Below are 287,029 nucleotides of genomic sequence, written 5' to 3'. Positions count from 1 at the left end.
GCGTTCGTTACAACGATCTCGTACTGTGTTATTCGATTTTATTTGATCCGTTTTCACGCTATTTAAATGTATCTCGATCACTTTACTTCGTTTTCTATTGTATTATCCTTTCTTCTGACTTTTTTACTGCTTCTTCTTCTCTTTTCTTTTTTATTTGCTTGCTTTTGATATGCTACTTGGGCGACATATTGTCGTACTATTCTAACATTGACCAAAATAAATATTATTATTATTATTATGAATTATTTATTATAGATTGATCGAAAAATGGAACTGCTTTTTATCCGAAATATTAAGAAACAGTTTGTCAGATATAGCCAACAGCGATATAAACGTTTCTCGATGCTAAAATCGTTGAAAGAAAATGTTCAAGCCGACCTACATTTTTTACTCAAAAATTATGGAAACTCTTTGATAGGAAATGATTGATTTCTCAGTTCGATTCAGTCCAATCGCTCAATTCCCCAAAAATGAAAACTGTCTAAGTCGATTGTAAGAAACGGAAGTCAGTTGAAATTATCCTTCCCCTTCGAATAATAATAATAATAAGTTTGACAGAATGCAACAATACACTTTAAAATTGAACTAACGTGTCCATAGTTTTGTATTTAATTTATTAAGTTCTGTTACAAATGCATCAAATCCGCAGTCTAATTATTACACCAAGAACAACAGAAAGACCAGTAGATTTGCAGCAAATTCTCCCCAATTGTCCCTCAATTTGTAAACAAAAATGGACAATTTTAGTAGAGGAGATACTATTATTCAACCCTTGCACCTCGTTTCTACAGTTATCAGCAATCGGAAAATATAAAAACGAGTCGCGAGGACGAATAATTTATTCTTACATATACATGTAAGAATTATATATTACATTTAATATATATTTATTTTATATATTTTCTTATATATTATTTATCAACAACTATTAGTCACATGCTATTATTAATGCACACGTACCAGCGATATTAGCCCAACGCTATCTTCCAGCGGCGAACGTAGCCGATATAAGCTTCGCGGCCGAGCCGATAGGACGGCGCGATGCCGATGACCTTGGGATAAGGGAACACGGGTGCTCTCGCGTCCTCCTCGTCGTTCGCCGGCGGCGCGCGAGAAGAACTCTATTAATCGATCACGGCGGCCGTTTCGAAAATACGAACGGGTTCGGCGTGATTTTTTTTTCGGCGGCGGCCGGCGATCGAGGAAACCGGCTCGGCTAGGCGACCGATAAGAAGTTTTCTGTTTTTGCGATTCCGCGACCCAGGCACCGGTAACGGTATAGGAAGCCGACGACGCGGGCGTTCTTCGGGCAGCTCGGAATCGCGTCGCGTCGCGTTCGCGTTCGCGGAGCGGATTCGGAGCGCGAATCGATCGCCGGTATCGGCGGACAAATTGCCGGCTGGTTCGAAACGGCAACGTGCCGTGTGAAAACGATGACCGTGAGATTAACCGATCATTTTTCCGGGGCATTCCGGGGCCGCCGGCGTCTTGTACGAAATAATAAAACGAGAGACGCGACGAAGAGGGGCCCGGGCGACCTGTGCGCGCGCCGCACGCCGGAGCGAATTACGCTCGGCCGATCGTTAGATAACGGCCGGCCCGGACACGCTGCCCCGGATTAGCGAGAGCGCGACCATGCATGGACCGTCCACAATGGACCCCCGATCGGCGGACGATCGTGTTCCCGCCCCTCCGGGCTCCTTTGTGGGGACCCCGGGATTGTGGGAACCAGAATCGCCAGGGAATTGGAAATCAATTGCGAGAGGCGTTTGAAAGTGATGTTTCGATCGATCGGACCCGGTCGCCGCGACCCGCATTGTTCCAGCCGTGATTGCATGTTAATACACCATTGCGAGATCCTGCGGATCCGCGGGGCACCCTTCCACCCCGCCCCGCGCGATTGTATGTAAAATATGAAAGATTCCGTCGGTCGCGGTTATCGTCGCTTTAATCGCCGCAGATTAGTTTATGCTTCTCTGCCGTCACCCATCCCCTTCCCACCCTCCTGTCTACGCGAGACACCGCGGCGAAAATCACAGTCGATTCGCTCCCGATTCGTTCCCGATTCGTTCATTCTCCGCTCCCCCCTCGCCGTCCGTTCAACGTTTTTTAACACCGGCCGCGTATTTTCGTTGCAGCTTGGTTAACCCTTTGCGCTCGAGTGGTGGCTCCGTGGCGCCACTAAAATTTGTTATATCACGTTCGAGATAATTTTGATATGAACAAAGTTTAGATTGAAAAAATTGTTAAGAGCGTAACTGCTGTTAATTTAACTAGAGTCAATTTCATACGCGTAAAATATACATTTTGTCACATAAAGTAGAGATATTGGGTTGGCAACTAAGTAATTGCCGATTTCAGTTATAGATAGATGCACGCGGTCCACCGCGCCGATTGGCCAACTTAACTTCGATTTGAATCCTCGCGTGCGACCTCGACGTTCCACGGAGAAAAAATGATTAAAGCTAGATTGCTGCGATTTTCGCAATCTATAATTGTTTATAGCTCGTACTGAGGTCAAACGATTTCGTTATAGGCTCAGATAAACAAGTTAAAAAACGAGAGTCTTTTATTTTATTCTGTCATTCTGAGCAATAGCAAAATTTAAGAAAAGCGTTCTATTGGGTTGGCAACTAAGTAATTGCCGATTTCAGTTATAGATGTCTCTCGCTCCCATTTTTATGATATCCGTAAATGTTATAATATAAAATTATTATTATTATTATTATGTTATTTTTTATTATCCGTGAATGTTGGCAACTGGACAAATTGAATGCAGCGGTCAAGGAAAAGCGACCAGAATTGGTCGATCGTAAAGGTGTCATTTTCCAGCAGGACAATGCTAGGCCGCACACGTTTTTGTCCACTCGGCAAAAATTGATGGATATTGGTTAGGAATTGATGTTACACCCGCCATATAGCCCTGATCTCGCGCCGTCGGATTACCACTTATTTCGATCCCTGGACAACTCCCTTCGTGGTAAAACTTTTAATGACGATGACGCTGTAAAATCTCACTTAACTCAGTTTTTGGCCGAAAAGGATCAGACTTTCTACGAGCGTGGAATTTTCAAGTTGTCAGAGAGATGGCAGAAGGTCATCGAACAAAATGGAAAATACATTACAGATTAAACTTCGTTTCAAGTAAAAAAAATTTTTAATTGACAATTTAATTGGCAATTACTTAGTTGACAACCCAATATTATAAGTTAGAAAAATGATTTTCTATTTTCAGTTGAAACAGCTTCGAGGGTAGCAAAGGGTTAAGTTCATTCGTTCCGCGTACCCCGGACCGTTGTCTCGGCATCGATCGTGTCCTAAATTTTGTAATTACCGGACTGCCGAGTTTCATAGAAACTCCGAGGTGCTCCGAGCTACGCGCATAGTTTGTTTAACTGGATTCAAGTAGTTCGCACCGATGAATCGACGGCTTGTCGCACAAGCGCGTCGCGAAGCTGCTTCAATTTATTTTCGTGCGTTCGCCGCCATCGCGCAGCCTTGGATCTATGTACGCGCTTAATCGTACCGCGGCGTACCTCGGGTAATAATCCGTAAACGGAGCTTGCCGGAATGATTGATCGACGACTAAATTAAATCACCGCTGTTGCGGTCGTTTTTTTCATCGGGCTTTACGATTACGCACGTTTCGATTGTTAATCGCGTTTTACGATTACGTTCGATTCGATCGTTGATCGCGATTTACGATCGCGTTCGCTTCGATTATTAATCGCGGTTCACGATTATGTTTGCTTTAATTGTTAATCGCGATTTACGATTACGGTTCGTTTTAATTGTCAATTGCTATCGGCGATCAAGCCCGTTTTAATTATCGATCGATGATTTACGAGCGCGTTCGTTTTAATCATTGATCTCAATTAATCGTTGAAATATTGCTGTTAATCGTTCATCAGAAACGACGATTAAATTTCGTTAAGATCGTTAGTCGCGAGATTGACGATTGAATTAGGGATATCGCACCCTCCTCCAATGCAGAAATATAATTTAAAAAGAAATAAATACGATTGAGACGATTCTCGAGAGAATTCCATCCAGACATCCCTTCCGATTCCATTAAAAGATCAACGATTACGAATAGCTCGAATTTCAATCGACGAGACTGCCGATTAATCTCATCGATCGATTTAATCGAGTTAAAAACTTCGATCGATTCATGCCGAATCGACTGGCCGTCGATTATGAATATCGGAGGCTCGAACAATCGTGTCTCCGTTTCCCGAATTGTCCATTTTTGCGCGCAATCCGAGCGCGAATTAGGGAGAAATCACTGTACATTTCTCGCGAGGCGTCCCGTCGTATTCCATCGAGCGACGCGACGACCGCTCCGACGGCGAGAAAAATGGTCGAATCTGCGCGGAGCAATCGGCGATCGTCGGTGACATAACCTCAACATAACCTTGACATAACCTAGACGATTAATCTGATCGATCGATTTAATCGAGTTAAAAACTTCGATCGATTCATGCCGAATCGACTGTCCATCGATTATGAATGCTCGAACAATCGTGCCTCGGCTTCCCAAATTGTCCACTTTTGCGCGCAATCCGAGCGCGAATTAGGGAGAAATCACTGTACATTCCTCGCAAAGCGTCCCGGCGCGACGACCGCTCCGACGGCGAGAAAAATGGTCGAATCTGCGCGGAGCAATCGGCGATCGTCGGTGACATAACCTCAACATAACCTTGACATAACCTAGACGATTAATCTGATCGATCGATTTAATCAAGTTAAAAACTTCGATCGATCCATGCCGAATCGACTGTCCATCGATTATGAATGCTCGAACAATCGTGCCTCGGCTTCCCAAATTGTCCACTTTCGCGCGCAATCCGAGCGCGAATTAGGGAGAAATCACTGTACATTCCTCGCAAAGCGTCCCGGCGCGACGACCGCTCCGACGCCGAGAAAAATGGTCGAATCTGAGCGGAACAATCGGCGATCGTCGATGGGTTCGGTTCCCGGTAACGAGCAATTTGACCGGGTTCCTTATCCGCGGCCCCTTTCCTCGGCGAGGATCCCTTGAAACCGAGAGGAGGAGGAGGAGGAGGAGGCAGGTACGACGACAAAGAGGATGATTGACCTCGAGCCGGAGGTCGAAAAGGGGCACGCCGAGGATGCGCTCTCCCCGGGCCGCGGGTCCGTCGTCGTTCGCATAATGGCGAGTACCGCGGGGGAGGGAGGGGGGGATGGGGGACCACGGCCATCTTTGTTGCGCCGTGCCGCGGAGAGGTGTCCGCGGGTAACACGATCGAGGGTGGGCTTATGGAGATCAAAACCCCGTATCGGATTCCTTATGTCCCGCAAATGGCTGCCCCGGATGGTGTTGGTTACAGGCCATCAGCCATCTTTGGGACGTTGGCGTGCTTCTTTCCCAGCGGATTCGGGCCGGCCGACGGCGACCGGGGCCCGCTTAGAGGAGACCGTTTGATGTCCTCACGGCGCAACGTGTCCCGTCGATTACACCGCGCCGCGGCACGGCACGGCAGGCCGAGGGGCGCCTCTCTCTCTCTCTCCCGGGGGGAAGAAAAAACTGCTCCCCGGGTCCCCGGTCCCTTTGGTCCCGCGGCCCCGGCAACCGATAATCTACGGTAATTTGCATCCAAGTACTGACATTCCGTCAATCGGCAACGGTAGATAAAGCGGGGCCCGATGGGAAAGCGGTCGCGCGGCCCGGACACCCCTGTACTTGGTTTTTCAATCACCCTTATTACGTGCAATCGATCGGGCCATTTGACATTGAGCAATTTAACCGTGCGGCCCTATCCGGCTATCTGGAATCCTTAAGCATGATCCGGCCAAATTAAAAAGCCCCGCCGGATTATCGTCGCCGTGACCGACCGGCGAGATACCCGCGCGCGCGCGCGTCCGCTCGCTTTCTCGAAAAACGCTCGGGCCGGAACGTGTCCACGGTCCTCGCCGGCCGACCACGATACCGATAATTAATACACGCGTTCCCAAAGGTCCCTGCTTCGCCGTCCTTTCCTTGGCCCTTTTCGCCTCTTCCGTTCCATCTCTCCCTCTCTCTTTCACTCTCTCTCTTTCTCGCTCTCTCTCTCGTTCGGTTACTCTCTCTCTCTCTCTCTCTCTCTCTCTCTCGTTCGATTTCTCTCCCTCTCTCTCTCTCTCACTCTCTCTCATTCGGTTACTCTCTCTCTCTCTCTCGTTTGATTACTCTCTCTTTCTCGTGCGATTTCTCTCTCTCTCTCTCGTTTGATTACTCTCTCTCTCTCTCTCTCTCTCTCTCTCTCTCTCTCGGTCGAGTAGTCTCTCTCTCTTGTTCGATTACTCTCTCTCTTTCTCTCTCTCTCGTTCAATTACTCTCTCTTCCTCTCTCTCGTTCGATCTCTCTCTCTCTCTCTCTCTCTCGCCCTCTCTCCATCGTTCCATTTCTCTCCTTCTCTCTCCGTTTCTTCCACGTCGTATCTCCCCCGCTTCCTATCCTCCGCCGGAGATCGGTCCGCGAGACGCGACCCGACTCGAGCCGAACCCGGCCAGATAGCAGCTCGATTAGGTCGCGGCCCAAAGCCCTGGGATCTCGGTTTAATGAATTATAGGCGGCGCGGTAGTTACATCGGCCGTGGATATAACGCCCACGCGGCGGTCCAGAAAGACCGGTATCGGCGTCGCAGCGATTCCGCGTGGGTGACGTCAGCCGCGATTTACTCGCGACGGGAAGCGCGTATTTTAGCGCGAAAGCGGTATCGATTCAATTTGCCGCACGCGATCCCGTTGTGCAACGCGTGTCGACCGCCGGATAGAATCGTAAAAGAGAAACCGACCGCCGCGGCGCGCCGCCGGCTCCTTCGGTCGATGATACCGATAATTAATACATGCATTGTCCGTCTGCTCGTTTTAATTCCCGCTCCTTATCCGGACGAGGAAACCGAGGCAGGGAGGAAGAAAGAGAGAAAGAGAGAGAGAGAGGGGGGGAGCTGTGGGTGATCGAGAATGTCTCCGCAATGAATCACTCGATGCACGGTAGTTACGTAAGCCATTGTTGTTGGACGGTAAATCAATGGTAGGCCGTATGGGAGGTCCGATGCGGATGCCTCGTCCCGGAGCCTGTTTTTCGGCGGGATCGCCGTGTTTGTCACGTTTCGCCGAGAAACTATGCGGACGATCGTTCGCGAAGATGATCCGTGGTGCGGCGGGTGTCGTACGCTCTGCGCTCTCAGAAAACTAGTTTTCGATAAATATGCCAATTTTTCGCGCGTTTACGAAAGCCCGAGACATCTACGGACACGTTTTCACGGGCCCTCGCGGCCGGCCCGTTCGAAAATACCCTCGAAATACCCTGGAACTTCGTCGGATTTTTTCAAACGTTCCTGTCGAGTACAAAGAAGCGATCGTGAGGTGATCGATACGATAGAAAGTAATCTTTAAAAATATAAATCACTAATAATAATAATTAATATAATATATATAATATAATAATATAATATAATATATATTAATATATATATATAATATATATAATATAATAATATAATATAATTATATTCATATTATATATTATCACTAATAATAATAATAATAATAACAACAACAACAACAATAATAATAATAATAATAATAAAATTATTATATTGATCTTAAGATTAAGATTAAAATTAATAGATCCTAGTTAGTTACTTTTGGGCACAACTCAGCATTAATCGGTGAAAATATTTAGTTTGTTCGATCAATGCTTACGATTGATTTAATCAATCGCTCAAATGAATCGTCGATCGTTGATTTAATAAAAACTCATCGTCGGAAAATCGATTGAAGAAACGAATCAACGATTGTTCATTATAACAAGTGAATGATCTAAAAATCGGCGAAAAAGAACGAGCTGCGAGTCTCGAATAATCGTATCTCCTCTTCCCAAATCGTCCACTTTTCTTTACGGTGCGATGGACAATAAGAGAGAATTTTCCTTAAAACTCCAACGTAGAATCGGCCGAACCGCGAAACAAAAATACGCATTATTTCTCTCTCTCTCTCTCTCTCTCTCTCTCTCTCTCTCTCTCTCTCTCGAGCAAAAGGTATACCGCATAAAAAATGAAATCCATCCGTGATTGTTCCCGTCCGCGGATCGAACGTCGATGGACCGGCGCTGCGGCGCGGAACAATGCGCTCCCCGCGAATTTATCAACGCTATTAAAATTTATGAATGCATCGTCTGGAAGGCGCTCGTCACCGTTCAGTTATATCCATTCCCGAGGAACAGGCTTAATTAACCGGCGCTCGAAACGGACGTCTCCCACTCAGCCGTGTCTATCAAATTCCCCCGCGCGCGGGGCGACGCGGGGCCGGGGCGACGCGGGGCCGCGGCGAGGACGGGCGGCGGCTCGAGCAGAAGTTATCGCCGATCGGAGTTAACCCTAACCGGCGAGCGAAAGAGGTCCGGAGGAGTCCCGAGACCTATAAACCGGCGTCGCGGCACTCGCTAAAATAGTTTACATCGTAATGGGCCGCCGGTGGGGGCACGGCGGAGGAACCGATTAAGAGGATCCATTACGCGATGTTTTCAACTGAAACGTTCGTTCCCCGGTCTCTCGTGGGATATTACCGTTAATTAATACGAAACGTTCCCTCCTCGTGATGCCGGCCCGAAGTAGTCCCCGGCCCCGCAGTCTTTTCACGCGGAGCGGAGAGGAGCCACGCCGGGATAACAGCTTCTCCGCGTCGTAGACCGACGGCAAGAATACCGTGCTAATGAATTATGGGACGTACAGTAGTTATATCGGCGTGTATCGGCTATATAACAACCGACGAGGACGTGGCCGATACTACGGAGAGAGAGAGAGAGAGAAAGAGAGAGAGTGGGCGATCTCTCTCTCTCTCTCTCGTCGCCGGAGCGCGGAGCGGAGCGGAGCCGCACCGCGCCGACCGTTTGTGTTCCGCGAGGCGAACGCGCTCTCCGGGTTACGAGCGAGAGCGAGATTGATTTCGCAATCGAAAACCTAAGAATAGCGTTGTAAAATGTAGCCGGCTGGGCTGTGTGCACCCGGCGCGCGTGTGGGTGAGCGTCGGCGGTGCGGCGCGGCGCGGCGCGGAGCGGAGCGGCTCGGCTCGCCGCGATCGGCCGAGCGAGTGCACGGCCACTACCGGTTTTCGGACGTAAATCAAGGATAGCGAAGTGCGATCGGTGCGCGCAATTTCGCGTGCTCGCGAGCCGGGAGCCCGGCTGCGGACGAGTTTATTAGCCCGGCAAGAAGCCGCGGAAAAATGCCAATCGCATCGCCGCATAATAGAATGGCGCGGCGACGCGGACTACGCCGCGCGGAATCCGATCCTCCGCGTCTTAATTGAACGACGGAACCCGTCACCGTCGCCATCGTTTTCTCCAGACGGTTCGGAGCGCCGCGCCGGACCGGTCCGGGCCTCTCGGACCGATCTCCGTCGCGATCGAGGACGATCGCGCACGATCGGGCCCTGACAATTTGTATCTCGCGGGTTACGGCGGGCATCACGCGATCCGGCTGCTGTTACGCCGCGCTCCGGACGAACACCTACGGATCGTTTTTCTCCTCTGCGCCTTCGTCTTTTCTTCTTTTTTTTCGAAATTGAGGCTCGTACAGGCGCGGTGGTGCATACGTGTCAAGGGGAACTCCTCCGTTGCCTAACGAGTCCGTGGCATCGATGCCCCCGGTTTGCCGGCGAGGTCGTTCGACGAGTACAGGCGCGAAGAGCCGCGGACTTCGACGAGTAAAAGCGCGAGAAGCCGCGGACTTCGACGAGTAGAAGCGCGAAGAGCCGCGGACTTCGACGAGTAGAAGCGCGAAGAGCCACGGACTTCGATGAGTAATAAAAGCGCGAAGAGCCGCGGACTTTGACGAGTAATAAAAGCGCGAGGAGCTGCGGACTTTGACGAGTAAAAGCGCGAAGAGTCGCGGACTTCGACAAGTAAAGGCACGAAGAGGCGCGGACTTTGATGAGTAATAAAAGCGCGAAGAGCCGCGGACTTCGACGAGTAAAGGCACGAAGAGGCGCGGACTTCGACGAGTAAAAGCGCGACGAGCCGCGGACTTCGACGAGTAATAAAAGCGCGAGGAGCTGCGGACTTCGACGAGTAACTTCGACGAATAAAAGCGCGAAGAGTCGCGGACTTAGACAAGTAAAAGCGCGAGGAGCCGCGGACTTTGATGAGTAATAAAAGCGCGAAGAGCCGCGGACTTCGACGAGTAAAGGCACGAAGAGGCGCGGACTTCGACGAGTAAAAGCGCGACGAGCCGCGGACTTCGACGAGTAATAAAAGCGCGAGGAGCTGCGGACTTCGACGAGTAACTTCGACGAATAAAAGCGCGAAGAGTCGCGGACTTAGACAAGTAAAAGCGCGAGGAGCCGCGGACTTTGATGAGTAATAAAAGCGCGAAGAGCCGCGGACTTCGACGAGTAAAGGCACGAAGAGGCGCGGACTTCGACGAGTAAAAGCGCGACGAGCCGCGGACTTCGACGAGTAATAAAAGCGCGAGGAGCTGCGGACTTCGACGAGTAACTTCGACGAATAAAAGCGCGAAGAGTCGCGGACTTAGACAAGTAAAAGCGCGAGGAGCCGCGGACTTTGATGAGTAATAAAAGCGCGAAGAGCCGCGGACTTCGACGAGTAAAGGCACGAAGAGGCGCGGACTTCGACGAGTAAAAGCGCGACGAGCCGCGGACTTCGACGAGTAATAAAAGCGCGAGGAGCTGCGGACTTCGACGAGTAACTTCGACGAATAAAAGCGCGAAGAGCCGCGGTCTTCGACGAGTAAAAGCGCGAAGTGCCGCGGACTTCGACGAGAGCCGCCCTTTCCGAGAAACGCGAGCGCGTCGGGAAACGCGAACGCCGCCTGATGAAGACGCGTTTCCACGAACCTCGAGGCACCAGCCGCGAGTTACGCCGCGGCTCCCCCCGCTCCGCTTTATAAACAGGATTAATAAAAGCCGACCAGACCGCTCGGCTGGCTGGACTGTCGTACAATTATTCCGCTTCTGGCGTCGGCGGCTTGTCGAAACTGCTTCGATGTGAAATGTCCCCGTGCAGCATTGTCTTGACACCGTCGATAATCGGCGGCAACGAAGCTACGCCTACTCGACGCAACGATTTAACAGTCGTATGACGGACGTTCTTTGACAGGAACGTAAGCGACAATGAATAATACGCGGGGACAGCTGGAATTTTCTTTAGCTATTCTTTGATACTGGTTTCTTTCTTTCAAGGTGATTCGTCGTCTGCACGTGTTAGTTACTTGAAAGGGGGGATGATTTTTCACGACTTGCTTTCTGTTTTTGTTGATAATGGGAAATTGATATGAAAAATTGTAAGTGAAATTAATATAAAAGTATTTGTAAATAAAATATTATACATATAATTTTAATGAAATATTTGTTAATAAATATTTATAGATTATAATATGTATATTATATTTATCGGTAAATTATAATGTAAAGAATTAATCAAACAATATCAATGAAATGTCAATATCAAGTTGCTGCATCAAAGTGGAAGTACAGATAAGATAAATTGATATGAAAATAATATCAAGTATTACGTGTAATCCATGAAAACCCGTTGCCATAAAAAAGAAGAATAGATCCAAAGATTCTGTCATTAAAAGAAAAAGGAGTTTTCTAATATTCGATATAATTTGCGAAGAGGAAAGATTATAATCTAAAGGAATAATTGATATTAAAATGGTGTAAGATGTTTTCCTATTATTAATAATTAGATGAATTCTTTGTGTAATAATTAAACCAGAAGAAACAAGGATAATTGAATTTAATAATAGAATATCATATGACGTTAATCTGAAGAACTATAGTAAATTCTCCCTAATTAACCCTCGGCTTGGAAACAAAAATGGACAATTTATGGAAAAGAAAGTACGACTATTCGGCTCGTTTTTATAGTTGTCGACAAACTGAAACTATAATAATCGTATCTCCTCTTCCCAAATTGTCCATTTTTGCCTACAATCTAAGGATAAATTAAGGTTAGGTTGCGAATTAGGTCGCTGAAACTCCGCAGCTACGGTTTCTTCTCCTCGAATACCTCAAATTACTATAAAACAGCCGCGTGAAAATCTGTTAACCGATCGAGACGGCGTTGTTACGGAAACTAAAAAAAGAAGAAAAGAAAAGGAAAGGAAAGAAAAGAAAAAAAACAGTACAGTAGACCGTGACCCCTCGGTTCGTCCTCATCAACCTGTTCCGAGCGAGGCAGGCAGAGCCAGGCTGAAAAAGAGGACAAGTTTGGACATATCTGCGAAAGAGTCGTCGTCGGACGAAACTGGAAGTAACTGGATCTCCATGATCCCCCGTCTCTCTGTCCCCTGTGTACCCCGCGTTGTTCCGCGCGTATTCTTCGTGGGACAACGCGAACCGTGGTCCCCGGACGGCGGGGCCCATAGCGCACGACGCGGCGCGGCGCGGCGTGGCGCGACGGCAGCCATAATACTAAGGACTTCGGTTAGGTGCACGGTAGTATATAGTAAAGCCTGTGGTTACGAGTCGCTGCTGCAGCAACGGCAGCAACAGCAGCAGCAGCAGCAGCGGACGGTTTCTCATTCGTTTATCCTTTTTTGTTTTTTAACACGCTCGGCGAAGGCTGCTGCTGCACCTTCGCAGACAGGAGCTGCTGCTGCTGCTTCTGATGGTGCTGGAGGTGCACGGAATGGTCTGGTAGCTCGGCATCAAAGGACGAGTGGGACCAGGACGTCGACGTAGGTGTGAATGTAGTCAAATCACATCAAGCTCACTTCGGGCCGACACTCGAAACGGAAGAAGAAAAGGTGGCGTGAGGATGGGAAGGGAGCGTTTGCGGGGAGGGGAAGGGCGGGGGGATGTGCGAGGCGAAGAAACGCACCCCCGTCGGACTCGGGCCGTCTTACGCCCCCACCCCGGGTCACGGGGCTCTCCGTATCCGCCATTCTCACGAGCCGTGCCGTATTCTCTGGAAACCCTGCGTGTGTACCTCGCACCCGTTCCCTCTTCTGCTTTCCCTCCCCCGGCCGCCCTCCCGGCGCATACCACCGCACTTCCGGTATACGCGTAAAATATATCGCCTCGCCTCCGCTCACGGGGTCCCCCCCCCCTTCCCCCTGGCTTTGTTCCACGGCCGTCTTCTTACCTAGCCGACAGGGGAGCCGGGAGTCGAAAGACTTTGCCGACGGCACTTTCGAATCTCCCGGCTGGCATTGTTGCTCTCGGTGTATTTCGATCCTTTTTCCTTATTGTTCCGCCCCGCCCCGGCGCGGCGCTGAAATAATGGCCGTAGGGTACGCGTCCGCGTCCGCGAGCGCGCGCGTCAGTCCGCCACGTTTTATTAACGATCAAAGTGAAATAATTCTCGATCACAAAAGCGAGAGATGTGTCCGCGCGAAGGGCGACAAGACGCCGAGGCGAGGCGAGGCGTCGCCGACCGACCAAGCCATCTGCATAAGAATCACTTCAATCGGGAATCTATATTTACGGCTATTCAAGCGCGGCCCGCCCCGCGCAATTACCGCCTCCGGAGGGAGAGAAACGCGGCGAGTTTCCCACAGGAGCACGCCTCTTGACCAAGAAAGAACGCGGCGTTCCGTCTCGCCGCGGCTCGATGGTCTCCTCGTTTATTTATTTTTCCCGCGTAACAACCCGAGTCATTACTCAGCAGCATCAAGCACCATACAAGCCCCGTAGCAAGAAATCATTGTTTTCGCCCGTCCTGTCAAAGGAGAGAGAGGCGAGGCTCTGCTCCCGGGATCGCGTCCCCCCTCCTCCTCCTCCTCCTTCTCCTCCGCGCCCCTTCAGAGCGTTTCAATCACCGAGGCATCGAGGACCGGCTGGCGTTATCCAATGATTTTTGTCTCTTTCTCGTTAGCGTTGCCACGCGTGCATTAATTAATCGGGCACGGATAACCCCTCGCTTCTCTCTCTCTCTCTCTCTCTCTCTCTCCCGCTCTCTCTTTCTTTTCTCCTTCCCGTCGACAGAGAGTCCCGGTGACACACGAACGACCCGGCGACCGCCCCCGATCTCCGCTTTCCAATCAAACTTTCCCCGCTCCCGTAGGTATAAAAAAGAAAAAGTATAACGAGTGACAGGAAAAAAGGAGGCCGGGGGTAGGAGGAAGCGCGCGAAATGGGAAGGGTGGCGCGCCCCGCGCTCGTACGGGGTCATCGTCACCGCGGCGCGCGCGACGCCTGTCAGGGGCATGGGAGGGCGAGAGGGTGTGTGTGGGGAGGGGGGCAGTGTGCGAGTGCGGATCGCACGGGAAACCATGGTGTTCTCGAAACGCGGGCCCTGTAAGAAGATCCGGGCCAACGATTGGTCGATACCGCACCCCTCGCCGTGCACGTGGGCGTGCTTGTACGTGAGAATCCGGTGCGTGTCGGTGTGGCCGCGTGCACGGTGCACGCAGCGCGAGAAAAGGGTTAGTATACCCCGGCGTGCGTGCAAGCAACCCCGCGAGAGAAGGAGAGGGGCTGGAAGTCATTCTGTCCCCCTTCCGTTTTTTCCTTCCCTTTTGTTTACCTTGGGGCCGATCATTAAAATGGCCGCCGTATCGGCGCCCTCTCATTGGCCGACGCCTCCCCTTCTCGCCTCCTTCGCTCGTACCCTGCAACCCCTTCGTCACGATAGAACACGCTCATTGTCGTGAACGAGCCGACTGCATCCGCGTGCAAACCGTGGAACCAGCGCCCGGTCCTTCCGAGGGAGTTTCTGCACGAGAGCGCTTCTTTGCTCTATGGCTCACCTACTGGAGGCCCTCTCTCTCTCTCTCGCTCGCTCTCACTCTCTCTCCCTCTCTCTCTCTCTTGCTCTCTCCTTCTCCTCGAGGATCCGGCCACGGCGCAGAATGGGATCCCGAGGAATCGCTTTGAGCAACAAGATGGGGGAATTTGTTTTGATTCGAAGCTACTCGGCTGACTCAGCGCGCGGGATTTTTAAAAATTAATCTCCCCGCGCCGCCGCCGACGGCAGCCCCGCCTCGAGCACCTCTTCTTACGCCGTTTCAATCATTAATACTCGCACTTTTTTCCCGATCCGGCTCTGTTCCGCAGGATCACCGCCACTGCCCCGGGGAAAAATGGGCTCGCGGATGCTTTTAATCGGCCACTAGAATTTCAATGGGCTCCGCGAAAGAAAGGTGGCAACCTTATCTCGGTGCAAGGGAACGTCGCGGGTTCGACCGATTAACCCATTGGCTTACTATCGATCGCGCGGTTTCGTGATGCGAGATGAACTTTTTTTTCTCTGCAGGGGCAGTTGACAGATCGACTGGTGTGACTGTTTTGAGTAAATTTGTTCTAGACGCCGATATTCTCTCTTTTTTTAATGAATATATAATAATAAGGAAGGGGTAACGATAAATAAGAGATAATAATAAGTAAAAGTTAATGGTGAATAAGAGATAATAGTAAATAGAAGATAATAATAAATAAAAAGTAATAAGTAAAAAATAATAGTAAGTAAAAGATAATAGTAAATAAAAAGTAATAAGTAAAAAATAATAATAAGTGAAAGATAATAGTAAATAAAAAGTAATAAGTAAAAAATAATAATAAGTGAGGAGACAATAGCAAGTAGGAAGTAATAAGTAGAAAATAATAATCAGTAAAAGATGGTAGTAAATAAGAAGTAATAAGTAACAAAGTAACAATAAATAAAAGATAATAGTAAACAAGAAGTAATAAGTAAAAGGTAATAATAAATAGAAGATAATTTTTGTTAGTAGCGAACCTTTAACAGTCACGTCCTTTAACAATCGCCTAACCACAAGCATATCGCGCATTCGACAGTGAATCGATCAATCATCAATGCAATCCGTGTCAGTCGCAGGTTCCAGTGACCAGCTAATGCCAGAGGTTCAGACGAAAGCATACGACTTCTTACATCGTTTCTAGTTTAAGTTCACAAAGTGGAAAACATATAATACGAACGACTACGACCCGCAATCTCTGTAAAACCGAACGCGAAAGTCCTAGCACGTTGAATAAAGCTATCGAACTGAATCGAATTTCTTCGTTTTCAATCGCATCAAAAACGGCGAGTACTGATTCTCCGCGAACAATCAAACAATTGTCGCAAGACGCGAGAAGAAAGAACATTTACCGACGAATTTTTTCACATTGATTGATCGCGCGAGAGGTCGACGATGCTCCAATCTCCGTCGCCCGAAAGCCGAGCGGATTTTGTCGTCGCGGATACAGTAATTTCTCCCTAATTTGCGCTCGAATTTCTCCCTAATTCGCGCACAAAAATGGACAATTTGGGAAGAGGAGGTAACTATAAATCGGTAACTATAAAAACGAGCCTGAACTATAAAAGAACTATAGAACTTGGTCGCCCGAGAGGTCGACGATGCTCGAATCTCCGTCGCGCGAAAGCCGAGCGGATTATCTTGTCGCAGATACGGTAATTTCTCCCTAATTCGCGCTCGGATTGCGCACAAAAGTGGAATATTTGGGAAGAGGAGGTAACTATAAATCGGTAACTATAAAAACGAGCCTGAACTATAAAAGAACTATAGAACTTGGTCGCGCGAGAGGTCGACGATGCTCCAATCTCCGTCGCCCGAAAGCCGAGCGAATTTTGTAGTCGCGGATACAGTAATTTCTCCCTAATTCGCGCTCGGATTGCGCACAGAAGTGGACAATTTGGGACTAGAAGACACGATTATTCCAGCCATGCTGCTCGATTTTATAATTGTTGACAATAGATAACCATAAAAAACAAGCCACAAGGCTCGAACAATCGTATCTCCTCTTCCAAAATTGTCCATTTCTGTGGACAATCTGAGCGTCAATTAGGGAGACATTACTGTAAGTCACGAGAAAGCTGTTAACTATAAATCGGTAACTATAAAAACGAGCCTGAACTATAAAAGAACTGTAGAACTATGAAAACAATAATAAGAACAATACAAACAATAATAAGAACTATAAAAACAAGGCTCTAACAATCGCACCTCCTCTCCCCAAATCATCAATTTTTATGCGCAATCCGAGCACGAATTAGCAAGAAATCCCTGTACCCCGATGATTCCATGGTGTTTTCTCCAGCGATGAAACCCCGCGGATCGCGCGTGAGAACAGAGACGTGGCCGAAGCGATATAGGAGTCCCAATTCCGGCTTCGTTATCCCGTGCAGGACAGAATAATTCCGGAACGCGAGAGGACCGCCGCGCGACGTCTCCAGCTGCCGCGTCGGTCGTCGTCGAAGGTGGAACATGTCCTCCTGAAAGGTGCACACGTAGCCGTTGCACCGCGACGTGCCCCGATTCGACTCGATTCGACTCGACTCGACTCGACTCGGGGATCGCGAGGGTTTCCTTAGGGTCGCATTCCGAAATCGGGAATAGTGGCGGCGAAATCGAGGAGGCGCCCGCCGGTGCCGGCTTCACTTTGCTCATTTCCCTCGAGCGGATTGTTTGCGCGAGTGTGCGAGAACAGGGGAGGAGGAGGAGGAGCGGGGGAGAGGGTCGCGACAACGGTTCCGAAGGCGGATGGTACGGGCAGAGATAAAGGAGGAGGACGCGACGCCGCCGCCGCCGCCGACGACGACGACGACGGTACGACGGGGACGACGACGACGAGATGGACTGTCACCGATGGTAATACATCGTCGCCTTTCCGCTGCCCTCTTATAGACGGACGTACGGACAGACGGTTCACGCAAACACGTGTTACGAACAACAGGTTCGTCCGTAATTCCTCCGCCCCTCCGGCCCATGTCTGGCCTCTCTGTCGGTCGGCAGGCCCGGCCCGGTGCTGTCGTCTCGTTTCGACGCGCGGTCCGTCGGGCCCAGGTAGTAGCTTCCTTCGCTCGCTTCGGTTTCATTCCGCTCGGCTCGGCTCCGAGCGGTCGGCAGTCGCCGCGGGGCCCCTCGGCGGACTACAAACGAGCCGTATTCGCCAAATCCAGCTAACTCGAACCGAACTGAATCGAAGGAATCCACTCGGCCCTCGCTCACGGCTGCCTGCCTGCCTGCCTGACTGCCTGCCTGCCCGCCTGCCCGCCTGCCCGCATCCGACTCGTGAGCCCGCTCCGGCCCGCCCCTGCCCGCCGCGGCCCTTTCGCCTTCCACCGCCTTTCGTGTTACCTCGCTACGCGCCTCGAGCCCTCTTCGCAGCCACCCCGTGCCACCACCACCCACGGCTTACCTGACGTTCGCTGGAAACGAGAAATTAGCAAGGGAGAAAGAGGGAGCCCGGCCCCGTGGAATTCTCTCAATCCGGCAGCCGCGCGTTTTTCAACGAGGAAAAAAATAGGTGACGCGGAGATCTTCGAGGGGCCCGCCGCCGCGTCACCCTACCGAGCTTTCTCGAGTCCGACCGGATACAGAATATTTCGTGATCCACGCGTTTCGCGTTTCAATCTCACGCGGCGCGATGCCGCGGCGGCTTCGATCGTCGCTGTCACGTTTTTTCCAGTTTCGTTGCGAAGGCGCGAATCGAAGGGGAATTTTTGATAATAATCTTTGATCGATCTTTTTAACATTCATTTTCATTGTAATTTGTTCGGACAAACGGAATTTCGCTGGGACGTTTCGGATGCGAAAGTGTTCTAACGTCATACAACGTGATCGATTTTAACTTTCTAGCTTCGATTTAATCGATTTAATCGCTTTGAATTTAGTGGGAATTTTAGTGGCTGCTCGTCGACGCTGGGAAATGTTAAAATATTCCAACCGATTGGCTCTCGCTTTGGTCGCGTCCAGCCCCTCGTATTTATTTTTCCAGCTTAACTCCTTGCGGTCGCCGCCATTTTAACTCGAATTACGAGTATCCATTTTACCGGATCGATTTTACGCAACCCGGTGCATTGCTGCACGCGCGAAATTGAATCCTGCGACTCGTGCAACAGGTTATTTTAACAGTTTTATTTTTCCTTTTTTTGTTTTTAATATAAGCCGCGCGTAATATAGCTTTAATCAATTTTTTCTCCGTGGAACGTCGAGGTCGCACGCGAGGATTCGAGTCGAAGTTAAAAGTTGGCCAATCGGCGCGGTGGGCCGCGCGCGGCCTTCCGGCCGCGACAGCGCCTAATAAATTCATATTCGGAATTAATTAGAGGATGATTTAATTATGGCCATTTTTAATTTCTAATCGACGTCGCGGCAGTTAACGCCGACGATCGCGGGGACAGAATGAAATATTCGAAACGCGGCGGGGCCTGTTTCCTTCTGGCAATTAGGCGAGATCCTCCTCTCGACCTGTGCTTTTCGAAACGCGCGGCGTCTACGCTCCAACGGACGACGAAATATTGCGCGAAGTTTTGTAACGAGAGCCCCGCACCAATCCAAGATAGTCCCGGGGTCCCCGTAATAACTCATTTTCGATATGGGCATCGACGAGAGAGAGAGAGAGAGAGAGAGGGAGAAAGAGAAAGAGAGCGGAATGGCGACGACGACGAGGGCCGTTCGTTATTTTCGAAACGATGGAATAACCATAAGCGCCACACCTTCGCCCTCTCTCGTGCTGAATAATGAGGAGCTCCGTGGACGCGTCTCGGTGTGCCACGGCCCTAAATCGGGCCCCGACGGCCACAAATTATGCGTATATAGGTCGCCGCCGATTGCGCGCGTATCGGCTCCGAAGAAGACGAGCGTTGTTCCCGCCGCGCCCGCGACCCCCGCCGAACGTCCCCATCCCTCGCGGCCACGGCGTATAATTAAAATCAATCGTTCGATTCGTCATCTTTAATTTCTAATCGGCGGGGCTGGAATTGCCGCGTCCGACGCGGCAACCCGTTCGTCGGCGCTGCGCCCGCCTCTTTATACCGTTCGGAGAGGCCTGACCGGTTACTCAATCGGATCGTAATTTATCGCGCGAGCTAGAAAACTTGGGAGTCATTAATAAATCGGCGCGCGAGTCCGTTCTTTATCGTGGGACGCGGGGAATCTGTGCTGCGCTCGAATAGTTCGTTTCCGTCCCGGAATGCGGACAATTGTGATGGATTAATCGATCCGCCTGAACAACCTTTCCTTACTTCGGAAAAATTCATCGCGACCCCGATCCGTTCGCACTCGTTCCACCCCCCGCCGCCGCGGATTCCACGCCGTCGTTCTGTTCAAGAGTTCGGCAAAAAGTAATTTAATTAATGGCCGACGCTTGTAACTTGTTGGTTGTTGTAACTAATTTTTATCATGATTTAGTTATTTCAACTGATTTGTAATGATTTAGTCGTGTTGCAATTAATTTGTAATAATTTCGTTGTTTTAACTAATTCGTAATAATTAAGTTATAATTCAGGTAATAATTTAGTTATTATTACACTGATTTGTAACTTGTCAGTTATTGTAACCAACTTATGACTCGTTGGTTATTATTGTAACTAATTTATATTAATTTAGTTATTGCAACTAATTTACTATTATTTAGTTATTTCAACTAGTTTATAATAATTCAGCTATTGCAACTAATTTACTATAATTTAGTTATTGCAACTAATTTACTATAATTTAGTTATTGCAACTAATTTACTATAATTTAGTTATCGTAACTAATTTATAATAATTCAGTTATTGCAATTAATCGATAATAATTTAGGTATTATTGCTAATTTATAATTTGTCAGTTATTATAACCAACTTATAACTCGTTGGTTATTATTGTAACTAATTTATAATAATTTAGTTATTGCAACTAATTTACTATTATTTAGTTATTTTAACTAGTTTATAATAATTCAGCTATTGCAACTAATTTACTATAATTTAGTTATTGCAACTAATTTACTATAATTTAGTTATTGCAACTAATTTACTATAATTTAGTTATCGTAACCAATTTATAATAATTCAGTTATTGCAATTAATCGATAATAATTTAGGTATTATTGCTAATTTATAATTTGTCAGTTATTATAACCAACTTATAACTCGTTGGTTATTATTATAACTAATTTATAACTCGTTAGTTATTGTAACTAATTTATAATAATTCAGTTGTTGCAACTAAACAATAATAATTTAGTTATTATAACTAATTTATAACTCGTCAGCTATTGTAACTAATTTATAATCATTCAATTATTGCAACTAAACGACAATAATTTAGTTATCATAATTAATTTTGTATTATAACTAACTTATAATTCATTTTGTATTATAACTAACTTATAACTCGTTGATTATTATTATAACTACTTTATGACTTTATGACAGTTATCATAACCAATTTATAATAATTCAGTTATCGCAACTAAACGACAATAATTTAGTTATCATAACTAATTTATAACTCATTTTTTATTATCACTAACTTATAACTCGTCAATGATTATTATAACTAATTTATGATCCGTATTATAAACCAAAGACGCGAGATCCCGCATCAGGAAGATTTCCATCCGCTTCGCTTCGAAGCAAATCCGCGATCGAACTGCGCCGTCGACTCCCACTGAGACGGGAATACCTTAAACCCAAAACTGAAACGTTTGCGTAGAGAGCGCGATTACCAATCGGGAACTATTAATTGGTCTCGGCACTAGCTCCGCTGCTCGACGCAGCAAGCAGCCGGAGACTTTCGAGAGGAATAGAAGCTGCTGATCAGAGGCGTCCGGTAGTAACGCTTCGATTCGGAAGCGCTCCGAATCCCCGGTAGAAAACGAGTCGAAGCGATAGCAAAGCCGATCGAGAGCATCGCGCGAGTAATTATGACTCCCGTTGATATTCGGACATTTTTCAAAACGCGGTAAATTTTTTCATATTCGACTGAAGGACTTGAATTTTTGTTAAACGATCGAGCAACTAATTTATTAAACCATCACTAGAACGCTTTTCTTAAATTTTGCTATTGCTTAGAATGACAGAATAGAATACAAGACTCTCGTTTTTTGACTTTTTTATCTGAGCCTGTAACAAAATCGGTTGACCTCAGTACGAGCTATAAATAATTAAAGATTGCAAAAATCGCAGTAATCTAGCTTTAATCATTTTTTAACCCTTTGCCACTCGAGTGGCAACTCTGGGGCGCCACTAAAAATTGCTATAGTATTTTTCAAAATAACTGTAATGGTATTAGACTGAGTTTATATCTAAAAAAAACTGTTAAAATTGCAAGTTTTCTACTTGCCGATAAGCTTCCATATGCATAAATCACAATAAATCATATAAAACAGAAACAATACAGATCAGAAAATATGTTTAAAATATAATTAAAATAGCTTCGAGAGCAAAGGGTTGATCAACACACAAATAGCTTTAAATGACAACTCGAACTTTCAGAAGACCTTTAAAAAAATTGTTAACAGTTGTTAGCACGAGAAGAGAGGATACAAAGTTCATCTCGACACCTGGATAAACAGACAGTCAGCGCTAAGCGAGCTGCTCGTCGCTGACCGCTCGTGTCCGATTTCAAAACAAACCACTATGTTTTTAGACACAGTCGACGATCCAGTAAAAAAACTGTCTCCGATCGAAGTTGATCGGTGCTCGCTTTTCCACAAGCAAATATAATATAAAATAACAACTATAATATATTATATATTATTATTAATATATTAATAATAATATTAATTATATTTATTATTATATATATAATAATATATATTTATATTATTATTATATTATATAATATTAATTATTATTTATAATATATTATTATCACAATATATATTATATATTATATATATGATATACTATACTGTAACTTATACTATAATATATATTATAATAAAATATAATATAACATAAAAAAAGCTTGCGAAAAAACGTATTTGTTTTCATCAAAAATGCTGGTCGCCCCCAATATTTTAACCCTTTGCACTCGAAACCGTTTTAACTGTGAATCTGAAACAATTCTTCCGACTTATAGTATTCCCATTTTATACGACAGAGTGCATTTCGAGCATCCGAGAGATCGAGTCTTGGGAGTCGTACAACAGTTACACTTTATTATCAACGTTACACTTTCAACAATTTGTTATCTTGTGACGCGACACAACAATATTCAGCGTTGCCTCGGACTAACCACTCGAGTGCAAATGGTAGAACGTTTATCCATACAGGGTGTCCACCGAAAATGTCTCGCAATCTGGAAATGGCAGGTTCCTGAGGTCATTTGAAGCAACTTATTCCTTTGCGAAAATGCAATCCGTCGCTTCGTCTACGAATTATCAACAAAAAACACTGACCAATGAGAGGCGAGCTCGCCTAGCGCTTGTCGGCCGAGCCAATGAGCGCGCGAAGCCCAGTTCCGCTCATTGGCTCGGCACGCCTTGCGCCAGCATATCTCGCCTCTCATTGGTCGCTCTTTTTCCTTAATAACTCGTAAACGAAGCCGCGGATCGCATTTTCGCCAAGGACAAACTTACTTCAAATTACCTCAGGAACCTGCCATTCTCGAATTGCGAGACACAGTTTTGGGATTTTTAGAACATCCTGCATATTTAGACTCGACAATATTCTGCTTTCGAGACGAATTCAACGTCGCCTGCTGTATGCCCTAAACCTTGTGAAACCTTTGGCAGAACGGTGAAATGATTTCGATCGCAGGAAGCGAGTTCCCAGAGGGCCGCGGCGACGCCGACGGGGCTCGCCCCTGTTCTCCGGCCAGTCTCTCTAAATCCTTCGACGAAATCGCAGGAGGAAAGTGGCGGCCGCTGCGTCGGCAGCCGTAAGGCCTCGCGCATCGAGCGGGCCCGTTTATTGGAAGTGACAGTTTAACACAGGCCGGAGACGTCGACGGGCGAATAATATCGGGGCGTGTAAGCGTTGCTCGCCCGGCGCGATCCGTCCGGTATTAATTTTGAAAACAGCTTCCTGTGTGCGCCGCGGCGACGGACGGTGCACGGCTTTCTTTGTCCGGCCGTTGCACGCATAAATTCCGGCTAGAGAACCTGATGAAACCCCTCCCTCCGTACACCGTAAAGGAGAGAAAGTTCAATCGCCCTTTTAAAGCGCGCGCGCACGCCTCGGATTTCTAAATTGCAGATTCGATGAGGCAAGAGACGAAACTTTTCATACGCGGCGCTGCTGCCGGGAGGGGGGGCGGAGGGTGCCGGAGGGAGGGCCGGGGGCCTTTCGGCCAAGATTTAAGGGCGCCCCACCTCTGCCGGGACGCCGCGCCGGGCTCCACTTCTAATACGCTTTGCATAACTTTATTTACGCCGCGCGATAACTCACCGGAATCACATTAGCCTTCCCGATTGAGATTCCTTCCGTCGTCTCGCCTCCTCTCGCCGTGACTCGCCGAGACTCGCCTCGCGTCGGCGACACGAAAAATCCGCCGGCTTGCGCAACCCTGTGCGCTCCCGCCCGAAAAAATCATCCCGAGCAGATGGCAGCTCCGACGAGAATGCTTTTTCAGATTTTAATCAAAAGGCTCCGGCTAAGCCACGTCGGATAGCGCGCGCTTCTTCAAACCCTTCGACGAAAACGAGCAGTCTCGACCGCGTGAACTTCTTCGCGCCGAGCTGCGGATCCGCGAAATGGTTCAACGTCGCGTCGAAATTGTGCGAACGGGGACGTTTGATTGTATAATAAACGTATCTGCTCGACCAAATATATTTTATTTGCAAATTGTTGATATTTCGAGGACTCTGACTCGACACTTCGATAATTATAAAAATCGACGCAGCGCAGTTTAAAAAAAAAATGTATTATAATTGTATTATTCATGCAATTTTGCCCTATTTATATTATTAGTAGAGTGTATTGTGACATGTTGGAAATTATCCATTCTGTTAACTTGATACTCTATAATTCCTTAAGAATCATCCACTTTATTACTCGCGCGTGAATAATTATAATAATTACATAATAATAATAATATAATTAATATTATATTATAATATTATTTACTATAATATTAATAATATCATTAATATTATATTATAATATTACTTACTATAATATTAATATCATTAATATTATATTATAATATTACTTACTATAATATTAATATCATTAATATTATATTACAATATTACTTACTATAATATTAATTATATAATATAATTAATAATAATGATTATTATTATTAAATCGCACAAGCTATTAGGAGCCAGCAGAAGAAAACCAAAGCTATCGGCCGCCGTGCGAGACGCAACCGTTAGACAATTATTATGCGATAAAAGAATCGAAATTGAAACCGCGCGAACTTACGGACTGGCCAAGAAAAGTCTTAAAAATGTCGTGAAAAATCTTGCCACGCTTCTAAAGAAACACGCGTCAGTGAATTCCAAAGCTCGAGTAGGTTCATCGTTGAAACGGATTGCAACGCGCGGAGATGGGAGGGGTTGAGGTTTGCGCGAATCCTCGCCGGAGCGTGGAGAAGTCTTCGCATCGATTTTAAAAGTTGACCGAACGATTTTGCTCGGTCCATTATGGCGCAGAATAGATAGTTCCATTAAAGTGTCTCTCCGAGTGAATTGTAGTCGTTGGCGGTGCGGGGCCAGGCCGTTCGCGTTAAGACCGGAGATCGGCAAGAGATCGCGCGGGGATGGCCGCGTCGTGGATATCGAGACAACGGTTTCTCGATTCATATTTCCTCGGATCGCGGTATCGAACATCGACGCAAACGAAATTCCATCAATTATTTCTTTCCATATGCCCCGGACACCCGACCAGCGAAGAATTAACCGACATAAAAGGAGTTTCGAAGCGTGTACGTTCCTCGGTCGCCTTCTACGACCGCGGAAAAAAGTCCCGAACATCGTTACGACATTTTCTTGCGCGAGTACCTATCCATACGGGCCGATACAAGCCGATTCTTGTCCCCGATGTCTGTCCCGGTGATCGTACTTTCATCTCTCGCCGCTGCTCTCCCCTTCCCTCTTTATCTCTCTGTCTTTCTCTCTCTCTCTCTTATTCTATCTGAATATTTTTCTCTTCCTCTATTTGTGTATTCCACTCTTTCTTTATTTGCATATTTCTCTCTCTTTCTCTATCTGTATATTTCTCTCTTTTTCTGTCTGTACATTTTTCTCTTTCTCTATTCGTATATTCCACTCTTTATCTGCATATTTCTCTGTTTTTCTATTTGTACATTTCTCTCTTTTTCTATCTGTACATTTCTCTCTTTTTCTATCTGTATATTTCTCTTTTTCTCTATCTGCATATTTCTCTCTTTCTCTATCTGCACATTTCGCTCTTTCTCTTTATCTTTATCTCTTTCTTCCTCTCTCTTTTTCTCTATCTTTTTTGGTATCTTTATCTCCCTCTCTTTTTCTCTATCTTTGTCTCTCTCTCACTTACTCTATCTGTATATTTCTCTCTTTCTCTATTTGTTGTATATTCCTTTCTTTCTCTAACTGTATATTTCTCTTTTTCCCTCTCCCTTTTTCTTTATCTTTATCTCTATCTCTCTTTTTCTCTATCTCTATCTCTCTTACTTTCTCTCTATCTTTATCCCTATCTTTATATCTCTCTCTTTTTCTCTATTTTTATCTCTACCTCTCTCTCTCTCTCTCTCTCTCTCTGTTTTTCTTTATCTTTACCTCCATCTTTATCTCTCCCTCTAATTTTCTTTACATTTATCTCTATCTGTAGCTCTCTCTCTCTCTCTCTCTCTCTCTCTTTTTCTCTATCTTTCTCTCTCTCCCTCTGGCTCTCTTATTCTCTCCCTCCAACCGCGTCGAATCCGCCATCCGTATCCACCTCTGTTTATTCACGGTTCTATTCCGTCTCCCCTTTATCACCTTCCGCGTTCGTCGCGGCGCGAGCCGTTAAATTTTATTGCAACGAGATCTAGCTGCAAATGAAGTCTATCGATGGCCGTGCGGACCACGTGTCCGTGCGGAGGTCCGCGCGAAGGACTTCGTCGTTAACGCGATCGTAAATCGCTCGCGACTGCGGACGCCAATACCGTTTATTACGATTTTATTATGAAATCAATACATTAAGGGGACACCGCGCGCGCATCGGCTAAGCGGGTTATAATAATTCAGGCCGTTCAATGAGCGCGCCGATCGCGCGACCCTCTCCCGAGCGTCTTCCTCCCGACGTGGTGTCTTCGAGCGTTGCACAGAAAGATGTTTCCAGCTGACTCGACGTACGTACACATTAAGAAATCGTTCAACGATGCACGAATTAAGAAACGGTTCGCGCATCGGCGCGAATTAAGAAACGGTTCGACGATGCGCGAATTAAGAAACGGTTCGACGATGCGCGAATTAAGAAATCGTGCAACGATGCACGCATTGAGAAACGATGCAACGACGTACAAAATTAAGAAACTATTCAACAATGTACAGATTGCGAACCAGTTTAACTTGTGAATGTTTTTTTCTGCACAGCGAGCAGGTCCTCGATGAATTAGTATATATATTTAACCAGTCAGCTGTGTCGCGACGAGTATACTCGTCATGGAGAAATATTTTGTGTCACGACGAGTATACTCGTCATGGAGAAGTATTTTGTATCATGACGAGTATACTCGTCATGGAGAAGCGACAGTATTTTGTGTCGCGACGAGTATACTCGTCATGGAGAAGCGACAGTATTTTATGTCACGACGAGTATACTCGTCGTGCGCAAAAATCAGCGACCATTGCGGCCATTTAAATTGTAATTTTAATGAAAGCAAAAATATATTCTGAAATTTCAAGATTAGAATATTTAGAATATTTTGAGAGGCCAGGTTAGAATAACAACGAACAAATAAAAAATATGAATATTTATATGAATAATTCACTATACTAGTTCCCCTTGATTTGTCGAATACCACTCTACAGCAACAAATTGAATTTTTTAACTCTTACAAGTATTTGATTTCTCCTGCGTTTTTCATTTATTATTTAACATGTACGCAGTGTATGCTAATGTTAAGTGAGCAAGTAAATAATACTAGTAATAAAATAGTCAATTTTATAAAATAACCATCTTCTAAATCTCCTAAATCTTTTTAATATTTTAACAGCGACGCTTATTCTCTGTTCGACGAGTATACTCGTCGCCGCATGATTCACGCGACGCACACAGGTGCGCGGTATGAAACGAAGGCGCCACGGCTAATCGGTTGGACGCGGTTTCTCAATGGATTAGTACATTATTCGGATCCCGAGTGGCAGATCCGATTGAACGGATGAAAATTCTCACGGAGCAATAAAAATGGTTTCATGCGCGAGCGGAAATTTGATTGCGGCGCGCCACGGGCGCGTAATGGTCTCCCGATGAATTTATTGATATTAGATACTCGCGCTTCTGTAACTGCCGATGCTTAGGTACTTAGGGGTCCGGGGAATTGATTTACGGCGCAAAAATCGAGGCTCCGCGGAGCAACCGAGTCGCGAGCACGCTCGTCCTTCGGTTCGCCCCGGCGCTTTATTGCGCGCGAGCCTCCTTTTTTACGCCCGCAGATTAAAATCTGTACAATTTAGGCCGCGATCGTTGCGATCACCTGAGATTGATCGATAGCCTTGAAACCTCCGGCCTTGAAACTTCGACGGAGTTTCGCGATACGTTGCGCAGAGAGTATCGGCAATTTTATGAAAACTTGGCAGAAGAAAATATCGTGGAAAAAGTTTATGGTTAACACGATGAAAATGAGGACGAACGTTGACAAATATTTCAAAGGGATAAAGAAACTCGAATAATCGTCTCTCTCTCTCTCTTTCTCTCTCTCTCTCTCTCTCTCTCTCTCTCTCTCTCTCTCTCTCTCTCTCTCTCTCTCTCTCTCTCTCTCTCTTCTACCCGAATAGTCCATTTTTGCGCGCAATGCGAGCGTCGATTGGGGAGAATTTACCGTATTTCTAAAACTTTACATCGACTTTTATTTTACAATAATTCATCTTCTCTGATTGTAAGCTCCGTTTACGCGATTATCATTGGCGTAAGACAAATTCACGAGGGGCAGAAATTCGCGCGGATCGTCCAGAAATATGGCGGCGCGATTTCGCGAAAGAAATTAAGCGACCGGAGAGCGAGGGGGGCTGTTCATTTACCGGGAAAAATTGCACGATTCGTCGGAGGACCGCGCGAAGGTATCGAAAAGTAAGGTGCTTTCTCCGCGTTCATTCAGTGCACAATGCGAGCGTCAATTAGAGAGAATTTACTGTATTTCTAAAACTTTACACCGACTTTTATTTGCAATAATTCATCTTCTCTGATTGCAAGCTCCGTTTACGCGGTTTTCATTGGCGTAAGACAAATTTACGCGGGGCAGACATTCGCGCGAATCGTCCAGAAATATGGCGGCGCGATTTCGCGAAAGAAATTAAGCGAAGGTATCGAAAAGTAAGGTGCTTTCTCCGCGTTCATTCAGTACCTCCCACCGATTTCCAGTCATTCAGCGGGCCCGGTTAGTTCCCGAATCGGCCGATCATTGGGCGCGATTACGCGGTCCCCCGTGTATACATATTTCGGTCGAAAATCGCGATCGATCTTGCAAATCGCGTGCACGTTTCGGCGAACCGCTCGGCCCGGCGATCGTTGCGCCCATAAAAACGCCGGAAAGAGGAGGGTCGGTGACACACTCTCTTAAAAAAATCGGCGGCGTTCATGGCTGCGACCTGTTAATTCCGTTTCATTACCATCTCTATAGGGGCCGAGCCGGGCCGGGTCGGGCCGGGCCCGAAACCCGAACCGAGGCGAACAGACGGAAGATGCGCGGTTTCGTTCCGTGTGTAATTTCGAATCGGTTTTATGTATCCGATCGGCAACGCGGGGTGGCGCCCAGACGGCATTGGCTCGATTTTATGCACCTGGAAGTAGGAGGGAAACGAAACGAAACGGAACGAGAACTGGGAACAACGTAAAATCGGGGAAAGGGGGGGGGGGGCGACGCGCAGTTATACGGTCCGATCTCTTAGGAAATAATAGAGAAGAGTCCGACCGAGTGCTACGAATTCCGATATTTAAACGGAACACGGGTGGGGCGGAGGGGGGCGGAGGAGTCGTTCCGACGTCGAAAAAATCCCGCAGAAAGAACGAGGCGGACCGCAGTTCCACCGAACGAACGATTCCACCGGTGAAAGCCCGAGGGCTCGTGCCCGATACCCGCCCGCCGATTTTCAGTCGTCAAAATATACGTTTGTCCCGTTTCCGACGGTTTGTCTCTACTCACGGCCTCATTTTGGCCTGCTGCTAATATACGCTGCCCTGCGATCCGCCTAGGCGTTCTCCCTATTCTCCCCCCCCTCTCTCACGAAGTCTCTATATTCTCTCTGTTTCTGTTCTCTCTATTCTCTCTATTCTCTCTCGCTCTCTGTTCTCTCTATTCTCTCTCGCACTCTCTCTCTCTCTCTCTGTTCTCTCTGTTCTCTCTATTCTGTCTCGCTCTGCTCTCTCTATTCTCTCTCTCTCACTCTCTGCTCCCTCTATTCTCTCTCTCCCGGTTCTCTCTATTCTCTCTTGCTCTTTCTCCCTCTCTCTGCTCTGCTCTGCTCTCTCGCTCTGCTCTCTCTCTATTCTCTCTTGCTCTCTCGCTCTTTCTCTCTTTCGCTCTGCTCTCTCGCTCTGCTCTCTCGCTCTGCTCTCTCGCTCTGCTCTCTCTCGCTTTGCTCTCTCGCTCTGCTCTCTCGCGCTCTCTCTCTCTTTGCTCTCTCGCGCGCTCTCTCTCTCTCTCTCTCTCTCTGGCTGTTTCTCTCTTTTTCGGTGCTGCCGTTTTCTGGTGCTTCTGTTGCGTGCCCCGTGGGCTCGCCGCGATTAGCCATTACCCAAGATTAGAGCGTGCCACGGCAATCGTTTCGTTCTTCGTGCCCGTTCCGTTTCGTTTCGTTTCGTCTGTTTCGAATGTCCATTATGGTACCGGGGGCCCGGAGTCATTGAACGCCGCCGCGCCGCGCCGTGAGAATCCACCGAGAACGTGCGATTTTAGGGGGTTCTCTCCTCTCTCTCTCTCTCTCTCTCTCTCTCTCTCTTTCTCTCTCTCCAGATTCTACCGGGACTACGAGCGGTCCCGAAGCGATCGTTAGACGCGAGCAATTCCTCCCGAAATGCTGATTATATGGAGAGCTTTGCTCGAACCAGTCCTACGACGGCTGGGAATCCTGATCTCCATATATCTGCGGTTCCATTACGAATCGGATACCAGCCGAGCCTCTATTCGAGCTAAGACGATGCGGGAGCCTAAGTATTATTGCCAGACGGCTGCGATAGGCACGCCTTTCGTACTGGCATATACTCCGGAGGAACATTTATTGGATCGTCGAGACATCGGTCGGATTGTTTTATTCGTACTTTTCTTTAGCTTGATTGGATTTCGAGGACGGGCCAACTGTGAAGCGCAATTTTTGGCCCGGGCAACTGTTGCGTTCGCTGTTGTCTTTGTTTCGAAGGTTTCTATGTGGGGGACTAGGAAAGTGTAGATAGTGTAGATACCGTAATGTCTCTCTAATTGACGCTTAGATTGTCCACAAAAGTAGACAATTTTGGAAAGGGAGATATACGATTGTTCGAGCCTTGTCGCTCGATTTTTATGGTTATATTGATTGTCAACAACTATAAAAGCGAGTTGCAAGGCTCGAATAATCGTATCTCCTCTTCCCAAATTTTGTCCATTTTTCTGCACAATCAGAGCGTCAGTACGGGAGACATTACTGTAGATAGTGACCCTTTCTTTGTTTAACCCTCTGCGGTCGCACTTGCTGTGCGAAACAAAGGGTTCATGCTGCTGGTAAATAAAGTTATTATTATTATTATTATTATTATTATTATTTTTAATATGTCATACTGGGTCAGTATTCAAATTAAAACAACTCGAACATGCAACTGTTACAGTGCAGTCTATTGGTGTTGAAATTAAAATAACTCGAACGATGGATTTTTCACTCCAATTATTATTTCTCAAAAAAATAACTTCTTTTAATTATTATTATTATTTTTAGTATGTCATACTGGGTCACTCAGACCTATATGTTAGTATTCAAATTAAAATAACTCGAACATGCAACTGTTACAGTGCAGTCTATTGGTGTCGAAATTAAAATAACTCGAACGATGGATTTTTCACTGCAATAATTATTCCTCAAAATAATAATTTCTTTCGGCAGAAATTAATTTCTGCCTAATTCGATTCAGCGTGAAAAAATACACATTTCCAAAATTCTATCTGCAAAATTACCAGTACCTAAATCTCACCTAGATCTTCTCAGCCCTTAAAGAACAATTGCACCGTTTATTATAGAAGGCGGCGCAAGTCCATTTAGATATAAATAAAAAAAGATTACACCGAATTACTCACAAACATTACACGAATTACGTGTCACGCTCATATTTAACAACACTCGTAACTTGACCAGAACTCTTCTAGATAAGTCAAACTCCACAAAGTACAACAAGGTTTTAAAAGCCCCAGAGAACCGCACTTATAAATTCGATCAACATTGTTTCACAATTTGTTACACAGTTCCACGATTTTTACAGAGTTTCTCAGTTCATTCCAAAGACACTGCTGCGATTCGAGGACGCATTCAGGTAGCCTGAAAAGCGACGCATCGCAGCGTCGCGAGCAAATAACCGCGCGCTCCTCTTATTGTCCGAAGAAAGAGCGAAAAGACAAATGATTTCCACGGTATAAAAATGTCGGAGCGTTCGGAGAAGGGTACGGTCTCGGTCGTCCCGTGAAGACCCACCGCACATGGTGTGACTCAGAGAAGTCCAGGCCGGTATCTGCTGCCGGTCTTCTCCTTGGCCGGGCGAAAGGATAAATTCCTCGCCCGTAGGACGTTATCAGCGCCGGTCGCTCCAATATTCATCGAGCTCGAATGCATCATGCATACGTTCCCCCGAAACGGTCGGCCGGTCGCGGTCGTATACGGCTAATGGCACGTAAAGCAGCCAGCGGCCGTGTCGCGTGCGGGAAAGACGGTGTTCTTCGACGTAAAGGGTCATCGGCGAGCCTCGTGTTGCGAATATGTATATCCTTTTACGCGGGAAGCGTAATTAAGCGTTTCGTAATTGGTATTTAGCGGCCGATCGTTAAGCGAATCGGCAGCGGTGCAGCCGGAATGGCCGGTCGAGGTCAGATTCGCCGAGGTGTGGGAGAGAGAGACGGAGAGCGACAGAAATAGAGAAAGAGAGAGAGAGAGAGAGAGAGAGAGAGAGAGAGAGAGACGGAGAGCGACAGAAATAGAGAAAAAGAGAGAGAGAGAGGGAGAGAGAAAGAGAGAGGCTTGTGATTAGTGTCAACGAGTCGGTGAAAGGAAATTTCTAATTGCATACGCGCCACATACGTCGCCTAGGAAAAGGGAGACAATCCTCGGTCGCTGGTGTAGTAGGTGCTGTGTCACGTGGGACGCCCGAACCACGTGGGCTTCTCCCAGTCCTAGCCGCCGAAAAATCGCTCGTCTCGCGGCGCGGCGGAACTCGTAATCGTTTTATTCATCGAAAGCTCGCTGGTAATCTGACGACCGTGGCAATTCCAGTGACAAGTTGTCGTAACTTCTGCACCGTTCGAGACATCGCAACGAAACTTTCGCTGAAAATAATGAAAAAAAAGCGACTTTCAGCTTCCCACGCTTAAATATTTTTTGCGTTCGTCGAACGATAAATTTCGGTAAATTTCCATCGATGTTTGCGGTTCAACAAGAAATTGTTCAAATGTAATCGCACGCACTATTTTTTACTTTCTAAATACGTATCTCATATTTATTATTTATATATTTATATATTATATATACTATTTTATATATTATTTATATAATATATATACTATTTTATATATTATTTATATAATATATATACTATTTTATATATTATACATATTATTTAATATATTATTATTTCATACACGTTTTATGGAACATGTAAAATATACATCCAGAAAATATGTCAGAAAATATAATTTCTAATAATTATGATTTTTTGATGCCGATTTTTACAGCTATGTACCAATTAATTTCGAGATTTTCGAGCTCTGAAACGTTGCGAACGTCGTAAAATTAGAAAAAAAACGATCGCTCAAGGTACGTAAATTGCAAAATCGATTATTTGTCCATGGATCGCAGCATCGACAGACGAACGTACTATGCGACGCTGCGCGGTTCGACGAGCGGCTAGGCGAATTCGTTGGAATTAAAGGCCTCCGAATCGAGCGCGACCAGAATTGAATTAGGGCGGCGCACTTGACTTGTGCTCGGCCGAACGAACGGTCACGAGCGGTCGCCATTTTCCGGCCGAGCCGTTTCTGCGTTACACCTTCGGGATGGAATGCGGCCCTGGCACAATCGCGGCGAGCAACTTCACTTCGCCGCGCGTTCGTCACGCTAGCCCCGCGTTCGCCGCGTGCCCTTCTCCTGTCCCTTCGCCCCGGCCGTTCCCCGCGCGATCGGTTGTACTTATTTAAATTCAAATCGAGCAGGTGGTTAACTAGCCGGTACGCTGATTGCCGGGGCAGTTCTTGCTCTAATCGCGATTGCTCGTTTTCGAACGTTCAAGGACTCGGTTTCGAGCGCAGCGCAGCGGAGCGGAGCGCAGCGCGCGAGGATCCGCGCGATTCCGTCGGCCGGGGACCGGCGGCTGCGGCTGCGGCGGCGGCGTCGATAAATGGCGGCGCGCGGCGGGCCCACAGCCGAGGATTGCCGAGTTGTAATTTTAGATCTGGTATGGGGCATTCGTCTGGCGGTTAACGAGGCCGACGCCGCGCCGATAGCGAGCCAATTTTCCGCAAATATACATCAACCAACCCCCCCTGACGGCGGCGGCTGGATATATATTCGGACCCCGATGATTAAGTTGTTATCGTCCGCCTTTTTTTGCAAAGGAAAGAACTCCCGGCGCATGGAAGATCGCGTCAGCCGCTCGATTATTCCAATCTTATCGGCTCGGATTAACCCCCATGATGGGAAGGAGTCCTTTGATCCGTCTCGGAGTACCATTCGGTACTACTCCGCGCTTGTTTGCGAAACAAATTCTGCCGCGATGTTGTTCATCGCGAAGATGTTGTTAGCTGCAGGGAAGAATTGATTGCGGAATTGATGGTAGACCGCGGATTTGATGCGTTTATAGTATAATAACGAGTAGTTGAAATGTAAAAGTGCGAGGACGTAAGATGAATTTAATTATACTGTTGCGCTGTCTTCAAGTTCACAGAGATGTTGGAAGAAGTAATTTATTTTGACTTCGTTTCTGTTTCTTATTGTAGATGGAGGACATTTTTATTTTGCTCGAAGATTCGCGATCTTGTCATTAAATAACGGATTTTATGCATTTATGGCGAAAATGAGGAAGGTTAATTATCTTTATATTCGTCGAATAAGACGTATGAAATTTCTTAATTGTCATTTTGTTTATTTTCGAATAACAGAATTTAATATAATATAATAAATAGTAATATAATATTATAAATAATACAATATAATATAATATAGTATAATATATAATATAATATAATATAATATAATATAATATAATATAATATAATATAATATAATATAATATAATATAATATAATATAATATAATATAATATAATATAATATAATATAATATAATATAATATAATATAATATAATATAATATAATATAATATAATATAATATAATATAATATAATATAATATAATATAATATAATATAATATAATATAATATAATATAATATAATATAATATAATATAGTATAGTATAATATAATATAATATAATATAATATAGTATAATATAATATAATATAATATAATATAGTATAGTATAATATAATATAACATAAATATAAAGTGAATTGTGCGGCAATCAAGAGCACAGCAATTGGTCACCCCAAAATAACAGGCACCATCCCTACTCATAACTCAAACCAGTAAAATTCTTAAAAGAAACTAATAACGTTGACGTATCAGTTCGATCATATTAAAATGATTAAAAGCAAGAAAAAGACTTGCAGACCATTTTTACTTTACACTTTACAAAGCAACCCCTAATTGGGATACGTCGCGAGAGCGGATACGTTCCCATCGCGCTGTGCCTACAAACTCTTGGTATTCCAATAATCATGCTATCGCATGATTACGTTAAATCCACCAAAGAATCGACTTATTCGGTAATATCGCGGCGATCGAAACGGCCAAACATACGAGGAGCAAAAAGCCGTCCGAACTACCTCGCGAACCCAAGAATTATTGAATGAGTCATTTCGAGCAATCTGCGGCTGCCGTCTAAGAAACAGAAAAGGATTGAGCAATCCCCCTGCAGGGTGGTCGATGCCAATCACGGGCGCAAATTATTCGCAATCAGCCAGCTTGGCGAACATCCGCTTCTGATTCGAAGCATCGCGTGAACGAAACCAGAGCTAGCTTCGCCATAGAAAAAAGACAATGGAATCTAATAAGGAGGCGACCCTAATGGCTGGTCAAGGTCCCGTGTCCTCCGGTGAATTACGCGTATAATCCGGAGTTCGACCGAACCCGAGAATTCACCCGCATTTTCGCCTCGCATAATCGAAAAAAAGTCGAGGATAGTTCACCATTTTGCCGGAATCGGTCGCGTAATTATCCTACTTAACCCTTCGCACTCGAAGCGAAATCAACGGAACATTTAAAATAATTCCTCCGACCCACGGTATTTCCATTTCGTATAACATAATGCATTTCGAACAACAACAGCAACAGTTACGCTTTCAACAGTTCTTTAAACATAAACACATTCGATTGATAAAATTATTTTGAAACGTGACATAACGATTTTTAATGGCGCCTCGGAGTCGTCACTCGGGTGCAAAAGGTTAAAAAATACAACGATCCCTATTCGCTGACGATCACCGTCGGAGCTGTTCGCGGCGTGCAATCGAATCGGAGGCGGCCGGAAGAGGCAAAAAAATGCGCCGCGATTTCACCGATGGAAACAGAGAGAAAGAGAGCCGGCAGAGATCCGTGTCTCTCGGCGGGCAGCCGTGTTATTATATCATTCCGGGCGAAAGAAGTAAACGTCGGGTTTAGCAATCTGACGGAAGACGTGATTTAAGAGATCGCGCGCGCGCGCGCGCTCGCGCACGCCGATGTCATTACGGGGATCGCGGTTAAAACGCAAGCCCGCGGAATCCATGTATCGTGCGAACACCGGTAACCACGGGCCCACCAAGCGAAATCGATCATCGATCTCGCGCACGCGCGTTTTATGCGAATTTAACGAACGCCAGTTGTAAAATCGCTTCTTCATATTCCTCGGCGAGACGAGACGATCGCTCCTCTCTGTAATACGCTATAAAACGATCCTACCTTCGCCGTCCGAGTGCTGCAGGCTTTATCGGTCTCTCGCTTCTCTTCGCTCCATTTTCTTTGACACCGCGAGCGGTCGTACGAGAGTCGCGCACGGCTAACGCAATGTTTCGTCGATCCTGGAAATCCGTTTCTATCCGTCCAGCGAGCCAAACTTCGTTGGAATGTACGACGTGGGAACAGGGTTGCGAAAGCAATCGCTGTGATCGATCTCGTCTTCTCTTCACGCGGATTATTAACCAGTTGAATTGTGCCGCCACCTACTCAGTATTTTCAGTATTTCGCGAAAGTCCAGCGAACGAACGCTTAAGCCGCGTTGTTTATAAATGATCCTTATAAATGATCCTTTGTACGGCTGAATTCTGCGCGAGGCTATTTCTCTGGACGGCAGAGTCTGATATGTACTGTACAGAGTCTGATACTGTATATTCTGTCTGTATATACAGGCTGTCCCAAAAATGTCTCGCAATCCGAAATTGGCGGGTTCCTCAGGCCATTCGAAGCAACTTTTTCCTTTACAAAAATGTTCTCCGAGGCACCGTTAACGAGTTATTAACGAAAAACAGTGACCAATGAGAGGCGAGCTCGGCTGGCGCGAGGCGATCGAGCCAATGAGCGGAACTGGGCTTCGCGCGCTGGTTGGCTGGGCGGCCTCGCGTCAGCCGTACTCGATTCTTATTGGTCACTGTTTTTCGTTAATAACTCGTTAACGGTGCCTCGGAGAACATTTTTGTGAAGGAAGAAGTTGCTTCAAATGATCCGAGGAACCCGCCATTTCCGGATTGCGAGACATTTTTGGGACACCCTGTAAACTGTTGTAAATCGATGTGAAGACGAAAGAAGTGTGAAACAATGCATATGAAGACGATTATTTGATTCAAACGATGAGCGAGTGAGCTACTAGAACATGCCACTATAGTGGCGCGTCGTCCAGAGAGACGACATCCGCGAAAGCCACTATAGTGGCGTGTCGTTCTGAAAGATGACATCCGCGAAAGCCACTATAGTTGCGTGTCGTTCTGAAAGATGATATCCGCGATTGATATTAGGAACATACGTCTAATATATTTCGATGATTGCAGCGTGTTTTGAAACGTGTGATATCGAATTTGGATAAAAATTGAATGGATAAAAATAAATGGATAAAAGTACGTCGAACTACTAATGAAACACCGCCTAATAAAATCGATAAATCTTTGCGAAACGACGTAACAGACGCGTAATAGAGTTACTGCATTTGATATGAAAAGTATGTTAATAAACTTACGTTACGTCTTCATCAAAATCGGACGTTGCTTGTTCATGGAGGGACGTTGATTCATCGGACAGATCGGCCTAGTTTCTTTCCACTTCTTCGTCGTTGTTCCCGTGGTGTACAGTTTAGTACAAACTCGCCGGGTTCTTTAAACGGAGCGTATTCGATACAATTTGCATAGGTCCATAGTCTATCGAAGGAGTTAACGCTGAAGACCAACAAAACGTTTGAATTAGAAATTGAACCGGGAGCCGGGTGCTCGGGCGCCGACATTCAAAATTTACACACCGTCTTCAACTCGAAACTAACCTGGAATATGTGCATTAGCAATCCGCTAAAACCGGGCTCCACGGTGGGTTCCGCGTAACGCCGTGACGGCTCCCAGGGCTGCGCCGCGATAATTATTCGTCAGACACGGGCGCCGCGGTTCCAACGTCGATTACGGGCAAATAAACAGCCATTAACGAGTCGGGAAGATGCGAACGGTTGATTAAGTCGAGCGCGAACGGTCGATCAGTCTTTAACCTTTTAGGCACGACTCGCCACTATAGTGGCTTCCGCGGATGTCATCTTTCAGAACGACGCGCCGCTATAGCGGCCTTCGCGGATGTCATCTCTCTGGACGACGCGCCACTATAGTGGCTTGCTCTAGTAGCTCACTCGCTCATCGTTTGAACCAAATAATCGTCTTCACATGCATTGTTTCACACTTCTTTCGTCTTCACATCGATTTACAACAGTTTACAGGGTGTCCCAAAAATGTCTCGCAATCCGGAAATGGCGGGTTCCTCGGATCATTTGAAGCAACTTCTTCCTTTACAAAAATGTTCTCCGAGGCACCGTTAACGAGTTATTAACGAAAAACAGTGACCAATAAGAATCGAGTACGGCTGACGCGAGGCGGCCCAGCCAACCAGCGCGCGAAGCCCGGTTCCGCTCGTTGGCTCGATCGCCTCGCGCCAGCCGAGCTCGCCTCTCATTGGTCACTGTTCTTCGTTAATAACTCGTTAACGGTGCCTCGGAGAAAATTTTTGTAAAGGAAAAAGTTGCTTCAAATGGCCTGAGGAACCCGCCGCTTTCGGATTGCGAGACATTTTTGGGACTCTCTGTGTATACAGACAGAATATACAGTATCAGACTCTGTACAGTACACATCAGACTCTGCCGTCCAGAGAAATAGGCTCGCGCAGAATTCAGCCGTACCTAAAAGGTTAAACGCGGCTACGGGCGACGAGACGCGACGCGACACGACGCGACGCGGCGCAACGCACGTGCAGACGGTCGCGAGGCGGCCCTCGTTTCCAAGGCAAATCGCGGGACCAAGGAAAGCGTTACGTTAGCCGTAATTTACCGTTCCGCGGCGCGGAGGCCTATCGGACAACGCGCGCCTCCGCGGCCCGTTATTAATAATAACGGCCATTAACGATTATACGAGCGACAGTTATTAATTCTTGGAGGCGCGATTCGACGGGGAACGTCGACGGATTTGCCTCGTTTGTCACCGGGCGACGATTAATGCGTCCGTCGGTGGTTGCGCGAGCCGATCACGCCGGAACTCTGATATTCCAGTCATTCCGAGTCGCAATGTTCTTCGCCGATTACCAGGCGTAAACCTGTCGCTCCGACAACGGACCCGGGGCTGCCAGTCCCTGGATATTAAATGAGTCATTCTTCGGGCCGCGCGCGATCGTCGATCTGAAACGACATAATTAATTCCCGGACTATTTTTGCCGCCGGGGTCGCGCACGGTGGCGAACCCGAAAGCAGGGCTGGGTCGATGCCGAATCATTCGCGGGGACGATCGCGTCGATAGCGAGCAAGGAGGAACGCTAATTGGAATTTATGTGGCTCCGCGTTGTTTCGCGCGACGCGCGACACGCTTCTCCTCGGTTTCGCCCCGGCTTCGCGGAATACATGTTTCCCAAGTAAACGGTAAATTCTCTACGATTGTCCTACGGCTCGTGATCGAAGATGGACAATTTGGGAGGAGGAGATGCGATTATTTATATTCGAATAATCGTCGCATAAGAAGTCGCGTAAATTTTAATTTCATAAATAAACGTTCGACGAAGTTCTCCATGGAAACGTTGAACTTACTTCGAAAACGCTGAAGTCTTATCGCCGCGTAAATCTGTTCCAAGATCCAACGTCCGCAATTAGACTCTGGGTGTCTCGTTGCAGCCGGCGCGTACAACCTATAACAGAAAAGAAACAGCAGTGCGGCTTTATCGGTCGTCGATCCGAGTTCTATAATTTTATACGTAGATCCGATCGCGACGATCGAGAAACTAGTTCGGCCCACGGGGCGCGCACAAAAGTGGCCAGAAATGAATTCGGCCGTTGAGTTATTACCGAATTCTCAATTCATAGAATTATTTAGCCGATTAAGCACAGGTGGCCCAATTTATATTCTATCTATTCCTAATTTACTGCTGCCAGCAATGCGCGCCTCCGTCGACTGAATTCGACGTTTCCACCGCCGGCGAAACGTTAAAATAAAAAAAAAAAATTGTGCGCGCACAGAGCGTGACCATAATCGCGGTATGGCCGCCGGTAGCGCGTAATCGGCCGGAATATATGAGCCGTTTATTTTGAAAGTGGCATAAGTCGCTTTGTTTTTAAGTCGATATATTTAAGGGTTCGCGTTTTAACACGTTTAAAAATACGGATGCTAACTTTCGAGAAGATTTACTTGTATTTGTTATCTCAGGATACTGATATTTTTCTCGGTATAAATAATTTCGTATAAACATTAAAAGAATCACCACTTTTCATTACGGTAAAGTGACTTATGCCACTTCCAAAATAAACGGCTCATATTCAGGTGCGTCGGCAACTGTGCCGACGTTTTCTTGACAACGGTGTCGCGGCTCGTCGAGAAAGGACATCGCCGACCGGCAGTTATTGTTTCATAAATATCGGGCCCGGGAGCCCGCGCCAACGGCTACCGTTCCCCGTTGTCCGTTGCCGTTGCCGTTTGCTATTGGGCCCGCGAAAAACGTTTCCAGGTCTCGAGCGGTCCCGTCGACATTTCCGAGCCGCGGCGGCACCGCGGCGGTGTCCGCCGATAGAATCGACCGCGGCCCCGTGTAAATTATTAATAAGCCATCGATGCCGTTTCGCCGCGTGATAACGGACGGTTTACGCACGCTTTACGGCCCCTGTTGTTTTATTCACCGGCGGAAACGCGTAAACGAACGGCGGGCCGCCGTATTTTTAGCGATATTATTTACTGCCTGTCCCACAATATTTCTAGCCCGGGGAGAATTCGTTCGCCGCTGAATGTTTTATGCTCTGTTTATACGGCCAGAAATTTTGTTGTTCTATCGCCGGCTTTCATTCCACGGCCTTTTAACACATAATTTATGGAGAAGATGAAACTCTGCTCTATATGACACCGGCATATGTATGTATCTATGCATGTATGTATGTATACATGTATGTATGTGCATAACCGGCGATATTATTCCGTTCGACGTGACGTCCAGACGAAATAAACCGTCCGTGTTACAATAGCGAAATGTGGAGAACGGCCGAATGAGACGTCGCTCTTGGACGACACTAAAATGTTCCGTCGTAAACCGTTATCGAGCTTGTCTATTGTCTGGTAACCACGGCTGTTTACTCATTTATATATTACCTTGTTTGTTTATTTACGTATTACCTTATTTATTTATTGCCTGATTTATTTATCCGTTTATTTAGTACCTGATTTACTTATTTATTATCTGATTCATTTATCTATTTGTTTGTTACCTGATTTATTTATCTATTTATTTGTTACCTGATTTATTTATCTATTTATTCATTACCTTATTTATTTATCTTTACACTAGAACAATGGTACAATAATTATATATATATATATATAATTATTGTACCATATATATATATATATATATATATATAATTATTATTATTTTAATTATATATATATATATATATATATATATATATAATTAAAATTATTAATTATTATTGAGAAATTATTGTATCATTGTTCTAGTGTATTATATTAATATATATATATAATAATAATAATAATAATAATAATTTTACAATAATTTCTGCCAGAAATGTTCGGAGGTCGGAATTGAAACCGGCAAATCTGAGAATACTAAGAGAACATCCAAAAGACAAAGCAATATTTAATTTTGGAACAGTCAAAGAAAGTGCACAAAAATGTTACACACATACTCCGCGAAACGATCAGGTAATCTGCTACGCAGATGCTCGGCAAACCAGCTCGATTTCGATTGTCCTTCGATTCCGAGTTGAAATACGATCCTAAAATAGCGGCGTCGCAGTCGCGCATCCTCGACGACTCGATCTCCCCGGCATAAAAAAAAGCATTTGGTCCTTAGGTATCTCGGCCTGTAATCGCAGCCTGTTATCCGCGCGCCGCTGCGAACCCGGCCGATTACTCGATCGCCGTTCGCATAAATAATATTTAAGTTCCGCCGTTTCGAGTTCCACGGTTGCAGGCGTTTGTTCTAAGTCCGGTTAATTCCGTAATGGAAAGAGAAACAAACGAGGCCAAAGGCTACAATATGCTAATCAGATTACGGCGGGCAGAGAGACCGGTGTGTGCGCCGGTTGCGCGAAAACTGTGGGACCGAGACTATGTCGAACCAGTCCGCGGACCAACTGCCGGCGCGCAATAACCGCTCGAATATTAATGCGGATGCATTTTTCATCGCCGCTTTCTACGTTTCAATTCGAGCCAGGCCGATGATTACGGGGCCCCGAGACCGAGTTCCATTACTTTGTTCCTCGCCGGGATATAATTGCCGTTGGAGATGCGAGACGCGGCAAAAATCTCGAGGATCGCGGAAAAATGGTATCGACGACCATTCGATGCGGCAGAGGTTCGTTGCTGCATCGTTTCGTTTAGCCGTGGCAAGTAATTCGCGTCGATAGACCGCGCGTGTAATTTGCAGCTCTTGCGCGAATACGGGAAACCTGTCGCGGTCGCTGTTTACGGGAAAATAAGTTACGCGAGGAGTGGGGGTAGGTGACGCATGCGTCCAGAGTCCCGCACAGCGGCGCGCAGTGGTTCAGGTTGTACGGAGATACGGTCTTTATTGCTTTCTTTTTATAAAAATTCCAGGTTTTTCTTTTGCTTTCTATTTCTCTTTTATTTCTGTTTATGTGTCCAGTATATAATAATTGTAATATATATAATATTATATATATATATATATATATATATATATATATATATATATTATAATATTATATATTAAAATATAATAAATTATAATACATATATATATATATATATATATATATATACTATATATTATACTATATAATATATACTATAATTATATTATAATATTAATAATATAATTAATATTATAATATAATATATATTATTATATTATAATATTATAATAATATATAATATAATATAATTATATTAATATTATTATAATATATAATATATACTATATACTATAAATTATATATAATATTATAATTATATATATAATATATAATAATAATATATAATAAATAATATATGTTTCCTTCTAATTTCTCTCTTCGTTTTTTAGCATTCTCTTTCGTTCTTCTTTAATGTTTATTCACAACTGTTGTACGTTAAACGCGGCCATTAATTAACGAACAACCCTAATGAGCGTTACCTAAAAGCAATATCGGCCCTCGCAGCGGTGAAAAAGGTCGCACGCGCGCGTGTTAAGTCCGTTTCTGCGACCTTGTTGCCGAGGTTTCGTACTGCAATGATTCTTTCAACGAGTCGCTAACAAGCTCCCCATTCAGATGTTTATAAGCTGGCTTCAATTTCGCACGTACGGTCTTGATTATTATGTAAACACTGTCTCGCAGCGCCGTGGAGCCGTGGAGCCGTTCGGAACGCTCGCTGAATATCGATCTACCGAGATTTATGATTTCTGCGTCACGTTCACGCCGGACGAACAATTAACTCGTAGGCCCTGCTTTGTTTCTCGTTTACGGGTACATTTACGTTTATTATTTACGGCGGCGGGGCAGAGCCTCGAGAGGCTCGCTACTGGATGACCAAATACTGTGCCTTATTTTGGACTCTTTCGTTTTGTTATCGCTTCTCGATGAAGCAATTTAGCACGTTTTATTCGGTCGATATACTGTTAATTATGCCAGAGAACAAATCGGAGGCGATTGATCGCCGCACAGTAATCGGTTCTGCTACCCTAAAAATTCATGTTATAAATGGGCCGTTTATTTTGAAAGTGGCCTAAGTCCATTATTACAAAATCCAGATATTTAAGGATTTTGCGTTTAAATAAATTAAAAAGAATTGTTAACTGATAACGTGGTAGTATATATAACATATATAGTAATATATATATGGTAGTATATATAGTATGGTAGTGTATATATATATATATATATATATCAACATGATAATATATAAAATATATAATATATAAATATAATATAGATAATATATAATATATAATATAGATAACACCATATAATATATAAACATGATAACCCTTAGAAACACATATTGTTATATACATAACAATATGTGTTTCTAAGGGTTATCATGTTTCAGTCTTTACTGAAACGAAATTATATTGTATAATGTAGAAATGTAAATATTAAAACAGCTATCTCGATGTTTTTGCAAAATGGATTTAGGCCACTTGCAAAATAAACGGCTCAAATATCGAGCGTCCGAACGATGTAGATTTTATGGACTCGGTGGAATTAGAAAATTCCGCTGAAAAGCGCTTTCGTTTCACGAGAATAAAATTTCGAGATGCAAATTCATTATTCCGGGTCGAGACTAATTTAGAGACTAATTAGACACGTGTTGGCATTTCAGAACAGATTTTTATTGATATTGTAATCTCTCACGGAAACGCGTCGCACACGATATATCGTCGTTGCAACTGTCTGAACCGACTGTACTCATCGATGCCGATCGTTATTGCCATTCTCTCGACTTCTTTCGTAATTCATTTACCTGATTCAAACGCTCTGCCATCACTGTTGCACGCAACCATCCTTAATTCTTGATGCCATTACTGTCACTGTTAATGCTGCCATTATTATTCTAGTAATTGTTATTGTATACTCCCACTCCTGCGCACGCTATTATTTTTTTATTGCATAACACAGGGTTCGTTACATTAAAAAATAAACGTTATCAGGATTATGATTATTATTGTTATTGTGATTATTATTATTATGATTATTATCGTTATTGCGATTATTATTATCATTGTCATCATGATTGTTATTGTTATTATGATTATTATCGTTATTGCGATTATTATTATCATTGTCATCATGATTGTTATTGTTATTATGATTATTGTTATCATGATTATTATTATGATGATTATTATCATGATTATTATTATGATGATTATTATCATGATTATTATTATCATGATTGTTATTATGATGATAATTATCATGATGATTATTATTATGATGATTATTATGATTATTATTATTATGATGATGATTATGATGATTATTATCATGATTATTATTAAGATGATTATTATCATGATTATTATGATGATGATGATTATTATTATGATTATTAATATTATTATGATGATTATTATTATTATGATTGTTATGATTATTATTGTTGCCTCGACGGCAACAAACAGCAGTCAAATAAAAATAGATTTTCGATTTCAACATTCTAAATCAGTTAGAAATAATGGAACAGCGTTGCCAAAGTTTTCTCTTGCATTTTAACGCGTCGCCTATTCGACCAGACTTCGCCTTGGTCGCGAATGCAAACAAAATCCGCTGTGCAGCGATAACATTAGCGAAGAGACGCGCGTGTACGATCGATAAGAAACGAACGCGTCCGCGCGACCCGTCGCAACAAGGTTGCAAGTGTTGACTTTTCGTTAAGTAATCCAACTCGCGGGGCCGCGGTATCGCGGAACGCCGAGCGAGCGACAAAAAATTGAAATCGCCGCGAAACAATGGCTCGTAAAGCACGTGTTTATTGGCTATTACATCTGAAACTCTAAAAACTCGGCCGGCGTGCAAACAGTGTTAGAGGTCAGTGTAACGACCAATTGCGTTTCCGTTGTTGTCACGGCGCGGCGGGCACGTGGGCTCGCTCAATTAAAACGGAATTCAATTAACGGGACACGCGGCGAGCCCGTGAACCAACAATTTGCATAGCAAAAAATTTATCAACTCCTTTCCCTCTCGCTCTTAATAACCGCGACGGATTTTTTGCTCGTTGTTTGCATTGTAGCGCGTGCACACGTGAAATTTACGTGTTTATCGGCGGGGGGGCGGGAGAGGGTGGGTGCGTCGCGCGAACATATTTTATCGATTCGAAAGAATTACGCGATTCGGAACGCTGCTAACGCGACGCATTAACGATCGGAACTCTCATCCGGGACCTCGTCGATTAAAGTTACATAAATCGGCCCGCGGGGTGCGCGACACCCCGAGAGACCCGCGACAATAATAAAATATCGACGTAAACACGTATCGATTCTACCATGATCTAAAGAGTGCGCTTTGAAGCGTGTTAAAAATATTACTTTATCAATCCTTTGCACTCGGAGACGTTTTAAGTCGAAATCCGAAATACAGTAATTTCTCTCTAATTATTATTCGAGTCCTGCGTCTCGGTTTTGTAATTGTTGACCATCGGTAACTATAAAAATGAACTGCAAGGATCGAATAATCGTACCTCTTCTTTTTAAATTGTACAGTTTTGGGCGCAATCTGAGCGCGAATTAGGGAGAAATTATTGTAATTTTTCTGAACTGTATTTCTATTTTCTCTGATTTATAAGTAGTGCATTTTATGCGAATAAAATTTAGTCTCGCGACACATAGAATGCTTTTAATAGGTTTTCAAGTACAAAAAATTTTGGTGACTCGAAGATTATTTTGGAACCAATGATGAGTCATTTCCTAGCGGCGCCTTAAAGTCACCCCCCGAGTGCAAAGGGTGGAAACTAAAATTATAATAACTGTGAACAAAATTACACTACTGTGACTCTTAATTAAAATCTGACGCAGCTATCGACGCCTAATTGCACTTATCGACGTCTAAATGACACCGCTCAACATTTCGCTAAAAAATAAAAAATCGTCATTTACGAAAACAAACGTCTAGGGCAGGGGTGTCAAGCTCGCGGCCCGCGATGAACATTTTTGATGTCAAGTATCAGGACGTAAACAATAATTTAACTTTATATATGTGTTTATTACAATGTACTAATCAAAATAAAAATATTTGTTTCTATGAACATTGATTTATCTTTTGCAGCCCACCTAAAGTTAAGCATTGTTCATTTATTATCATGGCCCAAGTTAGCTTTCGAGTTTGACACCCCTGGTCTAGGGAATCGAACACCCCGAAGGAAAATCACGCGATCTGCGTCGTTCATTCTCGCATTCGCAGAAATCGTTCGTCGAATTCCGAAAGAATACTTCGCGGCGACACGCCTGTCCGTAATCTTGGCCATCTGTTTGCAGTATTATCGTCGGCAAACGATCCGTTAACGGGGTCGGTCCGCGCGCGCGAGACTCGCGGCTTTAATTGCCGTTCCGGCGATCGGTTATCTAATCTCGTGGAACAACGTCGAAAAGTTGCTTTCCGAATCCGGTGCACGGCCGAAGGGGCACGGCCTGTCGCGGCTGCACACATCGCGTTGCACCGGCGAGTGCATAGGCAGCACGCGTGGGCGTCGCCAACGAGTTCTGTCGCGGCCGATTTCGCTCGGCGCACGGCTTCGCGGAAAAAGGAAACCGGTGGTTTTTAAGTAACCCGCGGCACGATGAATACGTGCAATTATCGGCCGATTAGGTTTCGCAACGCGACCCAGCTGTCGCTGGAACAACGCGCGCGCGCGCTCGCGTCGTCTTCGCCGAGATGAAATTCTCGGCGCGAAGGCGTGAGAGATCGTTAAGATCGCGCGAACCTATCCCCGTGTATCGGTCCGCCGGCAGACAATAGGTCGGGTCGGGGCCCGGTCGTGTAAGTAATTGAAATCGAGGCGAGCGCGGGAGCTGGCGCGGGGTTCGCGGGGCCGCGGGGCGACGGGACATAGCCGCTTTTGAAACACGAGCGGATCGGCCCCGGATCGGCGGAGACGGGTCGCCGTTAATTAAGAAAATTTGCATGATCGTAATCGCGACTCGTTAAGCAAAACGTTCCGTTGCGCCGCGTCGCGCCGCGCCGCGCCGGATAAATCGCGGTAGCCCCGCGGAATCGCGGCCGGCTGCTCGGTTTCGAAAACTCTCGGTCGATCGATCGTGTACCGGGCCTCGATCCCTGCGTCCGTCTCGGATCGATTTCTTTGCCGGCGACGTGCCCGGCGCGGCGCGGCTCGATCATGAAAGTGTAATTGCCGGAGCGGAGACAACCGGCGGGTACACGTTACGTGCACCGCGGCTGATTATTCGCTCATAGAAAATTCATCGTTGAGACTAATTGCGACTAATGGCCTGGGACTAGGATCAGCAGGGGTTAAGCTGCCAGAAGACTCGATTGCAACACTCGAAGGCGTCGGATGGGAGCAAGAGCGGCGACCGGTGACGAACCGATGCACCGACGGTCCGTCGGAGATGCGATCCATCCGGCCAGAAATCAATTTTCCTGCTCTCGGATCTTTCGATGGATCGCTTTTCCGAATCGGTTCGCAAGCCTTCGGAGCTTTTACGTTAAATCCTATCGAGCAGCAAAGGCGTTTCTGGCATGTGCTGTTTCATGAAAATTGCGAGAAAGAAATTTATTTAGATGTCTTACCATTTTTATTGCAACGTGTGCGCGAATTAAGAAATTTCTACGAAAGACGCTCTATAATACCAAAAATGTTTAAATATTAAACGTGGAACCGGTTATTTCGATCATCGTGATAGAAGTTTAGTGTTAAAATCTAAAATATTAGTTCATTAGTTCATTATTAGACAATGATAAGTAGGCTGCGGATTTGTGTAGAAAATAAAACTGCTCTGCAACTGTTATAAGACACACAAGAGCCAATTAGGAACATCTTCAATTCTTTCACAAATTCGTTAGAACAAAGGTCTCAAAATTATGATATTTCTAGGAAATTAGTGATTCCTGAGGTCATTTGAAGTAACTTTTTCCTTTACGAAAACTTTCTCCGAGGCATCGTTAACGAGTTATTAACGAAAAACAGTGACCAATGAGAGGCGAGTTCGGCTGCCGCGAGACGGCAGCACGCGAACCCTAGTTCCGTTCATTGGCTCGACCGCATCGCGTCAGCTGATCTCGCCTCTCATTGGTCACTGGTTTTTCGCTAATAACTCGTGAACAAAGCCGCCGATTGCATTTTCGCTAAGGAAAAAGTTGCTTCAAATGACCTCAGGAACCCCTCGTTTCCAGGAAATACCACAAATTTAGGAAACCCTGTATAAATTTGTATCGCGTCACTATGTTGGCAAGTTGATATCGCGTATAACATATATCATACATTATGCATCCATTTGTTATTATATTTATAAACCCAATATACATATTCCAATACGTATAAAAAAAAGAAGTATAACAATTTAAAAGAAAGCACGATCTCTCATACATCTCCGATAATTTGGCAGAAAAATGTTTCCAACAAACCTTGATCAGTATTCACTTTTCTATCGATTCAAATATAAACCCTCTTTTTAGAAAGAACGTTTCGTTTCACAAAAAATTACTAGTCACCCCGATGTTATAAACGTTCATACACATTTCCGCCACCCTGATAATACTCTGCCCAGTGTCGAGACGTGTTCAACGACCTGCGATACCGTAACGTTAAACCATGAAAAATAAAACAACCACGAAAAATAATTTTGGCCAGGAATATCGCTGTTTCGCCGGTCGATTGTGCGCCAATGCGTCTCCGATCGGAAAGGAGACAACGACGAGAAGGAAGGACGATCGTGCGGCGTGTGTAGCCGACGATTTCCGAGGCGGAAAAAGATCGGCGCCGATCCGGGCGGGGGAGAGAGAAAGGCTGAAACAAAAGACGCGTTCGTCGCCGAGCATTATCGTTGCTGTTATAGTTGCACGATTCGTGACTACAATGCCCGGGCCCGGTGGAAAAGGAGGCTGCTGCCAATCGGGCAGATTCAGGCAGTTCCTGGTAACTTTCTCCTCTCGGCTGCGGCGAAACTCGGCTAGCTCCGAGAGTCATGATCTCTTATGTAGATCTACTTCTCTTCCTCGTGCACCTCCTCCGCGAAACCGCCACCACCACCGTCACGCTTTATATACTCCGTAGCTTCTCGTCTTCCTCCTCCCTTTCTTTTCCCTCTTGCCATTCTCTCTCTCTGCTATGCTCTCTCGCTCTGCTCTCTCGCGCTGCTCTCTCGCTCTGCTCTCTCGCGCTGCTCTCTCGCTCTGCTCTCTCGCTCTGCTCTCTCGCTCTGCTCTCTTGCTCTGCTCTCTTGCTCTGCTCTCTCGCTCTCTCTCTCTCTCTGCTCTCTCTCTCTCTGCTCTCTCTATTCTCTCTCTTTCTCTTTGGCTCTTTCTCTCTCTTTCATTGCTCTCCCGCTCTTTCTCTCCCTCTCTCATTGCTCTCCCGCTCTTTCTCTCTTCTCTCTCTGCTCTCCCGCTCTTCCTCTCTCTCTCTCTCTCTCTCTCTCTCTCTTGCTCTCTCTTTCTCCCGGCGACCGAGTCTAGCACCCGTTGATGCTGCTTTTACGAGCGTTCTTGCTCCGGAATCACTCGCTTACCTCACCTCCCGGCAAGATATACCCGCGATCCTCGGAGAGACACGCTGCGCTTTCTCGTCTCCCAGCCTGCTCGTTTGCTCGATGCACGGATTCGGGACCTAAGGACGCGCACGACTCGCGTTTTCACACAAGAAAGCGACCGAAGAATCGCCTTTCGAAGTCGCCACGTTACGTCGTAGTCGTTGTCGCCGTCGACGTCGCTCCGATTACGGTTGCCGATCGAACGACGACGACGCCGATTCGCCGGTCTTGTTTCACCTCTCGAAGTCGTCATAGTCGTCGTCGACGACGCTCCGATTACGGCTGTCAATCGAACGACGACGACGCCGTTTCGCCGGTCTTGTTTCACCTCTCGAAGTCGTCGTAGTCGTCGTCGACGACGCTCCGATTACGGTTGCCGATCGAACCGACAACGACGACGCCGATCCGCCGGTCTTGTTTTACCTCTCGAAGTCGCTCGTCTCGATAAGTCGGTCTCTCAGGCGACACGCTGCACCGAGACTTTTTCCCGCGGTTTTATCGCTCCACGTTTTTAGCCCGGCGTTCCGCGAACGAGACCCGCCGGGAATAAAATGTGTCCCGATCCTCGCAGACGCTCGGACGCGCGCGGACCGGCTGCCGCAGACAATTGTTACGGTGACCGAAATAACAACTGGTTCACGAGATCACGATCTCGTTAGCTTTTTCTTCTTTTCCTTTTCTTGTCCCCGTCGAGATCGAGGCTTTCCTCTCGACGATCCCGAATCGGTGGATACGTTTTACGACGACCGGATCTCGAGATCGGCGCGCGTCAAAGTCTACGGGGAACGACGTGCAACGCGTCGCGCAAAAAGACGCGATCGCACCGCGTGGCGCTGGATAAATCGCGATCGAGTTGAACATAAATTTTCGATGTTTGACAAATGTAGATTTGTTTTGTCAAGAAACGAAAGTACTATGTTCTTTCTGTTTTTCTCGCTTGCGATCCGCGCAATTGCGGCTTTAACGCTGGATTCACGGGACCCGTCGAAATATTTTAATTTATATGAATTATTCGTATCGTAAAGATACATTTATGTTATCATTTATTCAATTTACATGTTACCTGCGGCGAATGTTACGATAACGCTTGTCAAAAATCAGAATATATGTCTTATTGTTACTTTTATAAACGTAACATAAAACAGCTGTTTTTTGTGCTCCGTAAATCTAGTGTTAATATGAAAAGGAACAAAAGGAAATAAAAAATTGTATAAATTGCAATTATACTTCATTGGAGACCTGTTACCTGCTGTGATTCGGTACCTTCGCTGTACACTTTTTTACGAGCGAATGCAGCTGACCATTTTAACTATTGTTTTCATTCTATTATTATTTCATTGGAACCATTATTACTTGATTATAAGTATTATTACTATTATTATCATCATTATTATTGTTATTATTATTGTTGTTGCTATTATTACGTTGAATTGTTATAGAATTGAAAGGGCATTTGACCCGTCACTCCTAATATAAACAAGCAAACGAATTTCGAGCGAGAACGTTTAACCCGAAAGAAATAATTAAAGTGCTGTTAGATAAAACGCTGCGTTATCGGCCGAAGATTTCGAGACCCGCGCCATCGATTTGTTTCTGCACCTTCCAGCCGCCATTGTTTCGCGTTTTACGAACGTCTAATTTATTATATTGCGACTATGAAGTCGATTTTATAATCTCGACGGTGCGGCGCGGCGCCGTTAAGCCGAACGAAAGGTCACGCGACAGTGTATAAAAGGGACCGTTTACCGGCGCGTTAAACGGTCGAAAAATCGTGTGTATGTGTGTATGTATCAATCGCGGTTGAGTAACACGTTACCTCCGCGATTGTGTAACCCTGCCGGGGCTATCGCATGGCAAAAATCATTAAACCCCGGCTGAATTTATTACGCTCGATCATTAGCGATCCGCGCGCGTTCCGCGAAGCCGAGCTACACATATACACTATCGCGGAACGAGCCTAATATAACCTTCATAGAACGTATTTGTAGAGAAGGTTGATCCTTGAATCGCACGAAACGGATCCGTGTCGGCGGCCGGGCCGCCATTTTACGGCCGCGGCCGCACGGCGATCCGGCTCTCCTTCCCCGGCCGATCTTTAAATTACTCGCGGCGCGCGTAGAAAGTTGCCAATTAACTCTGACAAATAAGCGATCGATGCTTTACATAAGGAATTTATTAGGAGCGTAGCCCGGTTGTCCCGCGGTCGCGCGGTCAGACACACCGCAACGGAGCCGATCGCAGCTGAATGTCGGCCATAGGCCTTCGCTTCACCCATGAAATTCGAACCAGGCTGTTATTCGTTCTGCCGGTGGCGAAGCAATTTTCTCCTCGACCTATAGTTATGAATAGAACTTTAACTAGCGCGCGGCCTGCCTTTTTTCTCTCTCTTTCTCCCTATCTTTCTCTCTCTATCTTTCTCTCTCGCTCTTTCTCTCTATCTTTCTCTCTCGATCTCGCTCTCGCTCTCTTCTCTCTTTCGGCCTCCGGCCCGCGATTGACAATGGACCGTATATTGTCAAATCCCCGACACCTACGTGAACCCGGCCGCCGAGGAACGAACGAGCAATTACTTTTATTACGGCGCTTTCTCGGCCGGGCCGGGCGTTCGCGCGCGCGCACATATATATACCAAACATGGCCAAATAACAATATTATATTCCCGTTCCGCGATATCACCAATAAACGATCGTGTTACGGGCCCCGGGACCAGTTACATACTTCCTGCCCGTTATTCACGACTTTTACTGCTAATCTTCCAACCGGCAACGCTCCCCGGTAACGCGTCCCTTGAAATATTGAGCGACCGACCAACACGGGATGGCTTTTTCTATCGATGAATAGATTATATCGGCTTACCGGCTGTAATAATATTCAATCGATTGTGTAGACCGTGTCACGCGGTCCTCCGGGCTGCCAGAAGACGCTGTTCAATTTTCTATCGGTGCGCGGGACAGTAAAACTTCGAATAATAAGCGATTGCAGTACTCTCTCTCTCTCTCTCTCTCTCTCTCTCTCTCTCTCTCTCTCTCTCTCTAGAGAGAGAGAAATTACTGTATGTACTACATTCTACTACATGCAGTAATTTCTCGAAGTGTTCGATGGTCGGAATTGAAACCGGCAGATCTGAGAATATTAAGTTGGGATTCTTCGGGCCTCGCGGCTCGTTTTTAGGGAAACTCGGGGAAGTCGACAAAAAAGACAGTGGCCAACATGCCCCGGTGTATATTAAAATGAATATCTAGTTATGCTAATGACTTAACTTTTTTATTTGTAATTTTTTGCCACGATTCGAAGGCAATTCGGAGGCCACGTGACACGATTAGAAGGAAATTCGGAGGCCACATGACGCGATTCGAAGGAAATTTAGAGGTCACGTGACACGATTCAAAGGAAATTCAGAGGCCACATGACACGATTCGAAGGCAATTCGGAGGCCACATGACACGATTCAAAGGTCGTGTCTAATCACAATAATAGTCGTGTTTAATTATATTTTCTGAGGTCGACGAGCCTTCGATTAAGAAATGTTTCAGGTTAAGAAGTTTTTGCTTAGATTTAGGTTGAGTCACTGCACCCTTCGTTCGCGCATTTTTCGCCTGCTCTCCGATGCGGCTCAATTTGCTCCGAATTACACGTTTACGATTAATCGATTAGAAATTATAAACATATTATATAGTAATTCTCATTAAATTTAAAAACAGTTTGCCTCGTTGAATTGGACTGCTACAGAGAACAAAGGGAAATACAGTAAATTTTCCCTAATTGACCCTCAGATTGTACACAAAAATGGACACTTGGGAAGAGGAGATACAACTATTTATAATTATTATTTATATATTAAATATTATTATATATATTATATTACATTTATATATTTATTATTATATTATAACACTTATTTATTTATATATTATATTATATTTATATATTTATTATTATATTATAACACTTATTTATTTATATATTAAATATTATTATTTATATCTGTTAACAATCTATATATAATATATTATGGTAACTATAAAAACTTACCGCGAAGATCCACTTCCCAAATCGTCCATGTTTCTCTCCAAGCCGAAGAACAATCGTGGAAAAACCTCCTCTATCGCAACAAAGCGCTTGCTAAACTCAGATCGGAACAAGATCGCCGTTCATGCGGGACGACGACGACGACGACGAGCATTCGTCGCGAATAAAGGGAACGCGGAACCGACGTGCACGTTGATTAAATACGGTCCATCCGGGGTCGGTCGGTCTCCGGCAACTGCACAGCGCGTAACCAGAAAACGTCGCGTCGGTAGAACGGCGACGGGCAAACGGGCGGCCCGCCGTCGGGTTCCGTATTTGCGACGACATTTTCATCAGTATAATTGCTAAACTGCCTCCGCGGAATAGTTCAGTCGGAGCCGTTGAAAAAGCGTTCGGGGAGCCGGGATCGCATGAAAAGCCCCCGTCCGACGGACGACGATTTCAATGGGAGCCGGGAGAGGCGAGACGCCGCGCAAGCGGCGCGCGGCAGTCCTCTTTAAATGTCGCGTCTGCGTTTCGCATTGCTCAATCCGCGACGACCTAAATAATTACAAAGACCGTACAATCAGCATTCCTGACGACGCCTATGAGAAACACCTACGCCGCCGGTCGGCCGCCTGGCAGCGAGCAGCGGCAGCAACAGCAACGGCCGCCGGGACAAGCCGAGACGATTTTCGCGTCCGAGTTGTCTGTCGCCCGTTTTCGCTCTCGATCGCGGCCGCTCTGACCCAGATTCGCGACGGGGCACAGCCACCGGGGAATTCCACGGCGTAGGACCGGCGACGATCTAACGAACAATAGAGATCCACGGCAACGATACCGAGGCAGCCACCCCCGGCCGATCGCGCGCCGCACCGCGCCTCGCCGCGCCGCGACGCTTTTATTTTATTTTCGAGCGGACCCGCGGAAAGGTGCACACGCTCCATTCTATGTAGATACACCTAGCGTCTCGGGCGTTACTCTCGTTTCGCGTGCACGCAGGACACCGAAAGCGATTCAATGGCCTCTAAATCTTGCCGCTCTATGAATAATTTACGCGCGTCGCACTTTCTAATTGACAATTAGCCGGCGACAAATAGTATCATAAAGTCCGCTCGCGAACCACCGAGCCGAGCCGAGCCGAGCCGGACTGCCGCGCCAGATTTTTACACGCGTGCTCGTCTCGTTTTATTCGGGGCCACCGCTACTACGGCCGGCATAAATCTCTCCTCGTTAGAAACACGGCACGGTGGTCGCTTGCGGAGAGCCTCGCGGGACCCCTTGGGATATCCTTTCCCCGCAATTGAACCGTTCCGAAAGCTCTGACAGCTTTCTCCGGACCGCGGACAGATTTTATATTCTTCGATCGAGTGGTGGATCGTCTCGGACCTCGCCGATTATTCGTTTCGCATAATTTCATTGTAGATACGTTGGGAGGGTAGTTAAAGGGTGGCGCGCTTTTAGGGGAAGTTCGATAATCGGAAAAATTGCGATGTTTTTGGAACGGTGAGTTTGTTGGGATTTTACGGTTTTTAGGTGTTTTTATTGTTAAGGTTACGGTTATATTCTTCGGGGTGAAAACATCCCTTGCGATTCCTATTTATTGTTTAGATTCCCTGTTTATATATACATCTTTAAAACTGCAGTAGGTGTACAAATATTTTTATTGTTGGTTATAGTTACATTGTTCGGGGTGAAAACATCCCTTGCGATTCCTATTTATCGTATAAATTCCATATTTATCTATACATCTTTAAAATTTCAATAGATGTACATATATTTTTATTGTCGGCTACAGTTCCATTCTTCGGAGTGGAAACATCCCTTGTGATTCCTATTTATCGTATAAATTCTTTATTACTTGAACCGTAAATTCTTTATTACTTAATTGTATTACTGTATTTATTACTTGAATGTATTTATTTATACATCTTTAAAACTGCAATAGGTGTACAAATATTTTTATTGTCGGTTCCAATTCCATTCTTCGGGGTGAAAACATCCCTTGCGATTTCTATTTATTATTTAGATCCCCTATTTATATATACATCTTTAAAACTGCAGTAGGTGTACAAATATTTTTATTGTCGACTATAATTCTATTCTTCAGGGTGGAAACATCCCTTACGATTCCTATTTATCGTATAAATTCCCTATTCACCTATACATATTTAAAATTGCAGTAAGTGTACATATATTTTTACTGTCGGCTACAATTCTATTCTTCGGGGTGGAAACATCCCTTGCGATTCCTATTTATCGTATAAATTCTTTATTACTTAAACCGTAAATTCTTTATTACTTAACTGTATTACTGTATTTATTTATACATCTTTAAAACTGCAGCAGGTGTACAAATATTTTTATTGTCGGTTCCAATTCCATTCTTCGGGGTGAAAACATCCCTTACGTAGACGATTTATTCCCCATTTATCTATACATCCTTAAAACTGCAGTATTAATAAAAATATATTTTTACTAAATAAAACTGTTGAAAATTTGATAGAAAACGATATAAAAATTTGATTCAAAACGATTGAAAATTGAATACAAAATAATTCAAAGTCTGGTAGTTTCTAATGCTTTCCGAGAAGATGTTATTAAAAAAAGACACAATTTCGTTGTTCTCGAAAATTTTCGATGATCGAAGGAACTCTGTTCGACACCGTTTGCCGAACATTTTAGCATATTGTATAGACACGCGCGTGGTACGACGGTTTCACTTTCGCTCCAATTAAAAACGGGTCGCGCGAAATCACACGCGAGCGAGATGTTCTCGCGTGTAAAGGACGGACCTTGATCCCAAGGATAATGAGACAAAATTACAATATATTACGATACTCGTATAAAGCGTTCGTCGAACGGTCGAGCCTTTAATAAGGAAATTCTTGCACCTCTGACGATTTAATTTGTCGTTCGTGTAGCACTTCAGTCTTCGTTTCTTCGACTCGCGTTACCGCAGCATCCGAGATTCGTAATTGTTGCTCGTAAATTGTCATTTCGGTGACAACCCGGAGATCGTGGACTCGTAATGCAAGAATTACGGAAAGCATGGCTGAGCAAATATAAGGAACTTTCGAATTGAAACGGTAGCGCTATTTTATTTATTTATTTATTCGTTTATTTGCTTATTGAATATGTACGGGAAAGAATAAGATAATCGCAGTTCCTTAAATCTTATACGATATCGATTATATGAATCGATATTAAATCTAAACGAACTGTAATAACTAGATCATGGATTTTATGCATTTATGGCAAAATTGAGTTAGTTGCAATTTAAACCAGTAGAAAGATGAAAGCGATTCAAAAATGTCAACGTATTATTTTTAATTCTTTAATGTGATTAAAGGATGAAAAAATCTTCTATTTAGTAACTATCGCTTAGAATTGATAAGGACAATATTTATTTTGCATAAAAATTCGCGGTCTAATAATAAGATTGCGTAATTATGTTAAGCCTTAAATTCTGTTCTGTTCAACAATTATAAAAACGAGGTGCAAGGTTATATCGTATAATAATAATTAATAATATAATTATATAATATATATAATTGATAATTAATAATAATAATACGTAATAAATAATTAATAATAACATATAATTACTATATAATAAAATAATGTAATTATATACTATAATTAATCGTATCTCCTCTTCCCAAATTATCCATTATATTGTATACAGTAATGTCTCCCTAATTGACGCTCACATTGTCCCCAAAGATGGACAATCTGGGAAGAGGAGATACGATTATTCGAGCCTTGCAGCTCATTTTTACAGTTGTTGACAATCGGTAATTATAAAAAACGAGTCGCAAGGCCCGCATAAAATCGCGTCCCTTCTTCCCAAATTGTCTATTCTAGCGCACAATTTCGACGAGACAATTAGAGAGACATTATCGTACAAGGTTAAATTCGGGAGAATTTACTGTAACATAGAAGATAATTTTTGCACGTCCGACCGGATAAATCCAGGGACCAGAAATCCATTCTCGAGTATCGAGAATCGGTCGCCTTCGTGCCGGGATCGCGACCGTTCGGCGATCGCGGGGCACAATCAAGCGATAACAGGAAGGCGGGAACAATGGCGAACACCATCCCCCGGAATTAATCGCAACGAGAGCGTCCTCCAACGCTCTCGTTGAAAGAGAAACCGCGTGGTCGACATCCCCGCGTATCGAATCGCGATCTCGTGAACAAGCTCGCGAGCGTGTGCACGCTCGTTCAGCCGGTCGCACGACCGTAGCATGATATCATTGCGGCGTTAAGGAGTGAGTCATTTCCTATTGACATTAAGAACGACAATCAAGCCGCGCGCGGTCTGCCCAGGCGGAGGCTGCGCGCGGTCCCCCGCTCCCCGCTCGCCCTCCATCCTCCTTTTCCGACTCTTTAACGCTATAAACGGCGAACCCGATGTTCTGGGTCTCGGCAGAGGTTGACCTCGTTGCGCAATCTTCTCGTCGCACAATGCCACGGAAGCCCGAAATCGTGGTCGAAATGCGAGACAATGGGGGATTTAATTGAACATTTTCTACGCGACGGTTTTCGCCGCGTTCGACGGCCGCTGATTACGAATCTGAGTTTAAAATTTCTGAAAACCGCACAGTGGGTCCAACATGGCGGACGGATAGTCGAGAAAAACGATTCGATTCTCGCGGAATTCGGCGTCTGCACGTTTCCGGGAATTTCCAATTCGGAATTCGCCAAATTTCGACGAAAATCTCGATCTGAAATTTTGGGTAAAATTCACGGTGCAAAGTGCGATACGATGCAATAAGTGCCACCCTGTAGACGCGCCATGCCGTTGTGCGGGACTCCCGGCGCGTGCGTCGTCTATTCCGCTCCTCGCGTGACTTATTTTCCTGGGAACACCGGTTACAGCGAATCCGTCCCGATCGCAGACGCCGCCGCTCGGCTTCCAGGAACCGGGAAAACAGATTTGCTACGATTTCCCATCGTGTACATGCGTCGGTTTCCGCCGCGTTCGACGGCCACTAATTACGAATCTGAATTTAAAATTTCCGAAAACAACACGGCGGGTCCAACATGGCGGACGGGTAGTCGAGAAAAACGATTTGATTCTCGCGGAACTCGTCGTTTGCACGTTTTCGGGAATTTCCAATTCGGAATTCGCCAAATTTCGACGAAAATCTAGATCTGAAATTTTGGGTAAAATTCACGGTGCAAAGTGCGATACGTTACTCCTCGCGTGACTTATTTTCCTGGGAACACCGGTTACAGCGAATCCGTCCCGATCGCAGGCGCCGCCGCTCGGTTTTCCAAGAACCGGGAAAACGGATTTGCTACGATTTCCCATCGTGTACATGCGTCGCCTATTTCTCTCCTCGCGTGACTTATTTTCCTGGGAACACCGGTTACGGCGAATCCGTCCCGATCGCAGGCGCCGCCGCTCGGTTTTCCAAGAACCGGGAAACGGATTTGCTACGATTTCCCATGGTGTACAAGCCGGTCGACAAGGAAATACGTAAAGAACCGGGAATGGTGAACGCCGAACGAGGGAACAGAGGGAGGGGGGGACAATGTTTTTTGCGGCGAATGCATAAATTCCGGCGACTTTGCGTGCACCGTCTCGCGAACCCCGGGAATCTGGGGCAAAAAGGGTAGGACAGGTTTACCAAGGTTCTTCTTTGTCCGCCACCTTGTTATCGTTATGCGCTCTCCTCTCGTTTTACGCTTTACCCGGCGCACACGTCACCGGCTCGGCTAATTTATTGATTGCTCCCCTGAATTGTCCGCGGGAATCCGGACAGATTTTTGCGACTGTTCGGCTTATAGACCGATCGTGACGGAGATAATGTACCTTCTTGCCATCGGCTCGGCGCCGGCACTTGTCCTCCGCCGTCGGGCATCGTGCGAATATTTTCGCCGGGCGCGGGTATTACTGCGGACGCACCAAACGCTGCGGTATTTTATAGAAGTAATAGCATCTGTCATTTCGGAGCGTGTAATCTTCTGAAAATTAATCTAATAATTTTTTATGTGTTTAATATTGATAATTTATAACATACGAGTTACAGCAATCGTAGGTTTAATTTATTTGTTGACTTTTGATATTCGGAAGCTTATGAAAACGTGAAGGGTTGTGATATACTTGTAACAGCAATTAATAATAACAAATAATAATATATATAATATAATATACAGGGTGACCCAAAATTATGATATTTCTGGGGAATGGTTCCTGAGGTGATTTGAAGCAACTTCTTCCTTTACAACAATTTCCTTCGAGGCATCGTTAACGAATTATTGACGAAAAACACTGACCAATGAGGGGCGAGCTCGCTTGGCGCTAGACGGCTGAGCCAATAGGCGGGGGCTGAGCTCGTTGGCTTGGCCGCCGCGCGCCTGCCAAGCTCGCCTCTCATTGGTCAGTGTTTTTCGTTAATAACTCGTTAACGGTGCCTCGGAGAAAATTTCTGTAAAGGAAAAAGTTGCTTCGAATGACTTCAGGAATCTCTTAATTTCCCGGAAGTACCATAATTTTGGGACTTATCTGTATAACAATATATATAGACAAAAATGGACAGTTTGAGAAGTGGAGATTGCGATTATTGGAGCCTCGCGGCTCGTTTTTATAGTTACCGATTTTCGTCTGCCCCCCCCCCCTCCCTTTTTATGTTCTCCGTCGAGCCAATTTTTACGTCGCACAGCGTTCCCGGAGGGAAAGTCGTCCGACCGACACCGTCGCGACAATAATTTTTTATGTAATCGCTCGGTTTCTCCGCGTTTGCGTAATCCGTGAGGTGCGAACGATCGCAATTAAGCCGCGATCGGAAGAAATGTGGAACATCGGGAAAGTGTGCACGCACGGCGGAGTAAGATTTCATCGTTAATTAACTGTCGCGCCGCCGTAAATTTCGTGGGTTTTGTCGCGAACGGTGTACGTATGTATACGTATATACCCAGCGGAGTCGAAGGGAGGCAAAAGCAGATTGAATGGAACAAGTCGAAAGTAACCAGAAGTGAAACGCGATTCGATCTTGCACATAACTAGTGCCGGCGTCGTTGGCTATTTCCGATCGGGGATCGAGTCGGGGCAGTTACAGCGCCGATAAAACGTGCCCTCTTTCGTTTCTTCTTTCGATCGCCGGGAAATATCACGGATTACGGTAATATGCATATAATAATAATATATAATAAAATATATAATATATAATGTATAATATATAATAATATATATAATATTATATATAATATAATATAATATATAATATAATAATATATATAAACAAAAGTGGACAATTTGGGAAGAGAAGATACGATTATTCGAGCCTTGCGGTTTATTTTTACAGTTATAAATTGTCCGCAATTATAAAAAACGAGCCACAAGGCTCGAACAATCGTACCTTCTCTTCTCAAATTATCCATTTTAGTGGACAATCCGAGCGTCAGTAAGGGAGACATTACTGTACATTCGAAAACGCCGCCTCCATTCCGACGAAGTACTTAGAAAGGGTTCGAACCGAGCTCGCAGAATTTCCAGTACACCGGCAATACACTTAATCCCGTCTCCACCGGCGATCCAGTGGATCTCCGTTGCACCAGATATCCCCGTCCCCGGTAATAGAAAGTGGAAGATTCAGTCTAAAGTTGCGATCTTCCCAGCTAAACGCCTCGGAGATACGAAGTCGAGGCTCGAAGTCGCGGCCGCACGGTTTTCCCCGCGAGACTCGGTCCAGGTTCGCCGAGATCCAGATAATTTTTCTCCTTATCGCAGCCTTCGGCTTACCGAAGAGCGCCTGGAGCTCGCCGAGTCACGGATCGGACTATCGGAGCTTCGCCAGCAAAGAAACGGGCGACCCTTGACCCCTTATTCGAGCCTTGCGGTTTACTTTTACTGTTATAAATTGTCCACAATTATAAAAACGAGCCGCGAGGCTCGAACAGTCGTATCTCCTCTTCCCAAATTGTCCATTTTAGTGGACAATCTGTGGCGTCGGTAAGGGAGACATTACTGTACGCGGAACAACGTATAGTCCTCGCGCGACAAGAAGGCGCCTTTGCGCTTATACTCCCCCCACTCCCACACCCTTATTAGCTGCCCCACTGCCGCGGCACTCGATCGCTATTGGCCGAGAACGGCGGCGAAGATCCTCGTCGTTCAATTCATATTATTCGGGAAGCGCGAAGAGATTCGATTATTTCATAATTTTTACAGTAATGTCTCTCTAATTGACGCCCAGATTGACCACAAAAATGGACAATTTGGGAAGAGGAGATACGATTATTCGAGCCTTGCGGTTTACTTTTATAGTTACAAATTGTCCACAATCATAAAAACGAGCCACGAGGCTCGAACAATCGTATCTCCTCTTCCCAAATTGTCCATTTTAGTGGACAATCTATGCGTCAGTAAGGGAGTCATTACTGTATCTGGCCGCTCGGTCGAGCCGGCAGGTGTACGCGCGTAGAATCGTGAATTTCGCAGGGGGAACGGAATCACGCGGTGCCCCATGTCCTTCGCGATTATTCGACCGGCGGATGGAATGCGCACGGCCCTGACCGTGGACTAACACCTCCTTCTTGCCTCCGCGACGATTGTTCGGTACGTGACGCGAAACCGATTGGTCCGGTCGACGCGCCGCTCTCCCAGTCATCGGGTCGCGTCCGTCGTTTTTCGAACCGTTTAGACCCCTTTGGCCGCCCCGCGGACGTTTCTGCGTCGCGCGCGGCCCGTCGCCGCCCGCTGAATCGCAATGCGGCTCGATTCCCGACGCGCGACACGCCGCGGCGCGGTGCGGCGCGACGCGACGCGGCGTTCCATGCCACCCTCGAATATCGCGCGAATACTAAATAGCCGCCGCGTTTCCGTCCGCTTAATTTCGTCTTGCTTCTCGCGTCGCTCGGCGCGTTCGCCGTGCTTTTTGGCCGCGCGGACAAATTGGAAAGGCGGCCCACCCTCTCGCACCGGCCGGTAAGAAATTCGGTGGTCGTAAAAGCGAAAGAGTAATGTCCGATTTTATTGGCCGGGGAGCCGACGGGTCCGCGCCACGGTCGCCGCGGTCTCGATTAGCAATGTGCGTCGACGCAAGTCCGCGCGCGTATAAGCCGCGAGTAACGATCGTAAAGAATCGGGGGCTCGTTCCGGGGAGAAGTGAAAGGAGTTCGACGGATTACAAAAACCAGCCGGCTCGTCGTCGTTATGGTAATAGAGAAAGAGATACGTCGGGGACAAAAGGAGGAGGAAGGGAGGGGGGGAGAAAAAAACGAACGCGCCGCGAGCCGTCGCGATGCCCGCGGCGAAGCCGTTTGTCAGCGGTTCCTCCCACAAACACGGCCGCGGCCCGGGCGAATTCGCTCCGGTGGCCTAACGAGGATAGGTCCCGGCGCCGCAGAGACGACGAGCGGAACGCCGAACGGAACGTCGAACTGCCGATCCGATCGCGATCGGACCACGGACGACCGTAAACCAGATCGAATCCGGGCCGGCGCGCGGGGCCCGTGCGTCGGGCGCGACGCGTTTTACGCAACGGGCGACAAGCAGGCGCGAGCGTGTTCGTAAAAGGAGTTAAATTTCGCGGCCGGCCGGCGCGAACGGAACGACGGCGAAACGGTCGGCGACCGTCGTTGACAGAGCGTTAACTTTTCGGCCGCGTTTTTCGGCCGTGCCGTCAGACGTTTACGACCCGGTATGCGACCTGGCACCGTGAAACCGGTTGCTACCGCGAGACCCCGCTCGATTTCGTCGCGACGAGAGCGCGCGGAGACGCGGAGGCACCGGTTGGCAGAAAGAGAAAGAAAGAGAATGAGAGAGAGAGAGAGAGAGAGATCGCTTTTATGATAAAATAACGCGAATCGTTTTCTCGCAGGTGGATACTTTAAGTGTTTAAGAGGCGACGACACGACGTCCGTGTGGATTCCAGATCGCGCGAGCGCGTCACCGCGTGAAACCGTTCGCTCGGATCGACGCGCGCGTTCCACCGAAATATATAAAGCGGGAATTGAAATATCGGCGGCCGCTAGGTTTCTTATATAACGCGCGAGCTGCTCGCGGCGCATAAATTATCCGCGTTATTACGCTGACTGAAAGTAGAGGAGATAAATCCGCGAGATAAATAGGCGATAGCCCGTAAAGTGAGTCGTTGTTTTACGAGGCCGAGATACATTTATAATATTCGCTCGTATATCACCGGGGCCCGGTTCACGCTCGCGAAAAATCGGGCAACTTTAAGCGGATCCGACGTAGCGGCGGCTCGCCGGCGAGCTTCTCACGGAACCGCGCGGCCGGCCTCCGGCCTCCGCTCCTCGCGGACTCTTTAACGCCTCGCGGATGCAGATCACGTAGACACGTTCCGCCACGGGCGCGATCTTTCGCCGGCTCGACAATGCGAGCTCGCCGACGCGAGGGCTCCTTTCGGACACGGACAATCGGCTGTTTATCGGGACCATGCGTTGCATCCGCGATACACTCTTAACCCTTTCGCTGCGAAAGGTGCGCGTACGCACGGTCCCGCGAGTGTGCCAATGCGCGCGCTAGAGGCGTGAATGTGTGTATACGAAGTCTAGATTTAGTGGACACTTTCGTTCGCTGCGCCAGCAACTTGTCGTTCGGCTGAACGAGTTGAATGAGACTTGTTATTCGTTATCGATATCGGATTTCTTTCTTTACGATCATCTTCGTAATGACACGCGAGTCACAGAGACCGATCTGTCTACTTTGATACGTTTGTATCGATGACTCTATCCCAGCGGACACTGCAGTCGTTGTACCGATACTTCGAACTGATTAGGCAGAGTTTGCTGTGACGCCTTCTTCATAAATTCCCTTCTTTATAAATATAGTAAGTTCTCCGTAATTGACGTGCTCGGATTGATGCATGGAAATGGAGAATTTGGGAAGAGAAGATGCGATTATTCGAGCCTTTTTTATACGATTATTCGGCTCGTTTTTAGAGTTGTTGACAATCGGTAACTATAAAAAGAAGCTGCAAGACTCGAATAATGGTATCAACTCTTCCAAAATTCTCTAGTTTTGTATGCAATCAGAGCGTCGATTAGAGAGAATTTATTGTACCGGTTAACACTAAATTTATCAAGTGATCGAAAAATGAACAGATAATTGAATTTTAACAGCAGAGTGAACGAACGCGTAAATAATTTTCTTCGGAGACTCGTTACAAATATAAGTCATTCTATAACACTGTTACAATTATTTCGAGAAATGGTATAGCAACTTTTTAGCGGCGTCTCAGAGTCGCCGCTCAACCCAGCGACTCGTTTTTATATTGGGTTAGCAACTAAGTAATTGCCGATTTGTTCAATGAAATAAAAAATTCTTTTTACTTGGAACGAAGTTTAATCTGTAATGCATTTTCCATTTTGTTCGATGACCTTTTGCCATCTCTCTGACAACTTGAAAATTCCACGCTCGTAGAAAGTCCGATCCTTTTCGGCCAAAAACTGAGTTAAGTGAGATTTTACAGCGTCATCGTCGTTAAAAGTTTTACCACGAAGAGAGTTGTCCAGGGATCGAAATAAGTGGTAATCCGATGGCGCGAGATCAGGGCTATATGGCGGGTGTAACATCAATTCCCAACCAATATCCATCAATTTTTGCCGAGTGGACAAAGACGTGTGCGGCCTAGCATTGTCCTGCTGGAAAATGACACCTTTACGATTGACCAATTCTGGTCGCTTTTCCTTGACCGCTGCATTCAATTTGTCCAGTTGCTAACATTCACGGATAATAAAAAATAACATAATAATAATAATAATAATTTTATAATATAACATTTACGGATATCATAAAAATGGGAGTGAGAGACATCTATAACCGAAATCGGCAATTACTTAGTTGCCAACCCAATATAACACTGTTACAATAATTTTGAGAAATGGTATAGCAATTATTAGCGGCGTCTCAGAGTCGCCGCTCAACCAAGCGACTCGTTTTTATAGTTACCGATTTTCAACAATTATAAAAACGCGAGCTGCAGGGCTCGAACAATCGTGTCTCCTCTTCCCGAATTGTCCATTTCTGTGGACAATTTGTGCGTCAATTAGGGAGACATTACTGTATCCCGGGCCGCGGAGCCGCGTCCGCGTGAACCGAAAGAACGAACGAACGAACGGAAATGAGAGAGGACGCGGGGGCGGTACGAGCGAGACGCGTTCGATCGACGGAACGAATTTTTAAACGGGAACGATTCTATTATTCCGACGTTCTATCGGGGTAATAACCCGGAGCAACGAGCTCGTTCCCGTTCGAAAGCCGCGCGCGGGCTATTATTTTCCTAATTTCATAGCGGTCGCCGAATCGCTTAACTTTTCCCGCACCGCCGCACGCCGTCCCGCCGGCAGATGACACGGAATTGGATCCGTTTGATTTCAATGCGGTACGTAACGCGCGCGCGCGCGCTGTTTTTCCGGCCGGCAATCATGAGTCCGGTTAATTGCTTTCTAGTTCATCAACCGTGCATATGCCCGGGGAGCAGCCGCCGCGGCACCATAAACTCCATAATGATACAGTTCTTCGGCAATCCGCCGCTCGAAACAAATTCATTCGATCAGTTTTATTGGCTCCGCCGCGGACCCGTGATAATACCCGAGAGCGGCGTGTAGCGGCGCACCGCGCCGCGTCGGGTCGGGCCGCGTCGGGTCGGTCCCGTCGGCGGCCCGACGCGGCACCGCCTGACCGCCGTGCACAATTCCATTCCGTTCCCCCGGCCACTGCTCAAATATTTTCAAACATTGCGACTCGCGTGCCACCGCGATATATATGTATACATACATACATATATATATATATATATATATATATATATCCCGTGTTTCTACTCCCGCGTGATCAATTTAACAATGTCACGGTAATTGGACACCGCCGTTATTGCACGCTAAATTATTCAAGAAGTACTTCTGTAATTTAACGACGTAATGCCTGTCGATGCTCAAGTTTCCAGTTAAACGGCCGTTCCCGATACTGACCCAGTTAGATCAATTCGTCGCAATTTACGCCGGCTATCGCCACGGCCAGAGCTACGGCGGACTCTCCTGCAAATACAACATTAATTGCCGGTCTCCGGTTCGTTGTCCGTTTTATAATGGATTTACAAAAGTTTGCGCATTGTGCTACACGGAACGGCTCCCGACGTCGGTGTACAATTACAGAAATGGATCGCCACGCGCGCGTTTCAACGTTTCGAAAACGACGACGAATCGCGCGGAGCGTCCGTCCTTGTTTCAACCGCGCGCTCCGATTTTCTTTTTTTCTTTTAAATTATGTCTTGCATTCGTCGTGGTGATGTTGCGCTCGAGAATGACGATCCCGCGGCGGCGCTAAAAATTATTATATCGGATTTTATGGTCGTCTTTACGTTATCAAGTTTATTTGCATTTCGGAAATTGCTATAATTGTATGCTGTAATTGCTGTAATTATTGTATAATGATTGCCGTAAGAGTTTTGAGACTTAATTTGATACAGTAAATAATGTCGAATGTATGCATATGTAACAACTCTGTATTTGTTAAATAATCCATATGATTTAAAGCATTAGTAAATAAGTAAATAAATAAATGAATAAATAAAGGAAGAAATTAATAAATAAATAAGTGAATAAATAAAGGAATAAATAAATAAATGAATAAATAAATAAAGGAATAAATAAATAAGGGAATGAATGAATAAATAAATATATAAATAAATAGATGAATGAATGAATAAGAAAATAAATGAGCGAATGAATAAGTAAATAAATGAATGAATAGGAAAAGAAATGAATGAATAAGAAAATAAATGAATGAATGAATAAGTAAATGAATGAATGAATGAATAAGAAATAAGTGAACGAATGAATAAGTAAATAAATGAATGAATAAAATGGAAATGCAATAAGTGAAAGAAACTATTTTCGTTATAGAAATAAAATGGCTTCGAATGCAAAGGGTTAAAATATAATAATAGCCATAGTTACAAGAAACGTGCATTACCGGCAACGGTTTTTTTATCAACCTTTTACACATTAGATTCGATTCGTATTTGCTCAAGGTATATACGCAGCAACCTCGAATTTTGAAACTTCGAAGGTCTTCGTCTCCTCCGTCATTCAAATGTGTGCTTTAAAGCACTTTTTTCCGAGGACAATCGATCAGCAGCGCCCATCGCGTTCTCGGGTTTCTTTGCCCGCCGAAACCCTATAAGCCGAATCGGGCCCCGTAAAAAAGAAACTCGTTTGGATCATTTAGATCGTGACTTTCTCTTCCCGTTAACCAAAAAAAAAAAAAGAAAAAAAAAGGAGAAACGTCTTTCCCCGGTATCATCCTCGGACACCCGCTGGCTCGGTCGATTTGAACCATTAGACGGCAAAAATCGATCGCGACGCAACCGTCTACACATACGCACATATACACATATAATTACCTTTCTCCTCGCATCGCGGCGATGATGGGAAAAACTTGGCGCACGCGTTTCGCGCGAATCGCGTCGATTCTCTTCGACCGAATAAATCGTCCAATTTTGATCGTCGTTCGTCGCCGACGTTTCGCGCGTTCGTTTCCGTGATCGCGTCGCGTCGGGATAAATCGATGCGACAAGTTCGAGTCTCGAGAATTCGAGAATCTTCTCTGATTATCGCGGATGCTGCACTTCGAACTCATCGTTTAGCTAATTCTATTTACCATTTACCAAATCGAATTCGTCTTTTTCCGAGATCAAATTCACCTTTCGTCGAATCGAATCAGAGTCGCCTTTCGTCGAATCGAATCAGATCCATCTTTCGTCGAATCGAATCCGGTTCACCTTTCGTCGAATCAAATTCACCTGACGACAAATCGAATTCACCCTTCAAAGATCGATAAAAGAGGAGAGAAGAAATTTGTAGGAGGACGAATTCGATTGGGCAAAGGTGAATACAATCTACAAATGGATGCATTTGATTGGGAATAAGGTGGCTCTGTGGCCTACAAATGGAGGGATTAGAATCGGAAAGCTGAATATAACCGGGAAGAAGGATGAATTTGATTAAAAAAGGCCGTGTGTGACCAGTGAAAAATTGAATTTGATTAAAAAGGTGACCATGGCCTAGCAAAGAACGAAAGAACCGAAGAATTAAAAAAAAAGGAGGTGACTGCAATCCGCGGAACGATGCGTTTGATTAGAAAGAAGGTCGCTATGACCTGCAAAAAGACGAATTAGATTTGAAAGGGTGAATATAATCAAAGAAAAAAGGATAAGTTTGATTGGAAGAAATGGTGTCCATGACCTGCAAAAAAATGAATTTGATTAGAGAGGTGACTCTATGACCTATCAAAAAATGAAGTTGATTTAAAAAAAAGTAACTGCAATCCGCGAAACGATGCATTTGACTAGAAAGAAGGTCGCTATGACCTGCAAAAAGACGAATTAGATTTGAAAGGGTGAATATAATCAAAGAAAAGGATAAGTTTGATTAGAAAAAAATGGTGTCCATGACCTGCAAAAAGATGAATTTAATTAGAAAGATGACTCTACGACCTACCAAAAAATGAATTTGATTTAAAAAAAAAAAAGTAACTGCAACCCGCGAAACGATGAACTTGATTTGAAAAAGATCGCTATTACCTAGAAAAAGACGAATTAGATTTGAAAGGGTGAACATAACCAGAAAAAAGAATAAATTCGATTATAAGAAACGGTGTTTATGACCTGCAAAAGGATGAATTTGATTAGAAAGATGACCATGATCTACCAAAAAATTAATTTGATTTTTAAAAAAAGATAACTGCGATCCGCAAAACAATGAACATAATTCGAAAAAGAAACATATTTCCTACAAAAGACCAAATTAGATGTAAAAAGTTGATTCAAACCAGAAAAAAGGAAGAATCTGATTAGAAAAATAATGCCTTCGACCCGCGAAAGGACGAATTCGATTAGAAAGATGACTCTACGACGAACCAAAGAACGACTTCGCTTCAAAAAAAGAAAAAAGAAAAAGGACAACCGCGACGGACGAAACGATGAATCCGATTCGAAAAAGGTGTGCACCGACCGTCGAAAGGATGAATCCTGCGTAGCAAGCGAAGCCCGTGTCACGGGGAGGTTGGTAACACGCGCGATGAAAATAATTAAGGGTGCCTTGGCCGAACGAATTTGTCAGATCGTTAATTTGTACGGGTATCTCGGCCGCGCATCGACGATAAAGAGGACGGCTGGAAACGAAGGGTGTGCACTGCAAAGCGGGTTCCGTGTTGGCCGGCTAGAGGTGGGACATTAAAGGCGCGTATTCCCAGGGGAGTGGAGGAAGGAGACCGACACGAAGCGGAAGAAGATAAATATCGGCGTCGGACAGAGCCGGCTATTATGAATCGGACGCCGGTAGAGCGAAAAGAAAGAAAGAAAGAAAGAGAAAAAAATATGAAAGGCTGCATACCGTGGCCGTGTAGTTTTTAGCTTTATCGATCAAGTTTATAGCCGAAAGAAGGCATAAACCTTACTTATTACCACGCCCACGCTTTATGCGGACTATTAACGTGCGAAGCTAATTCGCATTGTGCGCCGCGAGACGGTGCGCCGCGCGCGGCGAACGGAGCGGCGGGGCCCCGTCCGTGCCGGAGGAATCTGGGCCACCGGCTAAACACCGGCCGATAAATCGAGGCATTATCGATACCCGGCCGCGAGGAGAAAGTGTTCGATATTTTCCGCGGCGCGGCGTCGGCCGAGCATTACGCCATTACGCGACACAACGACAGGCCGGCAACGACGGCGTTTCTGTTCCGAACACGTTCCCGCCGTCCCATGCACGCTATCGCGCGCACGTGTTCGCTTTACCTGCACACACGAATGCACACACGAGCGAACGAACGACCCGCGGTTGCACGCCAGAAGACAAAGTCTGCGATCTCGGCCGCATTAAACTCGGACCAGGCTAATTAAGGCTGCGAGCCGAGAGCGATCGTGTGAGAGACCGTGAACGAAAGAACGGGGCCCGGCGACGCGGCCCCGAACGACATTAGGCCCCGCCGCGGCGCGGGGTAGACGCGCGCTGCTCTTTATGGAATCCCGAACGCGGAAGGCTCTCGATCGCGAATTCCCGATCGCTATCTTCGCGATCGCCGCGCCGCGTCGGGCCCCCCATCCTATAGGTCGCCGCGGCCGCTGACAGACGAAATCGGCCTCCTTAAAAAGAGGACGGATGCCGCGCCGCGCGGAACAAGGAAAACGCGCCGCGCGCCGGGAATCGCGCGTTTCTTTCACTTTGCATGACTCTTGGTAATTGCCCCCGCGGACAATTAACGTAATCGTTTCGCGCCCCTTATGGCGGCCCGCGCGGCCGGCCGGCCAGACGGGCCCCTCGTACAGCTGTAAATCTTGACACCGGTTTGGCAGTTGCGGCCGAGGCGGATCTCGGGGACGGCCGATTGTTCGCGGACAGATATTCCATACACTGGGTGTCCTCGCAACGATCGCGACAAGTACGGTAATGTCTCCCTTACTGACGCTCGGATTGTCCGCTGAAATGGATAATTTGGGAAGAGGAGGTACGGTTGATCGAGTCTCGCGGCTCGTTTTTATAATTGTGGGCAATTTATAAGTAGAAGAAGAGATGTAATAATATATATAATATATAAGTAGATAATAATAACTTAATTAATAATAACAGAAATTAATTTAGATTTACAGTTAAAATGGCTTCGAGTGCAAAGGGTTGAAAATATCTCTTCGAGTTACATTATTAACTAGAAGGGATATTATTATTATATTAATTATTATATTTAATATTTAATATTAATTCTTCTTTTCTTTATTTAATATTAATATATTTATTATTATTATTATATTAATATCTCATCTAGTTACATTATTAAATAGAAGAGATATTTCCAACCCTTTGCGCTCGAAGCCATTTTAACTGTAAATCTAAATTAAGTTTTTTCACTTACGGTATTTCCATTTTACGTGACAAAGTGCATTTTATGCATATGAAGTTTAGTCTTGTGACTCGTACAACGGTTAGACCCTTAATAATATTTTATATCTAAACTTTGATAATATAAAAATTATCATCGAACGTGGTATAACAATTTTTTAGTGGTGCCACAGAGCCACCACTCGAGTGCAAAGGGTTAATATACTGAAAAGAAAGGTGTTAGACGTTTGCATCTAATTAAAAATGAATGGATTAGTATCACGGTGATGTAAGTTATTCCTGAAAATTTTTGCTTGTGCCAAAATGTTATACGACGAGTGAAATAAATTGTAAGGTTATGTCAAGGTTATATTATATAATATAAATTGAATTAACTTCGAATTGTGTTCAAAATAAATTAAATTGTGTTAAAAAACGTATTCTACAATTGTGTTTAAAAAATCAGCGAACAATATATATATATATGTACATGTTAGTAAGTAATACATGTGTTTGTTAGGTAAATTATTGTATTTTATTTGAGTTGAATTTATTGTATTTTATCGTATTCTATTTTGTTTCATTTTATTTGCTTCTTTGATTTTATCTATTTTATTTGAGATATAAAAATATTTAATGTATTTGTACTATTCAATTATGTAACAATTGAGGAAATTACGTTGATATTAGCCTTTTTTATTAGACTGTTCCATTTATGGATATAAATCAAGGGTCGAAGTACACTTTTTAAAATAATCGAAAAAGTGACTTATAAACGAAAAAGCAACATTTACAATCCGATATAATCGACCTTCCAACGTATCCAAATGAAAAGTAGAACGATCGCATTGTTCCAGTGCCGTGTTCGAAACAAAAGTGTCCGTTTTGATTTCCGATCGCGCAAGAGTCAACCGTTTTCACCGACCGTTCCGACGCGTGCTGCGAACAGAAGTGCAAATGATCCGGTAACGACGGAAGCAGCCCCGTTCCGATTGAAATCGAGCGATCTCTTTGAATTCTGATCGAAGGCAGACACAGAGCGAAGGTTTGGCGAATCAATTTGCCAGAAGTGAACAGCGGCGGTCCGGCTCGATTCGCGAAAAAAAACAAAAAAAAAAAAGGAAAAAGGTCTCGAATGTCCTCCATTCAGCCATTTTCTGTCATATTTCAGCCGCGTGAATGGCGGTGTCCGGGAACCGCGCGGCGCGAACCGTCTATAAAGCGTCGACGATTCCCGTCGAATTTCAATTTATCTGCTCAAAGTGGCCGATCGCGGGCGCGCAGAAAAAAAGGGGAAAAAGGGGGACAATGACCGGGCCTCTCGCCGTTTTTCCAAGTACGTCCGCTACATACTTTCTCGAACGGATCGTACACGTGTCTCGATTAATCGACGACGACGACCGGCCTCTGGCCCCGACGAGAGTCTCTCTCTCTCTCTCGCGCGCGTTTCGAGTACGTGCTCGAGGGACAACCGGCAAAATTCGCGGCAGGTGAAATTGCGCATAGACAGAACTCGCCTTCTGCGAGAAAGCCGGCGGACGGACGAACTCGCTCGGCCACGCCGCCTCGCCTCGCCTCGCCTCGCCTCGGTGCGCACCTGTCGCGGAATGATATTCCTCGCGTGCAATAGAACCGAGCGGACCCCATTAGGGTGCCGGAGGTTTCAGCTGTTCGGCCTGCCTCGGACATGATCCTCGATCCTGTTGTTTGCGAATAATCGGAACGGTAGGTGTCGACGTTGTCATCGTCGCGATTAACGACCGACAACTCTCGCGAGGGTTGTTGCTGGTCGGTGAATTTGTTCGGCATAATGAGCTTGCTAATTGATGCTCGGTTTCCATTTCGGGAAATTTTACCGGTTTTGACTGAGTTAGCTGTGTTCGACGAGTATACTCGTCATGGACCGTTCGCTATTTACATTGGAATTTTAGCGAAAACAATAAGGTATTCTCAAATCTCAAGATGTTTAGAATATTTTGAGGCTGGGCCAGAATAAAAGAAACAAATAAAAAATATGAATTATTCATATTACTATTCATATCTTTTATTTGTTTGTATATCAAATAATAATAATAATAATAATAATAATAATAATATCTCATAATATAATATTATACTATATAATAAAAATATATACAATATAATATATTAATTAACATAATAATGATATATATAATCATATAATAATAATAATAATAATAATAATAATATCTCATAATATAATAATCTCTCTCATATAATATTATATTATATAATAAAAATATATACAATATAATATATTAAATACTATAATAATGATATATATAATAACAATAATAATAATAACGAAGGAGTGATCTTTGCGTACATTTTTTATTTTGATATAAAATAAATGTCATCGTTCTTTTTGCTTTTTTCTTTTTAAACAGAATTTAGATTCAGAACAAAATTCCCTTTTATATTTCCATCGAAGAAATTTACCCCAATAAAAACAATTGAAATATTTTATACACCAAATAGTTCGGTTCGACTTACAATTAGACTCAGATCGCTTCCTCGAACAAACGTCGAAAAACTAAACCTGCACAAAATCAGCCAAAAACTGAATTCTTCCTCCCTCCAAAAATCACCGCGCGGACTTATGTTAATCCGAGGAAAAAAGCTGATTCATTATCTCGGTAAACGTCTCGATGAACTGTAACAAAAAACGATTTACGTCTCTTAAAATGTCAGAGAATATGCGCGGGAAAGTGACGAAAAGTATCATCGATGTTTTACGACGTTGCAAAAAAGAAGAAAAAAAACACACACACACACAGAATCGCCGAGAATCATCCTCGTTTGAACGGTCCGGCCCGCTCGAGGCTCTCCTCTTAAGCGCAGCAGAAAAATGATTATCGTCGATCGTAAAATGCTGGCCGTTTGGAATCAGAAACGCGTAAAATCGGCAATCGTAAATTTACACGTGCAGTCGTCAGCATGCGCCGCGCGAGCAAAATAGACGAAGAAAGGAGGAGGAGGACGAGAAATGTTTTGTCTTAAAAAAGACTAGATAGATAGGACGTGGCCGGGGTCCCCGCGGCTGTTAATTACGAGTCCTAGACCCCCTAATCCCTCGGAGATCCCGGGGTTAATCCCAGAATGCCAAACATACGTGATTCCAGTCGCAACGAGTTTAAGTCGCACTTAAGTTATCTTTGGACGCTGCTAAAAGTATCATCGGACGGCGCCGAGAATACCCGACGTGGTCCCGGTAAACACAGAGAGAGCCCCCGGGCCTCCTGTATAAATTATCGCAATAATTGTGCCGAAGATTGAATTTGACTGCCATTAGTATCCGGCTGTTAGTATGCGACCGTAGACGTCGAGCCGGCGCGGCGGCGGCGTATCCGTAACTCTATTTCTCTGGAATAGGTAACCGGCCAGCTTGCGCGCGTAACTTCCGCCGGCTGTCAAAGCGACGCCGCGCCGCCGTGCCGGAAATAAGTGATTAAAACGAGGCTCGAAGTTGACAATATGATCGAGTTATGCCGGACGCGCGCGAACGCGTGCGGCGCGATGGAATTGTTTCGCTGCTCCATGTTTCGTTTGTACGTTCTCTCCGCAAACGCGTAAAATCCGCGGTCTGGTAATTAATACTGAAACTAACGACCCCTAAACGCAACTAAAGTATATTGTTTGAAATCAGGGCTGTCAAACTCGAAAGCTAACTTGGGCCGAATAAACAATGCTTAACTTTAGGTGGGCCGCGAGAAAAAGAAAATCAATGTTCAGAGAAACAAATATTTTTATTTTGACTAGGACATTGTAATAAACGTATATAAAGTTAAATTATTGTTTACGTCCCGATACTTGACATCAAAAACGTTCATCTCGGGCCGCGAGTTTGACACCCCTGTTTTAAATCAACGCCAAGATTAAATTTATTTAACACTAAACCTACCAAGCGGTAATACTAACTGGCATGTACTGCTTCGCAAATGTGAGAAGAACGAATTTGTTTAGAATTTGTAAAGTTTTTATTGTAAAACTTGCTCCAATAATATAACTTATTCGAGCGTTTTCCACGAAAGAGTCTCGGAACTTTGCAAAATAAGTGTTAAATTTAGTTGTTAAACTTTGTATGGTTTGTATTATAACGTATACTTCAATAAAAAAAAGAGTACCTTAAAATTTCTCCTAGAAATATTTTCGTAATATCAGCAATTGTAAACGAAAAAAATCAGTCATTTTGACTGGTTTGGTAATTCTAGTGTTAATTGAAGCAGAGCAACCGGAGAACAAAATCACCGGAATTTTCGTAATCCGATATTTTCAGATTCACGTGAATTAAATCGAATTTATAAATTTAACCCTTTACACTCGAACGGCGATTCTGAGGCGACGCTAAAAAATTGCCGCACTGTTCCCGAAAGAATCTTCGCGTTATTACGATTATTTTATTATTAAATTATTCGATAGATTGATAAATAAATTTCAAAATTTCAGCATTAAATTCAATTTCACGCGTATGAAATAAAAACAAATCTCACGACAAGTGTAAATATTGCAGGTTGAAACGAATGTCTTGATTTTCGAGTTGAAATAGTCTCGAGTGCAAAGGGTTAATTCGATCTAATTCCATTTCTTCGTGTTTTTCGTGCTACGGTCGCTCATTAAAAATTCAATCGAGCAGAAAAATTCGAATTATATAATATAATATAATATATATAATATCGTCGACGATAAATGGCCGAATTTATTGGTCCAAGAAAAATCGGTGTTTCTTTCGATCGTTCCCCTTCGTTCTACGGCGAAGCTCGCCGGATCGAAGGCGCGGATGTTGCGTTACAAACGAGCAGAGGAAAGCCCTACACGGGACGAGCATTCGTTACATGGGCCGCGCATATTGCTTGCGTGCCGGCGCGCGAACTAACGGAGCAAACAAACGTCGAGCTATGAAAAAAGGCCGGCGAAGGGGGCCGGGACAAGGACCTGTTCCGAATCATTGCTCGCAATTTCTTATTCCCGTCCTAACCACAGGACCCGCGGCGGAGGCCCGCGGAAAGGGGGGCGAGCCGGCCATCAAATCCTCCGCAAGGATGATCGAGGGTCCCCATGATTTCTTCGCGCAGCTGCGGGTGCGAAATCGAGCGCGAACACTGTCGCCATCGGACCACGAAGACGAATGTACGTTTCGGGATCGTGGTCGAAATTTTTCGAGATGCCTCGCTTGTATCTTAACCCTTTCGTAGGCACTGGGAACTAAGTCTCTCGCTCACTCTTAGTGCGCGTATTATTATTTAGTGCGCATTGTGCGCTAATTTTGGAGGGTGAACAATTAAAATTTTAATCCTTTCGTAAGCACTGGGAACTAAGTATCTCGCTCACTTTTAGTGCGCGAATTATTATTTGGTGCGCATTGTGCGCTAATTTTGGAGGGTGAACAATTAAAATCTTAACCCTTTCGTAGGCACTGGGAACTAAGTTTCTCGCCCACTTTTATAGTGCGCGTATTATAATTTATTTTATACACTTTTGGTGCGCATTGTGCGCTAATTTTTGAAGGGTGAGCGATTAATAATTACGGGACAATTAAAAATTAGAATTACTATATGATAAAATCGAGATAAGTGAATAGTCCAATTTCTCTTTTTTTAAATGCGTATTGTGCCCATGGAAGGAGATTAAATACTGAAATTCTGAGATGCTGAAACATTTAATAGACATTAACAGAAATATTTAAACATTAAATAGACAAGTGAAAGCTTTCTAATTGTTGCAGTTCACTGGACACCCACGTGTGCACTGCAGGACTTTTGCAGGTTTTTTAGAATTGCATTCTTTCCAACTCATTGAAATCGTTGACAAAAGAAATCTATGCGAATGTAGCTCCTCTATCTTGCAAATAAATAATTATAATTACATTTATATTATATTATGTTTTATATTTATATTATATATTATATATTATATATTATATATTATATATTATATATTATATATTATATATTATATATTATATATTATATATTATATTTATATTATATTATATTTTATATTTATATTATATTATACTTATATTATAATTATATTATTATAATTCCCTACAAGAGAAAGAAGATTAATAACGACTGTATACCTGCTCCTTCGACAGCAAAATATTGAACAGAAAAATAGAATGCGAATTTGGTCGAATGTAAATCAATTAAACAAAAAATTGCATCGTAGCGTTTGTCAATCAGCAAAGAAAACGTGGAAAACAATTCATCAATACAATTTAACAATGTAACCGCGAAAGTAGCTTTACAGACTAACCATATCAAACAACAACGATCCACAAAAAACAGTTAATCAATATAAGATCGCTGTTCCATCCTTCGCAATACAAAGATATTTCGATCGATATCAATTCGATCAATATTTCTGTTAAAAATATTTCCGATTAAAATCGACATAACCCGATCGTTTCAGCAGCCCCGTCCAGGAATCGAAAAAGATCGGCGAACGGGTTTAATTAAAGCGCCCCCGTCGGATGGAAATTCTCAAGGCCCCGGGAGTTGTCACAGTACATCATTCAATTTAGCCATTATCAGTCGCGAGCATTGATACCGAGCGACACGTGTACAGGCGGCGCGTCGCGATTAATATGCACCGCCGTCCAAAAGAGGATTATTAAACGAGAATGATGAATGACCGCGGTGCGGCTCGGCTCGGCTCGGCCCGGTGCGGCGCGGCGCGGCGCTCTGGGGATGTAATAGAATCCAAGGGGGTTGACGGTGGTTTAGGGTTTACTTACCGATGACAGTGGTCGCTGGTTGCATAGGAAAAGGCCCCGCGGGGGGAGAACAAGGGGATTCGACGGTGAGATATTGGAGAATGATTTCATAGCTGCATTCCACGGTGCGGCGGGGAGCGAGGGCGATACCGCGATGCCCATCTGGAATAATAGAATACCATTTGCCATTGTGTCCTTTCCCGTCTCTCTCGCCCGGGCCCTTCTCCGGTTCTTCTTCGGCACGGTTGCCTCTGTTACCCCCGCGCTTCTTTCTCTCGTCTGTCTCTTGCTCTTTCGCTCTTACGCTCGCTCTTTCTCTCCGCCTCCAACCCGCTATATATACACACATATATACACGCACAGACATATACGCAGAGATCCGGCGAACGTGTATAAACGTAGATACAAATAGATGCGTGCGAGTCTAGATAAAGTGCAGGCACCTTCCTCCCTCGTAATATGGTACACCTACGGCGGGCAAAGGCATTATGCGGTGCGGCGGGCGGCGCGTTTCACCCGCGGATTATGCAGCCCGCACACGTACGCTCGGCCGCATTATGCTCGGGGTTCGATTCCCGAAGAATCCGGCGTCCTCGAACCCGTGTATCGTCGCGAGGTCTCCTGAAAAGGCGTCCTTAAAGGGCCCGGAGAGGCCCGGCCTCGCCGGGACGCGCACGCGTGTGTGGACCGTGCACGCGCCCGAGAGCCCGAGAGCCCGAGACCGAGCCCGATGCTGCTCGCCACCGGCATAATTTGTCGGCCATTCAAATGCGTAATGATGCAAGTCAAGCACGTACCTAGGAGCCGACCCCGCCGAGGCCGAGGTTCGACTATCGTAGGAAGAGAGGCGGGAGGAGAGCCACGGCCATGGTGCTGTACCATGCGCGCGATCATTTTCCACGGGCGGGCTCGCGGCTACGTGTGTCGATTTCACGGGCAGGTGTCCCAAGCTCTTTCGTCTATTACGTGAACGACGAGAGGAGGTTCTCCTCTCTTTCTCTCTCTCGCTCTCTCTTTCTCTCCCTCTCTCTCTCTCTCTTTCTCTCTCTCGCTCTCTCTTTCTCTCCCTCTCTCTCTCTCTCTTTCTCTCTCTCTCGCTCTCTCTCTTTCTCTCCCTCTCTCCCTCTTTCTCTCTCTCTCATTCGTTCGTTCGCTCGCGCGCTCTCTCTCTCTTTCTCTCTCTCTCGCTCTCTCTTTCTCTCTCTTTTTCTCCCTCTCTCTCTCTCTTTCTTGCTCTCTCGCTCTCTCTCTCTCTCTCTCTCTCTCTCTCTCTCTCTCTCTATGGCTCTCCCGGTCCTCGCTTTCTTCCATTCTCGATCGCTGTATAATAATGGATAGTCTTTTAAGATTCCAGACGTGGTCGAAACAATGAGGGATGAAGGGAGGGACCATTGTCTTGGCGCCTCGAGATCGCCGGTGTGTCGAATTCCAGGATACGCTCGCGATCAGTGGCGTAGCCGGCGAGGAGGCTGCGTTTAGGCTCGTCCTGGATATACAGGACGTCGCAAAAATGTCTCGCAATCCGGAAATGGCGGGTTCCTCGAATCATTTGAAGCAACTTCTTCCTTTACAAAAATGTTCTCCGAGGCACCGTTAACGAGTTATTAACGAAAAACAGCGACCAATAAGAATCGAGTACGGCTGACGCGAGGCGGCCCAGCCAACCAGCGCACGAAGCCTAGTTCCGCTCGTTGGCTCGATCGCCTCGCGCCAGCCGAGCTCGCCTCTCATTGGTCACTGTTTTTCGTTAATAACTCGTTAACGGTGTCTCGGAGAAAAATTTTGTAAAGGAAAAAGTTGCTTCGAATGATCTGAGAAACCTACCACTTTCGGATTGCGAGAAATTTTTTGGACACCCTGTTCATAGATGAAAGGATAACGACGAACGCGTTCGTCGAAAACAAATTTAACAATTTAGACAAATTTAACCCTTCCGTGGGAAATGGCGATCGCGATTTTCGGAACTTTTGCAATGACTGTACGATTTCGTGCAGATGCAGGTACATGTAGGAAGTAGGGTGGTGGAACCGGTTACTGTGCGGTGACCAATTGTTGCGCCTTTGGTTTGTTCTCGGGCATGATAATTAACTTTATACATGTCGAATAAGATATATTACATTTCTTTATTCTTTTATTTGGTTTATTCCCGAATAAAGAAACTTAATATGTCTCATCCTTTTAGTCTTTCCATTTTGTTTATTTCTGAATTTAAAAAAAAGGACGTGGTACGCCTTCTTTTTCTATTCTTTTATGTTCTTCATTTTTTAATAGATACCTTAATAAGTCTTCTATTTTAATTCCTTCATTTTGTTCATTTTTCAGTGGATAATTTAATATGTCTGCTTTTTTATTCTCTTATTTGGATGAATTTTTTAATAGATAACTTAATAAATCTTCTTTTTTTATTCTTTTATTTGACTCATTTTTTAATAGATAACTTAATAGGTCTTCTTTTCTTCATTCTTTTATTCCGTTAATTTTTACTACATAAATTCACTATACATAAATTCTACCATACACAGTTCACTATATAAACGTAACAATAAATATTACTAAATATATTTGACTATCGCGTGTCAACGAAATTCTCATTTGATATCCCATTTTTCAAGCTTTATCACAATTAGAATATAACCTTCGCCCCCGACCGTGCGTTTCGCGAGGACGTCAAAGGGTTTGCCAGCAACTATGGCGCTTATGAGACTCGAGATTTGTGTTTCATAAAATCTGCGCCAACGAAACGCACGGAAATACCATTGAAGCGGAGTAACTCCTTTCAACGTTATTGCATACCGTGCCCGATATAAAACGGTGCTCGCTAATTCGCAAGAATAGACGTTGTACGCGCGATATCAAATAAAACGGCTACTTTTCTAATTACACTAATTCCATATGTATACATTTTCGGTCCAACCCCTATCCAAGACAACAAGCGTATCATCCCCCAAGCGTGTCGCTCCACCATCCTGCTTGCTACATGCACCTGCATCTGTACGAAATTGTACAGGCCATCGCAAAAGTTCCGAAAATCTCGGATCGGAAACCATTTCCCACAGGAAATCGATTCTCGTTCGCCGTTTGTTTCTATGCCGCTGCAGCAACGGAACAGCCGTCGGCGGAAGATTAGCAATCCCGCAGAAACTTTTGATTCGGCCGGGGTTCTTTTATTTTTTTCACGATCGCGCCGGACAAACGCAAAAAAGGAAAAATCGGTTGACGTTTCGGAGAAATCGGGGAGCCGGCCTGCAGGCACCGCCGCCAGTGGTCACGCTCGCCTCCAAGGACACCCGATCGTTTTACAAATTAAATACGTACGCGTGGCGCGGGGAGGTCGGAGGGGTTAATGCATTATGCGAAAAAGATAGCGAAGCGTTCGGGAGAAGAGCGGCGCGGCTGGTCTCGGCTCGGCTCGGCTCGGCTCGACTCGACTCGGCTCGGCGAGAAACCGACGGATAAAAGAAAGCCGTAGAAATCGATTCTTATTCTGGTGGCTCCATTGTTTCGACGGACACCTTGACGCGCGTAAACGTTGCCTAATGGCTAATGGATCCCGGCGATCTTTTACGATCGCCGCGAGCGCACGATCGAGAGATCGAGAGTGGGCTCGCGGCTTCCCGAAATCCCCGTGTCGCGCAGCTGCCAATCTCTCGCCCCGAAAGATCAATTAACCGGTTAGCTGTGTTCGACGAGTATACTCGTCGCGGGGCAGCGACAGTAATTTTTGTCGCGACGAGTATACTCAACGCGCGTAAGAAGTAGCCGAATAAATAGCCAAATTGGCCATATTTAAATTGCAATTTTAGCGTCGAGATGTTTGGAATATTTTGAGACCGGGCCAGAGTTCAACAAACTGATTAAAAATATGAATTGTATATGATAATATATGATATTGTAATATAATAATATAATAATATAATTATTCATATTTTTTATTTCTTTGTATATGTATATATATATATATATATAATATAATAATAATGTATAATAATAATAATAATAATAATAATAATAATAATATATACACGCTCCGAAAACAAAGATCAATTGATCTCCAATTGTCAATTTTATAGTAATACAATAATATAATAACTCATATTTTTTATTTGTTTGTATATATATAATATATAACATAATAATAATATATAATAATAATAATAATAATAGTTATAATACACGCACCGAGAACAAAGGTCAATTTTATAGTAATACAATAATACAATAATATAATAATATAATAATTCATATTTTTTATTTGTTTGTATATATATAATATATAACATAATAATAATATCTAATAATAATAATAATAGTAATAATACCCGCACCAAAAACAAAGATCAATTGGCCTCCAATCGTCAATTTTACAAAATAAAACCGTCTATTCGATCCGAATAATTTAACAGCGACGCTTTCTCTGTGTTCGACGAGTATACTCGTCGTCGCTTGATCCTCGCGCTCTGAAAAGGAGGCGTCACAGCGCCCAACTGGTTAACGCGTGCGTTTCGCCGAGATTCGTGTGTGCGTCGGATCTCGTTGCGCGATCGTTTTCTCTCGCGGACCGGTCCCCGAGTCGGTCGCAGCAGCGAAAAGATCGATCGATCGAACGAAGGCGTCGGAGGACACGCAACAGCGGCGCGCGCGCGATCGACGTTCGTCACGGGTCAGGATCGACGCGACGTGTCCAATCATAGTTCAAGGCTGGGTCAGACCGCCGGGATCCTCGCGGTGGTGTTCCGTAATGAAGCGAAATGGATTGGGCCCGGCGAAGGTGCGGACGCGGTCCACCCAGCGTACGGGTGGATAGGCGCGCAACGGCGTGGTACACAGGAGAGCGCTCGTTACCAATTCGGCAAACGCCGGTGAATAATGATGATCGATGACCGCTAAACATTTTACCGTGTGCGACCGAAGATCACCGGCGGATACTCGAACATCGGGCCGCGCGCGGTCTCGCTTTTGACCGGCAAGTTATTAAAATATGATAATTCACGCGTAACCCGGGCCTGCGAGAGTCTTTCTCGGAAACCGAAAGGGGCGTTCAGGAAGAGGCCCCGGTCATTTCGGTCAAACTAATTGCTGTATTATGAAAATGAAACGGAGCAGCATGACGGATGTCGTGAAAATAACAGCCGAATATTATTCAGCGGGTTCGGCCGCGGAGTTCGCGTGTAATTAAGGTGCCCGGACCAAACGGGGGGGTGGGGGGGGCGATCCCATTTGTATCGAGGTATCTACGCGCTGCACTCTTTTCGTTCGCGTAATGTTATTGGTAATTAGAATCGCGGTGGCGCGGAGCGACGTTCTCGGAAATTTAGACTTACGTTTTTTAACGGCTTTTTAATGCTGCCGAGCATTAAAAAATAACTAGCGCGCACTGTTCTATTTTAAATAATATCGCTGATTTTGCCCAGACTCTGCGCTATTTTTGGTATAATTTGTGCACGAATCGAGGAATTTATTCAATCGATTCCAGTGAAAATGTCTACGTAATTTCGACAATTTTTAAACGAAAAGTGTGGCACCGGACATTTTGACCGCCTCGGTAGATCAAGCGTTTCGCGTAATTTTAATCAGCTGCCGAAATGTTTAAAATACAAGCAAGTTACGTTGTACAGTTACTGTAAATTCACCGAACTCTAAATTATCTCAAGAATAAATGTCGTCGGTGATCGCGTTGACGCTTCGCATTCGAACGGTGACACCGAGGCGCCTCTAAAAATTGTATCAAGTTCCGAAATAATCTATAGGTCGCCATATTTATATTATATTTAAAAAACTGCCAAAAGCGTAACTATTGTATGAGTCGCAAGACTCAATTTCGTATCCGCAAAATGCAACAAGTTATACAAAATGGAAATACAATAGATCGGAAAGACTGTTTTAAGATTTAAAGTTGAAATGGCTTCGGTTTAATAGCGCAAAGGTTTAACAGAGTTACTGTAAATTCACCGAACTCTAAATTATCTCAAGAATAAATTTCGACGGTGATCGCGTTGACCCTTCGCACTCGAGCGGTGACACCGAGGCGCCTCTAAAAATTGTATCAAATTCCGAAATAGTCTATACGTCGCCATGTTTATATGAGCCGTTTATTTTGAAAGTGGCATAAGTCACTTCACCGTAATGAAAAGTGGCGACTTTTTAATGTTTATACGAAATTATTTATACCGAGACAAATATCAGTATCCTGAGATAACAAATACAAGTAAATCTTCTCGAAAGTTAGCATCCATATTTTTAAACGTGTTCAAACGCGAACCCTTAAACATATCGACTTAAAAACGAAGCGACTTATGTCACTTTCAAATTATACTTGAAAAACTGCCAAAAGTGTAACTATTGTATGAGTCGCAAGACTCAGTTTCGTATCCGCAAAATGCAACAAGTTATACAACCTGATCGAAAAGACTGTACCGCATTTAAAGTTGAAACGGCTTCGGTTTAATAGCGCAGAGGTTTAACAAACACGGCGAACTCCATTATGATTCTAGCCCATTCATTCTTCGATCCCATTTCCGCTGCTGATCGGTGCATCAAGGTGCCCGGTGCATCAACGATACCGGCGAACGGCGCGGCGGGCCGCGAAGCCCGAAATCTTCGATGTAATCCGTGTCCAGGAAACCGTTATCGCGGGATCGGTCTTTGAAATCCGTGTAATAAATCGCCGGAATAGCGATGGATTAATTTATCATCGTTCCGCGCCTCCGGGTGATTTATTTCCAGCGGTAACGTCATCGATACCGGTGCATTAATAATGCTGCAACTTTCTTGATTCGCGAGTCGGGCCGCCGCGCGGCGACGGCGACGGCGGCGGGCTGGAAATAATCGGTCCGGCCCCGGAATATTAAAGTCAAGGACCATTAGGTGATTACATGATCACCCGGCCCGGTTGAATTATCGATAAACGCGACTCTCCCGGATTTGGTATTCGGCGTCGGACTTTCCGCGGCCCTGGAATTACCATTTCCGTGTGCACGCTGCACCTGCCCCGTTCCCGAACGACCGCGGGTCCGATTCGGTCGCGCCAGGCCCCCGCCGCCGATCGGCCCTCGAGGACCAAAGAAACTCGAAACGGCCCGCCGCGCCGTTCGTCCTAATGTGTGCTCGGGATTTCGGCTGTCCCACAGGTTCCCTTTTCCGGAGCCACTTGAAAATTCATTATGGTTCGCCGACGGCTCGAAAGCTTTCTCGGAACTTCTCGCTGCTGATGGCCCTATTGAGGATCGACGGTCCGGGAGCAGACTACGCCGGCCCGGCGATCCACTAAACTCGTGCTTCAGCGCCCGGTACCGTGATCCTAACCACGGAACATCGATCTTTCGTTCGTTCTCGGCCGCGTGCGAGGAAAGCCAATTTCACGGACGGGACATCGGAATTCGAGTTTTATTGCGGCGAGTCGAAACGATCGGCTGATTGGCGAGACAATTAAGGGGGGACTAGCATGAATCGAGCCGTTTATTTTGAAAGTGGCACAAGTCAGTTTTTCAAAAAAATCGAGTTAATGGCAACACTAATTACGATTGAACGGTATCTTTTCATTAAAAAAAAAGAAAAGTGACTTATGCCACTTTCAAAATAAACGGCTCAATTGGAGACTTTTATTTGAAGAGAAAGGATAACCTAGGTAATTCTAGTTTGAAACGTTCGGAAGGTCAGTTGTTTTACTGTAAGAAGGCGTAGCGACGACTTTTATCTGTTTTATTTTGAATTCTTTTTTGAACTGCTTTTTCAACTATTAATCATAATGATATGGTAATGGCAATATCCCATTCATGGTGGTTCTCCCCGACGAAGTTAAGAATAGTGACATAATGAATTCAAACGATGACATGGAGAATCCAATCATATTTTCGAAAGACATCTATATACAGTAATGTCTCTCTAATTGACGCCCAGATTGACGACAGAAATGGGCAATTTTGGAAAAGGAACGCGGTTTCTCGCAGTCTCTAGTAGTCTCTCGCAGTCTCTAGTAGTCTCTCGCAGTCTCTTGCAGTCTCTCGCGATCTCTCGCAGTCTCTCGTAGTCTCTCGCGCTCTCTCGCGGTCTCTCGAAGTCTCTCACAGTCTCTCACAGTCTCTCGCAGTCTCTCATAGCCTCTCGCGGTCTCTCGTAGTCTCTCACAGTCTCTCGCGATCTCTCGCAGTCTCCCGCAGTCTCTCGTAGTCTCTCGCAATCTCTCGCAGTCTCTCATAGCTTCTCGCGGTCTCTCGTAGTCTCTCGCAGTCTCTCGTAGTCTCTCGTAGTCTCTCGCAGTCTCTCGCGATCGCTGCCGATAGGTGTGCAAATGGTCCCGATCGCGAAAAATAGTAGAAACGGGATCGGGGAAGCGGGAGATCTGGTTCCGTAGCGGACCTCGCGTCCCTAATAAAGTCGAGTCACGCTCCATTCTCCGCGGGATCTCTAAATCGTCCTCAAACAGACTCGGCCGGGTCCCTGATCGTTGACCTACGATTCGTTCGTTGCGCGCATCCCGGTTACTTTCTTCCTCGTTACTCGGCCGTCTTCTCCTCTTTTTCGCGATCGCGCGCGATCGAGGAGCGCCGGGCGGAGGTGGTCGGCCCGACCCGGCCCGGCCCGGCCCGGCGCGATGAAGATATCAAACGGATGCGCGAGCGGATAAAGAGGTGAAGAGCCACTTCGATCGGCCGGTTTGTATAAATAGGACGACTCACGGAGACGAAAGTGCTTCGCAAATATTGATCGTTATTCTTGCGGTTCTCGGGCGGGGGCAGGAGGGGGAGGGCAGAGGCGCCGTTAGGAAAGCCGAATCCTGGGCACACACCGGGGAGAGCGCGTTGACCATTTTCGTGTGGGACCGTTTTCGTTCCGCCAAAGAGACCCCGTGCTCGGTGGAGCGCAGGTATTTCGGAAGGCAGGTGTGCCGATCTAGCAGCAGCAGCAACAGCAGCAGCAACAGCGTTCGCCGTTTACGGGAAACTTACGGAACGCTCGCCGCTCCCGTTTGCGTTCGCTCCTGCCGGGATTCATGCTCCAAGTACTTTCCCGGCGAGTTTACGCTCTCGGCCCGCGTGATTACTCGTCTCGTTACTCGGCGACCGTCGACGCGCGTTTTTCTTTCGAACCTCTCGCTATTCGACCCGCGGCTACGTCGATTGACGTTCTCCTCGAGGCCGGCGCTCGAAACCTCGTTGCGACGGTGTTTCCTCAAACGCGGCGTCCTCGGACGCGCCTCGATTCTGTATACAGTTATGTCTCTCTAATTGACGCACGGATCGTCCACGAAAATGGACAATTTAGGGAGTAGGGAGACGATTATTCGATTCTTGCAGTTCAATTTCGTGATCCTTTGCACCGGCTCTGCTTATTCTTGCCGGCTAGCCCGCTTGTGACCATCTTCTCTCTCTCTCTCTCTCTCTCTCTCTCTCTCTCTCTCACTCTCTCTCTTTCTCTTTCTGGTTTTCCCTTCGTTATTGCTTTCCACGATTTCCGTCTTCTAAATTCAGTAATGTCTCTCTAATTGACCCACAGATTGTCCACGAAAATGGACAATTTAGGGAGAAGAGAGACGATTATCGATTCTTGCAGTTCAATTTCGTGATCCTTTGCACCGGCTCTGCTTATTCTTGCCGGCTAGCCCGCTTGCGACCATCCTCTCTCTCTCTCTCTCTCTCTCTCTCTCTCTCTCACTCTCTCTCTCTTTCTCTTTCTGGTTTTCCCTTCGTTATTGCTTTCCACGATTTCCGTCTTCTAAATTCAGTAATGTCTCTCTAATTGACGCACGGATCGTCCACGAAAATGGACAATTTAGGGAGAAGAGAGACGATTATTCGATCCTTGCGGTTCGATTTTTATAGTCACGAATTGTCGACAACTATAAGAACGAGCTGCAAGGCTCGAATAATGGTGTCTCCTCTTCTCGAATTGTCCATTTTTGTGTATACAATAATTTCTCCCTAATTCGCGCTCAGACTGCACCAAAAAATGGACAATTCGAGGGGAGAAGATACGATTATTCGAGCCTTGGCGGCTCGTTTTTATAGTTACCGATTGTCAACAATTATAAAAACGAGCTGCAACGAGATACGAATAATCGTGTCTCAATTTTGGAAAATTGTCCATTTTTGTGGACAATCTGAGTGTCCATTAGAGAGACATTACTGTATTTCGAGTTTCGTACGAGCGCGAATTCTGCGAATATTCGTGCAATTTTATTGTCTGAACGAAAACCTGGAAATGATGTTAATACCTCCATAACCGATCTGCGTAGAGTTCATTCATGCGAGAGAGAGAGAGAGAGAGAGAGAGAGAGAGAGAGCAAAACCTCTCCGATTGGCAGTTCCTACGATTTTGATCAGAATGTATACTAAAGCGAGCAATTTCGTGTAAAAACTTCTGTCAGAATTATTTTTATAGTGGCAGGAATCGTGAAATAAACAATTCGAAACCAATCACTTCGACTTTCAATACTCGGTGATATCCGGTATCGAAAATGCCGTTTACGCATTAAAGAGACTCGTCCGACAAAAAAAGCATCGAAGCAAACGTATCCGCTTAGACGAGCACCGTTCGAAAAGCAAAAAACAAAGCTACGAAATTCTCGCTGTTCGTTTAAGAAAATCCTATTACCACTCGGTATATGCACCGGCCAAGTTGCTATTAGCGATTCGCCGGCTATCGGAGACGTGCGCGCGGGAAAAAGTCAACAAAAACGAAGTCAAATTTTCACGCCTCTCAACCTGCGTCGAGTTGCGGCGACGCGGTTGCACCGGTCTCGAGACACGACAAAAAGAAACAAAAAAACAAGCAAAAGTAAAAAAAAAGAAACGTTATCGAACCCCGGCAAATTATTTAGCATAAGTTCGGAGCAATACGACGAGCCGGTGGAATCCACGGTCCGCTCTGTCTCGAGCGCGATACATTTAGACGTTTAATTACGCGAGCGTCGGCGCGCGTACGCGGCCGCGGTGACCATTTAGAAACAGGGCCGAGAACCTGAATCGAACGCAAATAAAAAAAAGAAAAAAAGGCGCGGCGAATAAAATTACGCGGCTCCAGGAAACATTCCGCAGGTGAGATCGAGGGAATTGCCTAGGATCGGACGCGTTTCCTCCGGTCCTCTCTATTTAAAGCGGCCATCGGCGTTCCAGTGGGAGGATGCGGTCCTGGCGCCGTGGCCCGATAGAATTTGAAGCGTTACATTAGTCGGACTAATGACCGACATGACTGTCCGTGGGTAGATACCGGTTCTTCGGGATCCCAGAGAAGCATGCCCCCGAGAGAGGATCGTTGCATACGACGCACGGCGGAGCCGGTGCAGGCCGGAGCCGAGCCGAGCCGAGCCGAACCGCGCCGGAGCAATACGGGGAATGATCATCGTTCGCGATGAGGGCGCCACGTACCCGGGTGCATTCGCTGCGCCGAACATACACATCCGCGTCCAAGCGCCCTATACGTATACATATACATGAATACGTATACACGTGTAGGACGCGCGCTCGCGCGCATCCTTCTTCTTCCCCGCCTCTCATATTTCGCCCGTAAGCACACGCATCCACGGAGAAATGCGCGAGCACACCCTATTCGTCTTCTGCCCTACCCTGCCTGTCGCCCTTTCCCTCCCCCCTCTGTCCCCCGCCCCTATTTTCACTCCCCGTGTTAGACGATCCACCGGCGAGATTCGTTCGGCCGACCGTCGAACCCGGCGAAAAGATGCGCGAACAGATAGAGAAACGTTATTGGCGGATCGATTTGCATTTCACGATAAGCCGTGCCTTTCGGATTGCTTCGTTTAATTGACTCTCGATCGCGTCGACGAGTCAATCGGCTTCGACGATGTCTGAAAACGATATACCGGCCGCCTTTCTTCTTCTCGCTCTACGCGCTCGCGACGCCGCGTTTAGAATTTCGGATTCTCTGCGATCTCGTCTTCTGGTTAAATTTTGACGATAGGATCGTGGTTTTTCAGCAGTTTTAGATGCGTTTTAGGAAAGTCGTGATACGGAATCTTGATACGGTGAATTTTTGCTAATCCACGCTCGGATCGCGAGCAAATGTGGACTATTTGGGAAGAGGAGGTACGATTGTTCGAGCTTTGCGGATTGTTTTTTTTTTTTTATAGTTATCGATTGTCGACGACTGTAAAAACGAGCCGCGAGATTTGTACATTTTTGTGCGCAATCTGAGCGTCGATTACCGAGAATTTAGTGTATTTCTTCATGATGAAGATACTTGTCGGAAACGGCGAATATATATTGATTAAGAAGAGTTATTTATTAAATAATTATCTATTTATTAACATTCTTCATTAAATTTTGTATTTTATAAAAGTGGACTGAACACAAATTCTTTTCGTGCGAACACTTTGGACTTTCTTCGCGTTCTCGACTTTCTCATTTAAACGTAATCAAGCGAAACACTCTTAATGAAAATTATTTTACTTATCGGACGACGTTTAGTCAAATTTATTAATTCCTTGTACGCTGTACTGGCTTACTCTCGCAGAATAATAATAAATAAATAAGATATTGTGCAGATATCGAAAACAGAATTTTGGCGAATCGATCAGAAACCGCAGAGAGAAATTTAATCAGCAGAAGCTTTACTTATAACCTTGACATAACCTTGTATACTATATATTGCTTTACCCCCACCGAATAATAAGTAAATAAATAAATAAATAAATAAGACATTATGCAGATATCGAATACAGAATTTTAGCGGATCGATCAGAAATCGCAAAGAGAAATTTAATCAGCAGAAGCATTACTTATAACCTTGACATAATCTTGTATACTATCTACTGCTTTACCCCCACCGAATAATAAGTAAATAAATAAATAAATAAATACGACATTATGCAGATATCGAATACAGAATTTTAGCGGATCGATCAGAAATCGCAAAGAAAAATTTAATCAGCAGAAGCATTACTTATAACCTTGACATAATCTTGTATACTATCTACTGCTTTACCCCCACCGAATAATAAGTAAATAAATAAATAAATAAATGAGACATTATGCAGATATCGAATACAGAATTTTGTCGGATCGATCAGAAACCGCAGAGAGAAACTTAATCATCACAAGCATTACTCACTGCGATTCTTCTCACGAATTTTCCAACACGTATTCAAACAATCGCGACGCATGATTTTCCCCACGGTTACATCCGTCGTAACAAAACCAGCCAATAAAACGCAAGACGCTTACAGAGGAACCGCTCTGCGATCGTCGCAGACAATATTCGTCATATCGAAACGATCATCGAGAACAGACCCCGAACATCATCCAGACGAATTTAGAAGATCCGTCTGCCGCGGAAAAGTCTGCGACCCAGCGAACGACACTTGACTCCGGGCGGCACATATAAAGCAGAGTTACAAAGTGTGTGCCGTATTTATAGGAACAGTCTCTGTAGCCTGTGGGAACGTGAGCGACTCCTGGCGGCGACTAAAACCGGGAAAACTGGTGTCAGGGAAACGGGGCGCGTGCCGGAATTGAAACAGGAAACGGGGACTAGCGGCGATCGTAAGTCAGGCAGGCAGGCAGGCAGCACTTCGGGTCCCTTAAAAGCCCGTTGCTCGGCCGAAAGAAAACGAGCGGCGACGCTAATTCATAGGGCGAATCGTGACGATCCGGACGCGCCTACTCGCTCGAGGTTTCACTCAATCGCGCGGAGATTTTCGCGCGACGTAAACGAGGCTTATGGGACGCCGGCTCGGCGTAATCAGCGCGCACCCAACGCGCACCCAGCGCGCGAGCACCGGGAAGAAGCCGTTCCGCGGCGGGCCGGACCGCGTTGAAAATTCAATTCCGCGACGGTCCCGCGATTCCGGGGTCTTGGGGGCCGCGGCGCGGTCCCGGAGTCATTTATCACGCCGCTCGCAGTCGTTAATGAGCGTCGAACCGCGACGTCCCTTCCGCTGCGCTGCGCGGCGCGACGTCGAGCGACGAAAAGGAAAGCTCTCCGATTAAACAGAGAACAGCGGATCGCGTTCGTCGCGAAACTTGTCCTCTAATTTCGAGCATTGTCTCCCGGCGCGTTGTTTCCCGATGTTTCTCGCGCGGCGCGGAATCGCGAGGAAACGGGCGAGCAGGCTTAAACGACCGACCTCGTTATAACGTCGGACGCGAGGAGATCGATCGATTACCGCTTCTCGCCGCTCTCGGGGGCAACCTTTCGTTCCCGTGGTTCCCCGTGAATATTTATAACGCGGCATTAAGCCCGGTGAGTGCGTCGAACGATAACCGTAATATTTAAGCAGGAAATTACGTATCTTATCCGCGGCGCGTAATTACGCCGAATTCATTTTAATGGTGTTCAATCGACTCCGAAAACTCGGCGTAACCAAACATGGCACTCCGGCGAATAACGATCCCCGTCCCCCCGCCGGGCCCTTGCTCCTTTCTCTCTCTCTCTCTCTCTCTCTCTCTCTCTCTCTCTCTTTCATCCGTTCAAACGTAATTCCCTCGTGAAAATTGCTTTCCAAAAAAACCGGCCGGGGAAAAAAAAGGAGCAGGCAAAAAAAAAACGAAAAAAGAGGGATTCCAATTCCCAGCACCTCGTGATGAAACCGGAACGAAATTCGCGCCCCTCCCCACCTATCCGCGGGCCTGATGGAACTCCGCGAAACAGTCGAAACACGAAACCGATCCTCGTCGTCGAAAATTCTGGCGGCCGATTCCTCGGATCCTTGGGAACGCGGCCGAGATCGCGGCACTTTTCTTCCACGGTCGAATCGTCGTCGACGTCGTTGGACGTTTTTAATGATCGTGTACGAAAGATAAATGAGCCGTTTATTTTGAAAGTGGCATATAAGTCACTTCGTTTTCAAGTCTATATATTTAAGGGTTCGCGTTTGAACACGTTTAAAAATATGGATGCTAACTTTCGAGAAGATTTACTTGTATTTGTTATCTCTCAGGATACTGATATTTTTCTCGGTATAAATAATTTCGTATAAACATTAAAAAAGTCACCACTTTTCATTACGGTGAAGCGACTTATGCCACTTTCAAAATAAACGGCTCAAATTTCGACGGATCATCCGAAATTTCGAAGAGATCCGGCAACGAGCGACGCTGGATCGCTTAGGGTCCGACGGAAGGTCGGAATTCCCGACGGGAAAAGCGAGAAGAAACTTTGACCGAGCGTGTTGCAGTTACGCCGAGAATCCGGCTCGAACGTTCGTCGAACACGCGCAGCTGCGAATGGAAGCAGATCGACGAGTCTGTGCACGGCTTATCAATTCTCGTTTTCAGGGCTGCTCCGAAACTCGAATATCTCGAAGAAAGCGGGTCCCGAATGAGAGAACGTTCGCTAAGCACTCTCTTCTCGTTTCGTGGAGTCGTCACCTCGACGAACTTTCGAACACGTAGATACCACGCTCGAAATCCTGCTGTCCCGAGAAGATAGCAAACCCATTCCATTGTCTGGAGAGAAAGCTGCCGAGAAATTGAACGAACGATTTTATTTAGGTCCCGACACCCAATTTCCGGTCATTTATCGTGTTTACGATTTTTATTCGGAGAGGATTTCGCGGCGAACTAATCGTCACGGCGAACATAATTTTTCATCGCACGGGTACTTTGACTGTAATTTTATTCTGAAAAGACGGCGAGATGTTTTATTATCTGAAGAGAGAGAGAGAGAGAGAGAGAGAGAGAGAGAGAGAGAGAGTTGTCAAGATTCGAGCGAATTTTATTTAAGTTTCGACGAACTTAATTGCCGATTAATCACCGTGTTTGCAGTTTTATTCAAAAAATATTTCACGCTGCGTCATCTCGGCGAACCTAATTTTTTATCACACGGGTATTGGACTTGCAATTTTATTCTAAAAAGGCAGCGAAATATTTTATTATTTGAAGAGAGAGCTGTCAAGAATTGAGCGAATTTTATTTAAGTTTCGACGAACTTAATTTCCGATTAATCACCGTGTTTGCAGTTTTATTCGGAAAATATTTCACGGCGCGTCACCTCGGCGAACCTAATTTTTCATCACACAAGTACTCCGCTTGCAATTTTATTCTAAAAAGGCAACGAACTGCTTCATTGTTTGGAAAAAGAGCTGTCAAGAATTAAACGAACAATTTTATTTAAGTTTCGATGAACTTTATTTCCGACTAATCACCGTGTTTGCAGTTTTATTCAGAAAATATTTCATAGCGCGTCACCTCGGCGAACCTAATTTTTCATCGCACAGATACTAAGCTTGCAATTTTATTCTAAAAATGCAGCGAACTGTTTCATTGTTTGGAAAAAGAGCTGTCAAGAATTAAACGAACAATTTTATTTAAGTTTCGACGAACTTAATTTCCGATTAATCACCGTATTTCCAATTTTATTCAGAAAATATTTCATAGCGCGTCACCTCGGCGAACCTAATTTTTCATCGAGCAATCCTATCCTAAAAACGCATCAAACTGCCCGTTTGTCCGAAGAGAAAGCTAACCAGAGTCAAGCGAATTACTTCAGTTACAACGAAGCCAATTTCCGGTCGCATGTTTACAATTTTATTCGGAGAAGAAAATAATCCTGGAAGAAGATCAACAAACGAACGATATTTCCAAGACTTGTTCGAAACGATGCAGTATGGTACTTATGCCTTTAGAACGACGCACCAAAATAAGAAAGAAATTAAACCGAACATAATAACAGCAGAACCCTCGACGATTATCCGGACTAAGCAGAGAGTGGCATAAATGTTCAGATAATAGAACAATTACACGTCTTAAACTGCCAGATGTCATTTTTACCGATTCGTGCGATAAATCGTTCGGTGCATGATTCGCCTTCCAGTTTCAGACAAAATATATTCAAACAACTGTTACATCGCAAGTACCGTAGAAGAATGTTTAAAAACCTCCAGGCTACCTAATCGGTTCACGGGTGAAGCCCCGGCGTAAGCAAAAGATCACTGCGCGGAGAAACAAATCGTAACGCGGCCGAGGATCGCGGCGTTAGGCGAAGAGAAGCAGAGCGTTCGTCTGGTGTCGGATGGTCGTGAGAGAGCGAAGAAGGGTCTATCCGAAAATCCTTGGAGCAAACGAGAGCTCGACGCGCGGGCCCCGAGTAGCAGAAATCCAGAGATCCGCTCGGGCGACGAGATTTCACGGGTAAAAACACGAGCGGCGACGGCGTTCCCGGCGCGGCGGCGGCGGCGGCGGCGGCGGCGGCACTTGTCTCGTATCGGCACACTCTCGAGGCTCGAAAATCCTCCGCGCCGACGGCAGGACGGCGGAACGGTAGAAACGCGAAGCGGAGCGGAGCGGAGCCAGAGCGCTAGGGAGATCCTCGACTCGGAAACTCGCGTCTCGCGAGCAGGCGGCGTAATACCGCATAGTCGCCGAGCGGAGCGAGACACGTCGGCCGCTGCGCGAGGAGAGACCGAGGGTTCCCGTGGCGGTAGGTTCGTGAGTTTCCGGCGGCGCTCGGCGATCCCCGACACCCCCGTCCGCGGCTCGAGTCTGCCGACGCGAGACGAACGGCCGCGACACTCCGCTCGGCCGACAGACGCGTCCGCGACACCGACCAGAACGGAGGTGCTGTTCTCTCTGCGTTTGAACGGGGCTCGTCTCGAACGAACCTCTCTCGTCGTGCGAACAGTCAGTCGTCCGTGCCTCTCGCTCGTACCGAGAGCGAGCCGCGCCGATCCGCGCGACGGCATAATATCGTCGTGCCGCGGCTACAACCGTGATCCAGGATCCAAGTGATTTCCGTTCCGGAATCGAACCGGTGGAAGCTCTTCGGTTACTTTTTCTTTATTTTTTTTTTCATTTCTCTGTGGATCAGTGAACGATCGCCGTCGAAGAGCGGGCCCGTGCGACTCGAGCCGAGCCGAGTCGAGTCGCGAATCGCCAAGTGTGCGTGAGAAAGTATAATATACCGGGGGTGTGCTCCAGGCGAGAAGGATACCGCCTCGTTTCGCTGCGTCTCGTTTCTTGTGCTCCTCGTGAGAGATCCTCCCAGTGGTGCGATCTTTGACTCCGCAGTTTCTTGCTCCGTTTCTCCTGCCGCCGTCAGGAGGAGACTCGCTCGGTGGTGGTGCCCGGCAGTGTTTTTTCAGTTTCTTCTCCTGTTTCTCTCCGGCCTCTCTTCTCTCACTCTTTATTTTCCCTTTCTTCTTTTCTTTCCCGTTCTCCTTTCGGAGCGGGGGAGGAGGTGAAAATTTGTCCCCGGTGAAGAAACAGTTGATCGAAACGCCAAATGTGGTTCCCCGTTCGTCGGTTCTGTCGTCGACGGAGGTGAAGTCGGCGGAGGCTACGCGCGAGCAACGGCCGCGTTGTGATGTTCGACGGGTTTATCGTCGTTCCTCGGTGGCTCGTGTGATCCCGTCGGATACTTGTCGTCGAGCCGCGGCTCGATCTCGGAGTGCCGTCGAACTGTTTGGATAGCGTGTCGGATTGCATAGTAGTTCCGCGGCCGGAGTCGCGAACCCCGGAGTGTTCGTTCGGAGTATTCGTGCGTTTTCCTCGGCGTCGGCGAAACTTTGGACCAATGAGAGGGCTTGCCGCAAGGTGCGCTCCAGGTGAGAGAAACACGGGGTGGACCCATGGAACAACGCGTACCTCGGCGGACAACGTTGGAAGCAGCAGCCGAGCATCGGAGAAACTCGATCGGTTCTTCTAATCGGCGGCCGATCGCGACCGATTCGATCGAACAGCCCCGTCGCGAGCACCGGGTTCAGGATCGTCTCTGACTCGGCTCCGTTTCTCGAGGATCATCCTACCGAGAAGACGAGTCCGTGAGAAAGAGAGCGAGGCCCGGGTGTGTGCGCGCCGCTTTCCGCTGGGAATGTCTCGAGGATAACCGGCCGGGAAAAACAGGATAGCGGAGAGTGTTCGCGAGCTGGCAGAATCGGGAAAAACGCGACGGAGAACCGTTAGCCGTTCGGGAAAGTGAAGCGTGGATGTGGTGTTCGTGCAACGGTGGTGGAACGTGGTTGTGGACGGCAGCAACGAAGGTGCAGGTGTTGTCGTTGCTGTTCCCGTCGTCGTCGTCGTCGTCGTTGTTGTTGTTCCGTTCGCCGTCGACGTCGACGTCGTTGTTGGTTGTTGTCGCGTCCCGGTGAACGGTGGGTGACGGTGTGGTGCTGCTCGTTGTCCACGTTGTTACGATGGTTTCCACGTCCTTTGTGACTTTGGTGTTCCTCGTCTGCCTGCAAACGGTTCTGCTGTCCACTGTGAGCAATTGCGCGAAGACGATCAGCATGTACTGGAACACCACCAATTCTATGTAAGTGTCTCGCCGCAGGACTCTGCATTTCTCGCCCAGTTTTTTTCTCTCGCGCGAAGAACAGTTATCCTCGCCGCGCGAATCTCGCCGCCGGTGGAGGAAGAGAAAATGGCCACGTGGCCCCCGCGAGAACAGTTTTTGCGCTCGCGAAAAACGTTTTTCTCTCCACGCGAATCTCGTCGCCGGTGGAGAAAGAAAATGGCCACGTGGCCCCCGCGAGAACAGTGTTTTTTCCGTCCCGAGATCCGCGCCGCTCCGTTTTCCGCGGCGGACGCGACCGTACGCTCGGCCGACGCGCGTAGCCGCTGGCACGCGTGCCAAAGCGTTTTCAAAGTCGTCGACGTCGACGTCGTCGTTCTCGTCGCCGGGGAATCGATTTCTCTCGGCGTCGTCGCTTTTGAGTAACGACCCCTCGCGCGCCGCCCTCTTCACCCCCTTCATGCGCTTCCGGCGGGGCTTTTATCGCGTCGGGCCGTGTGTAAGCGTGGGTATATCGCGTATGCCAAAATTACAGGGCGCATCGGCGACGTCTTGCTCGCTTTAATACGCTCGGCGAATGGCCCTCGACGAGACCATTCCGGCCGCCGCGTCGCCCTCGCGTCTCGTCGCGCAGCGTCCAAATCGTCGGCGATAAAAGGAACGAAACGGCCGATTTCCAAGCTAAGCGACAGGGAATCGTACCTGACGATCCAGTTCCGCCGAATCGTTTCACCGATGTGTTAACCGAAGCTTCCCGGAACGGTTCCTCTCGCGGAGACACCATCGACTCCGATTTTCCGCGCGGGATCGCGAACTTTCTCGCGAAATTGCTACTTTCGCGAATCAAAGTCTCGAGGATTCTCAAAAACTTCTTTTTCGATTCTCTTACGCGCTTTTCGTAACCGCGTGTTCGAATAGTGTCAGACGCGTGTCCGTGCTTCGCTTCCGCGACGGATCGTTTCGGCGTCGCGAAAGCGCGGTGTAAAAATAATTAATGGCAGAGAACGGCTTATAACCGTCCCGAAGGGTGTGAAAGTAGCGTGTTAAGGTCTGAACGAGCGTTTCCTACGCGAAATTCCACCTGTTCCACGACGGCGGCGGCGGCGGCAGCGATGGCAGCGGCGCCGCCCGCGTCGTCGTTTTCGCACGAGACGTGTAAATCTGACCGCGTAACGAGCCTCGTTATTCTATCTGCGGAAAAAAATCTATAAGCGGTTCCCGTCGCTTCCTGCCGGAGCGAAATCGCGCCGGGGCTCGGCAAACCGAAGCGGCGGACGCGATTCACCGCGCCGCCAATTAAATCCGCATTATGTGGTTAAGCTAATTTGTCACGGCATTTTTCTGCTCTTCCGAGCTGGATCGGTTCTCGTCGGCCGAGTCGCCGGGCCGACGCAAAAACGGGCCCCCCGCTTCCGAAACACCGCGTTGCAACGCCGGCCCTTCCGAAAAATCGGCGTCACCGCCACGTGTGCACGTCGAAAACATTTCGCGAAAATGGACACGCGAAAACTCGCGTAACACGGTTCGGCGAGTTCGATTACCGCGGTTCTCTCTCTCTCTCTCTCGTAACCGTTCTCTCCCTCCCCTCTATCTCTTCGGCTTCTTTTTCTTCCGTGCTCCCGGTGTCCTTACACGCGGCTCGTTAGCCGAGCGAAATTTCTTTTCGCGCGGCAATTTGCGTAGTCCCCGCGCGCGCGCGCGCTATATTTCTGGGCGAGGCGAGAAAGGCCGGCGCGTAAAAGTCGACGGGGCGCGCGTGGTCGCCGCCGCTGGACGCGTCAACATTGTAATCGACCGGGCGGACCCCTTTCTTTCTTCCATTTTTTTCGGCCGCGAGAAAAACCTGCTCGGCGCGTAATTTCCCCTCGATCGCCAGGAATTTCTTGCCGATCGTTTCGTCGATCGGAGGGGGCGACCGGCTAATTCGATCCACGGAGGCACGCTCGTAAAACGAAAATTTTTACCCGGATCGAGAACAGGCTCTCTGGAATCTTGCGAGGAACGGACGCGGGAGAGACAGAGATCGAGAGAGAGAGAAAGGGACGGCGGAATCGCCGCGCACGAATCCCGGAAAAATTACGACGCGACGGAATAAAGGCGGGCTCGATCGTATTACCGTGGCACGCGGGGTCGCGAAGAATCTCATTAAATTACGATATCGAGCGGGATGAAATTTTTCATAAGTTTTTACCGTGAAACGCTCACTCTCTATCTCTCTCTCCCTTGCGCGCGGGCGCACCGAGTATGTACCCCGAAAGCGTGTATTCGGGCATCTTCTCCGGGCACCGAAAACCGTGCGCGCCTGTGTGCGGAACGACGCAACAGAGAGAAATCCGGGCACCCTATTCTCCTCTCGTATAAGGCCCCGGACCGACGTCCGGCTGACTTTGACGATCGGTTTGAAGTCGCGCATGCATTACTTGCAGCCGGGACGAGGTGGCCGGCCGCGGCGGTGTGTGCGTGCCGCGTACGTGTGAGAATCCATTTCGCGAAGGAGAAGGACGTTGTCAGACTGTCTTCTTCGCGGGACGTACGGAGGGCAGTAAAAAACACGTCCCGTGCAGAAAAAAATCGAAAAGGAAGTAACGCGTACAGCGAACGCAAAAAGAAGAAACAGAGAGAGCGAGAGAGGGAGAGAGAGAGAGAGAAGAAAGGGGTACGACGATCAGAAGGCCTCGCCGGGCCGAGGCCGGCTGTAAATCTCGGCCGCATATTGGAAAATCGAAATTCCCTTTGCGAAAAGGCGATGAAAAAAAGAAAGCGGCGAGGCAGACAGGCGCGCGTACATATACGGTCTACGAAACAAAACGCGGAGAGGGTCCTCGGAGAGAGAGTAAAAGAGAGCCAGAGAGAGAGAGAGAGAGAGAGAGAGAGAGAAAGGTTCGCGTCGGTTGATGCACGAAAACCAGTGGCCCCCTTGATTATCATAAATCTGTTTCCACGCGGAAGGCGTATTCCGGCTCCTCGGGTTCAAGTACGGTGCGCGGCCGACGACGTTTACTGCCTCGTTGAATTTTCGACGGTGGTGGGACGGCTTTGTAGTTACGACGGCGAAACGTATTAAAAAGGATCGGTTCGTTCCACCGGCCGGCTCGCGTGCGGAACTTGAGCGATGCGCGCTGGAAAACGTATCGCGAACGATCTCGTTGATCCACGTCGCGTTTTCGACGTCGGGGAGGCATCGATATCGGCGCCGCCTGGTTCGCGGATACGGTCGCGTTTCGGCGGAAAAATCGTGGAAAAATGCTCGCCTCGGTTTTCGCCGGCGAACGACGACGGAGGACGGCACGAAGGTTGCCGCGCGGCAGATGCTGCCGCCGTTGCTGCCGCGCGCCGCGCCGCGCCGCTGGAGACTTCAATGCCGGACAGGAGATCTCCCGCGGCAGATTATTGAACTCTCCTCTCTCGGCGCGGCGCGGCGCGGAGCGGAGCGGCGGCTAGACGATTCTATCGGGTTCAAGAAGCCGTGGAACGGACCGGGCAATAAGTATTTCTAGTTATCCCCCGATGCTTACGGTTTCGTATTCTACTTGTTTGCACGCACGCGTAACACGCCCTATCGCATTTTTCACCGGCCGGCTCGTTAATTCTGCCGCGGCGCAGCGGTCCGAACGTGCTGACAAACTATTAAATTGTACCTAATATTTCACGACAAACCGCGCGGCCCGATATTATCGATATTTCAAAGATGATTACGCGCGTCCCCGTCGAACGGGATATTTATGGAACACGTTTCCACGTTTAAGCCGGCTCTCGCTCTCCCGTTGATTTTGATGTTCGTTAAAGCACCAGCGGCCGCGTCGTCTTCGTCGTCGTCGTCGTCTTCCGTACCCGCGGCGGCCACGGGCGAAGGAAAAGATGAACGCGCGGACGAGAACGCGTCCCGCATTCCGCGAGCGGTGCGTTTCGCTCGGACGCGTGAATAATTAACGGCTGACGCCGGGAACGAGCGTGTCAAATTAATCGGTTACCTCGCGAAAAAATTAGTACAGCTGCGGCGGAAAAAATTCTGTAGATTCCGTTCTTTTTCTTCCACTTTTTTTCTTTCTTCTTTTTTCTGTTCTTGCTCGACGGATTCGTCGGTCGCGTCGCACGGAGAGCGCGTTCGTCGACGACACGTGTCGAGATATTCGGTCCCCGGCGACGACATACAGTAATGTCTCTCTAATTGACGCTCGGATTGTCCAGGAAAATGGACAATTCGGGAAGAGGAGCCTTGCGAATTCGAGCCTTGCGACCCGTTTTTATAGTTACCGATTTTCAACAGTTATAAAAACGAGCTGCAAGGCTCGAATAATCGCATCTTCTCTTCCCGAATTGTCCATTTCTGTGGACAATCTGGGCGTCAATTGGGGAGAATTTACTGCATCCAGAAATGACTACAGTAATGTCTCTCTAATTGATGCTCGGATTGTCGAGAAAAATGGACAATTCGGGAAGAGGAGCCTTGCGACTCGGTTTTATAGTTACCAATTTTCAACAATTATAAAAACTCTTTCCAAATTGCCCATTTCCGTGCACAATCTGAGCGTCAATTGGGGAGAATTTATTGTATCCAGAAATGACTACAGTAATGTCTCTCTAATTGACACTCGAATTGTCCAGAAAAATGCACAATTCGAGAAGGGCTAATACGATTATTCGAGTCTCGCTTTTATAATCGCTGACAATTCGTAACTATAGAAACAAATCGCAGGGCTCGAGCAATCGTATCTCCTTCTCCCCAAATTGTCCAGTTTTGTGAACAATCCGAGCGTCACTTAGAGAAACATTACCATAGTCGGGCGTTTGACACCTTCCGAGAAGCTGGAAAACCACTGACGCGATTCGCTCGGCGCGACCGTCATTCGCGTCATTCGGCCGCGGCGGCGGAGGCGCGGGGAGTCCCAATTATTCCGTGCGGCGACGTCACGTACGTACACGCGGCCCATGCGAGAGCATGAGTAAACTTAATGAATGGCAAGTTGGCGAAGTACCAAACGGTGACACGTTTCGGCCGGGATCCTCGATACCGGGCGGCAGCCTCTCGGACGACCGTTCATCATTTCGCTAGTTTCGCCTGTCACGAAATATTCTCGCTCGTCATTATTCACCTCATACATTATGCATCCGGTAATGTGTGTACACACCGGGCCGGATTCTTCTACATTGTGTCATGAGCTCGCGCGCGATACGAATCGCTGAATACCGTCCGCGGGCTTTTCGCGACGCGAGAAGCTTTCGCGGCGCGGTCCGCGCGAAAATTAGACCGCGCGGCCGTTTAGCCGAGAAGGAAATCTTAATTTCCGTCGACGGGGATTTCGCGAACCGTTACATTTTAACGCCGGCTCGCGGTACCGTTATTAAATTGCCGGTGTGCGCTGCGCTCGCGCGCGCGGGCGCGGGTCCGGGCGAGCTCGTTTTTGAAAACCGACGGTCGAGAGAGAGAGAGGGTTCCCTATTATCCTCTTCGGTAGCTCCGTTTCGCGGCGCTTTATAGCTCCGAGTATTAAGGCAGCATCGATTCGCGGCGGCCACAAATCAGCGGTTTCACCGAGGAAACTAGTACCCTTCGGTAACCGAGGATCGAGAATTCGCTGCCCGATTCATGGAAATAACTATCGGCCGACGCCGCGGCGAATCGCGCGGAAACAAAGAAACGCGCCTCGGTCACGACCGCTGGCTGCGAACGAAAAGAACAAGCGTGAACCCCGTAGCTCCCGCCGCACCCCGCCCGTGTCTAAACAGGAAGAGAATATGACATTTCCATTGTTCCCGTCGCTCGCGCAAACAACTTTTTTCGGAGCGCCGCGCGGCGCGGCGTTCCCCCGCCATCTCGTCTCGCCGAAGATCCTTACCAGTCCTTTAAATCCTCGTCCTAACTATCGATGCTCTCGTCTCTCTCGTCTCTCTTCCTATCTTCTTCTCTTTGGTGCACGAATTTTCTACGAATTTTTCGCTGTCTCGCGGGCCATCTTGACTCGCGTCAGATTCCTCGGCGCGCATTTTTCTCACAATTATTGTTTATAATTAGATCGTTTGTGATCCTATCGCGGATTTCATGCACTTGTGATCGAAACAGCGAAACGGTTGAAAGATTAAATCATTATTAATATTATTTATATTAACCCTTAACGGTCCAGAGCCGCCATACACGCGGCAGAAATCGATAAAACCGTAAAATCTGGCAGGAAACATTGGAAGAATAGGTACGATTGCTTCGATGAAAATATATCAACGAAGTTTTATTTAAAAAATGAGTGTCTCTTCTCTATATTTGATATACAAATTTTCAGTAAAAAATTTCTCTTCGTCTGAAAAACAGTCTGGACTTGGCAGTGTGTAAACTGGAAATAAATAGTTTTGGTCCCCTAAGGGTTAATATTGTTGCGAATCACTCCGTTTCTCTCGCGTCGCGGCATTTTATTTACAATAAATTTATTACAATTTTATTTACAATTCAATTATATTACAATTTGAAACGTTGATCGTTCGACGGTCCGACTCCTCGATCGTCTATTGGTAACACTCTTCCGTGGCCACCCCTATCATCCATTATTTTTTAGGGAGTTGCTCACGACAGGCCAAGTCGCTGTAACAATATTTATATTAATATTATTAATTATATTATTATCATTATCATTATTAAATTATTATTAACGTCGGCATATTAATTTCGACCTGCTAAAATTATCCGACGCCGAACCCGCCGAGCGATAAAATTGACCAATGCATCTCGCTCGGATAAGTATAATAACGCGGAATTTATCGAAATCTCTCGCCGTTTTTATCGCGACATGCTCGCGGATGAAAAAAACTTCGTTCGATCGTTATCTATGAGAAACGAAGATTGTATTTCGCGCGGAAAGATTAGTCACGGGTGACCGGGCAACGGAAGAACGAAGAAGGAAACCGTTCGAAGGGTCCATAAAGCCGGGAACTAAGTGTTTCACTTTTATTGGCAGGGCGATTATGACGCGGCTGGAAGCGAAACCGTCCACGGTAGCAATATCTGTCTTCCTAGGAAAGACAGCGGCCGTTGGGACGCGAAACGGTAGATACCCATTTCACTGAATCATGTTCCCTACGAAGCGTAAAGAATCAAGTCCCGTAAAGAATGACCCCTCTCCCTCGACTACGTTAATCGCGGCGGACGATAAAGAAGTGTGTACCGAAGGCAAATTGCATAGGACCCGGAGTGATATAGTGGCAGGTAGTTTCCGTCAGGGGATACTATTATCCGTAGTGTGTAAACGCGCATTTGCGTCGATCAACGCAAATCAACGGTTTTCCGCGCCGCGCAGCGCCGCGGTGTTCGAGAAAATTGAAAATTCCAAAGGGAAGCTGGCGTACGGTAAACCGATCGTTTAACCAGCTCGACGCGGAGAAGCTTGTCATTTCAGCCGGCGGAACATTGTTCGGACACGCTCGAATCGCCGGCTGTTCGGCGCTTCTTGCTCGCGCGCGCGCGTTCGGTTGTTAACGCGATAACCCTCGAGCCTGTTTCGTCCAACTTCCCGTTCGGCCGCGTTTTTAAATTCTGCGGAACTTTCGGATACGATAGATTCTTTAGATTCTTCGTCGTTCCAAGCGATAAGGATGAGAGCGTCGACGGACCTCGGACGGACCTCGACTTGTCATCTTTCCTATCGCGACGATAATCGATCGGAAATTAAAAAAATTGAACTATCACTTCTGAATTCGGATAATCGAGGTTCTACTGGTACGCTAGATTCACGGAGCATTAAAAGGAGCTATACTATACTAATTTATGAACGTAACAGTAAAACGTTTCTTCCGATTTTGAGCGAGCGTTGAAACAATCGTTTCCGCAATAAAAGAAAATGTCGCCGCAAGTGGCGCACGTATCGAATAAATAACTGATAAACGTGTCTTTATATATACATAAAGATTTATTATATATATAATAATCGTAGATTAAAGAACCAGCGACCCGTCGTATCGACGGTTTCCGCGAACCCGGCGTTAAAATCGTTTTCGGTAACGAGCGCTGTTCGACAGAAGATTCTGCGACGATCTCGAAATTCTTAAAAAATGTATCAACCGTCGAACGTAATATTACGAATCGTGGATCGTCTGTCACCCATGTGTCGGACACATGTTCATCGCGTGTCGAACCTCGACGAGCCGGGACGCTAATCGAAGAAAAACCCGTTTGTAATCGCGGCCGGCCGAGCGGCGCGATACAGGAACGAACTCTGCCGATTATTTGGAGCGGGGATTATCGAATATCTGAGCGTGGGAAATCGGGGCCGGGCGTCGGTGAACGGGCGACGAATTAATTATTCATGATTAAAGGGAAACGGGGTGCGCGGTGGCGTCGCGTAGCCGGTGTCAGCGCGAGCGCGAGAAAAACGAGACGCGAGACACACACCGGGCGTGTTGACGTTTACGAGTGCGCGGACAGCGCGTAAATATCTCCATGAACTCGCGGGACGCCTTCTTCCTGTTGCCACGTGTTTCGCGTTCCATCGGCTGGCCGGATCAAAGCGGGGCCTCGCTCCTCGCGGACGAGGGGCGAGCGCGAACTTGCGCGGAGCGGAGCGCCGGCGGCGCGAAAAAGCGCGAAAACGCGCCGCGGAACGGCGAACTCGAAGAAGAGGAAACCGACGCGACCTCCCCCTCGCCCCCCGACTGATTTACCGTCCTCCGCGAGCTCCGCGCTGCTTTCGCGTGATTTACTTTCCGCGGGGAACGTCTGTCGACTTACGCGGCCGCCTCCGCGCGGCTATCATTGCATTTAATTAGGCAATAAAGACGAGCGGCGCAACGAGAGGGAAGAAAAGATGCGCCGGCGAATAGCAGCTGGAGCCGAGCGAATCGACGCTGGAACCCGCTCCGCCCGCTTCCTGTTAGCGCGCACGGTAACGCCGGGCGATTGTCTTAGGTCCGGGATTTTATCGCGACGCTGTACATACGGTAATGTCTCCCTAATTGACGCTCGGATTGTCCACGAAAATCGACAATTTTGGAAGAGGAGCCTTGCGATTCGTTTTTATAGTTACCGATTTTCAGCAATTATAAAAACGAGCTGCGAGGCTCGAATAATGGTATCTCCTCTTCTCGAATTGTCCATTTTTGGGTATACAATAATTTCTCCCTAATTCGCGCTCGGACTGCACCAAAAAATGGACAGTTCGAGGAGAGGAGATACGATTATTCGAGCCTTGGTGGCTCGTTTTTATAGTTTCCGATTTTCAAGAATTATAAAAACGAGCCGCGAGATTCGAATAATGGTATCTCTACTTTTCGAATTGTCCATTTTTGTGTATACAATAATTTCTCCCTAATTCGCGCTCGGACTGCACCAAAAAGTGGACAATTCGAGGAGAGGAGATACCATTATTTGAATCTTGCGACTCGTTTTTATAGTCACGAATTGTCAACAACTATAAAAACGAGTTGCAAGGCTCGAATAATGGTATCTCCTCTTCTCGAATTGTCCATTTTTGTGTACACAATAATTTCTCCCTAATTCGCGCTCGGACTGCACCAAAAAGTGGACAATTCGAGGAGAGGAGATACCATTATTTGAATCTTGCGACTCGTTTTTATAGTCACGAATTGTCAACAACTATAAAAACGAGTTGCAAGGCTCGAATAATGGTATCTCCTCTTCTCGAATTGTCCATTTTTGTGTACACAATAATTTAACCCTAATTCGCGCTCAGACTGCACCAAAAAATGGACAATTCGAGGAGAGGAGATACGATTATTCGAGCCTTGGCGGCTCGTTTTGACAGTTACCGATTTTCAACAATTATAAAAACGAACTGCACGGCTCGAATAATCGTGTCTTCTCTCCCCGAATTGTCAATTTTCGTGGACAATCCGAGCGTCAATTAGAGATACGATTATTCAAGCCTTGCGACTTGTTTTTATAGTCACCGATTTTCAACAATTATAAAAACGAGCTGCAACGAGATACCAATAATCGTATCTCCTCTCCCCGAATTGTCAATTTTCGTGGACAATCCGAGCGTCAATTAGAGAGACATCACGGTAATTCCGCGTTGCGCCGCGTTTGCGTTCGAAGGACCTCGCGGAGACCGAGAAATGGAAAGTTCGTGGCACGTGTAGGTCCTTGCTCTGTTTATTTATGTCGGGATGCGTAACCTGACGTTTTCTTGTCGATCCTGGGAAACGCTGGAAAGCGAGAGTTCGACGCGCGGCTACTAGCTGGAAACGTTTCTCCGCCGGGGACGAGATTATGACTTCGCACCGCGAAAAGGAATGCGGGTTTCGTTTCGATTATTGGACTGTGACACTCGACCGACGGCGCGTGATATCGAACGTGACGCGTACCCGCGCGGAATACAAAGAATATAGGAATTCTGGGATATTATGCGGAGTCATCCCCCGCCCTACGATGTAACACGGTTGATTCTTTCGTTGCCGTCGAAATTGTGTCGATCGAGATTATGCGCGTCAACGACGCCATATTGGATGCCATGCATATATGTATAAAAAGGGCACGCCGTATAAATATAATATAATACAATACAATACAAATACATATATCGAGTACTTTGTGCTTCGATATTATAGCGAAGCATTTTTATCGTACTTAAATACGATACTTTAGACTTAAATAAGATAATGAAATTAAATTAAATAAGATAATAGACTTAAATAATAATAAAATACTTTAGACTTAAATAAGATAATGAAATTAAATTAAATAAGATAATAGACTTAAATAATAATAAAATACTTTAGACTTAAATATATTGTAGAAAAAATGATCGAGCTCTCAAAAATTTGATCATCGGCTCGAGGGGTTCAACGAAATGTAGCAAACAAACGACGCGATCTCCGATCACCCTTTCTTTTTTTAGAATTCTTTCCAAACTCGAGCAGCCAAAAATTTGTTAAAGGCGCCTCTGATCATTTCTGTATATTTTTACCTTTTCTTTTACCTTTTTGTTATTCTTCTCTCTATTTTTATGTATCAGTTTGTCCAAATTAATTTGCACCATTGTTAAGACCAATGGGCCTACTAGCACTGTTTGATCAATAATAGTAACAGTGCACTGATTCGTATACGATACTGTTTTGCACGTGGTCGAGAAAAATGGTTTATACAGCCTGAGAAATTATGGCAGGACGAGTAACAAAAATATGTTTCTGGAATCGCGTATGAAATTGTTATGCTTAATTATTCTTATGCTTATTATTCATGCTATTGCACGAATAGTATCTAGTTCACTTTTGTTAGCGATTGACTTCAGATTAACTTATACTTATTTGGACTGCGCTGTTGGATTGCACTTTGTGTCTCATTTCTGTTTTCGCACGCGAGCTTCAAAATTTTCAAAACGCAACGCCATAATCTTAATAGCTTACAGATACACACACACACACACACACACACACACACACACACACACACACACACACACACACACACACACTTAACCCCCCCCTCTTTCTCTCTCTCTCTCTCTCTCTCTCTCTCTCTCTCTCTCCCAACCTGAGACCAGCTCGAGGCAATTATACCAACAAATGCGCCGACGTTCGCCTAACTTTTCCCGGCAATAAACTCGGCGCGGGTCCGAAGCGACCCGCCTCCGCCGTTCAGCTACCCCGCAAACTATCCGGCATCCGACTGTAAAGCAAAGAGAATGGCGGCCCCGTGTCGAGCAGCCGGCCATCTCCTCATCTCCGCATAGCAGGAGTCAAGTCCGCGCGCACGGTACCATTAATTCAAGGCGAGTTACGCCGATAATCCGGCATGGTATCGCGATGTATGGACGCGAGCCCGCCGGAATATTCGATTTTCTTGGTCGTCGGCAGGAAACGGTGGAAAAAGGCTCTCTCCCTATCTCTCTCTCCCTCGCTCTCTCTCTCTATCTTTTTCAGCGAGGTCTCCTCTCGGTTGGAGGCGGCGCAGCGTCCGGCCGCGCAGGGTTTATCGGTACCGTCGCGGCGCGCAATAAATCCTGGCCGTTATCAGCATTTAATATCTTCGTTAAAAATCCCCGAAGAGGCCGAGAAACAAAAGATCATTATTAGCGTAAGCACCGCGTGTACATCATTACTCGGTGTCCCGAGCAACCAGTGCTCCTCCTCCCGCTTCCTGCTCCGGCAACAATACGGAGCCACTCGAGCCGAGTCACCCGTGGCCGGGGAAAAAAAGCGTACGTCGGGGCGTTACGAGCTACGAGGACCGCGTTACGGTTAATTAAGCGCGAACGGAGCTGCTGCAGGGCCAATGCCAGGATCGCCTAGAAACTGGAAGCCAGACGTGCCGAGAGAACGCGTCCAGCGCGGCCTCTCTCTCTCTTCCTCTCTCGCTCTTACTCTCTCTGCTCTCTAATACATATTCTCTCTCTCTCTCTCTCTCTCTCTCTCTCTCTCTCTCTCTCTCTTTCTCGATGGTCTCTCTCTCCGCGTCTGGTCGGCGACCGTGTCGTACAAGGGCCGCCGAAATCATCAGAAAAGTGTCCTCTACCCGCGGCAGCTGTTTCCTGTTACAAAAACTCGCCGGGTTCACGGGGCGCTTGGATGGGGCACCCTCGGCCACGGGGGTAGCCGAAAGCCCCGTTAGCGTTGCGGTCACGACTTACACCCGATTACGTGCTTTCCCGTGGCGCACCCCGTGTTAGACACTGTAATCCATAAAACGCGACCCCGCCGGCAGCTCGCTCGCCGGAATTTATGCTCCGCCTAATTCCGTCAGGCTTGTCCCATTGCCACAGATGGACGGTAGATCCTAGGCTGAAGGGAACTTGGCTTCGAGGAAAATTGTTTCCACCTGCGATCGATCGGCGGCGGCCGTAATTTTTCCTACGAATCCTCTATAATTCCAGCAATTTAAGTGTAACAATTCAAATTAACGCGCTGTTCAGTGTTAAAAATAAGAATACAAGGAGAACAGATGACATTCGTGCAGGAAAAAATGCTCGTTCATAATCTCCGTCGCACGCGGCTCGAGATCGCAGCGAGACGATCGCGAAAATTGCGGCGGCCCTAATTTGTCCTACGAATCTATAATTCCAGCGATTTAAACAAAGAAATGCATTTGGTGCTAAAAAAAGTATGCAAAGAGAACAGATGACATTCGGGCGTGAACATTCTTGTTCGCAATCTCCGTCGCACGCGGCTCGAGATCGCAGCGAGACGATCGCGAAAATTGCGGCGGCCATAACTTTTCCTACGAATCTATAATTCCAGCGATTTGAACAAAGAAATGCATTTGGTGCTAAAAAAAGTATGCAAAGAGAACAGATGACATTCGGGCGTGAACATTCTTGTTCGCAATCTCCGTCGCACGCGGCTCGGTATCGCAGAACCAGTTAACGATCGCGAAAATCGCGGCGGCCATAATTTTTCCTACGAATTCTCTATAATTCCAGCAATTTAAGCGTAACAATTCAAAGTATCGCGTCGTCCAGTATTAAAAATAAGAATACAAGGAGAACATGGATGACATTCGTGCAGGAAAGAATGCTCGTTCATAATCTCCGTCGCGCGCGGCTCGGTATCGCAGAGCCGGTCGACGAGCATCGAGACGATCGCGAAAATCGCGTCGGCCGATCGACGAAAATGAACGGTTCCCGAAACGAAAGCGGAATCGCCGACGCGTAGTTTCGTCGCTCGGCGGCCGGTGGCTACGCGGCCGGTAAAAAACGCTCGGTGCGCGAAAGCCTGGTATTTTCCTTTCGTTTTTTGACGCTCGAGATATCTGGCCGGCGCGGGTCCTCTTTTTGCGCGCGCGGCCGAATAAATTACCCCACACACAATTTATGGAAATTAATATTTACCCAACAGGAGAGCGGCGGACGCGAGGGGGAGGGAGGGGACCCCTTGCGGAAGTAAGTCGAGGGGAGTGCTCGTGCATCAGAATTACGGAATAATCGAGCATTGTGCGGCGACAGATCGCCGTCGTCGACGACAGGGGGGGCAGATGATATTTCACGTTACCCACGCATTTCGTTTTTCCTAGATCGTCACCCTTGGCTCTTGTGTCCTTACGCCCCCGACTCCCCCCTTGTAATACCGGGGTCGTAACGCAACGCGAATCGACGGGTTCCGCGCGCGTCCCGCGGTCCCCGTGGGGCAAACACGCGGACGCCATGAAAATCTCCGGCGACCCAGCAGGTGGCGGCTTGGAACGCGTGTAGGTCATAGTATAAAAAAGTGTATCGTTCGATTGTGAACAGGCCACGCCGGTAATAATCGTTATTGCGCCAATTAATTCGCGCCTACGTGTGTACGTAAGGGCGGCGCGCGTTATCCGCGGCCGGCACGCGATTCCGTCCGCGGTGGAACGTCATTAATAGCTAGTCGGATATCGCCGTACACTTAAAATAATTGCGGCCGCGAGGATGCATGCGTTGCAGACAGCCCGGGCACACGGTTGCCCGGTTCGCGGCCACGGTCCGCCGTCTCTCTACCTACGCGAGAGAGCATAATCTCGATCTCGTGGGAACCCGCGGAGCATCGCCGCCGTTTGCCCCAATTAGCTTCTCGCGAGCCACGCGACGCCGTCATTCCGTCCTCGATTACTTTCCTGTTTCTGCGACCGTTCCACAGATTTTCAAACGATCGGCCGCGCGCCGCCGCGTCCCTTGCTGCAACAACGGCCGCCGGACGATCGATCGCGATTCGCGGAAAATCGCGTCCGCGGGGAAACGGTCGCATTGCCCGCCGCAATTCAAACGTACAAGAGAAACGAGGAAATTGTGGTTATGTCAAGGTTACGTCGAATATTCCGTTGTCCAAATTTATGGAAAATCGCGGCCGCGGGGAAACGGTCGCATTGCCCGCCGCAATTCAAAAATACAAGAAAGACAAATAAATTGAAGTTATTAATTTCAATGTGAAGTTTACAACGATTTAAAACAGAATAGCGGGAATTGTTAATACTTTTATGGTGCACGTGATATGTTCTCGCTATTTGAATGCCTGTATTTTATTCAGAAGTTGCAATTTTTGAGAGAAAGAAGTTTGAGAAGGTGTTCCAAAAATGGGACATTGGGGGATAATGGGTTAACTTGGGACGTTATAAAAAGAACGTTATTAAAAAAGAAACGTCTTTATAAAAATGGTACCATTTAGACTGTGGATTTTACGCATTTATGACAAACGTGGATATCTGTAATTTTGAATGGAAGAGAGCGTAAAAAAATCGAAGAGCATCGATATATCAATATATCGCTATAACACGTTGGGCGCTGCGACGGTCAAATATGGGTGACGCTGATTTTTGGTTAATTTTGAAAATGCATTTTCATCGTAACATACTCGAACAAACTGAATTTGACTAGGGTGTTTCCCATTATCCGCCAATGTCCCATTTTTGGGAGACTTTTTCAAGTTTTTTTTCTCTCAAAAATCCCAACTTCTAAATAAAATACATAAAATACAGCTTTGCAGTACGTTTTTATAGTTATTGACAAATCGTGACTATAAAAATGAACCGCAAGGCTCGAATAATCGGATCTCCTCTTCCCAAATTGTCCATTTTCGTGGACAATCTGGGCGTCAATTAGAGAGACATTACTATACATAGAACCTGGCACGAAAGAAAAAAGAACGAAAGTAAGAATCCGTCTCCTAAATTCGCAGTCCCCTCGCAACGAGAACTCCCTTTCTCGGTCGCGGTACCTCGAGCGGATTCGTCGGAGCGAATCGCATAATTCGAAACCGCCACGAGGGCCTATCTGTCGAAGAAAACCGGGCCAATCTGGTATCGGGCGGGCTCCGGGATCCATTAGGAGTCAGCGTTCGCTCGGAAAGCCGAAGACAAATCGACGGCAGATCCGCGATAATGCCACGAATCTCGTCGGCGACGAAAGGAAAAACGTCGCCGCGTCGCGTCGCGTCCCGTCGCGTCGGTCCGCGTCGCGTCGCGTCCCGTCGCGTCGGTCCGCGTCGGGACAGATGGTTATCGCGTTATCTGCGCCCTTTGTTCCCGGTCCTTAGCCGTGACAAACCCGTGGCCCGGGAGAAAATCCCGTTCCTCCGGTACCGGGTCCTCGAGCGGGCTCGTCGACGCCGCGGAGGAAGAGGGCCCCCGCGAGACAAGGATGACCACCGGGACAATGCCGATTTCCGCGGCGTCACCACCCGGAAGAGTCGCTCGGACGCCGATGATTTCCTTGAAAGCTTCGAATAAGAGAGGCGGCGATGTCGCGCCGGAAAGAGAGGCGCGCGTGTGCGCTCGCGTCGACGGAGAAGTTAGAGAGAGAGAATGAAAGAGGGAGATAGAGAGAGAGAGAATGAAAGAGAGAGAGAGAGAGAATGAAAGAGAGAGAGAGAGAGAGTAGAGATGAAGATAGAGAGAGAATGAAAGAGAGAGATAGAGAGTAGAGATGAAGAGAGAGAGATAGAGAGTAGAGATGAAGAGAGAGAGATTGAGAGTAGAGATGAAGAGAGAGAGATTGAGAGTAGAGATGAAGATAGAGAGAGAATGAAAGAGAGAGATAGAGAGTAGAGATGAAGATAGAGAGAGAATGAAAGAGAGAGATAGAGAGTAGAGATGAAGATAGAGAGAGAATGAAAGAGAGAGATAGAGTGTAGAGATGAAGAGAGAGCGAGAGAGAGAGGAGCGGCGCGTGAACTGCGTATAACTGCACGTTTCGCCTGCGAAACCGTGGAGGAGATTGCACCTCGAGGTCCTGCGGTGCACGTTCCATGAAGGGACGGTGACCACGGCGGCGGGACGGCCAGGGGGCCGGGGGGAGAAGGTAAGGAGAGAAGGAGCGAACACGAACGAGAGAGGAACTCTGCCTCCTCTCGGTCCCTTCCACGACGTATCCTCGCTCGCTCGTCCTCATTTGTCTCCTCGGTTTTCGAGCCACCGGCCAAAACTCGTGCCTTTCTTTCGCCCTCTTCTCCTCCAGCGCTTGTGCCCGGTCTTCCACCGTGCCCTCTCTCACTCTCTCTTTTTCTCTTTCACTCTCTCATCCACGGGTATATACCCCCTCCGACCGGGCCCCCGGCTCGCCCCTGGTCCACCGCCACCCCACCGCTCCTCTTTTCATTTTTTCCTTCTCTTTCTTTTCTTTACGCCATCTCGCTTCCAATCCACCGCTCGCTGGGACCCTGAAAGGGGCCTCGCGGCTTCGCCGGGCCAAAGGAAGGGAGAGCGGGAGCGAGGCTTTTTCGAATCGAATCCCTCATTGTCGACTCGGTAATTCGAGGAGGATCGAAATAACCCATTATCCCGTAATGAGCGGTGCATTCACATCCGCGCGGCGATGCGCGCGGGACCTTGCGCGCTTCTGCGTGCGCCAGTGTGTGTATATATACATCTCTCTCTCTCTCTCTCTCTCTCTCTCTCTCTCTCTCTCTCTCTCTCTTCGTTTGCGTGTGTATATCGCGCGGTTTGTGCGTGGTCCGTGCGTACACGCGCGCGGTGCCAGAACCCCAACACCACCAGGACGGAGATCCCCGTCACATTTCCATACAGAGACAGCACCCCGACGATGGTCGCGCGCGATCAGCGAACGATACCACGAGTTTCCAGACCTATAAAGCGAGTTCGAGCCGTTCGACGCCCGGCTACGATTCTCTCCCCCTGGAGCAGCTAATAATACGCGCGATTGATTGTTCCTCCAGCCCGCAAGTGGAATTTGCGTCAGGCCCTCGTTTCCTCGCAGCGAGAGAATACCGCGGCGCGGCGCCTCCGGTGACCGTATGATCTATACACCCGGTTCGCATCGGCACCGTTTTTTCCCCCCCGGTGGACTCGTTCAGAGCGGCCGCGGCGGGTCATAGGTAGCCATTACCGCGATAAATCCGGACCGCGCGGCGGGTATATTTATAACCGGTCGGTCGCTTCTTTCGCGCGGTTCGATTCGGAGAAAGGGCATGTACGTGACACGGCGACACGAATACCAGGGAACAGCGGAAGCTATTCCGCAGGCCTCTGATCGATAGAAAACTGGTCGGCCGGATCTCTCTGTTCGCCAGAAGTGAGCGCGCGACGCGAAGTTCTTCCAGCCGGTTCGAACGTTTGTCCGACTCGCGAGTGCCCCGAGACTAATCCCGATCTTCCGGCTAACTCGCCCGCTTTCACCGACCCGCGGCAACGTTAACGGGTCCCCTTATTAGCTTAACATAAGGTCGCGGAATCCCCGGGGAACTTACGGAGATTCCCGCGGCGGGAAAGTTCGCCGCGGCGTCGAGAGACGATTCGAATCGGAGACCGATTCCTTTTCCGAAACTTTCCCCCGCTCGGCTCGAAATTCGGAGACGTTTGGTTTTCACCCTTTTTTTTCTCGCACTGGCGAGAAGTGCCAGAGCCGATATATCGGCCCGCGGCTTATGGCGCTTTATAGTAACAAAATTTTACACATTTACAATATATAAATATAAATGTAAATATTTATGTTATTATAATATTATAATAATATTAATATTATAATATTAATTATTATAATAATATTAATATTATAATATAATATTATAATATTAATTATTATAATAATATTAATATTATAATATAATATTATAATATTAATTATTATACTATTATAATATGTGTAAAATTTTGTATATAAAAAATATTATAATATTATATTATAATATTAATATTATTATAATAATTAATATAATTATAATATATATTATTATAATAATTATATATATTATTATAATGAAGTGTTATGCAAAATTATATCACAAATATATTTATGACAACATAATTTTGTTTCAGCAATGTTACATTACCTGTAACAATCACATATTTCGGAAGAGATAATCCGTCCGGCGCTTACCATATACCTTCGAGTTATTTTTTTACGTTTGTCATGTAATATTATTTATCTTGTTACAAAATCTATCAGAAATGCAAAGTATATACTTTGTAATAAATGATCTATATAAAATTACGATGAAAAGATGACATTTTGTATGTGCCAAATACGTTTTTGTAAGAGAGAACTGGACTTCTACTTTCTTTACGATCTTTTATACCTTTGTTATTTATATAATTTTCAACGAATATAGAAAATCTAGCGTCATTGTTTCGTTCTCTATTTCGTCCTTAATTCACTGCTTTTTGAATCATGTAAATATTGTTTCTTGTTCGGTATTTACGAGCATTTTCCCAAACCCTGGTAAAACCGTGAAATTCGGCCTGTTATTCTCGCATAGGCGCCTCTTTTTCGCATGACACTAAAAGGGTTACGAGCGATTGCACGCGAGTACTCGTGCAAACTATGCGGCGAACAAACGTCGAGTCGGTGCGCGCGGATGCCGCAGCGGCCAATGGCAATTCCCCCGAGCACGCCTCGAACGCCTCGCAAAGGTCTCCGAGAGAGCGACCGGCGGCGGCGAGGCGCTGCGGCGGTACCCGTGGCGCCATCTGTCGGCGCGGCCGAAAACTAGCGAGACCCGCTCCGCTCGTTTACGACTCTTTCAAGGACCTGTGGTGGTTCTCCCGGTCGCGTGAAATCCTTGCTCCCGGACTCACCTACCAGCCGCGTTCGCGGAGTCCTCGACGTACCTACGACGAGAACGGACTCTCTCGCGTTTACCGGCCGGTAAACGGCGTCGGCGTAATGAAGTAATCGGCCCTCGGCGCGTTATCGGCCCTCATTAATCGATGAGCGGCCGAACACGGTGTTGCTTTTCAACGACGCGAGCCCGCTTTTCCTTCGCTTTTATCCGTCGCGGATCCCGAACGATCGCTCGCCGGATATAGCATCTGTCGCCACGTACTCCGCTCGAACGTTTTTCCGGGAGATAGCGACCCCGCGTGCCGGAAAACAGGATATAGAGCCAGGCGTTTCCATTCGGGGGGTCACGGTTTCTTGCCGACCGCGCGAACGCGGTGGTACCGTTGCTCCTTAACGAAGGACTCGGGCCGTAGATATCCTCCGCTCTTTGTTCACGGAGTTTCCCAGGACGCGCGGAGCGCGCAATTACCACCGGGATTCGCCGTGTATTGGACCGGTCTTGTTAATCTACCCGTTCTCGAAAATAATGAGACTTTACGACCGGCCGCTTTGGAAATCCTCGACGATCCTGGACTGTCGTTATCCTGGCTGCCGGTGGTGCTTTCGTGATTTCGAGAACTTGTCGGGCTGAGTCTGACGAAATCGTGATTACCGATCGATCGAATCGATCGTGGAAATGAAAATGGGACCGTTGGACTGCGAATTTCTATTTAGTAGAAATGATTTACGATATTTAAGCGAAATGATTTATCTTCGTTGCTGGAATTAGGACGTTCTGAAGTTCTTTCGATCTTTTCACTGTGTAAAATTTGGAGATGTTTATTTTAGATGCACGTGTACGCAGCTGTGATTAATATGTCCGTGTTGTAAACTGTGCAATTCTTTGTACACATATACATAGAAGTACACAGATAGTTTACGAATACACGAGTCGTGCATTGAAATATAAAATAATTAACATAATTAAATACATCGTTAAATATGTACCTATATTTTTTCTTTGTATGATTGTACGCGTGTAACGAGATATTCTCGAATATTATAAATAATATTAAAATGTATAGTATTATATATAATATATTATATATATATGATATAATATTGTAATATATAATAATATTAATAATAATAATAATATAATTATATAATATTATAATAATAATATAATATAATTATATAATATTATAATAATAATATAATATAATTATATAATATAATAATAATATAATATAATTATATAATATTAATAATAATAATATATAATATATAAATATGTACCTATATTTTTTCTTTGTATGATTATACGCGTGTAAAGAGATATTCGAATATTATAAATAATATTAAAATTTATAGTATTATATATAATACATTATATATATAATATTATGACATAAATGTACAAGTGGAATTTAAAACAGTGAACAATTATTAAATATATAATTATGACGAAATATGAAAATGACGAAATTTCTGTTCGATTAATATTCGTTGCAATTGACGAACATAATTTCTATCTTGCACAAAGATCCGCGGTCTAATCAATTAACCCACCGTTTTCCAGCAAACTAACCAACGTTTCTCGCCGAAGAATAAGTCTCGTGCAACTACCAAAAACAATCAAACACACCGATGCATTAATTACACGCGAGCACGAGTGTGTGCTGGACTTCGAAATTCGCGATTTCGAATAAAATCCGCGATTTCGTGTTCGTAAGCCAGATAACCAATTTTCCCGACGATTCTCCTGCCACGTTTATATCTCTGTTTTTCACTCGAATATCGGCATTAGATACATTCAGGAAAGTGCATCGATCCTCCACGAAACTAGTAAAAGGCGCACAACACCACCCCCTCTCCCTTCGGACTTTGCACGGTTCTCTAATCTGGTCGCAGTGCGGAGCGCTCACGTTTCCCGTGGTTTCTTTTTCCTTTCGTTGGCTCTCTCCGTCCATTGTTCCACGGTCTCCCGGGTACGTTCTAATCATCGCGTTAGATTCCATATTCCCTTATCTGTCCGGGACAAGACAAAGAAATCTTACAGGGTTATCTCCGTGGAACGGAGCGGGCGCGCGCACACAAGTTTCCCCGATACTTGCATTAACGTTTCTCGGATCGGCGCTAATGGCTCGGCCCTGGGCGACGATTGCGGATCTATACGGAGCCTAAAACACTGAGAATTTCCGTGCTAATGGATCGACCTGTTGACACGGGAGTTCGTTTGTTCGCCGGGAAATTCTGAAAGGACATGTCCTACCCCCTCCCCCCGCACCGTTCTTCTCGTCGGGATCCTTCACGGCTAGAGGCGCCGTGCGCCACGGGCAGAGTGAAAGATAGCGAGAGAGAGAGAGAGAGAGAGAGAGGGGGGGGGGAGGGAAGAGAGGGGACTATTTGCAAACGGACTAATCACGAGTTCCTTGGATCCGACGGTTGCCTATCCCCGCATGGAAATGCCAGCCGAACAATGGAAATACCTGGGAGTGGTTTGTCTTCCCCAAGACAAACCACTACTGTCGCTTATCTGCGCAAATTATCTACCTTTAAAATGTTTGTTCCCTGAAAATTCGGTGACGGTGCGTGCGGAGCGTGGAAGCGGGCCCGTCGGGGGCGCCATGTGCCCCGAGCTGGAACAATCTCCGATCGCGGATCTAAGGAATCTACTAGTGTAATACGATAGCGGGGCCTTAAAACAAAGACGTAGAAACCTAGGATACGGCAACATAACACCTGGACCCGGGGCTACCTGCTGCCGGGTTTTCGGTCCACCGTTCTCGCAGCCGCTGCTTTTTTACGCGCGCGCGCGACGCTTCCCGGAATTCTCTCTGCCTCTCTCACCCTTTCTCAATCTCTCTCTCTCTCTCTCTCTCTCTCTCTCTTTCTCTCTCTCTTTCTCTCTCTCTCTCTCTTTCTTTCTCTCTCTCTCTCTCTCTTTCTTTCTCTCTCTTTCTTTCTTTCTCTCTCTCTTTTTCTTTCTTTCTCTCTCTCTCTTTTTTTCTTTCTTTCTTTCTTTCTCTCTCTCTCTCTCTTTTTTCTTTCTTTCTCTCTCTCTTTTTTTCTTTCTCTCTCTCTCTATTTCTCTCTCGCTCACTCCATTTCTCTCGGACGATTTTTGAATTCCCGAACGCCCGTGGCCGGTATTAATTGGTTCGACGATAACGAATAGGGTGCCGACGTTTAACCCCTTGCCGTACCGCGTTTTCTTCGTAGTTAAAATGATAAGCGCACTTTCGATCGTAATAACTTCTTCGAAAAAAGAAGAAAATTTATATTTATCGTGTGTCTACATTCACTGGGACGATTAAAATATTGATCGCAAGAGGACAGAATTTTATTCGGGCTTGAAAAACCGGAATAGCATTGGCATTTGCGGTATTGTCTCTCTAATCGACGCTCAGATTGTCCACAGAAATAGACAATTTGGGAAGTGGAGATACGATTATTCGAGCCTTGCGGCCCAGCCAACCAGCGCGCGAAGCCCAGTTCCGCTCATTGGCTCGATCGCCTCGCGCCAGCCGAGCTCGTCTCTCATTGGTCACTGTTTTTCGGTAATAACTCGTTAACGGTGCCTCGGAGAACATTTTTGTAAAGGAAAAAGTTGCTTCGAATGGCCCGAGGAACCCGCAACTTTCGGATTGCGAGACATTTTTGGGACACCCTGTATATACAGACAGAATGTACAGTACATATCAGACTCTGCCGTCCAGAGAAATAGTTTCGCGCAGAATTCGGCCGTACCTAAAAGGTTAAAGTACCGGCGAGGGGTTAAATCGCCGCGGCGATTCGCGATCGAACGCGTTTCTCCTCGCGGATGCGTTTCGCCGGCTAATGACGTCAGCCCGGCGAATAACTCTTCCGTGAGAGATCCCGTGAAAAGGTTGCCCGATCCCGGGGAGGATCGGGCGGGAGGGGAGCGGCCGAGTCGCTCGTTTCGAGAAAAGGTTTAACGCAATTCAATGGGGTATAACAAATTCCAGGATTCGAAGTCAGAAAAAGGGATCGGGCATCTCGGGACAGGCCGCCACTTCTGGCTCCGTTCTCTCTCGGCCGTTCCCGGCTCTCTTCTGGCCCACTCCGGGCCGACTCTGCCGAGAGCTCGGCTGACTACCTGGGACCCGGAGCTCTCGAACGTGTCCAACCGTTTCCCTTCCGAAGATCCTCCTTCATACATATCTACACATATATTTTTTTTAATTTCGGAGTTTCACCCGACAGAAGAGGATTAATGGGTGCTCCGAAGCAACGAAACCGTGACGCAGGAGGAGAGACGTAGAGAGATCGGCCTCTCTCTCTATCTCTCTCTCTCTCGCTCTCTCTGGGTATCCTGAAACACCCCATTCCGTCCACCCCAGGTTGCCAGGTTCCTCGAAGCAGGAATGCCATAATCTAGATAACCGAGCATAATAGAATACCTGGACCTGGACTGGTTGCTTTCTACCTCGTTGCACCTTCACCTTTTTTTCTCCCTTGGCTGTGCCAGCTCGTATCTCCTCGCTCCTCTTCGCCACGGCTCCCTCTCTTCCTCGTCCTGCCCCCCTCTTCGCTTCGCTTCTCTTCTCTTCGCCGGACTCCTCCGAGCCGGGCCCTCGCCGCTCCGTTCTCCCGTGTCCTGCGCTCCTCCTCCCAGCTGGCCTGTTGATCCAGCTTTTCCAACGCGATCGTCATCGACGATCCCTGTGTTTCTCGGTGTCCCAATGACAGGGCCGTGGCAGCAGCAGCAGCAGCAGCAGGCATTCCTCGTGCTCGACAAGAGACTAGGAATGCCGATACCTACTATAGCCGGGACGGAGAACCACCCTGCGCTCGCTCGCTCCCTTCCTCGTCCTCTCTCCCGTCCGGCTGCTGCAGCTAGGACGACACGTGTTTTCCAGCGGACTGCCGTCCACCGAGAAACAAGGGAAACTGTTGTCGGCGGAGCCGCCGGACACGATCGTATCGGGTTTCTTCGGCGGACGATCAGAAGCTCCCCGGGGCCCCTTCGGCGCACACGTGTATCCTAGAAATTTCGTGAATGTCCTGATGAGCAACTCCCCGGTGCCCGGCCGGCCGGCCGGCTGGGGCACCCAGTCCTCGTTATTTCTTCCCTTGTTAGCCGTTCGGCGATAATTTAACGCTGTCGTCCGTGGGATCGGGCCACGCGGTGTCACGCAGCGGCGACGGCAACGGCAGCCAACGGCGGGCGATTCTGCTTCGCCGCAAAGTTGCTCGCCGATGCAACCGGTGCACCCTGCGCCGGCCTCCTCTCCCCCCCTTTTCTTATCGGCGGCAATAACTTTCGGGAAATCCGAGCGCGGGAGGGCCATAATTACCGAGATCGTCGTTCCGCGAACAGACGAGAGAGAGAGAGAGAGAGAGAGAGAGAGAGAGAGCTCGCCGAGAGCCGCGAAACGTGCCGGGAGACGGTTTCCACCTGAGCCATGGGAACAGCCGCGGCGAGTAAAAGTCCCGCGGGGGCCTTAACCGCGGCGCGTTTCGAGAAAAAAAGATCGATTCGACGCCGGTCGCCGGTTAACGAACCGATCCCGATCCCGAACCTGCCTGGCATTCACAGAATTTTAATTCCTATCCGAGCACGCCGGAACGAACGGACACCGGCAGCATTCCGGGATTGTGTCTACACCGGGAAGGCGTCGTGCCGCGATCGTTTGCTTTTACGTTTATGTCGCCGTTACGAAATCTCGGTTCCAATTGTCCTTCCACTCGGCCGATACGGATCGTTGCGCCGCCGCGACTCTTTATCTAGATGGATCTCGACCGCCTCGCCGTACACGAAACCACACGAACCTGGCGGAGAGGTCAGAGCAGCGCGTTCGCCTTCTTTCTCTTTCTGTCTCCCTTTTCTACCCCCCCCCCCCTGCTTCGTCCTTTCTTCCTCCAAGAGTTCTCCGCGAGTTCTCCGCGGCCGCCCCCTCCCTCCGCGTTCGTCTCGCCGCGACGCTATGCGCGCGGTAATTAAACATTTTCGCGAACCGAAGCCCGCTGATTAACAAAAGCTTGGGTCCGGTGAACCGGAGGGTCCGGTTATGTCAAGCTTATGTCAAAATGCGCGCGGTAATTAAACATTTTCGCGAGCCGAAGCCCGCTGATTAATAAAAACTTGGGTCCGGTTAACCGGAAGCCCCGGTTATGTCAAGCTTATGTCAAAATGCGCGCGGTAATTAAACATTTTCGCGAACCGAAGCCCGCTGATTAATAAAAGCTTGGGTTCGGAGAATCGGAGGGCCCGGTTATGTCAAGGTTATGTCAAAATGCGCGCGGTAATTAAACATTTTCGCGAGCCGAAGCCCGCTGATTAATAAAAGCTTAGGTCCGGTGAACCGGAGGGTCCGGTTACCGTCGCTCTCTCGGCCGACGTTCGACTGGATATCCCAGCCGGCTGATAAGCGTTCGCGCCGTTTCCCTTCCGGTTATGCTGATAAAGCGTACGCTGAATGGAGAGCTCGCGAGCGACATTGATATACAGAACTGCTCGCTGGAAAGGACCGAGAGGCTTGCACCTGGGACCCCGTGGAGCCTCTTCCACGAGAAACCTGTTCGTTTTGACTCTAGCCGCGAGAATGGACTTCTTGATCGAGAAAGACGGGTTCTCGATTGTGAGCGGAGAGCGTGATGAAACTGGTTGCAAATGCACTTAATAATATAGTACAGTGCCCCCGGTGATCCCCTTTCCCAGAACGCAGCCCCCCGGCTACCACGAAACGGAATCGTTCGGCGGCCTTTTTTCGAGTTTTCCGTTGAATCTAATGAACCCGGCGCGAACTTTAATTAACCGGCGATTCGTTGCACGTTTACGATTCGAGGATCTCCTCGCATCGCGTAGCGATAGACTGCTTATCGGAATCGAAGGAATGCTCGATCGCAATTCTTTTTCTCGCGGTTGCGAGGTTTATCGATGATTAGCGAATTCATGGCTCCGGTCTGTATCGTGTTACCGGCCCGCGTGGCCCTGGGTGCAACCGTGCGACACTCTCGCGAACACCGCGCAAGGGAAGAAAAATGATCGATGGTTTGTTCGCGAGCAATGCGATCGGAGGTTGCACGCTGCTCGGACGAATTGCAGGATCGGCAAACATTGGACAAAAATTGTCCAACTTCGATCGACGATAACTCCGCGAGAAATCGTCGTGGCGCGATGGCTTTGTTTTTAAATGAAAGGGGAAGGATCGAACTTCGTTCAGCCGCAAACGGCGTCCCGTAAACAAATTTTGAAAAGTCCATGGATTTCGTCAAATTTGGAAAGTCCATGCGTTCGATCTGACAAACATGGCCTCGCGTTTGAACGGTTACAGCGGTGAGGGTGCGTCGAACTTAAAAAATCAGGAACACTGTCCGAAAGTAGAGGTTTCAAGCTTTAATTTAAGATAAAAGTCGTTATCCCGCGATGATTTTTCGCGGAGTTAGCGTCGGTCGAAGTTGGACGATTTCTATCGAACATTTTTCCACGCTTGAATTTTGTCGAGCAGCGTGCACCATGGAACATTTAAGCACCCATTGCAGTCAATATAACAGCATAAACAGAATCATTGGAAGCATAAACTTTCACAGCAACAACGTTAATCTCTTCTACGACTCTTAAATCTTTCGACGCAATTTACACTGAGTGCCCTCCAACTAAATTATTAGTTCGTACCATGTTCTGCAAGCTAAATGGTAATTTAGCTTTAGATAAATTAATAAAATAATAATAATAATAATAATAATTTGCATTAGCCTATCTCGATAGATTTGGTCGGTTGATTTAATAGCACGTAGAACTTATCCGGCGGCCTCGTGAAAATTCGAAGCGGCGCCACGCAGCGCCGGTCGTTTAACGATGTTTGAAATAACGCGTCGGAATGCCCGTGCGAGACATAATTATCAAACTTTCGAGTTTTCCCTCGAATCTCGAAACACGCGGAAACGATGTAATTTTAAACTCTCGTAGGCCAGCCGGCGCGGCGGCGCCCCCCGAAAAACTGGGAATACCATGGAAATCGATTGCTCAATTATGCGAAACGCAGTTAACGCTCGTTAACCTCATTATCGTCGATAATTTCATTAAAGAATTCCTCTCGACTTCGAAACGAGCGACGTCGGCGTCGAAAATGTTCGCGAAATGGGCCGCACAATTATGAAATTGGATTCCCGTCACGGTCTTTCCGGGAGCAAAAAACGAAGAGGGGAGAGAGAAAAAAAAAGAAAAAAGAAGGAACGCGCCCGCGCGGCTTCGAACGCATTCATCTGCGGCGCGATCTCCCGGTGATCAAGACGCGGCGCGCTGCACGGACGCGAATGTAATTACTTTAAAAAGCGTTGCAGCGCCGCGTTAAACCGTGACCCGGCGCGGCGCGGCGCGTTGCGGCCGATCGGCTTCACTAGAATCGGAGAAACGAATCGGGAGCATCGCGAGAGACAGAGAGAGAGAGAGAGAGAGAGAGAGAGAGAGAGAGAGAGAGAGAGAGAGAGGAGGAGAGAGACAGAGAGAGAGAGGGAGAGGGAAGGAGAGAGACAGAGAGAGAGAGAGACAGAGAGAGGGGGGGAAGGAGAGAGACAGAGAGAAAGAGAGGGAGAGGGAGAGAGGGAAGGAGAGAGAGAGAGGGAAGGAGAGAGAGAGAGGGAAGGAGAGAGAAAGAGAGGGAGAGAGACATAGAGAGAGAGGGAGAGAGACAGAGAGAGGAAGAGAGACAGAGAGAGAGAGAGAGAGAGAGAAGAGAGCGCCCCGACGCGCCGCGCCGGCGTTTTATTGCGCTTAACCCGACCGTCGAACCGGTGACGAGCATCGATCTTCCGAATCGGCGGTGCGTGCAATTTTTAATTACTTTCGGCGATTAATACGCGGCGCCGGCCGCCGCGGACCAGTCACGAAGACGTCGAAATAAATATGCGCAGTCATCTGCTGAGTAATAAACTGGCCGGTTGTATATTTGCGAAAGAGAAAAAGAAGACGCGTTACAACATCATTACGGCGACCAGTATCTGTTGAAAACATCGGCACGGCGAAAAAACAACGCGCCGATCGAACGACCGCCGATCGTTTCCGAACGTTTTCGCTCGGCCGGCTCAATTTATTTCCGACCCACATCGCGACGCCCAGAGTTCAACCAGCCGGCGTTTAACCCCTTCCCCGAGTGATCCGCGGAACTCGACAAATCTGGCCTAAAATCGTCTATCGTTGTTCCCCGCTGTTGAACGGCTCGCCGACGCAACGCTGTCTTTTTTTGTTTCGAAGATAAGAAAATACATGTTTAGAAATACGAAAAAAAATAGGTGAAACAAGACGTTCGATTCGGACGGAATTGTTCGATTTTTTACAAGTGTTCAATCGAACAACGCGTTCCGTCGCTTCAGGGTTTAACGCTTCGATCGTCATCTCGACGGCCTGGAAAACTGCATAAAACTCAAGTACAATGTAATGTCTCTCTAATTGACGCTTATAGTGTCCACGAAAATGGACAATTTGGGGAGAGGAGATACGATTATTCGAGCCTTGCAGCTCGTTTTTATAGTTGTTGAGGATCGATAACCATAAAGAACAAGCTACAAAGGCTCGAACAATCGTATCTCCTCTTCCAAAATTGTCCATTTTTGAGCGTCAATTAGGGTGACATTACTAGTACTTCGCTTGATCGAATTATGATCGAGAAATGCAACTGCGCGACGTCAATTACTCTGTTAAAATTCATATACTTTGCGGATTTGAATCGATTTAGCGAGATACGATGGATCAATTAATTATAATAATGACAATATATAATAATAATAATAGCAATAATAACTGCCGCCAGATATAATATAATAATAATATAATATAATATATGATATAATATATGATATATATATATATATATATATAATATATAATATAATAATAATATAATAATAATAATAATAATAATAATAATAATAATAATAGCATTAATCTCCAAATCTGAGCAAATGATTTCGTCCCCTAGATATAGATGTAGCTGCGGTGAAAATGTTAATTACGCGAGAGTGTTTCTATAGGGCGGAAGAATCGTACGCGAAATTGATCCGATCGAAAACGAAATGATTTCGAGAAACTCTCGACGCTCGAAAAAGGGCCCGCGACTTCATTGTCATGCTCGAGCCGTTGTTGGCTCGATAGTGAAATACGTCTCCATTGTTCTTTACCGAGAACGCATTCCTCCAATAAATCACGCAAGATTTTTGCATCTCGCGGTCGACAAGTTCGCGGAACGGATGCGGGACCGGGGGTCAGGCCGAATCACGCCACGGCATTAATTTCTCCTCGATTTCCGTCGTTTAGACGCGGATGAACGTTAACCGGGTCCGAGGCATGACGAGAGAGACAGCGAGAGAAAGAGAGAGAGAGAGAGGGAGAGAGAGAGAGGGAGAGATAGAAAGAGAAAAAGGAGAGCGAGTTACGCTCTCGCGGGGCCGGAACGATTCCCTTCGGGGTGATCGTGGATCGTTATCGCGTGAAAGAGTAGTCCTCTCTCTCTCTCTCTTTTTCTCTCCCCGCAGTTGGCAAGAAGCGCAAAACGAGCGGCACGGCTCCAGATGCGCGATCATTTGTAATATTTAATTATGGGCGAGTCCGCGGGGAAGATTGTCCCGCTACCTCGGACCGAGGGGAGAGGATTTTTTCTCGGACGTTTTTTCAGCGCCCGACGTTTTCGCCTCTTTGGCCGCGCGATTTAGATCACGGGAACCGATGGGTCCCGAAAAAATCGAGGTATTTTAATTGAATCCCGGCCGGATCGGTAAGAAATTGCAGCCGGGGCAGCAGACGTTTCTTTGACGAATATCCCGCGGCCGCTCTCGTCTCCGATACACAAAGTATCGGAGGGGCTCGGGGAACTCGGTGTAAACTCGGCCGCTCGCCGATAAGACGATCGAGACGGAGGCTCGTCTTCTTCTCGTCGCGGAAGATCGAAGCGGACGGTTTCGCGAGCGCCGAATCGCTGCTGGCCCGATATCGTTTGCACCTCCGCGGTCAACCGAGAACCCCCAATCCGGGGTTATAAAAAATACGGCTGATCACACGAAACTGGATAGCGTATCTGTAACGGCGACGGGGGCAGCAACGAGCCGTTCCGCAGCAGAAACGCGCGATCCGGCCACGGGTAGTCCATAATGCCGGGCAAATTGTCGGGTTTGCGCGGTGCAAAATGCGAGCCGGCGTCATTTCCCGGCGGCAGTCTTTCTAAAATTATCGATAACTCGCCGGTCGATCGGCCGTAATTTCCCGTCGTACCGCGCGGACGTCGTTCCGCCGCGAAAATCCTCCCGAGGACTCACCCCCTCTCTCACCCGCCCCCGTCGACGACCGTAGTTCCGTCGGACATTGTTGCGGCCTGCGTTCGCGGCCGAAGAACCCACCCTCCCCCCCCCTTCGGGGGTTCCGCAGTCACGTCACGTTCTTCGATCTCCTCATTAAACGATCCCCGGACGTGTGATGATAATGGAAACCGAGAGGTTCGCCGCATTCCTGCGATTCTTTTTCCGCAAAACGAGTATAATGACTCTATAATACGAAACCACGGGCCCGCAACACTGTGTTCTCTCATTATGCGTTACACACGCGGATGCACCTGAGAGATTCGTAGCCAACGAGAGAATTTCGTTAATCGCGGCCTCGTTGCCCGGCCACATTATCGCGGGAAGATCTTGCCCCGTCGGGCCCCGGTCTCTCCTCGATACCCGCGCGTTCATTTATTTGTCCCGCGCTCGCGCGCGGCTCTTCCAACTTCCTCGATTAAATTTTAGCGTTTAGGGCCCAACACGCTCGCGACCGGCCATGATTTCGCCGATTTATTGCGCCCGCCGTGGAACGGCGTCGCACTTCGTACTTTCCTTTGTATGGCGGTTTTAGTTCAACTAATTTGTTCAAGTAGTTTAGTTCGATCGAATCATGCGTTACTTATTTTAACACTTTATCGACCGCTAGCCTATTTATCGGCTTTTCGATTGCCAATGCTTATCGACCGATAGCCTATTAATCGACTTTTAGCTATCGACGGTTTTCGCTTCTTTACTGTTTTGTTAGTAGCTGACCTCCTGTATGCTGACCTCCCCATATCCTTATGAATTATAATTATAATAATTATATTATTATTTATTATTATTTTTAAAGGAATAAGCACAACACAATGAATAGCGAAAATTTAGCCGGTACTGGGAGCAAATGCGCGCGCGACTAAGCCAGTCCTTACTGAGTGGCAGCCTCAACCACGACCGGACGATAAAGTGTTAATATTGTTAAAATAAGTACTATTGTTGTTTAATGCTCCGATCAGAATTCTGTGGAATCGATTATGGTCAGTTCAGACAGAGTATAAACAGAGTATTTCGGAATGCAAATGAATTTAGCGGACCTCGAAATTTGTTCGCTTCACTTCTTAACCCTTTGCACGGAGAGTGGCGACTCTAAGGCGGCATTGAAAATTGTTATTATCATGTTTCGAAGTAATTTTAACATTATCAAATTTTATTGTATTTAGAAAACTGTAAAATGTGTAGCTGTTTCATGCGTCACAAAATTCACTTTCATCTGTATAAAATGCACTAGTTTGTATAAAATGGAAGTACTGTAAGTCAGGAAAACTATTTCGAATTTCAAGTTAAAATGGCTCCGACTGCTGCAAGGGGTTAATTTTATGACAGCTCTGGGTAAAATCATGATCCGTATCAATCATTCCGTTACCGATTGTCAACAACTATAAAAACGGGCCGCAAAGCTGAGAATTTATTGTACAGTAATTTCTCCCGGAAATGCCAAATTTCGGGTTGCTATGAATTTCCCTCTGCTAAGTCTACGGCTACGTAATGTATTACATTTAAAAAAAAACGCGACAATTGTATAGTGTTTCATACCAATGACAAGATTCGATTTAGAGTAAATTCTGCCTGATTGACGCTCAGATTGTGCACAAAAATGGACAATTCTGGAAGAGAAGGCACAATTATCCAAGTCTCGTTTTTATAGTGTTGTTAACAATCGGTAACCAAAAAAACGACCATCGATCAAACGCCGATCCGATCGTCAATTAGGAATAACACACCGCATTCGGAATATTTCCGGCGCGTTTCGCTGCGCTTCGAAGAAAACAACGTGGCCGCGGTTCTTTCCGGCATCGAAGAGCCGGCGAGAGACCTAGAAGCGCGCAACGACCTCGGGCAAAAACGACTAGACGGAGGTCAGTGCTGCTTAGAACAACCGAGAGAGCAGCCGCGTTTTGTATTGACGTTCCGCGGAACGAATTTCAGCAACCATTCCCGCCTCGATTCTGACTGGTAACAAGCATCATCGGAGGCCGTAATAAAGATGTTCGGGCCGGCCGAGCGAGTTCTACACGGGCGATCCACTCGAGCCTCCTCTATTCATCGATCCCTGGACAAACAGTGCCGGGCATTCAACGGGGATGGAAAATATTGTGTTAGCTAGGCCGGCGTTGCGTGCCAGAAACGGTTCCTAATGCGATTCCGATGTTCGACCGTGAAAGAGGGTTCCACGCTGCAGAAGAACAACGAAGACGGGAAGCAGAGCCTCCTCCGGTCAAGAAGCGAAACGGGGCCTCGGATGATTCCTGCCGCGGCTGACACGGGCCCGGTGGGCCTGGCCGCGGCAGGAATCATTGCTCGCGCGTTCCGCGCACAGACCGGATGCACGGTAAAAATCTTTTTCCCGCGGTCACGCGCCCGTGCGCCGCCGCCCTTCGCGCATACTTCAGGGACTGGTTCTGAAGTGTCGCGTTTGTCATCCTCTCCTCTATCCTTCTCGCGAAATCCTCGGCTCCCTGGCAACGTCGTCGTCGTCGACGACGACGACGACGGAGACAGCGACGGGGATAAAGGCGGAGAGGAGGAACGCGGCCTGGCGTGTTTACATTCGCACCGGCCGGTTTGCCACGGATTTTCTGCGGCGGCCTCGGCTCCGCACCCCGGGACCGGGGACGACTTACGCTCGCGTACACTGAATGGCCGGTCCCCGAGGGATTTACGTTCCTCTGAATGGAGGTTAAACGCGAGCACCCGATACAATAAGGCCGAACACGTCGGCCCTCGCTTTTCGCCGGCTCGGCTCCTCCGCCTCCTCGTCCTCCGCCTCCTCCTCCACCTCCCCGTCCTTCTCCCGTTCTTCTTGTTCGTCCTGCTGCCGGCTGTGCCGGTCGAGCGGTGCGTACACCAGGACCAAATAACGCGGCGGCCGAGTACGCTTTAAGCGCAGTGTAAACAGGACGCATTGAGATGTTGCAGACCACTCGTCGGCCGGCAAACACCCTGCCCTCCTCGGTGACTGTCTCGAGATGACGAACAAACTCGCGCCCCGCGTCGACGGGTCCCACCGGCAGCCGTATAGGAAAAAGCGTCGCGCCCGGGGTGGTCGGGCCCGGAATCCCGGAATATCGCCTGACCGGCGTTTAATCCCGAAATAACGAGCGCGCAACGACCGCGGCCCCGCTCCGCGACGAACAACCAACGATTTGCCGGTAAGAAGAGAGAGCTTGCCCGGTAAAAAACGTTGATGACAGCCGCCCCGCTGGTTAATCGAACGCGGGGCCGCGCGGCCACCCATTAATTCGGGATGCCCTCCCGTCGGGAGGGGCCCCGAATTATTCTAATCCCCTAAGCAGTTTTTACGCGGCCGGGCTCCCCCTTTTCGGTGTCGCCGCGGCGCGACGGCGGAGCCACCCGGAGGCGCGCGGAGCCGCCTCCTCGGACCTCGAGGAGTTTCCTTTCCCCGTGGCGGCGCGCGTTTTTCCGTGGAATCCGTTGCGAAAGCGCGCCTCTCTCCGCACCGTATGATCAGCCGAAATATTCATGAATATATTTCGCATATTACATGCGTCCCGAAAATGCGAAAGATGTTATTACCGCGGACCGAGCTCCGTGGCTCTGTGGACGGAGATCGGGCCGGGCCGGGCCGGGCATCGTGTACCGTGCACCGATGCAAGAAAATGTGCCACGTAATGCGCCGCCGGGCCCCCGAGACCAGGATGACCAGGCCGAGGAGAAACCTCTCCGCGCGGACGCGGCGAGAAGAGAGGGAAGGTGCGAGAAAGAGAGAGAGGGTGGGGGGGGGTTTAGAGCGAAGAAGTAGCCAGGGGCAGATGCGCGGGCCCAGAAAAAGAGGCAGCTGCACCCTCCGCGGGACTATCCACGACTTTGCGCCGCGATTCTATGGACAAGGCTCCCCTAGCACCCGACTTCGTCTCCGTTTCACGGAATGGGAACGATACGCGTTACCAAATGCTCTCGCCGCTTTCTTGCCGCGACGCTTTGCCGGCCGACGAACCGTGACGGAACCCGTGAAATCCTCGAGCCCGATACGAAAACGCTCCGACGAACGCTCCCTAAACTGAAAGCAGGCCGGTTTTCGGAAGAGATCGCTACCCTCCTCGACGCACCACGTGGAACCTTGTCGCACGCTTTGACGCGCTCGCCGCAACCATCGTTTGCTATTGCCGTCTCCTCCGCCGTGTTTCCAGCGGTTTCGATTGTCCTTCCTCGTGGTCGTTCTTGAAAGCGTAACTCTCGGTCGTACACGTCTCCTGGACGAAAACGTCTTTTGGTGTGTCGTCGTTGTTTCATTTTTGTTTCAACATTGAACTTGTACCAGTTACAGTAATTTCTCCCTAATTCGCGCTCGGATTGCGCAGAAAAATGGACAATTTGGGAAGAGGAGATACGATTGTTCGAGCATTGCAGCGAGTTTTTATAGTTGTTGACAATTCGTGACTATAAAAATGAACCGCAAGGATCGAATAATCGTCTCTCTTCTCCCTAAATTGACCGTTTTTGTGGACAATCTGTGCGTCGATTAGAGAGACGTTACTGTATAATTTGTTACAACACTTGAAGACAAGTTGTAACATTTTTGACCGGTTAGCTGCTTCTGACGAGTTTACTCGTCGTGACTGGATCGCGAATCTTTACGCGAAATTAAATATTTTGCGCATCGACTGCAAGAAACGGAAACTTTACATTTGTGTCTCTTTTGAATAATTTTAAGGAGTTGCTAATATAGTCGGAGTGCAAAATTCGTTTAATACTTTTCTCACTGTTTTTTATTTTGTCTAGTCAGTGTTGTCATAAATGCAGAAAATCCGCAGTCCGGTTGTAATGAAATATTGCCATTTCTCCGCGACTAGGGTGTTTCTTCAAGAACAGCTGACAGGCTCAGACGGATATCGCCTCTCATTGGTCAGTGTTTTCCGTTAATAACTCGTAAACAAAGCCGAAGATTGCATTTTCACAAAGGGAAAAGTTACTTAGAATGACCTCGGCTACCGCACATTTCTGTAGCGCGAGACATTTTTGGGACACCCTGTACATGTATGTATATTCCTTGAAAGTATTGTATTTGACCAAAACGTGAAGCGAATCAAAGACATAAAGCATAATTGCTGTTTCCATCGATTAAATTGCAACTGGTTAAGAAACAATCGAATAAATCCGCTCGTCCAAGCTTCCGATAAAACTGAAACGAAAAACTTCGGTAAAATTCAGTCTCGTCATTTTTACAAAGTAGCACATAAACAGATTAGTCGTTCTTAGAACTCGAGAGTTTTAGCGCTAAGTCTGATGCAACGTTCGTTCGAGAGTCACGAAGCTCGATAAAGAAAGAACGACTCAGTTCGCGCGTCCCTTCGTCACTCTTGCCACCGATACTTCCGATACCTTTATCAGGACGAGGCTTGCCCTCGAATCGAGCTATGCGCAACACGTGCAGTTAATATTCGTCGCTGCGTACAACTCAATTACGTAGAAAATACACAACCGTCGAATATTCTGCCGACGCTAATAGCGTCGCTGCGCTTACAAGCGGCTCGTAAAAAGCGAATAAAATTGACCCGCGCATGGGATCGCCAACGTGCGAAACCACGCTCGCATACCCTCGATTCACACTGTAATAACACCGATGCAATCGATAATGACATCTGGACGTGCTTTTACGTGCCGAGTCTCAAGCTGCAACGAGGAAGTGCGCGCCCGGCGACTGTGTCCGATGATAACAAGTATAAAGTGTGAGTAATGTTGATTTAACGAGATTTGGGTTAGGTCGGTTCGAGTCAACATGCAACCGATGCCGAGGCCAAGAGAGACCCGGAGGCACCGTGATTGGCCCCGAGGTTGAAATTTCAAGTTCCCCTTTATCGATGGATATCCTTTATCGGCCGACCAACAGGGGTGACGCGACCTTGGCTGACAGGATCCATAAACTTGTTTCGTTGCCGGCGAATATCGGAGGGTTCCCTCTATACAGTGTAATGTCTCCCTAACTGACGCTCAGATTGTCCACGAAAATGGACAATTTGGAAAGAGGAGATACGATTGTTCGAGCTTCGCGGCGTTCGTCTTTACAATTATTGACGATCGGTAATTATAAAAAACGAGTCGCAAGGCTCGAATAAAATCGCGTCCCTTCTTCCCAAATTGTCTATTTTAGTGCACAATTTCGGCGACAATTAGGGAGACATTACTGTACAAGGAAAATTCGGGAGAATTTACTATAATATATTCGTTTTTTATGGTTATCGATTGTCAGAAACTATAGAAACGAGCCGCCAAGGCTCGAATTATCGTGTCTCCTCTCCTCGAATTGTCCATTTTTGCGCACAGTGTGAGCGCGAATTAGGGAGAAATTACTGTATACACAGAAATGGTCAATTCGAGAAGAGGAGATACCATTATTCGAGCCTTGCGGCTCGTTTTTATAGTTACCGATTGTCAGAAACTATAGAAACGAGCCGCCAAAGCTCGAATAATCGTATCTCCTCTCCTCGAATTGTACATTTTTTGATGCAGCCTGAGCGCGAATTAGAGAGAAATTATTGTATACACAAAAATGGACAATTCGAGAAGTGGAGATACCATTATTCGAGCTTTGCAGCTCGCTTTTATAGTTGTTGACAATTCATGATTATAAAAATGAACCGCAAGGATCGAATAATCGTTTCTCGTCTCCCTAAATTGTCCATTTTTCTGGACAATCTGAGCGTCAATTAGAGAGACATTACTGTATTTAGAAGACGGAAATCGTAGAAAGCAATAACGAAGGGAAAACCAGAAAGAGAAAGAGAGAGAGAGAGAGAGAGAGAGAGAGAGAGAGAGAGAGAGGATGGTCGTAAGCGGGCTAGCCGGCAAGAATAAGCAGAGCCGGTGCAAAGGATCACGAAATCGCGAGCCCGGCGAGCAGCAGGCCGGCAGCAGGGGCCAGCTTTTCGCTCTGATAAGAATATCTCGCGGCCGTATCTCACAAAGGTTATACAATATTTCTTGTCGAACGTTATCAAATACGCCGAAGGATAACTGGCTTCCGAGACGGAACAATCTGCCGATGCACGATAAGCTTGTTAGTCTGGAACCTGGTTGCCTGCGCCCCCCCCTTTCCCCCCGGTCGCTGCACTGCCCCCATCCCCCGACCTCCGCCATTCACGGCGTACCCCGTCAAGCAACACTGAATCATAACTGACACCGAATTAAAAGCAAAGTCCTTGTTACTCTTTCCTCTCCGGCTGGCCAGCCAGCGATAGAGAGAGAGAGAGAGAGAGAGAGAGAGAGAGAAGCCGGGTCCGGCGAGAGCCGGCTCTCCTTCTGGCCTGTTCTTCCGTTCGTCCCGTCGCTTCGTGGTAATTACGGGCGCACGGTGTTTATAAAAGGTGTTGCAATAAAGTTAAATTAACCTGTCCTCGCCAGCCGGTCGTGCGTATCGGGTTCGTTAAACATTTACATCTGTCAGTGGTCGTCGGTCCGGCGGGATCGGCGCGTGACGAACCGGCGCCTCGTTGAAATTTCGAAAACATCGTCGTCGTGGCCGACGTGTTCCGGTCGTTGTAGGTGCCGTTCCGGTCGTCGTCGCCGTCCTCGTCTTCGTCTTCGTCGTTGTCGTCGTCGTCGTTGTCGTCGTCGCGGCGATATCAAATTACGCTCGTTACGCCGCGACAACGCGGTCTTGATTAACTTGTCCGAGAGTTGGTATGTAAACGACGCGACGACGGGAAAGTAACAGCCCCGACGAGTTTAACGCGCCGCCGCGGAGAAGGAAACTCCTTAAACTGAATAACGCGAGCATCGGGGAGGAGGTTACGTGGACGGCCTTCAGCGACTTCAGCGGAGAACAGCTTTAGCCCGCCTCTCGCACCGTAAATAGAATAGAGCGAACACGCTTCGCGACGCGATCGCGTCCCTCTTGTCTCACGCGAAATCCCGCGACGAATCCTCCTGCCGGCTCTAGCATAGATTCCACGGAGGTACGTGCACGCTCTGTCGAAGTTCACCAACGGGAACGGTCCTCGCTGCCCCGAAGAGCTCCCAGCGCTTCGAGTGTACGGTGTAATTGGACGCGAAAGCCGGAAAGTTTCGCCGATTTTACGCCTTTCGCAAGTCGAGGTTGCTTTACCTACGGAAGCTTTGTCGAGCAGTTCCGCTTCCAAGGTGTCTAGGGCGTCTTGTAAACAATGTGTTCAGACAGCAAGCTTAGGTACAGACGCTTGTCCTTTTAATCTTATTTGGGCCATTCACAGGGAATTCTCCCCAATTGACGCTCAGCTTGGAAACGAAAATGGACAATTTGGGGAGTGGAGGTGCGATTATAAGAACCTTGCGATGACCTTGCGGATCGATTTTATAGTTACAGATTGTCGGAAGCTATAAAATAGAGCCGCAAGGTTATCACAAGATTCTTATAATCGCACCTTCACTCTCGAAATTGTCCATTTTTGTGCGCGATTCGAGCGTCAATTGGAGAGAATTCGCTCTGTGCTTCGTATCCGTCGGAATTATTCTTTTACATTTTCACTGCATTTTTTGTATCATGTGCTCGCTGTTACCTGTATCTGTACTCGCTTGTACCTGTAACTGTTTTTGATTACTTTTGTTACTGGTGTTATCGATTCGCTTTGTTTTATGCCACAACGGGCAATCGCCCCCAAACGAATAGAACAGAATAAAAGAACAACCTGTTGATTATTTGCTTGCAAATAATTGAAAGCAGAGTTGTAGGTAAAAGTATATGTATTGAACACACGGAAACACAAGATCTAATATACAGGCTTGCTCGTAAGAGCTTAGAGACAACGAGTGTGCTCGCAAGCTGCTCACCGACGACTGACTAAAAACGCGATGGAGACCCGCAAACTGTGGGTCGGAAAATTCTTAGTGGTCATAAATAACCAATCCGTGTAACGGACTTTCGAGTCAAAATTTGCTCGACACGAGTCGACGCGCGTCTAGCGCTCACGTGCCCTGCAGATGGCCGCAAGGGTCGTCTTGCACTAAAAAAACGGACAAGGCCGTAAAACATACGAATTACCCATTGTCAATAGCATCGAAACTGCCAGACATTTACGCAACCGAACGTTCGATCACCAGGAAAACAGTCAATTCGATGCCGCAACACTTTCGAAACGTTGACGGAACGAATCCGTCAGGTAATTTCGGTCTCGCGACCGGGGATTCTCTTGTCCCGAATGAATGTCCGCGGTGGAGGCACATTTTTAATCTCGCGGAGAATTAAAAAGTCCGGCGTGGTCGGACCGCGTGGACGGGATACGTCTTCCGTGTAGCAGGTGCCAAATCCGTGACCGCTTAATTAGCGCGACTCGTTTCCAAGACCGCTGGAAATTACGTGTTCGTGCACCACATAAGAAAAATAGACGAGAACGGTCGCGCGGTCTCTCCCCGCCGAGTAGAAGGTGGAAAGAAGAGAGCGAGAAAAAGAGAGAGAGCAAGAGAGAGAGAGAGAGAGAACAAGGGGCCGAGATGGAAAGAGAGTGGAGCACCGGTTATCGAAGGTTCAATCTTCGGGCCATGGGGCCGGTCAATATATGGGATTCTGGGGATACGGGGGAGGTAATCGATTACCATGGGACCGATCTTTTCTCCTCCTTATTCCCTCTTTTTTCCTTTCTGCTCGTTTTTTCCCGGTCGGTACGCCCCACTCCTCGGCGAGCCTCCCAACCCCGAGCTCTCTCGGACCGACGCCAAAATTTATACCTGGCGGCTGCTACGGAGATGCACCCTCGTCTGAATGGAGGCAGGGCATTCAACGGCGCCGCGAACTGTGAAACGAAAAATATATGGTTTCCAAAAGAACAGCCGTAGGTCGATCCTCGGAGGCGGAGGAGAAACGGGCGATGCCGCGGCGAAAAGAAAGAGAGCTAAGAGAAAAAGAGCGAAAGCGAAAAAGAGAGAAAGAGAGAGAGAGGGAGTCCGGCGTACACACGCGGGGCGAGAGAAACGAGACGAACGAGGAGGGAAGAATGAAAGGAAGGTGCGGAGAGAGAATAAGAGGCGAGAAAGACCACGGCTTGGAGAGTCTCCTGCGAGAGTCTCCGAAGGGCGAAACGGATTCTTTGAATTTTCGAGACCGGCAAGATTGATGCTGAAGAACGTTCTTAGATGCCTGTAACCATGGACGGTATTGTCGACAGACAGTTGGACGTCTAATGACGAACGATGGGGGCTTCTTGTCGTTCCGAGCCGTGCCGACCCCCTGCGCTATATCGGTGATCTACCAAGCGTCGACCAAGTTTAGAAAACCATCGACGATTCGATCGTTGCGCGCTGACACACGGCATTAGTCTTCCAAAGGTCCGTCCTCGTCACCCTGTCTCCCCCCGCGCCGATCCGGCGCGATAATTAAAATGCGGCTGCCGGTGGGTCGTCTCTCGCGTTACTCCATCCGTCATAATCTGCTCGGACGTGGATCAGTCATCCGCGATTATTTAATCCCTCTATTTCTCTCTCTCTCTCTCTCTCTCTCTCTCTCTCTCTCTCTCTCTCTCTCTCTCTCTCGCTTACTAGCAACTCGGACGCGCTTAGTCGCTACGTAGAAAGCTCGTGTCACGTGACAACGTCAGTTAACCCTCGAAATTCGCTGCGTAGATTCCCGGCTTCCTGTTCTCCGGCCAGTTCGAACATTACAAAATCGTCCACGAACCTGCGATTTCACCCTCTCGGCACCTCTCCGCCCTCCCTGCCCGCGTTCTACTCGAATAATCTCACCCTGGCCGCACGTCATCGTCGAAACTCTGACCACGCAGCACCGGCACGTACGATTCCAAAATTCTCGCCGCACTCGTGATTAGAATCTACCGGGTGTACCAAAATTGTTGTACGAGCGGAGAACGAGGGGTTCCTGAGGTAACTTTTTCATTAGCGAAAATGCGATCCGCGGCTTCGTTCACGAATTATCAACGGTGAACACAACACTTTTATATGATATATGAAATATATCATAATATATAATTTAATAAAGATTTAATAAAAAATATATATAATATACTATTATTATATTATATTATTATATTATAAAATATATAATAATATATTATTATATATAAATATATATAAAAATATATATAATATACAATTTAATAAACACTTCTATTTAATATATAATTTAACAAATAATTAATCTAATCTAATCAAAGTATATATCATCTTCACTACTCCTTTTCATACTCGTCGAGGCCAGCAAACCGGTTAACAAAATGCAACCGTAGCGCTTCGGACAAAACCTAAAGTCAACAATCGCTTCGAGCAGCGCCGAATAATCACGAATATTTCCTCGATTAATCGTTAATCGTTCGTCGAAGGGGCCGATGGAAAGACGCGATTAACGAAACTCGGTTGATTCGTAAGGAGCCGAAGGTGTCCCGGGGAAGCCCGAGTACCCTACATAAAAATCCTCGTTAAAAGTTTGCGCAGCCAGAAGAAGAAGAAGGGGGGGAGGGAAAAGTGGAAGCCGGGATCCTCTTAAACTTGTTTTCGAGCAGAAGCTCGCAAACCCAGGAACGATCCTGAATGATCATTACCGTCTCTAATCCCCCATTCATGGACATTAAACTGTTACGCCGCGTTGCTCGGCTCCCGACCGGCCCCGGCTCGAAAACACTCGACAAAAAACCCGACGCGACAAAGTACCCCGCGAACTATTAACCCCTGGCAACAATGCCGAGCAAACAAAACGCCGCGCTCTCTTGTACGCAATAATTTTTTATCCCTTGGCTGGCTCTCGGCGTATCTGGCACAATGGTAGAGGGAGAACCTTTCCCGAAGGATCCAGATCGGGCGTGGAGCGTGACGTCGCCGTGGCCCCGCGCCGGGGCACCCTAAGCCCCGGGATACTCACAATCAAGTGGGCCATTATTTGCCGAAAACTCGACGGAACAGCATGGGCCGGGGACCGGGGCGGGGGGGGGAGAAGCGGGGCGAGGTAGGAAAATCGTCGGAGATAAAAGGGGATGCTCGAAAGAAATCAGGTATCTGTGTGGATCCTCCTGCTGGAACACCGAGGCCGTCTCTCTCCTCCAGGTATACGCGACCTTCCTCCGCAGCACCAGTCCTTGGGACCGAGGGGCGAAAGACGCGCGTCGGTGCTCTCGGTGTCGGACAAAGGCGAGACGATATGGCGGCTTGTGCGATCCACTCGCGCGCGGAGTCCGCCGCGCCGCGTCGCGCCGCACCGCACGCACGCACCGTTAGGCCCCATTTGTCTAGAACGCCACGATTTATGCCGGGGCTGCTCCGCCCTTGGGCCTTGGAGAGTTCCACCGATTTACTTTTATGGCCCGCGGTGCCACGCCACGAAGAAAGCGGGAAGTCTGGCTTGCGGACGGTCCTCCTCGGTCGTTGCGCAACGGAAAATGCCGGATGAAAGCACGGGGAATCGCGGGGAATCGCCGCCGCCTATGCGAGCGAGCAGGGGCGTGTTGCGGAACGCACGCACCAGCGACGCGGAGTCGACGCGAGCAAGAAATCGTGTGTGTACGTCACGTGATTCAGCGTCGGACGTTTCGAAACTCGCTGGAACATAGGGTGCTCTGGAGCCAATTACATCTGGGTTGACCAATTGCTATGCCTCTGCTTTGTAGTCGGCCGTAATTAACCCATTGCACTCGAAGCCATTTTAATTCCAAGTCCGAAATCGTTTCTTCTGTTCTGTACTGTATTTCTGTTTTGTATGTCTTGTCGCATTTTATGCGCACGTGATTGAGCCTCGCGACTCGTACAACAATTACATCTTTTATTTATTAATTAGTATTATCTTTATTTATTAATTATTATAATTAAGTATTATTATCTTTATTTATTAATTAGTATATTATAGTGATTATATATAATATTTAATATTATAACTATAATTATATTAATATGATATATAATATTTAATATTATAATTATATTAGTATAATATATAATATTCAATATTATAATTATATCATTATAATATAATACAGTTAATATAAGTAATTATTATAATATACTTAATATAATAATATTATAATTATTATAATTATACACATATAATATAATATTTATATTAAGTAATTGTAATTGTTTAATATAAACAGGTTTGACAATTTGAACATTATTTTGTTACACAAATTATTACACACATAATAAAATTGTAACAATGTAACAATTTTTAGCGATGCTCGAGTGCAAAGAGTTAATTCCATATTAATCGAATAAGACGTATTAAATTTGTTTACCAAAAAATAAACAATATAAAAGAATACAAAATTCGATGTCTCGTTCGATAAACATAAAATTAATTATACCCGGAAACAAAGCAAAGATTGATCGCGATTGATCGACCCAACAGTAATCGGCTCCGCACCACCGAAACGTTTCCTCCGCGGCTGCTACCGTGTTCTTCGCCGCGACTGAATTCTCCGGCGCTCCTTAAACACGCATTTCCGAAATCTTCGGGTGACGCTAATCTCCCCGAGCCTCCTTCTTCCGTATCATTTAGCCGGGGGGCTAAATCTCTCCTAGACCACGATAGATAAATACTTGCGACCTTCCCCCCCTCACCCCCCTCGGAACAAAGACCGAGTACCGCTCCATTTGTCTATAACGACCTGGGATTCGTACGAAGGTAACCCCGCCCTGAACCCGGGGGCCCGTACGGGGCCCGGGCTATTCACGGGCACGGCTTAAGTGTCCGTGGCCGCGTCGACGAGAAAAAAGGAGCGCGGAGAAGACCGGAGGAGGAACACGAATGGTTCCTCAAGGTTGATTTCTACGGCACTTGCCGGCGGTATCGGCGCGCGGCGGGCATTTTCTTCCGTCGTGTTCCCCGGCCAAATAGAGCCCCTCCCCCACGGCCACTCGAAGCTATCCCGATTATCCCGGGGCTCCTTTGTCCCGAAGGACGGCGCACGTGGTGCCGGTGCCAGGTACATAGCCGGTACGGCGTAGGCCCCGGACCCCCGAAAAGTCACGTGCGCCGGCCAGCAGCAAAGGTAAAAGTCGTCCCGGTGGGCCCCGGACGCACCGAATCCTCTCCGGGGCCCGCTTCAACGAGGACCGAGGTTCGTCGTGTTTACCCGACTGCTTAGCACGTCGTAAAGGGATGACGAGTCTATTTTCCTTGAACCGAGTGTCGCGGCAGCAGGACGTCCGCTGCAGGGGGGGAGTTTGGTGATGAGCACAATGAGCAACACGAGAATATTCGAAAACTACAGTAATGTCTCCCGTACTGACGCTCAAATTGTCCACTAAAATGGACAGTTTGGGAAGAGGAGATACGATTGTTCGAGCCTTGCGGCTCGTTTTTAGAATTGTGGACGATTTATAACTGTAACGATAAACCGCAAGGCTCGAATAATCGTATCTCCTCTTCCCGAATCGTTCATTTTTGTGGTCGATCTGAGCGTCAGTTAGGGAGACATTACTGTATTCTTCAAAATCGTAATAGTCGATTGGCATCCCTCTCGAGATCCTGGAGAGCCTAATATGTGCTAGACCGAAAGAATGTTTGAATCGATTGATTGAAAAATTCTTTAAGTTGAAAAAGAATTCTCTGAATATCGTGGTAATATCGTTACAATTTTAAATAACTTGATTCATAAAATGAATTTAGTGTTCTTTATGTGAAATATAAAATTATGTGGCGGTCACATTTGTGTCACACTGGTGGCGAATATGTTAAAGAACACTTTTTCTTTATACGTATTTTAATATATCTTAATATAATATATTGACCCTTTGCACTCGAGTGGCGACTCTGGGGTGCCGTCAAGAACTGTTATATCGCGTTTTTAAATAATTTGAACATCGTCGAATTTATTTATATTTAAAAGAACATTACGAAGTGTAACCGTTGCTTTTCTCGTATGCATAAAATGCAGTTGGTTATATAAAATGGAAATGCTATATGACAAAGAGTAGAAAGGGTTAATATAATATATATCAATTTAATATTAATATAATATATATCAATTTAATATCAATATAATATATATCAATTTAATATTAATATAATATATACTAATTTAATATATTCTATTTTTCATCGCACCCGTGTGACGGCAAATAAGATCTCTTCCCGTACCCGTACACACGAATAAACAAATAATAATAATTATTATAAACGGAAAGGAAGACGAAACAGGCTCGGCATTAAACGCGTTCATCCACCGAGTAACCCGGTCAAGGGTTAAAGAAGTTATTCGGTTTTACATGCAGTTTCGTTGTACGTGCAATCGCTTTCGTGGCTCGGCGTGTGTGCACAGAGCGAGATAGAAGGGCGGGGTGGGGGGAGGAAGGGAGGGAGGAGTCATCGAAAGAAATTTTCGGGATGTTGACAGAGGTGGCGAGCAGTGGGGCCGTGAGCAGATAAAGAGGCGGCGAGAAGAAGCAAGAGGTAAAAAAGTTATATCTGCCGCGTGAAGAGGATCTGGCGCGGCCGAGAGTAAACGATAATCACGACTTCCTGATTCGGCGGCGGTCGTTTCGGCCGCGGGCTGCGCGGGCATCCTCCGCGCAACAAGAACCAAACCGAACACATGCCGGGCCGGGCCGCGTCGGGCCGCGTCGGGCTCGTTCGCGTGTTGCAGTCTGTTTGTTTACACGTCGGTACGTCGGTAAGGCCGTGGCTGCGAGGGCCGCGGAGCCAGACACACCGGGACACGGGACACACACCAGACGCGAACAAGAGCGGCCACTTCAACCCGCCGTAGATTGTGGGAATGCTCCTCTCCTTGGGCATGGACGAAGCTAATGCCGAAGTCTCGATAATGGCAACCCGAATGTTATCGGGTTAAGTGGGAGCGTGGGTCTCCGGGGAATCACGATGTAATAAATTGCTTCCTGCGGGCTCCATCGGCGGGGGAGGGGGGATATACTACGAGTTTCCTGAAGATTCCAGCAAACCGGGATCCTCGGCCAGCGTGCAAACAATGTCGTTGATTGCCGCTTGTACCCTTTCGGTAAATTAATACCGCGAACCTACCGCGCATACGAAGAAGCACCGAGCCGCAGAGAAATGTTGTTTCGGCCGGTCGCTTCGGGAACAATCGGCGGCTTCGACTTTCGTATTTATATGTATATTCGAGCTTCTCTTTTTTTTACCATCAAGTTTTCGTATTTCTCATCCGTGTAGTCAAGTTTTTGTATTTTATTCGTATTTTGTATTTTATTACTGCCATGCGTTATTGTTACTAGACCGCGGATCTTTGTGCAAAATAAAAATTGTAACGTAGGAGCTCCAAGTACGATGTTTGTTCTGTCTTGAATAATTACTAGACTGCGGATTTTATGCATTCATGGCAACAATTCACAAACGAAACACAGAGCACTGAAGATACAAGGTGAATTTAAAGATACTATTGCATCACTATCATGATGTATTAATATCGTTAGAAGAAGAAATACTTTCTTGTTTAACTTCTATTTTATATAATGGTCGAGGAACGTTTTTATTTCGCATAAAGATCCGCAGTCTAATAATTAGAATGAGTTGGAATTAGTATATCATTATATATTATATATATATTATATATTATTAATATATATTATATTATATATTAATATATATATATATATATAAAATATATATATTATTATATATATAATAATATATATTATATATTTAGTTTCTTTTAATTTACTATTTTATGTTTCGCCTATCCAATTTCTCCATGAATGCATAAAATCTGTAGTCTAATTATTACTCTCTCTCTCTCTCTCTCTTTCTCTCTCTCTCTCTCTCTCTCTCTCTCTCTCTCTCCCTCTCTCTCACTATAATAAGAAGTTTATGCCCCCAATAAATGAACTTATTATTTATAACGAAGCTCTCGGAGATGTTTGAAAGCTGATTTACTCTGATTCCCTGCTCGAGTGCAAACGAGAATTGTGTTGCCAGCGAGCAGCAGATTCGGAGCGTCTCCTCGGCAATGTCCCAGCCCTGAGCGAACGTCGGCCAAACCGTTTACGAGCGTCGCAATCACGACCCAACATACGGACGTCACGTGCGACAGGCCTAAACGAAGACCCTTCGCGAATAAATCACGGCAACACCAGACAATAAAGACGCAACTTGCGCTGACCAATCCTCGTCTCCTCCAACTGAGACCATTTCTGACACACCTTTAGAACACAATTAGAAAACATTTGACAACCGCCGCACGGCTTCGCGCGTAATCAATCGCAACAGGGCCGAAACGACGACGAATATAACACGACCAGAATCAACGGAACACGCATAACAGAGTGCAATTAACGAAGAACACTCGAGATTATCCAATTTATGGGCGACGTATTCCTTCGAGATCTTATTTAACACATTAATACATAGCACGCCGAATTTTAATTGGAGAAATGCACACGGTATCGAGGTCATTTAATTAATGACACCGAAACTAGAAAGTGAAAATTTATTATTATAGTAATGTATAATAAGAAATTTTCGCTAATATATTAATATATATTATCATGCATTAATATATTATTATACAGTAATATATTATTATGCACTAATATATTATTATACATTAGTATATTATTATATATTATTTATTGATTCAGCTATTCTGTATTCTACAAATCCTAGTAACAATCAATACCTTCAACATATTACAATAAAAATGAATTTCAGAAACCTAGTTAAAAATTAGCGTCACCCATACGTGACTCACGTGACACTGAACGTATTAAATACAACAATAAATCTTAGTCGATAAATCTTACAATGGTCCAAACACAAAATACCATCTCTAATAACCTGCAACGTTTCTTGCGACATTGAGAAATAAAACAATAAAAAGAAAATGACGTCTTGTCATTCTACGAAACAAGCTATGCAAAATTCGTTAGACCGAGCATTTTAAGTTCATTTCAGCGAGACCTTAATGCTGGACATTGCCGGCGGCAATAACTTAAACGGGACTCGCGACGCCGATAAATTCGGCACGCGAGTTCGCAAACGGTCGTCGGAAGCAACAGGGTGGGCCACGTGTTCGCGTCGCTGCGCAGACGCGCAAGTTTCTAGCTCCGTTCGATCACGTTCGAGCGAAGAATAATAATCGTCGTACGACTAGAATTCGGGGTAGGAATTCCTGAAAATGTCGAAGACGCGAAGTGGAGGGGTCGGGACGTACGCGTACGCGGATCCCGAAGAATTCTCGGGGTACGTTCGATCTCGCTGCGATTTCTCAGCGTCGGCGCGCGGCCCGGAGGGGAGACCAGGGAGAAGAGGAAAGAAATCTGCGATTTCTCACCGATGCGATTCCGTGAAAAAGGGGAGAAACGGCGAGGATGCGCCGGCTCCTCGCGAGGAGACGCGCCGCCGCGAAAGGGTCGGGGAGGAGGACGGTGATTTTCCGCGAGTCACGCGAATTCGTGACTGAATCCCGAGAATCTCCGGCGATGTGTCACGCTGGTGTGAAACGTCACGGCACTAGGAAGTGACCCCGAACTGTCGCTTGGGCCCGCGTACCTGTGCACGACAATGTCCATAAACAATGGGGGCTATCTCGGCAATATCAACACGATGGCCGGCAGAGGATCTGACCCAGGAACGGGGCCCTGACCCCGAACGTGCACCGGGACACCGGTTATCTTCCATATCGGCCGGACAGAAATGTCTCAATGCGCAATCCGGATCTTCGTCGAAGGTGCAAATCCAGCAACGGCGTTCCGTCTCTGTCAAGGAAGTCCGCTGTCTAACGGATGCGAGAGACCCGGGTCCCGCGATCGGGACCGCCTCGGGACAGATTAATTATAAGGATTATGGAATCGCGGCGGAGATAACGTGATTGATGCTCCTCCGCCGGCCGTTTTGTTAAGATAACAGAACAATGGAGACGGATGCTGCGGTTTACGGACAGGACGTTCGTTTCGGTGCCTCCGGGGATCGCGTGATTTACACGGAATATTCTAATGTTAATCTGATCAGGTTAGAGACAAGCGCATACCTTTCGGCCGGAATAAAACGCGCGGGGTGCTCGCCACGTACTGGCTAATTAGTCGGGGATCGTGGATACGCGGCGTCCAACGAACGGCAGGCGCGCCTAATCGCGTTCGCCGTGTTCACTGGAGTTTCGTTTCGCTGGAAATTCTTTGGGGTGCGTTGGGGACGGGGGAAGTTGCCTGATATGCTTGTATTCATCCCCTGGCTTATTTCGAGATGTCCCTGGAGTTGCGTCAACAGTATTTAAGTCTTTGTGACTCTAAAGCACCGCTAAAAATTGTTTCGTCGCGTTCCAAAATAATCTTCAAGTTTTCTTCGAATAATTCTTCTTCGAATAATCTTCGGAATTGTTTATATTTATGAAGTTGTCGAAAGCGTTGTATGCGACGCGAGACTCAATTTCATCCGCATAAAATGCACTAATTATAAATCAGCGTAAATGAAAATGTTGTAGTTCGGAAAATATTTAGATCAGTTTTTGAAGAAGTTCGGTAATGTTAGAAATTGCAAACGTGTGATCATCTTCGCGAATGCTATTGTACAGTGCGTTCAACGAAGTTTAAGATTGACCAGTCGCATATAATTGACACGCTGAAACTACCGATATAAACAAATAAAACTACCAGTCGGAATGACTGGTTTCCGATCTCTCGTTTTACAATTCCCGACATTACCGTAACATTTCTACGAAAAATCATTGGCTGAACTTCTTCGGTCAAGCTTACGTTACAATAGAAATCCTAGAAAGCTTAAATAAATACCATCTTGTCAATCTTATATAGTTCTAAAAGATCCTAAATTTCTAAAAGATTCTAAAGATCTAAGTTAAGACACTGAATTCGCATACCTTCAGTTTTTTCCCTTTATTGCGAACAAGCGGAATTTCTATGCCAGTATTGTCCAGTAGATTCCAGTAAAAGTATCCATATCTTAACCGCGAACATACCTTTCATAAAAGTGTTTTCAATCGAAAACGATGGTTCGAGAAAAGAGTTGGGTCTCTCGCATCGGGCCACCTTCGTACAGCATTCGTTTCCCTGCCGGCCCTCGCCGACTGGTTTCTCCGTTATTGCCGTGCGGCGGCAGCGGCGGCGGAAGGGCCACGTGGATATCCCCCGATAAGAAAATATTCTTCTGTGTACCTGAACGACATTGAAACGAACGAGCCCGTCGAACATCGTTCCGAAAAGTTCGAAATCGAGATCCGGACGCACCATTTCCCCATCGTAGGTACAAACATTTCCATAACCGTAAACCTTTCATCGGCTCCCTCGTACCCCGGCAGCTGGTATCAGCCATAAAACTGAAGAAGCTATAACGTGGCAAGGTCAGGCCGCAAGCTCCACGATTTCTTTCGAAAGCGGAGTGCTAATACGGCCAACGGTACTTCCCCGAAGAGTGGTCCCCGTCGTCTAATCGGCGCTCGGGATCGCCATAAAGTTGCCGATCGTAAAATTAAATCGTCGTTAAATGTCACCGGGGGTCGGCCGATCTTTCGTTCGCCTTTCGGCCACGATGACAGTGTACGGAAGAAGCGAAAAAACGAAAACCGGGAAAAGACACCCGAAATTGGCCGGCGCGGCGGAGTGCGAGAGCAAATGGCGCGGTCGAACATCCCGGCAAATAGTGGTCGAAAAGTGTGTAACCGGTATCGTTACGTCCCCTTGAATGGCACTTTAAAACGGGTCCCCTCCGCTGCCTCGCCGCCGTGCTCTCCCGAATCCGAAATCTCTCTCTCTCTCTCTCTCTCTCTCCCACCCTCTCTCTCTGGTCCAGGAAATTAAGTGGCGCCTTCGCGCGCCCGAAAGAACATATCCGACGGTTTCCGCGGCGAACCGAGCGGAGGCAATTAGCGATTCGGGGTTAATGAAAAGTCGGTCGCGTCCACGGCTCTATTAACATTGCCGGCGCGTCCTCTGGATCCTCTCTGGTCGGCAGCGTCGCGACGGTTCAAAGGCCGTGGACTGCGGTCGCTTTCGACACACTCGAAACGCCTCGCCGCGACGCGCCGCGCCGCATCGCATCGCGCCACGGCTGATAAATCTGCGGCTACCGGCCCGCAGGAACTCCGTAAGCACGCGCGGCGTCGGGACGCCCCAGACCGCGCGCTGCAACCTTCGGGGTCGACCGACTATTTCTTCCGACGACGCCGGCATTTGATCACCGATCGGGAGAGACACACCTCTACTTACCCGGCCCGTCCAATTACAAAGCGGCGGCGTGCCGGCCCACATAAATTACGGCCGACCCGGCTAATTCGAATTCCAGTTAATCCCGGGGACTAACTCGCGAAATACCGCGGCCCAAAATCCCCGATACTTCGCCACTCCGTTCCTGTTCACGTTACGGAACGTTCGCACACGATTTCTTTCGTTGCCCCTGCGTTTTCCGTGATTTTACATCTTTTTTCGCGTCGTCGTAGCGCGTCTTTTATCTCGATGCAGTATGGCACTCGATGTTTCAACCGTCTCTGCACCGAAAAGTCCACAGCCAATTGGAGTTTCCCGTGTGTGCATTGCACCACGGGACCGTTCCCGAAAGGGCTTGGCTGCACGAAGAATCGCACTCGTGGTTCTCCGCTTCAATGTGCATCGGTTGCAGATGCACAAATCCTGTGCATCGACGATCGTACGCGGCGTACGAATTCCTATAGTCCACAATCGCGGGCAGAACATTTGCGTTCTGCGACCTGAAGAAAGCTCTGCTTCGACAGATGATCTGCTCTGATAGAAAGGGCAGGGTTTGAACGTGGATGGCGATAACAATGAACGAAGATAATAGACAAAGATCAGCTCGAGAAATATTGATCAGAAAACAGCTTCTTAGAATCGTCGAGCCGCGAGTTTCAAACGCGCAAACGCCAATGTTCTGGCATCGTTGTGATAAAAATCTGTATAAAAGATTCGCAGGAAAATGTAGAATATGCAGATATTGTTGCCGTCAGGGTAGGTTACGCGCGCGCGCGCGCGCGCGCCACGAATGCGCGGCGCGAGTGCCTGGCGATTATAGAGAAGAATAGATCGTCGGCGTCACCTGTTCGAGGAGCGTGCCGGGGGCGAATTCCGTCAGGCGAGGAGGATCGTGTCGCCGCTTTCGTGGAGCTTGATAAATCGACGGTACGAGACGGAACCCCGAAAACACGTGCGCGGACGTGGCTGCGGCATAACGTCCCGTCGGACTATTTCTTTCAACGGCGGCCCTCTGATCTCCGGCCGGCTCTGACACTCCGTCTAGCCACTTTAGTGCCTCCATTCCACGCCTCGCGAGGGAGGTGGAACGACGGGAGGCGAGAAGAGCGCGTTTGTACGCTCCGGCTTTTAATAGGACGCAACGTCGCGGTACGCGTGGATCGATGAACTTTCGGTGAAGTCGCGCCACGCCGACGGGAACCGCGTTGTTCGAGGCTCGCCGTGCACCGGGCTCCAATCGGTGTGCGATCCTCTCGAGCTCGTCGTCCCGGCCCGTCTCGTTTCGATCCGGACCCTCTTCTTTTTTTCTCTGTCTCGCGCGTCCTCGCGAGATCGGCCGCGATCATTGGTCTCCGGACCAGCCGAGAAAATGGACAACCGTCGGGATCCAAATTTTCCCGGTTACCACCCCGCTGTTGCTGTCAGCGCGGCTCCGCGCATTCTTCTGCTTCGCGGAGATATCGTTGTTCCGTCTTTGCTCCAAAATTTAAATCTTTGTATCCGACGCTCCAAGACGCTCGGGATCGAATGCCTGCTGCCGGTATGACCGCTCCAAAACGCTCTTGCTTTGTTCGAATTGATATGTTGGAACTTGTACTGCGTTCTGCGGTTGAAACACTGAACACCGTTGTGAGTAGACTATTTTATTTCGTGTACTTTATTTAATTTTGTCTAATTTTATTTGATTTTATTTGATTTTATTCGATTTTATTTAGTTTTATTTAATTTTATTTAATTTTATTCGATTTTATTTTACTTAATTTCATCTAATTTCATTTAATTTCATTTCATTTTATATAATTTTATTTAATTTTTTTTAATTCCATTTCATTTTATTCAATTTTATTCGATTTTATTTGATTTTACCTACTTTAACTTGATTTAGTACATTTAATATATTTATATACACGGGTAAACACCCATACTATGCAAACATTTATAAAGAATCGGATAAAAGAAGAATTTCAACGATAACTCTCGTAGTTCGATCCTCACGAATTTGTTTTCTTTGGCCAAGACAAATTTAAACACAGGCTTGGCATTTACAAAAAACGCGGCCATCCTATCCCGGCAGTGATTCTTTAAATGGTAGCGACAACGGTTTAGAGCGGTTGAGAATCGCTACCCATCCCTACTACTTCCGCTTCTTATTGGCTAGGCGACTAGATAACGTCACGTGGTCGGACACTGGGAGCGGTGCTATTGGTCGCGGCGCGGAACGGTGGGGAGAGAAACGAGCGATTCCGCGAAGAGAAAACTGTATTTATACCGTGGGACGTGCACTAATCAAACTTTCTACGTGTTCGAAAGGCCAACAAGAATTCTGTTCCAGCACAGAGAAGTATTGATACAAAATCTCGGGCCAGCGATACGTGTATCGGTCTGTTTCGTCGAGGAACGTTTCCTATCGCCAGCGCGATTCCCGGACGATGTCTCTTTGATCTCGGATATCTCGAGCAAAAAAGAAAAAGAAGAGGGACAGTCGGTGACGTCGGCCAACGAGGACCTCGTAAATTTCTCGAAATGCCCTCGTTGACTATGATCGCTTCGTACTCCCCTCCCTTTTTATATCCATAAAGCACGCGGGGCCGCGGCGGCGGTGTATTCTTTCGCGGAAGATTTATCCCGACGGAACATCGTCAATTTCCTAACGACTCGGCGTTATAATGGAGCCGTATATTTTAAGCGGGGGCCCCTCGGATATGCCTCCTCGAGTTTCGACGTGTTTTAACGCGTCGGGCACCGCTTTCGCCCAGAATTACATACACCGCCACGAGGATCTTCGATGAAACTTCGCCGCGGCCGCGGCAGTTTCGATCGGATCCACGGAATCGACCGCAACAACCGCGATCGCGTGAGCGAATCTAGACCGCAGAGCGACGTCTCGGGCTTTTCGGGAATCGGCCAGAAATCGATCCCCGTTGTTTCCTCCTGCGACTTTCGTTTTTTTTTTCTTTTCGGCGACCCGAATCGAATCGAGCGCCGCCGCTAATTCTTCTTCCGAAATCGCGAGAAACCGAACGGGGCGATGAAGGAGGCACCGTTTCGGCCCCGGTAACAGGTTTCGCATCCGCGATCGTCTCTCGTCGTTCCTCTCGGGTTTTAGTCCGTTCAGAGGCCGAATCCGGGGGGAAAAAATTACCGAGCGGCCTCGTTAACTTTCGTTTCGTCTTCGACGGGCCCCGGCGATGCTTCCACCCCGTGTTTTTCCGCGCGCTCGTAAATCTCCGCCGGATTATCGGCGCCGGTGAAAAACTCCCGGCAGATTAGGGTAATTAGTATGCGGAAAGAGAAACGGTTTTTTTTTTCCTACGATGCCTGCCGTGATTGCTCAATCCTACCACTCCGGGCAGCCTCGCGTGAAAGTCGCGGAAAAAGCTTCTTACACGGATCCGCGGCGAATAAACGCCCGGAGACTCTCGCCGGTTTTCTAGCCGATGCTCCACAAAGATTCGCGGTGCCATCGGAAATCGTTAAACGTCTCATTTCCCAGTTAGAGCTAACGGTAGAGCATGTTCTATCTCGCGGTAATATACGGGGTGTCCCGCGTTTCTCGCAGCCGCCCGTTCATTCTTGCAATTAACTCGTCTCTCGCGCGTTTGCGTTGTCGCGTCTTTCGCACCTTTTTTTTTTATCTATGTCGCAACTATGTCGGCAAAGCGTTTATGGACTTTTCGTTGTGCAACATTTCGGTCGTATTTTCGCTTGCGGAATACACTGCTGAAGTGGTATACGTTCGGAAAAATGCGGGACACTTTGTACGTCGACGAACTAGAAACCGATTTGTGAATACTGCTTGTGACATCTATTGTCTCTTGCTACTTAGGTAATCGTTTCTTGTATATTGGAGTTATGTACAGCGTGCTGAGGACTCGGACAGAAATACACGGAATACGTGCAGCCGTTGTATTACAGCAATTTTCTTCGTAATTTAAACGAATTGGAGCTTTCGATTGTGATCATTAATTTGGAAGAGGAAGAAGTATATAGCTAGTTATTGTGTGCTTACATTAGCTCGAATACTAACAAATTCGACGAAGAGAGAACAGAATTGTATTCCGACTTAAAAGAACGGAATAGCATCCATTACTTTGCAATTGCAATCAATTGCAATAATTTCTTAGAATGAAAAGAAAATTGATGTTCATCGTGTGCCCAAATTCACTCGAACGCTTAAATATCGTCGACAAGCGATTAGAATTTTATTCCAATTTTAAAGGACAGAATAACGCCTATGCTCGACAAATTATTGCTAAAAATCTTCATCGCGAGTCAGACTCGTTAAAATACAGCAAAGGGGTTAAAACAGAATAATAGGACTGAAAATTGATAGTACAAGGAAAACCGAACGCCCGAAAATTAAAAACGTATGCTAGCCCGCGGATTTTATGCAATTACGACAAAAACTGAACGAGTCGAACGGAAGACATCAAACGCAACGCCAAAAATTTCACGACGCCGTTCCGTTATTCTCAACCGATTAAAAACGTTAAGAACGAAAATAGATTTCTTCGTATCTCCTGTCTGTTGCAAAAGAAATCGAGGCACAGAAGTTTGATTTTTTCCCGCAAAAGTCCGCAATTCGTCACGATTCGCTTCGACGCGCTCTTCCGAAATAACGCGAAGATTAGCGAAGTCGCTCGAAGTCTCTCGTTTTTCGAAGGCGAGAGAAAGGACGGAAAAAAATCGTCGTCCCGACGAGAAGGACAGGGGCATTTCGAAGAAGGGTATGCAGAAAATGCAGAAGTAGCAGGAAGTCTATTCGAGTTAAGCAGGACGCAAAAATAGACCGGGCCCGAGACGGATTCGTTCGCGGTCGAAGGCAGACGCCGCCGGGGGAAGAATACAATAAATATTTGAAGTTAACTAATAATAACACCGGCTCGTCCTAATGGCACGGAGAGACGAAAAGACGCCGCCGTCGGGTCCCTCGCAGACGACAACGAAGACGAAGACGGCGACGAAGACGACGACGACGACAACGACAACGACGACGACAAGAGAATCACCCCGCGCGCCTTTACATAACGCATTAATGTCGTGCATTAAATGGACCGAGGGCGGCGCATAGTGGACCATCTTCGAGGAAGTTATTATAAATACGGCACGAGATCGTGGTATTCGTCACGGTACGGAAAGCCGCGGGAATGCGAGCGTCTTTTATAAATAATTTAAAAGTTCCGAACGGGCCGCCGTCGCGGAGTGCGCGAACGAACGAACGAACGGAAACCTGTGTTTCGGCAAAAAAATCTGCCTTGGAAATAGATTTACGGGACAGAGTGCGCGCTATTATATGAGGCTCCGTTTTATATTTCCACCCGCGAAGTAAGTTACGTCAGCGGCGAAGTTGAATCTTCTTTATAGAGCCGGGCTTAAAAAGTTCTGTTTCGCGGGCGGGAAGAAGCGCTCGACCGGCTACCGGCAATCGAATTAAGCCGATTCCGAAGAACTTTTCGAGAAAATCATTTACCTCGACGGAACAAAAGGTTAATAAGGAGACACGGTCGGTCTCTGTCCTCCAGGGAATCGGGCCCGTCGCGAGCATCGACTCCTCGAGCCGGCGACGAGCGGCCGTAAAAATGTCGACGACCGTTTTACACGGAATTATACTCTCCACCGTGACGGAGGGACCGGGGTCTAGGCGGTGCCCGGTTCTCCGACGACGAAACACAAGAGATCGTCTATGGAAGCAGCAATTACGGAACACGTTACAAAATCGCGGCGGCGCGGCAGGTGGAGAGATCGATACGCAACACCTTCCCGGAACCCTAATCAACCGCTCCTATATATTCCTGTTTGTATACATGCGTGAAAGCAACCGTTCCCGGCGTCTCCGGGACCCGGCATTTTTCCCGGCGCAGGTGTCGCGATTCGGCTGCCGTGACTAATGCTCGAATTATCATAATTACTGAAACCGTGAGGCCCTCGACGGGCTGCGACCGAGGCCGGACGGTTGGGGCGAAACTCGAAAATCCGGGGAGTCGCTTCAATGAACCATTGGGCCCGCTTAAATAATTCATAAGTGGCCGTCCTGCCGTTATAAATCGTCCACGCTAATTCCCGCGGACGTCGGGCTCCGTTAACGGACAGCCTGGAAAAATGTGTAATTGTTCGCAGCTAATCGTTCGTATTAGGACGAGCACATTGGTTTTACGCTGCGTTCGGCGAACAGTAATCTGATAACGATTACAGTAATGTCTCTCTAATCGAAGGTCAGATTGTCCACGAAAATGGACTTTTTTTGAAGAGGTGATACGATTGTTCGAGCCTTCTGGCTCGTTTTTTATGGTTATCGATTGGCAACAACTATAAAAACGAGCTGCAAGGCTCGAATAATCGTATCTCCTCTTCCCAAATTGTCTATTTTTGTGGACAATCTGAGCGTCAATTAGGGAGACATTACTGTACTAGGTTCATCTGGTAATCATGATTAATGAGTAAGTTGAGTAAACAAGTAATTACGACTGATGAACAACTTAAGTAAACAAGTAATCGCGACTGATGAGCAACTTGAGTAAACAAGTAATCACGACTGATGAGCAACTTAAGTAATCAAAAAATCATGAGTAACTTAATTAATCGAAGCAGATCTGATCGTTGGTCATGATTAACATTGTAATCATTGATCATATAATGATTACTCTTTGTGATTATGATTATCTGGTACATTATGGTAGTTAACGATAATTCTGGATAGTTTTTAGAAAATCTGCATGTATATCATGTCTCAAAGGAGATGTCTCGCTATTTTTTATCGTCCTTCTACCATAAGATTACTAAGTTCATCTGGTAATCACGATTAATGAGTAACTTAAGTAAACAAGTAATCACGACCGATGAACAACTCAAGTAATCAAGTAATCTTGATTCATGAGTAGCTTAAATAATCGAAGCAAATGTGATCATGATTAACAAGATAATAATTAATTACCTTTTTGATTATGATTATCTGGAAAATTATGGCAGTTAACGTTAATACTGGACAGTTCTCAGAAAATCTGCATTAATATCGTGTCTCAAAGAAGGTGTCTCTCTATTCTTTGTCGCTCTTCTAGGATTTTTAAGATTTAACAGGGGGATTCTTTCGAATATGCAACGAAATTAAAAAGAATTACATTTTTTTTTAAAAAGAAAGGTATCGATACCTCACTCGCGCATAATGTGTCAATCGCGTTTCAATAACTTCTGCACCGTCCTCGAGTGACCTAACCGGCGCTCGGTGACCGTCCAAGGAGCGAAACGATGAATGAAAGGGTCAAACGGGATGGTCCCTTATCCGGCAACGTCCAAGGACACGTCCGCGATGCCTTCTCTGGTCTCTTTGCACTTTTCCTCTCTTGCCCCGCGTGTCCCCCCCCGTCTCCCCCGCGTGTTCTCCCCGCTCGGTTCAGCATCCCTGTTTGGTCTCTTTGACGCGAACGCGAGCTTTGATATTCCTGCCAGAATATCCCACTTAAAGTTAGTGCATACGCCTGCGCTTTCTCCGCTGCTCTCTCTCTCTCTCTTTTTCTCTCTCATTTCGCCACCGCGGTCCATCTCGCCCGCACCATCGTTCTTTCTGTCTCGGTCGCATTTGCACGGTTCCCTTCCCCCAGCGGCCCCCGCGGTCCCGGTTAGCGTTTCTTCCTCCCCGTTTCTCACAAAGTCTTTGTCCCGTCCGGTCTCGCGAACGACGCGATTCCGCGGCTTTCATAGCCGTTCTTCTCCGGACGAAGGCGGCGGATGCGCGATGAACCTCTCCTTAACACGGCGAAACGAAGGTCAGGGATCGATGATTAAAGGATCCCTTTTGCAGGCCACGGACGAAGCGACCGGGGTGGTGTCGTTTCTCCGTCGATCGTCTCTCCCGAGATTTCTATTGCTTCCCGGCGTTCCTTTCCGAGATCCTTGAATACCGTGAACCGCGGGGAGAACGACGGTAATTACGCCGATAGGAATCTCGCGTAATTGCGGCCCTCGGAGCGATAACTTTTTAGCTTCGGCTACGCGCCAGGGCCGCCTCTTGCTTCCACTTTCTTTTTTCTAACGCGATCGGCCGGGACAGAGAAACGACAGATCTCTCTCTCTCTCTCTCTCTTTCTCTCGCCGTTTGAAAACGGGAAACACGGATTGGACACGGCTGTGGCGTAAGTGTGTAGGTGCCTTCATACGCCCGTTCGATTTTGTATGCATCGTCGTATAATGCGCCTATGTGTGCCTGTACACGTGTATGTGTATGTATGTGTGTGTATGTGCACGGTTCCGGACCAGACACGCGTAGGCAAAGGAAAGAAGGAGTGACGGATAAAATTGATCTCGGCGAACGATCAACAGGAATTTCCAGGGGTCCCGAAACGATGGAGGTCCACGATCGGTACACGCCCACTTTTTCGTTGTTCCAATTAGGCGGACCCTTGCGTAGGTTTTATTTGGTAGTTGATTGGTGTCGGCCGGACAGTAGTGGGAATTAATGAAGACGGTTAAGGGGTAGGATATGTCGAACAGTTATTGGCCCTCGAATAATCCCGCCGGCGCTCCGCGGATTTTACAGGCATTTACCCATCGAAGCAATTAACACCGGCGACACGATTCACCGGTGAAAGAGAGCCGCGGTGTGTTATATGTACGCGTATTATATGCACATACACGCGACACGGAAATTACGAATAAACGCGCGGACAGCACTGAAACCGGGCTCCGTAAATACAGTCCGGGGCTCGCGATTACCAATAAACACCCGTGCCGCCGGTGATCGAAGGCGCATACGAAATCCGCGCGAGAAAACCTAATCATCTTCTATCGTGCCTCGATATTCTGTTAGTCGGTGTGCTACTGTAGCATCTTCGTTCAATGGGTTCGTTGAAAACGGGTTCGTTCGCCGAAAAATCTTCGATTTCCGTAGATTCTCACTACGTGAACTTGAATGAAAATTTTAATCGCAATCAGTTTTTCATAGAAATTTAAATCGCGATATGTTCTTAATAACAAATTTTAATTGCAGTCAGATTTTAACAGATATTTAAATTGCAGTACGTTCTTAAAAATTCGATTTAAATCGTAGCTCAGTTTTTCATAGAAATTTAAATCGCGATATATTCTTAACAAAAATAATTCTTAATTGCAATCAGTTTTTAACAGATATTTAAATTGTAGTACGTTCTTAAAAATCCTATTTAAATCGTAGCTCAGTTTTTCATAGAAATTTAAATCGAGATATATTCTTAATAAAAAGTTCTAATTGCAATCAGTTTTTAACAGATATTTAAATTGTAGTACCTTCTTAATAAGAATTTAAATTGTAATCACTTTTTGTAATAGAAATCTAAATTCTAACAAGTTTATTAACCCCCTGCCGTACCACTTTTTTCGCAGTTACAACGATCAGAAGTGTTTCGATTGTAATAATAATTACTGAGAAGAAAAAAAGACAATTTATATATTCATCGTGTGTCCGCATTCACTTAAATGCGATTTAAACACCGACGACAAGAAATCTAAATTTTATTCAGACTAAAAGGAACGGAATAGCGTTCACACTTAACCGGCTGTTGCTAGAAATCGCCGTCACGTGTCAGACTCGTCAAAGTGCGACAAGTTGTTAACATTACGTACCAGTTTATTATTAATTAACATACTTTTAACGAGTTCGACGCGCCATTTCTGGATCGTCTAGCAATGAGAACCCAGTGAAATACAGCGATCAGCGGATCCGCAAACCTGTATGTATGTGTGTGTGTATGTGTGTGCAACAACCGAATAACACCGGGCGAACATTAGTCGGTGCAACATTATCGTGTGTATCAGGTGGACGAAAACGTTGTCCACGCGAGCCCCCGATATTCAGAGACGCGCGCAGGTTTCAGGTTCGAAAGGGTCACCGGAGACACTCGGCCATACATATTCATGCGGGGTATTTACCTAAGGCCAGAAAAGAACTGTTAAGAACCAAGGCAACGTATCGCATTAATACGAGGGTCCTCGTCGATCCTACGAATACGTAGGTATATGCAAATGACACCGTTCCCGCCGGGGAAACCTTTAAATCACACATCGAGGCTACCAATAACACGTCGACGATCGTAATACAAGACAGCCTTTATGCGCCTCTGCCAGCAGGAGTACCAAAACCGCTCGCTCTTCGTCCTCGAGTTAAAAGGATCGCCGGTTCTAAGTACCGTAACATGCAATAACAGGCTTTCATCGGGCATAATTCGAGCCGGGATTAAAATAACAAATAGACGAGCGAGGAGGCGGCCGACGCGTGTTAAGCGTAATCGGGGGTATACCTTGTTGGAAGTCGCGCGATCGGTGCGCGCGTGTCGCAATTTGTTTTTTCTCTTTAACGAGATCCTAATACCGAGAGAGCGGAAGAGAGAAATAGAGAGAGAGAGAGAGAGAGAGAGAAAGAGGTGAAAAAACACATTCTGAAAGCGTCGCGTCCGAGGCCCGGTTTCTCCATAATTTTCGTATTTCATTCCGTTGGCCGAACAAGAGATCGAGAGGAGAAAGGGACTGCCTCCCGGAGCAGGTTTCCTTCAAAACGGAATCCCCGGCAAATTTATACATCACAATTCACCGCGCATCGCCGCCATTAACGCGTCGACGACCGGGGAACAAGACGGCCACGGTACATCAACCTCCGTGGAAACGGAGCTGCCCGTCCCGAAGTACCAAAAGGAGCCATGCCGTGCTTTTATCGCGAGTAATTCGGGCCACGATCGTACGTATACGGTGTCTAATAAATTCGTGAATGGCCGGGCTGCGACTGAAATGTCCTATACACCCACGCGGGACTTACACACAGCTCCGAACGGGGGAACGGAATACGTGCCGGGCCGAGTCGGGCCGAGCAAGCGAGCGAGCGAGCGAGTGGCCGGCCCTCGTCGTTGTGTGCGCGTGCCTTCTCTCCTCCGTCTCTCGGTCTTCACGGACCCGGGTTCCGAGGTTGTTGGCGTTGGCCTGCGAGCTTAGGGTGGGCACACCGGAGCCGACCGACCGACCGACCGACATGGGGGCACCGAGAGAGAGCGGATATTATCGCCAAACGTTAATTTGGTCGAGGCCCGGCCTACCTTCCAATTTTCGAGCCCTTACACGCCCACTTACGAGATTGTCCGTTAATGCTCCGAAACGTCGGGACGCGTTTTCGACGCCCGCGTTTTACCGCCACGGCGAGAGAGAGAGAGAGAGAGAGAGAGAGAGAGAGAGAGAGAGGAGCTTTACGGGGCTCCGGCAACGACGCGCACAAACACCACAGACCCGCCCGTAATCCGAAAGTAACGTGGCTCGCTCTCGCACGCGAACTCGAATTACGCAAAGTGAAATTACGCGCCGGGGACCGTCTTTACGGTCCCCGGGGACCGCGGCGCCGTGTTTTCTTACGCGGCTCCGTGTGCTCGCGAAACTTCGGAACTCTCCGGGAGGGGGGGGGGGAGCCTCCGCCTAGCCGCCTCGCCGGATACCAGTGATTTACGAAGATACCAGTGATTTAGACCCTAAATATGGATCCTGGCATTAAGATAACACGGCTTAAGAACTAAATCTACTAGGTCCTCCGCCGCGGATACTAACACATAGTCCTTAGCAAACCGTGCCTCTTTGGTGTATATCGCGCGATATTGCTACGCGATGCTATTCATTACTCGAAATTGCACGTCGTTGCCGTCTCCGCGGCGCGCTCGATGGATTTAATCGCGCGCTTTCTAACTAGAACGATGTTTATGCACCCGAGTGAGTCGTTGGCGACGGCGAATATCATTTCGTACCGCTGCAATATATATATATGTATTATTGTACAGACGTCGAAATCACGGATAAACGGATCGCTGATTTTTATGCGAAGCGAAAAGCGTGTACGCGTCGAGTGTACGGGATCTAGAATTGTACATAGGTGCATGTGTTTCTTGTTTTAACAGTCTCGATGAATTAACCCTTAACGGTCCAATGCCGGCGTACACGCGGCAGAAATCGATAAAACCGTAAAATCTGGCAGGAAACATTGGAAGAATAGGCACGATTGTTTCGATGGAAATATATCGACGAAGTTTTATTTAAAACATGAATATCTCTTCTCTATATTTGATAGAAAAATTTCCAGTAAAAAATTTCTCTTCGTCTGAGAAAAACAGTCTGGACTTGGCAGTGTGTAAACTGGAAATAAATAGTTCTGGTCCCCTAAGGGTTAATAACTGTGTAATAAGATTCTGAAATTCTTCCGATGTCTTCGTGGCTTCGTATTTCACTCACCCAGTTCGTCTATAAATAGGCAATCCACTGATATCCACTGATAAATCACGATAATGTGCACTTTTCGCGGCTCATTTTTCTCTAACACGTTCCTCGTGTTGTTCTCTCCTGAGTAGACTGCGGATCTTTGTGCATAATCAGAATTTTCTTAATCGATAATAAGAACCACGACTTAAACGCGAACAATAATTTTTCGATAATTTCAATAATTCAAGTGGATCAAGAGTGCAATGCGAGAACATTCTTGAATTCTTTTGGCACTTTCATTTTTTGATATTTTGTCTAGTCAATTTCAGCATAAATGGATGAAAAATCGAGCGATAAGAATACAATACATGCAATACGACGAGATGAAGTGCAAAGACATAAAACATTAATGGTCTAAGTCAGTAGGTGCAGTTTGAAAATACCAGCGCGTTAATAAAGCAAGAAATCGACTCCGAAAATACCCGCGAAATCCAAGTATATAATTTTATGAATGAAAACTGAGACAAAGAAAGTCAAAATTGACCCTATCAAACGGCACTTTTAAAAACCGTTCGCGAGTTAAACGATCCCGGTAAAATTCAGCTCTCGTTCGGAACACGGATTCGACGCGAACGAACACCGAAAGCCGCGGTCGAATTCTCGAAACCGCCGTACGAGGATATCTCGTCGGCTCGCGATCGATGCGAATCCACGGGAAGAATGTTCGCATCGCGGGATCGTCCGCGGTCCAATTACGATCGTCCTTCACCTTCGAGAAATGCGAAACAGGCGGGAAGAGAAGAATTTCATAAACGAAGAAACGACGTCGCGCGAAGTTATTCGGCCCCGGTAGGCGTTGGATTCCCGGCCGCGCCAACGAATTTGCATAGCCGACTACCGATAAGCACGCGAAAAATTTATCATCGATAGCGTGTCCCAACATTGACACGATAACGCCGCGGCCGCGGGATCGTTCCCGCGGCGAGCCGTGGCGTTCGCGCTGGAATTAAATTAAGCGTCGCGAAAAAGAAACCGGGGACCGGCGCGGCGGTGTCGGCGGTGCTGGCGAGTCGGTTCGAGCGTTAAGAAAACAGGGAAACCGTATTTCAACGGTGCCTCAACATTCCGGTGGACGCCGGGTCATCATCGCGCGGCCGTATCTAATTTATGTAACCCAGAACAAATATACTCGGCGGGCATGTACGGGCGGTACGTGGCCGCCGAGAGGCGAAAGGAAAATAAATATGGGGTCGGAAACAAGTGGAGCGACCGCGAGAACCAAGAAAATAGTCGCTCCGCCGATTCGTAGACCCGAAATAGGGCGGTGTGAACAGCAGGAGACGTTACTGTGCTCGGTGCAACGTGGAGGAACGGACGTGTATCGCCGTATGTGAGCGCCGTTGGGAAGAACCGGTTATATAGGAACCGTCCTCCACCTTCCTCCACCTCCTCCTCCTCCTCTTCTTCTTCTTCTTCTTCTTCTTCTACTTCTTCTACTTCTTCTTCTGCTGGTTCTTCTTCTTCTTCTTCTTCTTTACCTTCCTTTCTACATATTCGCCGACCTTTCGTTCCATCCTCGGCAAGTATCCAGCAAGCTCCTCCGCTACATAATACAGCCGGAGCCGGAATATACAAGCACACCTGTGTGCGTACATGTGTGTACATACGCGCAGAAGCCGTATGTACACTTACGTGGGGTCCCGACACCATGGGCGCCTGCCTATCTGACATTGGGTGCCTACGAGGGCGAGTCCGCGCGTCCTCTCCTTTTTTCTCCCTTTCCTGACCTGGCTACCGACGGGCCCGGAGGGAACCTTGTACTCCCTGCGAGGAACCTCCGGGGGCGTCGGAATTTCGCGAATGTTTCATGGATACCCTCGTTTCCAAGCGGACCGATACGCGGAAACGGCCGGACCTATTGTGCTTTCCCCCCCGTCGACATCCCGCGGCGAACGGAACGTAGTCGTTAATGTTCGTACTCATCGCGCGGATATCCCGGAATTCATTTTTCAAAGGCTCGGCCGTGTACAACGACCGGCTTTCTTTTTTCTTTTTCTCTTTTTTTATTCTTCCTCGTCGGGAAAAATATATTAGCCGCTTGCAATTTCGTTCCAACCGCGCGCGCACGTATGCGTGCGCGTGTTTCTCTCTGTGTGTGTGTGTGTGTGCGTCGGGACGTTCTCGTCGGTCGGTGTACGCGAGCTTGTTCCGAAAAGTTCGACCGGCTGTGCTAATATTGTACTTTGTATTTGCCTCGAAGAAACCGAATCGAATCGTGAACCATCGTTTGCTGACGGATCCTCCCTCCTCTTTCTGTTTCAGATTTCGAATAGACAATACGGATCACATAATAGACGTGAACAAGAACAACGCGGCGTTCGAGTACGACCAAGTGAACATAATATGTCCCGTGTACCAGCCGGGGACGTATGACGACGACGCGGAGAAGTATATCATCTACAACGTGAGTACACGAAGCGTTCGACCGCGAATAATTCAGGCCCCGCTTCCGGTAAATGTTCGCCCCGCGGAGAGCTGTGTTCCCTCCGCATGGCCCCGGGATCGGCAGATACACATAAATCGTGTTGCAGTAACGCCGGCCCATTACACCGACCGAAAAAATTGTCAAAGGGCGTTCCTGGGATGTTTAGACAGCTGTTGCTACTCGAAACTCGTTCGTTAACTCGCTCGCGCCGGACCCCCAAGAACGACTTCCGCCTCGTACAGCCGACTTTTGACACAGCTCTGCCACCGGGAGGGGCTGCTGCTTTCCACCCTCCTCTCGAAAATATTCACAACGGACCGTCGCGGCCGCTATTCCTGAAATAATAGAGGCCTCTCGGTGGCCCGGTAATCCCGAGAAAAACATCCCGTGAATCAAATTGTTGCCGGCATCGTGGAAAGTTCCCCTTCGCGGGTGCTGTCGTCTCGTTGCCGCGCGCCGTTCGCAGGAGATTAAGTCAGATCTGACTTCGAGGGAGTGGGGATAGGTGACGCATGCGCCGGGAGTCCGCAGCGGCGCGGCGTTGCATTTTTCGCAATGAAACGAATTATCCTCGCTCGATAGACGCGCCAAGACGCTGCGCGGGATTCCCGGCGCATGCGTCGGCTATCCCCACTCCCTCGAAGTCGTGTCTGACTTATTCTCCTGCGAACGCTGGTTCCGAGGTTCACTGACGACGTAACCACGAACTTGCGAATCATCGCCGAGATCTAATCACCGCTCGAACGCTCGTCGTCCCGCTCGCATTTTCTCGATAGCGCGGCGATCGTGCCCCACAATAGACATTATTTCTCCCGTTGACCGTGTCTTAACGAGGCGGGACCTAGCCGAGCAACAGAAACCAGCCTGCTTCGGGCCCGCGCGCGAACCGCCCGGCGGAACTTCTTTCACAGTAGTCAATCAACGATTAATGTCCTTTTGTGGGGACCGCGCGGGGCCCGGCTCCGCGAACGCCGCGTTCGCCGGGTCGTAAAACAAAGAACCACGGCCGGACACGGCCGGGTTTCGCGGCGAACCGGAAGCGTCGCCAATTGATTCGCCTCAGAAGTCTTACAACGCCTCCGCCGCGTTTCCGTAGGTGTCCAAGGAGGAGTACGAAACATGTCGGATAACGAATCCGAATCCGCGGGTGATAGCAGTCTGCGACAAGCCGTTCAAGACGATGTACTTCACGATCACCTTCAGGCCGTTCACACCGCAACCCGGAGGCCTGGAGTTCCTGCCGGGACACGATTACTACTTCATCAGCACCTCGACCAAGGAGGACCTTCACAAGCGCATCGGCGGAAGGTGCTCCAGCAACAACATGAAAGTCGTGTTCAAAGTCTGCTGCGGCAACGAAGCTGACACCTCGTCGTCCTCCGCGACGTCGCGCAACAACTGTGAGTTACTTTTAACCGATCTTTCGCGATCAACGTTGCCGATATACACGTTTCGATATATGTACAGTAATGTCTCCCTAATTGACGCCCAGATTGACCACAGAAATGGACAATTTGGGAAGGGGGGATACGATTGTTCGAGCCTTGTGGCTCTTTTGTTATGGTTATCAATTGCCAACAGCTATAAAAACGAGCTGCAAAGCACGAATAATCGTATCTCCTCTTCCCAAAGTGTCCACTTTTGTGCACAATCTGAGCGTCAGTTAGGCGCTTTTAGTTTAGCTCAGTTTAGCGCAGAAATTCGAGTTCTTCTTTTCTTTTTGTATTGATCAGTTGGCTGTGGGCGACGAGTATACAATAATGTCTCTCTAATTGACGCTCAGATTGTCCATCAAAATGGACGATTTAGGAAGAAGAGATGCGATTATTCGAGCCTTCTGGTTTATTTTTATAGTTATAAATTGTCCACAATTATAAAAATGAGCCGCAAGGCTCGAATAATCGTATCTGCTCTTCCCAAATTATCCATTTTAGTTGATAATCTGGGAAGAGGAGCCTTGTGAATTCGAGCCTTGCGACTCGTTTTTATAGTTACCGATCGTACGATTATAAAAACATAATACAAAGTCGGAATAATCGTATCTCCTGTTCCCAGATTGTCCATTTTTCTGCACAATCTAAGCGGCAGTTAGAGAGACATTACTGTATGTACTCGCACGTTCCTCGGAAATGATCGACGGGAAGCTTCTAGCACGATGCTTCGACCTTTTTTCTTTCGCTCTACGCTTCGAATGAGGAGATCGTGCTTCGCTTTGTAACTTTACGTTTCAACGAAACAACGATCAGAAACCGGGGAACGTTCGAGAGACGAAGTCCAAAGTCGGGTAGTGGTTTTGGTTTGTTTTCGGGCATGATTAAATTCATATTTATCGAACAAGATACGTCAACCCTTTCCAGTTGCAACCATTTCAACTCGAAATCCAAAATCGTTCTTTCGATCTATATTATTTCCGTTTTATATAACTTTGTATGCATGAAATTGAATTCTGTGACTCGCGTGACGGTTACGCTTTTAACAGTTTCTTAAATGTAAACGAATTCGATAATATTGCAATTATTTTGAAACGTGATGCGACTATTTTTAGCGGTGGCTCAGAGTCGACTGCAAAGGGTTAGATTATATTTTTTATTAAAAAGTAAACAAGATGTTACTCTTACTCGTTAAATATATTCTCTAATGCAGTTTACTTCTGAACAAAAAATTGAATATGTCTTATTCAATAAATACAAAGTTAATCACGTCGGAAAACAAACATAGCAAGACATAGCAGTTGGTCATCGCCACACAATGACCTGCTTCGCTACCCTAAATTATTCGAGATTATGGTTATTATGCTTACGCGATCAGTCCTATCCCAAGATCCATGAAACGCGAACACCAACGAGTCGCTCGATGTTCTAAATACCGGATTGCCATGATGCGAAATTAAAGAACGCGCGTCGCATTGAAAGCGTCGACGGGAGTCTCGCGCGCGCGCGCGCGCGCGATCCTCGGGCTCGCCGGTCAGCAGGAAGAAACGAATCAGAGGAGTACCGCGCCATAAATTCATTATCCCGCGATCAGTTGTAAAGTGGAACAACTTTTGTGCCAGGCTGGACCCGTCCCACCCCTCCAGCGTGTCTTCTGGCGGTGCTTACACAGCGTGGTCCCCCTCTCAAATAATCCCTATCAATTATAATTCTTACTGTGCACCATTTGTTGCGGTCGGGGGGCCAACGCCTGTGTCCCAGAGCACAATAAATTCCACTATTTCATTCTAGTCCGGTCTCTCCGCTCTCCCTAATTCGTTCCAGCCGCCCTCCGCCTCGTTTCAGCCCGCTACCACCGGCCTCGACACTCGGCCGGAGACGATTCATGCGCCGTAATGACTAGGTATTTCGCTGCCCGAGAACTCTGAACTCTTCGGCGTCGAGCGCGCAGGGGATTCCACGGGACTCACGGCCTCGAAATCCTCCTCTGCAAACGCCGAGCGTTGCGTGGCAGCCGCGCGCGCGCGAGAACACCACCGTGGCCTACGATTACTATCGTCGGTCACGAACCGCGAGAAATGTTAATCTCGCGGAAAATTTCCGACGCTGCGCCGCTACCCGGTTGCCCGCGGCCGCGGCCGCGGCCGACGACGTTTACGGTGGCAATTAGCCAGCGAAAACCGGGAATTAATTTCCGATTTTATTTCCACGATCGAAGCTAATTCCCGTGCCGGGTCTTCGGGGACACGAATATATCCCCGGCGACTCGGCGAGGCATCGACGCTTCCTCGAACCGCGCCACGCTCATGGAATTCTCGCTTTCTTTCTGTTCCGCGAGCGGCGCGGATTCCGACGGACGTTGAATGGTTGCCACTCTTCGATTCCCCAAATCTCGCGTGTTCGCGTCATCTTTTTCATTTCTCGTCCACATTCTACCACGCGGCGGCCGCATTCCGCGGCCGAACCGGCCGCCGCGCCCGCGACCGACTCGTCGCTTAATTGTACTCTAGGATTCGCCGTTGGAAACAGTTTCTCTTAATTTCGCGTAATACCAGGTCGCTGGTTGCTGAAATAATAAGTGCTCAAATAATATGCGCGAGGTGTACCAGTCATTCTCGACCACGTACGCAGCGCACGCATATTCGAGGTTTCCTGTTGCACTTTCAGATTGCATTCTCTTCGTCAATGTCTCCGTTTCACGGGAAAAAGACATGACACTTCAACGGCGGACCTTCTCGACGGAAATTTAACCGTGAATGATGCTAACGTCATTTATCATTTGAGCCGTTTATTTTGAAAGTGGCATAAGTCACGTTGTTTTTAAGTCGATATATTTAAGGGTTTGCGTTTTAACACGTTTAAAAATATGGATGCTAACTTTCGAGAAGATTTACTTGTATTTGTTATCTCAGGATACTGATATTTTTCTCGGTACAAATAATTTCGTATAATCATTAAAAAATCACCACTTTTCATTACGGTAAAGTGACTTATGCCACTTTCAAAATAAACGGCTCATTTTATTCGTCAGTTTTTATCAACACACTTCTTAACATGCTCTTTCGATACGCGTTATTTCTTTCGAACAACTTTAATGCAACGTGTAATAATTTACATTAATTTGTCAGAAACTAGATGTTTGAAGAACGATATCAATAATCTGGGTCTAAATAGACCCGATCCCCGGTGTCCAAGCGATCGTTTTCATTTTCCACCGTTCTAAAATAGTTTTGAACCGCGTCAGAAATGAATTTCGAAGTACAGTAATGTCTCCCTAATTGACGCTCAGATTGTTCACAAAGATGGACAATTTAGGAAGAGGAGATACGATTATTCGAGCCTTGCAGCTCGTTTTTATGGTTATTGACGATCGGTAATTATAACGAACGAGCCGCAAGGCTCGAATAATCGCGTTCCCTCTTCCCAAATTGTCTATTACAGTGCACAATTTGGGCGACAATTAGGGAGACATTACTGTACATTTTTCGAAGACTGGAGATTCTTGTTCCGAGTTCACGCAGAAACAACGACAACTCGTTGGTCTCTACTCTCTCCGGTACGTTACGATTACGCGAATTTGAACGAAACTTTTACAACGTCCGCGGCGATAACTATAACGGCGGCTAGCCGCGCGCGCGCCTATTATTGTGTACACGGGCGACATCCGCGCGGCGCAACGCCGAACGATCGCCGACGCGATTAAATAAAATTTAACGGCCGCAATCATAACCGCGTCTGTTCCGATACGGACGCGGCCGCGTTAAAATATCGAACGCGCGGGTCCTCTGGCTCGCCGATAATTGAAATCGATGTGCGATTCCGCCGTTGGCTCCGTTTATGGGCCGGCCGTCGACGCGGCGCGGCCGCAGTCCGCGAGGGCCGCGTCGGGCCGCGGCCGAAAATCACACGCAAAACTCGGTCGTTGCCGGGACCGAAATTGCGCCGGAAACGTTATCCTAAATCATCCGACCGAAAAGCGCCGTTGCCGCTCGTAACAACGAGTATAATCGAATCAACGAAATTCCGAGCGACTCGTTTCCACGACCCAAAACGAAAGTTCCGATCCTCGTCGCCTCTCCGCGATCGATGAAGCCCGCACGACCGTATATCCCGGGCCCTTCTTGCCCCTCTAATTTAATACTTTATTCCCCGGCGAACGAATACGAATGCGCTTTCGCGCGGCCATTAATAAACCTCGCTGGAAATCGAACAGGACGGGCCACGTAACTCCGGCGGCACGCGATCGCTCAAAATATTCGCGGGTCGGACAGTGTCCGCGCGGACGACGCTCAGTCGCGCACACCTTCTCACGAAAAGTTCGCACGATTAATAAATTCGCACGATTTTTTTCTTTTTTTTTTGTTCGAAACGGAGAGCATTTTGTTCGCGAGCTTCAAAAATAGAGAATCGAACACCGGCGACATTAAGCATCGTTTTGATCTAGTTTTCGCGGATATCTATAATTTGCCGATATTTTGCTGTATTTATGTAATCAACGCTATTTGGTGTACTTCAAACTTGTATCTAAAGTTATAACTAAATAGCTTAGAAATCGGAAAAATGGCGAACTTTAGATTTCGCAGGTAGCGGCTATTTTACGTTGCTTCACAAAATTAACCAGCATATATTTGTTCCGGTTTTTTTTCGGCGATGTTTCACTTTATTCGACGACTTTTACCACACAGTATATGCCCCCAATGAAACGAAATTTGAATAAATTCTCCGCGAATATATCTCTATAATTTCAATAATTGTAAACTTAAAAGTTTGCGAACCTTAATAGTTAAAATCGCGGACTATTTACATGTTACAAATCACCGGAATTCGTCAACGTTGACGGCCTATATCTCGATAACTATGCACGAAATTCGTACAACGTATAGTATGCACTATAGCATTTTTTTGGCGCTAGATACAGTAATGTCTCCCTAACTGACGCTTAGATTGCCCACAAAAATGGACATTTCGGGAAAAGGAGACACGATTATTCGAGCTTTGCGCCTCGTTTTTATAGTCGTTGAAAATCGGTGATTATAAAAACGAGGCGCAAGACTCAAATTAATCGTATCTCCTCTTTCCAATTTGTCCATTTCTGTGGACAATCCGTGCGTCAATTAGAGAGACATCACTGTAGTTCGGAAATTGCATTTTGCCTAAGATATTTGGAGAGAAGTTGCCGCTGTGCAACAGAAAGACAGCTAAAACGAGTGAGAAAGCGAGAGAAAGCGAGAGAGAGAGAGAGAGAAATGTAATTTTTGACGTGTGGTTGCAGCCGTGCCCGTGACCAGCAGCACCGTGCCAAGCAGCAGCTCGACCAGCACCGGAGTTTTGGGTGGAGGAGCCGGCGGAATGGCACCCCAGCCACCACCAAGCGTCCTCAAGGGCGGAGATCGATTCTACCCAGGGGGCAACATTCATCATCATCACGATCATCATCAACCGGCCACGGCAGCGCCGACCCTGCCCCACGCGCCCCCTCCGGCTATCTACCCCGTGCATCCGCATCAGCCTCCGATTCACAATGGACCGCCGTCTTCCTTGCCGCCCAAGACCTCGATCGGCCAGAAGAAGAAGAACAGTACGTATACACAGCTCCTCGCCACCTGCTCCCTTTGCCGCGGAACGAGTTTCTCGATGCTCCTCGCGACCATTATCTTGGCCAGCGATTTTTCCCGGTATCCCGGCTACACCGACATTAATTGCGGAACGGAGGGGCGAGAGAGAGAGAGAGAGTACGTCCGCATGAATTAGTGGATTTTCGGGCCGGACACACTCGGAGATTGGCGGCCGATTTCCAGGATCGGAAGATAGGAAATATGTGATTCAGCCCCCCGTAACGCTAATCGGCCGGCCTCGCCGTCCGTGAAACCGCCCCGAGGGCGCCTCTCCGCGCCGCGCCGCGCCGGCCTCTCTTCCACCGTTTATCGGTGATGGACGCGAATCTTTTCCGCGAAACGAATTTCTGCCCGTTCCCCGGAATCGTCCATCACGGCCGGCGGATTTCTTTCGCGTCGGAATTAATTACAGCGACGACGACGATCTCGTTGACCGACGAGACCGGTCGTCAGCGGCTCGTCAGCGACTCGTCGATGCCCGGAAGATCGTCGCGTCGAAACGCTTTCGCGACGCTGTCGACGATCGTCGATCCCCGCGTATCCTGGAAATCTGGCCGAATCGGCCCGACCGGCCCGGCGGATTTAATTATCGCGAACGGAAGCCCCGGTAATGACGGAAACTCGAGTCGGCGATGCGGAGGACTTCGGGGGCGCGCGCGGCGCGTCCCGGGAACGGAGTTCGCCCCTGTTCGCCGTCGAAGCGGCCGAGCACCGCGCGTTTTGCAATTGCACCGCGCACGGTGGAGGTGTCTTTAATCGTTGGTTCCCTTTTGCCGGGCCGGTAATTATTACTTTGTATCGAAATTACTGTTGCATAAAATTAAGATAAACCACTCGTCCCCGACGACTTTACTGCTCGTTATCTTATGTAAATCTTTCTTTCGGAGGCAGGAATTGCCGGGTTGCGTCGGGGTTCGTTATTAGCGCCGCGTAATTGATATTTCTCCTTTTCGAGACGGCGCGCATAGTCACGAGATCCCTCTCGCCGCGGCGCTTCCTCGGACTTTCTTTCAGTCATTATTTTTCTCTTTGTTTCGATAGCAGTGCGCGCAGCAGCGTCGCCCTCCTCGCTCGCGACCGTTTAGGCGATCTGTGGGTGGGAGCCGGGGGGAGGGAGAGACCGTCGCCGGTTTCGCTGGTGTTTCCACTCATTAAATTACCGTTACGTAGTTGAACGTGACGGTCCATTGCGTGCCAAACAATCATTTTACGTAATTCAGCCGGCTTATCGGTCGGTCGCATTAAGTCGGATAAAGTAAATAACGAGCGAATAAATTTTAATGAGGTTTAAAATTTTATCGTCCGGCCGTACCTTGTTCTACTTGTTACCGGGGCCCGGGCCCCGATGCGCCTCCAGTGAAATTGCATCGGAAAGAGTGATTATTAAAGCGCGCCTCGGCCGGCGGCGCACGTGAAACCTCAACGGTCGCCGAATGTTCCCAGCCGTGTCGGCGCGTCGCAACGCCTAGAAATAAATTTTTGCCCGCATAAAGAATAATTTATGGACCGTTCGCATCCCGCCGGAGAGTATCTTAATTTTCTTCGATTACCGTAACGAAAACGGATCGAAACCGTTCCGCGTCGATTACCGTCTATCGACGTTTAGGACGCGCGAGCGCCCGCGTGTACAGGAAAAAAGGCGACGCCGAATAGATCGAAAAGCCGGCAGCGCGCAACTCGGCGCGGACGCGCGCGTGCCAGATGGAGAACAGTCGGAATGGAAACCGGGAATTGAATTCGACGACCGCCCGACAACCATCTGTCGACCGCGACTCGGTGCTCGCACCCCGCCTCACCTCTTTTTACGTCGACACCTATGATAATTCGACTTCGGAAACGCGCGCACGCGGACGGCTGCATTTGCATTTGCACCGATAAGCCGCGCCACTCATTAACGAGAGCCGCCGCGCCGTTTCGGTCGCGGGCCACGGCCGAGAATTTGTATTCACAAGCTGTCCAATTGAAATTACTCGAGTCGGAGCTTCCCGCTTTATTCATCGATCTTTTCCGATCGCGGTGTTGCCCGCGCGAAATTACAACGCGCCGATTGAAATTTACAACGTCCACCGTCGTATTAACGCGCTAATAGAAGTCGCCGGAGAAAAAAAGGGAAAAAGCGAAAAAGAGGTAATTTGCGAATGTCGCTCACCGGTCGTAGAACGTCCGCCAGCGGATGTCCAGGGTGTCCAGGATTCCTGGAAGTCTTCTGTCCCGCGACCAGTTAATCTCATTTCTCTAGGGGGGCATAAAGACATATTGCTTGTAATTAGCCCGAACGCAGTTAGCCTTTAATATAGGTAGACCAGGCTTGGCATTAACCGGATTTTAACCGACCTTAAGAGGCAGATACTCCCAGGAATCCTAGGTCTAACTAAGGCTTCATTTAAGCCCGAAGCAGATGCCGTAACTGTATCACAGCATTCCTAGGAGAGCTGGCTGCTCCGAACTACATCTTGATTCCGAGCTAAGAGCCGATCGAGTTGGAGTACCTTAAATCGGGACAAATTGTCGAGGAGCATCGGATGACGAACGTTACATTATATCTTTTGTTTCCCTCGGGAACTCGGCGCTGGGGAAAAATTAAAATATTTTTATCTTTCCTCTAATGTAATACAGAATTTGACGTACTCTTTTTTAAATAATAGTTACGTATGGATAAAATATAAATATTATTATTTATTTATTATTAATTAATTTTTTATTATTATTATTATTATTATTATATAATTAATTATTATTAATTTATTATTTATTAAGATAAAAAATATATTTGAAATGCAATTTCGATATATAACTACTATTTAAAAAACAATATTATATCCGCTGAATTCTGTATTACGCGAGAAGATCATAATATTTGTAGTCTATTTGCTGTCAAAAATCTACTTTTTCCCAGCTCCGTAAATATCTCATCGGCAAATCTTAAATATAAATCTGTAAAACAATTTCTCCCAAATAATATTTTCGACACGCTGCGGAAGCTAACGATGATTTCATTTTTCTTGTGCCAACAGAAGAGTATTCGGACCACCCGAACGAAGTGGTGAAGAACGAAGAGTTGACCTACAACGGGGCGAGTTCCAGCCGAGTTCAAGATCGGTTCAGCCAACTGTTGGTGGTGGTTACTGGAAGCCTGGCGATCAGCGTGCTTCTGCCGCAGTTGTTCCGGTGAAGCGACGGCGCCGCCGACGAGAACGTATACCCCATACGTCGAAACCCCTTTTTCTGTGATTATCCTACGTTTAATTAATTTCTTGAGGCACGCGCGTATAGCCCCGCGCGCGGCCGCCCCTCGATCGTGAAAAAGTAAAACGCGCACGATTTATGGTCGGACTGCCTCGAGAGAGATAGAACGGGAAAGCTTAATCGTGAGAAGAAGACGCAGGAAGACGATAAAACCTAAAAAACAGAAACCAACCAGACTAAAAAAAAAGAAAACAAGGAGACGAAATATATTATACATATACATAAATTCGTACGTATACACATCTCGTGTCTGTACGGATATGCCACCTAACCACGCGTATATGTATACGGATAGCCGCGTGTGTATGCGTACGCGTATGTATGTGTGTATATATGTATACGTATACGTATACGGATTTGTATACGTACATCCGTAAGGGTTTTGGAAGCGTAGATCGACGAAGATCGATGAGCGTATTATAAAAAAAAAAACATCGTCGGGAGAAGAGACACGCAGCACGACTCACATGGAGCAGCAACGCCATAATATTGAAAAACAAAAACGTATATAAACTATCGGGAGAGTAAACGTAAAGGAAGAGGAGGAAGAGTATGAAAACGAGGACGGTAGATAGTAAGATTACAAAGACGAAAGAGAAAGACGAGACGAGGCGGAGAGAGAGAAAACGCTACTACTAGACACTATTATAGTATGCCCACTATTATCACTACTATAAATGGTAGTCGTATTGGTTGTCCTTCTTATCATTACGCTAATTCTAGATATTTATTCGAAATACGAGGAAAACGTGAGACGAAGTCGTGTGAACAGCGTGCTAATTATTCTCTAGCGGGGGGTGGGGGCACGAAGGCGCTGGAGACACCTGCCGGGGCAGCGGGGAAGCTGTTCGAGCTTCGCCGCGCGATCCCCGCGGTCGAGCGATACGACCGCCAGGAGGTCGACGGACGAGCGAACGGTCCTTCGTTGCCGGCCAACTCTCGGGGTCGTTTTACGGAAACGGCGATCCGAGATCGTTAACACAGTAACCATTACATACGTGCAGCCGTTCGTTTCACGTGAACGGACTCGGAGGAATATAATTATCCGACGAACGACGAACCAAAAGCGACCGTTTTACGAGCCGATTTACACAGACCGAGATTTCTCGCCAGTCTCTTTCTTCCCGATCGAACACGTCCATACACAGATACCGCAGTCTCGCGATGCGCGCTGGGCATTGAATCGAGAACTAATCCAGGAATTAGTTCGGACGGAGAGTCGGGTCGGGTGTCCGACCGGGAGAAGACCGGCCGGGCGATCCGAGTCGACGAAACGAAGGACCGTTCGCGCGCGTGCTTGAACGAGGAACGCGACCAGGATAATTAGCACGCGTGTAAATAAATTCCTAATGAATATGTACAAGTGGCCCTTGGCCCACGAATCGCCGGGCCAAGGGGGATTTAAGAGAGTGCCGTATACTAGGTAAAAATCTTATATATGACACACGCGAGGAAAGAGTGCGATATACGGTGTGCGTGGGGAACAGTGTGCGTGCGCGTGCGCGCGCGCGCGTATGTATGTGCGTGCGTGTTCTGTTTGGCGCGGATCGAACGAGGATCGGCGCCGCGGTATCGTCAGTGTCATAAAACAGTAAAACCTGCGACGAACCTTTGTTATGTTCCGGCGGGATCGTGTGTGCGTGTATGTGTGCATGTTCATGTGTCCATGTATGTGTGTGTGTGTGAGTACGTACACGATAGAATGAGAAACGAAGCGGCATATTTCGTCTTTGCTGCGACGAGAAGAATTCCTCGCTTCGGATGTCGGGCGTCGTCGAATTACTATGAAGCGAAGCGAGCGAGCGAGCGAGCGAGTGCGCATGCGTGAAAGAGAGAGAGACTGACCGCGGAGCGAGATAATTGAAGAGAAATTTTTGTATCATAGTTGTACCATACCGAAACACTATCTTATAGATCTGTATTATATTTATTCTCCGCTATCATTACGCTACGAATAATCACACTCGATATTCTATATTTACTAGTAAAAATATCAAATTTCACTAGCGAATAAATTGCGTATTCGGCGGGGGTTTATAGGCGACACGACGCGAGCAGGGCGAAGGTTAGAACACGATCAGCTCTCACCTGTCATCATCGGATCACAACCGCCGTTCGTTGTTCTCTTCCTTTTTTTAGATTTCCTCGATCTGTGGAACGCTCGAAGCGTGGTGTCGAACCCGCGTAACCGAGACACGTCGCAGCCGCGATCCGTTTTGCAAGCTTCGACCGGTCCGGCCGTTGTGACCGTTCGTTCCATTGTACCGCCATTATTCTTTCGCACCCTATTTATTGTTCGCCGAATATACATTCGTTTCCACACACACAAACACGCGCGCGCGCGCGCAGCTCGCGTTTCTTTGTCGACGATCGTGCAGGATTATTGTCCGATCTAACTAAATACAGAAAACGGTCACACACGACCGTCGCCCGCGCTGCCACTCGGAACTGTACCGCGCGCGCACCGACGACAGCGACCTCTGCGCACGCGTTGAAACTCCGTTGCACGATTCAAACGCGCCATACATCGTTCGATCCATCCTCTGTTAAACGCGCACCGACGATCGTTGTTGTACCGGGCATCGTTGTGCTCGACGATCGCGCGAACACGCAATCAATCAACTTGTCTCTGTATCTCTGCCGAAAACACAGTACCGTACATACTGCCATGGGCCACGACGCCGCGCGACGACCGTCGAGCACGTACCTCGAATCGCGAGTCGCAGCACAACAGCGTCGCGTGCGCGCATGCGCGGCCGGCGACGGCCTCCGGCCGTGCGCGCCGCTTCAATTCGAAACTTCGAAAGTTTCCCGCGTTAAACGGCGTCGGCCTATCCGTTGCTTTGCGAGAGAGCCTGATTTGATTCACGATTAGTAAGCCTCGACGACGATCGGCGGAATTCTGTTCGATGCTGCATCAGCGAGAGTCGCTCCCGAAGACCGGTTGTGAACGGAGCTTAATTGACGCGAGGAGAACCATTTTTGGGGATCGTCCGAGGATAAGGAGAGGGAAGCGTGAAGAACGGCGGCCAGAAGCTGTGTCTCGTGTCGGCCGAGGGAAAAAAAGAAAATGAATCGAATGGCGACTAGAAGAGTAACGAGTTATTGTAAATACGAGTATGCGGAGAAAGGTATAGATGTATCGTACGAGACGCAGTGCGCGAGAGAGGAATAGAGTGTGTGAAAATGCGAAACAGAGAGAAATAGAGCGAGAAAGAAAGAAAGAGAGCGAGAGAGAGAGAGAGAGAGAGAGTAACAGCGACCCCAATTCCGAATCGTAGCTAATAAAAAATGAAATGTATCCTGAAGGCTGCTCGATTGACCGACTCGTTTTCATCGTTCATCGATGGCTCGTCATGGTCCTTGATTACTAACGCGACAACCAAGTAGGAGAGGGTCGTCAACGACACAACGATCAGCCGGGAATGTTGAGGGAAATTGAACGTCGGAAATTGAATGCGTGTATAATGTTATCCAATACAGTATTGTAAGCCTAAGTATTACATGCCTCCGATCCACGTCTGTTTGTCTGTCTGTCCGTTCGCCTGTCTGTTTACAGTTTGTACTTTTACGACCCATGTGTTATAATCGCAATAGCAATCCGTAATCGTACGAGCGATCGACGAGGGGTAGGAGGACCGGCGGTCGGTCTCCCGTGTCCACGATTCGACGAATTCCGTTCAGCGTTTCCGTTTCTAATATACGTTCTATACGTCACGTGTCGTCACATTCCTTTCGCGTTCCGTTGACTTTCGCGTCGCGTTTCACGAAAAAGGCACGTACCCCGTTTTTTTCTCTTTTTTTTTCCTTTTTAGTTTCTCTAGTCGTAGAACCGATACACACACACACACACGATCGCTGACCAACCCGCAAATCGAAAACCCAAAGACAATCACCTGTGCACAGTGTAATAACCGCGTTCGCGTAACGCACTCGGCCCCGTAGATCAGTTTCGCCCCTAAGTAGCCGCCGTTTCACGATACCGTTTTTCATAGGATACGTATAAACGAACACGTTCGTCGTCGTCGTTGTCCCCCACCAAATGTAGGAGCATTTCACACGCGATGTACAAAATGTTTCTCTTACGTACAACTTCGTTTTGCGGGTCCCTCAGAGCTTGTCGCGATTTCATTTTGTCCGCGCGCGCGGTGCACCCGGGGTGCAACCACCGGGCCCCCAATGCGTTTGTACATTGATTGCGGCGCGATGCCCACACACACACATACAGACGTACACGTACACGCATTCAGAGACACAGAAATATCGGAATCGTGGATGCAACGGAGGACTGCGACTCCTCCCCTCGGCGCGGCCAACCGGATCCATCGATCGGCTCGATAGCGAATTTAATCAGAACCAGCGGAACGATGCCCGTAAAAAGAGAAAAGAAAAAAGAAGACAAGAAAGAAAAGAATTACATAAATGCAATAGCAATGCAGCAACGTTACATAGATCCATTGTGAATGGTACACATTTTTACGGACGATAGGTGAATAATAGTAATAACAATAATATAGACTCGAACTATCGATAGAAAATAGACAAGGTCACTCACTGCAATTCATTTTTATTTTTCTTTCCTTCTTCTGTTTCGTTACGAACCCGTTCCAAAGCACCCGCAATACAACCAGCATCCACCGCAACGAACCCTGCCATCTCCCTCACGCCCCCCCCCCCCCCCCTCGTCACTCCAACCCCACACGCGTACACTTTACACATAACACCTTACACGTAAATGACATGAGCTCACACAACACACATGCGTACGTACATACATACATACATACATACATACACAGACACGAAACAAAGATACACACGTGAAACGCTGCTCCTCGGAAAAGATATTTTTTTATCCAGCAAGCCAGGTACAAGCGTCGTCTGAAGTATTTAAATCGTTAGTAGAAAGTAATGTGTAGATATTCGATATATTAGAGAGTTAAAGGCACCGACATGTCGACAGGAATAATTTTAACGTCTAATGGAACAGTTAATTAGGTCGCGCGTTAAGATTAGCCTTCACACCATTAATCGTGTAAGTATCGTACACATACAGGCCATACACATACACAGAAGAGAGGCGAGAGAGAGAGAGAGAAAGAGGGAGAGAGAGAGGGAGAGAGGCAGAGAGACACGTCGCAAAGCAGCACGTTTCCGAGCAGATCCGCGAAGAACAGAACGAGGAACAGGTTTCACGTTTCATTCCAAAGACATCCCCGTGTTTCCCCCCTCGACTGCGATTTCTATCGTTCGTTTTCGCTATTTCATTGTGTTATCCTCTCGTGTGCGTGTTCAGGAACAATGTCGAAAGGAGATTAGAGGTCTTCGAGGAAGATACAGCACGTACTCTCGTTGCGTACGCGAAGGACTTGTTCCTCTCTTCTCAAGACAGTGGTTTTTTTCAAATAGGGGAGGGGGTGTAAACGAGAAGTAAAAAGTGAACGAGTACAGACAAAGGAAGCGATTAGGGGGAGGGAGAGAAAAAGAGAGAGAGAGCGAACGAGCGAGAGAGAGAGAGCGAAAGAGAGAGAGAGAGAGAGAGAGAGAGAGAAAGAGTGAAAGTAAAGAAAGAAAAGAGTAAGAGGAAAAGAGGTTCAATTATATCCACCGCGTAATGAGACGCAGGCCGCGGATTATCGAGCGTAAAAAGGGGATCGAGATGATTTCGTAGGTACGTCGTTGTAAATATAAAGAAGAAAAAAAAAATACCAGATTACGATCAATAACGATAACACGATGAAATTTATATTAAATGCATAGCAAGTAACGAGGATAGGTTTCTAATAACGATTTATTATAAAAGTGAATGTACGTTGATGTCTAAGATTTTTAACAAGATGGAAGAACACGAAGTGGTTATTATTAAAGTATGATTATTACTCATAACCGAGAACACAAGTACTAATTAAACGAGAACGTTTGAATACAGAACCACACTTTTTAGCCAGGTCATGAATTCTCTCACAGTTGCATATATTAATTTTGTAACAGGTACATTACATGACACAAATACGGTCCCGGTCACGGAGAGCACACGGGGGCGCCGCGTTTGCCATACCGCCCGTCACGTTATCGCCATTTTCTATCGGCGCGCGTTTTGCTACCCTCGTGAAAAATCCACGCGATTACAATCCGATCAACGTACGTTTTATTTTTCGACGGTTCGATCACAGGTTTTCCTCGGCAGCGTCGCACATGCGTATTTGGTTGCACCGTGTTTGAAGGTCCGGCAAATCCTGGAGAAACAATTAGCGGCGAGGGATAACGTTTGAACGAAAAGAGATGCCAGAAAGAGAGAGAGAGAAAAGGGACGGGAAACGGATGACGCGGCCCCACGTGTGGCGCACGTGAAAACGGGATCACTCTTTATAGATTGCGTGTGCTCACCAAGTATGCACGTTCAGTACAGTACAGTCGTTCATTACAAAGCATTACAATACAATACAAAGTAGCGTAGAGTTTCATAATGGTAGTCCACTTGTAGCGAAATAGTATTTAAACAGTCCAAGCAGACAAAAAAACCGGAAAAAAAAGACACATAATCGACAAAAAAATTGCAGCTAACCGTAACACTGAGTAAACGTTCAACGAACAACAAAAAAATGATAAAATAAAAGAATCGATCTTCATGAAGTACATGGAAGACCACGCATACACGGATAACATGGATATACACACACGTACATACGTACATGCACACACGCGCGCAAATGAACTCCAGTCATTGGCATCAGCATTCGCGACACGAAGCGAGAGAGAAAGAGAAAGAGAGAGAGAGAGGGAGAGAGTAAAGCGGAATCGTGCGCGCGAAGGAAGACGCCGCGATATCGCGACGTCTCGGGACAAAAATACGAGCGAGAGAGGAGAGAAGGCATCCATTTGCATGATCACACACCACAGCACATCTTCGACAAGCATACACACACACACACACACACACACACACACACACATACATAAGAGACACAGAAAATTTACGTGAAAGGGAAATTTCGACGGCCACGCGAGAGATAACGCGAACGCGTGCGCCGATCTCTGATTAAAGGAGAAAACAGTAGGGGAAAGGGTCGACGACGCCTCTGACCGCGGAATTATGTCGGCGTCGCGTCGCCGGATTTATAATAGGTATATTGTATTATCTATGTCGATATATACGGGGTCACATATATCGATGGAAAACGAAAGTAAACAAAAGAAAGAGAACGGAGAAGACGAAGTAATATGCCGGAGAGTAAAAGAAAAACTACGATGTAAAAAGCCAAAAAAAAAGAAAGAGAGAAAGAGAGAGAGGGAGAGAGAGAGAGAGAGAGGAAGATAATGCCGGACAGGGAGACCGGGCGTCCCCCCTTTGTTACACACGCGGAATTACACACAGCCACACATATACAGACACGTTTGCTACACACGTACAGAGAAGTACGTCGACACGACGTCGACGACGCCGTTTCGTTTTGAAAGTACCTTGCGCGAGTCGTCTCGAATTGTTTAGTACAAAATGGAAATGCTCTCGGTGGACGAGATGCGTGCGATCCACGTTCCACGCGGTTCAGACCAGGGTATCGAGCACCAGTCCGCGGATTCGATGAGAAAACCAGGTTTCCTTTTTTGCGTTTGAACGCCGTCATCGGCGACACACGGCCACGGCATGTCGCGTGGGCCGCGCGGGCCCGAACGATTCACGGTGCTGAATAGCCGGGTAGATTTGAGGAAATCGCGTGTCACGCTCTTTCCGTTCCAACTCTTGACAGGCATTAATGTGTTCCTGGAATAAAAAATTTCGTAGCGGCGAGAAAGAGAGAAAAAGGAGGGAGGGGCGGAGGAGGGCCCAGTTTCGAAATGATTTCTGCCTGCCTGCCTGAAATCACGAGACGTGAAACATTATCAAAGACGCGCACCGTGGACCATTCGGATCCGCCTGAATAATAAAGAAAAAAAAAGAAAGAAGAAAAAAAGATAATGAACGTATATTTTTTTGTACAAATGGTAAAACACGCGACGATGATTTCGAAAACCGCATCGCGGATACACGTTCTTCTGACCGTTCACGCTTTGTTGCGCCGATTTCACCGGATAGATGTTATCGATGTTAGATGTGCATCTTCGAACGTGACTCTTAAACTACAATTTATTTAGAGGATTGTAAAACGAGCGGGCCGCGAGAGGAACTCGGATCGTTATTCGGTCACGTTCTTTCGTTTTCTCGGTTAGTTTTTCTTTCCTTTTTCTTTCTCTTTCTTTTTTTTTCTTTTTTTTTTGATAATTCATGGGTCTCGACGTTAGGAAGAATTCGAATGAATTTGTTACGTGTCTCTGGATTGGTTTCAAGCGATACCGTTTCGCCACGGCGATCACGATATCCGGTTTCTCGAACGCACAGAAAACAAACAAAGGTTCCTCTTCGTGCGAGCTCCTCTCGCGTCGCGCGACACTTCGAACGAAACGAGAACGAAAACTGCCATTTTCAATTATTATTATTATCATTAATTATTATTATTATTATTATTAATATCATTAATATTATTAATATTATTATTATTATTATTGTCGTCATCGTCATCATCGATGCCCTCGGAAGATTGACAAATTATTGAATAGTCGTGTAAATTTGTTCGTTGTCCTACCTTTGCGGAACGAATGCGAAAAGAGAAACGGAAAGTTATAGCGCGGTGGGAAAGACGAAAATGTGAGAGTTCGCGCGGCGAAAGCGGATGTCCGGTTCGATCGCATATATTCGAATTTCGCGAGTCTTTCGGTACTGATCATAGAAAATCGCTCCAATTCGTTCCATCGAAACCGAAACGTCGTCTCCCATAGACGAACGTACGCGCTACATTCACGAGCAGTACATCTTGCAAAGCACATAATATCCACCGTTTTTTTCTGTCTTTTTTTTTATCGAGAATCCTCAAATGATTAGGTCAATCGTTCGAGAAGAAGTCGCGCGTTCTTCCGGATATTCGGAAAGAATAACGGTGACTAAGTATCGTCGGCGAAGTACGTCGCCGTGTTTCTTACGCGTCATACACCCTCTTTCGAACATTTTACACCGAGAGGTGCTCGAACGTGTGATACCATCGAATCACGGAAGAATTAACGAAGAGAAATTACGTATGCGCGGCTCTCGTTGCTTGAAAGCCTCGAGCAACGACTGGTAGAATTAAGAAGATTCGAAGATTGATCCTTCCCGATTGGCGCATTTTAATTTCACGAAAACACACACACACACGTGATCGCAGATATCGATGATCGATTATTGATTGGACTGTCGATTGATTCTGATTATTTTACACTTCCAACAGGACATATCAAGGATGCTATTTCTATTCTGGACGCATTGGATATAATAATCGTTTAATTAAGTAATTTAATATCGAGAAGCGGATACGGAATGGTAAAACTGTAAGAATGTCGAGTCTATGGGATATCGTGTGCTTTATGGGATCGAATGTACATAGCGTATACATAATAGGAAAAATTGCGGCGGCGTGTAGTGTACGAAATCTCACGATTCGCGAATGCCGTGACGGAAGATTGATTATGTTTCGAGACGCGCCACCACCCCCAACGTTTGGGCACGCGGCCATGCCACTTGTTTCAGTCGATTCGATCCAATTGATTAAGCCTCGATTTTCATTCGCCTAAGGTCTTTAGCCGTGTATGCTTCACAGACAACGAATCTCTCGACTCGCAGAAAACGACTCGCGACTGGCAATAGTTTTTTCGCGATCCTTCGACACACACAATGATTTCTCAGCGCAGAGCATTTTTTTGTTATCACGTAAGACAGAACTTGAACAGAAGAAAAGGATAGCGCCATTCTCTGGAGAACAGTTTTCACATTTTTTTTTTTCGTTTCTTTCTCTATACATACATATAATAATATATTTATTCTATATACACGTTGATCCCCCTCGAACGAATTTTTGTCAGGAAAAATTCTGTATTTTCTCACGATACGTTTAGAACTGTAATCTGTTGCGGAACATACCCGGAAACAATCAATGTCGTGGAGAACTTCCGAAACCGTGTCTCTTTCTGAAACGACTCTATTATAATGATGAAAACTCAGTTCCTCTGTACCACGTTGAAACGAGGTTGATAAGAAAATTTTCGAGCGTAGGCGGCGTTTATTTTCGTTCGCGAGCTTAAGGGAGGTAAGCTCGATCAAACACGGTTGTTAAGAGAAATATTTGTAAAACGTGCTGTATCATAATAAGTTTTGTCTTACACACGCGTATATTGTGCTTCAGCAGCTGCGAGTAAAGGACGCCCCGCGGCGTCCTCTGATTTGAGGGGAAAAAAAAATGCAACGATAAGCGAATATATTTTGAACGGTTTTAGCGATAAGTTCCGACAATTAGCGTCAATTCGGTGCCATTTCCGTGCCATCGCTTTCCTTCGCAAAAGCACTCGTGGATTCGCTTTTCTACCGGCAACCTCTAATCGTGACAACAAAAAGAAAGATATTTTGTTTATCGTGTCGGATGCTTGGGAAACGATTTAATTGATACATTCCGATTGATTTGTGAGAGAATTGGATAGACTCGCGGCGTGGAAAAAAAAGAAAACAAAGGAAAGAGGGAACGTGAAGTGGTGTAGCATGAACGAAAGCGATGCCCGATTTGAAAGCGTGCGAATCAAACGCGACCGCGAAAAGTTCGACTAATTAGAAACGAGACGAAAGAGAAGGGAAGCATTATTTAGACGGGACGTATCAAAGTATAAGGTATACAGAGTTCTTAGTGAAAGTAAAACTAAACGGGGATGACACTGATCAGGCAAAAATAAAAGGCAATGTTGATCGATTTATCTGCGGAATGGCACACACTCGCGTCCTAAGATCTAAGCATAAGAGAGAGAGAGAGAGAAAAAAAAAAGAAACAATATGGAAATAAAATGAGATGGTAATTAAAAATGGAGCACATGAAACGATGAGAGAAACGCCTATTTAGAATGGCCTACGTACTGTCGCACTCGTTTGAAAACTTATTGCAAGAATGCACACGAAGTAGCGTACACTCGCTGTACCGTTTGTTGACGCGACTAACAACGCGAATTAAAAGTCGATTTGATTTATATGTACACGGTGAGCCCGAGGTTCGCACGAGGACACGCGCGTTTACGCAGTAATAAGGGAGAACAATATGTCGATCGATCGATTATTATGTGCCTCCGGTTTGCCCGCCGGTGGCACGGGAATCAATCAATGGCCGAGCCGCTTCTTTCTGGTAAGCGCAAATGTCCTCTGCGGCGATAATTGTTATTATACGAACGAATTCAAGACGGCATGGTATACAAGACTAAGAACAAGACCTAAAATGGGGATATAATATTTTATAACTCAACTTTTGTACAGAATAAATAAATACTTGTACTGTGGACCAATATTTGTTTTATTTCATTAGCACCCCCCGTAAATAGATAACGAGCTCGACGATTTCGAAGACAACGACGACGACGACGATCATGGAAGAAATAAACTACAACAAGTAAAAAAGTAAATAATGATCTGTTTTATAGACGTAAAACTGCTTCGACGTTTAGATATATTTCTATACAATTGGATTTTTGTTTTTGATTTATTTATTTTTTGTCTGAACCAGTGGTATTATAACAATGCTATTTTTCGCTTCCGGTATGCGCCACCATCTTCCAAGCCTGTGTTCTTGACCAACGCCAGCGATCAGTTCAGTTCCATCCGGGGTGAAGTATAGCGCATTTATGAAGCCTGTTAACTGAATTTCGAACAGCGGCTCCAACGACTTGAAAGAGTCACCGCATTGCCATAGTTTTATACAGCCATTTCGCGAGCCTGCGATATTAACAAGTATCAAATATTTAGTATTGCTCGATAAATAATATTCGTAGAAAATATTTGCGCGCACCTGATGCGACCAAATCTGTATTAAGTAATGTAGCTATACTCGAAATCCACATTGGCTGATCATTCAGTTCATCCGTTCCATGCGCGTTCGACACGGAACACAAGGGTTTCTTCTTCTGAGAACCCCAGACACACAACTGTCCATCGTTTCCGCAACTGAGGAAAATTTCTTCGTTTAGAAGTTTCACGCTGTCTATGCTACCACCGGGTCCATGAAATATAAGCTGCGAATCTTCGACGAGTTTCCAAATTCGAATTGTCTGATCAAAACCGCCACCCGTGATGGCCCGTTCCCGTGCCAGCGCGTCGATCGACATAATAGCGCTTTGATGTCCGAATCTATTAAGCAGGTACAATAGTATCTCAAAATGAAGTTATGGTAAACTCTGTGAATTTTTATACAAAAATATTTACAATGATTCGACGTATGCCATGTCATCCAAATTCCATATTTTCACGCTTCTGTCCTCGGAAGCAGAATATAACGTATGCGTATTTTTGCGAAAGACCAGTCCAGTCACGCTACCTCTGTGACCCTGTAAATTCTTTATATGGTTCATGGTGTCTGCACAAAGCACCTTAATATCCTTGCAACCACTATCTCCAACTACCTTTAAATAAAAGAATCATGCACATATTTGTAGACTCATACACCGAAGTATATTACATTAAAATATTTGTTTGTAGTCTCACCAAAAATTTGCTATCTGTACTAATAGTCATGCACTGTATATGTTTCATTCCTTCTTTTTGATTCTTTCTCCTCCCTCTGATGGATTTTAATTTAGTCCTTTCTTTCAACGACCCTAATGTGCGATAGGAAGTAAAATAAAATAATATTCAAAAACAAAATATGGTAATAATTCAATTATAGGTGACATACATTTGACTAAACTGCCATCCTTCGAACCAGAGTATAAGAATTTCCCATTGCTGGAAAGGCATATACAGGTAATAGAATTTTTGTGGTCCTTGCACTTCAAAGCAATTGGCTCGTTGTGACTAACATAATTTGATGCTACAGTTTTCCTTAACCGACCTCTCTCTTCTAAGTATTCTTCATGTAACCTTTTTGTTACTGCTCCCTGTTCAAATTCTGCTCTATCTCGTTCTATATTTCACGAGGAAGAAGTTAGAATTTCATAAAGTATAATGTTAAAATATCGCTTTAAAAGATTACCTTCTTCTTCAATTTGTTCTAAATACTTTTTTGCAATTCTTATACGCTTCTCCTGTGCAGTTTCTTGTTCTTCCTCCTCACTTTCATAGGGCTCAGATCTACGCCTGTAAACAGCAATTTTATCAACAGCATATTATATAAACAATATTATAATATAAATTCTTTACATTTATTAAAACGTGCATACCCCTGGTTCTCCTCCGCAAGTTCTTCATCTGTACTAGCAATGCTTTCATTATCATTAGGTACAAATTTCTTTATATTTTTCTTTCCTTTCGCCTTTGCAACACGACCATTAAACTAAAAAGTCAATGTAAATATATTGTTAATAAACAAACAGAAATATAAACAGAAACCCGAAGCTACTGAAAATAAATGTAAATATGAAACATACCTTCCTCTTATTACCTCCGATGGTTTGCTTATTTCGAATGAAAAATGACATGGTATATTAAAAATATTTTTTATACTGTCTAACCTATTTCATTTAAAGCACATGGCATGTATGTATTTCGTATACACAAGAGTTGCTCATGGATGATTGTGGCGCCTCTTTCGGAAAAAAAATGAAGTTCCGTTCGATATCCGTATAGCGCCAATTAGGATAGTGGCAAAACGCTCAAACTGTTAGCCAAAATCAACTGTTAGTAAATGTAGCTAACAGTTTGAGCTTTCCGACACTACACCACAATCGCCTAAATACGTATGCACAATACAGGGTTGCCTAAAAACATTCATTTTGGCATTAAGGCACTTGGCATTATCAAACGATTATCACTCACACGATCCGGTAATATTTTAAAACTGTTTCAGTCCATCGCTCATTTTAGCTATTTAGCTGAAAACCTAATAAATCGTTTACGATATGGAATCGAAAAAAAAAGTTCTCATGATCTGTTTAGGTAAGTCATATAATATTTTTGCAAGGTAATGATGGTAGCTTGAAAATAACATTGTTGCATCATTAAGGGCCAATACCATCCGTGTTATCGGAGGTACTTTTAATATTTGTTCTAAAGATGACAGAAACCTTTAATATTTTATGCGATTAATATAATGATTAATTATTATATTATTTTTAATTTTTTTTTAATTTTTAATTATTATAATTATATTATAATTATTAATTATGCGATTAATATTTATTTTATGCTATTCTTTTTGGCAAGAGAATCATGCTGTATGATAAATTTAAAAAGTACGTGATGTACATTAATGATATGAAAAATGACTTTTGTTTTACACAGGCAACATTTGTCGTTCACCTATAGCAGAGGCGGTATTTATTGACCAAATAAATAAATTAAATGTGCAACATTCCTGGGAAGTGGACAGTGCAGCACTCATTGGATATCACACAGGTAAAGGTCCAGATCACAGAGCTATGAAAGTGTTAAGAGAGAATGGTATTACAAATTACTCTCATAAAGCAAGACCTGTGAGTAAAGGTTTCATTATTATAACAAAAGGGTATTTAATATTTCATTAGATTACTTTAAATAGTAATAGTTTCTTATAATTCATTATAGATTACCGAGGAAGACTTTCATACATTTGATTGGATATTTGGAATGGATAACGACAATATCTCTGAATTAAATAATATGAAACCCCCAAATTGCAAGGCTAAAGTTGAACTTCTTGGAAGATACGATCCTGAAGGAAAGACTATAATAAGAGATCCTTATTATGTAAGTACTATTATTAATTTATGACCACGCATACTTTCCTACTCTTTCTATTACAATGATTTCTAAATTGATAGAACTTTTATTTACAGGACAGTAACAGTGAAGGATTTCGTGAAGTATATGTACAATGTGTTCGGTCTATTAAAGCCATTCTACTTTCTGGAATTGTGTAAAATTAATAAATATCTGTTGAAATAATAAAATTTTGATTTGTCACTATCCAGAATTTGCAGCTCACTTGAAGTCCTGCGGTATGGCACAGGGGCAAGAGGCTGCTCCTGAGTGAGTGTATAATGTCCGCGACAAAAATCGGACTAGTGCAGATGGGACTTCAAGTGAAGAGTACATATGTACGTCATATATCCTATCATATCATACATATATATCTTTTTTGAAGGATCTTTACATAACCTTAAAGTTATGCTTGAAGTTATTATAGGAAGAGATGTCACAGAAGAGGAAAGTGTTAATGGTATGTTTAGGTATGTGTAGAAACATAGATAAATTGTAAAAAATCAAGAGACAAGTATTTCTTGAATATTTTTACATTATAGGAAACAGTTGTCGTTCTCCGATTGCAGAAGCTGTGTTCTGTGATCAATTGAAACGAATGAATATGATTGATTTTTGGGCAGTAGATAGTGCTGCACTTTTGCAGTATCATGTAGGTAAAAGTCCAGAGCCTAGGGCTATGAGCACACTTAAAGAAAATGGTATCACACAATATGTTCATACAGCAAGATTGGTAAGTGAAATTAAAGTTTTTATGATTTTATCAAGTAGTACATAATATAAGTAATGATTTTAGATTCAAAAAGCAGATTTCTATAAATTTGATTGGATATTTGGTATGGATAGTGGAATAGTTTATGAATTATGTAATATGCAACCAGAAGATAGTCAAGCAAAAATTGAACTTCTTGGAAAATATGATCCAACTGGAGAACTTAATATACGAGATCCCTTATTTGTAAATATTATTTGCATTTATTTGTGTATATTAAAACACGTTCTTATAAATTAACAAAATATCTTTTTATTCTTGACTTACAGGATGAGGACAGTGCTGGATTTGAAAAAGCATTCAAACAGGCTAACAGAAGTATAGAGGCATTTTTAAACCAATATTCGGGTAATTCGTTTTTATGAAATATTCTTTTCCATTTATACATAATATACTATAATTTATACAAAACATGTTTCATATATAGCTGTTTCATCTATGGATTCGAATTAACTATGATTACGTTATTATATTACTAAAGTATTTAAATTATCTGAGATCCAAATAGATAGAAAACTTGTAAGTATGAAAAACATTTTTATTTAAGTTTACGTCCACTTACATACACTCCCGCTATGTTGCGATCATCTCCAGAATATATTAACTTTTCAAGCTTTTCTTCTAAAGTATATTCTCTTAAATCATTTAAATATGTATCTTTTACATTTATATCAATAACAAGAGCATCAAATTCTTTACCAACTGCAAAATTGCCTATCTTATCACCCATTGCAAGTGCTAGAAAAAGCATTATAGAAACATTAGAATTTAATATATTTAGTTAAAAAATAATGGAAAATTTGATTTATTTTATCAGTTACCTGTTGCACCACCTAAAGTTGCTAAATGAAATACGTCTTTGAAATTAAGTGCTTTATAATCGGTTTTAACAAAAGACAGATGGGTTGACACTTGCAAAGCCGATCTCATTGCGTCTAACATGCTACAACTTGATCCACCTGAAACGTCTGTGAAAACATAATTAGAGTTAATGGTAAGTTATCTCTAAGAAGTTATAAAAAGATTAAATAAACTCTTTTCTTGTACCAGTGCCAAGACCAATTTTTATTCCGTTCTTCTTCAGTTTCTGTACATCACAAAGGCCACTCCTCAAACATGTGTTTGAAGAAGCACAATGGATAACAGCAGTATCGCGTTGTTTCAATAATGCAATTTCATTATCTGTGAGGTGCACTCCATGAGCCATCACAGTCTGTATGCATAAATTATATCATTATTTGTTAATATTTCCACGTATAAATTAAATTAACATACCTTATTTGTAAGAAGGCCAGCTACATCATAGACATCCGCATATGAAGAACATTCGGGGAACTTATTTCCAACAGCAATAATTTCGTCTATATTTTCCGATAAATGACTCTAAAATATTTTATGCGTGTTAGAATGAATGGTACATAGAAAATAAAAGTTGATAATTATTTATTTGCTTATAAAAACGTCTTTGCGAAATATTTTAGACATTTAAGTTATATGGCGCATTCTGTATAATACCTGTATGTGAAGATTTTTTTCTTTAGCCAATTTTCCCAATTCTTTCAAGAGTGTCATGTCACAACTTAAAGCAAATCTTGGCGTTATAATTGGTTTTACAAGCGGACTCTATAAGAAAAATTCGTAATAAAATGTTATGTAAAGACAGCCGCCCGAAAATATATCCCCCCGAGAATGTGATCATAACATGTATGGTTAAATAGTATTTATAGCATACATTCAATCCATTAATATCATCTATGAATTTATTTTGATTAGCTATAGATTCTTTGGTAGTTTCATAGTACCCATCATCACGTTTGTCATTCATACTAATTTTACCAATCAGAGCTCGTTGTCCTATAGTAGCTACTTTTCTACCAAGAATTAAAGATGCATTTGCATAAAGAGATGCAAAATAACATGCTGTTGTTGTGCCTTGCGAAATAGTGTGTTTCTGTAATTTCAATTTCGGTCACGTTTAATTTAAAACGTATACAAAAAATGCGTTCGCCCATGTTTTTAATAATATTAGAATTAAACTTACTACAACTGCGTCAAATACTTTATCAGAAAAGATTTCATCTTTGTATTTTCTTTCTAAAGGGAATGTATAAGTATCCAACCAATCCAAAAGCTGTTTATCATATCCAATTCCTAGATTAGGAAGTTGCACTGCATGAGTGTGACAATCAATAAATCCAGGTACTAAAAATTGACTTTTAGAGAGAACAGTTACATTCTCATTTTTGGTATCAATCGATTTTGGATTCACCACTATATTGCAAATCTGAAAGTTAAAAAACAAATTATACTTCACGTGTTACATTACAAATAAAAGAGAATGAAGAAATATCTATATCAGGCTTAAAGTTTCATTTATCGTGCCCATTGTATTTAAAAATAATTAATTGATAGATACCACTCCATTCTTCACATATATAGCACCATGATCGACGGTAATCAATTCGCCAGCTTCGTTGGTATGAGCAAACGAACCGACAAATATATGTTCTTCGGACATCGACTGCATTGTCAAAAATCGTCTTGATGCTAGAAATTTCAGATGGTGACAAATTGTTAACATCAGCGTTTAAAATTCTGCTCGCTACATTAACAATTATTACGCGATCGCTGCAATTGTTTTCGATCGCGACGTTATACATAAATTTATTATTATATTATAATATTATATTTATTTTATTTATTATATTATTATTTTATTTATTATTATAATATTATATATTTGCGTGATTTCTAAAAATTAAAGTATTCTTACCAACGTTGGATATTGGATGAATTGTTTTATATTATACTAGTGATCTATTTCGCGACAACAGTTTCGGGACCACAACAACGGCGCGTAGATTGTACTTCAAATCTCGACTTTTTGTGCTCCTTAAATTTTTTATTTAGGAATGCCTCGTCTTGAGTTCGTCTCCTAGTATATATACTGATATTGACTAAGAAGAGAAAAAGAGAAAGAGAAAGCTCTCGGATGGCTATCCTGTCGATAAGCGCGGGAACGAACCCTTGGAATGTAAACAATTGACTCGAAAACAATCGATTTACTGTAGACAGTAAAAGACAGCCTTGATAACGGGGTTGGTCATCGGACACCAAGAAACACGATAAGGTGTGGTAACGAAGATTCTATCGATTTAACACACGATTTAAAATCAAAGTCTGCCAGCTGCATGCGAAAGCACGTCCACAATAAGTGACCTTCCGAAGTGTTTCCCGGTTACGATTACAATTGAAGCCATGAGTTCTAAAAAAGACCAAAAATCTGATAGTGCGAGAAAGTTAGATAAAATGATAGATACGCATAGAGAGTTTTTAGATATGGATACCGATGAGGAAGACTTTGGAAGGCAAGGTAATAGTTATTATATTTATTATTATTATTATTATTATTATTATTATTATTATTGTTATTATATTTGTATCGTATTTACTGTAACTTATCGAGATTGACGAATACACGTAGATCGAAGAATTAGCAAGTTGAGATCGTTTCAATTAATCGATTAACAGAATCACATTACATCCGCCGTATGTTCAAATGAACGAATAGTTTATATATATAATAATAATATAGTTATATAATATAATATAATATAATATTATATAGTTATATTATATAATAATATATATAATATAGTTATATAATATAATATAATATAATATTATATAGTTATATTATATAATAATATATATAATATAGTTATATAATATAATATTATATTATATTATGTAGTTATATTATTATCTATAGTTTAGCTATTTAAATGCCCGCGGTAAACGCAGATTTGAAAACTCTAACGATTTCAATTTATAATTAATGTATCGCAAATGTAATATATCTAAATGTTCAATAACGTAAGAATAACAAAAATACCTTGCTATATAATACAGAGTCACCCGAACTTGAAGAAGAGCTGCCTCCAGAACCAGAAAAGCCAGTATTTGCCGAGGAAGACTTGTTAAGATTAGTCAGTACAGACACGTTGTTAATTTTTTTAATTACCGCAGTGACGCATTATATACTTTGATAGCCGCCAATCACACAATTTGCCGAAATAACAAGTATCGTTGATGAAAATGAAGCATGAAATATATTGTAAAATATGTTCACGTATAAACGTGATATCAATTGGTACAGCACGATCTTTGCATACATATAATAAGCGGAAACGGCTCTGACGAAGTATTTTCACGATAAATACTTCGAAGATAAGTTTCTGAAAGGGACAATGCCGTCGATCAGTATGTCGTTTGGAGGAGGCGTACAAGAAGAGGAGAGGAGTCGTGACGTAAAATTTTAGCCTCGATGATTTAATAGTGTCGAAAATATCGGTGAAAAACTTTTGCTGCTACACGACGAATCCAACGTTATACGTACCGTTTCAACATCTGTTTCCTAAGATACGATTGCGCCATTTGCGGCGCCATTTTTAAACCGTACTTTAACGAACAACCAGCAAGGTGGCAATGTCATTTATTTACAGGTGAAATACGTGAAACATCTGTCGATATTCTCCGATTCCGACGATGATAATTGGGACGAGAATTGTGACCGAACGATACGAGAATACTTCGAAAACCCGTCGAACGTATTGCTGTCGATATTCCGTGACGGAGACAGGCTGGCCGCCGTTTTGAATTTTCCGGAAGTGGCGCCGAAAGGGTTCATGTATTTCTTAAGGTCGCCGTGGCAGAGGTGCACGGTGGACAATTTTTTCGAAACCGTAACACTCGGAAGCGTTTCCGGGAATGTCATGAATTCCGTCTGCAAATTCATGGAGAACGTTTACGCGCCGATTCTGCTTCACACCGACGACTATACGTCGTGTATCCGCTCGAGAATATGTATTTTTTTTTTATTATTTATGTTCGCTTTATTGCCGCGAAATCAGCGTGCCGCAACTACAATTTTCCATTTGATAATGAACAGTCGTGAAAGATGAAGTGTTCTCGAATTTCCACGAGCTCGGTATTCGTTTGACCGAGGAGATTTACAAGGCGAAGGGTTTGACCACGTTGTACGTGCCGAAGGAAAATCTGAGAACGTTTCTAGAGCCGACCAGCAGAATCGATTGCTTTCTACTGGGAGAAGATCGAACAACGATTATTCCGGAGGAAGACGAGAAAAAACGTAAGATTGTCGACAGATTGGAGAAGATAGTTTGCTCCTGGATCGTCCAAATACATAAAACTACGGTGACATCGTCGAATAGAGAAAGAATTGAATGTATGCAGGACGAAATCGATTACTGGAAATCGAAGCGTTAGTATTCACCGAATTATTGCATGCTAAGGGACGATCGAATTGACATGATCAGAACTTATATATAGATTTATATATTTATATATTATTATGATATTTTATATTATAGATTTATATATTTCAGAACTTATATTTATATATATATATAGATTACATGATAAATTAATAATATTTATTTAAATATAATTTATGTAATAATATAATTATTAATTTATCATGAAATCTATATATATATATATATGAGTTCTGAAATATATAAATCTATAATATATAATTTATATAATAATATATAAATAAATAAATATATATATATAATGTATTAATATGTAATAATATATAAATTACATAAATTATACTTAAATAAATATTATTAATTTATCATGAAATCTTCCAGATTCAAACTTGAATTATTTGCGCGTTCAGCTACAGAACCCGGAAGTTCGATTGATCGGTAATATACTCCGAAATTGTCGTTCACTCAGCGTAAACAAATTCGAAAATTTATCCAAGCGTATCGAGAGGGGTCTGGAGCAAGTGACTTCGAATTTGAAGTACTTGAATATCGTGCTTGATTTTTGTAAAAATTTAAAGATTCCCGACGATGCTGAGAACGCTATAACGGAAGCGTTGCTTTTGATATTGTTTATTTGGACGGAGGCGCCGTTTTATAACAACACGTCGGTATCGATAAAATGAAAATACGAGGCAAAGAGAATTCCGAATGTATCGTGAACGTTTCAGGGACAATATAGAAACACTTTGTCAAGCGTTCAGTTCGCAGATAATATTCCAGTGCAAAGATTACGTTAAGATAGATGCTGTTTTCGGAAGTGATCCGGGAGAGGGGAAGAAAATGTTGGAGAAATGTATATATTGTTGTAATATTTACGAAACAATTTATGATAATGTACGTTTTCCTACTTAAAATTATTTAATTAATTAATTATATCGGGTAATACTTCGAGTGGCGCATATTTTTCAGCTGATGACGAACGTGGTCACGCATATTAATCCCGATAAGAAATGGAACATCAGCGAAGAGAAGGTTTTCAACAAAATTGACACTTTCAAACAGAGATGTTACTGCGTGATTGAAATCTGCGATTCGTTAGCGATATTTGGAAGGTACGCGTACAAATTAATCGGTGAATAAATAAAAAAATGTATGAACGCATTATTTTGCAAATTTGCAATAAAAAAGTACTTTGCATTTTTTTAAACAGACACAACAGAATAGGATTGCTCGGAGGCCCAAGAGGAATCGAGTACGAAGCGTACTGGCAGGAAATAGAAAATTTATTTTACGAAAGTTTGAACGAAATTAGGGCGGATTGTGACGTTATATTCGACAGTAGGAGGTCCGGTTGGTTGAAAAAGATCGAACAGTTCAGATGCGTAGTCCGTCAACTGGAGAACATGGTGATAAATTTAATCAACGAGATATTTAAAAACGTGAAGAATGTGGACGAAGGCATCGAGGCGATTTATGCGTTACAGAAATTTCAGGAGAGAGAAACTTTCAGAGAACTATTGCAAAACAAATGGTTGCAGGTATCGTGAACTATGTGCGCATATTTAACGAATAAACAAATAATCATTAATACTATTAAAACAATCTTCAGGTGTGGAAAATCTTTAGCAACGAAATAGAATATTGTCACACTTATGTGATAAACGTAACAAAGGAATGGGAAGAATCGGCGGAAAAGACTGACATTGGCGCGAATATGTTGTGCGTCTCGTCGTATTTGGAAAGCCAATGTACTGTAATGAAGAATGCAATGGATTGGATAGGGGATTGTGCTATCGAGAAGTGAGCGACATATGATATAAATTATTTAATCACATTTATTGAAATGTTAAATCTTCTTTCTTAAATATTTGATGTGTTTATGCTAAACATCTTTTTTTTTTTTAATTATAATTTGTCTATATTCGTATCGCTAGACAGGACGTATCATGCATTTTCTTTCAGGTGCACATTGCAACAATATAAACATGTATTAAATGTAATTGACGAGAGAAGAAAGATGTTTAACACTTACAGTACACATGGAACACAGTAATGAGGACTGGTAAGTTGTGTTCGAGTAATCATCAAGAAGAACAAGTAACTTTATGAGATAGAAAGAATGATCCGAAATTAATACATGCACTCCGTGTAATGAATTCTTCTCGTTACATTAATAAGAAAAAAAAATTATATTGCTATATGTAGATTTGGACGAGGTACTATATGTATGTTCATAACATCTTTGTTATGTCGGGTTTTTGCGTTCGATATAAAGGAATTTGTAAATAGATCGTTGAGAGTTTGCACTAGTTTATTCAATGTCACGCATAATTTTACCCATTGATTCTTTAATATTTTCTGTAGTATGAAAATTTATATGATTTTTACATTTTTCGAATTTCTGACTGTCTTATATAATACAATTATGTGTCGTTATTATACTCTCCGGTATTAATACTCGCATCGCTCTACGCATTCTCTTCTTTTTTTTTTTCGTGTTTAAAATCTTAATTGATGTAGCATACATAAATCTTTTAAACATTTGTATTATATGAATTTCTTCTTTTTCGATCATCCTGCCTTTCCTTCAATAGTGTAAAAATAAAATTTGTAATATGATTGGCATAGGATGAGAGAGAAATCTTAGATGGCACTTTAAACATTGTGAGGTATTTGAATAGTAAATAAAATAGATACTATACTTTAGTAACTTGTTATATAAAATTGATCTCATTATAAATCATTGCAATAATTTGAATCGTCAACAATAATAATATTTATAAATTATAATCTATCAGATTACGATTGCGAAATGAAACATCTTATTATTAAAATATTGCGATATATATATCACATACTTCTACGAAAATCGAATTTTCAAATTAATTCACAGTGAACGTCTGTGTATCTTCTGTATTAAAACTGATTAACTTTGGGAATGTTTAACATTAAATTAATATCTCTATAAAGCTTACGATATATCTAAATTACTTATTAACAATAAAAACATATTCAACTATAGATGTATAAACTCTATAGTTCTATATAAAAGCAATGAAGAAATCAGTATACAATTAGTATTCTTCAGTAAAAGTATAAATCTGTGTAGATTTTCTTGCAATATTTTCGTGATCGGTTACACGACGAAAATGATTAGATTGCAAAATGTTAGGTCATTAGACTTCTGATATTTGAATACTATGCATGAATAATTTATCTGTTTTTAGGCACAGCATTCATACTTTCATTTCCTAACATGCTAGTAGTACCTTTTACTTACTGTGGTCCCTCACGCAACACTGAACACGACTCGTAAAGTACACATAACAATATCGCATGCATTACTTGACCCCCCTACTATATTTAAATAAATATTACCGGGTGCTTACTTCCCAAAGTTATAGTAATTACACAGAACATCCACGTGAGATGTGTTATATGATATGGTAAAAAAGAAGTAAGATGTAAAATACAAGTAATAATAAGTTTTGGATGAGTTCATGGTTGTATAGGGTAATCTATGAACTAAAACATTTGTCAATACTACAAAGTATACGAAATATTCAAAGAAGTATAACAGGATGAGGCACCTTAGACTAGAAGCTGAAATTTCTAGTAATAAACGTTCTAACGTGTAATTTGTCAACAAAAGGAGGACTGAGGTGAAAATATGCATATATCACATCGAATTTAAAACAAAAACATAGGTAGTTTCAAGAACATTTCAGCTTTCAATCTTAAACAACCCGTTCTATATAATTAAGTTGTTTACGAATGCATAATAAAGCACTGAGTATGTTCATGTACAAACAGGTACCGTCCATTACAACGCTTTTTGAACTAAGATAAATAGTATAGTTTGTTGTAAATTAAGTACCACAAAAATATATGGAAAGACATGCGAATGCTTCTATGTTCGTATATTTTAAATATATTAACGCACATTTATTCAGTGAATATTCTGTTAAAAAGCGCCTAAAAAGAAGGCCCGTGAACATTAGCGTCAATAATAAACATAATTAATTGTTATCACGAAGTGATACGACTCTTGAGGAAAAACAAGCGTCATTCACTTCCTGACAACATATCGAATGTAATAAAATATAGTTTTCAACAATAAGAAGTATATAAAAATATATCTGTTAGTATTGCTGAGTATACACAGTAGTCTAAACACAACAGAGTAAGAGTATTAGCACCATAGCAAGTTGATGTAATGTTTATGACTATATGTACACAATATATCTTTACACGTTTGTCGCGTTGTATTGAGTTGAAAATCTCCACATAGATTACCCTATAACCACATATTTGCATTGACTTAGGAACTACTATATAAATTATACATAAATGCATATTTGATCTATTAGGGTTTCCCATAAGTAATGTCGGTTTTGCACCGTTGAAGACCAGCTATCCTGGTGTAAACCATCGTTTCTTCTTATATGATTTATTGAATAGAATCCACTCTTCATGTGTAGTAAAAATTTTGTGAAAAAAAATTGGTTTCTGCCAACACATTATGATGGTACGCCCAAATTTCTTCAAAAATTTGCAATAAACACACTAAATGTCAGTAAATGAAATTAGCATATATGTTACATAATACTAGATCAAATCCGCGAGCAATAACGTTTATTCCATCTAAAAGAAAATTACATTACTTATGGATACCCCCAATACATACAGAGTGTCCCATTTTGATCTGCCTACTCAATTATCTTCCGATGAAAACATTTCAAATATAACTTATCCTTTATTCTGAAGGATAGAGGCATCTTATAGTAAATGCAAATTTTATATAGTTCCATTTAAAAAATTAGTGGTTACCTTATAATTTCAGAGATATCTCAATCTAGACAAGCCTCGCATTAAAGGCACCCTTAGAAATATGTAAGTTTTACTTGAAACGCTTTTTCAATAATTTAGAAAATAATTGCAGGCAAATATTAAAATGGGACACCATGCGTAGATGGTATGTGCACGTGTACACACATCTTCTAGTTTTGATTATCATAATACCGTAACCTACCTTTCTTGCTTAGAGAATTAGAACACTCTTTTGGCACAAATAACTTAAACAATGGTACGTATTTGGTTTTTTTGTCCTACTTATCTTTAACACAATCCTCAATTTAACGCGATTACCAAGCTTTCCTGGCCAGTGGTTACCGTAAAAATCGGACTGCCATGCGCATCTTTGTAATCAAGTAATTCGCTGTCGTCGCTGAATGAGCTTGTACCTGAAGAACTAGCTGGTTCCATTGGCGATGGCGGTAATAGAAATATTAGTGAAATTGCTATTATCATATGCCACGCGCTATGGACATACTGAAACAATTTTTTATACAAAAGTGTCACAATACATTCCACTTTTCACAGTGACTGCATATATATAATATTTCACATACTTGATAATTAGCTTCTGTTTCAACTAAAGAGAAGAGCAACAGACCTACTGTTGCTAATAACAATCCTGCCAATAGTTTCGAAATTCTGTCAGGTTTCTTCCATTTCTTCAATTGATAACAGCGGTAAACATACGCTCCCATCTAGAAATATACAAGTGCAAAAATGAAAATATTCGAAAAGGACAAATCGAATTACTTACTGGAATCATAACACCCATTCCCAAAGGTACCAATATACTAGTTAGGCTTGTTTTATTAGACTCCACTCCGAAAGCTATTATAAGAACTCCAAACATATGGCACAATGATACAAAATGAGTTGGTATTTCAGCCATTGCAACGAGCGTCACCCAAAATGCTAATATACTCGAAAAAAAGTCACTGTATTGTAGAACCTGTAAATAAAATGAATTCATGGAGACAATTTGTGTTAAAACTTGAAAAATAGTTATCATTGTGATTATTATAAAATGCAGCTATTTACGTACTTCATATTTAGCAACGCAATATGTCATTACATGTTGATCACAAGCATGGTAGAGAGACGAAAAAAGCATAGTTGCCATGTACACTAATCCTTCTGTATATAATCCGCGCTTAACAGCTAAATATATAGCAGGTATGAAAAAACCATTACTTAAAGTGAGCATCAATGTTGTCATGAGAAGAGAAGACTCTGGATTGGCACTAGTAGCATCTGTACAACCCCATCCTTTGTACCCTATGAAGTAAAACTTACAATTAACACATTTGAAACGAAATAAAGAACTTCTATTGTCTGGATGTTAATCGGACCTTCGAAGCATTTGCATGTTGTGTAATAAAGAATATCTCTGTGGATTTCTTGACAAATTCCATGATGACCACATGGATAATTTCCAGGAAATACACATTGCCTTGTTCGTATATCCAACGATACTAAAATTTCTTCCATTTCGCAATTTACAGGATGTCTGATATGCAGATAATTATGGTATCATTTGTGCAAGTAATCAAATTAATGTTACAATTCTCTCTATTTTCACAGAACGCAATCTTACCCGTTGAAATAACATGTTGCTTGCAAAGCAACATACCAAGTATCCGGCTGTGGATACGGTATTAGCAGGCTTGAATCGTGTTTATCGAATGACGACAAATTCATCGACATTCTTGAATCGTTGCATATTACATTACCTCTAGATCTACCTGGAACTCGACCGCGCCGTATACAAAGTATAACTTTAACCAGCTGCCTGGTTACTACCTAAAATACGCGTAAAACGAAATTGTAATTCGATTAAACGTCCATTTATAACCTGAATTTATTTATGCTTACTTTGTCCATTTCTAAATGTGCACTAATATCGAGTGTACCACCGATGTCTATCAATGGCAATATGTTAAATTGCGTTATTACCGGATGTTTATCCGTTAACATTACCCAGGAAGTTAACCATTCTTTACCCTGAAAAAGATTGATTAGAGAACAATATTTCGTAGTTCATTGCATTAAGAATGTTAAGTATAATTATTACCTGTAATAAATAGACACCGGAAAATGTTTGTGAATGCTTAATCCTAGCAAGTTGATATCTTGGAACACATGGATCATCAAAACTTTCATCCGACACATGAAACTGATTTCTAATATCAATTCCATTGTACAGTGATCCATTATTATTTTTATCGTCGTCGTGATGAATATGATGTTTTGTTAAATCTTTCATATGTAATTGAACTAATGCCTGAGAAAACGAAGGTGCATCTAAATACTGTCTTACGAAAGACTTCTCTGTTACTCTGACTGGACATTCTGAAACATGATTAAACAAAATGATTTATTGGAACCGAGATTGTATGCAAAAAATATTACGGTGTGTGAGCTTTACCTGAAGTGATTACTTCAATATTTACTTTAATAATACTAGTTGAAATAATCATTAGATAATAGTAGCTATCCTCGTATGGAGAAGACTCCACAAAGGTATAAGAATCTAACACAGTCAAGTTTCCGATTTCACTGGGTTCAGAGTGGTTAAAAACGGGTAATGAGCGCCCTTGTAAGGCCATACTTTGAATACAAGTACGTTCGTGTATGTCACGAGACGGATACAGGTACTTGTACACAGTAAAATTACAACCCCAGACATGAACTTGAAAATTCCATGTTCCTGATGGTATGTATATTCTGTGGGAATATTCGGTACATTGATTTTTCGTGCAAATCATAGCGAAGGGAATACAATGTAAAGTATACTCTTTACTTGTAATAGGAAGTAGTTCCTCTTGTTCTTAATGTAACTTGACTACCAATTGGAATATTTTCCATATTATTGGACTGCGTCCATATAGCTACAGAACCTATGCTATAATGGCATTTGTGTCCTAGCCCCTAATGTAAAAAAGACTCAATGACCAATGCTGTTCATTAAGATGAAATCATCCTATAGGATACAATTTTACCTGTTGTTGAACCTTCTCGTCCCAATGGGACAAATAAGCTCCCACAAACCAGTCTCCAGACTCTGGTCCATAGACTGGAACGATTGCAGTAGTTTTTGGTTCAAATGTTGTGACTGCAGAAACTACAATTGTCTGATTACGCTTGGGATACATGTCACTAGGAAATGTATCGTTATTTACAGATATCACAGGATAACTGCCCCACTGTAGATATCTACAAATTACAGTAACATATTAGAATACATTGTACTACCAGAAGAGAAAATATAAGATTGAAAGTAACTTACATATGTACTTTTCTTTCTGGACAATCTTGCCTATCCATGAAAGCAGCAAACTGCCACGTAGCTCTGTGCACTTCCTTCGGAACCGTGTAATGAAACATTGCTATATCAGAGTAACTTTTGAATGAATGTAGCAAGCCCTCTTGACTTGCTTCCGGCATAGTACACTCTTTGGCTAAGATCACAGAAAAATCAATGCGAATCACTTCTGTGTGTGTGTCAATAACACTTACTTATTCCTCATTAAATATGAGCACGATAAGTTACTATTAATACAAGCTAATGAAGAAACAACAGTTTTCTGCAGGAGAAGATACATTCGGAAACAGCATGTTTAAACATTTACCTGGGAAAAGTAATAGCAACAGAAGAACGTGAAGTTGAAGTATCATAAGATATCGTCTCGGAAAATAACATATTGGAAGCATGACAATTTTTTTCGATATCACAGAAAAATTAAAGCTACTATTGACCGGTCCGGCTCCATTCACTTTCCATTAATTATCGATTCTTCTTAGATTACTGTGCTGATCGTACATTCTGTATGCACGACGAAATAACTACACTAGCTTGGAATGTTTGCGTGTTTAGTCTACCAGTTTATGTGGGTTCCTTTCGATCAGCTGTAGAGGACAATATATAAATTGCAGAGGGTGGGTGGGTATGCGGGAGGGTGATTTTACCAACAGTTTCATGACACCAGAGACGAGGTATAGGAGTACATAGATTTGACATCTAATGTACTATTTTTTCACTTAGAAATGAGTTTTCAAAAGTGTCATTATCATTATCCTGTCGCACTCATTGTTACCGATATTTAAGAAATTTAAGCTTCGTAGTGAGGATCATTCAAACGATACACTTGTCTATGGTTCAGTCTCAACAGGAAGTATCGATTGTTGATAACATTTATCATTTGTTTCTCAGTTTGAGCGTTTCGCCGCTACAAGGAATTGCGCTAAATACAGATTTTCAAATGTGAATTATTTCTGTCAACATTTATACTACTTCTTATAATATATATTATTCTTATAATATAATCTTATAATATTTATTATATATAATATAATATATTATTAGTATACTTCAAAATTTATTTGACAAAATCGGGCCGTAAAAGTATATTACCGAGGGAACCATTTATTTTTAACTGTGCTGATATTTTGAATCGTACAACACGATTGTGTTAACACATGTTAGATAGTTACATAGATCTATTCCTATATCTTATTTGTTCTATTTAACGAGATCATTTAAGTAATCTGCAAAAGAAAACTGCAGAGATACGAAAATACATTGCGAAAGGAAGTCATATTTTCGTGTCAAATGTATCGAAATTATAAGGTCTTTCGTAGAAAATGATTGAATAAATAATTAAATAAATAATAAATAATTAATTCAAACGCACATTAACAAACATAGTAAGATGTCTAGATAAATTTAATCTTGTAATTCTTACAAAGTAACGCATGTCAGACATCTTGAGCGTACGACAAGTTTAGTGTTAAGATTAGAGAAACTAGTTGACTAATTTTTTGGGTACTAAGTAGATTGGATAAGCGACTCATTTTAATTTACTTATCGAATTGTTGTATCATAGTCTGGCGGTCTGCAGCACCGCATCACGTGTATCTTGCAATAATTCATTGACACGTTACATGTCAAGCTCAAAGTACAGATCCAAGCCCCGTTATAAACGATTCATCATTCCGGGAGGCGCTTATCCCCCAAAATCCCCTGTAGATGTCCTAACGCTTTTGAGAAATAGAAATTCGGCGTACAATGTATTCAGTAGCAGTACCTAATCGCGACATCATCGTGGAAGTTACATATATTTTGACGTTGTTTATAAATCCCGATAAAAAGATTTCTCGCTGCTGATAATGAGCTCTGGCGATCGTGTTGTACTCCGACGAAAGTCTTAATCAGTAATTCAGCGGCAGTTTTAACGAAAACGTACGATTTAGGATCTATATTTGATTAACCTCGTAAATCACATTGATCTGTATCCTTCGATCATCCACGTTAACGCGATCGATCGTATTTTAGTTACATTTGTGATTATTATTATTGTGATTATTATTTGGGCTTCGAGAAATTCGTGCCTGAAAAAGGATACGAGCATTCGATTTTCTACAAATCCGTCGAACTTCGGTTAACGCGTAAATCGTACCGATTCAGCGTGAAGAAATATTTCCGTGAAAAATACGAAGAGAAACGATCGTAAAAAAAACAAGCGGAATCAATTTTTGCATTCCGCTTTATGAATAACTATGATTACAAACGACAAAATCGTTCAGATATCGACGTGGGAAATCACTAAATTACATTTCTTATCATTTGTGTACGGTTTATACCTAATAGTGAGACGGTTCCTTAAATGGGCTTGGGACCCGAAAAAGTTCTTCATGATGCAACAGCGGGATAAACCTCCGCCCTGTCTAGTGGACAACAACTTGGGAACGCATTCTTACATTAAAATCAAGGTAAGATAAAAATGATTATTTCATTGATTCCGGAGAATATGTATCACAGTGCATAACTTCGATCTGACAGTCATAAAGAGATACTAAGAATACTTGAGAATACTCGACCTCTGATAAACTCTTTGCGACGCGACGACGCGACGTAACTTCTCGATGCACACATCCGATTTCGATCGGTAAAAATGATTATAATGTTTTTTTTTCTCCGGATGTTGCATCGAGTTCTTTTTTTTCGGCTCTAAGATTATCCCAAACATGTTTATTGCATTTGAAGAAAAAAGTTTTTTGAGCTATGTGATAACTAAAAAAAAAATTATTCAATTAACAGTTAGCCGAAAATAACAATGTTAAAGAATTTAATAATATCTATGTTGCCATCGCATAACGAGCAATAATTGACAACAAGAAAATGAAATATCGCACGTATTCCCCATTTAGGGTGTAAAATTCCATTATGTGGAAGCTGGAAATGTAGATAAACCACTGATTTTGCTACTGCATGGATTCCCTGATTGCTGGTTGTCTTGGAGAGAACAAATACCTTGCCTTGCCGAACATTTTAGGTATGATACATTGTTTGTCTTTAATTTATATGGTTTATCCTAAAGTGGAACTACCTAATATTTAATGGAACAACTTTGTTATTCAGGGTAGTAGCAATAGACTTGAAAGGATTTGGTGACAGTGATAAACCATCAACCAAACGTTCCTATAGACTAGAAGTTTTAGTTGAAGAGCTAAAACAATTTATTTTATCGCTTGGAGTGAAACAGTGCAGTATAATTGGACATGACTTGGGTGGACTACTAGGATGGTACATGGTAGCCTTATATGGGGAAATGATCTACAAATTTATTGCAATTTCATGTCCCCATCCTAATTTGTACTGGAACAGATTGCCTGGAGATTCTGTATTTGACTCAAAGTACATTTAATAACATGTGAAGAAATCTTGTATTGATTTTAGCAATTCTATTTAATTTCTGATGAACCATCTGATTATTTCGCAGATGGATACATTTCAGTAGATTGCCATTCCTTCCAGAAATTGATGCACTTAAAGAAGATTTATCTATTATAAATGATACATTCAAACATCTTCAAGTAAAGCAAACAAGCACTGAAAAGAATTATGTAGAAGCGTACAAATATGCATTTAGTAGGAGAGGTAAATACATTAAATCATAATCGTTTGATCCTTTAAATTCTGACAGTTACTACTTTTCACAGAGGATTGGACGGGTGCAATTAACTATTACAGAAATCTTCCTTTCATTAGGCTCAACACAGAGTCTAATGAGCCAATCTCAACCAAGATGTTGCATATCATTGGAAACATAGATCCTCTTGTATCAATAGAAAACATTCTACAAAGTTCTGAATATGTTGAAAAATTCAATGTGAAGGTTGTTTTTGGAGCACAACACTTTCCGCACCAACAAAAGCCAGAAGTAGTAAACAAAGCAATCTTAAAGTTTTTTATAGGTAAGTTATTTGTATACTATGAATCGATTGTGTAATTTTAAGCAAATATTGACAAATTTATGTTTTAGGTACAGTACATACTGTAGAAAAAATACCGTCTAAAAGTATCATGACCTCGTGGTTGGGATCTTTAAGTAATACTATGAAGTATGGTAATCATATGATTGATACTGTACAGAAAAAAACTACGGATGTAGTCAATGGTTTACCTAGTAAAGTATTTTACATGAGTCATACTACAAACTGATATTTTAGAAAAAGTAATTCAGGATACTCGGTCTTTTGTTTCTATATATTAATAACTTCGTCGCTTGCAACATTTACGTGACAATACCGAACGTTTACTACAAAGGTAGTAAATATAATATATAATCTTGATAATATTCACTAATACAGTGATGCAAAGGGGGAGAATGTTCATTTACATGACAAAGGCTGATTCGTCGTTATTTATTTTTATATACATTTTAAGTATAGACTATTTTGCATGAAAGTAATTCAATTTGTTTCATGTAAAATATTCAGATATTAGTTAGTAGATTTTTTATACTAACACATGTATATTTGTTCACTGTCCATTTAGACTTTAGACTTACTCATAAATCATTTAAAGATCTGTCTTCATATGCAACACAACAAATATATAAATATGGTAAGAATAGATTTTATTGAAGGCAGCATAAAATGATCTCTTATAAATACTTATATTACATTTAGTAATACTGTAAATACCTAATATTTCAAGAAACAACATATAGTAAATATATTATAGGTTTACAATTTATTGTAAAAACTTACTTTATATTTTATAAAGTATAATATTATATACAAATATACTGCTATGTTCTTCTTAAATGTGATGAGCCTAATAATCGAGTTTTGATATATAAATAATTAATAAATTAAGAGTTTATTACCCATTACATGCATGGTTCCATCAATATCATTTTCATGTATTTTCTCTCTTCTTTTTCCTAGAATACATAATAAAACCTGCTTCTTCAAAATAATCAAATGATTACATTATATATATTCAGATATCACAAAATAATCATGGGATTACATTACATTATTACATGTACTCACTTTCCAAAATTTTCACCGTCTTCTATAGTTTCAGGTAATTTGCAGTTCATTGTTTCTGGTAAAAAGAAACATAATGCAGCACCAAGTAAAGGTCCAATGCCAAATATTACAGGTGGCAACCAGGGTTCGATTTTTCCCTAAGAATAAGTAATATAATCAGTCAGATAAATGACACATATTAAAAACACACTGAAAACATTACCATAGTAGCTATATATGGTGCAATCATGCTTCCAGTTCTTGCACAAACACTTCCCAATCCGATGCCAACGTTCCTAATTACCGTAGGGAACACTTCGCTACTATATAGGTATACGGTCGGAAAACTAATCGCCATTCCTGCAAGTCCCAAAGTAGCTAAACATACTGTTAAAGTAGAATTTGATATTACAGTAATTAAGATCAAGCTTATGCCTGACAAAATATTGCCACTTATCAAAATTTTTAAGCGTGATACACGTGATATCAAGAAAAGGACTATCATAGTTCCAGGCAATTCAATGGCAGCTAGAAAAAGTGCATATTTCTTGAATTAATAATTTCTTCTGACTTGATGGGAATTCACTTTTTCTAAATAGGAAATTTACCTGACACAGCAACATTCACAAAAATGTTGCCATCAAGGTAACCCATGTACTGTGCCAATCCAAAGAAACAGCTACCACAAACAAACCAATTAACACATATACAAACTGTCTTCGTTCTTAAATTTGGAGTTCTAAACAAATGTGTAATATTATATTTCTCTTCAATCTTTTCGTGATTAATTCTTGCACTAGCTTCATATGTTTCAATTGCTGTTTTAACATTTTCTGTAGGTATTTTATTTCTGTTAGCTGCTTTAACCAAGATTTCTTCTGCTTGTGATAGTTTACCAACAGCAAGTAACCATCTTGGTGATTCAGGGATAATCCTAAGTCGAATGAAAACCGCTAAAGATAATCTGATTTTATAGCAAGTGATAATACAATCAATGCTGCATACCAGTAGTAAGATAATAAGAAGATTGATGGTATAGAAACTGCCATTTGGAATCCGTCCCATGTGTGCGTTAAATATGAAATTAAAGGGTTCATTAAATGACCCAACAAAAATGGCACATGAAATAGTACCGACATAATTGAGCGCCATTCAACTCCTACAATCTCCATGACTGTAAATTCATTCAAAACTATATTTTAAAATATGTGAAAGGTAATGGCAAATACTCCTGCAATGTATATTCTTTACTTACGCAAAACAAAGCTAACGAGCATAGTACCGCCGGTAGCTACAGCAGAGATAAATTTGAATATTAAAAATAATTCGTACCAAGGAACAAATGCACTGATAAACCCAGTTAACGATTGCAATCCTAGTGCGATCATCAACGGTTTCTTTCTGCCGATTCTGGAAACAAATTTTCATGCACTATTCACGTGTACAGTTTTATAATAGCAAAAAACCTACCGATCGGCCATTATACTGAAGACTAAGTTACCAACGAGCACCCCAAACATTGTGCAAGTTTGTACAAAGTTTGCTAGTTGTTCTCTATCGCAGACTAAGTCCCACTGAAAACAAAAAATTTAATTCGTCGACCTATAAAATTCAGACAATATAAAACAGCAACATTTTAACTCACTTGAGTTATAATGCTCTCTTTAAATATGCGTTTGTCATATTTAAAGCTTGTACACTTTTCCATTGTACCACTTCCAGTTTCTACGTAGCACTTCATTATTGTAGATTCATTAGTTGCTGATATTGGTGCAGCACATGAAAAATTAGTTGGAGGTGCAAGAAATACTATGGACAATTGATGCCAGGCAACTGGAAATTTTACAAGAGAAAGTGCTACTGCTATCACAATATGCCATGGGCCCATCACGCCCATTGCATTTTGTATGACGTCCACGAATGCATGTTCTGAAATAATTTTTAATTAGTATAAAATTTATATTGAATTCCGATGAATTTAAATAATATTAATGAATTAACTGCTTTCTTGCAATCATCGTCGGCTGTTATCGAAACAATAATAAAAAATATATACATAAATGCTTTCAATATGTAATATATTATTGTTATAAAAATCGTATTTGCGAATAATTGCTTATGTTTATTCAGTCTTCAAAAAAATACGCGATCTCCTGAGTTGTTAATAATATTCTTAATATTGTGAAAGTGTAATGTTTTTAGTAACCATGGGAGAATTATGACTTAACATAAATATATTTTTATACAAAGTAATTATTAGTTTCATTGTTTTTTCAACTCTGTGACAATACAAATTTTAAACTGGTTTCTCGCATGCGTATCAGGATGACGCAATTGAAGACGCGCGATTAGTGCCGCAAACTTGAATGTATATTTAGACTGGTCCCGATTTCGAATGCTAATACGTGCATAATCTAAAACTGTGCCAAATATATCAGCTTACCTTTTATCGCACTTTCAAGCATTATATCACGTAAATCTAGTGCGACTTTCTTTCAATCTGCGCAGTGATTGTCGCCGCAATGTACACAGTGTTCTTGAGTATTCGGAACTTTCTACAACTTTCGCGTTAAGAGACTTAAGTGGACTAAAATGAGTTCAAACCATTCTCTTCATCTGTTTTATCGATCTATCGTGACACATCATATGCAGAGTGGAAAGTACTCTGAGGAATATCTACTTTATCGATCCTTTTAACTACCATTCATTTTTGCCATAGAAGTTTCCAACGTGTTCCTTATAATAGAATGTACTGTTAAGTTAGTAATACGAGCAAACACCCCTGTTAAAAAACGATATTGTTTATTTGTACAAGCGGTCAAAGTAATGTAAAATAATAAATAATCCTAATTACATAAAATAAAAATATAAAAGTATATTTATTTTTCACAAAGCAGCAATCAACCAAACGCGAATGAGCTGAGTACTTTACTGGAAGTTCGTTTAGGTTTATTTCCTTCATCTTCGGAACTTAATTTCCTTTTCTTCGATTCTGTGGATTCTGTGGTACCTTTATGTTGTGGAGTGTCATCTTTCTCCTTGTACCTTGCCAATGCCTGTTTCATTAAGTCGGTAGTACTTAATTCGGGAAATTCTTCCTGCAAGTATTTCTTGTTCTTGGCATACCAACTGACAAATGTTTCCTTTTTAGGAACATCTTTGGTGTCCTTAACTTTCGGTTTTGAAGGAACAGGTGTCGGCTGCTTTTGTGCTTTTTCTGGAGCGGTATCTAATCCAGCCAATCCTACAAATTAAAATATCATTACATGAATGTCGTGAAAAAGTAATGAAAATATTATGTATACGACACCTTTGATCTCAAGCGAGTTTCCACTTTTCAAAAACGGATTACTTCGTCTCATCGATAAAGATTCGCTTATAGATAATGGTTTAATTTCTACATCCGGCTTTTTTTGGCTAGTCAACGAAATCGTAGATTCTTCGATCTCATCATTTTTAACTTCATCATCGCTTTTAGTTTCCTCTATATCGTTATCTTTAGTTACCTCCGCTTGCATCATTTCTTTCTCGTCTTCCTTCACGTCGGCGATAGACTCTAATTTATTCGACAGAGCCATTCTATTCATTCTTCTCGCATACTTAATTGCCAGTTCTATGACTTTCTCGGAAGCAATTTGTTCACACAGTTCCACTGCTCGATACTCCAAATTACTCCTACAGGCGAGCTAATCATATAGAACTAATTAGTGCACATATCTGTTCACATTTAAACGCTTAAATATTTAATTTATGTTTACCGCAAATAGAGCCAACACTATTTCGTGTTCTTCAGCAGCATTGCTACCCAATTTCCACAATTTCAATTCTTTCTCAGATTTTTCACTTTCGGGTTCGCATACCGGTGGATCTAAAGATATTTCTGTTATTACAGGGCGGGGTGCTGTCGGTGGATAATGACTTCCTTTGCATAAAACACAGCGAGCAATGCTTTGCTGTTCGCTAATTCCAATGATGAAATAGTGATCGGCTTTGCCCTTAGACTGTTCATATTAGAATAATTAAATACATAATAACATGTGATACGAATACTATAGATGTATATATTACTTACTTGTCCACTCAAGTCGCTGGCAACTTTCCAAAGAGATGATTTTTTGTTGTAAACTCTAATGACATCGTCAGCATCCATGATAGCAGGAGATCCAAGGTCGGAAAGTCCTATCCACATAAGCTCTGATGAGGGAGAGAGTGGAAGAGACAATTTTCGGCTGTATAAAGTTAAGCCACGAATTTGAATCCATAGTAAATTCATATTTTGATCACCGGATGCACCTATTTAAATATTTTTATTACATTAAACAATTTTTTCTACAAGAAAATGAATAATGGACAGTAGATAGTGTACCTATTCCATTATGATACGCAATTACTAGAGCATTTTTAAGCCCATTCATTGCAACTACCGGACCCGGTAAAGATACAATTTCACGTTGCGTGCCTCCTACTGTAAAAAGTCTCAAATTCCTTTTTGATGTTGCGAGTGCTACGAAGGTATCACCAGCGGCAACACAATGTCCTTCTTCATCTTCAGGAAGATCCAAGAACCATTCCTTATTCCCTGAACCCCAACCTGTCGTTGAGTAGTAATATTGCTTCATTAAAGTCATTTGCCTATAACAGATGTTCTTTTATATTTAGAATATACCAACCCTGTAACGCTATTACAACAAGTTTACTTCGTGTGTCGCTGCTTGATGGACAATTCAATACGAGTGCATATGGTGATAAAGCTGCTATTGTATGTTTTAAATAATTATTGATGTGCATGCTACGGTGAATTGTAACATCATGAAATTCAACTTCGATACTAGACTCATCCTCATCTTCAGCACTAAAACATCTTACCATGCCAGTATCGTTCCAAACCTGTTAAATAATCATATGTAATATGTGTACTCTCATATTTTTCAATATTATCTTCAGAAAAATTAGTATAGGGATATTTGGTACCATAAAACGAGATAATAAATGCGCCGGGGATGAACTCGGTTGAAATGGTGGTTGCAAATTAAATTCTGGTGTAAAAATATTTGCTTCTATTTGTTGTTTCACAGAATCTACATCAGAATGACTTTTTTGATCGTCTTCGAGATTCGCTGATGCTTTAATTTTATCTAACGATATAACATTTTCTCCATCGTCGTCTTCTTCGTCCAGTAAAATATCGTCCTCTTTTATATCTCCATTCGTTTCCGTGGCTTCTTCATTGCCATTAGACTTCTGAGGAACCGTCTGCATAAACAAAAAGGATAAAAATGATGTCTGAAGCTGTAAGTTACACATGTAAATATACGTACCACATCAATGCACCCTAACTGGCCTAAATTATCACAAAATGCAATTTCATCTGATTCATCAAGATTCCAAGCCAATGAGGTAATTTTAGCATTTTGCTGATGTTCAATATATCCAATCAAATCTCTTGTTATTACATTCCAAACAATTATTTCACCATTTACAGTGCTTGCAGCAATGAATTTACCACATTCAGAAAATTTACAGATATTAATCTCCTATATTGAGGACAATAAACATTAAAAGATGTTACACAGACTTCCTTAAATGTAACATTTAAATGGATAACTTACACTTTTTATATTAATACATCTTAAATGAAACAATTCTTTCCAAGAAGTTCTTTCCACTACAACTACATCTTTCATGTGTGGATATGCAAGGCAACTTCCATCCTTAGTTTGAAAGGAAGGAATACAATATACTTTTGCCGTAAAAAATGAATTAGATTTAGGTACAATGTTATTCCAAATATTGGCAACACGTTTCTCTTTAATATTCCATACTCGTATAGATCCATCTGCACTTGATGATGCCTAAAAATAAAATTACATTAAACGATAAACCACTGTTATTATATAAAAATTAATTGTCAAAAAAAGCTTTACCACAAACTCTTCTTTAGGGTCCAATGATAAACCTAATATTGGGGCTTCATGACCAAAGAGCTCTGTGTTATTTGATGTACTAATATTCGTAACGTGTATTCTCATGTCACTATAATTTATATTATATACAATATTTAATATGAATCTTGAATGTTAATATAGTATAATAAAAATTTAAAAAAATGTACATATGTATTACATACCATGATCCTGATACTATAATATTACTGTCTTTTGTGGTTGCTAATGCAGACACAGGTGCTGAAAACCTAGTAACTATTCCTTCTTTCTCAAGATCAGGATAGCTGAGTATTTGAACTGTGTTATTATCATTACCAACAAATATTTTTCCATTCTAAAACAAAAAGAAGAGAATTATGAACAACAATTTACATATGAAAATCTAATAGTACCATTCTTGAAAATGAAATACATAAACATCAATGAATACGATAGATGTGTATATTACATCTGGCATTATTTATTTTCTTTCTGTACCTTGGATATTACTGATATAGCTTGTTCTGAAACACAACTTGCAGCTGGATCATCATCCATTAAATTTAACCAGGATCGTACATCTCCATCCGATCCACAAGTAACAAGGCCTTTCCTAAATTGCAAGATACAGTTACACTATTTTTAAATTTTTATGCATAAACTTCTACCCTTTCTATGCACACGTTAAACTTCTTAGAAAATTATATTCTTTCCGAAACAGAAAATCAGTAAATAAAGGGAGCACGATTTGTATTGTTTATTGCCGATTATATTCATCGTATACAATAATCATTAACAATGTGCTTCAAACGTTGCTCACCTTTCACCGGTAAAATAACAAACATCCGTGTGTCCCTCCGGATGTGCATAACGCATAGGTTTCTTTATTAATGGCATCTTTTAATATATTTATATAATTCGTTCTCGTTCAATAACTAACTTGCCAAATTCCTCATCATAAATTTCTAACTATGCACTTGCGACCCTTTGTACACGTACTTTGGCGCGCATTCTCGATTGTTCTCGATCATTGATTCGATATTCGAACAAATATATACGCTATCCATAAAGTATATGTATAACATCGGCGAAACTTCTTTCAAAAGTCAACGCAGTGTTGTTTACATTGGTCCGCTAAATAAAAAGAGGTCACAGAGACAAAGCTCGATAATATTTACATACTAAAAAGGAAATTATGGTAAAAAATGATATCTCACAGATATAAATTATTTCATAAACTAAATATTGTGAAAACTGCTTTTTTTTCATTTCACAAATGTAACTAAATATTGTTACACATTTCAGTCGACTTTTATATGTGTCTTTATATAATTATTAACAAGTTTAAACATTTATGTGCAAATTTAATCATGAGATTAAAGCGGCCTATGCTTTACGAAGATTCGAAGTTATACTTATTCACGAGGGAATTGGTTACCGAAAAATGCGGAAATTTCAAATGCTTTATGTTCATATATGTATAACAAGTACACATAAATAATCTAATAAACTGATGAAACATGTATAAAAACTGTAGTTCTGTATCGACAGAATGTCTCGTGCAGAGAGAGAGAGAGAAAGAGAGAGATCTTAAAAAATAAAGTATATAAATTTTAATGCATAAATTTCTTTAAAATAGTAATAAATCTAGGGAATTTCCTAGTACTATGTCATCGTTCTGGAACACATGATCAAATTTTGCTTCTGCTACTCAATTCTGTGCGTTTGATAGCAGACGCAGCCTTTTCTAGGGTGGCCAAAGGTGCAATGAGGAGTTTATAAATTTCGTCATTATAAAATTGAAATTTGTATATTAGAATGACCATGATTTCGAAGGCTGCGGTGGGCATCGCCGTTGGCATAGCTGGAATATTCTTTGGATACTGCTTTTATTTCGACCGAAAGCGCCGCAGCGATCCAGATTTCAAAAAGAAATTGCGTGAACGTAAGTCAAGCAATCATCTTCTCAATCATTAGAAATACTTTTAAGCCATGTGCGTGTTTGTGAGTGCTAATTTTGTATAAAAGCGGTTACAGTTTTTTTGTGGAAGTGATTGTCCCTGCGAGTTGATTAATTTTTCTCAGAATATTTCGTTTTTGTTTAATCGCATCTTGTTCAAATAGTCAATGCTACAAAATTCGAATAGCGTTATATTAATATATAACTTGTTAAATAAATTTACAGCATAGTATGTACAGAGTCGTTGACATTATTGTTTTATATTTAAAGGAAGAAAAATTAAGAAGAAGCAAGCTGAAAAAAATAATTTAAAACTTCCTGATATGAAAGATCACGAAGGTGTACAAAGATTTTTCTTACAAGAAGTTAGTATGAAATATTTTAATATTACTACTGTATATTGATGATTTGCTGTATTCATTTTGTATGATAATTTTGTAAATATTTCATAGGTTCAACTTGGAGAAGAGAAACTTACAAACGGTGATGTAGACGGTGGAATTGCACATTTAGCTAATGCAGTTGCGATCTGTGGACAACCTTCACAATTATTGCAAGTTCTACAAAAGACACTGCCACCACAAGTTTTTTACCTTTTATTGCAACGATTACCTGCTATTGGCCAGGTATAAATTTCAATTCAACGTTTGTGTTAGAAATGAAATGCAGGAAAATTGGGTTTTTCACTTATTGTTGCAGAAGATAGCATCTCAAACTGGAATGGCTGAGGAAGATGTTGAATAAAACAATATATAAATTGCGTTGAGTATTTCAAAATAAAATTTAACCATTAGTAGAAAGTGTATGCTTCTTTTGATAACGTAGATAATTGTGTGGCTTCGATTTGGTCAATCCTGTTAAATGTACGTCTTGTTCTCCTTGATTGAACTTCCATGCTCCTTGATGATTGTATATCAATTAAAAGTATGCCATATAATTACGCATATATACATTTTCAATGGGAAGAATTTTTGTGATACTTTGTTAAAATATAAAGTTTTCATTCAAAGATTACATATAATGTTAGCCATTCAAACATTTTGATTGTCACAATTATTATTCATAACATACTAATGAAATAAATGTTTCAGTTGATTTGGCAAGCAAATGTATGTATACATAATGCACATAGAACATAGAAAAATTTCTACTCACACAATAATTCCTTTATGGCTTTAGATTGAATGGTTACAATAAATTAATCATGTTAAGAATTCCACAAATTTACAAAATGCAGAGATAAAACAACTAATTAAGGAGAATAATGATTAATCTACTTTTAACTATGCATTTCAGTTTCTGGGAACATAAAAAATACTTAGAGATTGGTTTCGATGAGGAATTCATGTAAAATGTGATCTTGAAGTTATATACTTTTTTTCTGGATGCATTTACACGTAGTCACAAAAGTACTATTATAAATAAATCTATATTTTATAGGAATTTGCACAAATTTAAGCAAATGTCTATTTTACCTTGTAAATAAGAAATTAATGTCTTTGTCATAGGTGTATCATCGTATCATCTTAAGCATAGATAACATGACGTTATTTTCCATGCTACTAGCATACTGAACACTTATAATTATTTTTTGTATAAAAAATATTCTATTCTTATAAAACTAAGTGTAATAAGAAAGACTCATAGTTTTTATCAAGCAGAAACATTCTTCTCAAAATCTGTATTTTGTGGAAACGACTTGAATGTTATTAATAAAACAAAAAGAATAAGTTCTATGATAAATTCTCAACTGTGTATACATTTTTGATGTGTGCGTAGTATAATTAGTTTGTTTATAGACTAGAATGTAAATGTTCAGAATATTATTTCGTTTTTGTAATAATGTACTGTAAGATTAAAAACATTTTAAACAAAGGAGCACGGTGGTTTAGGATTTCATTTCAATGAAACACCTCTTGTGTTTTGCATTTTTTAGTCAATATATAATATACAATTATATTACTTCCTTTAATTCCCCTTAACATATAATAATGATTATGACTATACACAATATTTTTGTACAAAGAATATGATTGTTAATAGTCATCAGCATATTAATAATTTTCAAAATAATATAATTCAATTTCAACGAATTTATATACTTTGTTTTTAGACATTTAATATTTCATAAATATATCTCATTATAATACTACGTATTCTTACAAAAGATTAGCTTTCTTGACAATGACATTTGCATTAGAAAAGAAAATAAATCTGCAAATGCATGTATGGAATAGTTTCAAGCATTACAGTCGTATCTATGGCTTCAATAAAATTATAGAACACATTATACATTATAAACCCTTTTATACAATTCAAGATTTTGAGCCACTGCAGAAATAAAACATGGCAGTGTAATATTAACTCAGTGTTCACTATTAGTAGATTCTAAACAGCATATTTTATATGTACAGTACATAAATAGATTTTCACTTTGATAAAGAGAGCGAGAGTCAACTATTTATTTAAAATATATTTGTCAAAATGGCAGTAATATTCTGTGCTAATAAAGGAATTAATGTGATAACAATTATAAATTAATCAAAATGTATAACAATTATTGAATGATATCCTATCAATTAAAAGTGCGACTTACAATGCCAATTAAACCAACTACCTGTAGTTGTTCAAAATTCAACATATTGTTCCATTATCAAGAAAAACTAATTCTTACAATGCTACGTATCGATTCTACTTCGAATTCAAAATTTCATTTCTCGCCTGAACCATAACTTGTAGAGCATTTTTCTTTATAAGGCACTTTGCAAGATCTTTTCCTAGTTGTTCAGCACCCATTAAACTTATGCCGCTTACTTTACCGGGTGTAACGCTACAGTACAGCTTCGGTTCACGATATGGACATTTTCTGTAAAAGAAATGAAACAGAAGTTGTATTACTAAATCCCTGTTTAATTAATATAGTTTTAAGAAATTCAAATTTTTGTTTCTCACCGTGGAGGTTTACCGTCGTCGTCAGGTATGTACAGTTTACTTTTTAAAGTGTCTTTGATCTCTTTTTGTCCATCCAAAGACCATACTGCACCAGTAATAGTAAGTTCTTTGTCTACCAATGTCGAAGAAACCGCAACAGGTGCAGAACATCCGCCACCTAATGTTTTCAAGAAAGAACGTTCGCATACACATCTTATTGTTGTTTCTACATCGTACAGAGGTTCCAAAAGGGGCAATAATTCCAAATCAGACTCCCGGCATTCAACTCCTAATGCGCCTTGTCCCACAGCATACATTGTATCCTCTGGTTCTAACAACTGAAAAACATTAGAAATATATTAGTGACATATTAAAAGTCTTTTAGTTTTATATGAAATTCAATTCAAAATTACCTCACTTATTCTATCTTCCCAATTCATTCTCTTTAAACCAGCAGCTGCCAAAATAATAGCTGCGAAAGGTCCCTCTTTATCATCTAACTTTTTCAATCTAGTGTTTAAGTTACCACGAATACTTTCTACTTTTAAATGTGGCATATTTCTAGCTAACTGAGCTGATCTACGCAATGAACTTGTGCCAATTACACAACCTTCAGGCAACGTAGATAATGTTTTGTCCTTATATTTTTTAGACATAACAACTGCATCACGTGGATCTTCACGTCTGAAATAAATTTTAAATATTAAAGATTCGGTATAGAAATAACTAAGAACTTATCATTTTAAGATTTAAAAAAACATATGAAAAATTTATTAAGAAATCAGATTTAACAAAGCTTCTTCTTTATGATACTAGGGGAGCTGTATAAAGCTGGTAGTGGCAATAAATTCAAGAGTTACTGCGCAAGCAACAAGTCTACATTGCCTGCAGTATCATGTTTTTTTCATGAACATGATAATTTCATCGGGAATTTAAATTTCAGATATTTAGACCAACATTTTGAAATACCCAGACATGGATGGCATGCTAAATTGCTATATGAGAATTTCATTAATTGGATACTTACTTTAATATTGCACCTAGAGCCATTCCCTCTGGCAGGGATGTGGGTAAATCTTTCAATGAATGTACTAAAAAATCAACACGCCCATTTTCTAAAGCTAGCTCTAATTCTTCCGTAAACAAGGACTTCTCACCAATTTTTGGTAAAGATTTATCCAAAATCCTATCTCCTTTGGTAGACATCGTAACTATAACATTTAAAGTTCATATTTAAATATAGTTGCATCAAACAAATAACATATGTATATATATTACTTATGTAAGTGCATAAATATATTTTATGAATTATGTCAGACTTTCAAAATTTGTAATAACTACAACGAGATCTTGAAAATAATGTTTTATATTACTTCAAGCATTGACTACATTAAATGTTTTAAATAACTTTTTGCAATGATTTCACGTACCTATTTCAAATTCCTTTTTTGGATGATACTCTTTCAAACACTGTATAACATGCCTTGTTTGAATTAATGCCAACTGAAATGGTTAATTATGCATATTGCTATCAAATTCTGATGTTTCATTTAATTTTTATACAATAATTGTTTTTACGTTCAAAAATAATTAAATAATATTGTCAAATCTATCCAAAACATACTATTAAACACATTACAATAGTTTCATATACAAATGTTCACTAATCAATGACTTACTAGAACAGATTAGCTGATTAAAAACTGCTGAGTAATTAAGATTGTCTGGAAACGTCAATTGAAATATTCTACAAATCATGCATCATAATGTATATAAAATAGCACACCGCCTCCTATTCAATAAGAGAACTCGAAAGAGGGGAGTTATATTTTCTCATGGGTACAATGAAAACATTTTCTTTATATCTCATTCGTTTCCAAGATTAATATCAGCGTGTGTTTATCTATTCAATATTATTATTATCTTTCGAGCCGAGAGGCACATAAATCTGGGATGATTGCGTTATTCAACCACAGTGCGCACAGACAGGAAAGGAAACAGACTTTCACCTTTTTAAAACGGAAATAATATTTGTAGAATTTACCTCGCTTTTCCGAGATCCGACACGGATTACGTCACGTGTGTCCGCGCTCGTCATTACGGCAATTTAAATTTCTATTTCACTCACGTACTGACTTACAATATGCTATTATCTTCGATTATCGTTATGTAATGGTTTTTATACTATTTTGGAATGTACATTTTTCTTTCGAAGGCACGAGGAACTGAATTAGGTCAAAGACACAGAGAACTTTCATTTCACTTGCATGTTACCCTCTGGTACATTCACGCGACAAGTTTAATGCATTAATGGAAAACAGGATATGACGGTTTTAAAGCATTTAAATATTAAATGACAACTGGAAGATTATTTCACAGTTACTGACACTGCAGCAGAACGTGAAATTAAATGGAATTGCAGACACGGAAGATTCTACATCCTTGTTCGCACTATCCTTCTGTCATGAAATGTTATTGCACACCAGTGTTGAAGGACTGAAGGCTGAAGACTGAAGAACCATGAACTGAACTGTATCTGTATGTATGTGTTCTGTATTGTAAACCGCAGTGAGTGGCACAGTGGCAGAGGCAGACTGACAGCGCGCCGACCAATAGCAATATGTACATACAGCGCCATAGGCGGATGATGAATATCAATTGAAAACAAGTACATATATGTACATTGTATAAATATGTACACATGTACAGAGTATGTATGTATATGTATATAATTACACTATGCACGTATATACACATTCCTTAATATGTCGCATGTCGATCTCATTAGTATTAGATACGGCGTCTATGCAAGGCGGTTCATTCAAATATTTCTATCAATGGCAATATTATACAAAATATTCATATTTAATATTAACTCAAAATATCTATAATTTCTAGAAATGTTATAGATTACATAGTTACATATTTTATATAATAAGGATTAAAATATGTACTAATACATCATTTGTATTTCATCATAGCTTCTGTTTTATTTATATGTGTTGTTTCGCACAAAATGTTCATAACTCGTGTGTGATCTTTACTTGCGATTAAAAATAAATACATTATAACTGTTAAAACTGCATACATATGTACAATTAATTATATTGGTCGATTCTTGATACATATACAAATTAAAAGTAGCTTATCACATAAAACACTTTTTCTCACTTCATTATAGCCTCAATAAATATGAAACGTAATTTCAAAATATACGTTACGTTACATACAACCTTTTCATTGTACTGCGAGCTAGTAATATCATAACAAAATTTTTATTAATGTATATGCCATACAAAATTTTTTTTGTAAATATTCACATTCATAACGGTGACGATTTCATCATCACATTCGTAAAAATAAATTCTCCAATTGAAAATACTTCTTTTTTATAGTATTGACTAGTTTTCGAAGTACTCATCAATAATAAACTTTTGTAAATTTTTTTAAAATCGCCATCACATAAATTATTTATAAAATACATTAGTTTGTATGCATTGCATATATTATCTATTGCACAGACCTGAAGCGTATATATGTATATTATGTCAGTAATGATTAGAATGTACTGGAAATATAAAAACTTAGTACATATTCTTTCATTTACTTGAAAATATTCTTCTCGACGACTCATTTATCGTGAGTATAATTCATGCTGTATCTTTTAGTTAAAAGCACGTGTACACATACTATTGGTTGCGTGAAACAAAAATACTAAAATAGTTATGCAATACTGGATTGTCAACTGTATAACAGTTTAAAGCAAAACTTCGTGTTGTTGCAATGAAAACGCGGTGAATTTAATTGACTATTGCTAACGTTAAGCTTATTGCAATATACAGCCACTTTCGTTTCTGGGTTCCTTGGTGCTATGATGAACTTCATCCTCTTTAACAGGTGGCAAATTTTGTTCTTTTTCTATAGTAGCTGGGTTTAAGCTACATAATTTATTGTATACATTCGAATTCCAAAGAGGATGATGAGGCTGCATTTCAAAATCGATGGGACTTACCAAACCAAAAGTAGCTTTTGTATCTAATGCTGGAACTTCTCCAGGTATTGTATGGTGATAACTTTGAAATAAAAATGAACAAATGTAACCATTAGATAAAAAAAGTTCTATAAAAATATATTATTGTATTTTCGATTAAATGCATGCACTACTTACATTAAACCATTTTCTCGATTACATTTGTCAAGAGTAAGTTTGACCGTAGGAGCCAGTCGTTTAAATACAACATGTTCATTAGGTTTTACTCTAGGAGCAGGCCCTTTTGTTTTTCCATACTCCTGGCATAATGTATTAGCCTTTTTTAGACAAGCCTCGCTTTCTTGCAAAGCTTTAATTGCTTCCCCACATTTATCCATAGATAATAAATTTTCACCACAATAGTTATAAGCCTAGAAAGATTAATTTGCTAATAAGTTTATTTTTTCTATATTGTATTTATCAATTCACTTACGTAGGATCGATAAAATGATGCTTTCAGTTCCAAATATTTAATCCATTGAGCCGATATCTCTGGCTTAAACGGACGTAAAATATTAGCAGCATCTAGAAACAATTTACTTGTTTCATTAGCTAAAGCTGATATTAAGCTAGCATTATGCTTTAATTCCACTGCTCTTGCTACTGTAACTGTAATACCATATGAATGAAAAAATATATATATTGAAAATTAATAATGAATAGTAATGTAAAGTTGTATGTCAATCAACCTTCTTGTGCTTCTGCTGTACATTGATTTACGTATGCAATTAGTATTCGTGGATCCAGATCACTTCCAATTGGTGGAGGATCTGCCAATTTCGGCAAGAATTCTGTTTGTACAAAAGTAAATATTCCGGCAGCTCTCCTGAGCATTGTATGTACATCCTTTGCTTCATTCATATTTATGCTAGATTATAAGATTAGTCTAATATTATTCTAATATTAGGATAATATTTATATGTTTAATACTTACTCATCTTTAGCAGCGATCATTGCAGCATGTTTCATAAACCAAAGCCCTACATTTACACTCATATTAGCTGCTTCATAAACAGCGTCAGCTCTGGAACTTTAATAAAAAATTACAATTACATATTCATATACATAGAGCATTAAAAAATAACAATATAAATATAATAAATATATTACTAAGTATTTGATCCTAATAATGTGTGCGTCCACTTGAATACAAGCACATTTCTAAGTTTACTAGGATTTGGACATCCACTATGTTGATCTTGCTCAGCAGATGAATTTATTTCCCACATAAATCCATACAATAAACTTAAATAGCTATGGAAAGCTGGTTCTACAGAATCACTCGAATTATTTGGATTTTTTATCAAGTCTAAAAGACGTATTCTTGACAGTTTTAAATCGCTGAAAAATAGAAAAGTCAAGTGAATGTTCACTATGGAATACACGCAATGATAGTTTATTATTTACACTCCTATTGTTCCGTATGAATTTATTATAAAATCGTGAAATGTAAAATGTCTGTTATCTGTGGAACATTATTGTATTATTTTTATTAATATCTAACCTGCACAATTTCCTTGTACTATCAGTGGCATTAGCTATTTTGAATTCAAATTTTTGATTTGTCGTTGCTTTTAGCATATTGCGATGAAACCAGTGGGCCATTATGTAAAAAGCTAAATATCCAGCTGTTTCTCCTAATATCTAATAACTGAACACTATTTTGTTCGATGTGACAGATAAGTGAAACCAGTGAAACCAAGGTAAAACAGAGACGTAACACCACTACATAACATACAGTTACATGCATACATACACTCAATGAAAGATATTCCACTTTTTGGTGAGATATGAGTATCGCACAGTTATTCGCACACTTTCGTCTCGTGTGTAATCGTGTGGTCAAGAGACAGTCGTCGATATTTAATAAGCAACAAAAAGTAAGGTTTGAGAGAAAAATAATCTATTCTTTGTCTTATATTAATGAGCTATTAGTAAATTTATGTTATCATCTATGCAACAACTTCGTTTTATAAAAATTGGTACTTCTTAAATATAACCTACATAATTTTAATGGAAGATACAGTACCAGAGTAAAATTGTTTCGTAACAAAAAAATTGTATTTACACTTTTAGTTTGTTACAATTCGTTGCGTGAATCATATTTTTAACCGATTAACTAATAATTAACTAATAATGTTATCGACATTAATGTCCTTATACCAATATTGCTATCGTGATAGTTTATCTATAGATCGATTAAGCAACGTTACCTCGAGAAAGAACTGATAAACAGTTTTTATCGTCTTGATGATACTAATAATAACAATTTTTAATCTCGCAACTATATTATGTTGCAATACTTAATAAAAATTTTTTAATGATTGTTGCAGATGGGTGAACCTTCAGGTTTAACAAATAGTGAAGTACAGGAACTTTGCAAGCAACCTGATCCTGCAACAAATGGATACATTATGCAGCAAACAATGTATCGTATTAAAGATCCAAGGAAATCAATACCCTTTTATACTGAAGTACTTGGTATGCGTTTATTACAGAAACTTGATGTTCCTGAAATGAAATTCTCTTTGTATTTTATGGGATATGAAAATGAAAAGGATATTCCAAGTGATAGGAGAGAATGTATAGAATGGACACTTAGCCGCAAAGCTACTATAGAGCTTACTCAGTATGTGTAAAGAGAATGAAGTTATACTGATTATTAACTTTTTGACTACAGCATGCAATGACTCAAAATCTAATTCCACTTCTCTTATTTGTTTAGTAACTGGGGTACTGAAACAGATCCTGACGCTCAATACCATAATGGGAATAGTGAACCAAGAGGATTTGGTAATACATTTTAAATACCATACAGTACCCATGTAGAATAAAAGAGTTTTGAGATTTAAGTTTTTCAACAAGAAATTCTTTATAGGTCACATTGGACTTACAGTGCCTGATGTTGATAAAGCATGTGAAAGATTTGAGAAATTAAATGTAGAGTTTGTGAAGAAGCCTAACGATGGTAAGATGAGAGGAATTGCCTTCATTAAAGATCCTGATGGTTACTGGATTGAAATTCTAAATCCAGTCAATGTTGCGAATTTATTTATGAATCATTAATGTACTATACATTTTTTTTTTGAATACTCTGCAATGCATAAATTTTATTACACACTCAATAACAAGGGTTAAGAATCAAACAATATATATGTACATACGTGTATATGTATGTATGCACTTGCATGTATATGTATACATGTATATTAAGAATGTAATTACTAATATGTAGGTATGTACACTATATTTTTAGCACCTGTACATTCTTGTATTGCATTGTTATATTTATATGTATTTTCTGTACAATGTAATATACATGCTTCTTGATGAATAAAATCAAAATATTTATTTTTCAATTAGTATTTTTTTCAATAAAAAAATGCCTTCTTATGTATAACGTTGCGTATGTTGATCGCATATTTGTTTATTATATTCTATTTCAGCTATAGTATCCCTATAAAGTTTTTAATTTTTAGTCATTGGAAAGAAAGCTATATGTATATACATGTAGAATATTACGTATTGCTTGATTTCTTGACACATGTATGTATACGTATTACACACACACACACATATGTATACAGACACAGATGAAAATCGTTCGCTCCGTACGCTCTATTCCATGAGCAGTGGAATATCTTGCACTACATATGTATCGAGTTCCTACATATGTAGGTGTGTTTTTGTAGTACACAACAGAGAAATGTCATATTGCCGTATATGACTTTTAATTTTGATAGAATCATATTTGTACAACCGTTCGCATTTGTTACAAATAATAGCTGCAAAAACACCACGTGATAACTATCCCCTGCTTAAAATATTAATATTTCGTTTCGTCTCGTTATTTTCAATGATCATCTACTATATTGAGGTTAGAGTTTAGACCGCAATGTGAAGTATACACTCGTACTAATAATTTATATAAAAACACTATAGTATAAACTGCGATTTAGTATTCAGCAACATTTGGTAACACACCTGTCATAATGTTTGTGATATAGAAGAGCATTTCGAACAGATTCTTTTACCAATATTATATAAATGATTGTTTTTTAGTATGGTAGAAGACAAAAAATATGAAATTGGCAGCCGAATTGAGTGTGATGGACACAGAGGTACATTAAAATATGTTGGTCCTGTTGGAAACACAAAAGGACAGTGGCTTGGCATTGACTGGGATGATTTTATTCGCGGTAAACACAATGGCACATACGAAGGAGTAGAATATTTCAAAGCTAGGTAAAGTGATATAAAGGAGTTTCATTACTTTCTGTAACAATAGAATCAGTAAAATATTTTATATGTTTCATAATAGGCATCCTACATCAGGTTCATTTATACGCCCTGGTAAAGCAAAATTTGGCATCTCCTGTTCGCAAGCTATAAAGATTCGTTATGGCCTCATCAATGATGAATTAGCAGGCATCGATAGAGACACATTAATGAGCTTACAAAAGGAGATTAATGCTCCTTTTCTGGAAGTTGTTGGTTTCTCGAAAGTGAATAGAAAACAAAGTAAATTTGACCAGTTAAGAATAGTATGGCTCAGAGATCAATATGTCAGTAATGCTGGTAATCCTGGTGAACTAGAAGAATTATGTGCTAATTTGGAAGAGTTAGATATATCTAGAAATTTAATTAACTGTTGGAGAATTGTAGCAGATATTTGTTGTCAGCTTCATTCTCTTACTGGCCTCAACGTCAGGTAAAATAGTTATATTTATTATATCAGTCACATACAACATTGTTACTCATTTACTGATCTTTTCAGTGAAAATTATCTACCGATTGAAGAAAATATGGAATCATTAAGTACCTCATTTTTAATGGTTGAACATTTAAACATGGCAAGAATGAATTATAACTGGTTTGATATTCAACAATGTATGTGTATGTTTCCATCTATCCAAGAACTTTCAATTTCCTTTAATACAGTCAGCATTATACAGAAACCATTAGAAGATGAAAACTTAATGAAAATATTTAGATTAACGCTCGAAGGAAATTTAATATCCAGTTGGGATGAAGTCCTTAAATTGGGTTCACTTCCACGGTAAGGTGTAATAATGTTAAGGAATATAGAGGATTTTCTATTAAAGGGTTCCATCTTACAGCTTAGAATACCTCAATTTAAATTTAAATAAGATAGACGAAATAAGATTTCCATCTGTTGAACCAACAGCAAAAACTTCGGCCTTTCCAGTTTTGCGACAATTACACCTATCGCAGAATAACATATCGGAGGTATATGATTTTATTATATACGTGAATCGTTTTTGAATCAGCATTAATCTCATTGAAATTTTCAGTGGCGAGCTATATCGGAATTAGAGAAACTAAATAATTTAGAAGAGCTGAAATTTAGGGAAAATCCAATTTTGAAAGACGAAAATTTAGAGACAGCACGTCAGTTAATAATAGCAAGAATTTCGAAATTAAAGATTTTGAATGGCACTGAAATAGCACTGGGTGAAAGACGAGGTGCAGAATACGATTATATGAAGCTGCATTTACCTAAATGGGTTGAAAGTGAAAACAATATGGAAAACAGAAAAGAATTCATAATTGAACATCCTCGATATGTATCATTGGTTGAAAGTATGTGAAAATTATATAAACAAATTTAAACCATATCTGAAATAATTCTAATACTTTATTGTTTCTAGAATATGGAATTTCTGATATCCCATCAGCTAAACCAAAAGTCGAAATGGTTTCCAACGTTATCACGGTAGAATTTTCATGTCCAGATCATCCGAGTCAGCCCAGAGGAATCAAAAGGAAACTTTTAAAAGATATGGAAGTTCAGAAAGTCATTGGGCTTGCACAGCGACTTTTCAGGACAGGAGGAAAAATACCTGCTCTATCATTTATACAACATAATGTGAGTGCAAACTCGTTTGTCTGCAACGTACTTATAATACAGAACTTCTCAATTTCTTGCAGTTGTCCGAAGTTGAAATTCCTTTGGACAAACCACTTCAAGAACTGAGCTACTATTCAATACAAGACGGAGATCAAGTTCTTGTAAGGTGGTGATACAAAATGAATTGTTTATAGACGTAACTGTATTTTGTACACTGTTAAAATTTCACCACCGTACTTTGTTATTAAACTTTTTTAATGGCACAAGTATATTTTTTGAATCCTATTAATAATTTACCAACTGTTACCCACGACATAACCAATGCTTGTTTCTTTAACTTAAAAATATCGTACATGTACGAAGAAAATAATTACCATATTTATGGAAAGATATATTCTATACTCGTTATAATACAAATAGTATGTAAAGTATAAATTATTCTATAACTTTACATGTTATGTGTTACCATATTTATCGCAAAATGAGATAAATAATTTATTACAAACGCAATACTCCAAATATCTAATTTTGTTGCGCCTGCTGTTCGATCTTACTATATTCCTCTTTTTCAAGTTGTTCTCGCGTTAACAACGATAATCCTAATTGGTTCTCACGTGTGAACGGTTGCGCCATTTGTCGTAACCATCGTTTGCTTATCTGCAAATGATATTAAAATAATAATTTCAAGATTCGAATTAAAGTTACGAAGAGCTAAAGTCAAAATTTACCTGTACAGCTTCTTCAGTCGACAAGTTACACAAATTATCAGTTAAATGTTCCTGTATCCATTTTGGTAATTTACTTCGTTTGTCTACTCTTGAAAATCTCTGAAATTCAATATTGTTAAGAAGTAGATTGTCGACGAGGTTGGAATAGTTCGTAATAATTAACCATTACCTTGTCCGCAAACACCATTATACCGTAATCAGTTTTTCCTCTGATTGCACGCCCGACACATTGTGCTGCATGTCTCATGGCATCAAAAGTTAAAAAATCGTTTTCTCTGATCTGGGCAAGATAGTAGTAATACTTTTAGTAAAATTAATATATATTTTATGGTTTATATCAATAAATACTTTCTTACTTGGAATTGATCACGAAGATATTCGAGACGCGCTTTTAAAATACGCGATTGTGTATATACATAAGGAATTCCAAACATAAGAACAGCCCTTCCTAAATGATGATCAAAATCTACTCCTTCCGATACTTTGCCACGCGCTACCGAAAGCAGAACAGCCCCTCTTCCACTTTCACAAGCTTTTATATAATTAATAAGTGCTAGACTCGTTTCGGCGGAATCCTGAGTTTCAATAAATAGTAACTTATGTCTCTGGAGTTGATCTACAACACCTTGGTCATACCTATAAAAATAATTATAGTATAAAAATATAATCTAAATGAAACAATTTAATTAATACATACCATGCAGCCACCACAGATTCCATGTATAAATACGAGGTAAAAAAGCAAACTAAACCATCAGGAACAGTGGATGCAAATTCAACTAATAATTGACCATAGTTTCTTATAACAGCAACATCTTCTCTTGTTTCATATTTGGACGAAATTGCTACTTGATCATTACCTTTCGATACGATCTAATGTTGAGAGAAATTTTCTTTTTTTCAGTAATAATCAAAATTATTGATTAAAGGGAAGTGTTATCAAACTCACCATAGGTAGAAGACATGGTCTAGCCAATGTCATTGTAAAAGATGACATTATGACTGGATGAAAATTCAATATTTTAGGATACATGTCTAAAGGCGACAATGTTCCTGATGTGATTACTACAGATTGAAATCTATCGAAGACAGGCTTCATTGCAATGGATGAATCTACACAACTGAACTGAAGGATTGGATTTAAAACATTAGGTGTTTTATCGTCATACGGTTCTACAATAATAGTAAATCCTTTTGTGTATGTTGCAACTAAAGTTGCAAGGTGAGTCACCAGGATAATTGGTGAAAAATCAGTTAAATCACTTATCTCCATAGTGCGTAGTAGAGTCGCCAATCGTTCGGCGCAAAATCTTAATGGTTTACGTTCTATTGAAACTTTCGATTGTACATCTCTTAAGAATGCAGCAGGTGATTCTTGTATCACGTGTTGCACACGTAAACGTGTTTTTAGGTATTCCACAAAACGTTTTAGGAAACTAACAAAATGTTCTGCGTTCCGTATGTTACCAGGAACCACCTCTGAAGCAATATGAAAAAATTAATTAGAATCATAATCTTTTATCATTTAGAGTATCAAGAATTTACCATGTAAAATTTCGTCTGGTAAAACAGGATTAGATAAAATAATATCAGTTTCCCTAGCAACTTGTGCATCTTTCAGCCCTTCCACTAATCTATCATATTCTTCTTTCAATTTGTTTACATCGTCTTCTCTCATCCTATAACATTTATATAATTAATTAGTATTTATCATAAGTAATTACGTTATATAATATATTAGAATTGACTTACTCTGCTACTGTCTTTTCAAGCAGCTGTATATTGGCAGAACTTTTCTCCAATGATCTTCTATTTATCTTTACACTCATTGAATCAATGCATACATTGTCTATATTGTGGGCTTCATCGAAAACCACAACAGAAGATTTGCTTAATTCTTTTGATACAGTTTCAGCAATTTTGGGATCTAATAAGTAATGATAACTGTATACTACGATTTGAGCATGTAAAATCTAAAATAATATACAAATATTAATGCTTCGGCTACTATGGAAATTTGGAGCTTATTTTTTGAAATACTTACTGTAAATCTTGCAAGAAAGTATGGGCACCAATTACGGTCCTTTCCATATTCTTTCAAATCATCAATTGAATATATTCCAGGTGGCACGATTTGTTCTTTGCCTTCCAAGTCGAATCCCTCATAGAAATTGCAGATGGGTGCAGATTCGTCATAATTATGCCTTTCACGGATGTACGATGCTGTGAGAGAATGGCAACGTCCGTCAACAATTTTACCTTCACGTTCTCTGCTCACCTATTCGAAACATATCATTCTTTTGCAGTCATTTGAATATGCGGTCGTTTGTTCTAAATAGCAAACAATAAGAGAACTGTAAGTAAGTTGAAAAGGAATTACCTCTGGATGAATACACAAATTTTTTCGAGAGCTAAGCACTAAACCAACAATTTTTGGTTTACTTTCAGTTTCTTTCTCATAATAATCCATCAGTTTCTTTAACTCTTCTATAACTTTTTCAATTTCTGGTACGGTACGGGAGCAATAAATTAATTTTGTAATCTCCAATGGATTTTCCAGCATGTAAGCTACAATTAACGACAACAGAGTGATTGTTTTGCCAGTGCCAGAAGGCATTTCCAACAAACAGTGGCCCTACATTGTAAATAAAATCATCATAAATGTGACGAAAACAATGCCAAATAATTCTGTAATATAAAAATATTATAAAACAAATACTTTTGCATCCAGGCCACGTTTGAGTTCGAGCATGTACGCATATTGCTCGGGATAAATGTAATCGTAAGGAAAATATACTAGTAAACCGTCAACGCTGATTCTGTAAACATAAATAGGTTGTAAGATTTCTTCTCTCGAGTAACTTCAGAATCTTAATAAATGAATATTCCTATTTACTTCATATTTGTGTATCTTTTACTACATAAATATGAATCCTGTATACTGTAATGTCATTTATTCATTGATGTAACGACTACAATATATTCAACGTTAGGTTACGACTGCAACATCAACATTACTCGAAGTGTTGAACTGAAGCGCAATTAAATCAAGCGCACCGATTCAAGATTCAAGTTCCGTCGTTCTGTGAATGAACCGGCACCGGCAGGAACGCATCGTGTTCCTAAAATAATATTTTTTGTTACGCATTGATAAAAGCAAAATATGATCATCGTTGGTAAAAAATAAATAAATAATAGGGAATAAAATTATTGGAAATATTTTCTATATTGAATAAGTGTTTCGAACACATCAAAATGTTTTCTTGATAGATAATCGATTCGAACTTATCGATACGACGATCGATACGATAGTGCTGCTGCAGCTAAACCGGAAGACGATGTTTGAAGCCTTGATAATTTCCGTGATCGTTTGGCGTCCGACATACACGTGTATGGAGAGTTGAAGTAATAATTCAATTGAGTACAAACATTTAGTTATTTAAAATAGGAAATGGGAAGGCCAGGTAATTACTATTTGCTATTCTATTAAATGTTTTATTCGTTTTAATCATTACGACATAAAATCGTACATTATTGCCATACTCGTTTCGGTAACCTAGCATGTAAATAATTATCTCGGTTTTTCCGTAGCAAGGCTATGTATACTGAATTTATTGCATTTATATATTTATTTCTCTATAATGAATCATTTTTTATCGAAATATGTATGTAATTAAGTCAGACAAACATTGAAATTCATTTCCTTCTTGTTCGGCTTTCGTTAACTTAACAACGTGTACTTATGCCGGGAATGAAGAAAAAAATATTTTCATACATTACACAAATATCTGTATAAATGATATAATACTTATATTTCCAATTATGAGTTGTAAATTATATATATGTATATATTTTTGAGAATGAATATATTTATGTTTATTGAATTATTTGTTTAATTATAGGATATTCTCCGGGTGGAGGTGGAGGTGGATATAGAGGTGGCAGAGGAGGAGGAGGAGGAGGTCGTGGAGGTGGTGGAGGTGGTGGAGGAGGATTTAGAGGAGGAAGAGGCGGAGGTGGTGGTGGAGGAGGAGGAGGATTTAGAGGTGGAAGAGGCGGAGGTGGTGGAGGAAGAGGAGGTGGTACACCACGTGGACGTGGAGCCCGTGGAGGAGGTAGAGGAGGACGTGGAGGCGGTGGTTTCAAAGGTGGTAAAACTGTTATCATAGAGCCACATCGTCATGAAGGAGTTTTTATAGCTAGGGGGAAAGAAGATGCATTAGTTACATTAAATTTAGTACCAGGTTCAGAAGTATATGGTGAAAAAAGGATTAGTGTCGAGGTATAATAACATAGCAATTCCTATCATATTTATAAATACAGTGGGAACATAATAATATTTTGTATGTCAATATTGCAGGCGGATAACTCTGAAAAAATTGAATACAGAGTATGGAATCCATTTAGGTCAAAGTTGGCTGCTGCGATACTAGGTGGCGTAGATCAAATTCACATGCCACCAGGGAGCAAAGTATTATACTTAGGCGCTGCCTCTGGAACTACAGTATCTCATGTAGCAGATATCGTTGGGCCGGTAAGTTCGTATACAGTTCAATTCAATAAAATACGTATAATTTATTGTGCATACATTAGAGCCAGTTTGACGAATTATTATCAAATTGGTGTCGAAGTGATGCCATAACAATCACATACTCGTTTTTTTCATTGCACAAGATCCTTTTCATCTTGTTCTAAAAAGACGTGCGTACAAACGTTTAAAGTCGCATTCCAGTTGTATTTTACAGTGTACGCAAGTGCTTCGATTGCATACTTTCTTTTTACAGGAGGGGCTGGTGTATGCCGTAGAATTTTCACACAGATCTGGTAGAGATCTTCTAAATGTTGCCAAGAAACGAACTAATATAATTCCGATAATCGAAGATGCTAGACATCCACATAAGTACAGAATGCTCGTGGGAATGGTGGACACGATATTTGCCGATGTTGCACAGCCTGATCAAGCTAGAATAGTAGCTTTAAATGCTCAGTACTTCCTCAAAAATGGAGGTCACTTTGTTATCTCTATTAAGGCAAGTTTTCACTTATACATAATTCAATAATAGGCGATATAATTTCTATATTTTCATGGTAAAATTTGTCTTCGCAGGCGAGTTGTATAGATTCCACGGCACAACCCGAAGCAGTATTCGCCGCCGAAGTAAAAAAATTAATCGCCGATAAATTGAAACCGCAGGAACAAATCACATTGGAACCATACGAGAGGGACCACGCCGTGGTAGTCGGTGTTTTTAGGCCGCCACCTAAAAAAGTCACATAAAATATCTATATGTACATATTTATCATTTTATTTTTAAGATCATTTTGATTGACCATCATCCCCTAGAATGTATGCAATATCTTTTGATTTATTGACTGCAAATACTGTTTTCAAATATTTCGTGGAACCTACGAAAACGCAGTATGAAATAGTTTTGTAATATAATGTAAAGTTAGACGATTATTATCCAAGTATCCCGGAGCTGTTCTCGATAAATGCAATTTGATTCACTTTTGTACCTGTATAATCGGTACATCGACATGAATGTACACGTAATGATTGTTTAATATAAAGTTTATATATTAAATATCTCTTAAAGATCATCTCACTTATACTTTCATAATGAAATAAAAAGAAGGAAGACCATTTAGTAACTCTTTTGACATGTTCAATTGTACCTGAAACTGTACTACAGTAAATCCTTTCTTTTAAAACAAAATTATTCTTACTGCTTCTATTCCTCGTCTGCGGTAAAATGACGCTATTTGTGATCGGTTGCGTAGCTCGTGGCAATATTTTGAACCGAGGTTAGGGGTTCATACAGCGCCAAAACACGTAGTGTCAAACGCTCGAAATGGTAAGCAGATTTACCGACCAATTTTCAGAATTATCCAAGAACGATAATCCTGGCGAGCAGTTTAAGCGTTTTACCGCAAGGTGACGTGATAAAATTTCACGGGTTTTGTATGGTTGCGCCACCTGTGCTAAAATTCTGAACTAAATTTGTCCAGTAGTTTCAGCGATTTGCCACCTACTAATTGGCGCTGTACAGACCTCTAAACAAAGCTTCCAGATTTCATCACCAGAGGCGCCACTGTTTGGCTAGCAGTTTCAGCGTTTTGCCATCCTACTAATTGGCGCTGTACAGACCCCGAAAGGAGCTTCAATTTTCCTCCGAAAGAGGCGCCACAATCGTCCAAACAGCAATTGATTCTTGCCGAATTTTACATTGCTTCTTACGGGAAAAGCGGCCCGAATCATTCTTTCCGATATTTGATATTATAAAATAAAATATAAAATTGTTCATAACTAATCTGTCACAATTTAAATATGAAAAAAATTATTAGAGACACGTTCTCGGGGATATTTCCAGGAGGTTCCAATCATACAAGTAGCAATAAATATGAAGTTAGAACGAAAAATAAATTCGGAGAAAAATAATTCTACATAAAGGACTATATTTACTTTGAATTGATTTCAGGATGCATTCTCGTAGGAATTTTCGAACGTTTAAGGGTTCGAATATAAAGTTAGGCTGTACTTTAATATAGAGAAAGCGTGATTTGAAAATAAAAGGCACAGCTTACGGTGAGTCACATAACGTTAAATTTTTCGCTTTACACCGTTCAGCCAATTTTGGTCTTACAATTATCAGAAATTACACGATATTGCCATCGGAAATCGATAAATAAATTCATTCAATCGAACACGTATTAATATAAAAATCGCCGAGAAACATTCAAGTAAATTTAATCTTACGATTTTTATGAGACAAATCGGATCAGCAAACACTCAGGTGCGATCAGTGTTGAATAGATATTGAATAGATATATAGATATTGATATATAGATATAGATATATAGATATAGATATATAGATATTGATATATAGATATTGATATATAGATATAGATATATAGATATTGATATATAGATATTGATATATAGATATAGATATATAGATATTGATATATAGATATAGATATATAGATATAGATATATAGATATTGATATATAGATATAGATATATAGATATTGATATATAGATATAGATATATAAATATCGAATAGATATATTTTCGGTAGGATTTTTCGGCGAAGAGACGTCACCAGCCAGCCCCCGGAAAATCGCGAGTGCAGTTGCAGTCGGATCGCGGCGCATCGGCCGGGCGGGCCGCGTTGCACCGAGAAAAATGCGCGGCAACAGGCCACGCGGTCATCTCGAGAGAACGGCGGCCGGCATCGTCGACCGGCCTGACGACCGAAAACGATAACGATTTTTCCGCACGGTTCCGGCCCGTAGAAAATTGGCGCGGCTCGTTGGCCAAAACGAGTTCGCCCCGGCTCCGTCCCGGAACGGGCGAGAACAATGGGCCGTGGCCGCATAATTTCGAGAACGCCGGGCCGTATAGGCACCAAAGAGTCGGTAATTAGATCGCGCGGGATTTATTATTGGATGCCGAGTATAAAGCTGTTAGAATCGAAAATGATTTACAGTAACGGGATTTAACGGAAGGCCGGTACCGGTAATTAACCTATTACCGGGGCCAGCCGGCGCTGTTTGCATGATAATTTTGAAAATCGATACGCAACATTCCTGCAGGCTACTATCATATTCACGATTCGCGCACGGTGCCGGTGTAAACCATAATCTAGCGGTAAGCGCGGCACGAGCCACGTGGAACGAGTTAACGCCACCCGGATCCCTCGAAATATCAATAATTGGACTGTGTACGCACCGGAGAACCGTAGCCACGGCCGCCGTACGCACTCTGCACGTCGCGTCGTCGCGTTAATTATCGATCCGACAGCTTGCGGCCGGCGAGCTCTCCGGCTCCGACGGGCTTCCCTCTGTTACACGCTCGTCTTCCTCGCCGCTCGAAATCCGCCCCCGTCCGCCTCGCCGTACGTCGAAGGCACGCGAAGGAACGGAACCGTGCTCGCGTGCATCCACGAAGATTATCGCGAATGGAAAATGGTTCTTGAATCGTTTCACGATCAGTTTTTTGCCTCGATGCAAAATGCCTTCGAGAATTTGTTTAATGAGATGTTTCGCATTTTCTGATTAAGGGTCGGGTGGGGTCGCCGCATATTATGACGATCCACACATAGAAGAAAACCATATACGTATATTAGTTTGCAGAATAATTATTTCTATATTATTTAATAAAGATATATCCCCTTATAACAAGGGGATATAACATCCATTAAAACTGACGCTTTAATATCGAAGTGTGCAGTTCACAAGTGGAAAATTTATTGGGTTGGCAACTAAGTAATTGCCGATTTCAGTTATAGATGTATCTCACTCCCATTTTTATGATATCCGTAAATGTTATATTATAAAATTATTATTATTATTATTATTTCATTTATAGATGTCTCTCATTCCCATTTTTATGATATCCGTAAATGTTATATTATAAAATTATTATTATTATTATTATTATTATTATTATTATTATTTCATTTATAGATGACTCTCCGATTTCAGTTATAGATGTCTCTCACTCCCATTTTTATGATATCCGTAAATGTTATATTATAAAATTATTATTATTATTATTATGTTATTTTTTATTATCCGTGAATGTTAGCAACTGGACAAATTGAATGCAGCGGTCGAGGAAAAGCGACCAGAATTGGTCGATCGTAAAGGTGTCGTTTTCCAGCAGGACAATGCTAGGCCGCACACGTCTTCGTCCACTCGGCAAAAATTGATGGATATTGGTTGGGAATTGATGTTACACCCGCCATATAGCCCTGATCTCGCGCCATCGGATTAGCACTTATTTCGATTCCTGGACAACTCCCTTCGTGGTAAAACTTTTAATGACGATGACGCTGTAAAATCTCACTTAACTCAGTTTTTGGCCGGAAAGGATCAGACTTTCTACGAGCGTGTAATTTTCAAGTTGTCAGAGAGATGGCAAAAGGTCATCGAACAAAATGGAAAATACATTACAGATTAAACTTCGTTCCAAGTAAAAAAATTTTTTATTTCATTGAACAAATCGGCGATTACTTAGTTGCCAACCCAATATAGATTCCCAAAAGACTGAACTCGGGGGCTTCGGTTGTAGAAATATCGGTTTTGCAGTTATTGTGGAGATATTTGCAATATTCGGCCAGCGTAGTGAGACTTCGTAAGTGACTTCCGATGCAGCCAGGTAGAATCTATTGTTCTCATTTGCTCGCTACGAGTCACCGGGACAAACGAGTACAGTAATGTCTCCTTAACTGACGCTCAGATTGTGCACGAAAATGGACAATTTGGGAAGAGGAGATACGATTGTCCGAGCGCTGCACCTAGTTTTTATAATCGTTGACAATCGGTAACCATAAAAATGAGTCGGAAGGCTCGAATAATCGCATCTCCTCTTCCCAAATTGTCCAATTTTGTGGATAATCCGAGCGTCAATTAGAGAGACATTACTGTATTTTGCCTTCACTGAATAGATAAGGGTTCAAAGTAGACAAAATAAAAAGTCGAAAAGAATAAATAACGAGAAGAACGAAATAAATGTCTGTAAAGAGAACGGAAGTTATTCGTGACTGAATATTTTGAGATCGTCGACGTTGTAAAGATTCTTTTACAGGAAATGATTGAACGGATACTTCAATTGTAGGGTATATTACAATAAAAATGGCGAAATGTCTAAAATGTCTAAATAAAACCACTCTTGTTCTTATTAATACAACACGCGTCGATGCAATTTTAGTGCTCGGCAGTGCTTCGGTAATTTTGATTAAAGGCAAATAATTCTTGATAACAAGAAGCAATCGATGCACATTTATTATATTTTATTATATTATTATATTATTATATTATATTATATTATATTATATTATATTATTATATTATACTATTATATTATATTATTATATTATTAGCCACCTTTACGTTGTCATTTCGCAGAGAATCGTCAGCATTTTGCAAATCGACAATTTGACCGTCGCTCACCGCGATCTTCTTATCTGTCTTATCCACAAGTTGAAGCATATTTCGATGGAACATAAACCGGCGCCGCCTAGTAGAGGCTCGCGATTAGCCGAAGAACGCTCCTCCTCCTCCGATCCTCCTCTTTTTTGTCTTTTGCTTAGCCGTGTCGGCTACGGCGACACGCGTCCGAGGCGAACGGCGGCGATCGGGCTTAATTTCGCAGAGATCGTCGAAGGAAAATTAGCGGACCGTTACGGCCGGCACATTTTCGCCGACGGTCGGCGAACGAGGTCGGGGGTGCGGAGGAGGGTTGCAGACTGATTCCGCGCGGCGAATGGCCCGTCGAAGAGGAACGTTCCAGCGGAGATCGGGAAGATAGACGGGGTACGTCCGCAACGATCACGGGGGAGGGATCGTTTGGAGTGCGTTCAAATCGTCGTAGCAATTTCACCGGTACCCACCGCCCCCTTCCCCCCGCGGCCGCGTTTAATTTCTGTCTCGTCACTGGTTGAAGCTTGCCGGTGGCGGTTGTTGACCGAGAATGAGAGGAACAAAAAGCGGATGAAACCGTGGGCCGTAGCGAGAGGCACCGCGACGGGACGCGTGGGTGCGCGCGTGGGTGCGCGCGAGCGGCCGGCCATTTTCATTCATTGGACCGGCGAATAAATTATCGTCGTTCGGTGGACTGCCGCGGGAAAACGGGTTTTTCGTACGTGGATACGGTAAGGTACGCCAAGCTATTTCGGCCAGCCGTAATTCATATTTACGACCGATGGGAGTTACGCCAACTATAAGAGGCTGCATAATGAAACCCAGTGGCAGTAACACCGTCCTACCAGTTTTTCCTTAGCCTTCCCTTCCATTCCCTTCTTCCCCTACCCTCCCCTCCCTTCCCACGCCACGTTTCATTTTTATTCCTGCCGCCGCGTCGAGTCGCGCCGTTTACCGTTTTTCCTCCGCTTCGTCTCGCTCGAAGGGGATCCGGCCTCTAATATCGCCACCCTCGGTCGCGCTCGTCGAACCTTTCCCAGGCGATATTTCAAGGTTCGAAAAGCCCACCGGGGTTATGCGTTACCTATCGGCCGGCCCCTCCCCCCACGTTCGTCCCCCGCCGTCTTATTTATGGGGCCGATTTATGCCTACGAAACAACAGCAATTTGCTGGCTATCGCGCGGCAATCGATCTGCCCTGTTGTCCCTCCGTTTCCGGCTGTCGGCGGAGAATTGGGTCGACGCTTGACAGGATCGTCATCGGTATCTGACGGCTGCCGCGTGCATCTTGAATTAGGACTTACGATTAGGGCAATCCCTCCTTGCCGTCGATTACCGATTGGCGTTCGAAACGCGACGGGAATTGACGTTATTCCCGCGCGGACGAATCATCGGGCGGAGATCGTGGAAAAAATCCGTCGCACGCGTCCTCGTGATTTTCAACCCTTGCGCTCGATGCGGTTTCAACGACGAAACTGAGATCGGTTTTTTTTCTGATCTGTGGTATTTCATTTTGAGTGATTTCGCGCAGTTTAGGTGCGCGAGGTCGTGTCTTGTAACTCGTACAGTGGGCAGACTTTTGACAGTCTCTTAAATGAATTGTGATAATGTGACGATAATGTACGGAATGTGATAACGATTAACGGATATGATAATGTGAAAATGATTTTGTAACTTGATGCAACGATTTTTAGCGGTGCCGCAGGGTCATTGTTCGACCGCGAAGGGTTAACGATTTCTTGTGTTTTAGTTGCATCGTGAAATAGAGATTGAAAAACGAAAATTTAAGCAACGAATCATCGATACGAAAGTGTTAAAATTCTTTGAGGACGTGGTTTACGATGTAAGAGTTGAAATTCGCAGTTTATTTACAAGTTTGGATGAAACGAAAGGGTAATTAACCCTTCGCACTCGACGCTGTTTCAACTCTAAATTCAAAATACAGTAAATTCTCCGTAATTTATGCTGAAATTGTGCACAAAAATTGATAACGTGAGAAGAGGAGATTCGATTAAGCCTCGTGGCTCGTTTTTATAATTGTTGATAATAGGTAACTATAGAAACGAGCCGCGAGTCTTGAATAATCGTATTTTTATTTAGTATCTTCAATTTTTTGGGAAAATCGCAGCATCGATTAGGGAAAATTTATCGTAGTCCTCGACGACCATTTATGTTATTTATTCATTTATATTATTTATTATTTATTTCCATTTAAAAAGTGGTCAGTCGAAACTGAGTATACGTAACAGCCATACTTTTAACAGTTCTTCAAAAATAAACAAATTTGATAACGTAAAAATTATTTTAGGACGTCTTATAAGAGTCTTGAGCGAGTGCAAAGGGTTGACTCTACGCTAAGAATGTTATCGAAGTAAAAACGAAGACTTCCGTGATAAAAATTTGGGCATCGAACTAAACGTGGACGAACAAAACGTATATTTTTAATTGCATTGAAACACAAACCCGGATTCACAATATCAATTATATATATATATTATATATAATATTATATTTTATATTAAAATTAAATATATATTTATTATATTTATTATATAATTATAATATATATATATTATTTATTATATATTATAATTATATAATTATAATATATATATATTATTTATTATATATTATAATTATATAATAAATATAAAATATAATATTGATATATATATAACAATATCTCAATTTAAGTATAAATGGACTCGGGCCACTTTCAAAATAAACAGCTCAAATATATTCTTCCATTCTCAAAGGAAATTATTAGAAGCCTCGTACACACACGATCGTTTCACTGAAACAAAAATCACGGTTGCAATCGGTATTATCAACGTTGGCATTAGCCGGCGTCGAGGAAATTAGCGGGCGCGATAAACGCGTAAAGATCCGCGGTCGAATTCGCGGCGCGACTCCGCCCGCGTGAAATTAAGCGTGCTTTCGCGCGGCTTTATTTCTTTCCGAGTCATTGACTCGTTTCGGTTCGGCCGTAGGTTCCGCTTAATCCTTCCCTTAACGACGCCGGGAATAATTTAAACGGCGGAAAGTCCGAGCCCGCAATTGTTTGCGACAGAATCCGAGCGCCGCGCGGAGCTAATGAAAGGGGTAAGTAAGCATGTTTATCGGGTCCATCGTTTCGCTCGGATGGGCAGCGGATTTTGATGGAACGGGAATGCATCCGGTGTTTAGGAACGACCGTTCCCCGCGAACTTTTAATTGGCCCGATATCGTTGTTGTCCGATGCTCGGGAAAACAAACGCGGCGACCCGTTCCGTCGTCGTCGTCGTCGTCGAAGTCGTCGTAGTCGTCGTAGTCGTCGTCGACGTCGTCCGTTGGTTCGATGTTGTCCCAGTCACGTTCTCCTACTCCGCTTTATGCCGTTCGAGAAGTTAAAGTTCGAGAACCTCGCAGAGGAAAGGGACGAGAGCGCAGTCGAGAGTCGGGGGGGACGCTGGAAACATAAAACTCCAGACAACATAACTCACCCATTTCCAGACTATCCCTTCGAGAAATTATTTTGTCGGTGGAATGGCGGGGGGAGGGAGGGGCGGGGGTGTCGGGAAGCACCTACACTCGGCACGTGGAACGATCGCCGCCCTCTCCCGAGAACACCAGCCCCGTCCCAGGGGATGCGCGAAAAATCCCGAAAGCCGAGTTTTCGTCTCGTTCGAACATCGATTGCCCCTTTGACCGACTTCGGGAAACCTGCAGCTTCGCTGTCCGATCTGCAGATTTGTTTTATAGAGCCAGCTGGCGATCCCGCGATCTTATATCGTCTCTTTTTATGTAATTTGCCTCGCTTGTCGTCGCGTGAAATTTTATTGTGTGCGTCCGTCGAGACGCGAATGCGACTAATCTACATATATATATTTAAATAAATTCAATCTTGCGTTATATAAAGGTGACATGGCCACGTGACACGATTCTAAGGCAATTCGAAAACCAGCCTTAGCATCGACGTAGCAATAGATTACATAGGCGTGGAACTAGCACTAGGAAATTCGCAGCAACACGAAATTTGATATTTCAGAGAGAAATTTTATATCTATATATATATAATTAGAAATTATATATATAATTTCACTCTGAAATATCATATATATATATTTTTCTTTCTCGGGGATTATATCAATCATGGAAGGTTTAAATAAATTCAATCTTGCGTTATATATATATAGTTTTATAACGCAAGATTGAATTTATTTAAACCTTCCACGATTTTTATTAGAATGCTTGAACGAAGAAGTTCGTGTATAAAAGATTTCTGACGAAAAGATTTTCGAAATTTTTTAATTCTCTAAGGCTCTCTCCTGTTTTATATTTCACTCGTTCGTTATTGCCATAAACGGAGGCCATTTTCACAGACTTGTCGTTGACAACAATTTCAGAACTTGCTGTAAAATATCATTGTTGCTGTAATTATAACTAGACTGCAGATTTTATGCATTCTTATGGCAAAAAAGGCCGGGAAAAACAATGAAAATATTGAAATAAGCCAAGAACGTTGATGCATCAATTTCAACTTAATAACGTTATTAGAGAGAGAAAGAACATTTTACTTAGCTTACCTGTTTTGCAATCGTCGCAGAAATCTTTCGTTTTGCATAAATAATTAATCTAATTAATCACAAATCGCGCATCGTTCAACGATGTCTTTTGCGCACGCGATTGTTCTGCAACGAACGAGTCGATCAGAACCGAAACCGTCGGCATCCCGCGAACGATATTCGCCACAGAATTTTGCAACCCGTTATGAATTATCCGCGATTCACTGAACAGTGATTCCGATTCGGAATTAGGAGATGCGTCGGTTTATCGCGGCCAAATAAGCCAAATAAGCCGATCAAAGACCGAGCTGTCGCGATCCGGCAACAGCCTCCTATTATTTAGCCAGTCACGTCTTTCTCGGGGATTAAGCCGAGGATGAACGTGATCGTCCCTTAATTTACCTCTGCGCAATCGTTCTCCGGCGTAGCGTACAGTAATTTCACCCAGAAATGTTTGCAGGTCGGAATCGAAACACGCGGAACTGAGAATACCGAGTCGCGATTCTTCGTGCCTCGCGGCTCGTTTTTAGAGAAACTGGCGGCAGTCGGCGGCAAAAGGCAGCGGCCTGTCGGCGCATATTAATATGAATATACAGGCTGTTCCAAAATTATGGTATTTCCGGGAAATGAGGAGTTCCCGAGGTCATTCGAAGTAACTTTTTCCTTTACAAAAATGTTCTACGAGGCGTCGTTCACGAGTTATTAACGAGGAACGCTGACCAATGAGAGGCGAGCTCTGCTGACGCGAGGCGGCCGAGCCAAGGAGCGCACGGAGCCCAGTACCGCTGATTGGCTCGACCGTCTCGCGCCCGCCTCACTCGCTCTCCGATTGGTCAGTGTTTTTCGTTAATAACTCGTAAACGAAGCCGCGGATTGCATTTTCGCTGAGGAAAAAGTTACTTCAAATGACCCCGGGAATCTACCATTTCCGGATTGCGAGACATTTTTGGGACACTATGTATATACAAACTGTGGCGGATCGGTTACTTGCGGGCAAGGAGAATCCAAATTGCTGGCGAAACTAGAACTAGGTGCCACGGCGCATATTAATAGTAACTTTTTCCTCGGCGAAATTGCAATCCGCGGCTTCGTTCACGAGTTATTAGCGAAAAAACAGCGACCAATGAGAAGACTAGCACAGGGAAATTCACGGCGACCCGAAATTTGGCATTTCCGGGAGAAATTACTCATTTTATCGTTCGAGCCTCGACTCGGATCTGTTTTTTATAGTCGCCGATCGCCGGCGACTGTAAAAATGAACCGCGAGGCTCGCATAATCGCATCTCCTCTCCCTAATTTATCCATTTTCGTCCCCAAGTTGAGCAGCAATGCGGGGGAAAGGCAATTCGGAGGCCACGTGACACGATTCCAAGGCCATTCGAAATCCACCCTTAGCATCGACGTAGCAATAAATTATATAGGCGTAGAACCAGCACTGGGAAATTCGCAGCAACCCGAAATTTGACGTTTCCGAGAGAAATTACAGCAGTTTCACGTTGCACCGAACGAGAACATATTCGACCCGTCCAATCTCGCGATCGCGGCGTGCTCGCCGCTGCGTTTTCAAAACAAAACGCGACAGGAACAATATTTACGGACGGGGCGGGACGCGCGGAAAACGGATCGACCGGTCGACGGGAACGCGGAAAAAGTTGTCCCAGACGCGGGAAGATGTTCCGGTCGAGTTTACACCTTTTCACTTTGGTCGATTCAACGGGAAACATCGCCGTGATTATTCAAGGTGAAACATGTGGATTTTTAATGAACGAACCGCGGCTTTTATGCACTTACGAGAGAAACGATAATACGAAACAGAGAATAGGAAGAACGTTAAAAGACTGGAAGAACGTAGCATGTTATTTTTTGAAATAATTGAAACTGCTAACGCAAGAGACACATTTTTATCCAATTATTGTCCGTTGAAATTGACGCGATGGACACTTTCATTTTGGATAAAAAAGATCCACGCTCTATATCTGCGAATGTTCCATTAGGACGAACCTCCATTTTATTTTAATTTAACCTGACTCGCGGAATCGGTAGCGTCGCTCGATAATTGCGGGAGACGTTTCTCTGTAGTCGCGTTTGCTACAACGTAGGGCGAAAGTCGAGTTGTTGGTTCCGTTATTGCGGCGATCATTCCATGTCAAAAGACGTTACCTTCTCGGCAGAAGTTCATCTCGAGCGTCTCTGAACCTCTTGCGCCGGTGATTTATCGACACGTAAGTACATACAGCGAGTCCCAGAATTATGGGCTCACATTCTAACATATATATAACGATTTTGAGAGTGGATTACATGACTCGAATTTTTTTTTCGGACCGTAGAATCTACTAAAATTTACTATAATCTACTAGACAATGATTGAAACATTCTCTTTTAATACATATCTGGCGGCTAGTTCTAGTTTCGCCAGCATTTGGATCCTCCTTTCCCGTGAGTAACCGATCCGCCACAGTTTGTATATACAGAGTGTCCCAAAAATGTCTCGCAATCCGGAAATGGTAGATTCCCGGGGTCATTTGAAGTAACTTTTTCCTCAGCGAAAATGCAATCCGCGGCTTCGTTTACGAGTTATTAACGAAAAACACTGACCAATCGGAGAGCGAGTGAGGCGGGCGCCAGACGGTCGAACCAATCAGCGGAACTGGGCTCCGTGCGCTCGTTGGCTCGGCCGCCTTGCGTCAGCCGAGCTCGCCTATCATTGGTCAGCGTTCCTCGTTAATAACTCGTGAACGATGCCTCGGAGAACATTTTTGTAAAGGAAAAAGTTACTTCGAATGACCTCGGGAACTCCTCATTTCCCGGAAATGTCACAATTTTGGGACACCCTGTGCAGTAATGCTAGAATAAAAAGGATGACTTGACTTTCTTGTTTCTAATTTTTCGCCACGATTCGAGGGCAATTCGGAGGCCACGCGACACGATTCCAAGGCAATTCGAAGACAATTCGGAGGCCACATGCCACGATTCGAAAGCAATTCGAAGTCAATTCGGAGGCCACAAGCCACGATTCGAAGACAATTCGGAGGCCACGTGACATGATTCGAAGGCAATTCGGAGGCCACGTGACACGATTCGAAGGCAATTCGGCCACATGACACGATTCCAAGGCAATTCGAAAACCACCCTTAGCATCGACGAAGCAGTAAATTACATAGGAAAGACTTCGAGGCTAATCCAATTAGCTCTTTATTAACGATCCCAGAAGAATAACCGGCACATCCACCTACGAATTCTCGAACGGCCCGAAGAACGGGGTCCAACGCGATCCGTCTCGGAGCGATAAAACCGTGAGAGAGACCAGACCGGGATAACTCAATCGGCAGCTAGGCGGGTCACGTCGCGACGGCCGCGAACTCGCAACTCGTAAATTGCCGAGCAGGCGTGGGTGGCACCCGCGAAATCGACCGGTCAGCCGGCGGCAGTTCCGCCGAGATTCCTGGCGCGGAACGATCGGCCGCGTAAATAAGTGGGCCCCGCGGGGATCGCGCAGCTGCGTCGTGGCCGCGTGCGTGAAGCCCGCGTGCGTGCAGCACGCGCGTTTCCACGTCACGTTCTCGGCGTTACAAGTTACAACGCGGGGACGAGGAACGGCCCGTGCCCCCCCGGGCCCCTGCCCGCGGAAACTTTAAGTCCGGGAAAAGTGAAACGTACGTGCCGAGCCGAGCCGAGCGGCGCCGCGCCGCGACGCGTTGCATCGCCTTTATGAAACCACGTAAAATAGAAATTTCATGCGCAACGCCGCGGTGAAATTCAAGCGCGGAACGCGGATAGCCGACGGAACTGTCGCCGTCGCTCCTATGATTATTCGACGACGGACATTTTCGATGGTAGGCGATCGATGAATTTTTCGTTTTTTTTTTTTTAGCGATCATGAGGCGAACGAGCGCAATTGATCCTTCTCGCTGGACACCGCCGCGCCGACCCGAAGTATAATACATGCAAATTTCGGATCGATAGTGTGCTTTATATCTTATCTTTATATCTTTTTGGAATTCCTTAATTTTTTTGGAGCACATGGCGCGGAAGAGAATTTTTTTATACTTTAGGAGAATTTTGGAGAATTTTAGGGAACTTTAGGGAACATTTTGGTGCAGTTTGTTAACCCTTTGCACTCGAGTGCCGAACATTGCGTCGCGTTCCAAGATAATTTTTAAGAAATAGCAGAGCCAACGATGAAATTAAACTAAAAAACATGATGGATAGATGCGAATTATATGATTTCGAAGTTAAACAAATCCGCAGAGGATTAAGAACAACGATCCATTGTCCTCGATTAATAAAAATGTTTAATCACAGACACGTCCATTTGTTTCCCGTTGCAACAGAAAATCCTATTCTTCCAAATACAGAACATTCGACGCCTTAAGAACAAGGCAATCCAGTGTCCTCAATTAATAAAAATGTTTATTTATGTCTATTATAATTTATAATAGTTAATTTATGTCTATTTATATAATTTATATCTATTATAATTTATGTCTATTTCCTGCTGCAACAGAAAATCCTATTCTTCAGAAGATGAAGATGCTTCCACAACAATCGATTCCAGCAATTCTCCATCGACGTCGGAAACCGTCGAAACCGACGGAACACGTCCGAACACGACGATGGCGATCGCGAAACAAGCACTCGAGCAGAACGCCGCGTTCCGCGCGGCGTGGCGTTAAAGAGGCGAACTCGAACGATAAATTTCAATTTTATTGTACGCCGCGGCGAGGGCGTGCTTCCTTTCGACCCCGTTTTTTAACGGAACGGAATATCCCGCGTAATGCGCGCAAAATGTTTTATAAACAGCGGAGGAGCTTTAACGCGGGCTATTATTTACGGGGGATCCTTCGGTGAATTGTTGCGCTTGTTAACGGTGACCGCGATGCACGGACAGCGCTCGGTAATATTAAACGCCGCCCAGGAGATATTAAACGACCGGTTTTTCTTATCCGGAGCGTTATCTCGCGAGGCGGAATCGATCGCGGACGCATCGCGACACCGGAGCGTTTCAAATTCTTCTCGGCAATTTTATCCCCGAAATTTCCAACTTTTCGGATCAACTCTTTCTTTAGGTTTTCTTTCTCCATTAGTTGATCTGCCATGATCTTTTTGTTACTTACAGTTATAATTAGAGTAATTTCAACCCGGAAATGTTCGGACGTCGGAATTGAAACCGGCAGATCTGAGAATACTAAGCAGCGGCCGAATAAAAACTTGACTTTTTTTATTTCAAATATTTTTGCCACGGTCCGAAGGCAATTCGGAGGCCGCGTGTCATGATTCGAAGATTATTCGGATTATTCGGCATTGATCGGCATCGGCGACATAGCAATAAATTACATAGGCGTGGGACTAGCACAGGGAAATTCACAGCAACCCGAAGTTTCGGCATTTTCGGGAGAAATTACTGTATTCATATCATGAATAAGGACGGTAAAGCTCATCCGCGTCTGTTGCACTAAACTTTGACTTCCTACGACTTGGAAAGTCGCTTCAAAGTCGCTTATAAATATTATTGAATTAATATAATTGAATTCGTTTGTTATGCCCTTTCATTATAGCGAAACAAAAATACAGCAGAAAACTATAAAAACGAGGCGCGAGGCTCGAACAATCGTATCCCCTCTCCCCAAATTGTCCAGTTTCGTTCACAAGTCGAAGAACAATTAGAGAGAATTTACTGTACTCGTATCAATGTACTTGCTTCCTTCTTCGCCGATTGGCCCGAGTTTCTACAAAAAACGAGCCGCGAGGCTCCGAGAATCGCGTCCGAGCGTCCGCCGATTTCAATTCCGTTCAATTCAATTGCCATCTTCAATCCTGATCTGCGAGCCTTCTAGGGAGAATTGAGGGCACGTTGCGGGCCTCGCGCTCAAAATAAAGAAGTCAAAGTTCACCGCAGATCTGACAAAATCGGGAGGAACCAGGCCGCCGTGCGAACACCGCGACGCGGCGAACCGTTCGACGACGTGGCGAAGGAAGCTCGTTAATTACGAGCGGCGCGTACTTACGGTTAGCAAGGGGGTATTACGAGGCTCTGTAACCGCGGACAGCGGATTGAGCAGGAGCAGAGCGAAGAAAGTGACGACGCTCCGGGAGCGGGCCAGTCCCGTGCACAAAGCGATTCCTCCTCGGCTCCGCGAAAGTCCTCGAAAATTCTCCGGTTTACCGTGAAGCCGCGGCTAGGACCGGGTACGAGTCGCGACTAATTACCGTCGACGAACACCAGACCGTTCCCCATTGAAAGTAGAACCGGTATTGTCGCGACACCCGCGAACCTGGGGGGGAGGGGGGAGCCGCTTTTATTCGGCGACTCGCGATTCGGATGAACGCCGAAATGGCTGTTCGCGAGACACGGTCGTTCGCGATTTATCAGTGGAAAAGGAGGAGGGGCGGCGAGGAGGAGGAATGGGCGCGCGAAACGAATTGTCCTGCGAGGCGCAGGATGCGTTTACGAGGGAAGATCCTTTCAGAACGGTCCGCGTACCGGGAATACCGTTCTGCGCCGGAATAGCTGGCGCGCGCGCGGTTAACGCAAGAAATTATGAGGGATTCCAATTATGAGCGTCGCCAACAGGAAGGAAGGAACGTTGCCCAGAGAGAGAGAGAGAGAGAGAGAGAGAGAGAGAGAGAGAGAGAGAGAGAGAGAGAGAGAGAGAGAGGCGAGATTGCCTCGGCGAGACCTGGCTACGCAACGCGACGCGAACGACGATCGTTCGATAAATTCGTCACAGGGACACAGTTTCCGGTCCAAACACGACTTTACGAGGACCAATTGATCGGAGCGCTAGCGCGCGCGACCACCGGAAATGCGAGCTTTCGTTTTTATTGTCGGGACATCTGTGCATTCGTACGGCGTCTTTAACGTCGATCCAATAAGCTTCGCGAGGTCATAATGCGGTACATCATCGACAGCGAGTCGACTTCATCTTTATATTCCTGTCCGGACATTTTTCTGGATCTGCTCGAACTGCACCAGTTGCCAGTGGAACGCAGATTTTACGTTGGTACGACGAAAGTGACTAGATCGAATATGCAAAATGATAGACGTTTGAGAAAATTCAATTGTATTGCTTAATCGAATCGTTAACATTGTTGTCATTATAATTATTGTGCCGGTTAAAATGATCGGCTTTTATTTTATATATGATTTTGTTTTGGAACTGTTTTAAAGACGTTCTCATAGGAAATGATCGAATAGATTTCTGAAATCGAGCGCAGATTGTAACAAAAATGGCGGAAGATCTAAGACGATTCAGTCTTGTTATTTTTTTATAGGGAAAACAGTTGTTTTATGTTAGTTTATAAAAGTGACAATAAGACGTTTATTCTGATTTTTAGCAAGTGTTATTGTAACATTTCCACTCCAACAATGACTCTGAGTCACCGCTAAAATCGTAACATTACGTTCCAAGATAATTTTTATCTTAACGAAGTTTAGATTTTAAAAAATTGTTAAAAGTGTAACTCTTAATGCTAAAATGCACTTTGCCGTATAGAATGGAAATGCTATAAGTCAGAAAGGTTACTTTACATTTACAATTAAAATGGCACCGAGTGCAAAGGGTTAAGGGTGGGATGAGAATAGAAGAAATCTTGATTATCCAGAAGCAGCCTGTTCCTGCTTGATCGCTTTAAATCTGTCCACAGTTTAACACTTTATTTACCGGAAGTCTATTAATAGCCTGTTAATAGCCTAAACGACCGAACTATGTCCAAGAGAATCTCGATAATTTCCTCTTAAACGCTAACTTCGAAAGATCTTGTCGCGTTATATTAATCGAAATAATTTGATAGATTATGGATGATATTATTGTAGAGAAGCTACAACAAGCTATCAAATTATTTCGATCTTTTCTCTCCCTTTTCATCAATTTTCCATGAAATTCTTAACAGCCGGCCTCCGGTTTTCAGGGAACAATTACAAAACCGTCGGGTGGATGAAGCGTGAACACTTTGCACCCGAGCGGTAACTCTGAAGCACCATTAAAAAGTTCTATCACGTTCCAAAATAATTTGTACATCGTCGAATTCGTTCGTATCCGAAAGATTGTTGAAGCTGTCGCACGACCGACAAGACACGATTTCCTAAAAATGGGAACACCGCGAGAGAAACTGTTCTTTGAAATTCAGGATCGAGAAAGGCTTCGGGCACGAAGGGTGAAAAACAAGTTTCACCTTTATATGTTCCCTACGTCTCCACCTATAAAAAAGATATTGACATCGAATAATATTCCCCTTGAAATTAAACAATTTTTGCCTTACATTCTTTCTTCTATTGTCGAAAACGAGCGAGTTATTCAGATGTCTCTTTTCAAATGCCACCCTCCTCCCCCACCCTGTATATAATATGTAAAAGATATAATATATATAATATGTAAAATATTATGTTATATTATTATTATATTATATATATAATATAATAATATATAATATAATAAATTAATATTATATTATATATATAATATAATATAATATTATAATATAATAATATATATAATATATTATTATATTATTATATTATATATATATATTATTATTATTATCTATATATAATTTTTTAAAAAGAAATTTTCCTCCGAAGTTTCATCGAGATTTAAACACGTCGTTTCGGCGTTTTCGTCTCGTCGGTTGCCAAACCGAGAGCTGTCCACAGATTCGATCGACTCCCGTTCGACGGCCAAACCGAAAGTTGCCAAACAGAAAGTTGCCGAACTCTCGAGCGGCCTTCGACAATCGGGCCGCGCCGCGGCGAAAAAGCCAGAATGGAATTGTCCGGGCGATTCATGGCACGAGCAGCGAAAGAAGCGTCGCCGTTCTCCTTTATTCGGCCACGGGATACGGCATTCATGGCCGGCCGTTCCGCGGCATCGTAATTTCTTCGACGATAATTAGCAACCGCTCGCACCTCGGCCGACCGGGCGACGCCGCGCCGACGCTGGTTTACGGTTACAATTAAAAATTTTTTAATTTCGCGAAAACCTGCTTCACCCCACCGGCGAGGATTGCCCCCGGGGAACCTCGAGGAACGCGCGACCCACTCCACCCTTCCCCCCTCCCCGCACCGCCTTTCTCGTTGTAATAGGCTGTCTCCCTCGTCTCGCTGACTTTTCTTCGGCCGCACTTATTTCGCCCGAGCTCGACGCGAACTTTTCACCTCCATCGCCTTCCCCGCAACCCCTCGCTCGCTCTGTCCGCCCCAACGACTTTTCTTCGGCCACACCTACCCAGCTCGAAACTAATTTCATAGGCGAGAAAATTAACTACGACGTTCGCCGCGGGAGAACGCGTCACCCCGCACGCTCGTCGATCTCGTCCACCTTTCGTCACTCGATCATTTCAACGTTCTTTCTTTTCTTTTTCTTTTGGCTATTTCAAGCATTCTCAGAGATTCATTTGCTTCGCTGTAACATTTAGAAAAGAACTGAGTTAGCTGTGAGTTTACATATTATATACTGGGTGGGGGTGGGGGGTGGCATTTGAAAAGAGACACGTGAATAACTCGCTTGATTTTGAAAATAGAAAAAAGAACGTAAGGCAAAAGTTGTTTAATTTCAAGGGGAATATTATTCGATATCAATATTTTTTTTATAGGTGGAGACGTAGAGGATATACGAAGGTTAAACTTGTTTTTTAAAATGGGATAACCTAATTTCTTATTCACATTCTGATAGAGCCTTTCAAGACGAGTATAATGACCTATAAATGAAGATTGTACAAGGACGCAACATAGGAGCTACAGTGAAAAACAACCCCATAAAAATATTCTTCTCGTCTCGTTAAAATATGGGGCTAGATGATTTTACTCGTTGTAGAAGGAGAACGAAAATGTTATTAGATCTTGCCAATTTACATGCACAGACTGTGAGAGTCTGGATTTTCTACCTCATTTACAAGGCCACCGAAGGTCCAATAACAGTCCATTGTCCTTTACAAGCTGTACTGCAGCAGCCGATGAAATGGGGTGGATGCAAACTTCGAAAGGGTCGACGAATCTACCGGGGATGATTCGAAGGACTCGATGAGCCTTTGGGATTCTTTTGAAGGTCGACGAACGCGGTGGAAATTCGAGGTCGAAGAATTTGTAGGAGACGATTGGGGGTAGATGAACTTTTAGGGCACTTTCGAAGGTCGGCGAACTCACAGACAATTGAGGATCGAAGTTTTTGTAGGAGACGATCGAGGTTCGTAGAATATATAGGAGACGATCGAGGGTCGAATTAGAATATTTATTATATTTTAGGGTTATTATATTTATCCTTTGGCACAGATGTTTTTTTGGATGAAAGTTCGTGCCATGAATCTTTAAGGGACCCTTGAAGAGTCCGTGATTTTTATTGGTCCTCTAGGGGTCAATTAAACCAATAATAAAAATTAAAATAATAACTACGTTATTATATTATATTATATTATGTTATATTATATTATATTATATTATATTATATTATATTATATTATATTATATTATATTATATTATATTATATTATATTATATTATATTATATTATATTATATTATATTATATTATATTATATTATATTATATTATATTATATTATATTATATTATATTATATTATATTATATTATATTTGATTATATTATATTATATTATATTATATTATATTATATTATATTATATTATATTATATTATATTATATTATATTATATTATATTATATTATATTATATTATATTATATTATATTATATTATATTATATTATATTATATTATATTATATTATGTTTTATTATATTATATATTATATTATACGTGTATATGTTTCTTAAAAACAGCGAGGTCTACATAAATTCGTGTAAGAGTTGTAAAAAGACGAGTCATCTCGTCGCGTAAGATGCTCACAAAAGCTTAAACCATCCTTGCCGTGGTTCTTTATCGTCTTTTTTCCAAAGCGAGTGGTAGCTCTTTCTTTCTTCATCCGTTTCTGAACTGTGCGGAAGCAGTTGCGTTCTCCATCGTTTATCGATTGGCTCGTTTTATTTCCAGGTGCGGTGGATGTTCTTCGGACGGTATTCGTAAGATCTTCTGATCTGCCTTCGCGCCGCCGGTGAAAAACGGCGTGAGAAATTCGACTGGCAGCGGGAAGATGATGGTGGAGTTCTTCTCCGCTGATATGCTGTTCAACGTTTGCAGGTAACGCAGCTGTCGACGCGAAAGCCTTAGTTAGAGCACAATTTGTCAATCCCTCCGAAATAAAACGAACGGAAAGTTCGGCTTCGGAAGAAAAATTAGGGGACAACGGGAAACTGTGCGAGGGTGCTTCTAAGGGTGCATAAGATTATCATCAATTTTATTGCAGCTGGACGGCGTTCCTGTTCAATATTTATAATATTGTACGATAGATCGATGTTTCTAGATAACGTAACGAACTTCGAAATATTTATTTAATATGAATAAAAGGTAATACAAGTAAAATAGTGAACATAAAATGGAGCATGTTCTTGCTCAGAAACGCCGGTATTCGAATAAACATTTTTATTTACAGCTGATTGTTACATAACAGTATTTGCGCGAGTGATTTTGTAAAGGACAATGTTCAAAGATCTGGATAGAATTTTTACATCCGCTTTCGTATGCTCCAACAAATTTTTATTGTATATTTCTTATTTTTATCGCGTGCGTTTCAAGAAGGGGTCACGATTGAGCGGTGTTTCATATTAGATACTAAAGCATCGCTAATTTCTAGCCGAAGAATAGTCAATCTTTGAACGGCTGTAACTCCGTTAAAAGCTGTCATAAAATCATGAATTTTTTTTTCAATTAAAGCTTGGAATCTCTACTTTACGACGCCGTGTTCCAATTTCCAATATCATGCGTCCTCGTGACTGTAGTACCTTAAATCCGAGGGCATGTTCGCGATACCGAAGAATTGGAAACTAAATAAAGCCATTATATTTCGTGGAAACGAAGCCGGAAACATCTTTCTCGGAGAAAAATGAAAACGTCAGGATTCTAGAGTGTTCGGTACCGAAGGCATAGCAAAAGAATCTACCTGAAGTGCAGCCGGACTGGTGGAAATGACGTCGCTGGCCTCTTTTAGAGCCCGGGACGCCAGCATTTCTCCTTCCGCCGCAATCACTTTTGCTCTAGCTTCCCTTGCAGCTTCCGCCTCCGTGGCCATTGCCCGCTGCAACTGCACCGGAAGTCGGACGTCCTTTCTGAACAGGGAATTTCACTTATTAATTGTTCCACGACGCGCGACCTATTCGAAACGGTTCGTAAATAACGGAACGTTTTCCCGCAACAAAACCGGCCACGGCTGAAGAATCTTTAGGTTTCGAGCTTTGGTCGCAGGCAACGGCTCTGAAATTATTTTCCATCGGTCCCTGAGTACGTTAGAACCCTTGCTCGCGACATAATCGGCCGATTGTGCGACGTCAAAAAAGATTATACGATTTTCAACGCGTGTAGATTTTGATGGTTGGACGCAACGCAGTTATTTCTCTTTAATTCGCGCTCAGATTGCGCACAGAAATGGACAATACAACAATTTTATAGTCGTTGACAATCGGTAATTATAAATAATCGTATTTCCTGTTCGCAAATGGTCCATTTTCGTGCGCAATCTGAGCGCGAATCAGGGAAAAATTGCTGTAATTGCCCGCGAATTATTTTCAGCGCGCCGATTTATTTGGAATCGAAGCAGAATTGCCCTCGAAAAAAATCTAAAAACCGAGGCAAAACATCTAGAGAGAAAGTGAACGGAGACGCGGAAGAAACAGAAATTGTCTCGCGTTTTATCGGGGAAATTATCGAGGACGAAGTTGCGAACGAAATCGTAAGGGTTCAAAGAATTTGGTCGAGTAAATCCATTTCGATGGATCGACCGTACCAAATCGGACGCTTCTCGACGCTCCGAACCGTTCGATAGTAAATAGCTGAATTCCGCTAAATTGCCAGCCGGTAAACAATTTTAGTCCCCAGGTATTCGGACGCTCGCTCGCGACGAAATCGATCAAAGCCGCGCGGAGTCTTATTTTGTCGCGCGGAGAGATCTCGATCTTCGGACGCGGAAACGCGGAATGCTATTTTCCACGGTTCCGGGCCGATTGTCCCGATTTCTAGGAACAGCCTCTGAAGTGTTTCTCGCCCCGCGGCTCGTGTTTCGCGTTTAGCGCCCTCGTTTGTATTTAAGGGCTGCCCCGAATCGGGGGTGAAAACGCGCGCTCGAGGAGCACTCGACCGGAATAAAAATATATTCGGCGAGCTGTTTTGCTTCCATTCCGCGGCCGGTTCGGCTTAATTCTTCAACGATCGCTATCGCGGCTTTCTATGGCCTCTATGGCGAATTGATCTCGATTCGAAAGAGCGTGTTCCACCTCTGTGGGCTGTTTTTAAAATCGCGTCCGAACATTCGCGAATCACCGGCTTACCGATCGCCTTTCCAACCGGCATCTGAAAGAAACTCAACAATTTCCTTCCAGCTAATAATCCTGCAAGAAGCTGTTAACCCGTTGCATTCTGTGATTTCTTTAACCGTTACTTTGGTTTGCACTTGCTTGTCTCCGGTAAAACGTGAGAAAGAAAGTTTATATTTATCGGATGGCTACCTCTAATGTTTAAATATTCGTAATATAAAATTAAATTGTACAATTTGATTCCGATTTAAACGACGCGAATAATTTATAAAATTAGAGGATCATATTCGAAATGTTCATTACTAATTTGATACGATGTCTATTTATCTATTTATTTACTTATTCATTTACTTATTTATTTACTTATACATTTACTTATTTATTTACTTATACATTTACTTATTTATTTACTTATTTATTTATTTTACGGACGAAGTACTTTTACATCAGGTAAATAAGGACTTCGGAATAAATAGGAGAACAGATAATAAATAGATAAGGATAAATAAATAAGTAAATAAATCAAGAGAATAGAATAAATATGTTCAATCGACGAATAAATATTATAAGGACGGCAATTAAATTGTATTACTCGTAATGATTATCTTTTCGGGACGTATCTTCGGCGATGGACTAAAAGCGACTCAAAGGCCACGTCGCTACGTTTTTTTTACGGCCCACACCGTCGACCCGCCTTTTCTTCCTTCATCTACTATGCGTGCCACCCCTTTCGAAAGCACTCGAAACCTCTTTCTCCGACTTTGGTGGCGTGCCCGGCTATCGAAGCCGAGACCAAAGGGCTCTTCGATGGCTTTCTCGATGGCACTCGAGTGTCCGCGTTTATGCGCGTTCACGTACCCCTTCGGCAGCTAGGATAGCCTGCTACGGCTAGTAGCTTTAGGTGCCCTAACCCTCGTACAGTCAGTCGATGTCTTTCGTGCCTACCACCCTAATTCCGGCTTCGCTTGTCGCTCGGGAATCGATCTGGCCGTTAAAGAAGCATTAATACCTGGGAACTAATAACCCTTTCATAGGCACTGGGAACTGAGCTTCCTGTTGAAATGTGCTGCAATATATATATATGTTTTCACTCCTCAGAATTAGGGGGATGAATAAATAATAAATAAATAAATGTATATATATTATATATTATAATATATTATATTATAATTATTATATTATATATTATATATTATAATATATTATATTATTATATTATATTATAATTATTATATTATATATTATATATTATAATATATTATATTATTATATTATATTATAATTATTATATTATATATTATATATTATAATATATTATATTATTATATTATATTATATATTATTATATATTATATTATACATATTTATTTATTTTTTGTTCACCTCTAATATATATATATATTTTTGTTCACCCCTAATATATATATTTATTATTTATTCACCCCTAATTTAGAGGGGCGAAAAATTCAAAACAACAGCAAAGCGACTAGCAGCTGTATTGCTGTGCGCTAAAATTATGGCAAGCGAATATTCGAATTTTTCTGAAAATTCATATCGTGCCCACGAAAGGGTTAATAACCTCAAAGAATTCGAGAACAACGTGTCCGAACGTTTTCAAATTCTCGCACGAAACTTGCGGCATCTCGGTTTCGTCGCGAATGCACGTAATGCACGGTTGCCAGGCTCGAGTTCGAGGCAACTGGTCCTTTCGAATGCACTGGCATAAACTGATCTCCGTGTTCCGATGATATCCGAATCTATAATGGTGGTCTCGTTTTCCGATACAGCGCTGGCGCAGTCGGCGGCAATCTGCCAGCAGGAGTTTACGAAATTCTCGCTACGTCAAACTCGATAACGATAGTTCGCGCGGCGTATTATGCGCGCCGGTTTCGCCGCACGCTTTAGGAGATAAGTTCTTCCGTTCGCGGCCGATGATCGTCCATCGCGAGAGAAACCGTCGCCGTTGAGAAACACCGGCTAAAGTCGGGCAGCTATTGTTGCACACACATACACACACACACATATACTCACATCTCGACGCGTTCAACCTTGACACCCCAAGGATCCGTGGCCTCGTCCAGAGATATCTGCATGGTGTGAGAGATGTTTTCGCGCTCGGACAGAATCTCGGCCAGGTTTCTCGTCCCGAGAACGGTTCTCAGCGTGCTGGCGGCGAGCAGTCGGGTCGAATGACTGGAAAATGAATCGACGATCTTCGAAATAGATGTTAAAATAGAATTAGAATTAAATTGAAATAGAAACAGATTCTCATTCGACGAGTCGGCATAAACGGCACGATCGCGACGTTGATAACAATTAGAATGGCAAGCGAACTGTGCGATTGTAATTAGTAGACCGCCGATCTTTATGAAAAATAATAATAATAATAAAAATAATAATAACGATTATAATATCGAAATTAGCGCAGCAATATTCTTGGTTTCATTGCATCATTTCACTGTCGCAAATTTTATCTACCAATGCTATAAATGCATATTAGCTTATTAGTAATAGCTAATTAGTAATAGCCTAAGTTAATGATTAAATTAACCTAAATAGTAGTACAACAGCTGTATCTTTATTTAATCCACTCTCGACTGCCTGCGACTCTTCGCTGTTTCATTCGACTGTCTCCGATTTAAACCCGGCTGCTCCTGACCTCTTGACCCGTCCTCCGCATTGGAGCAATTTATATATTTACCTTTTACCAATTTACAACACTCGGCGACCCGAGAAGTGCATCGGAGTGCTCTGCTCGCAGAGAGAGACAGACAAATTAGAGAAGATTTAAAGCGTTTTTCGTAGCGGAACGTCGAGGACGGCGATGGCCGAGGCCTGCGACCACGTTCGCGGGGGTCGAAGAAACATGGTCGCGCGACTTGTACGCGAAATAATCGAGTCGCCGCCGCCGCACCGTCACAAATTATTCAAGTAATTTGGTCACGCTCTCGTAGCCCCTCGACGAGCCGTCCTCCGCATTTTTCTCCTCCATCGTCGCATTCGCTCTCGAGACGGAACAAGACCGTGTCCGCGTCCCCTCGGAGACGTTAATTAAAATTTCAGGAAATCGTGTCCGCGTTAATTAACTCGTTCGTTCGCCCCCCCCACCTCTCTCCCATCTCGCCCCCAGCTCTACAATTTTCGGATCGAGGAGTTTCCGAACGAAAGGTTCTTCCGTTTCATTAGTTTTTCTTCTCGTGCGCAAACAGAAACGGTTCTGCGGCCATTTTTATTAGAGCCGCGGCTTTCTGGGTGACGAATGCTGGAGGGACAACAGGGTTCCGGAGGGAGAATGTCTATGGAGAGCGATGTTTGGGGAGAGGAGGGTTAGAGAGCAAGATTCTAAAAGAGTAAGGTTCAAGAAAGGTGAGATTCTAAAAGAGTAAGGTTCAAGGAGAACGAGATTCTAACAAAAGCAAGGTTCGAGAAGAGCGAGATCCTAAAAGAGCAAGATTCTAAAGAAGCAAGAGTTTAAGAAAGCAAAGTTCTAAAAGAGCAAGGTTCAAGCAAAGTTAGATCCTAAAAGAGCAAGATTCAAGAAGAGCAAGATCCTAAAAGAGCAAGATTCTAAAGAAGCAAGATTTTAAGAAAGCAAAGTTCTAAAAGAGCAAGGTTCAAGCAAAGTTAGATCCTAAAAGAGCAAGATTCAAGAAGAGCAAGATCCTAAAAGAGCAAGATTCTAAAGAAGCAAGATTTTAAGAAAGCAAAGTTCTAAAAGAGCAAGGTTCAAGCAAAGTGAGATCCTAAAAGAGCAAGATTCAAGAAGATCAAGATTTTAAAAGAGCAATGTTCAAGAAGAACAAGGTTCAAGAAGATCCTAATAGAGTAAGATTCTGAAAGAGTAAGGTACACACTACACTACACACACAAGGAAAGTGAGATTCTAAAAGAGTAAGGTTCAAGGTTATGTCAAGGTTATATTATTATTATATATTATATATTATATTATATATTATAGCCTAAAAGAGCAAGATTCTAAAAGAGTAAGGTACAAGGAGAGTGAGATTCTAAAAAGAGAGAGAGAGTAAGGTTCAAGGAAAGAGCAAGATTCTGAAAAAGTAAGGTTTAAGAAGAACAAGATTCTGAAAAAGCGAGATCCCAAAAAAGCAAGATTTTAAGAAAGCAAAGTTCTAAAAGAGCAAGGTTCAAGCAAAGCGAGATTGTAAAAGAGCAAGATTCAAGAAGATCAAGATTCTAAAAGATCAAGGTTCAAGATTCAAGAAGAACAAGGTTCAAAAAGAGCAAGATTCTAAAAGAGCAAGATTCAAAGAAAGCAGCATTCTGAAAGTATAAGATTCGGAAAGAGTAAGTTTTAAAGAACTAAGTTCAAGAGAAACAAGGTTCAAAGAGAGCAAGATTCTAAAAGAGCGAAGTTCGAGACAATCAAGATTCTAAAAGATCAAGGTTCAAGATTCAAGAAGAACAAGGTTCAAGAAGAGCAAGATTCTAAAAGAGCAAGATTCAAAGAAAGCAGCATTCTGAAAGTACAAGATTCGGAAAAAGCAAGTTTTAAAGAACTAAGTTCAAGAGAAACAAGGTTCAAAGAGAGCAAGATTCTAAAAGAGCGAAGTTCGAGACAATCAAGATTCTAAAAGAGCAAAGTTCAAGAAGAGCAAGGATTCTAAAAATGCAACGTTTAAGAAGAACAAGGTCCAAGAATAAGACAGTTAGACCAAGACAAGGCGCGTTCTCTCGTACCTGTAATTGGCGATCTTGACGACAGCGTTTAGGGGTTCCTTGATGCGATAGTATACGACCGCGTCGACGGTCACGGTTACGGAATCCTTGGTAAGGACTTCCTGTGGAGGGACGTCGAAGGATACGGTCCTCAGATCCACGCGCACGCATGTGTCGACACATGGCATCACGAAGAACGTCCCTGTCAACAGCGACAGTTTAAAAGGACTACGAATATTCGCTGAGATGCGCCAAACCTTGTCATTTCTTTCTTTCGATAGACTTCTACCTTTTCCTCTCGAAAAATGGCGTGTTCTGTACACACTGCTTTATTAACTTAGAAATAATACAAATATCTTCGATCGTTTATCTTCTTATCGCACCGATGGCTTTCCGTTTAATCAAAGGAGGATAAAAATACATGAAGGTACGAATTGAATTTGGAAAATCGAGTCATTCCACGTTGAATAATTAGCGTTCGTGTGTGTCAGTCTAATGAAATTCGTAGAATCGACTAAAGTTTCCGGAGATTAAATGGAGGATGAAACTGATTGATTGAGTAATTTGTTACAGGAAGAATTCGCGAGCAAAACCTGTTTTCATTTTTGGAAGAAGAGCAAACCTTTTCAGATTTAAGTTCTATATTTTATGGAGAAATTCTAAACCAGCAAATTCGTTATTATTAACGATTATTTATTATTATTACTATTTATTTAATCCTTGCCTACTAGGCTTAAATTTAATCTTTAATTTACATCTCTACCTTTCGACAGTAAGATGAACTGCAATCAAAGATATCTTCTCACACAAATCTGGCAATTAATCGTAAATCCGATCAAAGAACAAACACAAGCATAAGCCAAAAGTAATTTCGCCGTAACTGCATCGCGGTGTCGCAAATTGCGATCATAATCACCTGGACCACTGGCGTCGCCCTTCAACCGGCCCATCCTGAAGACCACGGCTCTCTCGTACTCCTGCACGACCTTGAACGTGAAGCACAGCGAGAACGGGAACGTGACAAGCACCAGCAGGAAGGACCCCATGGTCGCGAGCACCTCGATGAACCTCGTGGTCGCGTCCACGTCGTCTTGTTTCGGCATCTGCGATCCGAGGTTTTTGGGCGACTCTTCTGCGCTTTTCGCGAGAAAGGAAAACGAAAGAACGCGGTGAGAGAGAAAGCGGCGAATGCGATCGGGCGGAACGAAAGGGTTGCTTCCCGAGAAAGCAATCCGTCCGCCGGACGACTGTTTCCCTTTCGGGGGCCCCGTAGAGGGATGCGACGAGAGTGCCGGGGACAATCGACGGAGACGCGTTCGCGCGTGCAAGGTTCACGACCGACAGATGTACGGGCCCAGCTAATCTCGACGGGACACGTTTCACGGGTCCGTGATCAAACGGGAGCCGATTGTCCCCGGAAACAAAAGCTTCCGTCGTTCTCGCACTCTACTTCGCGCGTCCCGCGAGCGGCATTCCTTTAGGCCCTTTAACCCTTGTGTCGGAAACCGGGGGTGGTTGACGCGTCAACTTTACCGGGGCTGATTGTCGAGGCTTGTTTGGAGATCGCCGATTCTTTTGGCTGCGCGTTGAATGATCGGAGAAGTAACAGTGGCGGCATGCGTTTGGTGAAATTGATCGCTTGGCGCGTCATTAATTCGCGGATCTTCTTAGACCAAGTGGACTATCGATCTCTTGCTCTATAATATCAAGGTGGACTCATTTTCTAGTGGTGACGTCGATTAAACGTGATCTGCCATCTGTGTTTGTCTATTTTGTTGTGTGCAGGATGAGAGCTTTGTTCGGGTGAACGATGCATAAGTAAATATTCTGATATATTTTTTGTACAGTTGGGTTTTGCAGTACTAATTTAGGTAATGTGAATAAGTAGAGAAATGGAGATAATGTAAATGCGATAGACAAATGTAGATAATGTGTCAATAGTAGACAAATGTAAATAGTGTGTCATATAGTAGACAAATGTAGATAATGTAAATATAGTAGACAAATATAAATAGTATGTTATATAGTAGAAAAATGTAGATAATGTGTCATATAGTAGACAATTGTAAGTAAATAATAATAATAATAATAAATGCAGTAGAAATGCAACAGAAATGCAGTAGATCATGTGGATAACTCTAAATTTAGAGTGGTCAATTTATTAGAAAAATCAGCAAAAGTTTAACCAAATAATTTAACCGAGTAATTATTCTGATATCCAAACATATATCAACGAGAAAATGCATACTGCAAAAGAAATTATAAAGCAAGGGTTTGCATGCACCCGATCAACAATTAACACAGTAGCAAAAGAAGAACAGCCTGCGGATCTTTATGCGAAACGGAGACTGTCAACGTTAATTGTAAAAAGCACAAGATAAAAATATCTATCCTGTTCCAATGATCGTAATAAATTGAAACCAACGTAACAACATTCCCAAATCCTTTCAGTTTCGCATTTAACGCTAGAACTACCGAGCCCTAAACGCGTCTAATGTACATTATAGCATAACAATACCGAGGCTGGATTCATTTAAACTCCGTACGATTTACGCTATAATTGAATAAAATATTTAAATATTTATAAAAAATATAAAAATATTAGGAAATATAAATTATACTCGAATAAAAAAGTGTCCTGAAAAACGTCTCCTGGAGATATCTTTATAACATCGGGAACCGTGAAAGAAACGATCGGAGACCAGACATTTCGATCGATTTGGTAGTTCTAGGCGTGAATGTCTTCATTTCCGGCGTAACCGCATAAAATCCGCAGCCTGCCGAGGAAGGCGACGCAACTAATCCGAGAGATCGTGGTCGGACGAGGTGACGAAGAAAAAAAGAAATATCGATCAGGTTCGCGTCTCACTGAACTCTACGAAGCACTCGACTCCGCCGCTGTCGGTTTTCGTGCAACCGTAGTGCACCATGGATCGCCTAAACGGTGCAGCTTCCCGTCCCCTCGCGCGTCCCGCGTTCGAAGAAATCACACCAAGTATTCGCAGCGGCGCGAGTTCGCGTCCGAAGTGTGCTCTTCAAGTTCTCCCTGCGCCCTTCGACCTCGCTTCGCCGTTCTCCAAGCTAGGGCCGACCACGGGGCTCTGCTCGTTCAGCGATCGACGGATCGACTTCGGTGAACCCCCAGCTTCGGCGAGCGTTGATCGCATACTAATCGCGAAACGCGGCGGCTTTCGGAACAGGCGATTCGATTACCGGCTACCGAAATAGCGAGCAAGAGTATCCGCGGACGGACGAGATGATCGCTAGATCGCCGGGACCCGGGGACGGCTGAGAGACGCATCCGGTGCGAAACGCGGGCTACCGGGCCGGGCCGGGCCGGGCCGGGTATCTCGGCCTCGCTGGGAACGGGCTCGCTCTGGTTCGCGCGGCATTGAGAATCTGCAGCGAGTTAATCATCGTGGCAGCACGCGCTGTTTATGTGCACGCGGAACAGCGTAAACTCGCGCGACGTCTGGATCTCGTCTTCCATGCGACTACTTTCCGTCTTGATCGCCCAGGGCTCTCGGCTAGAATCGGCTCGAAATCCTTGCTTGAGATTGTTTACCATTCCGGGGTAGTTTGTTCAGATGTCCGGCGGCGGGCTTGCGGATCGTGCGAAATCCGCGCCGATCTTCGGTGACGTAATTGTCATCGAACTTGAGAGAGCCCGTTTTTAATGCGATCTGTCGGCGTGGTCATTCTTTTTTATGTTCTACCGCAAAACATAATAATATGTAATAGTAATATGTAATATATGATAATATATAAGAATATATAGTAATATATAATAATACATAACAATATATAATAATATATAATAATAATATATAATAATATAATATATAATAATAATAATAATAACTTTATTTATCAACAGGAACCCTCTGTTACATTGAGAGAGAGAGAGAGAGAGAGAGAGAGAGAGAGAGAGAGAGAGAGAAGAGAGAGAGAGAGAGAGAGAGAGAGAGAGAAAGAGAGAGAGAGAGAGAGAGACAGAGAGAGACAGAGAGGGAAAGACATTTATATTTGCATTTATTTATAAAAAATATATTCATCTACGCCGACGTTGCCTCCTTGATTTAAAAAAGAAATGTAATAAATCGTTTATTTATTCCAAATGTTGTTTTATAAAGCATCAAATAAATGCGACAAAATAAATTTATATTTTCACTTCAATTTTTGAGCATGACTTTACCAACTTACGTGCATAAATTACCGCGATCTACAATGCGTGTTTTTTAAATTTTCGTTGCAGCCTCGGATAAACAAAATTGGATAAAAATGCATGTTTTAATTTATTGATCATTCGAGTCAATTGCGATCCAAACAATTTGTGCATACCCTCTGTAAAACTATATTTTTTAAAAAACTAGTCGTTCCAACATTCCAGTACAAAAATCAAGCCATTTGAACCAATTTGAACAACATTATACCTTTCGAAAATCTATTAACATACTTTCCGATGGAATTGTAGAACCACGGACAGATCAATTCCACTGATAATTTGTCAGGACCACTGATCCACAAAGTACAGTAATGTCTCCCTAACTGACGCTCAGATTGACAATTTTGGAAGAGGAGATACGATTATTTAATAATCGTATAATACGTATAATACGATAATCATAAAAAACGAGCCACAAGGCTCGAACAATCGTGTCTCCTCTTCCCAAATTGTCCAATTTTCTGTACAATCTGAGGGTCACTTAGGGAGACATTACTGTAATTCTAGCGTTTTAATTCCTCCGATCTTTACAATTTGCCTTCCTTGCATTCTATACGATGTTAATTTTTTCTTTGCTCGTTTGACGCCTAAATATATTAATTATATCTAAACGCCTAATAATATCTAAATATATTATAATTGTTGGCAATCGGTAATTATAAAAATCCAGCCGCAACACTGAAATAATCGTATCTTCTCTTACCAAATTGCCCATTTTTGTTTCCAAACTGAGCGTCAATTAGAGAGACTCCCTTTGCTCCCGAAAAGGAACGATTCGCAGTCTAATAATTTTCCATGATCACGAATACGACTTCTAATTCGCAGATTCGAACTGATCAGGCGGAAAACGCAACCGTGAACCGACGCAACGCGTTGTCATAGACAACGGAGGCTCTGGAAAGGTAGCCGGTGGCATCGAGGGGGTGGAGCGGGGGGGTGTAACGGGCCGAGGAAAAAGCATCTCCTTGATTTTCCGCGGGAAGAGCCGTTCACGGTGAGCCTGCAATTTACTTTTTCTCCGGAGGGCGTCAACTCGGGCATCACGATTTTAATCTTCTCGCGGCTTTTTCAGCATCGCGGAACGGCACGACGGCGTCGTCAACGGCATCGCCGTAGCTGCGTCCGCATCGCCGCGGCATCGATCGCGGGAACCGAGCGTATTTACACGCGTACGCGCGAGTTTCGTAGCTGGCGGCGCGGCGCGCCGCTGCCCGGCCCGGCCCGACCCGGCCCGGCCCGGCGGCCGCCGTCTATCTCCTTTATTCCGTATCGGAATCCATTAGTCTAATGAAACGCTGCGCGCGGCCGCGCCGCGTTTACAGTTTCCCCGAGACTGTTCTTTTCCTCGATTCGAATCTCGACGCGTAAAGGATCGCAATTTCGCGATAAACGATAAACGAACGGCGTGAAAGCCTCGCCTTGATGCGAGGAACGCCGAACCGGCGCGGCGCGGCGCGGCGCGGAGCGGCGGCCCGGTGATCTCTCCGCTGAAAGCTGAAAGCTTGAAATCTCCGGCTGTTCGAGCGTGAAACAAGAGCCGTGACGGGCCTTTACCGGCTGCCATTCTTTCGTCGGTCTGGGCACAATGCGTCAAGGCGGCGCGCGCTAGCCACCGTGAAAACATGTTTCTCGCCGGGGCTTTAAATGAAAAATCGCGGGAATCGGTATTGTTCTGCTCGACGGTGGAACGGACACGCTCGACGGATATGATTTCGTTATTACAGAACTGCTGCCTGCCTTTTCCCGTTCGACGGGGCCTCGACGGACGATCGAACGACGCGGCCGGTCCAACCGTTCGCAACCACCGCAATCGGAACGAAGCTGTACGAAGATCGAATAAATCACGCCGTGGACGACAACAGGCAAACAAGAAGCTGTTTTCGCTAACTGTTTCCCGCGCCTACAATTAGGACAATGACGGTGATACATGCGAACCAAGTAGAACATTCGACGACCATCGCTCAACTTCGCTCAACTCGCTCAACAGAATCGAACTGCTAATATTAAGCTAATGTTATAATAATAATACTGATATTGTAATAAACTAATATTATACTATTACTATTATACTACTAATATATAAACTGTTAATATTATATAATTGAGATTGAAATTACAGGTCTTGATTAATAGCGAAGACAGACATTAAATGTTTGAAAAAGAATAACCTTGACAGAAAAGCAACACTAATCCTAATATTCTTAAAACACGAAATAATAGAATAGAATAATAATAAATTCAATAATAGAATTCATGACTATACTTTGTATTATTAATATCTATTTAATCCTATCCTATGACTAATTTTGTAGTTTTATTGCATTTCTCTTCTTTCCTTGTAAACTTTGTTCTTTATTGCAACTGAACATATTGTGTAGCAATTGGTCTTTCTATATTTTGTACTAATGAGTTTTTCCCGTATAATGAACAATAATATAATAAAATATATAATAAAAATAAATGAATAAATAAATATATATATTTATTTTTATTATATATTTTATTATATATTTATTCATTAATTTTTATTACATTATTACATTATTATTACATTATTACATTTTTATTACAGTATTAAAAATAAATTAATAAATAAATATATATATTTATTTTTATTATATATTTATTCACTATACGGGAGAAATCCATTAGTACAAAATATAGAAAGACCAATATATTTATTTATTTATTTGTATTATATATTTTACATTATACTGTTGTATAATGTAAATATAATATAATATAATATATTATATATAATATTATTATATATAATATTATATATATCTATATATATATATATATATATTTGGACGAAGAGAATTATCGTTTCGATCCTGTATCCTCGAACTGCTTCAGCAGCCTGTGGATCTCGCCTAAAGACCTCACGGCGTTCTGATCAGTCTATGAATCTTCGTGTCGCGGAATTTTGAAGGCGCTGCATTATTCAGGCCCGTTTAGTGGAACCACGAAGAAATTGGTTCCCGCGGCTGCGACATCCGGCATCGCGGTCGGGTTTAGCTCGTCTTTAGCCGTACACAGCCTATTAATAATAATCAGCCGCAGGATACAACGGTAAGCCAGCGCGGCAGTATCCAACGACTACGAAGCTTCGCGTCTAGATTACACGAGGTAATGCCGAATTTGCTCTGCGATAACCAGAGCGTCTCGAGTGTTGCGGGATCACGAATATTGAATAGTCTTGTATCGCGGCGGCCGAAGAAACATTTGATCGCAGTTGCAAACCGCGTTAGCCCGGACTCGAGAACAAACATTTCATGTAATTGGTGCAACTGAATTACGCGAGCACAATATTTCATTTATCGTTTCCGAACGCGGTAGGATTTTTAACGAATTTTTCGGTCCAGGTTTTGGTTCACTGTTCTTGGCACTCTGGAGCAGATGTTACAACATTATTATTATAACATTTTTATTATTGAGGTTTGCACTGTTCTTGGTACTCTGGAGCAGATATTATAACATTGTTATTATTATAACATTGTTCAAAGTTGTATCGGTAACAATTGAGACCGAGGATGCTGACGATTGCAGCAGCGTTGAACAAACGCGGATAAACCGCGGATATTTATGCAATTTTCTGCTTTTTTACGGATTACTTTGTAATAACCAGATATCAGTTTTATATTGTATAAACCACGGTGGAAATTGCAACGGCGTAGATCTGATTCACAGACTGCGGATGTTTGTGCAATTTTCTCGTTTTACAGATTTCACTTTACGGCAATCAAATATCAATTTTATATTATGTAAATCACAGTGGAAATTGCAACAGTGTTGACAATGATGGACAGACTGTGTCTTTTTACGCAATAAACCTTGACGCAATCAAACCGGTCGAAGTGGCTGGCTTCTGATTTTTTTCTTTCACAGTTCTTGAAATTATAAAAATGTTTCTCAGTGACAGATCTTTGGATAAACTTCTTTATTCAAGCATATATTACCATAAAAAACGTACTTATTACAAATACAGTAAATTCTTCCTAATTGACTCTCAGTTTGGAAACAAAAATGAGCAATTTGGGAAGAGAAGATACGATTATTTCAGTCTTGCGGCTGAATTTTTATAATTACCGATTGTCAACAATTATAATATATTTAGGGAGAATTTGTAATTCGTCATTGCTATGAAACGCTATAATTGTCGCGTTTGGGGCTCGGCAGTTCTGGCGTCAATACGAGCAAATAAAAAGTTAACATCGTATAAAATGCAAGAAAGACAGATTGTAAAGATTAAAGGAATTAACGCTAGAATTACAGTAATGTCTCCCTAATTGACCCTCAAATTGTACAGAAAATTGGACAATTTGGGAAGAGGAGACACGATTGTTCGAGCCTTGTGGCTCGTTTTTTATAATTATCGTATTATACGTATTATACAATTATTAAATGATCGTATCTCCTCTTCCCAAATTGTCCATTTTTGAGCACAATCTGAGCGTCAGTTGGGGAGACATTATTGTACAGAGCCCTAAGCGCAACAATAGTATAATAATATATGTATAATAGTATAATACAATATACTATAATACAATATGTATAATAATACATATATTATTTTATAACAACGCCAAGACTGGATTTATCTAAACTTCGCATGATTCATATTATAATAAATGCTTCGATAAAGATAGCGTACGTAAAGATTTCTCCTAGAAATATTTTTATAATACTAAGAATTGTAAAAGAGAGAATCAGAAGCCAGTCAATTCCGATTTGGTATTGCAGCAAGCGCTGGGATCGCGTTAAATAATCTCGTTCCTCGATGGTCCGCGATGTCCAATGGCGTCCAATTAATTTCCGAAGTTGATAATTCGTTTCGGAAGTCGATCTCGATGCAGCCCGGCGATCGCCTCCTTGTTCCCCCGTCCCTCTCCCGCGCCGGACAGTCAATTTGACCCACTATCGATGAAACAGCGCGGAATAATCCAGACATGAATACGTCGCTAATGGAAAAACGTTATCAATACGTTGCAATGAATGGTTGACGGTGACCGGTATGTCGCGAGACTAATAAAACGCGTACATGTCACAACCTTGTCTCCTTCTCTCTCTCTCTCTCTCTCTCTTTCTCTCTCTCTCATTCTCCTCGATTTTCTGGCCCCGCAGCCGAGCGATGAAAATTCTACACGCGACTGGACCAGAGGCGACGGGAAACATCGAAATAGCTGTGTGCCGAATATACACGGAAATCGAAAAACAGAAAAATACCGTAGGGGGAGGGGGGGGGGTCGGTAGTCGATAACAAGCTGACGGCGTTCCTCTGAAATATATTTTTCGTATCCAATAAAATGTCTTAAACCCGTCGCGGTCCTTCGTTGAACTACTTACGATTGAAACACCGCCGAGGGAAGGGGGACGGGAGGGGGTGTACGTTCGCAAAAATTTGCTTACATTTTCCCCGGATATCGCTGAAATATCTTTCGTACCGAGATTCCAGCACGCATTTTTCATTTCAGTTTACTCATTTTATTCGGTTTATTCGTTCCGTTCGTCTCGCTTCGCTCGATAATATTATTCTTGAATTATACCGTGCAAGAGTTATAATAATAATAATAATAATAATAATAATAATAATAATAATAATAATAATAATAATAATAATAATAATAATAATAATTATTATTATTATTACACTGTTGATTATACGGCGTAAATTAACGAGCGCGATTTAAGACGGTTGAACGATCAAGAGAATTTCAGAATTGTCAAGTATTAGTCTCGATTGATTAGATCCAGCGAGGAAAATAATCTCCATTCGATCACAGCTTCTTGTAATTAATGCGAATTTTTGTCTTGCGCGAGCATTCGGGGTTTAATTATTGCCGTTGTTCTTTTCATCGTGGCGTTCGATTTTCTGCTTTATACTATTTTATACTATTTTTTTATACTATTCGATCATTATTGTTTATTGTACACGCGTGACGAAAGTTATTAGTCTTAATACAGGTACAAAGAGGGTAGTACAACCCCTGGCAAAAAGTATTCGTCCACCTTTTAAAATGCAGTAACTTTTTCCAAGCTGGTCTAATTGACTTGAGTCTTTTTTCAAATGTTAAAGGAACTAGTTTACGGTACAACGAGAAGCATACCTTTTTTAAATTCTGCTATTACATAAAATAACAATAGAAGATGCAAAATTTTTTGTTTGAACCTGAAACGAAAATTTAAAAAACGTGTTTAGGTAAATTCTATGCATACTGAAAAATTCATCGAAATTGGTTGTCGTTGTTATGAGCTACAGGTAAAGCAGGTCATTTGCGTGAATGCTATTAATGGATTATTTTTATAATAATTACTCGGACTACGGATTTTCTGCATTTACGACAAAAACGATGACAGACAAAACACTGAAGCTACTGCAAAAATATAATGACTTGTTTATAATCGTTTATAACTCATTAAAATAATTCGGTACGGAAAATAAATGTTCGTGCAGTTCCTGTTTCCCGCAACGGATGCGGAAAATTTGTGTTCCACAGAAGAATCCGCAGTCGGACAATAACATTTACGTAGGAAGATCGAACGTATTAGCAGGAGAAATTTGCTAACCGAACTGTTTCAGCTTTTTTTCAACGATATTTGCTCGGGAGCCGATCCGTCGTCCGCCAGGACCGGACGGCACCGAACAAATGTACGAACAGGACTCCGTTGAACGTACAAAAATGCTCACGGGTGAAAAAGGACGTCGTAGGACCGCGGCAGAGATAAATACGGGTGTCCTTTTGTGCCGGAGAGGGTTCGTTTCTCGCGCGGCCACGGAATCGTTCGCGCTCCGAAAGCCGGAGGCGGGCACCGGACCAGATTCGCAGGAAGCCATTGAAAGAAGCTACATCCTCTGGTTCTCCGGTTAGAGGCATTTTAATGCAAATGCAGGAACATTGGGATTCCCGTTGCGGTAGCGGCACACCGGCGAATCACGCGGAAACAGAGGAGAACATTTCGCCGGTAAGTCGTTCGCGGGTGAAATTTTCGACGGGGCTGCCGGCCGCGCGAACGAAACCGGTCCGCCCGGATGAACGCTTAACGGGCCGCATGAAAAATTCATGCGCCCCCATCCGCCGGGATTATGCTTCTGACCGGCGCGTAGGCGTGCCGCGCCGGGTTTTCCGGGACCCGGCGACCGATCCGACGCGGCGGCGTAGCTTTTCCGAAATCGCCGGCGAACGCTGATAATCTTCGTCGAGATAACGGCGGTCTTTCGGAATTTTCTCCGGAGAAACTGTGCGCGGGATTTTCTTGAAACTTCTCCGGCACGTCGTCGCGTGTCTCGGGCGACGGAAAATATTTTTCTGCCACGGAAATATCGTGCTCTACGAAATTCGTGGACGTTTTCTCGCCAGCCGGCGATCGACTCGTTTCACACGAAATGCTGTTTGGCGATCTTCGGGAATTTTTTTCGCGAAAACTGTACGGCAGATTCTCTTGTGACTTTCGAGGCATGTTAACGCGTGCTTTTGAAAGCTGAAAATATTTTTTCGTTCGGGAGTTATGAACGTTATCAAAACGTGCGGGCGTTTTCCGACGCTGCAATCGCACCGTTGGAAACGTTGAAACTAATCATCGAGATTCAGGCTATGTTCGGGAATTTTTTTTGGGAAAACCGTACGACCGAATTCTCTTAAAATTTGAGGGACGCGTTGCCGCGTGTCTTGGGATGTAAGCGATATTTTTTCATTTTACAAATCTGTCGTTTGTCGACGTTCGCAGAGGTTCAGCGCTGCTGAAGCGCTCGATTTTTCTCGCGCGAGGAAGCGTAACGCGCTTCGCGTTTCCTTCATTTCGTTTCAGAATTTGCGACGATATTATATACCTCACTGGAAAAAGAACGCTTTTACATTCTCGATGAATGTACAGCGCACGTGGTCCTAATTTCACTGCAAAAAGAGCTATACGAATCAGAGCAAGCACGGACGAGCGAAGATGAGAAATCCATCATTTCCTCGGTTCGTTCGCTTCTCAAAAATCGCTCGTCGATTCTCCGAGTATCCTATTCAAACTTCGTCGTGCACATTCCCCGGGCACAATATTTTTGCTTGACGAGGGAAAACGGAGTCTTCTAAAGCGGTCGCGCGAGTTTTCCCAAGCCGCGCCGCGCCGCGCCAAGTCGAGAAGGGGCGACCCGCTCGAAAATTTCATCATAATCTCGAAGTAAGAATATCGCCGGGCTAATAACGCAGGCAGACGGAGTCCCGGGGCCGTAGTCGGAGAGAAGAAGGCTGCGCCGGGCTAATGTAAGGCAAGGGAATCTTAATCTCGTTGGAGCAGAAGGGAAAACGGACAGAGAGCGGGCGCACGTTGGAGCGATTCCGCGGCGCCGCGTACCAGCGGGCAGAAAGAACGGCAAAGCGACGGGGCGGCCTGCGTTCGACTCGCAGATTTTCCATCCGGCGTTCGCAGCCCTGGGGTGTAATTCCGGTAATTTAATTCCTCGGCTTAATATGGGGATCCCCGGCAACTCCGGGAAACGGCCAAACAGAAAGAAACGCCGTGGAGAAACGTCGAAAACATGGCCGCGAATCAACTGGCTTTTCCAGACGAAACGAACGGCTGTTCACCGAGGCAAATATGCTGGACGTGTTTCGTGTGCTAAGCTAATTAGAATGGCATTTCTTTGGGGACAAGGTCCTGTTCGAGAAGAAAATGCAAGGCTTCTGCAGCTTGTTGCACTTGGAGGTTCACAGCTTTCGCAGCTTTTGTCTGCGCCGTCGCCGCTGTTTCTGAAACGAGCTTGCTATGATTTTGCGGCGGCTTTATTCGTACTGCAAAGACGCCATATAGGGGCGATCGATCTTTATGTTTCTCTCATTTTTTTTTTCTTTTTTTTGGTTCAAGCAATTCTAATCTCTCTTGGGATTATGCAGCGTTACGCCGTGTGCACAGAAAGTTATCAAGAAGCTACGATGTCTCAGACAGATAAAAAAAGAAATCAAATTCTACCGGAGACCATCTCACGTTGGAATTCAGGGTTATGAAAATGGAGCCAGTGAAGCACCGTGAAACTCTCTAAAAGTGCTCTTTACAGACCTCAAAAAATAGTCGAAAGCACAGCAATGAAAAACCGTCGAGATACCATCGCCAAAAATGGATTAATTAAGGGAGTCCGCTATTTCCAACAATTCAAATATCAACTAGAATGTTGCGTTATATGTATATCGAATAATAATAGGACAATAATAGTATAATAATAAGGTGACGTTTTACAAACACTGTTTATTGTAAAAACATCAAAATATGTTCAACGATTTTCTAGCTTCAGCCATTTTAGTCTGAAGAGTACAAAGTAGTCTTTGGATTTTTCCGTATCTATAGCTATGCAACATCAAAGCGTGATGTTGCATTACGATCTTCCATACAGGATGTCCCAAAATTATGAGGAAATTTCCCGAGGAAATTTTAAGCAACTTTTTCCTTAGCGCAAATGCAATCCGCCGTTTAGTTTGCGAGTTATCGACGAAAAACAGTGACCAATGAGAGGCGAGCTACACTGGCGCAAGGCGGCCGAGCCAACGAACGGATCAGCCGAGCTGGCCTCTCATTGGTCCGTGTTTTTCGTGAATAACTCGCAAACGAAGCCACGGATTGCATTTTCGCTAAGGAAAAAGTTGCTTCAAATAACCTGAGGAATCTCTCACTTCCCCGAAAAGTACTATAATTTTAGAATAGTACTATAGGATGCTTTAGAATAGTACTATAATATAACCTGCACATATACGTAATCGATCCCCGTGTCGAATGTCCAACATTTTGTACTTCCTGTTAAATAACGCGTTAACAAATCTCACGAGCGACTTGAACGTTAAAAAAGGAAGAGCGCGAAGTGGGACAGCGTGACCTATTCAATAGTTACACTGGACGCGTACACTTAAATGCGTACGCGCGTCGCTGCAAATCACGAACAGATAAATTACAGGTAAATGTGCCGGCGGAACTTGCCGCTCGCAGCAAATCCAAAAAAAAACGAGATCCGCGAAACGCGACAGCGTGTCTCCCATTTATCCGCCAGTTACACCTGACGCATCATCCGCATTTCGCAGTTAAACCAGCCGCATCCGCCGAAACGATCTCGTTCACGGCGAATCTACAATTAACCGTTCGCTGGACGTCGGCGCAGCATTAATACGCGATTCACCTGATCCGCCAGGTGTCCGGAAATCAATGGACGCGCGCTTAGGTTCTCGGCAAGGCCGGGTGCATTCGACGTTCAGTGGCAGATGTCCGAAACGGCTGTCGGGACACGCCGGCAGCCGGAGACGTAGCCGACAATTCGCATGTCCCCCGAAAGTTTCGCGGACTTTCGGCGCGACGGCGAAGCGACGGCGAGAAGCGATCGTTCGATCACGGGACCGGAGAGAAACTTCGGGAATCGAATTTCCGTGGGGCTCCGCCACTAATTTCGTCGCGTCTAATCCGGGTTTACGATGCTCGCGAGGGTGCGATACGGGCGCGCCACTTGTGTGGGCGCGAACGCGCGCGCGCGCGCGTCTCCGCCAAAGCGGCCACGAAAACGCGACAGCCGGAAGATCCTCGGCTCGCCGGTGCAGCACGTCCCGCCCATTAGTGCACCGAGATCGGGAAACACGGCGATCGTTCGACGACCGAGCGAGCTGCAAACGTTTGCCGAAACGGTCGGCCGGCCCGGTATTATCGCGAGTCATCGTTAACGATTCCGTCTGGCCGATAATCGGGCCGGGTCGAGCGGAATCGGATCGAGCCCGCTCCGTACGGATCGGTCGATCGACGAACCTTTGGCGGACCGCGCGCGTTCTGACAACGACGGAATCAACCGGGGACGAACCTAATCGCGATCGCCGCTCTGTCCGTGCCTCGCGTCGATTCACAGTTATGATCGGTATCGGGTCCTTTCGGATCCACGGGGGTTGACGAGGATTGATGAAGCAATTATTCGGAACTGGAAGAGCGATGACTGGTATCTCGTCGTGCATGAATATTTTTATGCACGGCCGGCGGATTCGAGGTATTTGCATGGATCGAGCAACTTACTTTCATTTCTTTCGATGAAAATATTACGATGTTGAATTTCATTACACTGGTTGCTAGATTTTTATGCGGAATTAAAATCGTCTACGCCAATTGCGAGTAATAGACGCTGAGTAGAAAGTTCATACTCTTTTTTAATAATTTTATTGCAGTGAAAATAGTAGGATGACGTTTTTGAGTTCTTTCAATCTCTGTATTATTTTCAATTGGAACTGCACACTTTTGCACATAAATTCATAAAATGCGCTATGGAAATTATTGCTATGGAAATGAATAGGCGAAGTGCCAAATAGCAAAAGCGTCAGAATGAGTTAAGGATGTTACTATATTATTAAAATTAATTCATGTTCAATTTATATTCCCCACAATTAATGCGGACAATTTTTATTCTTTATAGAAATCGGTTACTCTGATTATTACTTTTTGTAAAGCAAATAGCGAAAGCGTCAGAATAAGTTAAGGACGTTACTATATTATTAAAATGAATTTATGTTCAATTTCTATTCCCTACAAATAATGCAGGCAATTTCTATTCTCCATAAAAATCGGTTAGTCTGATTATTGCTCTTTGTAAAGCAAATAGCAAAAGAGTCAGAATAAATTAAGGACGTTACTATATTCTTAAAATTAATTCCTGTTCAATTTATATTCCCTACAATTAATGCGGACAATTTTTATTCTCCATAAAAATCGGTTAGTCTGATTATTGCTCTTTGTAAAGCAAATAGCAAAAGCGTCAGAATGAGTTAAGAACGTTACTATATTATTAAAATTAATTCCTGTTCAATTTCTATTCCCTACAATTAACGCAGGCAATTTCTATTCTTCATAAAAATCGGTTAGCCTGATTATTACCTTTTTCCGAAGAAGCAACGTTGCGTTTAGCAAAACATAACATGACTGTGAATTTTTATGCAAAATGAAAATTGTCGATTGCAGGAAACGATCCACTTTACTGCAGCGCTAGCTAGCTAAAAACTGACCTAATTTTTTAATAACGATTTTAAATTGTCACACGCTCGCATCAGACCATCGGTAAAAAGATTAACATCGACCTCGAAGAAACAACTTCAAAGTATACGAAATAATAAATGATTAACACCTCCAATAGATATAGCAATAAATTGTAACATATTTTTATCGTTTCACAGTCTAAAAACTAATCATTGTCTTAAATGTTAAGCGTTCCATTTTCCATTACGTCAGCTAGATTACCACGATTCCGTGAGGTTTTTCGTGGAGTAGCGGTTTGGCAGTGAACTTGTTAATCTCGGTGCAACGACAGGGAGCACCGCGTAGACTAAAAGATAGAGATAGGGAGGAGGAGGTGGAGAGGGCGCAGAGTTGAGGGAGGGTTAACAACGAGATCTCGGTTCAAGTACTCCCACAGGATCGTCACGTCGGCTAACATACTCTCCTGGCTGGGCCTCCGGCACCGGAGGCGAGCTATTCGCGAATTTATCTGTGTAAATTCTCCTATTTTCGAGTTCGCGAATAATGTACGAATTATTATGAACTCGATGATTATCTCGTAAACGAATTTTGTTCGAGCACCAGTGCGGTGTGGTTTATCTCTCGGACGCATACACCGGCATTGTTCGTTTTAGACGCCGCGGAATCTTTTGTTTTCCCGCGATCCTATTATTGTAGTTTCGCGCATTTGTTTAAAATCTAGGGTTAACGGTGAAACGCGATTATTAAGGTTGAAACGTAAAAATCGGTGGTAATCGTGAGAAGATGTTTTAAAGGGGGATGATGTTTTACGGACAATTTCAAACAACGACAAGTTCAAATGTAATTGTTTCTGAGGGGCGAATTAACATACGAATGGTGGATAGTCTTGACAAAAATATAAATTGTTAATATAAATTATTACTAGACCGCGAATTTCGCGCGTTTATGGGGAAAATTTATAGATGAAACATGGAATAGTAATTAAAAGAAACTAAAAATATTGTTATGTTAATTACAACAGACATTATCGTCTGGATGACTAAAAATAATAATTTCCTTGATTGCTCGTGAAACGCCGGAGAACCAAGAATAGTCTGTACTTAATAAAAAGACTTCAAACTTTAATTTCTTTTTGAAAATAAGAATCCGTTTTTTTAAGGATTCCTGCACGCGAAAGTTTTCGCCCAAACAGTCCGGACCGTACTGTGTTAAAATAATCTAAGAGATCGCATTTGCGATTTAAGAGATTGCAAGATTGCACTTGACTCCTACGTGTTGCATCCGATGCAAACATTTTTATTTTTTATAAAAACCCGCCGTCTAGTTATTACAAATATTAAAAAGATTGAACATCCTCGGACATATTAGATCGCGTCTACGATCTAAGGGATCGCAAGATTGCACTTGGCTCCTACGTGTTGCAACCGATGCAAACGACATTTATATTTTGCATAAAAACCCGCCGTCTAGTTATTACAAATATTAAAAAGATTGAACATCCTCGGACATATTAGATCGCGATCGCGTTTGCGATCTTAGAGATCGCGTCTACGATCTAAGGGATCGCAAGATTGCACTTGGCTCCTACGTGTTGCAACCGATGCAAACGACATTTATATTTCCCACAAAAACCCGCCGTGCAGTTGTTACAAAGATTAAAAAGATTGAACATCCTCGGACATATTAGATCGCGATCGCGTTTGCGATCTTAGAGATCGCGTCTACGATCTAAGGGATCGCAAGATTGCACTTGGCTCCTACGCGTTGCAACCGATGCAAACGACATTTATATTTCCCACAAAAACCCGCCGTCTAGTTGTTACAAAGATTAAAAAGATTGAACATCCTCGAGCATATATTAGATCGCGATCGCGAGGTCGGAGGTCGTGGCGCGGTCTCGACGACGATGGATGTTTCGAAGCGGATGCACGCGTGACCGGCGAAACGGAAACAGTCGTTTCGACTTCCTCTTCGCCGGGTTCCGGCCCGGGATCGGCGCAATCTTCGTCCGCTCGCGAACGTCGCGCGTCCGATAACTCGGGAATACTTTTCGCGGGGCCGGATCCCGGGATTCGTTTCCGGCGCGGCGCGGAACGGAGCCGAGCTGAGCGGAGCGCGGCGGAGCGGAGCGGATACGGGCCGCTCGCAATCTGCTCGCCGGAATTCGGGATTACAGGAAGGGAACCCGGGCTGTATCGTATTACGCGATGAAATTCCGTGGATCTCGTTACGCCGCCATTTACTCGGCGCGCGTCCCACGGAGGAACATTTTGATTCGCCGCTAATAAAGGACGGGAAAATTGCTCTCGTTTGGGGCCATTGTATAGCGCCGCCGCCTAAAGTCGAGCCGGTAAGTATACCCACGGTACAATTTACAAGGAGCCTTCGCCGACGGCGGCAGCCCCGGGCTGCGATAGCGGACTCATCGATATTCCGCCTCTCGAACATACATTAACGCGATTGCTAACCCCCCTCTCCCCCTCCCCTGGATCATTAAAACGATCATCCGCCGTCATTTTTACGGGGCGCCCACTCGACTCGTGCGTTTCTTCGCGGATTTTTATGTCGAAGAAGAATTGTCACGTTGCAAGGCTTAAGGCGTGTAAAAACTCTTCGAGCGTTTCTAGCACGTGGTGCGAGACGTGTCACATCATTTGGAATGGTTATGAATAATTTGGTGCAACGTCGTGTTCGCATGACGTGTAATACGAATGCGTTGCAAGGAAAAGTAATTTGAGCCGAATGGTAGTCGTTATAATACTTCTGTTATTCTACGTATTATACACACATACAAATTTTTTGATTATATTTTGTCAGTTTAATCAACTCTGAACAAAGGGTTATTGTAGGGTTAGTCGCAAATACTGCAACGATATTTTTACATTTTTGAAATGTTTTTATTATTCTGTATTTGATAAACTCGTTTTTCTGCACGAAATCCGCGGACTATTCGACAGTTTTATTTCTTGATCGGCGATCCATATTTGATTTGATCCAGCATTTAATTTGTTAACGAAGCGATTAGCGGACTGCGGATTTTTATGCAAGATAAGAATCGTCCGCATCGATTGCAAGGAATAGGAACTAATTAGCAAGTAAATTCTTTGTTTGATAGTTTTGATAGATTGATAATAATACGTTGACATTTTAAAATTCTTTTCATCTTTTTACTATTTTAAATCGCATTTACTCGATTTTATGATAAACGCATCAAAACCGTACTCCGGTCATTTATTTAAATTCTTTGCAACTTCTGTGACATTGTGCTCGAAGCAAAGAAAGTAAGTACAACTTCCAATGGCTGCAACTATATTATAAAGTCAATGTAAAGTCTACAACGAATAAAATAATTTATGTTGCTTTAAAACTAATGTAAAATGAGTGCTGCCAGACTTTGCTTTGTTAATGAACTGCATCGATTTTCTCGCGGATTACGAGCGGCCGGTCTCCTTAACGTCGCCGTACCGTACAATGAAATAAAATAGATAAGATAGAACAAGAAAATGCAATAAAATGAGATTCAATGGAATAAAATAAAATTCAATAATAGAAAATAATAGAAAATAAAATTCAATAAAATAAAATAACGGAAAATAAAATTTAATAAAATAAAATAATAGAAAATAAAATTCAATAAAATAGAATAATAGAAAATAAAATTTAATAATAAAAAATAATAGAAAAGAAAATTCAATAAAACAACATAATAGAAAATAGAATTCAATAAAATAAAGTAAAATAGAATAAAATGCGATAAATTAATCTAAAATAATAGGTAGTAATAACGTGGTAATTAATGCAATAACTTATACACAACGAATTTAAAATTACGCTATTATTAAACTATTAATACCTTTCGTAACAACTACCTTGCTCTATTATTTTACACAAATCTCTAAGTATAACACTCGGTTCCACGACGTCTGTGACCCGTCATCGGCCAACCGTAATGCCAAAAAAGGTCGCGAGATTCTTTTTACAGAAAAAGGTGGACAATGATATTACGAGCATCGTGAGAGAGCGGCTACAGTTCGGAGGGTTGGCGTGCAGAGGGGTTGAAGCCCTCTGCGCTCGTGTGGACGACGCGGCATCGATTGGGAAGGGGCGAAAAGCCAAGAACAGTGTAAATCCTGCGGAGCAAAGTACGTAGCGGTGTAGATCGGCTATCCAGGGATCGGTGATCGGTGACTGACGACCCTCGGCATCCTGCTTGGCGTACGTTCGCCCATCCCGCTGCTGTGCATCCGATGTATGCCGTTGTTCCTGTGCTTCTGCGCGAGAGAAACCCTCTCTCAATCCCCCCCCTCTCTCTCTGGCGTTCTCTCTGCTAGTAAATCCCGAGGATAACTAGGTGTTACGGGAGAAGGAAACGAGGAAGGGTCGGGGGCTGCTCGTACGACGGGGTGATTCTTTAAACCTCCCCGTACTTGACTGCGTAAACTTTGCGGGCTAGTAAATCCGGTGTTGTGTAACCAGCGGCCCGAGGCTCGGATTTACACGGTTCCGGGGGTTCGTTCTTCGAGCCACCGGTTCTTCTTCCGCCCGCGCGAAATGAATTCGTCTTGGTGCGCCCGTTCGACCCAGTTTCCGCTGCCTTATCAGCCCCGAGCATCGGGATTGTTACCTTCATCGGCGATCCCGGTTCGCTTCGTCGTTCGAACCTGATTTCATTATTGTTCTGCGGGGCACTCGCTGAACAAGTTTTGGCTACCTCGCTGCACTCTTTGCTTTTCGGCAGCCGTACTACCGGAGGTCCGCGAGCTGGGACTGAGTTAAAGGGTCGAATGTCATCGGGGTCACCGGCGGAGCCAAGATTACCGGGAACCAGGGCTGGAGGAAAATAGATTTTCGAGGTAGTGGATAGACGGTAAATATTTTGATCTTCTCGTGCGAAGAATTTGGCAAATAAGCTCTTTTATAAACTTTTTGGAGGGGTAGTTGCATGTGGAAATTGCATTTCAAATGTGTATTTTACCGCATAGAAATATCATTGGAATTACAAATTACAAGAACTATAACACGAGAGAAATATTTCTTTAAATTAATTAAACGATTTCATGCGGTAATAATAAGATAGAAGTATTATTAATTTTCACGAACACAGGGTGATCTGTCCAATGAATAAACATTTTCTATGTTATATGAACATTTTTACAGCAGTTCTATCATCAATATAATAATAATAATAATAATATAATAATAATAAGTAATATCTATTTTTTATAGCAGTTCAGCAGCAGCAAAACAGCTAAATCGCATCAATTCGCGGGATTAAGTAACGATCGTTTTAACAAATATTTAACTATACATAACAAATACTCGAGTGTTCGTTCACTGAATAAATCGCATTTACTTTTTACACGTAAATATCGTGCATTATAAATGCGCGAAGAAGATCAACCTTAATTTTACGAAAACGAGCTTACCGGGAAACACGGTTTCTCTGTCAGGATCTTGGGGAAGATCGATCCTGCGAAGAACTTGAAGCTTGTCCGAATCGAAGAACGCGATCGAACGAACGAGTTTTCCATCCGAGGGACAGAGCGACGCTTTCGATGCCAATATCGGTGAATGACGTTCAAACGCGAATTTAAACCGACAGGTTTTCTCTGGCGTCGCGCGATCGGTCCGGGGGCTTGACGAAAAATTCCTCGGACGCGTTGAAACGCGCCGCCCTGCCTAAAGGGAATGCTCGATCGCGTTTATCGGCGTTCCCGTACTCGATCGCTGAATTATTCCGGAATTTTTCGAGAACCGAGCGTTCTTCGAGCTCCACCTGTGTCTATTATTGACAGCGAATAGCCAGCCGAACGGTCTTTGTTTCTTTTAAAATCGTGCTATTATCGGCCGGCGAAATTTCTTCGGCAAATGCGAACCAACACGATAATTGCGTTCGCGACGGTAATTAAGCTGCGCCGTTGCGCTAGAAAATGAATAGATAATAACTATTATTATTCTAGTAGCAGTAATTTTTATAAAATTATGTTAACATAATTCTTAGTAATTATGTTAACGCTCGGAAATGGGTGATTGCTGAGGTCATTTGAAGCAACTTTTTCCTTAGCGAAAATGCAATCCGCTGCCTTGTTTACGAGTTATTAAAGAAAAACGGTGACGAATGAGAGACGAGATTAGCTGGCGCGAGACGGTCGAGCCAATGAGCGGAACTGGGCTTCGTGCGCTGGTTGCCTGGACCGCCTCCCGCTAGCCGAGCTCGCCTCTCCATTGGTCACTGGTTTTTCGCTAATAACTCGCAAACGAAGCCGCGGATTGCATTTTCGCTAAGGAAAAAGTTACTTCAAATGACCTCAGCAATCACCCCTTTCCGAGCGTTAACATAATTATGGGACATTCTGTATATACATAAAATTTAATTAAATTACCGAATATTACTGTCAAATATATTGTATATAGTTATTATTGAATGCAATGATCTCGCACAGAATAGGATAAATTTAATATGAAATAAAAAAATCTAAGTACATGCAAGTGTGCATACTATACATTTCATCAATTATATTTAAGTTAACAAACACTTTAAACATTGCACCTATGAATACATTTCTAAGATATCAAATTGCAATAGTCAATTTGTCTTTGACAGTCGTTTAATCAGGTTATTCGATCAATTTATTACGTAACCAGATACACCGAAGTTGAAACATCAACAATAATTCCAAAACGTGAGCAACTGATTGCTTCGAACTTCGAACATCTCCGGCGTAGTTCAAATACATTTTTAACAGGTCTCGCAGCTACCTCGATCGAAAGATCCAGCGAACGATGATGGAGACGCTTGTTTCCACGTATCCGAAAAGCGCAAGGAAATCGTCCGATACAGGATGCAACGAAGCCAAAGGACAGTCACGTAGGAAAACAATGTTGCCTTTCCCGAAAAATCCGACGTCTTTATTTTTGCAGTCGCCGTAGTTCCACAGATTCCACGAGTTCCTTCCTTATGCATGACGCCGTATCCGCGTACAGTATCGAATAATAATGGTACCGGCGCATGATTCTTTCCTCGCGGATTGCCTACGTGGCCGAATCGAACCCTACGCGAATATTGGCTCGTGGGAAACAGCCTTGCCATATTGGATCCCGGGTCTCGCTCGTTGTCTTATTAACACTTTCGCTGCCGCGTCACCCGCACGCGGTTGACGGAATCATTTTCTCGAACTTGAAAATCGACCCTCGACGCTGATCCATCGTGTCTTCTTAAACTTGATCAGGATCCGCAAAATCGTAAGCATATGAGAACGTTGTATGAACCGTCGTAGAACCAAACTTTAACGATTTTAATTTCGTGGACGCGTTAACAG

The 287,029-nt window shown here is 43.6% G+C and overlaps 18 protein-coding genes and 1 long non-coding RNA gene across 32 annotated transcripts; 9 read left to right on the top strand and 10 right to left on the bottom strand.

The window, feature by feature from the left end:
• Positions 1-97,082: 97,082 nt before the first annotated feature.
• Ephrin (ephrin) lies at positions 97,083-186,913 on the top strand. Its single transcript, XM_033478352.2, has 5 exons — positions 97,083-98,821; positions 165,079-165,220; positions 166,338-166,641; positions 171,944-172,249; positions 175,301-186,913. Exons 1-5 carry the CDS (start codon positions 98,703-98,705, stop codon positions 175,456-175,458), a joined length of 1,029 nt encoding a protein of 342 aa, XP_033334243.1. The 5' UTR covers positions 97,083-98,702; the 3' UTR covers positions 175,459-186,913.
• LOC143259166 (uncharacterized) lies at positions 105,195-175,307 on the bottom strand. The gene is made up of 3 exons (XR_013032986.1): positions 174,621-175,307; positions 174,436-174,521; positions 105,195-105,371 (listed from the first exon to the last, which is right to left on the bottom strand). It is a non-coding gene; the product is annotated as an uncharacterized LOC143259166 (long non-coding RNA).
• Positions 186,914-187,022: 109 nt separating the features above from the next.
• U3-55K (U3 small nuclear riboprotein factor 55K) lies at positions 187,023-189,158 on the bottom strand. Its single transcript, XM_033478349.2, has 8 exons — positions 188,991-189,158; positions 188,784-188,896; positions 188,597-188,700; positions 188,300-188,527; positions 188,110-188,222; positions 187,831-188,027; positions 187,418-187,755; positions 187,023-187,344 (listed from the first exon to the last, which is right to left on the bottom strand). The coding sequence occupies exons 1-8, from the start codon at positions 189,039-189,041 to the stop codon at positions 187,112-187,114; spliced, it is 1,377 nt and encodes a 458-aa protein (XP_033334240.2). The 5' UTR covers positions 189,042-189,158; the 3' UTR covers positions 187,023-187,111.
• A 108-nt stretch (positions 189,159-189,266) lies between these two features.
• LOC117225048 (low molecular weight phosphotyrosine protein phosphatase) lies at positions 189,267-190,490 on the top strand. The gene is made up of 4 exons (XM_033478354.2): positions 189,267-189,498; positions 189,844-190,034; positions 190,126-190,287; positions 190,377-190,490. Exons 1-4 carry the CDS (start codon positions 189,462-189,464, stop codon positions 190,458-190,460), a joined length of 474 nt encoding a protein of 157 aa, XP_033334245.2. The 5' UTR covers positions 189,267-189,461; the 3' UTR covers positions 190,461-190,490.
• Positions 190,491-190,495: 5 nt separating this feature from the next.
• Positions 190,496-191,594, top strand: LOC117225047 (low molecular weight phosphotyrosine protein phosphatase). Its single transcript, XM_076520265.1, has 5 exons — positions 190,496-190,759; positions 190,842-191,032; positions 191,096-191,257; positions 191,341-191,419; positions 191,499-191,594. The coding sequence occupies exons 1-5, from the start codon at positions 190,636-190,638 to the stop codon at positions 191,522-191,524; spliced, it is 582 nt and encodes a 193-aa protein (XP_076376380.1). The 5' UTR covers positions 190,496-190,635; the 3' UTR covers positions 191,525-191,594.
• DhpD (guanine deaminase) lies at positions 191,415-195,129 on the bottom strand. Of its 2 annotated transcripts, none has more exons than XM_033478351.2 (9): positions 194,967-195,129; positions 193,488-193,618; positions 193,113-193,355; positions 192,804-193,022; positions 192,587-192,694; positions 192,347-192,454; positions 192,119-192,284; positions 191,893-192,039; positions 191,415-191,809 (listed from the first exon to the last, which is right to left on the bottom strand). In XM_033478351.2, exons 2-9 carry the CDS (start codon positions 193,596-193,598, stop codon positions 191,610-191,612), a joined length of 1,302 nt encoding a protein of 433 aa, XP_033334242.2. In that variant the 5' UTR covers positions 193,599-193,618; positions 194,967-195,129; the 3' UTR covers positions 191,415-191,609. The 2 variants fall into 2 exon arrangements, with proteins under 2 accessions (XP_033334242.2, XP_076376378.1); XM_076520263.1 differs by lacking the exon at positions 194,967-195,129 and adding an exon at positions 193,845-193,984.
• On the top strand, positions 194,330-198,659 carry LOC117225049 (uncharacterized). 2 transcript variants are annotated; one of them, XM_076520260.1, is made up of 10 exons: positions 194,330-194,444; positions 194,984-195,060; positions 195,577-195,919; positions 196,023-196,355; positions 196,750-197,032; positions 197,097-197,262; positions 197,338-197,480; positions 197,579-197,906; positions 197,978-198,168; positions 198,331-198,659. In XM_076520260.1, the coding sequence occupies exons 1-10, from the start codon at positions 194,330-194,332 to the stop codon at positions 198,419-198,421; spliced, it is 2,070 nt and encodes a 689-aa protein (XP_076376375.1). In that variant the 3' UTR covers positions 198,422-198,659. The 2 variants fall into 2 exon arrangements, with proteins under 2 accessions (XP_076376375.1, XP_076376374.1); XM_076520259.1 differs by lacking the exons at positions 194,330-194,444; positions 194,984-195,060 and adding an exon at positions 195,133-195,466.
• LOC117225042 (post-GPI attachment to proteins factor 6) lies at positions 198,186-205,381 on the bottom strand. Its single transcript, XM_033478348.2, has 13 exons — positions 204,855-205,381; positions 204,512-204,683; positions 204,225-204,438; positions 204,026-204,153; positions 203,651-203,949; positions 203,297-203,574; positions 203,098-203,226; positions 202,820-203,025; positions 202,575-202,732; positions 202,268-202,500; positions 201,980-202,174; positions 201,780-201,920; positions 198,186-201,699 (listed from the first exon to the last, which is right to left on the bottom strand). Exons 1-13 carry the CDS (start codon positions 204,934-204,936, stop codon positions 201,499-201,501), a joined length of 2,436 nt encoding a protein of 811 aa, XP_033334239.1. The 5' UTR covers positions 204,937-205,381; the 3' UTR covers positions 198,186-201,498.
• A 690-nt stretch (positions 205,382-206,071) lies between these two features.
• LOC117224987 (epoxide hydrolase 4) lies at positions 206,072-209,334 on the top strand. The gene is made up of 6 exons (XM_033478248.2): positions 206,072-206,994; positions 207,433-207,557; positions 207,644-207,919; positions 208,005-208,162; positions 208,225-208,479; positions 208,548-209,334. The coding sequence occupies exons 1-6, from the start codon at positions 206,782-206,784 to the stop codon at positions 208,724-208,726; spliced, it is 1,206 nt and encodes a 401-aa protein (XP_033334139.2). The 5' UTR covers positions 206,072-206,781; the 3' UTR covers positions 208,727-209,334.
• Positions 209,242-212,127, bottom strand: LOC143259164 (organic cation transporter protein-like). Of its 2 annotated transcripts, none has more exons than XM_076520262.1 (9): positions 211,988-212,127; positions 211,190-211,473; positions 211,015-211,118; positions 210,800-210,954; positions 210,550-210,718; positions 210,153-210,478; positions 209,768-210,072; positions 209,566-209,702; positions 209,242-209,472 (listed from the first exon to the last, which is right to left on the bottom strand). In XM_076520262.1, exons 1-9 carry the CDS (start codon positions 212,007-212,009, stop codon positions 209,454-209,456), a joined length of 1,521 nt encoding a protein of 506 aa, XP_076376377.1. In that variant the 5' UTR covers positions 212,010-212,127; the 3' UTR covers positions 209,242-209,453. The 2 variants fall into 2 exon arrangements, with proteins under 2 accessions (XP_076376377.1, XP_076376376.1); XM_076520261.1 differs by having other exon boundaries at positions 209,242-209,453.
• A 20-nt stretch (positions 212,128-212,147) lies between these two features.
• On the bottom strand, positions 212,148-216,533 carry LOC117224989 (WD repeat and HMG-box DNA-binding protein 1). 5 transcript variants are annotated; one of them, XM_076520258.1, is made up of 14 exons: positions 216,289-216,533; positions 215,967-216,081; positions 215,672-215,823; positions 215,469-215,577; positions 215,154-215,396; positions 214,863-215,078; positions 214,516-214,797; positions 214,215-214,431; positions 213,911-214,135; positions 213,617-213,837; positions 213,303-213,545; positions 212,855-213,230; positions 212,555-212,788; positions 212,148-212,280 (listed from the first exon to the last, which is right to left on the bottom strand). In XM_076520258.1, exons 1-14 carry the CDS (start codon positions 216,363-216,365, stop codon positions 212,249-212,251), a joined length of 2,742 nt encoding a protein of 913 aa, XP_076376373.1. In that variant the 5' UTR covers positions 216,366-216,533; the 3' UTR covers positions 212,148-212,248. The 5 variants fall into 5 exon arrangements, with proteins under 5 accessions (XP_076376373.1, XP_076376371.1, XP_076376370.1 ...); XM_076520256.1 differs by having other exon boundaries at positions 212,159-212,280; positions 212,477-212,788; XM_076520255.1 differs by having other exon boundaries at positions 212,187-212,326; positions 212,477-212,788.
• A 659-nt stretch (positions 216,534-217,192) lies between these two features.
• Positions 217,193-218,228, top strand: Tom20 (translocase of outer membrane 20). Its single transcript, XM_033478249.2, has 4 exons — positions 217,193-217,413; positions 217,699-217,793; positions 217,881-218,054; positions 218,128-218,228. The coding sequence occupies exons 1-4, from the start codon at positions 217,287-217,289 to the stop codon at positions 218,170-218,172; spliced, it is 441 nt and encodes a 146-aa protein (XP_033334140.1). The 5' UTR covers positions 217,193-217,286; the 3' UTR covers positions 218,173-218,228.
• A 1,116-nt stretch (positions 218,229-219,344) lies between these two features.
• l(3)02640 (porphobilinogen deaminase-like protein l(3)02640) lies at positions 219,345-222,949 on the bottom strand. Of its 2 annotated transcripts, XM_076520264.1 has the most exons (7): positions 222,404-222,948; positions 222,039-222,083; positions 221,790-221,862; positions 221,387-221,570; positions 220,773-221,043; positions 220,381-220,697; positions 219,345-220,294 (listed from the first exon to the last, which is right to left on the bottom strand). In XM_076520264.1, exons 4-7 carry the CDS (start codon positions 221,563-221,565, stop codon positions 220,120-220,122), a joined length of 942 nt encoding a protein of 313 aa, XP_076376379.1. In that variant the 5' UTR covers positions 221,566-221,570; positions 221,790-221,862; positions 222,039-222,083; positions 222,404-222,948; the 3' UTR covers positions 219,345-220,119. The 2 variants fall into 2 exon arrangements, with proteins under 2 accessions (XP_076376379.1, XP_033334112.2); XM_033478221.2 differs by lacking the exon at positions 222,039-222,083 and having other exon boundaries at positions 222,404-222,949.
• A 274-nt stretch (positions 222,950-223,223) lies between these two features.
• On the bottom strand, positions 223,224-226,027 carry LOC117224972 (BRO1 domain-containing protein BROX). Its single transcript, XM_033478220.2, has 7 exons — positions 225,894-226,027; positions 225,500-225,730; positions 225,324-225,419; positions 225,079-225,257; positions 224,823-224,998; positions 224,528-224,760; positions 223,224-224,432 (listed from the first exon to the last, which is right to left on the bottom strand). The coding sequence occupies exons 1-7, from the start codon at positions 225,992-225,994 to the stop codon at positions 224,186-224,188; spliced, it is 1,263 nt and encodes a 420-aa protein (XP_033334111.1). The 5' UTR covers positions 225,995-226,027; the 3' UTR covers positions 223,224-224,185.
• A 101-nt stretch (positions 226,028-226,128) lies between these two features.
• On the top strand, positions 226,129-227,748 carry LOC117224975 (lactoylglutathione lyase). The gene is made up of 4 exons (XM_033478225.2): positions 226,129-226,269; positions 226,723-227,018; positions 227,115-227,182; positions 227,268-227,748. The coding sequence occupies exons 1-4, from the start codon at positions 226,180-226,182 to the stop codon at positions 227,453-227,455; spliced, it is 642 nt and encodes a 213-aa protein (XP_033334116.1). The 5' UTR covers positions 226,129-226,179; the 3' UTR covers positions 227,456-227,748.
• Positions 227,749-228,000: 252 nt separating this feature from the next.
• Positions 228,001-230,527, top strand: LOC117224971 (Tubulin-binding cofactor E). Of its 3 annotated transcripts, none has more exons than XM_033478218.2 (8): positions 228,001-228,364; positions 228,452-228,634; positions 228,711-229,100; positions 229,167-229,448; positions 229,510-229,639; positions 229,705-229,993; positions 230,062-230,279; positions 230,342-230,527. In XM_033478218.2, the coding sequence occupies exons 2-8, from the start codon at positions 228,453-228,455 to the stop codon at positions 230,432-230,434; spliced, it is 1,584 nt and encodes a 527-aa protein (XP_033334109.1). In that variant the 5' UTR covers positions 228,001-228,364; position 228,452; the 3' UTR covers positions 230,435-230,527. The 3 variants fall into 3 exon arrangements, with proteins under 3 accessions (XP_033334109.1, XP_033334110.1, XP_033334108.1); XM_033478219.2 differs by having other exon boundaries at positions 228,001-228,383; XM_033478217.2 differs by having other exon boundaries at positions 228,003-228,266.
• Positions 230,528-230,639: 112 nt separating this feature from the next.
• Xpd (general transcription and DNA repair factor IIH helicase subunit XPD) lies at positions 230,640-234,192 on the bottom strand. The gene is made up of 12 exons (XM_033478216.2): positions 233,886-234,192; positions 233,709-233,808; positions 233,370-233,624; positions 233,034-233,267; positions 232,742-232,962; positions 232,535-232,668; positions 231,939-232,468; positions 231,687-231,862; positions 231,346-231,625; positions 231,159-231,269; positions 230,990-231,088; positions 230,640-230,918 (listed from the first exon to the last, which is right to left on the bottom strand). The coding sequence occupies exons 1-12, from the start codon at positions 233,888-233,890 to the stop codon at positions 230,784-230,786; spliced, it is 2,280 nt and encodes a 759-aa protein (XP_033334107.2). The 5' UTR covers positions 233,891-234,192; the 3' UTR covers positions 230,640-230,783.
• A 137-nt stretch (positions 234,193-234,329) lies between these two features.
• Fib (rRNA 2'-O-methyltransferase fibrillarin) lies at positions 234,330-236,641 on the top strand. The gene is made up of 5 exons (XM_033478223.2): positions 234,330-234,453; positions 234,892-235,271; positions 235,350-235,523; positions 235,774-236,019; positions 236,097-236,641. Exons 1-5 carry the CDS (start codon positions 234,441-234,443, stop codon positions 236,265-236,267), a joined length of 984 nt encoding a protein of 327 aa, XP_033334114.2. The 5' UTR covers positions 234,330-234,440; the 3' UTR covers positions 236,268-236,641.
• Positions 236,642-256,297: 19,656 nt separating this feature from the next.
• On the bottom strand, positions 256,298-266,669 carry LOC117225011 (band 7 protein AGAP004871). Of its 4 annotated transcripts, none has more exons than XM_076520710.1 (6): positions 266,382-266,669; positions 264,429-264,649; positions 263,534-263,714; positions 260,867-261,028; positions 257,470-257,635; positions 256,298-256,619 (listed from the first exon to the last, which is right to left on the bottom strand). In XM_076520710.1, exons 2-6 carry the CDS (start codon positions 264,613-264,615, stop codon positions 256,437-256,439), a joined length of 879 nt encoding a protein of 292 aa, XP_076376825.1. In that variant the 5' UTR covers positions 264,616-264,649; positions 266,382-266,669; the 3' UTR covers positions 256,298-256,436. The 4 variants fall into 4 exon arrangements, with proteins under 4 accessions (XP_076376825.1, XP_076376824.1, XP_076376826.1 ...); XM_076520709.1 differs by having other exon boundaries at positions 264,429-264,644; XM_076520711.1 differs by having other exon boundaries at positions 266,505-266,669.
• Positions 266,670-287,029: the final 20,360 nt, after the last annotated feature.

This window comes from Megalopta genalis, chromosome 3, assembly GCF_051020955.1.
Source record: "Megalopta genalis isolate 19385.01 chromosome 3, iyMegGena1_principal, whole genome shotgun sequence".
Taxonomy (NCBI): Eukaryota; Metazoa; Arthropoda; class Insecta; order Hymenoptera; family Halictidae; genus Megalopta; species Megalopta genalis.
The sequence above is the reverse complement of the archived record's forward strand: the minus strand, read 5'-3'. Positions and strand labels throughout refer to the sequence as shown.

What these genes read in the sequence shown, in the direction of transcription:
- Ephrin (XM_033478352.2), top strand. Translation starts at nt 98,703, where the DNA reads ATGGTTTCCACGTCCTTTGTGACTTTGGTGTTCCTCGTCTGCCTGCAA. An exon ending in TGGAACACCACCAATTCTAT is followed by an intron (nt 98,822 to 165,078) that starts GTAAGTGTCTCG and finishes TTTCTGTTTCAG; the next exon opens with ATTTCGAATAGACAATACGG. An exon ending in AGAAGTATATCATCTACAAC is followed by an intron (nt 165,221 to 166,337) that starts GTGAGTACACGA and finishes GCGTTTCCGTAG; the next exon opens with GTGTCCAAGGAGGAGTACGA.
- U3-55K (XM_033478349.2), bottom strand. Translation starts at nt 189,041, where the DNA reads ATGTCATTTTTCATTCGAAATAAGCAAACCATCGGAGGTAATAAGAGG. An exon ending in TCGGAGGTAATAAGAGGAAG is followed by an intron (nt 188,897 to 188,990) that starts GTATGTTTCATA and finishes TTGACTTTTTAG; the next exon opens with TTTAATGGTCGTGTTGCAAA. An exon ending in TACAGATTTGGTCGCATCAG is followed by an intron (nt 187,345 to 187,417) that starts GTGCGCGCAAAT and finishes TTAATATCGCAG; the next exon opens with GCTCGCGAAATGGCTGTATA.
- LOC117225048 (XM_033478354.2), top strand. Translation starts at nt 189,462, where the DNA reads ATGGAATCGAAAAAAAAAGTTCTCATGATCTGTTTAG. An exon ending in AGTTCTCATGATCTGTTTAG is followed by an intron (nt 189,499 to 189,843) that starts GTAAGTCATATA and finishes TGTTTTACACAG; the next exon opens with GCAACATTTGTCGTTCACCT. An exon ending in TAATAAGAGATCCTTATTAT is followed by an intron (nt 190,288 to 190,376) that starts GTAAGTACTATT and finishes TTTTATTTACAG; the next exon opens with GACAGTAACAGTGAAGGATT.
- LOC117225047 (XM_076520265.1), top strand. Translation starts at nt 190,636, where the DNA reads ATGTACGTCATATATCCTATCATATCATACATATATATCTTTTTTGAA. An exon ending in ATGTTCATACAGCAAGATTG is followed by an intron (nt 191,033 to 191,095) that starts GTAAGTGAAATT and finishes TAATGATTTTAG; the next exon opens with ATTCAAAAAGCAGATTTCTA. An exon ending in ATTTTTAAACCAATATTCGG is followed by an intron (nt 191,420 to 191,498) that starts GTAATTCGTTTT and finishes TTTCATATATAG; the next exon opens with CTGTTTCATCTATGGATTCG.
- DhpD (XM_033478351.2), bottom strand. Translation starts at nt 193,598, where the DNA reads ATGCAGTCGATGTCCGAAGAACATATATTTGTCGGTTCGTTTGCTCAT. An exon ending in AAAAAAATCTTCACATACAG is followed by an intron (nt 192,455 to 192,586) that starts GTATTATACAGA and finishes AAAATATTTTAG; the next exon opens with AGTCATTTATCGGAAAATAT. An exon ending in AAAAATTGGTCTTGGCACTG is followed by an intron (nt 192,040 to 192,118) that starts GTACAAGAAAAG and finishes ATGTTTTCACAG; the next exon opens with ACGTTTCAGGTGGATCAAGT.
- LOC117225049 (XM_076520260.1), top strand. Translation starts at nt 194,330, where the DNA reads ATGAGTTCTAAAAAAGACCAAAAATCTGATAGTGCGAGAAAGTTAGAT. An exon ending in TGCAAAACAAATGGTTGCAG is followed by an intron (nt 197,907 to 197,977) that starts GTATCGTGAACT and finishes AACAATCTTCAG; the next exon opens with GTGTGGAAAATCTTTAGCAA. An exon ending in GGGGATTGTGCTATCGAGAA is followed by an intron (nt 198,169 to 198,330) that starts GTGAGCGACATA and finishes ATTTTCTTTCAG; the next exon opens with GTGCACATTGCAACAATATA.
- LOC117225042 (XM_033478348.2), bottom strand. Translation starts at nt 204,936, where the DNA reads ATGCTTCCAATATGTTATTTTCCGAGACGATATCTTATGATACTTCAA. An exon ending in GTTGCTATTACTTTTCCCAG is followed by an intron (nt 204,684 to 204,854) that starts GTAAATGTTTAA and finishes CTGTGATCTTAG; the next exon opens with CCAAAGAGTGTACTATGCCG. An exon ending in ATTGCGTTGCTAAATATGAA is followed by an intron (nt 202,175 to 202,267) that starts GTACGTAAATAG and finishes TTTTATTTACAG; the next exon opens with GTTCTACAATACAGTGACTT.
- LOC117224987 (XM_033478248.2), top strand. Translation starts at nt 206,782, where the DNA reads ATGATTACAAACGACAAAATCGTTCAGATATCGACGTGGGAAATCACT. An exon ending in GATTCTGTATTTGACTCAAA is followed by an intron (nt 207,920 to 208,004) that starts GTACATTTAATA and finishes ATTATTTCGCAG; the next exon opens with ATGGATACATTTCAGTAGAT. An exon ending in AATCTTAAAGTTTTTTATAG is followed by an intron (nt 208,480 to 208,547) that starts GTAAGTTATTTG and finishes TTTATGTTTTAG; the next exon opens with GTACAGTACATACTGTAGAA.
- LOC143259164 (XM_076520261.1), bottom strand. Translation starts at nt 212,009, where the DNA reads ATGCTTGAAAGTGCGATAAAAG. An exon ending in TTCTTATTATCTTACTACTG is followed by an intron (nt 210,479 to 210,549) that starts GTATGCAGCATT and finishes CATTCGACTTAG; the next exon opens with GATTATCCCTGAATCACCAA. An exon ending in GACGGTGAAAATTTTGGAAA is followed by an intron (nt 209,454 to 209,565) that starts GTGAGTACATGT and finishes TATGTATTCTAG; the next exon opens with GAAAAAGAAGAGAGAAAATA.
- LOC117224989 (XM_076520255.1), bottom strand. Translation starts at nt 216,365, where the DNA reads ATGCCATTAATAAAGAAACCTATGCGTTATGCACATCCGGAGGGACAC. An exon ending in ACCCTAAAGAAGAGTTTGTG is followed by an intron (nt 215,397 to 215,468) that starts GTAAAGCTTTTT and finishes TTTTATTTTTAG; the next exon opens with GCATCATCAAGTGCAGATGG. An exon ending in CCAGCGACTTGAGTGGACAA is followed by an intron (nt 213,546 to 213,616) that starts GTAAGTAATATA and finishes TAATATGAACAG; the next exon opens with TCTAAGGGCAAAGCCGATCA.
- Tom20 (XM_033478249.2), top strand. Translation starts at nt 217,287, where the DNA reads ATGACCATGATTTCGAAGGCTGCGGTGGGCATCGCCGTTGGCATAGCT. An exon ending in AAAGATTTTTCTTACAAGAA is followed by an intron (nt 217,794 to 217,880) that starts GTTAGTATGAAA and finishes AATATTTCATAG; the next exon opens with GTTCAACTTGGAGAAGAGAA. An exon ending in GATTACCTGCTATTGGCCAG is followed by an intron (nt 218,055 to 218,127) that starts GTATAAATTTCA and finishes TTATTGTTGCAG; the next exon opens with AAGATAGCATCTCAAACTGG.
- LOC117224972 (XM_033478220.2), bottom strand. Translation starts at nt 225,994, where the DNA reads ATGGCCCACTGGTTTCATCGCAATATGCTAAAAGCAACGACAAATCAA. An exon ending in ATGATCGCTGCTAAAGATGA is followed by an intron (nt 225,258 to 225,323) that starts GTAAGTATTAAA and finishes CTTATAATCTAG; the next exon opens with CATAAATATGAATGAAGCAA. An exon ending in AATCGAGAAAATGGTTTAAT is followed by an intron (nt 224,433 to 224,527) that starts GTAAGTAGTGCA and finishes TTTATTTCAAAG; the next exon opens with TTATCACCATACAATACCTG.
- LOC117224975 (XM_033478225.2), top strand. Translation starts at nt 226,180, where the DNA reads ATGAGTATCGCACAGTTATTCGCACACTTTCGTCTCGTGTGTAATCGT. An exon ending in GCTACTATAGAGCTTACTCA is followed by an intron (nt 227,019 to 227,114) that starts GTATGTGTAAAG and finishes TTATTTGTTTAG; the next exon opens with TAACTGGGGTACTGAAACAG. An exon ending in TAGTGAACCAAGAGGATTTG is followed by an intron (nt 227,183 to 227,267) that starts GTAATACATTTT and finishes AATTCTTTATAG; the next exon opens with GTCACATTGGACTTACAGTG.
- LOC117224971 (XM_033478218.2), top strand. Translation starts at nt 228,453, where the DNA reads ATGGTAGAAGACAAAAAATATGAAATTGGCAGCCGAATTGAGTGTGAT. An exon ending in GTAGAATATTTCAAAGCTAG is followed by an intron (nt 228,635 to 228,710) that starts GTAAAGTGATAT and finishes GTTTCATAATAG; the next exon opens with GCATCCTACATCAGGTTCAT. An exon ending in AAATTGGGTTCACTTCCACG is followed by an intron (nt 229,449 to 229,509) that starts GTAAGGTGTAAT and finishes TCCATCTTACAG; the next exon opens with CTTAGAATACCTCAATTTAA.
- Xpd (XM_033478216.2), bottom strand. An exon ending in ACCAGACGAAATTTTACATG is followed by an intron (nt 232,469 to 232,534) that starts GTAAATTCTTGA and finishes ATATTGCTTCAG; the next exon opens with AGGTGGTTCCTGGTAACATA. An exon ending in GACCATGTCTTCTACCTATG is followed by an intron (nt 231,863 to 231,938) that starts GTGAGTTTGATA and finishes TCTCAACATTAG; the next exon opens with ATCGTATCGAAAGGTAATGA.
- Fib (XM_033478223.2), top strand. An exon ending in TAGCAGATATCGTTGGGCCG is followed by an intron (nt 235,524 to 235,773) that starts GTAAGTTCGTAT and finishes TTCTTTTTACAG; the next exon opens with GAGGGGCTGGTGTATGCCGT. An exon ending in ACTTTGTTATCTCTATTAAG is followed by an intron (nt 236,020 to 236,096) that starts GCAAGTTTTCAC and finishes TTGTCTTCGCAG; the next exon opens with GCGAGTTGTATAGATTCCAC.
- LOC117225011 (XM_076520709.1), bottom strand. Translation starts at nt 266,442, where the DNA reads ATGGTGCACTACGGTTGCACGAAAACCGACAGCGGCGGAGTCGAGTGC. An exon ending in CGAGTGCTTCGTAGAGTTCA is followed by an intron (nt 264,645 to 266,381) that starts GTGAGACGCGAA and finishes CGAAAAGCGCAG; the next exon opens with AAGAGTCGCCCAAAAACCTC. An exon ending in CCAGTCCGGCTGCACTTCAG is followed by an intron (nt 256,620 to 257,469) that starts GTAGATTCTTTT and finishes TCGCGTCGACAG; the next exon opens with CTGCGTTACCTGCAAACGTT.